The following is a 243,793-nucleotide window of genomic DNA, read 5'->3' as shown; positions in this document are numbered from 1 at the left end:
AGCACGCTGTTGCCAATGCGGTTGTAAACACACAGTGGATGGAAAAACCCCAGAGCGGCTTGGAGTTAATAAACAATGGAGGAGAGTTTGTATCCAACTACAAAATAGTTCAGATTTAACATTCAAGGCTTACAAGCATTCAAATTAGAAGTGAACGTCTCAGCGCTTATTTGTTATTTTTTTGTAGTAACTAAAATGGGATTTGCGCCTGTCTCTATTGTAGTGGCACCTCTGTAACACACTATCATGTTAAGTGGTTTTCTCAGTGTTAAATATAAACTCATATCTGTAAAATAAAATAAAAACTTCCTAGTGTTTTAAACAATAAATGCAGAAGTTATTTGGAACTCAGCTTGATTTGGTGCACAAAAACAGATATATTTATCCAGTAAGGCAGAGATAAACTCAACAAAATGAGGTAGTTTTATCCATGTGGAAAAAGAGCAGATTAAACACAAACGAACACCCACCCACGGACACTGCTTCTTAGCACCCCCAGTTTATAGAAACTGGCTTGGGAATACACTCGGAGTAAACACTTGCTATCTATGGACCGTTTCCGTTTTGGCTCAGCTTACTGGGTATTCATCGGTACTTGCCCCGCGCTATGAGCTCACAGTGAAATGTGTCCAGTCACACCTACATACGATATCTCCCAAATTCTTTTCCATGAAACCAGAGTCTCTTGTCCCACCTTAATCCCATTTCACATCCCCGAAGCCTTTTTCCACTTCAATAACAGTTTGACCTTTTAAAATCCACTGCTGCCTCATCACCTCCTGCAGACTTATGTTTCACTAAGGTGAGTAGTACATGCTGTAAATCCTGTATGTCACAGAAATGCCAGGGGGTTATAAAACTGTTGCATTCCTGCGGTATGTACACACTGGCCACAGAACAGGTATCCAGATGCGTCTCATCTCAATTAGAACTCCATAACCTATTTCTAGTCATCTGCTCTATTTTAGAATCAAAGTCTTCGCAGCATGCAAGACGCCTCAGCTCCCTCGTTTTTCCAGAAGCCTTTAATCTCTGCCATACTCTCGCTCTCTCTCCTCAACTTTCCTGTCGGCAAGAGTCTGCAAGAGTTAGCAGACAGTCATTTTTAGTGAAAAACGCCAAATGCAGCAAACTTTGAACAAGTCTCTGTGAAGAGGACTGTCTTTACTTGGTGGTGGCGTGGGAAAGACAAGGGAGACACAGAACATGAGGCCACAGGCACAGAGCTTTAACCTTTAACATGGTGGACAGAGATGTTGTCTTAACAAACACTATTTTCATGATTTCACTTTATTTTTTTCTATTAGTATTAATCACATTGTTGACCCTACAATATTAGAAAGAAACCCTAACAATCACACACGCTCTATGAGCAAGCACTTGGTGACAGTAGGAAGGAAAAACTCCCTTTAAACAGGAAGAAACCTGCTGCAGAACCAGACTCAGGGACTGGCAGACATCTATGGTGACCGGCTGGAGGTGAGGAGAGGGAGGCAGGACAGAAGACACGATGTGGAAGAGAGCCAGAGATTAAATGCAAAATGGTGTACAAACGCATACATCATATTTTATATGAATGCACTGGTAAATGCACCTAAATAATGGACAAAGGCGTTCAGCCACTTCTATAGATTAAAATCTGTCCAAACAAACATAATACTAATGACACATGTCATAAAATACAGCATTTAAAACAAAATAAAATGTGTTTTAGGGATTTTCTTCATGTAACGTTAACAGATAGTTGCACATCCCTTTAAACCACAGTAAATATTTGCTTCTATTTTCTCCTAGAGAAAATATTCTGTCCTCGGTATCCTCAGCATTTACATTTTCCACTTTTTGTGCGTAGATCACAAATTTATTGTATATTTAGTAATAAACTCTTTCCAAAAGTAAAACCAAGCTTTTTCCTGGACACCCCTTTAAATATTTTGTTTTCCACACATCACTGGTACAAAGAAATTTAGACAAGATTCTTCCAACGTATCTCTCACTCCCCCAGACCAGTACACCGTGTTCGTTACTCAATGAGTCCCCTGGTGGCCACCAGAGTAATAACAAAAGAATAAGCAGGGAGACTTTTTTTTTTTTTTTTTTTTACCAGTAATGATGCCCTGCGCGTGAGGAATAAGTATAGGCTCGCATTAATAGGTGAGTGCAGGGTATGAAATATAATTTAATGTTTTATATGGCTTTTAAATCCATTCATAGCTGGTTTTGTATTACCAGTCTAGAAAGATTATTGCCCTTTGAATCATATTCAGTCAAATTAATATATACTTTTCCCGCCCGAAATGGTATTTAAATGAAATTAAGACTATTTGATAATTACTTTTATTCGACCGGAAGCGGCCAAGTCTTGGCTTGAGCGCGTGGATGAAATACTTGTCCGATGATGGAAATTCTGCTCAGGAATGCATTTTTCCCTCCTCCGTGTGTGTGTGTGTGTGTGTCGGATATTCCTCTGACTGGCTGTGAGGTAACAAAATAAGTCCGTCCCTCTCTCTTCCGATTGGTCCAGAGTGGATTCAGGAATGTGCTTAAACTGGTTAAATAGCGCTTATATCCACTGGATAGGTCAGTAGAATAAGTGGAAGCATCAAAATAAACGGGAGCTCAAAGAGATTTTACTATCTGCTGAGCTTCTGTTAGAGCTGAACGAGGAGAACAGGATAAATAATAGGAATTGCAAGGACTTTTTTTCTTCCTCTTTATCCAGCTTCCAGCGGTATTTTTTCTTTTTTAAGGTTTGTAAATCATTTTTAGACGATTATTTGATATTTTATTAATGCACAGGATCTTGTCCGGATGTGTTCAGTAACTGTTTGTTATTCTTTGGTTGCGATAGGGTTCACTTGAGGTTTCGAGATGATGCTGTGTGGCATCTCTTTGCTCTTGATGCTTTGGAGTTGTGAGGGCGCACGGCTGGCAGGTGAGAATGGAAAAACTGCCTGTTGTTAAGTTTTTAAACCTTTTGTTTCATATTAAAACTGCAGGGAAATTGAAAGTGGTTTTCAGCTAATTCATTAAAGATAAAATTGATGCATTTACGTGTTTTTTGGTTGTTGTTTTTACACGTAACGTTATCGTGTTATAGCCTGTTTCTTTTGTGGTTTTCTTTGTTTTCTGTGAGCTGTTATGAGACACAACGAGGAGAAAAAAAAAGTAAATGCTGCTTTTCTTTTCTTTGACCGCAGAGAGTCGGGATGATAACAGTGTGTATGACTTATTTGATTTGGCCCGGGTAAATAAGAGACACCATGGCGTGAGTACGGTCAAAGGCCAAGACCCAAACAGCCTAGCGTACAAGGTCCTGAACGCGAGCCTGATCCCCCCCGTCCCCGACAGCTCCTTCAGGGACCTCCTCGACTCCATCCAAACAGAGCGAGGCTTCCTTCTCCTGGTCAACCTGAAGCAGTTCAAAAAAACCAGAGGCAGCCTTTTAACTGTTGAAAAAACCGACGGATCCGGGCCCATCTTCGAGATTATTTCCAACGGGAAGGCGAACACGCTGGATTTGGTGTACTCCACCGTTGACCAGCAGCAGGTCGTATCTATCGATGAGGTCGATTTGGCCACCGGGCAATGGAAGAACATCACCCTGTTCGTTCAGGATGACCAGGCGCAACTTTTCGTCGGCTGTGAAGGGTTCAAACACTCAGAGTTGGAAGTGCCAATCCAGAAAGTGCTCTCCCAGGAGGTGGCAGACACAGCCAGACTCAGGATCGGGAAGGGAGCTCTAAAGGACAAATTTTACGTAAGATGTGCTTTATTTTGGAAGAACCCAGTAACAGTAATGATAAACCAAAATACCATTTAATGCACTATATTGTGTCTTTAAATATTTATGATTTCTTATTTCAGGGAGTACTCCAGAATGTGCGCTTTGTCTTTGGTACAACTCTGGATGCTATACTGAGAAATAAAGGATGCCAAACTGGAGGTAAGTCTTAAAACTGCATAAATAAAACATCAGTATAGTGTGCATACGATTAGACTTAGACTTCTCCCCTCTTCTCTCCTGAAGCTGCTATAACTGATGTCATGACCTTGGATATCCCAGTCAATGGCTCAAGCCCTGCCATTAGGACCGATTACACTGGTCACAAAGCCAAAGGTAACACCTGTCTTCTGTAATAAATCAAATCTTGTACATTTAAAAGTGGAGATAATTCAATGAACTCCTCCTTCCGACATCCAGATCTGCAGTCCGTCTGCGGCTTCTCCTGTGAAGACATTGCCAACATGTTTAACGAGCTCAATGGACTCAATAAGGTTGTTAGACAGCTGTCAAATAACCTCCAAAGACTGGTAAGTGCAAAAGGCAATTAGGATCTTCTCTTTGTCATAATTCACTCCCTCTTTTCCCTCTCCGCTCCCTCTCCTCCTCTGCTTCCACTTAATGCATTCCCAGTGCGTAACCACTTGTCGCTGTAATGGCTTGTCCCCAGCCAAGTCCTTAATGAGACCCATGTGAATACACAAATATGTTTGGCTGTCAGCGGCATTTGCACTGCTTCGCTAAATTCAAGCGATGTCTTAATCACGGCATCGGTCAGTGATTCATTTGTACTGGAACCTTGGCAAAGTGAAAGTTTTCCATCCTTAGTAATTAACCCCCTTTCTGTACCTCCTTCCCTCCAGGAAAGCGAATCCAGAAGAATTTATATGGATTTGCACAAAGGAGTTTGCATCCACAACGGCATCAAGTACCAGGACAGAGATGAATGGACCGTCGATAGCTGCACCGAGTGCACATGCCAGGTAGGCATCATCACACCTGCTGGAATGCAGGATTGGTCGGGGGAAAGCCATAGCCGAGCTTCCTCTGTCCCCGCTGCAGTAAAGTCATAATCCGGTTTACATTATCACCTGCCTTTATAATCACCGTGCTCCTGCCTGAAGGCTATCAACACTTTGTCTGAAAGCATCAAGAGAGCAGCATGGGGCTTTTTGTGCTCGTGTTGTGTAATGAGTTGGGTGTTCAGTGAGGATTATGTCTTGTAGCAACACAGTAGTAGTGTCATGTCGCTGATAAGTTCACTCCGTCGTGAAATATATCAATTAGGCTTGGAATAGCACCAGCAAAGCCTCGTTTTTTTCTCCCCTTCCTGCTAACTCATTATACTTGTACTAATTAATGTTTTCCTTTGTCCAGAAATCTGTGACCGTGTGTCGCAAAATCACCTGCCCTCTGATCCCATGCGCTAATGCCACCGTGCCCGACGGAGAGTGCTGCCCTCGCTGTGGAACACGTAGGTTTTTAATTTTTTCTGACTTTAATCAGATTTTCTTCCTCGATGACTTTCCAGCAAAGAAACAAGCCCCCATGCCCAATCATTTATGCCTCCTCTCCCTTTACAGCAAGCGACTACGCAGAAGACGGCTGGTCCGCCTGGTCTGAGTGGACCCAGTGTTCTGTGACTTGCGGCCGTGGCATCCAGCAGCGCGGCCGCTCCTGCGACCGCATCAACAGCAAGTGTGAGGGCACCTCTGTGCAGACCCGTGACTGCTACCCACAAGAATGTGACAAACGCTGTAAGTCGCCAAACATTCTTAACGCTGACGTTGTTACAGTACGTTTTCCAAGAACATGATGAATTAATGGCGTACACGTCCATTCACAGTCAAGCAGGATGGAGCCTGGAGCCACTGGTCACCCTGGTCTTCCTGCTCTGTGACCTGCGGTGAGGGGGTCATGACTCAAATTCGCCTTTGTAACTCCCCCACGCCCCAGATGGGCGGCAAGGACTGCGAGGGAGAGGGACGTCACACCAAAGTCTGCAGGAAGTCGCCCTGTCCTAGTAAGTCAAATGCCACCATTGAATTCTAAAGTGCATAATTATACAGGGCACAAAAAAACTAATTTCTTTTGTACGCCTTAGTCAATGGAGGCTGGGGACCTTGGTCACCTTGGGACATCTGCTCTGTTACCTGCGGAGGAGGCGTTCAGACCCGTAAACGTCTCTGTTCCGACCCTGCCCCCAAATATGGCGGAAAGGACTGTATCGGCGATGCTTCTGAATCTCAAATTTGCAACAAACAGGAGTGTCCTATTGGTGAGCATCTGAGCCTATTAGCCTAACGTAAACTTGCAGCACAATTTATAGCCTCATTCTTAAGTTAGGAAATCTTTGTCTTTGCAGATGGCTGTCTCTCCAGCCCCTGCTTCCCAGGCACAAAGTGCACCAGCTTCCGAGACGGCTCATTCAAGTGTGGCAGGTGTCCATCCGGCTACACAGGGAACGGCATCACCTGCAAAGACATCGACGAATGCAAAGAGGTCCCCGATGCTTGCCATATTCATAACGGAGTCCACCGTTGCGAAAACACGGAGCCGGGTTACAACTGTCTTCCCTGTCCCCCGCGTTTCTCTGGTCCTCAGCCGTTTGGAAGAGGTGTGGCAGAGGCAACTGCTAAAAAACAGGTTTGGATTATTACTTAAATCTGTTTTGTTTCTGTTGTTGTTGTTGCCTGGTTCACTAGCAGCTTGCATGTTTTTTAATCATCTGTAATTTTCCTTAGGTTTGCGTTCCTCGCAACCCTTGCAAGGACGGAAGCCACAACTGCCATAAAAATGCAAACTGCATCTACTTGGGTGTCTTCTCCGAGTCTATGTTCCGCTGTGAGTGCAAGCCAGGATATGCCGGGAATGGACGCATTTGCGGAGAGGACAGCGACCTGGATGGATGGCCCAACACTGACCTGCCGTGTGTGGAAAATGCCACTTATCACTGCAAGAAGGTACGCCAGACCCCACATGGACAAAAATACACAAAGGCCGTTATTATCCATGTGCGCTCTATTATTGTGATGATTGCCTCCTGAACCTCTCCTTTTGTCTCTTTACAGGATAACTGCCCCAACCTTCCCAACTCCGGCCAAGAAGATCATGACAAAGACGGCCTGGGTGATGAATGTGACCACGATGATGACAATGATGGGATCCCCGATGATAGGGTGAGTAATCACGGCAGTTTCTTTTTTAGCCACGCTTTCCTCGGAGACCAGACATAGTAATCAGCTGTAGCCATCCTTCCTCTGGGCGGTAGAAATGCAAAGTGTTTATGTGCTTTCACCATAGAATCAAAGTGGAAAGTAAGTAAGCAGAGGAGTAGCGTAATATAATTTCTGCAAAAAAAAAAACAGAATTGAGGACAACGTGGCTTGTTGCCCGTAATTCTTAGTGTGGATTCGGAAAGTTGGGCAAGAAATATGCAGTGGTAAAAAAAAAAATCACCAGTGGAATATCACATTCCAGCTTAAGCAAGAAAAAAGTCTGGAAGAGCAAAGTTTTATTCCTATAAATATGACTTCTCTGAGTCGTGACCCATTTTAGTAATTAAGCTGTGATCTCTCCATTAATTTAGGACAACTGCCCAAGAGTGTACAACCCCTCCCAGGATGATGCAGACAGGGATGAAGTTGGTGATAACTGTGACAACTGTGTATATGTAGCCAACACTGACCAAACAGACACTGACAACAACGGAGAGGGTGATGCCTGCGCTGTTGACATTGATGGTGATGGTAAGTTATTTCTCCATATTCTTGCTTTAATCTTGAAACAAAAAAAGCATTCAGTTTCTGAAGGCTAAAAATTAAATCAAAATTGCTCAACAGGCATCCTGAATGAGAATGACAACTGCCCATATGTCTACAACGTGGACCAGAGAGATACCGACAGGGACGGCGTTGGAGATCACTGCGATAACTGCCCTCTGGAGCACAATCCTGATCAGGTAACATCATCTTTCACTTCTACTTCACTGCTGTGGGGACTTACAAGGTTAAATCACATCTGCTTTAATCAAGAGAGGAATGTGACAGCTCTAAAGAGAACGAGCACAGTGCTCCCTCTTCTCTTTTCTCTTCCTTTGTCTGGAGGGACATTGCTTGCATACCTGAAAACAAGGGTCTCCTTTTTAAAATTGCAACCAGGGCAGCACCTCTCATACTGAGGCCGATGAAAAACAGAGGAGGGAATTATGTGAAGCGAGTGCGAGGGTCTCATCAAAAAGGAATTTTGCTCTTTTGCAGATCGACTCTGACTCGGATCGCGTGGGAGACAAGTGCGACAGCAACCAGGACATTGACGAGGACGGTCACCAGAACAACTTGGATAACTGCCCCTACATTCCGAATGCGAACCAGGCAGACCACGACAAGGATGGCAAGGGTGACGCCTGCGACCACGATGATGACAATGACGGCATTCCAGATGACAAAGACAACTGCAGACTGGCCTTTAACCCTGATCAGCTGGACTCTGATGGTAAGTCCATCTCTCGGTTAACAGTCCTGTAAAACGCTGGTGCCTTGATTTTCTAAATCTTTGTTGTAGAGCATTTTTTTTGATTTCCAATGTATTTACTTTCCTCTCAGGTGATGGACGTGGTGATGTGTGCAAAGATGATTTTGATCAAGATAATGTTTTGGACATCTATGATGTATGCCCGGAAAACTTTGCCATCAGTGAAACCGACTTCCGCAGATTCCAGATGGTTCCTCTGGACCCCAAAGGTACCTCCCAGATCGACCCCAACTGGGTTGTCCGGCATCAGGGCAAGGAGCTGGTCCAGACTGTCAACTGCGACCCTGGCATTGCTGTCGGTATGTAATATACGGACAGACGTTTTTTCTGCAATGAACACAAACTGGTAGCAAATTGATACTAACCCATCTTTTTTTAAAATTCAGGTTATGATGAGTTCAGCGCGGTGGACTTCAGTGGAACATTCTTCATCAACACGGACAGAGACGATGACTACGCTGGTTTCGTGTTTGGCTACCAATCCAGCTCGCGCTTCTACACAGTGATGTGGAAACAGATCACCCAGACGTACTGGTCCAACACACCCACAAGAGCTCAGGGCTACTCCGGCTTGTCAATCAAAGTGGTCAACTCCACCACAGGGCCCGGTGAGCACCTGAGGAACGCCCTGTGGCACACCGGAGACACCCCAGGACAGGTGAGCACAGCTGAACTGACTCAGAGTTTGAGGCGTAATTGAGGAAAACGTTTGAGACTTTTCTCATTGTAACTTTTGCTAATTGTAACTTTTAGGTGCGCACTTTGTGGCACGACCGCAAGAATATTGGCTGGAAAGACTTCACTGCCTACAGATGGCATCTGACCCACAGACCCAAGACTGGACTTATCAGGTGAGACCAAAACCCCAGAAGAAGAAGAAAAAAAGCTCTTTCATTCAGTTGCATAGTTTAAAACTTCTCCACTGCTCCACTGACTGTATTTTATTTTGTAGAGTGGTCATGTATGAAGGCAAGAGAATCATGGCTGACTCCGGAAACATCTACGACAAAACCTACGCCGGTGGGCGGCTAGGCTTGTATGTCTTCTCTCAGGAGATGGTTTACTTCTCAGACCTCAAATACGAATGCAGAGGTAAGTACACATTTGAAGGTTAGATGCATTTGAAACCACTTACCTGAAACTTTATTCCTAACATCTTTCTATCTGCGACTCCTTTCAGATACATAATCGGAGCACAGAGGCTTTTAGAAGAATGTATCAGTGTGAAACGAGACCTGGATCGACTTATTTAACTCCCTTCCTTTGAGAAATACGCGTTGGAAGTATGAAGAGCAAGCGAGCTAACGTGAGGTGACCTCAGGAGTCTAAGCCAAATGAAAGTAAATTCTGCACCACAGCACCAAACTCAAATTTTGAGCACGGCTCTGCTCAGAAGACGATTGGCTCTCTCACTCTGTTTGCTCTGATCTGCGTTGAAAGAGGGCCACATTTTCTTGCTTTGCACACCTGAACTGTTGTCGGTATTCCTCTGTGGATGAGGGACCAAAGGGAAGAGTGTTTCTGTTCGTTTTTGTTTTTTTAAGAAAAGATATTTTTGTGTATTAATATGCATCTGCTGTGGACTCAGATATACTTGTTTCAGTATGAAGAAAACAGTAGGAGAACTTTGTTAAGTTTGGAGGGTGAGATTACCCTTTGAAGGAACTCTTGAGGGACAATGGACAGTATGGACTGACTGTTACTATCAAAGAGAGTGAATGCTATGTGTGTTTGTGCATTTGTTCCACCTGATGAGCGCAATTATTGAGATAACCGAGTCGAAATTTGATTTTAATTCCCTGTGACAGCCCCCTTTTTAAAGGCACGTGCGTGTATCCGAGGCGCAGGGCTGGCCCGAAATATTCGTTTTCTCAGGAAAAGAGCACTAGAAGAAACAAGGAGAGCACAATATTAAGGACAGCACAGGGCCCCAAGGCAGGCACGCTGCTTTGGAACAGTAATTATGAGCAAATATAACGTGGATAACGAATATGTGAGGGGCCAGTCTGTTTCCTAAGATTATTGTAAGTGTAACTGTTTATAGCTTTAATTGTTGCTCATTTTTCCACCTTTAAATGTCAGCAGCAACTCGTGAAATCGGGATCCTCTAAAGATTAAGAGTTATTAACCTCGGACCAAAACCACAAAACAAAAAACATCAACAACACCATCTCTAAATATTCCACTTCTGCAGTGTGTGTGGCTGGTGTGCCTGAGCTTGTGTGTACAATTTCTGACAATGGAAAACAAAAAGGAAACCCTTTATGTACAAATATTACCTCATTAGTTCTTTTTGTGCTGAGACCAGCAATACACGAGAATCCCTTGTCTTATCAACAGAGTATAAATTGGTTGGCTTCTATTTTTTCTCTTTTTTTCTTTAAAGCAAGACTTTTACTATCATTTATATGCTGTATATAAGATATTTTTGTAGCAAAAGAAGCCCAAACGGGAACGTAAAGGATTAAAGAAATGTTGCCTTGACTGTGTTTTGCGATATGTATTTGTGGCGTCTTGATAAATTATTCTGTTTGTTTTATGTTGAGGGTATTTCATTTTGTGTAGATGTATGCTATTTAAATAATTTATCTAGAAGCGTAGCCTCATATGGAAGCGTTTCTGTCTGTATAAACTTATTTGCACACTGACACGAGGATGTCTTTGTCATTTTGGTTTTTGTATGTCTTTTTTTTAATATTAGTGAAGCTTTTCTATAAACATTTGTCCCATAGTTTTTACCCAAAGTGCTGTTTTTTACTCCTACTTGTTATTTTACTATGTAAAGTGAACATTAAACTCTCTAGAAAAAAGTTCCAAAGGTTCTTGGTGTCTTTTTGGGAAAACAAACAGTTAAATACTTGATAACCCAAGCGTCTGTCGCTGTGATTTTTGACATTCATATCTAATTCAACTAAGGTCTTCTTAGAAAAGCAAAGAGAGCCAAGTCACGCTGTGTCAAACAACTGGAATCCATTAGTTGGGTCTTGTGAATCCTCTGAGAAAGGGAGTATCCTTGGGAGTCAACAGCAGCAAAACTCAACATGAAATATAACCTTGTTAAGCAGCACATCGACACAGATATGGCCACACATCGCATTGCTTCACTACCACTGGACAGGTAGACATAAGGAATTTAGCCCTGCAGAGTAATAAAGGTGCTAACTTTAAGGAATATGGAGCTAAGTTATGGCTGTGTGCCACTTTTGCCATTAAGAACTTGCAATGAAATTCCATACTTTTCATAAAAAACATCTAAATATAACCTGTCAAAAGTCAAGATGACTTCCTATCCACAGACCAGCTCTATAGCTTGCTAGCTGCTGTGCTGTAAGACACCGCAGCAGTATATAACTGCAAACTGAAATATGACTGCTAATTTAAATCTTTCTTGGGGTCAGAAAGAGCTGGAATGTGCGCCAGTGAGGGTCCCGCCAGAAAACCCAGACTTTCTCAGTGTGCCGCAGGTCTCTTTACATTAGCACTGACCTCATTCTTGCCATAATGAGCTCAGTGTTTTTCCATTACCCTAAATGAGCAGTTTATCTTACTCTTCTGAAAATATACTGTTTCAGTTACGCACACATTATTTGTGTACAGGAGACAAATACGCTACATATGCTGTGATTAATGACATGAGTTGCACATGTATGACAAATAAAAGTTTAAAATAGACAGTTTTAATCTAGTCCCATCAGTTAGAAAAGAAAACAGTGACGCAGAGTTCACCGTGTTTGGAAAGTGTCCTTGGAGGTTCACCTGGCTGATTCCAGTGTAGAGGAATGTGAGATAATTCCTGCCGTTTAGACGAGGTCAGAATGCGGGGGTAAGGTGAAGAGTGAGATGAACAGGCCTATAGGTGTCCAGTGCAAGGGGAGTAAAAAGGCAGGGCCTCTGGGCTGAGGTTGAACCGGGTGTGGATTAGCTCCTAAGATTTTGCATGCACGGAGCAAAAAAGGAACAACGTCAAGGGCTTCCAGAGGTCTCTCAAACAAACCAAAACTCGTCATTCTTAAAGCTGCCAATCTTTTGTCAGGGTGAACCACTTATGTAAATGACAACTGAGCTCGAAAGAGGTCACACAGGGTCCCATTTCAGAGGATCTCGCTAACCCATCCGCTCTGGAGGAGATCACCTACAGAGCCAGGAATGAGCGGAATGCTTGGAGCTGAGCTACAGCCGACTATCACCACCGTAGAGCACACATCCTCCCTTCTCATTAGCAGCAACGCTGGATGTCTGACCACACATTACTAACACAGACGTTCTATATTTTGTCGGAAAAAGCTTTAATGCACGGCAGCGCTCAGAGTTCACCCCCACAGACACGCTGCTATAAGCTGATGTTTATGTGTGCATTAGAACATTCTGCGGCTACAGCACCCGGTTATTAGATTTAATGACAGCAATTTTCTGTTCTGATCTATGATACTTTGGTTAATAGAAAGCATGGCCCTGCTGCTCTGTTTCCTCATGCAGACATATAAACACAAATAGAAGCAGTGTTATAATCGAGCTACATGTTCAAAACATGCAGACCAATTAGGATTAAAAAAACCCAAACAAAAAAAAACAAAACAGTTCCCATCCTAAAGTAACCAAATTTGATGACTATAATTTTTCCACTTTTAACACATTGAATATAAAATATCCATCAGTTTATGCTGCTATACACTGATCAGCTGCAATATTAAAACAATGGACAGGAGATGTGGATATCATTGAAGACTTCATTACAAGACAACATTTAAAATCTCTGGATTTTCCATGAAAGGTATCCCACTTTTCGTGGAAACTTGCACTGATGGTCGGCACCACCTTGAGCCAGCAGGACAGTGCACCCTGCAACAATGCAAAACAATGCTCGAGAACACATCAAGGAATATGACCAAGAGCCCAAGGCATTGACCCGATCTTCAAACTCCCTGCACTTAATCCCATCAAGCATCCATGTGTTCTGCTGCAACAAGCCCAAACCTTAGAAGTGTCATTTCAAGACACCCCAGAAGCCCAGCGTCCTCATCCTCACAGGCCAGGGATGTCTTAATATCACAAACAAGCGCACACGACTTCCCCTAGGTAGCTTTAATTTTGTAAGTCTATAAATGAAGAGACTGTTCTATCATCAGAGATCTAATGCCAAAGTCTAACCACATAAAATCATTAATAAGTCCCAGAAATGATCCCGTCTGGTAGCAGTCAAATCATTTTTTCAGGTCTTTATGTTGAGTCATTCATTTCAAGGTCCTGGCTCCAACTTTTTGCCAGCTCACATCCATCCATCAGGCAAAGTAACTGTTCGTCCGTCAGGTCCGGAGACTCATTCTGCAAAAAAAAAACAAAACCCACCAACTGATGTAAGATTTCAGTGATGCTTGTGTGAATTTAGAGTTTCAAAATCAATTAAACAGACACAACAATATGTGTGTATTTGCAGATTCGTTCCACATGCAGGCCTACGGTGCGGATGTGTAGATATGTAACTGTTTCCAGGTCACGTCTGCCGAATATTATAAAAAGTGACCAACTGCTGACATCATTCCTGCATTTCTTCCAAACAAATTTTACTGGGTCTAAAGCTTAGTTTCTGACAAGTCCAGACAAAGTGCTGTATTAATACATGACCTCACACAACAGTGGCACTTCATAATGATGTACTGCACCGCTCTGCTTTGTTGGAAGGTGTGTGGGAAAAACACTTCCACTTGGATGCTAGTTTTGTTTTTCTACGCATAAGCCAGACTCCTCACAGGCAGCCTGGGACAGCGAGTGAGTTCAAGGATGAAAGAAAACTAGGTTATGAGGAAAAGGGCTTGAAAGTTAAATAAACATCAAAATCTATTCCTGGGAATGACGCGTCATTTGGCGCTATATGCAAAGTCTGAATTCCTGGCGACCGTAACTAATTTACCTACGCACGTGTGCTCATAGACAAGCGCAAGTTCACGGTGTAAGGACTCTGCACTTTGTTTAAACAGCTGCAACTCAACAGTCAATTTGTTCCAATATTATCGACTCATTACCTTCCGTGACAACGTTAAATCTCTGAGTTGAACAGAAATCGCTGTCATCATTCTCTCTGCGCTCGTGTTTTTAGCTGTCAGCCCTAAGTGAAATGAATGTCCCTGGCCTTGAAGTAAGGATGCGATCCAGATATTCTGTCCCTAATCTCAATCACAGTCTTTAGTTAGTATTAACTGATCTTTCCCCCTCCTACTTTTGATCAGCAAAACAATACAACACTGACATTTTAGGGAGTAAGTGAACATGTTGTCCTCAAAGTTAGTGTGCTAGAAGCAGAAAAATGGGCAAGTGTGAGGATTTGAATGACTTTAACATGGACTAAATTGTGATGGTTAGACGGCATCTCCAAAACTGCAGCTCTTTGTAGGGTGGTCCGAGGAAGGAACCGTAGTGTCATGGGTGGCCAAGGCTCACTGATGAAGGCATAAGGTGCTCACATTGCCAAAAATGTAATACAGGCTCTGATAGAAAGAGTCCCAGACACATTACGACTGCCAAAACCCCCAATGCTTTGGACAAAGTCCATCTAGATGTTACTTTAACACGGACTACCTACCTAAGCAGACCATGTACACACTTTCATGGAAACCCTGATAGCTGTGGCCTCTTTCAGCAGGATCATACACCCTGCCACAGGGTGCACAACAATGAGTCTATGGTGTTGATTTGGCCTCCAAATTCCCCAAATCTCAATCCAATTGAGCATCCGTGTGATGGGCTGGTATAAGAAGCGCAATCAATGGAGACCCCACCTTGCAACTTACAGGACTTAAAGTGCTAACATCTTGGTGCCAGATACCACAGCACACCTTCAGGGGTCTAGTGCAGTCCATGCCTCGACAGGTCAGGGCTGTTTTGGCAGCAAAAGGGGGACAAGCACAACATTATACAGGTGGTCATAATGCCTGACTGACGTCCAAAACAATAGATTTTAGAAACCAAAAGCAACAACAGTCACCTAAGAAGATATTAAGCAATGCAATTCTTTTCACCTCTTCCTCACACCGCACAGAGTAATTCCCGTGTCTCATCTACCCCCTTTAGCTAGTACCATTCACCGGTCATATGCTGACCTGACCACCCACTGAAACGCTCCACCCCATTGTCAGTGGGCTGACAAGACATTACCACACAATCCCGTCCATGTTCAAAGTCCTCCAGAATGTAATCATACCCTTTAGGTCATTGCAGGTTGGGTGGTGTTATTCATCTTTACCCTCACAATTATCCAGACATGTCATCATTTACCAATAGACAGGAGCACACAGGCACCACAGACACAAACGCCCCACAGTGCCCCCCTGGAGCGGTTCATTATCTTGACCCTTCAACATTCATGTAGCTGTGGACTTGACCTCTGCTTCTACATGGCGCAAATGAAACAATAAAAGAGCAAGTTCGAAAAAAACAAACAAACAAAAAACGTAAATAAATATAGAGTATGCACAAAAATATAGAGTTTAAATAAATGTCTATCCATTCTACAGCCGCTTAGCTATTCTTTATATATATTCTTATGTAACAACTGACACCTCGGCCACAGAAAAAGTTTGTTAAGGAAAGGAGACGTACATTTTTCTGAACGTAAGTGAGTAATTCCTGCAACTTGAGACAAATGGCAGAAGAAAAAAATTACAAGTCAATTAGAGGCTTGTCATTATTTTCTGTGTACATGAATGGGGCAATAAAAAGTGCCCCACTGGCTGGAGTCTTAATGGTCTGAAATGCCTCTAACTGATACCAGCCGTCTTGGAGATGGGAACAGGTTAGACTTTCCAACAGAGAGGAGAGGAAAGGAAAGAAGGAAGAAAGAATGTTCTTTCTACTGCTTTGACAAAATGCTACAACTCTTTAAAAGTGGTTGACCTCCGATGACCTCGGTACTTGAGGAGGCCAGGGGTGTCTGTGGGTGACTGATATGTGCTTTCGTGCTGCCACACAGCCATTTAAGGTCCTTCACACGGGTGTTCACTGTTCGTAGACTTAAATTACACCTTTCTTGGCTGCTAATTCAAAGCACATTGTGCGCTGTCGGTCCTGCGTGCTGCACAACAACATTGAATATTTAGTATTTACTGCTGTTTACACTTAGCTCGATTAATGTGATGGTGTTGTGTTTAATATGTTGCTTTGGTTTTTTTTGCTTGTTTCTCTTCTTTTTCTCTCAACAGCTGATCCAGGAGATTCTCCCCCCCCCCCCCCCCCCCTTCTCACTGTCCCTCTCCCCTTCTGTTTTTCTTTTCCTTCATCTTTCTCTCTCCCTTTCCTATCCCTCACTCATGTCTGTCCCGTCTGTAACATCTGAAAATAAAATAAAATAAATAATAAAAACAAAGGTCGATCAAATGGACCAATACGGCAATGCCACGATGATCCATTTGGCAAAATAAATCCATTGGGTATCCTTGTTGGTCTTCAGACAACAATTCTGACGGCTAATGAACCAAATGGGACAGGCAAAAAAAAAAAAGGTCCTTCATTTCTTCTTGGTGGAAGGTTTCGGTTTCCTAGCAGCAGGGAACACATGAATTTTGGTAAACAGCACAGAAAACTGCTGGGATTACAGGAAAGCTTTCCAAAGAAAATGTTTGATAAAATTGATTAAGGTGCTTCCAGGGAGCATCTCCTTGTTCCACTGGGTTATCAGTGAGACAGGAACAACAATGCTGGGCTTACATGACAGCTCATGAACGCAGAATTCACTATCAGAGCGATTCTGAAGGGAAGTGAATGAGTAAGCAGGAATAGATAAAAACTTTGTTTCTGGGTGGCTTTGGGTCGCGTACATACAAGCATCTCACATACGCAATCTACAGTGAAGAGAAGAGCTGTGTATGCTGCAAAGCCTTAAGCTGGCAATCCCAACCATGATTCTCTGTAATAAACATGTGAAATCCAAGGTGGAAGTGGAAAATCTTGAGTTTGTCAAGTTACAGGCCTTTGACAGTTTCTGTTTTATTGTCACCGGGGTCATTAAATAGTTTTTATTTTAAAGTGAATCCAGTTCTTCCACCAGCAAACAATGGCAAGGCGAGTGAACTTCTTGACCTGAAAGATCAGAACTCTCCGCCACTCTCAGAGCATGATCAGCTTTCCACAGGGAGATAAATCTGGCAAAGACAGAGATGTGGAGCCCTCCAGCTACATTCTGCAGAGGACTACCACCTCTACCACAGCTCATCCTGCGCTTCGTACACACAGGATGCAAGACCAGGTTTGAGCACAAGTGTGGGCCGCTCAGCTTTCAGGGTCACCGACTTCAGTTGCATACCTGAGCTCTATAGTCCACAGACCCAGACGTTACTCCTCCGGGAGAAAGAAGAACTTAGAATGAATGGGAGTGCAATAACTTAATTATTGCACTCCCATTCTGCTATACAGTAGCATAGCACCAACATTATATGTCATGTCAAATAGCAGATAATATATATTTTAACATTTTTTTTAAATGCATAGTAACTCTCCTAAATACCCAAAGAGCCTCTGCTTCAACTCTAACAGCTATATCAACATAAAATAGTCTTTGGTTTTAACTCTAAGAGCCATGTGTCAATTGTTTTGTTCATCCTAGTCTCCTTTGCAGAGCCTGAACAGAAGCAGAAGAGGTTGCAGCAGCAAAAGGTTCAAATCTGACAGATTTAAAGTTGAGAGCTTTGGATTGCATACTTAACAATGACACTGTGTAATTGGGAAAAAAAGACTCTGGCTTTTCTTTACTGTATACTTCCATAGTTTGAATCACAGGTTAAAGTGCAGCGGTCAGGAGTGCTGACTGCCTGAGACGGCTAACGCTAGCTAGACAATGTTCCTATGTTTAATGTGGGACAAACATCTCTGTGCACATGAGAGCTGCTGCTAAAAGTATCTTTCAGTTTCTGAGCTTGCTAACATATTACATATCCTCCCAAATGACACATGTTGTAAAAGTTCAAAATTACTTAATCACCAATCATAACTTCAATATTTAGGAGGCTAGGCAGGCTCAGACGTGCCCCGTGTCATTAAACCTATATTGCATCCATATTTCAAACAGCGTCTGCCATGGTCTGTCCCGAGGCTTGAAGCTTAGGAGCTGTTTCCGCAAATATATCCAAAAGCGGTGTCACCTCCTAAATTTGAATTTGTATATTTGAAGTTGAGTTATAGAGCATGTACAGGAGATAGGAGAGATCATAGTGACACTGAAAAACCTGAGACCAGTGGGGAAGAGACTTTTCTCAAATTGAGCCCTTTCCAAAGATCATACGGTGACAAAGCAGAGCCGATGAGGGAGATAAGCTAGCAGCTAACAGCCATCAGCTGTGGATGCAGTGAAGCGAGGAAAGTGGTGAAGCATGCATAGAGACAGATAATTGATTTTGAGATTCAGATCCAGATAAGTCAATTTATAAAAATTTTTTTAACCTAGACTGCTGTTCCGATAAATGCTAGAAATAATGAGGTAATAACAAACTGCTGTAAGTGAGGAAGTATGACTGATAGTGTTGGCCTGATTAAAACAAGACCGTTGGGCTGGAACTATCCTGTTTTACAGTAAATGCTGAGATTGTCCTTCCTTTTGCTGTAGATTTAGGAAGGCAGCAAAAACAGGCTGCAGGAAAACGAGCACCAGATCAACTGTCGAGCATCACACAGTTTCTTCAGAAAAATAGGCTTGTTAACCTCGTCAAATCTGCTATTTTAAGATATCTTTGTTTTACCGTATTTCAAGCATGTTTAAATAAATAGCTACGAAAAACCTAATACTTCACCTTCCTAACTTCTCCTTTAATCACACACTTGAATTTGGTCAAACTCAATAACAGGAATGTCACGGTCTGCGGAGGCAGACCGTGCGGAAATGTGTGTGGTGGACCCAGGAGCGAACACAAGCGAGGATGCAGGAGTGGAGTTAAACAAAAGCGAGCCTTTTATTCTGGCTGATGAAAGGAACAAAACAGAGTGCGGGCAGCATAAGAGTAATAGTTCAAACAGAAACCTAAACTGGACATAAACTAAGGAAAAGCTATGGCTGGAGATACGGAAACACAGACGACGCGACACAGACTACATGAAACACAGAGACTAAATACACAAGAGGGATGATCAGGGGAAGTGGCCACACATGGGAACACAGCTGACACATATAAACATAACAAGACAAGGCAGGAGTAAACAACACTGACGGGAGACTGTCAAAGTAAAACAGGAAGTACACAGAGGTGCAAACAGGAGGAGAGAGAGAGCACGGGCATAGTGGGCTGGGGAAACATGGAATGAAACACAAGGAGGGGAGATGAGGGCTCACAGATACATAGAGGGGCACACAGGGGATAAAAGTCACAAGGGGAAGTCAAATAAGGAACAACATAACAGGACAACTCAGGAAACATGACCTAAATAAGGAACGAAATACAAAAATACAAGAAACTAAGAATACTGGGCCCACATGGCCCAGGACCATGACAAGGAATTTTTTTTAAAAGTGCTCTTAAGCAGTGGTTCACCAGACTCTCTGAAGTTTTTCTTTTCTTCTCTCATTTTCAGTCCAGTCCTTGTACCATTTTACTTTTTTTACATACATGTTTTTTAAGCCACTTAACACTGACATATGAATCACTCAAGCATAAAAAAGGCACTCGACCCAAGGGATGAACCACATAACAGAGAAACCCATTTGTATCTTTAGGCACTTTGTTACTAGCAACCTGTTGCAAAAGCATATTATTTGTTCTCCTTTCCTTAGTCGAGTCTATGAAAAATGCCAAAGATAACACAGTTCGACAGGCATAAAATAATATTTTTGCACCAACAAGGTAAGAAGCGTAGTGGTTGCCTCACAGCAAGAAGGTCAAAGCCTTTCTGTTTGGATTGCATGCTCTCCCCGTGTCTGTGTGGGCTCTCCCCAGGTTAGAGGAAGAGGTTAGTTGAGGTTAGAGGGTTTAGGTTAACTGGTGATTCCTTTGCTATAAATGTAAATGGTTGTCTGTTTCTGTGCTGGCCCTGTGAGAAATTGGCCACCTGTCCAGGATGTATGGCTGCTGGTTTAGACTCCAGTCTCACCCACAACCCTGAATTGGATAAGCAGAAGAAAACAGATGGATGTATGGATGGATAAATTTCTTCTTATCACACTTTTAATCCAATAGAAAACTACACAGAAACACTGCATAGCTAGCAGACAGTCGGTGTAACTGGAAATACAGCCTTTGGTTCTATGGCTTACACACAGATCTATTGAAATCATTACAGTGCTCAAGTGAATATTTGTCCCGAAGGCATTCACGGCATTCTGTCTTCACAAGAATGGGATCTTGGGATATATGCATAACATTATCCCTCTGGGGACGGCTGTCACCCAACGTGGAGGCCCAAAAGTCTTGTGAGAGTCTCTGAGTTATGTATGTTATACAAATCAACTTTATGAGTATACTGCAGCTGTGTGAGACTGGTTAAGTATGCCCTCCCAGACAAAATCTGTACAAATAAATCTTTTTCTAGCCACAAAACAAGGCCCGTGGCACTAAAAATATATACACTGTGAGGCTGCTGTTTACATTGAAGTCACTCGCTGGGTTCACTCATTTAGTCACACTATATAAAAATGCAGTGACACATGGTCAAACGCAAAGAGTGTGTTGCAGCACCAGTAGTTAAGGGACTGGTGGGTTTGATGTTTTGGAATCACGATGAAAGAACGGTTTTCCTCGAATGGAGCTCGGCTTAATTAGCAACAAAATTCCACTTGTCTCTCCTTAATTAGGCCAGGAATAGGCCTCAGTTGCATGGCGTGATGCCGTGTGATGTAAGGGTGTGGCTGCCGCTCGGTGGTTTTATTACCTCACTATTTGTCAGAGAAATGCCCATCTTTTATGTTTGAATTAGGCATACTGAATATACATCACGCTGTGATTCATCAGTGTGAGAACTGATGAAAAGAATTCCATAAACAGCAGCAGGAGCTTCCCTTTTAACACCAACAAAGTCTAACAAATAAATGTATTAAGATAAGATAAGATAAGATAACCTTTATTAGTCCCACACGTGGGAAATTTGTTTTGTCACAGCAGGAAGTGGACAGTGCAAAAGTTATGACGCAAAAATTAGAATACAATAAGAATAAATACAGTACACAACTGTACAGAATAGAATAAAATAATATACTATATACAGTAGAATAAAATAAAATAAATATACAATAAGATAAAAATAGAATACAAATACAAATACTATATAAAACTGAGTAAAAATACAACGATGCCAGAAAAGATTATTGCACTTAGTATTATTGCATATGTATGGATGTGTGTGTTTGTTCAGTTAAAGTCTTTGTTGTGGAGTCTGACAGCAGTGGGGAGGAAAGACCTGCGAAATCTCTCCGTCCCACACCGTGGGTGCCGCAGTCTCCCACTGAAGGAGCTGCTCAGTGCTGTCACAGTCTGCTGCATGGGGTGGGAGATGTTGTCCATCAGGGATGACAGCTTAGCCACCATTCTCCTGTCACTCACCACCTCCACTGGGTCCAGAGGGCATCCTAGAACAGAGCTGGCCCTTCGGATCACCCTGTTCAGTCTCTTCCTGTCCCCAGCAGAGATGCTGCCGCCCCAGCAGACCACACCATAAAAGATAGCAGAAGCCACCACAGAGTCATAGAAGGTCTTCAGGAGTGGGCCCTCCACCCCAAACGACCTGAGTCTCCGCAGCAGGTACAGCCTGCTCTGCCCTTTCCTGTAGAGGGCGTCTGAGTTATGAGTCCAGTCCAGTCTGTTGTTCAGATGAACACCAAGGTAACCCTGATGTTTTCCTTTTATCTAACAGAAAATTTAAAGTCATAAGAGCCAGAGAGAACAGAAATCAGGCCCGTCCACCTTTGTTCTTGGAACATTCTTGCATTGTGCCTTTAGTGACAGTCCTCTGGTTGTAACTCTGCAGACTCCTAAGATCAGACGGTGCTCAATGGTTTCTAGGGAACACTGTGGAGCAAAGACACTGAATCTTGGCAAAGATCGCGAGAAAGCAATTAAACGTGGAGGAGGACAAAAAGGCTATCAGTGGAGAAAATGACCATCCTGGCCTTCTGATCAAAACCATGCATCAAGAGAAGCAGAGGGCGAACTTTAGCTCATCGGTATAAACCAGACATGAGACTGTAAACTGAAAAGAGAGAGAAGTGAAATGAGGGAAAAAGAGGAAAAATTATGGGTCTGCAGAGACACGAATGTTGCATGTGATTTCATCTTCTCACTCTAAGAATGACGGAGAATGAGCTGTATGCTTGTAATAATTTGTTACACACGTGTCTACAGATGAGCGCTGTGGAGCATTATAATGCACACAACACAGTCATATTGTGTGTATGCAAGTATTTGGGTGCGCATGAGCATGTGTTTTCTCGTGAGTGTGTAGCTGCTTTGAACTCACAGTCATCTCTTGGCTTTGACCCAGGAGCTCCAGCTGCCGTTGGATCTCTTGGAGCCGCCTCTCCTGCCCTCTCCTCTCCTTTATATCCTGCAGGACCTTCTCTCCTGGCTGCGGGTCCCCATCGCACTTCCAACTAACCTCCGAGCCAAGGCCCTGATACACAACAGACACGAGAGGTTCTCACGGGGGGAAGAAACACCTCATCTCCCGTGGGTGCTCTCCTAGAGTTGTGCTCGTGGCTTCTGGCTGTCACTTGGAAGCATTTAAATGGTGATAAAAGCACATAGCAGTTCACCACAATTAATTCCTGTGAAAGCTTTCCATACTCCTACAGACGAGGAGTAAAACCCGGAACTCATTACAAAGACCTGAAAAAGTCCAAACAGGGGTCAAACATAAATCACCCGTTTGTGGCATCCACGTGCACTGATACATGAACCCCACTCTCATCCAAAACAAACCCTGAAAATGGGTCAGGAGGAAATAGGAGTCACGCTTGGAGGATTATCAACAGGTAGCTGATAAGTGGGAGGTCTGTCTTTCCCGACCAAAGCGTGCGCCATTCTCTTTGTATCGTGCACAGAGACCGAAAGAGAGCCTCTTTAAAGCCACTGAATATATGTCAGATTCTTTGTAAATCATAAGTCTGTCATCCTACATCAGCATCAGTATTTGAAAAACAGTTGGCACTTAAAAAAAGAAAAAGAAAAGAGACCCTGCCCGCTGGAGAAACTGATCAGGAAGGCTAGCTCTGTGGTCGGCATGAAGCTGGACACTCTGGTGACAGTGGCAGAGAAAAGGACATTAAAGAAACTGATGGACATTATGGACAATGCTGGGCATCCTCTGCACACGGCCATAAACAACCAGAAGAGTCTGTTCAGTGACAGGTTGCTTCTCCCCAAGACAAGAACTAACAGACTTAAAAACTCCTTTGTCCCACACGCCATCAGACTGTTTAACTCCTCTCTGGAGGGGAGAGGGAGGGGAAACAGGAGGACAAAGGAGGGGGGAACAACTAAGCTGTAGTGCCTCTGCACCTCACTGTACAATACCTTGTGCAATACTTTTTGTAAATAGTCAACAGTGCAATAGACTCAATACTTGAAATGTGCAATTCACTTGTATTTTTATTTTTTATTCCTATTTATTCTATTTATCCCCTTTGTATATTTTATTTATATTTGTCTCTGTATTTATATATATGTGTATGTGTGTGTGTGTGTGTGTGTGTGTGTGTGTGTGTGTGTGTGTGTGTGTATATATATATATATATATAACAATTCTGTAACTGTAACTTCGGTCGTTGCTGTGCTTTTTTTGGAAGTCGAATTTCCCAGAGGAACCCACCCGAGGGATTAATAAAGTTTTATCTTATCTTATCTTATCTTATCTTACGCCTTCATAAGTAATAATGCAAACATGAAAAATGCTGTAGACACTGTCCGGTACGTGACCTCCGCTAGAGTCGCGTTTTAACCTCTAAAAATAAACAGCTTCTCCATAAAAGCATGCAGCTAGGTTTAAAACAAAAATTGTTGGGTCTGTGTGGACGTTGCCAACCGCACGACTGTTTTGCAGTGTTCGTCCAGCGCCGTGTGGTTAAAATCTCTCGGTTAGTCCGGATGGCAGGCGGGCGTGTGTATGATCTAATAACGTTGAAATTGATGGACATTTCATAAAATTGTTGACATCTCAATAGGGACTCGCATACACCGAAATAGTAGGTTGGTGAAGACAGGGAGGCCCAGAAGAAATTATGAACTTAAACACTGAGCTACTAAATCTGTTATGACACATTTATGGTGGGATGTAATCTTAGTTTAAGCCGGGGTAGGAGGGGGTGCTCGCTAAAGCTGAATTAATGCCTCTTCCCTTGTCAATAAGCCAAACAGACATGCCTATTCAGCTAATATTGTGCATTGCATTTACACAGATTTTTTGGAAATTAGTGATATGACTGCACTTTAATACTCAAGACTTGGCAAAAGCGAATATCTCCTGAATGTTCCAAAGTGTGTGTGGCCTCACCTAGCCGTGCCCTCTGTGTCCTTATAAGGAAATAATGACAGCTTCTATCTGAAGTCTCTTTTAAGTGGTTGTCACTAGAGCCCTTCGGTTCAGACTCAGTCATCCTAGACTACAAAAGCGAGGACCACGATGGGATCAGACTCCTGTCACGCACCAGAGTGAGAGATACAGCATTCCAACCAGGAAAAATAAAAATTAAAGTCTAGCTTTACCCTCATCATCACACCACTAAATGCATGTTGCTAAAAAAAGCCCAAATCTTTGGGAGAAACAGTTTATTTAATTTGGAAACGACAGCTGTCCTACTTTTTACTATAGGACTGCAAACATGCAGGGCACAGCTGCCATACAGGCTGCAAACTTCAAAACTGTCTGCGAAAGTTTAACAATAAAATAAGCCATTACTGGCCAGTTCAAGTGACTTGCTACAGATTTTCAAACTTAACCAACACCCTCTGACTAAATTAACACCCTATAAAATACTTACTTTGTATTCAAGGCACAGCACGAAGGTTCTGTTTTGTGGAACCTCCTGATCTGCTGTGTCCTTTATGAGAGAAGCTTGCTTGTTCTCCCGCAGTCCAAAGACATGTTTAAGGCAGCTGGTAATCTAAAATGGCTATAGGTGTGAATGTGACGTGAATGACGAGTGTCTCATTGTCTTGTGTTGTCCCTGTGATGAGCTGGTTACCTGTCTAGGGTGTACTTTACCTCTCACCTTCTGACAGATAGGATGGGCATCTCCACACAAAAGATTATCTTTTAAACTCTTCTAATCTGTCCATTGGTCAAGGATCTTCTCTCATGGTAACAGCTAACAGAAAACAGATGATAGAAGATAATTTAGGATGTTTACGTAGTTTGTTTCACACTGTGAGTATTAATAATACTAAGTGTTAATAAAAACTCCAGTTCCTTGATATCAAAACAGCTCTAGGACCTGTAGCTTATTTCCCCCTCGTGTTAACTGTATGTTCTGTTCATAATACATATGCTGAAATTACAGTAAGGGTTCATTATATTGATTAATATGAGCGTGAGTTGGTCGCGCATGGTCCATCTGGACATACAGCATCAGTTGTAATTCTAAAAAATGAAGTGCCAAGTAAAATAGTTTTTATATTGCTGGAAACTTTAAAGTTCCAGTGTGTAAAATCTCACCACTAGATGTCAGTAGGTTGCAGATTGCAGTCAACTGAATTCTGTTTTCTTTCCCATCCTGTTTCCCCCTAAGTGCATGAACCTAACTATAGTGACCACTATAGGACAAACAACTCTGTCCACCATTTATTTGTAGTGAGTACAACCCATCACTGAGCCGTGTACCTCAGCTGTCAATATGCTGGGTGTCCACCTGTATTTCCTCTGGAAGAGACTGTAAATATTCAAGCTCACTTCTGTCCAATGGCAGCAATAATGAGATGAGTTGTTGAAGATATCCTAAACTTTTTTGCAACTGTTACCTGCTGTTAGTTGGCGTTAGGTAACTTCTTTAAACTTTCATATGATGTGCGAAGTGGGAAGTGGGATTTTTAGGATACTTGAGCCTAACATTAGTTGGCACGATATTAGCTTATAACCAGCTGCTGTTGTTTAGCTGTCTGGAGGCGAACAGCTGACAATAATTAACTGCAACAATATCAGGAATAAATAAGCATGTTTATCCCCGACTCTGTGTGTCACAGCCCTGATTTCAGTTCAGAAGATGACGCTGAATGTGAAGAGGACGAGGATGAGATGGAAACGAGGGAGTAGAGCACTGGTGGAGGAGAAAGACATAATGAGAAAGAGATGACAATATCTTACGTGTACAAATGTTAAATGGACAGATATATTTTAAAAGAGCCATTTGTGATTTTGATTACAAAGCGTACAATATATGTAACCACATACATAAAACACGATTAGGCGCAGAGGCAATGACCATCTCGTCCGCTCTTAGTTGGAAAATGTAATCACACACTAATGAATGGATATTTCTGAGTATTTGATACCTTTTTTCTATTAAACAACCTCAAAAAATTCCTTACAGTACCTTTACTGACCTCTGTATATTGTTGCTTTGATGAGGAACATGTGAAAAATGTGTGCAATAAGCTGACATGTGGTTCATGTGTGTTCCATCAAAGAGTCAGTGGATTACAGTCTATTAATTGCCTTACTTTTCCAGCAATGTTTCTAAAAATATAATAGATTAGGCACTTATGATAAATGAGCACAACAAGTTTAGTTCATTTTGCAGGACATTGGCAAGCATTAACAGTAAATTACCATTTGCTCTTGTGCCAGTTAAACGGTAGTAATCACCTCTTGGAAGAGAATGAAGGATTTGTGCATTGACCTTAGCATACTCCAGCTATTGCTCTACTGTTTTGTGCCGCATTTGTGCGTCTTCTTCTTAAATGCTTGATAGCTTTAACTCAGTATGTGACTGAGAGTGACTTCCAAAAAGAACAGGGAAGAGCGAGTGAGGTAGTGTTTATCTGAACAACACAAAGAAATAGAATAGAATAGAATAGAATAGAATTCAACTTTATTGTCATTGCACATGCACAGGTACAGGGCAACGAAATGCAGTTTGCATCCATCCAGAAGTGCTTTAGTGATATAGATATATTACAATATATATTAGCAATAATATAGATATGTGAGTATATTACAGAAATGGGTCTATTATGGTGTGTTATAATGTACACGGTATGAAGTATGTTGTGAATGTGGTAATTGTCCTTTTTGGAGTAACTACTTGACAGGATGTACTAGATCTCCAATAATCACATCACCTATCTGGGTCACAGAATTGCTGGGAGGCCTCAAAAACCTGGATATGTCTCGTTTGAGCATGAAAAACATGTCAAACATAATTAGCTTTATACAGAAAAGTAGGTCTGCCAATCGCTGAAATGTGAATTGACTGCTTCGAACTTTGCTCTGGTGTCACAAACTGAAACATCTTGAATTCAAAATAAATGTTATTAAAAAGAAAAGAAAAACAGTCATTCATGCATGATATCGTGTCGACTGAGAAGCTGCCCTTGTTTTACCTAACAGTTCACATACTTTTTTTCTTGCCAGAGTATAAAATAAGAAGCGTAACCACGGTTATTACGGTTATGCTGCTTGTATGACTTTCAGATAACTCAAACCAGGCGTGCTTTTCACGTTCACTAATTGATTTTTAATATCCCGTGATCAGCTTTATGATCTCTATTAGAAGCATTACATTCCATCCAGACGTTGTCACGGTGTTTGAGTGTGAACCAGCTGCAGCGTTTGATGGATGATCCGCTGTTGTCCAAAGTGACAAAACAAGAAAAATAGCGGGGGGCTTTTTGTGCCAAAAGCTTCGCTTCAAATTAATTCAAAAAAAATCTTGGATGCCCAACACTCAGAAATACTGAATGTGCTACATACTGATGTTCCCATTAAAGCAGCATTTTATTAAATAACGTCAATCATATTAGCTTTAATAGCAAAGGGAGCCAGTAAGATTGGCAGACCGGTCTCATTCTCAGATGCATCTCATGAAAACAAAACAAATATTTCGGTCGTCATCACGCATCAGTGCTCTGCTGCAGCCTACAGTGACGAGCATATGTTATTACGTAGTAATAGCACATACCAGCCCAGCGGTTACTTCAGCTTCCTTCGTAGTACGTTATAGATATTAAGGAGGAGAGTCTTAAGCCTGACCAAAACCAATGCGACAGCTTGATGACCTTGTTCACACTTTCAAGACAAGCTAAACAGTGACACATGCTCCGAGGCAGGAAATCCAAGGAAGTGTCAAAAGTAAAATCATAAAAGCTACCACACATGCCAAATAAACTAATTGGTACGATGTGTGGTCTCTCGAGCAAAGTTCACAGGAAAATGACGACTTCTGGATATTTTTCTACATATACTGCAAAGAGTTACGCAAACAGAAGAAAAATACGTTTTTTCTTTGGAAAACAATTATGTGATGTGAACACAGGCCAGCGTTTCTAACAGCAGTTTGTTCAAGCATGCAGTGGTTCACTGGGCTTGATTCTCTGGGTCTTTGTTATATTAAAAGTGCCTGTTGGTCACATTAAGTCACTCGGTCATTAAAGAAAACAGGCTGCATATATAATGGAAACAGCCTGCTTTTGTTATACTTTGAGCTACCGGTTTATTAAACAATCGATTGCAGTTAATTGCAATAGCCCTGCAATAATCGGTGTCCTTTCCAGCCTTAAAACTTGAGTTATTTGTTTCAAATCTACAATATGCTGCGGGGCTTTTTTCAGACTGTGCTTAGTGGTTGACTTCAGTACTCTGAAAGAATGTTATTCGCATCCAAATCCAAGAAACACTTTTCATTATAATAAAACACAGTTTGACAGAAGCCCCATACAAAACTCCAATATATTTTCCACTATGACTTGGGATTCTGTTGGAAGGTTGATTACTGACCGCTCAGTTTGACTCCTGGTAACGCTGTAGAAACTGATTCCTGTTGATTGGAAAATATTCTCCCCCCTTGTGTCTTTCAGGAACTGTACTAAACTGGTTCAAAACATACGTAGAAAACAGGAAATACTTTGTATCAATAGGTAACTTCACATCTGAGCAGACAAGTATCACATGTGGAGTTCCCCAAGGTTCCATCTTGGGACCCCTTCTGTTTAACATCTACATGCTCCCACTGGCACAGATTATAAACAACAACAAAATAAACTATCACAGCTATGCAGATGACACACAAATATATATCACAATGTCACCAGGAGACCGAGGCCCTGTACAGGCTCTTGGTAAATGCATTGAGGAAATCAATGACTGGTTGTGCCACAATTTTCTCCAGCTAAACAAAAACAAAACTGAGGTAATAGTCTTTGGCGCCAAAGAAAAACGATTACAGGTCACCAGAGAACTTCAATCTATACATCTAAAAACCACAAACCAGGCGAGAAATTTGGGTGTAGTGATGGATGCAGACCTAAACTTAGAAAAACACATTAAGACAATAACAAAGTCAGCTTACTATCACCTCAAGAATATATCAAGGATAAAAGATCTGATGTCTCAACAGGACCTGGAAAAACTAGTCCATGCATTCATCTTTAGTAGGCTTGATTACTGTAACAGCATCTTTACAGGTCTACCTAAAAAATCAGTCAGACAACTACAGCTCATTCAGAACTCTGCTGCTCGAGTCCTCACTAAGACCAAAAAAGTGGACCACATCAGTCCAGCTCTGAGGTCCTTACACTGGCTGCCTGTCCGTCAGAGGATAGACTTTAAAGTTCTGATGCTGGTCTATAAAGCTCTGAATGGTTTAGGACCAAAATACATCAGTGACCTCCTGACCCAGTATGAACCATCCAGATCCCTCAGGTCATCTGGATCCGGTCTTTTATCAGTTCCCAGAGTCAGAACCAGACACGGAGAAGCTGCATTCAGCTTTTATGCTCCTTATATCTGGAACAAACTCCCAGAAAGCCTCAGATCAGCTGAAACACTCAGTTTATTTAAATCCAGGTTGAAGACTCACCTGTTCTCAGCTGCATTTGAATAAAGCACCAAATCCACACTTTTAAGCTTAAATTTCAAAACTTACATTTAACTACTGATTTTATCTACTGTTCTGATTTTATCTGTTTTGATTTTATATACTGTTGTTTGTTTGTTTGTTAATTAGTTAGTTAGTTTATTTGCTTGTTTTATTCAATTTTAAATCATGCTTTTTATTTGTTCTTGTTTCTAATGTCTCTGTAAAGCACTTTGAATCACCTTGTTGTTGAATTGTGCTATACAAATAAACTTGCCTTGCCTTGCCTTGTGTTTGACTTGTTAATGCCCTGTGGCTATGCACTGCACAGGGGCCGTGCTGTGATGATAAAAGAAGGCCAGCCGTGCTGACTCACGCAAAGATGTCTGGTGTTGTTCAGGACAGCACACTTCTCTTTCCTCTGCGTTTCTCTGTTTTCACTCACACTGAATCTTTTTTTTTTTTTAAATCTGAAGCATAGAAGGAGCTCAAGCTGTGCCACGTGGACCCAGGCTACCTGCCAAGGCCTGTCCGCATGCCTTGCCACGAGCACTCCCTGTGAGAGCTCAGGAGCAAGCTGTTCAGTAGCTATAGAAGAGCGTTTTCACTTTTCCCTGTTTCTTTCTCGTTCTTACCCAGCTATGACCTGCAGTCATGTGTCAATTTCTCAATCAGAGATTCTGCAACACAGCTGTATGGTATACACAGCCTGTATATAATACCCATTAGGAGCTGACACTCAGGGAAGCAAGGTAATGCAAACAAATGTGCATGTTTTTGCACCACTCGCCACGCACAGAGGCGTATTTTTACCTCTTGAAACCACTCCTCCCTCCTCTGTAAAGTTATGCCACAAATCTGCACCCTAAGAAACAGTGTCAGGGTTTGTATATCACAATCTTAAAAATGTCCCAGATACAAAATTTGTTTGTATCCAAGCTGTCATTTTTCCCCTCCTGAGGTCATGTTTTCCCATCAGTACTTTGGATCCCTGTAGATAACTCGGTGATTGGTGAGCATTCCTAAAGTATTAGAAGATTCACTTGTGGGTCATCTGGATTTTATAGTTGCTTTCTCTTTTAGTATTGAGGGTGGTCCGTAGCAATCACTGCTGCATAGATCATAACCTCCTGGCAGTCCAAAAAGGATGTTAAATGTGAAACGGGTTTAAAGAAAACACACACACACGCCACCTGTGTGTTCACAACAACTCAGCATTATCCAGAGAATAATCAGAGAACAATAACCTGTGTGAAAATTTCACTGCCTCAGGTCACTAAAGAAACATTTGCATTCACAATCCCTTTAAACCATTGAAAATGCTTCACAGTCTGATTCTACTATTAAGAGACACTGCTCATAAAAGTGTCTCCACTCAGCCCCACTTTGCTAACAAAAGGTAGTTTAACTCTCTTCCAAATAATGACACAGTTGAGATCGATGTGAACACAGAGCTTAAGAAGCAGGCCACTTTCAATATTTATCAGAAGCATCTGGAGAAGAAACGCATCCAAGCATCTTTTTGCACTTCTTGGCCATCAATGCTGTGCACTGTCAGGCAATATCTGGCCTATAGTTCAGCTGCTAACATTACACATTGAGTGGACTTTTTTTATATCAATAATAAAAATGAAAGACTGTGAGAATTGACAAGGCAATACAACCCTGTGAAGTTTATGATATCAATTTAAGTATATTTTTTCCAAAATGTGGAATTATTCCGTAAAATACGGTTAGCTCTACCCCGCGTATTAAAATGCAAAGGATAGCAGGTTGTGATTTGGATCATAAAGACAGGAGATCAGCAGATATTTAAAGCTTTGCTAATTGTTAACAGATGTCTGTGCGACTAAGTTACCCACCATCGAGGGCCATAATGAGTGGAACAGTCAGATCTGAACCATGACAAGGAAAAACCTCTCTACACCACTTAACACAACTGCTGGTGTGGAGAACACCAGCGGGAGAGGCGTTTATAAGAAGACAATAAACTGGGTCTCGCGGGAATTATAGGGTGGGGAAGGGTGTGGAGTCTGTGCTTTTTAGCCAAGTTAACCTTGTGAAAAACACCCGGCGTGCCACACGACAACACTGACACCTCAGCTCTGACCAGCTGTCCAGCCAAAACTCGTATTAGATGTTTCATAAACCTATTCAAAAAAAAGGAAAGAAAGGTTACCAGTGTGATGAATACCAAAGTTCAACTGCTGTTAATGATTAAAAAGGAAACACTGTCACATTGTTTTCTGTTGCGAGTTAGCATATCTTCCATATTTCAGCGGGGACATGACATCGTATTCCAGGGAGGACCGTTTCTTCCTGACTTCTGAGGATACATCGTCCTTTTTGTTTTCCAACTGTCATCACTATTAACAAGAAACATATTTTTTATTATTATTTTACACAATATTTTTCACCTAATAGTTATGTTTTTGTTTTAAAAGTGTACTACATGATGCTTAAATCTCTGTGAAGATTCAAACTATGAGTCGACAGATAGGCGGAAATGTGCATATGTCTTCTTTTTTTGGATTTAAAAAGCAGTGTGAAAGTATGTTTATTTTTATTATTAGATTTCCACTCTATTTAGCTATGAAAAGACGCTCCCCATTTTCATTATTTACATATGAAATTGCTAGGGTAGGGAGCAGGTAGGAAGAGAGCCTGGGGAGGTGAAGGTATGCTCTGGAGAGAAGAGGAATGATATGCGTGTGAATGAGGGGTGCACCAGCGAAGATTCAAGCAGTAAAGGTAGTGAAGGTGGATGAGATTAAATATCTGGGATCAACCATTCAAAGCAACAGAGGGTGCAAAAGAGAGGTGAAGAAGAGAGTGCGTGCAGGTGGAGTCTCAGGGGTGATTGTGGCTCAAGAGTTGGGAGTTCGCCTTGTAATCGGAAGGTTGCCGGTTTGAGACCCTGCTTGGACAGTCTCGGTCGTTGTGTCCTTGGGCAAGACACTTCACCCGTTGCCTACTGGTGGTGGTCAGAGGGCCCGGTGGCGCCAGTGTCCGGCAGCCTCGCCTCTGTCAGTGCGCCCCAGGACGGCTGTGGCTACAATGTAGCTGCCATCACCAGTGTGTGAATGTGTGTGTGAATGGGTGGATGACTGGATATGTAAAGCGCTTTGGGGTCCTTAGGGACTAGTAAAGCGCTATATAAATACAGGCCATTTACCAGGCCATTTGTGACAGAAGAATAGCAGCAGGAGCAAAAGGAAAGGTTTCCAACATGGCACTGAGACCTGCTATGGTATATAATTTATAGACACTAACAAAAAGACAGGTGGGAGTGCTGGAGATGGCAGTTAAAGGATTTCATCCTGTTTTAATGGCAGTCTGGCATTAGAACAGGGGGAAAAATCCACACACATCCTCAGCACCCTGTGGGGTGAGCGAAGAGCTGAAAAAAAAACATTAAAAAGAATAATTCCGGGTGCCGTTGCCTAGCCTGTAGAGATCTGTGCATCCCTGCATGGATATCCCAGACGATCACTAACTCACCACCAAATCGGCCGTACTAAACGATGTTACAGGCAGCGTAACGTTCTCCATGACTTTTCCAGACTCTTTCACATCTGTCACATGTGGTCAGGGTGAACCTGCTCTCATCTATAAAAATCCCAAACGTGGTATTCTACTTCATATTCCAATCAGGCTTTACAGTACTGATCAGCGAGCACGGGCCCCATTAGAAGCAGTACTCAGTACTGGCAGTACTCATCCTTTTCCTCCTTGCACAAAGGATCAGATACCGGTCCTCCTGATGGATTAAAGACCTTCTACAGCCCTGTCCAGCTCTCCTAAAGTGACTGTCTTTAATCTCGTCCATGCTCTTGAGACGGTGCTGGAAGACACAGCAAACCTTCTGCCAATGGCACATACTGATGTGACATTCTGCAGGAGCTAAGCTACCTGTGTAACCTCTGTAGGATCCAGACATCACCTCATGCTACCAGTAGTGACACTGACCCTAGCCCAAAACACAACTAGTGAAAAAACAATCAGAAAAGATGAGGAAGTAAAAAAATTCAGTGGTCTGTAAAACAATCCCTGTTTTGGGGCGTTTCATTAACACAAAAGCAGCTTAAACTAATTAACAACAATGCCTTGTTTATTAACTGACCACATCAATATCTCAGAAGTTGAACAAACGTGAGTCTATACTCTGAAAAGTGTTTCTCTATCTATTTTTGAGCAGTATATATATTTATATATATATATAAACGAATCTTTACCACAGCTTTAATTATATGAATGAACTGAATAAGATACGTTTGCAAACTGTTAGTCAAAAGGGCGTTTTCTGCCCAGCACTCTGGTCTCCCACTTAACATTTGTTGCAGTTAGAATTATGGGCACTCATCAGCAACCACACAGTGTGACTAAGTGACCTCATGCTCTTACATCAAAATATAGCTGACCGGTGCACAACAAAAACACAGCTGGACTTGCACTTCAAATACAGAAGAAGCTTTTGGGGCTTTCAGAGCACATAAACTGTGACACTGATTGAAAACCAAGACTGAAAACCATGACAGCATAAAATGTTAATTTTTATTGCAACCAGACATTCAAAAAAAAGCCAGATTTGAAAGGATGACATATGTAATTCTGATGTAAAGAACTCATACACACCCATGTCACCAAACACCCAATAGCAGCTACTTCTCATGACAGAATCGTCTCTGCTGGCTTCGAGCTGTGGGTGGTGCAGGCATTACCACACAGTGGTACAGTAGGAGGGTGTATTGTACATTAATTCTGCAACCCAACAGATGTTTTTAATGACAGCGAGGCTATTTCATCTGAAGCCTGAGAAAAGGGGAGCAGAGTGAAGAATGCAAAGGGATCGGTGCTGTCATAAGCCCAAAACTGACAGTGTCCAAGGGAAACAGTGATTAAAGTTGTGTTTTATTTCCTTTCACTCCAGGTCTTCAGTGGTTTGTAGCTACCTGAACTTTTTCCTATCATCATAAATGACCAGAGGCAAAGAAAACACTGCTTTTTCCACTAAAGCCTCACCATGACTCACCATGTAGCAATGCAATGATGAATGCAGTGCATTGAAAAAACAATCTTCCTATGCTTTATGGACCGATACATGGACATGTGCTTGGATATCTTAATAGCGTACTATTCAGTCATTACAGTCTAATGACTAACACAGAAAAAGTTCGGTGATATCAAATCTCAAAGCATTGATATTAAAATCTCGTGTGCAAATATTGTACAAGTAGATAATTTGCGATATATGAGGTAGTTTACTCTCGCAGTAGGCTTTATACGGTATGCAGTAAAGATTGCTGGATGTGTTAATATGAAAAGGAAATGCCTAATGAAAGAGGAAAGCAACGTTGGCACTCCTCTACCTCCACCAGGTCTGAAATTACATTCTAATGGGGAGCAACTCTCCTCTGTGGCAGCATCCCAGCTGGTGTCGGGCCTCCCAGACTCCATCAGCCCTCATAGCCTCAACAGAGAGGCTGTGTCGCCAGGGAGAATTTACTATTAAGGTGGCTAGGAATGAAAGAGGGATTATCAATCGCAACTCACTGGGAAAGAACACCGCAGAGTTCGGAACACGCAGATTTAAGACTTCGGATTCTTTATTAGGGAGTGCACGCTCGAGAGAGAATGACTCCCTCTTCTATGTAAAACGTGACAATCTGACACAGCCAGAAAAGAAGAGACAGTGGAAAACATGGAAATCTAGGTCATGACTTAATACGAATGGGGAAAAAACACTTTCGGTGTTGTTGAAACTAATATATCAACGTCGTGTGCATTACAGTCGGCTCTGGAATGAGTCGGCAAACAAGCAGGTCCACGCTACACGAATGGTTTCGGTTAGAAGCTCAGGAGCTGCTGCCTAAGAAGAAAGGTAAGTTGAAAACAAAGGCGTATTTCCTTTTATGAGCACCTTAAGGATTTACAGCCACTGGTGCGATTTATTGTTGCGGATGGCTGTTTTTTAATCTGCGCCACAACAGCAAGACGGGAGCGAGCTGAGGTTAGAAAACACTTGATTTTTCACACCTGTGGGCTGCATTTTGAAGTTTATCATTTGCTCAACTGGTTATTTGCTTTTCATAATCTGAGTGTCATTGTTCAATTCACATTTTACATCAATTGAAAAGGAATGCCTGAATTAGCCATTTCAACACTAATGGAGAGCAGATGATGGATGGATGATGGGGGGGGGGGTTACTTTTCCAGGATCTCTTTTGAGCAGGCGAGATGATTAAAGGGGTGGGAAGGGAGGGAAAGTAGGCTGCACAAAGTGACACATCCAGCTGTCTACTATTATCACGATTTCATACTACTGGCCAGAAGTCCAGTTCACATCATGTGGGGAGAATCTTGCACAAGAGAGGATCGTCTTATTTTGAATGGTATTACTTATAGTACCAGATTACTGAGTAGTGACAGTAATAATAATATGGTTCAACCTAAGTATCAGTTTAGCCATTTAAAACAGTGGTGTTTGAAGAGGCAGTGTGTCACCTTTGCCAAAGACTTCACCTTTTTTGATGGTATGCATCTGGCACTCTACTCAGCCAGGTTATAGATCCGTTTATCATCCGGACAGATGCTGTGCATAGATGAACCGACGTGGAATAATTACTGCATCCAACTCAACTTTAAATGCTACACTTGGTTAAACTGCCATTTCCACATATGATTGACTACACTTACAGTGTGAGAGTGAAATAATTAGATCGACGCCATAAACATTCTGGACATCATATCATACGTACTTCGCATGTTGTTCCAGCACCGAGATTCAAGGTTTGCAGTTTTTCCTAGACTAGATCCAGTAGTGATAGTAGAAAATGGCACCCTGGGTTCTCAACATTGACTTCAAAAAAACATCATTTTCCACCGACAGGTTACACACATGCCATCTGGCTTTGAAAACACAGTGATATAAAGTCCTGAGATAACTCACTGAGCTCACGTCTAGGATTGGGCCAGGATAGAGGACTGAGGCCTGGAAAATTCTTTTTACAGTTATAAATATCGGTAAAAATGGAATATTTGATGTTGTAGTGATGTACAGGTCAGAGTCAAAACTTAGAAAATGTACAGCATTTAAGAGGTAAAGGTTAGCAGGTAGCATTTGATTCTAACTGTATAAATACCATATTTAGCACATACAAGTCCCCCTTACTCACATGGGAAGAACATACACTACCAGTCAAAAGTCTGGACACACCTTCTCATTTAATTGTTTTTCTTTATTTTTACTACTCTCTACATTGTAGATACTCACTGAAGACATCAAATATATGAAGCAAGAGTGTGCAAAGCAGTAATCAAAGCAAAGGGTGGCTATTAAGAAGAATCTAAAATATAAAACATGCTTTGAGTTAGTTCATAGTTCATAGTTTTTGCATTCATAGTTTTGATCCCTTCATTGAGAATCTACAATGTAAATAGTCATAAAAATAAAGAAAAACCTTTAAATGAGAAGCTGTGTCCAAACTTTTGACTGGTAGTGTTTGTAAGAAAACTTTTTGCATTAAAATCTGCCAGCAGCTAATACTGCATGAAAAGCATTGTAATATGCTCCTTACATGGAAATGTGGAAAATTGGATGGAAACATGAGACAAAGCCTCTGCACTTGCACAATAATATCTCCCACCACTGGTGAACGGGGGTGAGATCTCCGAGGTCTAGTATAGAGTATAAACCCAATTGCCCTTACAACTCTACTACACTGGCTTACCTGTGACATGGTTACGTTGGTGTATGAGCTGTGCACAGAGTGAAATTCTTCCACAGGAAGGAGAAGGCCAATTTTGGAGTCAATGTCAATCAGCTGCTCCAGGTCAGAGGGCTCCGGGGTGTAACCCTGGACTGTGGGGACAGACACGGCCCACATGGTCTCCTGAAAGAAACACAAGGTCCAATGCGTGTTAGCCTGCTTTATTATGTGGCAACCTAAATGAGAGACTGATGAACATTATCTGCCAACTTAGTTATTTAGCAACTTTGTAATATTAAAGTACAAAAAAAAAGGAAAAACATGAGAGCGATACAACTTTAGGTCCTGGTATTTTTGTCTGGATGGCTCGATTGCCAAACTCTGACAAATGCATCTTCCTCAGAGTAACTGTCTATCCCAGTGGGGCTCACGTGGGAAACAATGTGTGGATGATGAGCTCATCACAGTGCGGCGGTGAGATAAGATCTCGCAATAAGACTATCATGCCAAAGAGGATCGTAACTCTCCAAAGAACGCAGCTGTAACCTCTGAACACTGGGTTCGGAGGAAAACTGGCAAAAGAAAACAGCAAACATTGGGGTCTATTAAGTAGGTGGAACACATCACAACGCAAAAATGTAAAAGCTGAGACCCGTAATTTTTTTATGACACAAATTAGTGCTTCATATGTCGATCCATTCTATTGTTTCAGTCGCTGCAATTATTTCCTTGGATATGGCAGAATATCTCGCTGCCAGACTTCAGACAGGGTCCGTATGTCCTTTTGGTTCACATGCATGCATTTTGTTCCATTGCATGACAGAATGCGAGGTTTTGACAGACATCGCATAAAAACATCAAGCATAGAGTGATTTAATCCTGCTGCTGCTCACCATGGAAGAGAGGAATTCACAGATAAAGAAGAAAAACAAGCTCTTGGACCAGAATTTTACTTTTACCCTAAACTGAGCAGCACTGATATACAGATATAACACTGACAGATATATAACTCACCTTAATAACTTGATAGAGAGGTCAGATTTAAAGGTCTGAACCCAGACCAGTGGGCACAGCTCTGTCTGATCATGAAGCCTCTAATTGATATTAAATAAATCTTCATCTGTGGTCACAAAAAAAAAGAGATAATGCTGGAGGAGGGAATCTACAAAGCCTTTAAAGGGAGCAGTATGGAAAAGCCCAAATCCATCCAAGCAACTCAAAGCTCACCAGTTTCAACAATTAAAGCACTCAAAAACTCAAAAATTTCCTGTGTTGGATGTGTGCAAGAATACGGGACATTATTACCCCATGTATTCTTCGTTAATGATTTCCTCATTGACCCGCCACGTGCATAAATGCGCATGTGAAAGTAGTTACCATTTCAGCTGCATTGTGATACTGTAGGTATTTATCAAAGTCAAGGAAAAATTCGTACAAACAGCCAGCCGTGGCCAACAAACAGCACTGATGTTTCCAACAAAATAAAAAATACCAGAGTAAAACTCACATCATGACAGATATTTTAATGTGTTCTGTCAAATTTGCGATACAAGATGGAAGGAGCCTAAAAGAGGCACAATGGAGAGCTTTTCGTCTTTTTCCTCTGCCAAGTAAAGGTGGGCAAACTGAACTCTCTGAAGCTTCCAGTTTGGACCAGTTTCTGTGTAGGAATGTGAACAGAGACCTGAAAATGGATAAATAAAGACCGAGTTAATCTGCGTGTTGACAGAGCTTTGGTGCTTCCTATAGCCAGATATAGAATTTCCCAGAGGAACCCACCCGAGGGATTAATAAAGTTCTATCTTATCTTATATAGTGAAAGGATCTCGCACAAGGCCTTTCCTAAGGGATAAACGCGTTCTGCGATTACTGACTGCTCCTGATTTATCGGGTTACACAAAACTGTAGAGCTTGTGAGAACAGGAGTCAGTAACATCCAAATCAATGTGTGAGGCAAACAGTAAGCAGCAGATTTTGGTTGATGTGTCCCAAAGGACTCTACCAAGAACTTGGTGAAGTCCTCAGAACTAAGAACACTTCGCTGCCAGAGTCATGGTGACATAAATAATATGCTTGCTACGTTATTGCTATTCATAATAGCATGTCTTGCAATAACAGGAAGTCTTCTTGCGGCCAATGAAAAGACTCAGAGCATCTGTGCTTCCCCCAGTTTGGTATCTGCCACCAAAATGATTTCAGTACTGTTTTAAAAGTCAAGAGAAGCATCACGAATAGAGCACCGAGACATTACAAAACCTTGGCAAGCTGTGCCACGGATGCAGAGCTGTCAGTGTTGAACTAAATGGAACCGCATGTTAAAGGTAAGCAGGGTGTTTTTTCTTGCATTCCAGAGGGTTTCATCTCATCGGACTTCAAACTGGTCGCACAGCTGCCAAAAGAGTTATTAAGGCAAATTAAACGTGAAAACAAAATCATTTGAAGTTAGAATGGAGTGGGTGGGTTCACAGAGAAATCCAGGTGGCAGGGTCTCAGATAAATCCTCAAAGGAAAACAAAAGGTCCATTCTCTTAGCTTTAAGCTCTATCAGCACAGTGTGTGCAGCTGTAGGGATCCTGGCTTCTGAATTGTGCTGAAACACGGCAGAGGGAATAGTTTTGAAAACATAATTATAAAACTAATGGATAACATGGAGCATTCCGTGTGAACCACATGTGGCACTTGACATCTGGCTCATAATGTGAAGCGCTTTCAGAAGTCAGAATCTTCTGCCCGTCGGCTGCCAAGCAGTCTTTAAAACATGGATATCTGACCCATATGCTCTTCTGAGAGGCAAAGTGTGGCTGAGTTATTTAACAATTTTAACAACGATAATATATTTCCACCTACAGTTATGTGAAAAAGAATGTTTCAAACTCAGTACACCACTACTGCTTTCATAGGAAATAAGGGCTAAGTAACAGCCAGGTGCTGCTAATCAAATTCACTTAACTGATCATCACCAAATCTGAGTACCTCTATAAAAAATGAGGTTTTTACTGTTTGCTGGTCGGTAGTATTCATGTGTGTGTTATCATAGTGCCACAATCTTTATAGTGGACATTACAGCAAACCCACCCCACCCCCAAAGCTACATCTCAGACTCTACAGGACTCAGTTAGCATGTGAAACATTAAAGGTTGCGCCAGTACTCTGAGAAAAAGCATGAGTTGTTTGCCAGGGTTGCGAGGAAAGCCTCTGTTCGCTAAAAAAAAAAACACGACAGCACGGCTTAGGTTTGCAAAACTGCATCTGAACAGTCCCCAGTAGTTCTGGAGCAATGTCTGTCCTCAATGCACGGTGCCACAAACCAAAAACAGCATAACAGCGCAAACCTCCTCATACCCACTGTCAAGCATGGTGGTGGAGGAGTGCTGATTTCGGCTTGTTTTGTGGACATGGGCACCTTGGTGTTATTGAGTCAACCACAGAGTCAAATATGAGGCCATCTGTCCGACAGATTAAACTAGGCCCAAACTGGATCATGCAACAGGACAATGACCCCAAACACAGCAGCAAATCTACAACAGCATGGCTGAAAAAGAAAAAGATTCAAGGTGTTGCAAAGGCCCGGTCAAAGTCAGAACCTCAAGCCAACTAAAATGCTGTAAAAGAGCTGAGAATAAACAACTGCATGGAAACTTTAATGAACTGAAGCAACAGTTTAAAGAAAAGTGGAACAAAATTCCTCCACAATGATGTGACAGACTGATAGTGTCACACAGAAAAAAATACTTCAAATTCTTGCTGCTACCCATATGGAAAAGATATATATAAATCTTATAAAAGTTTGTATCTGTCTTGTGTGAAACTTGTATGAAAAGCATACAAGAGTGAAAACAGATATAAGATCCCTTGGAAAATTATATAATGAAACTTGTATGTTTTGGATACTTACTAAAACAATATATAAAAGTAATGAGAAAGTGGCCACTTTCATGAGTAAATCATATAAGTTTTTACTATTTCTTTTCCATATGGGTAAAGACGATTCTCCAAACTCATGGATTATAGTACTGTATGTACAGGGCTGCATACAGTCCTGTGAAAGCTCCTTTTTACAGGACTGTATAATATCACAAAAGAAACTATTTATTGAAAAAATGAAGGGATTGTATTAAAAGGTCATTATAAGAATTATAAGTTTTATTATATGTAGAAAGCAGAAAGGATCAACGTGTTGGTAGAGGAGGCAGCTGATGAGATCATCTCCTCCGACTGTGCTATTGCACAAGGCCTCTGAGACACAAAGGGAAGTACAAAGAAACTTGAAAAAGAGAGACTCATTCTACAGCATATGTTGCCTGTTAGGGCTTCTTGTCAGCCTACCTTGCTGTCTGCGCCTCTGGCAGGGTCGTCTTCCTCTTCATCTATTTCTCGGAGGAGCTCAGCCAGACGCCTTTTCTCTGCCTGGGTCAAAAGCACTTCACCTCCTCCGCCATTTACAAGCTATTGCATAACACAACATTTGTGATAGAAACTAAAAATCATTATTTGCCCGGCATTTCTTTTCTTTTTAGTGGTGTCCTATTATGTATAAATTATTGGGGGGGGTGGGGTTGTTGTTTTTTTTAACAAGAGACCAAATATTTTCCTCAGTGGAAAAACCAACAGTGGAGAGACTCACTTTAAGTCATGCGATATATCCAAGTACTCCATTTGGCCCAGTCTGAACTTTGACATACCTCAATGTTTTTCTTGACAAAGTCCTTCTGTTTATTCATGCCTTTGGAATCTCCAGAGTGGCTGCGTTCAAATTGGTCTTCCCTAGTGTCTTCATAATCTTCTTCAAATGATCTGATCAAGCTGTCTGGCCTCTGGTTACCTGTCAAGGAAAGTATGCAATGCATTTATGAAGATAAATATTGAAATAGTAAGTCAAGACTCTAATAACCAGTTAAATCTGATAATGTTATTTTACAAATGTGGTTCTGTGATCCTATTGACATGATGAGTTTGCAGCTGCTCAAATCAGAGTGATCAGAGTAAAATATACAAATATAAGTAGTTTGTAAAGAAGTAGACTAAAAATATTCTTACAAGGTGGCATAGCAGGCAGGAGGACAATCTACTAACTACATCTTAGGCCTCTATGATAACAAGCAGCTAATCTGCCTAAGAATCTTTGAATGGAGCAATTAGCATTGAATTGACTGCTGTTTTGGGAAGAGATTTATTTCTTAGGGAATCAATATCATAAAAAAGGCACATGATCCTGAAGAGAAAAACGTTTATGAGTCACACAGGGCCAGTTGCTATACATTCATTTCTTGGAAATATTTCTTTTAGCACATTAATGCCTGCAGCAGGCTGAAGTGATGCAAGAATCAAATGCTAAAGTTCCCTGACCCTGTGGCGCCATCGTGTGCACAATTTTGGAAGCACAAACAAGAACGTATTTTCTGTTGCAGTCTTTCCACAAGCTCACTTGGCTCCGAGTGCTGGTTGTTTCCATTCTGCTCATGTTCAGGAATCTGAGTGTCAAACACAGGTATAACGTTGTTGTCCTCATCTGTTCCTAGAGGGCGATAAGAAAGTCTTCATCAGTGACTCAGTGATGATATGAACTGCATGTTCCCCACACACTTGTTGCTGTTCTGAATATTACCTTCGGGTACTTCCAAAGCCAAAAACAACCTTGTGTTCAAAGCTTCCTGAGCACATCCAGAGTGACCTCCAGGTTTATTCTGCTGCAGATCAACACACAGTATAACATCACATATAGGTGATTTTTTTTTATCTTTTAGATTGTTTTAATTTAACACTCAGGGCCGTGGGAGTATTGCAATTTCAAATTCCTGCGTATGAGCTGTACATATGGTTTTTAAAAATCAAGCTGACTTCGACTTCTGACTTTGAGGTGATAAGAATGAAAATATTTTAGTTTTAAAACAGTCTAATAAACTGATCAAGGAAGGAGATTGGATACAAAGGTGTGTCTACCTTGAACTCTTGCCAGAGTTTTGCTTGAAACTCCTTTCTTTGTCGCCGGACTTCTTTTAGTTTGAAGATTTTTGCAGACAGTATCTCATCGAGTCTTTTAATTTCTTCAATAGCTCTCTGCAGTTTAAAATGTTCATTCTGTCCCTCGGAAGCATCAGCGTGAGACTGATCTGCAGTCCAATATTTTTGTAAGTGAGTGACCGTCAATAAAAGTCAACGACACAGCACACTGTGTGGAATTATTACCTTTGCCAGGACATGTGACTGATGAGTGGCCTGTAGACTCTTCAGAGCTGTTCGGAATCTACAGGAAATTGTAGTCTAAAGTTACGAGATGCACACCAATGACATATACAATGCTAATATGTCGTGTTTAGTTAATTACCTGAGCATCAGGAGCATCGCTGGGCAAAACAACAAGGGAAAATGGAGCTGTAGGACAAATTCTGTCACTTTGAGGTAATGATACGCTGGACACGCGGCTAGCTTTTTGCTCGCTCGACGCAGGTCGGGAAATGTCATCTAAAGTGCCTCTGGTGATTTCCATAATGTGTGTTTTTAGCAGCGCTTCAATGCTAAAGTTACAAGGATGTATTTGTAACCATTAAATAACTAACTACAGTCAAAGACTTTTCCGCTAAATGTTTGGTAACTAAGGACGCAATCACCTCTGATGGGGTAGCTATGGACATTTGTTACTATGGCTACTGAACGAAATCTAGGCGGCTCAGCTGACGCTTCAATCAATGCGGCTAGCTAGCGTAGCGGGTCAAGCTTGGAGCTAGCTGGCGCTTAGCTGGGGCGGTAACGCTCGGCGCGTTAAATCATATATTTTGTTGTTTCTGTTGTAGAATTAAATTCTTTCGGCGTAGCTGGAATATTGCTTATTCATGTCTGCTCTGTGAGGGTGCGACGTTGGAGGTTTCGAGGCCGTGTTTTAGTGGTGAGTAACGTTTAAAAGTGAGCAGTTTCTGTCTATTTAGCATTAGCAAGCTAAAACGGTAAATGTTGAACTACAGTAACAATGAAATCAGATGATATACTTTGTCGGATAATACTTTTTCATTGGCTATAGCACAAGCGGTACCCACTTATCAACATTTTATACTATTTGTGTAAAAATGACATCTTTTGTCCGGGCCTTGTGTCCTGTAACGTTATTAAAGGGAGCTGCGAATGCTAAAAACGAAACAGTGAAAATGGGTGTGTAATCGCTGAGACGGAACCACCGTAGTTATATTTTATCTGTCGTATGTATTTAGATAAAGCAATTGCTTCTTAAATAGTGTATATTTAACGCATGAAAGCGAGTGTTTGGTTTTGCTCTCTGTTTAATGCTCTTCTGCCAGATGCTAATACCAATATCTTTACAGTGCTGTCATTGTAGCACTTCCCCATAATCACACCCATTTCGCTGGCAGCTGCCCAAGCTCTGCAGTGTACCTGCACCAAGCAGGTGTCAGTATATAGAGGCTGTGGAGGATAACCTTTAAAGCATTGTGTATCGACAGTTTTGTAATAATGTTATTTTCTGATTCTGCCAGGTTGAATTGACTCTGAAGGGGAAGATGTGCAATGGAATGATAGAGTCAATATCAAAAGCCTTTTGGGCCCACACCTCAGCCACTAAACGGTCCTTCCTGTTGCTGCTGTTTCTGATTGTAGTGTCCACTGGGCAGGGGTCAGGTATGGGACAGAATTTGCTATGTTGACATCTTTTTCTCACAATAGACTTATTAAATTAGGTTTATCAAGACACAGATTGAATGGGTGAATATTAGAAGTCAGTAGCCCTACTCCATCTACTACACAGTAGATGTCATCAGATGTATTATGTTGTAGCCCTAATAAAGCAGCTCTGTGTAGCATACCTATTAACTTTATAGCTCAACTACATAATTATTATACTTAAATTTCTAGTTCAACTCTTGAGTTGTTAGGCAATTTGAAGAATTTGCATTGGAAACATTAAAAAGGCTCTGTATACGCTTCTTAAATCAAAGAGGCTATGGCTACCGTTCAGCCATGTCTGAGACCGGGAGGGAAAAGATACAAAGCTGTGTTTTTGTTGTTGTTTTTTTTTGTTGTCTTTTTAAAAAAAGAGGAGAAAATCAATTATACCTCAGATGAAAGTGTTATCAAGCCATGATGGCAATAAATAAAATAATAATTTGGTTTCATATGTATCAACACTGAAGAGGATCACCACAAGTTTCACCTGGATAACACCAGGGATGCAATCAATTAATTACCTCTAACGTCTGCCCGTACATGGCTAATTAAAAGGCAGCCATGACGTCTCTATACCTTTCAGTTTCATGGTGAGGTTTATAAATAAAAATGGATCGTATAGACTGATGTTATCATATATCATATATTGATACTTGTTAATTAATAAATATGTTAATTAAATTGTGAATGTCTTGAAAAGCTTAAACAGATTTTGGTGATCCACTGACCTTTCCTAATTTGCCTCTGTTGTTGTGGTATCTTCCATAGTAGAGTGATTGTAATGACACGTTGATTTTCTGGAAAGCTGAGATTAGTCAGTCTCTTGGAACAAAAGCCTTTCTGCTCTACATTTATAAGGTCCTTTATATTTGTTAAAAAGTCTTTATCATTATGAGGTACTTTTTAATAGTGTTCAGGATTACCAGTGAGTCATGCAGGAATAATTCAGTTTGTTTTGTAACATTTGGCTCCCTCTTTTGTAATATGTCCAGCTGTTTCTTTTGTTAATCCAGAGAAAATAGTTTTCATGTGATCATCTTGAATTAGATTTGTAAGATTGCAAAAAGGTGTGAAAAAGTGTGTCTGGAAGCGGCCTTACCTCATACAGTAGTTTACTTTTAGATTTGAGATTATTATAATAATAATAATAATAATAATGGATTGCATTTATATAGCACTTTTCGACACCCTCAAAGCGCTTTACAATGCCACTATTCAGTCACTCTCACATTCACACACTGGTGGAGGCAGCTACAGTTGTAGCCACAGCTGCCCTGGGGCAGACTGACAGAAGCGAGGCTGCCATATCGCGCCATCGGCCCCTCTGGCCATCACCAGTAGGTGGTAGGTGAAGTATCTTGCCCAAGGACACAACGACCGAGACAGTCCGAGCCGGGGCTCAAACCGGCAACCTTCCGATTACAAGACAAACTGCCAACACTTGAGTCACGATCGCCTCAGATTAGCTGAAATAACAATCTGAACTCTTTGTTGCCTTGAAAAAGCAGTTTTAAAGAAATTCTTCTGAGTTCTTCCTCTCTTCCCAGGATGTGTGAGGCCATACATGGTTCAGAACAGCTGGGTAAATCTCACAGAAACCAACAGGGGCTCATTCCCTGTGGGCACAGTATTGCAGTACAGCTGTGACCCCGGGTACCTCCCAGATGGACCCAACATCCTCACCTGCACCGCAGTGGGACGATGGTCCTCTGAACCTCCACGCTGTATACGCAGTGGTGGTAAGATATTCTCTCCACTGTTGTCTTTCTTTATGATCTGTAAAATAGTGAGTGGCTAATGTGTTTTGAGCAGTTTACCTAACATCTTTATCTCATGATTTAAACCCTTTTTTTAAAAACCATCAGTTCTTTTCAAGTTTTATGTATGTTGCACTTTGCTGTCTAATATTTTTTTCAGCCAGATTTTTTTACACAAGTACTTTTCTGCACAAGTACTTTTAAAGATAAGTTGTTTTGTTCTTCTTTTTTTTCTCCTCTCTTTAGCATGCCTCCCCCTCTCTAAACCGGATAACGGGGGCTACACCTGCCACCCATCCCCTTGTCGACTGTTCGCCCATGGCACTGTGATTGAGTTCTTCTGTAATGAGGGCTTCATGCTCAGCGGAGACTATAACTACCTGACATGTCAAGATGGAGAATGGGACGGCCCCATGGAAATCAGCTGTGTAAGCCAAGGTTGGTCAGTCCTTAGATTGATCCCATCTCTTCAAAGTTTAACACATCGGCTAAACATGAGCGTGCAGCAAATTAATGCCAGGGAGATTTGGATTTGTGGAGATGTTCTGGTTATCATATGCACATTTTGCCCTGCAATTAAAAAAAGTCTTCGAAAGACATAATTTCAAATTAATTGTGTTTATTCAAATATATTTATTTTCTCTTTATCTGTTACAATTTCTTGTAAAGCATTTTGTGTTTGTATTTAATAATAAAAATGTAATGAATAACATAAATTACCCCTGCCGCCACCACCTTCTTTAGGGTGTATAAGACCTTCCATGGTGCAGCATGGCTCAGCTAATCTGACAGACAGCAACAGGAGCTTGTTCCCTGTGGGCACAGTACTACATTATGGCTGTGATCCTGGTTACCTGCCAGCTGGACCCACCAGCCTCACCTGCACCAAACTGGGAGACTGGTCCTCTGAACCTCCTCGCTGCATACGCAGTGATGGTAAAGACAAACCTCCTAGCAATTCTTAATTTGCCTAATTCTTAGGTGCATTGTATCCTTAAAAGAAAATGATTTTTTTTTTTTTTTATTATTCCAGATAAAATAAGATAAGACATAACACATCTTACTGTTTCTATACATTTATCGTATTTCTTTCTTTTTCATGGACAGTATGCCAGCCTCCATATCAGCCAAAAAATGGTAGCTACACGTGCCACCCCTCTCCATGCAAAAGATTTTCTCATGGCACTGTGATTCAGTATTTCTGTGATGATGGCTATATTCTGAAGGGAGACTATAAATTCATCACTTGTCAGTATGGGAAATGGGACACTGTAATGCCAGTCAGCTGCGTCATTGAGCAAGGTAAAATGGGATTCGCTGATACATCAGTTCATACTGTATCAAAAGGCTTTTCTTATCTGTTATAACTATTTTATTCTTTCATCTATTTTTATAGCTTAGAAAATGTTTTATGAACAAAGCCTGTAGTTATTGCTGGAGTTGAGCTGTTTACAGCTATCAACTATATTTTCCTTATCATCTCCTTTTTAAGGTTGTAGAAGACCCTCGATGGTGCAGCATGGCTCAGCCAATCTGACAGACACCAGTAGGAGCTTCTTCCCAGTTGGCACAGCACTACAGTATACCTGCAATCCCGGTTACCTCCTGGATGGACCCAGAACTGTCACCTGCACCACACTGGGACACTGGTCCTCTGAGTCTCCTCGCTGCATACACAGTGATGGTAATTTTCTTGTTACATACAACACCAGTGACATGTTAATGCTAGGTGTAAGGTAAGAATTGTTGTCAAGATCATTTGTTCACCACCTTCAACAACAAGGCATTTATGAATAATGGGAATAAAGTTTCTCTGTCCTGCTAGGTCTTAACTCTTTTCAGTGTTTATAGTGATGGTTTGCCCATTTTATCTCAGTATAACAGTTATTTCAGAATTCCGTTTGATTTTGCTGTTCTGTCATCCTATCACTCATTTATTATTTCTACCCTTAACAGTATGCCAGCGTCCATATCAGCCAGAGAACGGAGGCTTCACCTGCCACCCCTTCCCATGCCAAAGACTTTCTCATGGCACTGTGATTGAGTATTTCTGCAATGAAGGATACATTCTCAAGGGAGACTATAAATATCTTACCTGTCAGTATGGGGAGTGGGACAGCCAAATGAAGCTAAGCTGCATTATGAAGCAAGGTGACGATAAGAAAATGGATTTCAGCTAATAATTAAAAAAATCTGCACAGATAACCATATAACTGCTTGTCTGTCCCACAGACCACAGTCCGACTTTGCCACTGGGGATGCCAACTTTATCCATAGTGGCATCCACAGCTTGTTCGGTGGCTTTTATCCTGCTTCTGGTTGTGCTGTTTGTGCTTCTTCAGCCAAAACTTAAGTCTCTCCATCGGTAAGTCTGCCCAAAGATTCCCCTGAATTTGACCACGAACAAAGGGTGCAGAGTATGGAAACTAGATAAAAATGTGACTGTGTTCTTGTCCTCTACACCTAGACGCGATCAGGGTGTGTCAGGACAGCCTGTGTCAATCATGGTGGAGGGAGTACAGGTGACTCTACCTTCATATGAGGAAGCCGTGAGCAGCAGTGGAGCTTCTGCTCTCAGTTCAGAATCTCGAGTTCAGATAGTGCTGTCGGAGGGTCAGCATGCTACAGCGCCAGAGGCTGGCCCCTCTAGGCCTTCTTCCCTCAAGCAGCAGCAGCAGCAGTCTGAGATGGCTGTGGTCCATCCCGTCCCACCGTCTTCATCCTCTTCATCTCCTTCTTCCTCTACCTGGGCTTTGGAGCACGCAGGTGCTGCAGCAGGCACCTCTTCATCACAAAGAAGGCCGTCTAGAGGAAGCGACCACCATAGCCTGTCTCTGGACTCTGAGATGGATTACTCTGATGGTGAAGCTAAATTTATTTAGATGTCTTTGTATTTATTTAAAACACTTCTTAAATTTTGTAATAATCAAACTTTTGTCTTTCCTTCACAGATATTCCATTGCTGAAGGAGGCTTGAAACATGCTGCAGCCTTTGGACTTACCCAAAACAACCAGCTTTGCGACTAACCTGTAATGATGAGCAGGAGTTTCTCACCACAGCTGTCAACATAGATAAACTCAACTACAGAGGCCCCGAGGGAAGCTGTGGGTCAGTCAGAAGAGTTCATCTGGCCATTGCAAAGGAGAAGACAGAAAGGATTCACATGTACATACATGCTTACAGTTTCATGACATTTCACACACTATGTATGTATGTCTAATATCTAAAACTCAGTTTGAAAATGTTGAACAAAGCAGAAAGGAGCAGGCACTTCTGAGGGAGTTTATATTCAGTTCTGTTGGGGTAAATTGTCTATTGTGTTTCAGTTGACTGGGCAAAGCCGCAAACTCATCTTAGGAGCTATAAAGTAATTTGTCTTATTTGCTTTTCTTTTCTTTAACCACTCGTCACACCAGTCATGAAACATGGTCGCAATGATACACAAAGGCTAGTCAAATAAATTGCTGTCCATGTTATGTAAGCTCACAGCATCATCTTGAAAGATTTTCTGATTAATCATAACTTACATTTTTCGAGTCTCACTGTATATTATAAAATTCTTTGTCCCCCCTCCTTCCCCAAGAGTTCACACTGCTGAATTCAGGGTGTACATTCAACATACTTCATTCCTCCAAATATATTCTCCTCTTAATACTCATACCCCTCCCCCCAATGCCTTAGCTTTCCACTTCTATGCACAGGTATCTATAATTTGTGAAATTTTAAAAATGAATGTCAGTAAAATGCCTCCACTGCTTAGTGACATTATATGTGGCTTTGCCAGACACATTACTTGTACACAGGTAAATATTTTGTTATTAATTTATTCAGGCTGCTTGGGAATTCCTGTTTTCGTTCTAAATGGGAAGTTAAAAGGTGTATTTAATTTATTTGTGCCCAAAATGCTGTTGATCAGCCATGGCTTCTTTTGCTTTTTTGTTGTTTTTTTTCCTCTGCGGCTCATGGAAACCTTAAAAAGTAGGTATTTTCACTTTGCAGCTTCACTTTGAAATCTACTGCAGGCACGTTATATGTGACACTGTAAATGTGGTTGGGAAGATCAACACAAAAAAATAAGTGTACAGATTGTGTAATGTTAAGTGTTCACTTTGTTTGATGGTCCATTGAGTTTACCTTGGGATTGATGAATGGATTTTATTTTTTTTGTGAAAATGGTATTTTAATATATGTAAAAACCAAAAGATTTAAGTTTCCTCTGTATATATCCCACAGTCATTTTAATTAAATATAATTTAAGGTGTTACAGTTGGCTGTTGGACAGTTTTTTCATTGTCGCATCTGAGAGAGAGAGAGAGAGAGAGAGAGAGAGAGAGAGAGAGAGAGATAGATAGATATAATAATGAAGAGACCCCCCCACCACCACCACACACACACACACACACAGAGTCCTTCAGTGTCGCAGCCCTGATCTTTGAACGGGCAGATGACATTTATAAAGTAAGGGCATTGGGTGGCTTTATTCTCTGATGTACGAATCTGTTCCTTGTACCCTTCGCCAGCGCTGGAATATCATCAGTGATGCTCTCATGGTCGCTTCGCCTCTTTGTCTTGAGGATCAACAACCTGGTCTTCCTCTTTTTCTGTATCTGTGTATTAAAGGGGTAACACAATATTTAGTTTGACCTCATTTTCAACAGATCAGAACATCACAGTGTGGAGTGAGTGCATCTGCTCTGACCCCTTGGAGCTTTGCTGCAGAAAAACATGCAGGCAGCTGTCACACTTACCGTCAGCTGGTGGCTTGACTCTTTGATAACATCTGAAGCCCAGAGCGAAGAGAAAGACCTCAGCGCACTGGAATGTGATGTATAACAGAGGGAAGAGAAACATGGCCCCAATAACCTCAAGAGGAAAGGCCACCTTTAGGATTGTAGCGCACAGCTGGATGTTTTGACATCCAGTCTCCATGGAGATGGTCCTGCTGCATCTAAAAATAGGTGAAGCAGTTTTCTTTATTAACTTTTGAGACTACATATTTTAAATTTGAGAGCTGAATCCTCCTCTGCTGTAAAATATATGTTCTACTGAACATCTCATTCATATGTAAATTGTTTATATGTTAATTATTTATGTGAGTGAACACAAATCTGGGCAGAAATTGGTTAGTAATTAGAACACAAGTAGTTTTGGCAAAGTGTAAAAAATGTGGTTATGATTGTTTTTTGCAGTTGTGTGAAGTAGTTTTTTATTGATATGTTTAGATGAGGTGAAGCTAATGTTAATTTATCTATGTGCTGTTGGTTAGTTAAAGATTTCTAAAAATATAATTAAATATTCCCTAAACAGTCATTTTTTGCATCTATACACATTTTTCTTTTGAATAGACTCAAGAAGACTCAACAAGTTTATTGTCATTTCGTATGGTGTTACCCAGCCTGAAACGAAATACTGTTTCTCACCAGCCTCTACAGTGCAATAAGCAACATGGTTTAAAAAGAATCTGTTTAAATAGAGCAGTAAAAAGGCAGCAATGAATTGCAACAATAGTTATGGATAAATAAATAGCATAAAATCTAAGTTCTAAAACAAACTCAAGACACATAGCAGCACTATTTTCACAGAAGGGGATGGTTAAATTAGGTAGTGTATCTGGGAAATGTATTGTAATGTGTGTGTGCGTGTGTGTGCGTGTGTAGAATAGAAACATAACATACTTTTATTAATACATGGAGGCCATATTATTAGGTACGCATGTTCAATGCAAATGACATTGAATGTCGACATGGTCATAAGAACCTGCTGAAGATCAAGCTGAGCATTAAATGTGGTGTGGTTGCTGGTGCCAGTTAGGCTGGTCTGAGTATTTCTAAAACTGCTGATCTACTGGTTTCAATACACCCATCTGCAGGGTTTACAGAGAATGGTCTAACAGAGAAAATATCCAGGCAGTAAAATGCCTTCGTTGATGCTCCAAGCCGATAGGAAGACAACAGTGACCCTCCGGCCCCACAACACATTGAAGCTTGAAGCAGATGGGCTACAGCAACAAAAAACTACAACGGATGCTTCTCCAGCCTGCTACGAACAGGACACTGAGACTACATTTTGCACAGGTGCATGAACTGAACAATATAAGATTGGTAAAGCGACACCTGGTCTGATAAGTCTTGACTTCTGCTGTGGCAGTGGGATGGCAGTATCACAATTCCATCCTGCCTTGTATCAATGTTTCAGACTGCTCGTGATGGTGTAATGGTGTGAGTGACATTTTCTTGGCACTCTTTGGGCCTCATGGTGTCAACTGAGCATCATTTAAATGCCACAGCCTTCCTAAGCATTGGTGCTGGCCATGTCCATCCATTTATGGCCACTGTGTATCCATCTTTTGCTGGCTGCTATCAAGCAGGACGAAACATCATGAGAACCTTTCAGTTTAGTAGCAGGCGTACACTTGTGGTGCCATTTCCCCACCAAAAATATTATTTTAAATTGCAAAAATAAAACCTGCTTACAGTAGCAATTCATGAAAGACAATATTTAAAAAAACGTTCTGCTTTCTCTTTGAAACTGCATCGCAGCAGTAGTTCCAGTAAGAGTTTACACATCAACTGCCTTATTTCCTCTTGCATAAACAGTGCAAGAACACTGACTATTGTTCAAGAGCAGTGCAGTATGAGAAACAGAATATACTGCAGAGAGCCTCTGTTTAGATTTAACATGAAGCATAAAGTTTAGGCACAACCTGCTTGTTTTAGAGTCAAGGAGAACACTTAGTGTGTATTCACTTACTGTGGACTGAGTCTGCATAAGACAGACATGACATATCCCAGTGTAAAGCCAATCAGGGGCATCAGTGAAGCTGCAATAAGAGCATCGGGCATGAGGATCATCCATATTACATTTCTGACAATATAGAAGGACAGGATGCAAATAATGATGCTGGAGATGATCAAAATACTGAGACCAACCTGTTGAAAAAGAGAAAACAGATTACAGTAGTCAAGAACTGGTTTTGATTAGGAGTGAAACACTAAAGCCTTCTTGTTTTACAAACTCTGCTGGTAACGTAAGCCGCAAATTACCCAAACTGCGTGCAATAAATCAGTTCTGGTAAACACAACTTGAAGATATTTCATGCCACAGTGTAAAAACCACAGGTGAAAATAATAAACTGACTTTTTTTTTTTTTTTGGCTGGGTCATTTTCAAAGTCCTGAAACCGGAAACGATTTTTTAGCAATTTATAAGAACAACTGCTCTTATAAATCTGAACATCTGCTGTGAAACCTGCTTAAATCTAGTCATGCGATGGCATGTGTCTGAGTGTGGGAGTCTCACTTTTTTGACCGTCACTGCGGTGTTTGGTTTGAAGTGATTAATAGCGATGCCAAAAGCACAAGGCACCAGGGTGAAAGCAAGAGCGGTGAGGATGCCGGCGTACGGCACGGCATTTTCCAATCCAGTGAAGCCTTGAGAGAAGATATACAGCAGCAAAGGCATCAGACCCAGGGCTGCAATGTTGGAGCAAGTGGTCATCACAATGCTGGGAGGGCAATAAAGTGAAGAAGGAAAATCATCGCACTGTAAGTATCTCACTGCATTATTTACTTTAAAAGCAGTGCAATTACTGCAAACAGGAGCATCAGCTTACCTGAGGTTCATGTCGCCTTTCACAACAAGAGAAAAAATGTTTGATAAGGTTCCCCCGGGACAGCACCCACAGATAAGCACGGTCACTGCCTTTATGGGCTCCATCTGCAGGATTTTGGCAAGACTGAAAGCGGTAATGGGCATGATGCAGAACTGGGACAGCAGGGCAATGGCTACTCCTTTTGGCTTGAAGAGATAGGCCTTAATTTTGAAAATCTCCATCGTGCAGCCCAGGGATATCATGGTGATAAAAAGGTTGAGGACAGTCAGTATATTGACGGTCTTGTTTATTGGTCCCTGTATGTTCAGGGTGGCCAGGGTGACATTGTCAGATGCATTTGCTTCATTAAAAAGGCTCCCGCCATGAACTTCTGTCAGGTTCATCATAGCACTTGCACCAGTGTTGCGATTTTACTGAGATTTGGCTTTCACCTGTCACATGAAAGAAGAGGAAATGCAAACAAGTTAAAGACATTAACATTTCAGAATTAAAGGTCAACAATATGTCTGTAAGCACAATAGCTCAAGAAGTTTTAAATGAATTCTGATAAAACTTTGTAGGGGTGCAGAGTGGGGTCATGTTAGGGACGCATTAAAATTTGGCTTACATCCACCAAGGTCTTCAAGGTCAACTGAACGATTTACTGGTTAAAAATTGACAGCAGGTCTTATAACTTAAAAATTTTGATTCTTACAAGTGAACTGTGTATCGTCAGCATATGGAAAGTACCATATAAAGATTTAAAGTATCATGTCACATTTGATCTCTGACCTCTCCTTCAAGGTCAATAGATTGATCTGAAGGTCAAAGTGCTACATAAAACTGTTTGAAACTTTGTTTCTTCTTCTTCTTTTTTATTTTTTGGAAAACTAACTTTTATCACTTGATACTGATTAGTAACCATTTGATGAATTGTAGTAAACAATGCTATGCGTGTATATCTACACCCACATAGATTTTGAAAAAGTATTATACTCAGAATTAGGTGATGTATATCAAAAATTGGTTTTATTAGGGCAAATAACAAAAGCCTGCTCTCTGCACCAATCTGTCGAAATGTGCTAATCCGTTTGAAGTGCATGGTTGCAAGTTCCAAGTTCCAGCTAGATTACGAACATTAACAACTTTAGTGGTTAAAGCACTGTCAAAGATAAATCCTTGAGACTAGAGCTTCTCTCCAAAGGTTTGCTTGGTGTGCACAAAGAGGATCTTTTGGGGGAAATTAAACCTCTTTGTTGTCATCTGCCATGTGAAGTATCTTATGTTGTCTAGTATCTAGTAGTAACTGATACTTAATATTCATGGCATGCTCTCTGCAGGGAGAAAAACAAGCCATTTTTTTTTTTAAAAATGTGGACAGTGTGTGGTGTTAAACTAGAAGTTTTCAGTTCTGTGAAAAAAGAAAGCACATGTTGCAGTGCTAGCTTTACTCTAGATCCTGTTTTTATTTGTTTGCATTGTGTTTTTAGTGCACTCCTTAAATTTTTTAACTGGAGTTGCCAGAATGTGCATAACACGATAAGAAAGCCTCTTTATCCCTTTTTATTTATTGAAGGTTCTGCAAAATTCAAGATTTTTAGCAGTGTACGTTGCTCTCATTCGAAACAAACTCCAGTTCCAAGCAGAGTAAACTTTTACAAGTCTTATACACAACACAACACAGTCCAACACTAAAACACTGGAATCGGTGCCAGTCTTTCCCTTTTCAAATAAATGACAGGTGAATAAAAACAACACCTTCTTACCTTAATTTCAGGCCACTGGCAGCAGCGTTTACTCACTCACACACTTGTGTCCAGCTAGCCTTGTGTGGTCCAAGTGCTTTTCTCAGTGCTTACCCCCCCCAACCTTGTCCTCCCTTATTTATCACATGATCTCAGGAAAAACATGATGGTAGGTGGCTGACACTGCAATCCAGAAATCTGTGATTCATGCAAAGATTTCCCCTCAGTCAGGCTTTTATGTGAAGTTATCCTCTTTTGTGGGGCACAATGATGTGAAAGGAATGCAACGATCTGTTTATAAAGGCAAAGGGGCACTTTTATTCATTCATCCTTGCTTTCATTTAAACAGACGTGCAATTAATATTGTGCAACGAGGCAGAACACTGAGGTTACTTGGCAAAGTTAACGGTCTTTGTGTCAGCACATGTTATCAGTGTGCTTTTTAGACAGAACACAAATGTTGTCAAGATAAGATAAGATAAGATAAGATACCTTTAAATCTGTAGAATATGACCCAGACTGTCCATGGTAGCCCACCTGCAGCTATTTCACTGCATTCCTTACCAGGACCTGTCTGTGTAGGTTCTCAGTCATGCGGGACACAGTAACCTAAGGAACTTGGAAAGAAAAAGCGACTAAGTTTCTTGAAAATGTTTCACCTCTCATGTGAGATGCTTCTTCAGTTCTAACACTAAATGGTGAAGAGTCCAGTATTACTGGTTGTAATCCGGATACTGCTCTTAATTAATAAAGAGTAAAAAAATAAAGAATACTTCAAGTGACTGATACATTAATGAAGCGCTAGGATTTTATAGAGATTTGAATGAAAGCAGATTATAAAATGATGAAATAAACTAAGGATTACATAAATAAAAATAAAATAAATAGATTAATAAATAAATAAATAAATAAAAGTCCTTAACAAATAGTACTTTGTTAAGGAGCTTTGTTATGAAGTTGTGCGCATCACACAGCTTCATAACTCATAAGCGAGCAAGAGAAACTTAAAGGCAACACGTCAGTTTGTTCACAGCTTTGTTCGTAGCTGTCAAACATTCGGCATCGACCACAAAAGACTTTGGAAACATCTGGATCTTGTACAGTGTCACTGTATCGAGGTACCAAGATGTCTCAGAGACAACATCACTCAAGCCAAAGGGATCACCCCAGCACTGCTCACTTAAGTGAATTTAAAGCCCTCAGAAGAGCATTTAAAAATTGTTGCAAGGAAAAACAAGACCTGGAGAACAGGATGAAACAAATGCAAGAGGAGAAAAGTGCAGAAATGATAAAAATGCAAGAAATTACAGTGATGAGAAAAAAAAATGAAGGCTTGCAAGTGATGTTTAATGAAGCTCTGGGAAGAAATACACAACTTTTAAACAAGAAGCAAGCTGGAGGTTTTACCCCAAGAGCTGCTATGCAAGATCCAAGACAAATCCTCCCAGACTTTGAAAAGAAAAATACAGAATTATGACTATTTTACAATGAAACACTGAACTGGAGGAAGAGGAACAGCAACTGGAGAAAAATTGCAGAGATATGCAGTGGAAAGTCCAAGAAATGGTGACCAAAAACACCCATTTACAAGAACTGTACAACAAAGTCCAGTGCGCAAATACTGAAATGCAGGAGAAGCAACGACAGGAGCGATCTCAGAAAAACGAGCAGTCTTTACTTGAAGAATTGCTGATGATGACAAGCCATCCATGAAAATGAACAACAAAGGAACAAGGACATGCATGAAGAAAGCAAAGAGCTGCAAGACAAGAATGATGAGAAACATTAGAAGAACTGGAGAAAAGGTTTAAGAAACTGGAGGTGCAGCATGAAGATCTGTTTAGTGACGTGACCAACCTCACAGCACAGAGCAAAGACCTGCAGGAGCTGTGCCTATAACAGAAGAAAATGCAGATTGGGTTTTTGTGGAAGAACTACTCAGCTGCTTCTTAAGTTAAGCCTGGACAAGAGTAGCCTCATCTTCTTCATTCAGGGGCAAATAAACAATAAAATATTCTAATAAATTAACTTTGCTTCAACGTCTTATTCAAATTCATGCTGTTAAGAATCATTACTGATGGAAATCACCATTTAGCAGTACTTAAGAAAGCTGAATAACTTTAACTGAGCTTGCTTTAACATGACTCCCTGAATTTAGAGTCAGGTTTGAGTTGGATAACAGACAGCAGTTTGAGAAAAACTTGTGTTCATTGGAAAATAAAATGTATGAATCGTTTCACTTCAATCATTTGCCTTCATTTCATGAATAGTTTTATGTGTTAGTGTTGACTGATCGTCGTAAGTCTTGTTGTTGCTTTCCCAAAGAGAACAAACATTAAAAAAACCCACATGAATGAAACTGGAAGACAAGTTGAAAATAGAAGGAACAAAATGATTTTCACATTTCTTTCTCTGTAAAACAAAATCAAGGAATGAACAAACACAGATGTACTTTTAGGAGGCAAAGAGGACAAATAGGCAAGAGTTTATTTTTCATGTGCGTTTATAAAGAGTGCATTTAATGTATATCACAATCTAATAACTTCAACTAGAAAAATTTGCATTTCCTGCGAAAATGCTGTGTGGATGCCTTAACGCTGAAGATGTCAGCTGAAAAAAGCTGAAAAAGTTTGAAAAAAACAATTGCCTTGAGCAGGATTCAAACCTGGCCCTTCTGTTCTAAAGGCAGTTACTCATTTCACTGAGCCAAACTGATTCCCACAAAGATGAGGTGGAGAGACTGACAATTGTGATGAGATGAGCAGAAGCGGCTGAGAATTGTGCTGATAAGAGGTGAAAAGGCTGAAAACTTTGCAGAAAAGAGGTGAATGAGCAGAATTTCTGATGAAAAGAGTTTTTTTCTGAAAACAGCTGAGATTTGTGCTAATAAGAGGTGAAAAGGCTGAAGATTTTGCAGAAGAGGTGAATAAGCAAAATTTGGGCAGAAAAGAGGTTAAAATCCTGAATATTTTGCTGAAAAGAGTTCAATCAGCAGAATTTCTGGAAAAGCTTAAAATTCTAATGAAAACAGCAGAAGAGGCTGAGATTTGTAGTGATAAGAGGTGTAAATGCTGAACCAATCAGAGGTAGGGCTTCTGTCTGCTTCATCAGGCTGTGTACTTGTATGTATTTCTGCCATGGACTGTTGACAAGAATCTGAGGTCCATATTAGAAAAGCTGCTAAAATCATAAAACTTTGCAGAATTGTAATAAATTAGCAATATAAATTACAGGTCTGTGATAGTGTATAAATTTGTAGTGAAAAAAAAATGTTGAACAAGGTGGGATTGAACCCGAAGATCCGTTTCATTACCAATCACGCCACCTGGAAAGGGGCCAGGCGCCTGGAAAAAAGGGTGATGAGCAGTCAGAATTAGATCGCGGTGAGAGGCGAGTTACGCTGTAAAATTTCAGGCGGAAAAAGGAAAATAATAATAATAAGAAGAATAATAAATCCGAGAAATAGTAATAAGTGTGCCTTTTGGCATAGGCACACTTAATAAAGAGAAACAGGAACTCAAAGGGCATCCACACAATTAGAAAACTGAGAAATATAGTGATGGACTGACTTCTTTATAGGTGTGGTGGTATGGTTTGTGACTCGGCTGGAGAGGAGGGGTGGAGTAGCGGGTTTACAGTGTGGTGTCAGGGGGAGGCTTCTTGTCACGGACGATCTGATTTCCTCGTGTCAGCATTGTTCCCACATCATCATAATTAATGTTGCTCCAGGTTCAACATTGCAAGTGACCAATCACCTTCTTGTGACGTCATTCCTTTGCGACTTCGAAATACCCGCCTTCGAGTATTTCGAAATACAAGTGAAGAAGCGAAAAACCGCCGCCTGTCCGCCGAATTTGAAGTCAATTTAGGATACTTTCCTTTAATAAACGGTAAGCATTATACATATGTTCCTCACTTGGCTTGCTGTTTGTTTGCTAGCGATAGGCTACTTGACAACAGCATTAGCTAACCAGTGTTCTCTAGACCAGCGTTCCCCAACTTTTTGGGTGTTTCGTGGTCCGGGGGTTGGGTCAGGCAAAATTGCAGTAGCTTCCCTGATCATTTTACAAACATAAGTGAAGAGAATCTGGACTAAAAGGCCTAGACTTATGGTTGTGTGCTGAATCTATGAATCAAACTATCACCTGGAAACATAATTAACTGGTCCATAGCTGTGAAACTGGACATGAGTTCTTGATTCTATGGAGATTAACAGTAATCCAGAAATTTACAAATTTGTCCTGGTACATCGCGTAAATGTTGTCCCTGGGACATTGCGTAAATGTTGTCCCTGGGACATTGTGTAAATGTTGTCCCTGGGACATCATGTAGATGTTGTCCCTGGGACATCGTGTAAATGTTGTCCCTGGGACATCGTGTAAATGTTGTCCCTGGGACATCGTGTAAATGTTGTCCCTGGGACATCGTGTGATAGCTTGTAAATAATGGAATGAAAATTATTGATTGTTATTAACTTGTGAAAAAGAAGTGTAACAAATCCACATGTTATGTTCTTACACCCTTACAGAAACTGTGACTCCTTCACAATGTCAGGTAAATGTCAACTCATGTTGAATAATCAACCAATCAAGCCTTTTATTATCACATGCAATGTTACACGTACAACTGCAATGAAAATTTCACCCCCTTCTGACCATACATATATTGCTTAAACATCACATTGGGAAGACAGGTCGGAAACAGTTAGGAAGGTCAGAAAACAATTTAATTAATAGATGAGGAGGAGAAAAAAGAACTACAACCAGACAAAGCTCCTAGAAGACTGAAATGGATGATGGTTGCAGCATGCAAAAAGAAAATGATATCTGTTGACTACAGCATATGCTTTCTCACAGATTACCTTGTGGGAGTAGCTGGACCAAACTCTATTGGTATTTCAAGTTTGAAATCCCTGTTTGACCAGACTAACATTTCAGATGAGGTACCTCTTGACATAAAAATCCTTTTATGTTGTCATAAAACTAATGTTAAATTCTGCTTTAAATACACTTTATTGTACAATTTACTTAATGAATCGTATTCCTTAGTTCTGTTTTTATTTATATGTATTTATTTATTTGTTTTATAAGGTAATAGATGGCCTAATCTATTTGCAGTGTGAGGTATGTTGAAAAGCTTGTTTGATCATAATGACATAGCATGTTTACGTTTTTTGTAATGTATTTGAAAACATAGGTGTATTTGTTATTTTTATAGAATTTCCCTCACATTTATCCAATACCAAGCCAAATCACTGGAAAAATTTTGGATGGGTCCACAAGAGCACAAAGTGCATACTTTTTGAAGGTATGACTTGGACTGTGGTAACTATGTTCTTATCACAAAGGGTTTATAAGTTGCCACTATAAACAAACAGCATTTTCCAAAATTGAAGCCTTGTCAGAAGAACCTGAAAAATACCTTTCTGAAACCTTTTCTGTGTAAAGACTTGTTCAAAAGCAATGCACACAGATTAAAACATTTCTGTCTTGGCCAACTGATAAAGAACACCAAAAATTGAGTGGTGCGTGTTGAGTCTGTGGTCTTGATTTGTTTTGTACACACTATAGAAATTAATTAATGTAAACAAAAAATGACACTTTCTATATGTTTGTGTATCTGCAGAATTAATCACAAGTCTCACCTGACAAGCTTTTGCAGTTTTGCAGTGTCATTCTTGACAGAAAAACATACTTGTCACATTATTTTTATTTCCAGAAAAACATCTTTCAGATGTATGAGAAATTGATTGGAGCCTGTCTGGAAAACGGCAGCCACTGGACCTTGTTTGTAAGTTGCACAGATTTTGCACTCTCTCTAGTGCATGATACTTTTCAGTGTCCCTCATTAGGAAAGCTCAAGGCCCAAGCCTACCATATCCATCTTTTTACAAAACAGTTTTGTGACATACCCAAGAGGACCATAGTCTATATGAATTCATTTGGCGAGTCGGAGGTCAGAAAAAGTGCGGTGTTGAAAAACTGGAGGTAATTAATTAACATATTTAACATAACATATTTAATTTAATTGAAATCATTACCGAACGTGGTTATTGATTTCTCTATATGCTTTTTATTTGTAATAACTGCGATCTCTCAACTCATTTGCTTCAGCAAGAGGCTGCGCTGGAGAGTGGACCTTGTCACATGTGAGCCACCCACATCAACAGGATGGGAACTCATGTGGAGTGCATGTCATAATGGTACTGAAAACTATAGCTTTAACCTATATAAGTAATGTTTACATTTTTGCCTATTCAGTTTTTAAAGCCTTAGAGGCAGGATGGTAAAATCTCAATTTTTTTTGTAGATTGAACCATTTCAGCAGTAATGCTTTGCTTTGGTTGCTCTGTTTTTTTTGTGTGTTTTTTTTTTTCTCGGGGGGGTTAAAAACAAACAAACATTTCTTTGTTAATCTAATTCTTTTTGCTCTTTTTTTTTTTTTTTTTTTTTTCTTCGTCAATTATTAGTTTGCCCAATCTCTCATTGACGGTAAAACACAAGTGGAGGAGTACAACACTGAAGTCACAAAGCTCAGGTCCCGACTTTGCCACTACTTATTTTCCTCAATAGGTAAAGATAAAATTAGCTGCCTTCTTTTTCTCTAACATTGGAAAATGTAACTTGTACTTAAACAAATTATATTTTGCAGATCGAACTAGGAAGTGCAGTCAGTGCTGGTGTGTGATTGCAGCCAAAGACCGGGTACACTATGACATGTCCTTAGCCATATAGATTGTTTATATAATGGACTTTGTTCATTTGTTTTTTGTTTGTTTATTTCTTCTTCTTTTTTTTTCTTTTTTTAATTCACAGGTGCAGTGCCAGAAATGTGGTGCATACAAGCACATGCGTTGTTCAAAGTCTGGTTGTGGCATCTGTATCTTCTGTGAGAGTAAGTCACAATATAACTAAACAATGTCCAAAAATGTTTAAAGTGAAATTTTTTTTCGTAATTTTGCCTTTGCACACCAGGACTGTGTAATTAAAGTGGACGTTTCAAGATCCAGTTTTTACACAAAACTATTTTAGACATAACTGTGTCGTATTGTGGGGATTTCTCTTCACAATTAAATTGATATAGTGTTGTTTATATCATTCTTCTTTATGTAACAGCACAGTGCAGCACAGCAGAGGGAAAGGAGTTGTGCAGCATAGTGGGTGGCTATACAGGAGGAGCAATAGAAGTAGCCAGTGAAGAATGTCATCAGGGAAAGCATCAGGCAGCGAATGACAAAGGAAAAGTTCCTAAGGGAGAGAACATCTGCAGCAAATCGACAAGTAACAGTGAGATAGGAAGACTGACAGTCAGAGATGAAGGTACACAGACTGAAAGAGATGAAGGTACACAGACTGAAGACAACGAAAAAGAAGCAGAAGTATACGGCACAAGTCTGAGTACAGATAATGCTGCTGCTGATGATGTTGACAGGATCGATGCAGATACAGAATTCCAAACTGATTCAGAAGGAACTAGTACAGTTTACAGAGTGCATGGTCGCTTATCTGTACCAAGCTCAAAAAAGAAAACCTACACAATAACAGAAGACGAGATCAAGCGCAGAATCAACGCAGAGAACATGTCAGTTCATGTTTTCAGAGGTTTGATTGGGGTAGGTATACATTTCGTGATTTTGATGTCACCTGAAATAAATCCGGGTTACTCGTATCAATGAAGTGACAATGTGGCTGGAAATTGTGCATTTGCTGCAACATATACACAATTACACCATGTAAACAAAAGCATTTAACTTTGTGCGCGTGTGTGTGTCTCTCTCTGCTCTTTTGGTGTTTGCACTTTTTCTTTTTTAGGGCCGTAAAGCCAAACTGCCCGCAATGATTCTTGACAGGCCTAAGAAGGCCAAAACTAAAGTAACAGTGTTTAGTGTTCTGAGTGAAGAGGAGGCTGGGGAGCTAGCCCTCGGGTTTGCCGGAAGATTGGCCTGCGATGTCACAACAGACATGGTCTGTAAAGGCATCGACCATTCAAGTGCTGATATGACAAAGTAAGTTAGTAAAACAATATGAAAGTTGTATCTTTTTTGGTATTATTTGTCATTTCCCCGTATTTGGGTTATTGGTGTAACATTGTTAATCTTACTTTCTAATAACAGACAGACTCTTCTCAAAATCCAACACAATCTTAAACATGAGCTGACTGATTCCTCAACCTTCAGTTTGCTGACACACACCTTTGGCCCCGCTGCACTGGATTCTGTCATTTCATTCCTGTGTGAAAAACTTGATCTTGTCTCTTAAATAATGAAACCTTTTGTGACTTGTTTGTTCTGTAAATCAGAATCTTGAAAATTGTTCACTGTTGTTCTAAGTTTGTGTTAACTATTTGGCAAAAATGATTGGTTCCTAATCCAAACAGCATAATGACTGTTCTAACACATATCTTAAAAATGCTACAAAGAAAATTATCACATATGTTTCAATATGAATGTAATTGTGTCACACTCGGTTTGTAGTAGCTTTCCTGTTTTATTTTGAGTTTTGGTATGTTTACACTGTTATTTTTATTTCCCGTGTGTTCGTCTTCCCTTATTAGTTTTACTGTATTTAGTTAGTCTGATTTAATAACTTATAATTATTTACTTTCCAGTGTGTATATATGCTCCTCGTTTGGATTATTGTTTGTTTGAGTTCTGCCTGTCTTTTCTATTAAAGATTTGGACTTTTGGACTATTAGTGGACCTCGTAGGTTTTTATTCTGTTCAATTGGTAATTGACTGGGTTTAATTTAGTGGCCTGGAAAACAGGCCGGAGGGGTCTGGTCATTTTAACCCCCTAAGACCCGAAATCTTCCATGGCATGCATTTTTAATTTCTCTTTGATATTTGGGCCGATTGGAACCCGATGAATGTAAAAAGAAAGAATTACCAGGTTTTGTTTTTTTTACCTAATTTTTGTTTCTGAGAAAAATGAGAGCCACATATGAGGACATTAATTTGAAATTTCGATAGAACAGTTGCAGTATAATGTCCTCATAACTGTATATCAGGCACTTGTTGATCAAGATTTAGTATTTTGGTCTAAATAACCCAAAATGTGATGTCCACATGTGTGGACGCCAGGCTGGAGTAAAGTGTTAGAGCTATTTATACCTATGTAAACTTTTATACACTGGTTTTTACCTGTCTTGTTTCAGAAAGGTTTAAAAGGGTAATGTCCACAGTTTATTTGTTTATTTATTTGTTTGAATTCAACATATTTTATTAAAGTAATTGAGCTTGAACACAGAAAAAACTGAATCAAATAATCATAAAATCAAATCACTTGCACTATACTGAAGTCTAATCTACTCTGAGCTAATGCCGGTTTCCAACACTAATGATTGGGTGAAGGAGAGAGATGAGGGTGTGCACGGCCACTGGTGCTCTTATCCCTGTTCTTTGTGATACAATCCAACAGGAAAGCAGTCAAACCCTTGGACATTAGCCAAGTTAACGTTCACAAATATATATACACAGAGGAACTCTGAGCCCCAATGTCAGCATTAGCACAAACATGCCACTTCATACCAAATCTCAGTGTGAGGTCAGGTGTTAGTCTCATTCCATTATTCTGGCTATATTTTCTTACTCATTACTATTAAACTTATACTTAAGACTAACTATTAACAAAATCACACCCCAATAACTCTGTTATTACACTTTGTATTTAATCATAAAAAGGCTGGATGTTGAAACCTTTTACTTCTATTTTGTATGAGCCGGGGGTTCTCAACAGCTGATACTCTATGTCCAAAAAGTGACAGGTATCGTTTTATGGAGCAAAAAACTTAAGAGCGCATATTTTATAAATAATACCAACAATTACAAATGCAGACCTTTAATAGTAATAAGTAATCCTTTATTTATAATGCATAGCAATATAAAAATAGTAACATATGAAAATATTACAATGGGCACAGATGAATTTGTATCAAAAACAGCAACCAAGCCAAAGTAATGAATAACACATAAATAACAACTGCTTGAGAGACCAAACAATTTCTTTTCATCTGTTCCTTGGCAGAAAGTTAAGACAGCTATTCAGCTTTAGGTTTCAATAAACAGAAGTAATGGATGCAGTCCCTTTGAAATGTCACACAAAAGTCTACTTGTGCATATACTTAGCTTTAACTCTTCTCTTTTTTGTTTTGTATTCCAAAAGGTTTTCATTTTCTCCAGAGGATGTCTCTCTTTCAGTGGTTATCGACTGTTCACATTCATTTTCACAGACTGCTGGAATGTCGATGCTGGCCGAACGTTTCTTGCTAGAATACAATGGCCTAATTTTGCGTGCATTATCTGTCGTCTTTATTTCGTACTGGCATATACTTTTGCCTACTTGTTTTGTTTTTAAGACATTTGTATGCAGTTCATCTATCATTGCAGTAATACCCTCTGGAATGAATGCCCACTGTTTAACTGTGTCTAAAACAGCATTTAGTTTTCAAACTGCATCTTCTGTGCATTTTTTGTCTGTGCTTTCAACTACAGGAGTGTCATTCAAAGTTGATAGAGGACTTTTCAGAGAGTTTTTCATTTGTTTAAAATGGCTACAAGCCACCTTCAGGCAAGCACATGTGTTATAGTGAGAGAACGTACAACAAGTGCACTGAAGTGTTTCAGCCGATGCAAAAAAACACAGATTTCCAAACAAACTTGGCATTTTTATCACTTTCAAGTCCTCACAGTGTACAAAGTAATGCCTTTCTTTCACTGCAATTCTTGCCAAGGTCTGTTTCCATGTTTGGATAGATGTCATTGTCAGCCTCTGCTAATTTTGCAAGTAACACTAGATGCTTGCAAAGAAGTCCTCGTAAGCCATATGTACAGTTGCAGTAGGACTCAACAGGGCAGACATCATACACCATGTCTTCTCTTGACTCAGATGGGACTTGATATGCATTAACTCCATGGCTGTTCTTGACTGTAATTTTAAGAGCCCAACCACTTTCCATCAGTCTTGAAGCAGAGTCTGAAACTTGAGACAAGGTGTCAGCAAACCTGTTTTTCATGCGGCCCACATCTTGCAGGGTTTTTATGACTGAGAAGTAGTCGTCGGCCTTCCCTAGGAGCACTTCAATCAGATCATCCAGACGCCTATTCTTGTAGCCAGATAAAAACTGGTATTTCAGGCGGTGGAAAAATCTGAAAAACAGTTATTTGAAATGATTAGTAACTGTAATTGAAGGAATTTAAAGTTTTAATCAAGACTGTATTATTTTTTTAAAAATTGGAATACCTATTGCACACGTCTTTTATAAAGGAATGCTCTGTGCCGGTTTAGCTGATTTAGGCAAATCCACCTACTCTGTTTTTTGTTGTGATAACATAAAAAACGCTGCTAGAATTTAAAGGATTTGCCTAAAACCTGTTCTGGCAATGACATGACGAACCTACTCAGTTTAGCCTCTTGGATTAAAGCATAATATCTTTTTTTCAGCAATACAATTGAATGAGGTCAAAATAATAAATCATACCTTTCAATCACATTGTTTGTTTCAGAACGAGCGTGACTGAACCGACGGCCGTAGTCACACCACATGTGGCCAATGCCTTCCCAGTGCTTCTGAAAATACTGGCACACCAAAGGGTATTGCTTAAATGTCTGGCAGAACTCTGCTGATGTGGCTTTAAAGTCGTCCTCCTAAGAGAATTGGATGCAACAGAATATATTTCAATCCATTTAACAGACCTATTGAAATCTTTAATATTATGTATTGAAGCCCTTTTCCTTTTATTGAATAACATTAAGAATTTTAAGTTATTAATAATATGTCGTGTTTTTGTATTAAGAAGCAATTATTTCTTCCCTTACAATGGCTAAGAAGGAACACTAAACCTATAAGCATATTTGGTTTCAGCATCTGTCTGTGAAAGAATCCCACTCACAAGTTCTACTGCACAGTGGGTGACACAATGATGTTCTGCACAGCTTAAGTACTTGTTTTGATAAGCAAGATAAGAAGCCAGTTTTAGAAATTGTTTCAAAAATCTATTTTGTATCTCTCTGTAACTTTTTTTAGCAACTGAAAGTTATTATGCTCTTAGTGTAATCAAGAAATCAAAATGTGAAATAGACAAATTACACTTACAGATGTGCAAGCTTTCAGCTTACAAAAGAAAGAAATGATTTCATTTCTCTTTTGGGTGTTAGAAAGCCCATGGACCCCGGACTCTGATTTTGAAAGCCATCGATTAACAGCCTGTGAATGTAAGAGAAAAAAAGTTAATCTGGAGAGAGAGACAGAGGAGCAGCTGTACAAAAAGCATAAAAGAAAGCTGACGTCCAAAAATAACTTTGTCACTCACTGGACAAGAGGACCTGTGCATTACAGAAATCAACCAGGCAAACATATTTTTAAATGTCAAAAAGAGCTTTGGGAAGCAGCCACCAGAAGATGAGTGCACTGTGGTCTTAAATGGATGGACAAAGTCACTCAACATTTTATCCCTTTATATTCATTAACCTGAGTAGGTGAATATCACAATGAGGCAAATCATAACAACAGGACCCTGTTGTAAAAATGTGTTTCAGGTGCATCTTAGACAACGTGAAAAGAAAACAATGTGGTTTACCTGCAAGACATGGTACCAGCATAGAAGGATAGCTGACTCTGGAAAAACCTTCTGCAAAGCATTTATTTCCGCAAAGTCTTTGTCAACCATAAATGCTCTACAGAAAAAAAGAAAACACTAAATGAGATTAAACAGTATGAAAATGTTTTTGCTATCTCAAAGCACCACTTCAATGCCAAATTAAACATTTCAACTCACAAGTAGATATATAAAATACTGCATACAGCCTATAGGAATAACTTTAACAACTGGAAAGGAAAGTTTTTTGCAGCTCATGCTGCAGCTATAGCATTAGATTCTGGCATGTTATAACTTTTTTGAAAAGGAATTATTTCAAAATTAATAGCTGTCAATGTATTATTTACCTCGGGGAAGTTGGGAAATGCTCACAAACTATTCCAAGAACAGTTTCCAGGGTTTTCTGACTTTCGTTGCTGACAATAGCATAGGCCACAGGGACTCCATGCCCATGATCATCTCTTACAACAAGTGTGAATAAGGGAAATGAATACTGGTTAACGCAGTGCGTGGTGTCAACAAATACTAACTGTTTTGCATAGTTCTCCATGTTTGATTTCATTACAGGTGTCTGTAAAACAATCATTAGTTCTTGGTCAGATGTGTATGGTTGATAGAAGAGAACATGTTCTTGATGTTTTCCATTAAGTAAGGTATGTACACATTGACTGTCTCCACAGTTAAAGTGCTTCTTCCTCATCATGCAGGTTCTAACACTGTCAATGTCACGTGGTGTGACAAAATGCTCTCTGTTGTGAAGATCTCTGTGTCCATGTTCTTTGGCCCATTTATGACATTCGGTTAGTATGATGGCTGGCTTAGTTCCAAGGGAAAGCAGTTCCTCAATCTTCCTCCTCAAATCACTGGAAATATTGTTGAAATGTGCGTCTTTTGGGTCCGAAGGATCATGCCCATCATGCTTATCATATGTACGCTGCACGATGACTGTGTGGTCTTTCCAACATTTGAGTACTTTAAATGAAACATAGGCCTTACAGCCCACTGCTCTGTAGCTGTTTCGACTTTTTCCCCAGCTCTGATGCAGTTGAATTTGTAATAGTCTCTTTTCCTGTCTTTACCTGAGGCAACATTTAAACATTTATAATGTCCATGAAGGGTTAATGAGTTCAATTTTTCTAACACAACACTGAATGGGTCCTCCTGGCATTGTGACACATGCACACAAAGTTGTGTGTCTTTTCCAGTTCTTTTTTTTTCGTCATTCAGAACACTTCTTCTAATTATATCGTCCATTTCTGGTGGAAAAATAACGAAGGTTTAATTAGTCAATATTCATTAATTCATTTTAACTTGTTTTGGGGTTTTTTGCAATACAATGTAAATATTAAATATAATATTAAAAAATATATATATATAAAATAATATAAAACAAACAGGGGCTAAAAGAAGCTAAACTTTCATATGGTATGTCTCTGGCAACTTTAACATGATGTCCCAGGGACAACATCTACACGATGTCCCAGGGCAACTTCTACACGATGTCCCAGGGACAACATTTACGCGATGTCCCAGGGACAACATTTACGCGATGTCCCAGGGACAACATTTACGCGATGTCCCAGGGACAACATTTACGCGATGTCCCAGGGACAACATTTACGCGATGTCCCAGGGACAACATTTACACAATGTCCCAGGGACAACATTTACGCGATGTACCAGGACAAATTTGTAAATTTCTGGATTACTGTTAATCTCCATAGAATCAAGAACTCATGTCCAGTTTCACAGCTATGGACCAGTTAATTATGTTTCCAGGTGATAGTTTGATTCATAGATTCAGCACACAACCATAAGTCTAGGCCTTTTAGTCCAGATTCTCTTCACTTATGTTTGTAAAATGATCAGGGAAGCTACTGCAATTTTGCCTGACCCAACCCCCGGACCACGAAACACCCAAAAAGTTGGGGAACGCTGGTCTAGAGAACACTGGTTAGCTAATGCTGTTGTCAAGTAGCCTATCGCTAGCAAACAAACAGCAAGCCAAGTGAGGAACATATGTATAATGCTTACCGTTTATTAAAGGAAAGTATCCTAAATTGACTTCAAATTCGGCGGACAGGCGGCGGTTTTTCGCTTCTTCACTTGTATTTCGAAATACTCGAAGGCGGGTATTTCGAAGTCGCAAAGGAATGACGTCACAAGAAGGTGATTGGTCACTTGCAATGTTGAACCTGGAACAACATTAATTATGATGATGTGGGAACAATGCTGACACGAGGAAATCAGATCGTCCTCTTGTCACAGCTGGCGAACATCATCTAATCATGCCTTCCCTATTTTAGTAGCTGCCAGGGCCGGAGACGAGAAAGAGCAGAGACTCGGAGCTGACGGAGCAAAAGCATGAGCAGCGTTAACGAGCCGTTAAGCACTGAGTGCGAGGGTGTTTGAGGATTTGCTGTAAAGCAATTAGGACTGTAGAAGTGTCATGTGGGGAAGTGGGAGAAATTGTCAAACACGAGCATAAACAACATATAGGTCATTTCACAATATGCCATAATAGCTTATTGTGATACTCATCTCTTAACACTCTACTGTTAATACAACATGTTAACATTAGACAGCCTTCACCTTTGATATATTGGGGTATTTTTGGTATTTTGCAGTATGAATAATTGATTCTTGATATCCTCCTGTTGACATCTGAATCTCAATGAGATTAACTGAGCACAAAGATTCAGTTGATTTATATATTTTTTATTGAACTTTCATCTCCTTTTAGAAACACGTATTGCAGACATTTCTATTAATGTGAACATTAATCAGGATTAGTTTTCTTAAACATTCCTGATTATTAAGGAGTATATTTGCAGTGCTGCAGCTATTTGAAGTTCGTATACTCTGACAATGAACAGCTATGGGTAGAAGGTGGGGGAGGGCAGCTGAAATGAGCTAGGCCACCATCTGGCCTTATAATTATATGCTGGGAATAGAAAAGAGCAGATATTGTCGCACACAACACTGCTAATAATCTCCACTTGAACAGTAGACTGTTGAATCTAAGCTAATATGTCATGTCTGATATCATAATGTAAATATACAGTCAAGATTCTGCAAAATGACTGATGGATGTGTATTTGACTCAATGATATGTAAAGCAGTTTATAATGTTTGTGTAATGTGTTTAATCAATCAGTCAATCAATTACTGATATTACTGATCTCAGCCCATTATGTGTATAGAGCACGCTTCTCCACAGAATCAATTTCTTCTATTCCAGCGTCTCCACCACCACGAATGAGACCAAAGAGCTGTCAAAGGACGTCAGGGATGAGAGTGTAGAGTTGCACACGGCTGGAATGGACTATAAGAACATCAGCAGGAAGCGTGGTGACATGGTGACCATTGCTAGTGTGATTATTCGGAAACAGAAAATATAAAATGACCATCAATCACCTTCTGGGTCATTCCAAAACTACAAGGGAGATGCTTGTTTATTATATGAAGGGAAGTTAGACCACAGTCACCAAGACGACCACATAATGGAGTGAAATCATGGTGCACCCATAGGGTCCAATCACTCAAGAAGGTGCATCTTTAGTTTGCCAGTGAACATCTAAATGATTTAGAAAAGGCGTGGGAGAAAGTGTTTGGAGGAAGAGGGATGATGTTCTTTGGATCGCACTCATCATTTCTCTTCCTCCAAACACAGTAAAGTACAGACATGTAGATTAAAGACATGTAGATGAGAACCTCCTTCAGAAATGTTATAATGAGCTGTGAATGGGTCAGCATGGCAGTGATCCAACACATACAAAGGCAGTAAAGGAGTGTCTAAACAAGAAACATGTTAAGCTCATGGAGTGGTCAAGCCAGTCTCCACACAGCCCTGTAGAAAATCTGTGGAGGGAGCTTAAGTTTCAAACAGCAGCCAAGATACCTAAAGGATTTCTGTAAAGGGGAGTTGGCCAGAATTCCTCCTCAGATGTGTTCAAACCTCAAGACCAACTACAGGAAACGTCTTACCGCTATGCATACCAACAAGGATTTCTCCACCAAGAACTAAGTCATGTTTTGCTTGGATATTAAATACTTATTCCACTCAGTGACATCCAAATAATAGTATAACTTTTATGTAACGTGTTTTTTTGTTTCTGCATTTTTGGTTGATATTCTGCCTCTCTCCGTTACAAAGAAACTACCATAAAAATCAGAGGCTGTTCATTTCTTTTTACTGGAGCAAACTTACAAATTCAGCAGGTGATTAAATCATTTTTCTGCCATTGTAATATACCACAGTACAACAAAGAACATCATGTTCTATTTGAGAAACCACACTGAGATTTCTCATATCCAAGCTGCTGTGATTGTAGGGGATAAAATGTATTTTGAAGGCGACCCAACTCCGCGGACTTGTGGGAAATATAGTTTCAGCTCCAAAAACATGACATATGCAAATCAGCTTTGTGTTGGACCAAGTTACTTCAATTACCATAGGCCTTTGCTTTACTGCGCCTGCGCTGTAGATGTTTTCCCCGTGCATGTGTGTAGGCGAATCACGTGTGGAGAAGCGGTTGGTTGTCATGTCTCTGCCGTAGCAGAGTTCCGTGCTTGGTTTAATTATCTGCTTCCAGCTTTTGCTATACTTTCTATTTCTTTTCCCCCCTCATACCTTTTTTTAAATCGAAGAATGAGCGAAAACGATGACATCGAAGTCGACAGCGATGTATGTCTTTTTGTTTCTTCTAGAAGTAGCTAGCCAGTTTGTTAGCTACACAGTAACTCACATTCCTCTCAAAATATGCTATTTGATTGTGCTAGCTAGTTAGCGGGGGTTTCTCTGGGCTAGCACTAGGTTTTGAAGCCTGTATGGAGATAGCTGTTAGGGGGGGCGTTTGAGCTCTTAATTGCTGGCTTTCAAATGAAAGTCGCACACGGAACTGGTGAATAAGTTGGGTAGCCTCGCTACGACATTTGTCGTTTATTTGGGGCAGCTCAGCAAAATAAAGAGGGCTGTTTTATGCTCTTATAACTTAAATCACTCGTTCTGGTGGACCGTATTCCTGCTGTCACGTGATCAATAAAACTTGAAATAAAACGCTGTGTTAAAACTGCAAATATGGAAAAAAAAAACATAAATAAAACCAATCATAAACAGCAGTTAAGCTCTTCCAGGACACAAGGTCAGCTCTTCTGAGAGGTGAACTGACGGCTTGCTTGGACATAATGTTCCTTTCAGAAATATAACACGGTTCTGTCGGCTATACCACGCATGCTTTTACTATTTATTTAGTTTAGATGCTAAATGCAGCCCTTGTTTATTCGTTGCATAAAAGGGTAATCCCTTCACGTCTACCTAGATATAGTTAGCATACTTGACAGCTAGCTGGTTGAAATGTCGTGGTTGGTTGTATCTTTAGCTCTGACGTGTGATTTAAGTCAGGCTATGATGCACACACATTTAATACAGCAAACCGAGGCTCAATGAGAATACAGTACTCGATGTTCTCCTATCGTACAACTGAATTCATGTCATGTTATTGTGTTTTCTTGATTATAAGCCCGGCGATTTATTCAGTATTTCTCTGCAAGCCCTTGTTACCTGTTAAATTGTGGTTTCTTGCTAAAAATCCAGCGCTGTAGTTGCATTACAACTAACCACTCTGCCAATGTATCAGTACGCCCACTGTGCGTGCAGGTTTGAATTCCTCGTGTTGCAATAAGCAGTTGCATTTTCCCACCCCAAAGTGCGATGTGGTGTTTTAATTGAGCATGAATCTGAGAACATGACCTAAATATGGCCACATATTTCTCAGAACTATGGATTCCAACTCTAGTGTAGATCCTATTAGAGCCACCTATACATTTACTGTAAGGCTTCATAAGCTCTCATTGTGCCGTGCATCTAACGCTACTGAGCCATTAAGTTTAGAAATGCTTCCTAAAAACAGTTTTCAGCAAAGGCTCAAATTTCACATCCATATTTCAAGTGATGAGCTTTAACTTTGTGAGGCAGATTGTTTGTATTTGTCTTTTGTTTATGTTTGTTTTGATGTATATGTTTGTCTTTTGCATTTTGTGTAGTTTTACATGATGTGTTCACGAGATATTAGCAGTTTTAGTCAAATCTGCCATGTTTGAATCTACATTTTTACGTTGATATCCATTGACATGTAGTGTTGCTCTTACATAAACAAAGAAAATGAAAGTAAAATGTTCCTTCTAATCTCTGCCAGTACCTAAATTAAAAATGATCCGTTTTATACTAACTTTAATATCTGGCCTAGCAACATGTTGTAATGAGTGAGATATAGATAGATAATAATAGATTGGATTTATATAGCGCTTTTCGAGACCCTCAAAGCGCTTTACAATGCCACTATTCAGTCACTCTCACATCCACACACTGGTGGAGGCAGCTACAGTTGTAGCCACAGCTGCCCTGGGACAGACTGACAGAAGCGAGGCTGCCATATCGCGCCATCGGCCCCTCTGGCCAACACCAGTAGGTGGTAGGTGAAGTGTCTTGCCCAAGGACACAACGATCAGAACAGAGTGAGCTGGGGATCAAATCGGTAACTTTGCGGTTACAAGATGAGCTTCCCAACCCCTGAACCACGGCCGCCCAGATAGATAGATCGATACACACTCTATTGATCTCACAAGACAAAGTCCAGCGACAGGATACAGAATAGAAATAGTACAGTTAGTGAGTTAATAGTTAAAGTAAAACCCTCACTTAGTGAGAGACATCTTTTATCAAATATATACAACAGTGAGAAAAAAAACCCTAAAAAATAAGAATGAGGTTAATTTAAAGAAGAGCAAAAAGCTACAATAATACCATACCAATATTTGAATTTACCTGATCTACATCCCGTCTGTCCAGTTCTGGGTTGTGGATGGGGGAGCTGGAGCCTATTCTAGCTGCCATAGGGCAAGAGGTGGGGTACAGACTGGCAGTCTTTTGCAGCGCCAACACAGACAGCCAGACAACCATTCGCGCTCACATTCACAGAGAAATGGGGAGAACACGCACAGGTCCTGGGTGCAAATCTAGCCGCAGCCTTTCCATATAGAGTTTGCATGTTCTCCCCATCTCTTCATTTGGAAAATTTTCACACATATTTGTAATCACTACATTTAAAAGCTAGTTATTAACCACAAACGGATCTTACATGACTCTTAGTGACTCACGAAACAAGGAACACCTTGTTTTAAGACAAAAAATTGGATTTTTTATCTATCATCCAGTCCGTGTTAAGAAAAAAAGGCAAAGGAAGAGTTGAGACTGAGTTAATGTTGAATTTTAGTTATGACTAAGATTTGCTGGTGCAACCCTGAAAGCAAACATATCGTGTCCTTGTAAATACTTCCAGCACAGGTTCCTGCTTGTGTGCATATATTGATATTAACCCAGATACACGCAATAACCGTCTAAAGATGAGGCCTTCTCTTACTGCAGTTTAAATCACTTCTGTATGGCCTGGTAAATGGCCTGTATTTATATAGCGCTTTACTAGTCCCTAAGGACCCCAAAGCGCTTTACATATCCAGTCATCCACCCATTCACGCACACATTCACACACTGGTGATGGCAGCTACATTGTAGCCACAGCCACCCTGGGGCGCACTGACAGAGGCGAGGCTGCCGGACACTGGCGCCACCGGGCCCTCTGACCACCACCAGTAGGCAACGGGTGAAGTGTCTGTATGTTAAAGAAGCGGACGTATGTAGTTTTTTTGTAAATGACCTAAACTTTCTCTCTCCCCTTTGCAGGCAGACAAGCGAGCACATCACAATGCGCTGGAGCGTAAACGCAGGGACCACATTAAAGACAGCTTTCACAGTTTACGAGACTCTGTGCCTGCACTACAAGGGGAGAAGGTGAGGAAACTATCTATATATTGCCATAGACCATTCATATTGTGCCCCAGAATCCAGATCTATGCTCGTCATCTCTCCGTCATGCCTAGAGGAAGGAGGAAATTGTTATTTGTAGAAACAGATGCCTCGCCAAATATTAACGACGTGTCTGATAATGATTCACAAGATCATTCATCTCGTTGGTGGATTTTAACAAGCTTGTAGACACTGCTGTCAAAGCAAGCAGCTCTGTAAACTCTGGCAGCTTTGCCAAATAAATGCTGGATGAAGAGTGATGTTTCTGCTTATGCTGTCCATTTCATATTTAATACTATTCAAGTTCAAAAGGCAGTTAACGTACAGTTGTTGTGTCAACATGGAGATGAGATCATTTTCTCCTCTGTTAAGCCTGATTTGTAGTACTGTGTTGAATCCCAGCTGCTTTATCTTCGTTTGCTTTTAACTTGTACCTGCGCTGGTCTGCCATCACAAGTGAAACTGAAGCTGATAATGCTCAACCTGGAGTTAATAGATATGCAGTGCTATGCAAATCTAAAAGCCACCCCTCATTTCTTTATATTTTGCTAGGAAAATGGGAAATTCTGTCGAAACACGTGCAAACATACATGAAAGTACAGTATGTAAGTTAAAAACAGAGTCTGTACAGTTTTAATGAGCTTGAAAATCACTATGTGGTATGACGGCTTTTATTCTTCAGCACAGCCTGAACTCTCTTAGGCAGCTTTCTTATAGTAGTCTTCAGGAATAGTTCATTGAAAGCTCTTCTCTGGATGTTGGCTTTCTTTTGTTACATTTGCTGTCACGATGATCCAACACTGCTTCAATAATGTTGAGGTCCAGCCTGTGGGGAGGCCAATCCACGACCGAGAGTGTTGTAATTGCGTTGTTTTCTATCCTGACTGAAATGCAGGTCCAAATAATGACAGAGCCTTTACGGATTGCTGCAGCCACTCACTCTTTTACCTCAGATTAATACTGAAGATGATTTAGACCAGAAATTTCTAATTTGAATTGATCACTGCCCACTGCCACTGATTTTCAGTCTGGTTAGTAATCTGTATACTGTGTTAACACTGCATATTTCTAACAAACACAGTCGCTGTTGCTCAAGTTTGCATTGCTGCAAAGTTGTGGCATCAACATTTGTGGTCAGCCTGCGCTGTTGGTTTAATACGGTACTACAAAACAAGCGTTGACCCATCTGCCCGAGGTCGCTGACTCCTGGAATAGTTCTTGTTAACTTCTTATTTGAATCCAGATTAAATTGCAACACACTCTGAACTGTGTATAACAGATTCATGCACTTTATTGGCTGCTTTTTCACACGGGCCTCACAGAATTCTGTTAAACAGGCTTCCCGAGCACAGATTCTAGACAAAGCCACGGAGTACATCCAGTACATGAGACGAAAAAACCACACCCACCAGCAAGATATTGACGATCTAAAGAAGCAGAATGCACTGCTGGAGCAGCAGGGTAAGCGGTGCTCTTGTTAAATAAGTATCGCACATTTTTGTCACGTGGATTCAATCTCAGATGCCGTAAACAACGTTTGTTTCTATCTTTGTGTACGACTTGCAGTTCGTGCACTTGAGAAGGCCAAGGGGAACACTCAGCTCCAGACCAACTACTCTTCTGATAGCAGCTTGTACACAAACCGCAAAGGGAGCGCCGTGTCCGCTTTTGATGGTGGGTCCGACTCCAGCTCTGAATCAGAATCAGACGAGACACCAAACAGGAAGAAGCTGCGCCTGGAGCTAAGCTAGATTTGGGTGGACCCCGGCTCCTTAGACAGACTCTTTTTACCCACCAGCCCCAGCTCCTCTTGCCTGTCCGCACTGAGCCCTGCCTTCTTGCGCTAGCCCAGGAGACGAGGTGGAGATCGTGTGTGAGAGAGGTGCTATTATGTATAAAACGCTTCTACCTTCTTTTATCCTTCTGGCAAGCATCCTGTCACTCCTTTCGTGGCCCAGCAACAAAGTTAAAAATCCCCAAATTGAGGCAGCTCTGCAGATTTGAAGGACTTTATGCCTTTCAGACCTCATAATAACCATTCATATATGTGGAGATGACAAGACTTGAGTAAAGCTACAAAAATAACCTTTCCCTATTGGTTGTTTTGGTCAACCTCTCCAATCCGGTGGAGGTGTGAGACTTTTGACAAACGGTAAGGGTAGGAATACCTTACCTTTTAATAATAATAATATTAATATTTTTCCAGAAAAGAATGTGAAGTTGCTTTTGGAAAAACAAACCCTGTCTGTTATGCAAAATGCAGCCCTCCTTATTCTGTGTAGTTGGCTAAAAGTTTTGTCTTTTGAAATGTTGTGTAATCAAAGAAATCCCTCTATTTATAGTCATGCACCAAGAAGAATTTCTTACCCTTATATCTATATACCTATATAATCTGATGTCTGAACTCCCATTATGTTTGGCTTGATATTTCAAAGTTTCAGCTATTTATTTTCCTCTATTTTTAATATTTTTAAATAAATTGTGGTTAAAAAATCCCCTCATTGATATTGAATGTTGCACAATGCAGTTAAAGGCATTGTCCTTTATTTTTGTCGATGGAAGTTCCTTTTCAGTGTGTGGTATATAACACTGTATACTCTTAAATGGTGTCGTTTCTGCAAAGAAAAGCCTTCCCTTTGATTTGCCTGTGCTGGGAATGTTTCTCTTTTTTTTTGCAGAGATAAATTAGTGTGTACCTTATAAGATTTGTTTGTTCCATTCCATGGAAATTACAGGTATGTTGTACATACTGCCAACGGTTGTCTTGCAAGATAAGGCATACCTTTATTATGAAACTATAAATAAACTATTTTATCCATTTTGGATGAATTTGTGACTCCTGTGTTTTTAATGTAAAAAAAATAGCCTGATTTTTGCACATTAGGCATCCCCAACAGCATCCTTTTTTTGGTGTTAAATGCAGGTTTAGTTAAAGAGCCAGTTAATTCAATAATCTGGCAGGTTTAATAGGATTTGAGAATCAGAATTTGCTGATGGAATTAAGGTAAATGATAAGAAGGATTTGTTGAAACTTTGGTAGAAATAAACCTTTAAATGTTCCTAGATCACAAGGACTGGATTGGCTACACACGGAGATATATGTGTTTGTCTTTTCACTCATATTTAGAGATAAAGTAGAAAATATGAGCATCGAGGAACATATAAACTTTTATTTGCGACATAAAATGACATCAATCATTGTTTAAATATTGAATTTAGACTTGGGCCAGTGTGATGTGTCCTGACGCTCCCTCTACAGGAAACAACGTTCAAAGACGCAGGTTGTGTGCTGCTTTCCAGTGCCGTAGGAAATTGCAGGCGTAACCAAGAACGACATGTAGGATGGTGAAGTACTACTGAAATATTTGAAGGTGATAGTAAAGCACACGACGAACCACAAAAATGTTAGAAAAACGTTCCAAGACATCTGACTTTGTAAAGTGCATCAAGTGGCGCTCTTTGAGTTCAGCGTGAAAGTTTCCGAGGGGCCTTGAACGCATCACCCAAGCAGAGGACAAGCAGCCAGTTTCAAGCGCCGCATCAGACAGGCATGTTTTTTCATCATCGCTTAGTTTTGGGTCATGGCTAAACAGTACGACTTCTTGTTCCGGCTGCTCATGCTCGGAGACTCGGGGGTTGGGAAGACTTGCATGTTGCGCCGGTTCACGGAAAGTGACTTTGACACTACACACATTTCCACCATCGGTAAGCCATCCAACAGGTTTTCAGTGAAGCTTTCTCCAAAACTCATATCAGTTTTTTTCCCCACAGGTTGAACCAGTTAAACACCGGGAAATTCTTTTCCCTGGATGAATGTAGATGCAGGGTTTTAACATTCAGAGCATTTTATTTTAGCTTTCCCATTTGTTCAGAATATAAAAGTGGGCCTACTTATAGGATTAAAGGGCCTCAAGTTCAAACAGCCTCACATGGGAAAGTTTGCCTAGAAGGCTTTCTGTTGCCCACGCTAAAGCACAATGAAAGTATAAGATGGAATGTTTTTGCTTAATTAAAGGTTAGACACGTAGAAGAGGTCTGATAAATTACGTCTCTGTCACGAGCGTACTGGAAATGGGAAGGGAGACGACTATTTCTTCTGCTCTCAAATTATTTGATATGCTATCTTATATCTTTTCCCCCTTGATTGGAACTTGCGGATTGATGAGGCCATTAGTGCTTCATATCAGTACTGCCACTTTTCCTGATTGTGTCACATACTAATGAGTTGGAACAAAATGTGGTAGGCCCTGTTTACCTGTTAGACTGTGGAGCATAATCAGGGTCAAGTCACACCAGAAAATGCAGAGTGGAAAGGCTTTACATGGGATTTGGATATTTGGAATTGCTAAAAGAAAATCACCAGCCGTGCCTTTAGATCTGCATCAGGCAGTGAAAGAAGCGCTGGAACAAAAGGATACCGATATGCAGGATGAATGGACAGCTTTGCATATATTACATAAACGCAGATTCTTACATGATAAAAGTGAACAATTGCAAAAAGAGGAAAGCCATCCTTAGGGCGAGACAGAAACGGGCTACAGGAGGAGCTCATTCACAGACACTGAAAACAGTGAGATTGGGATTTGATTGTTATGTAAAGTAGGTGCATTTTCAGATTCAGTAGCACCTCGTCGTTTCACTCAAACTGGGCTAGGAAGCTGCATCGCCAACAAAAATGTATTTATGGTCAATGATCATATGAAATGCCTGACAGAAAACTTTTTTATGAGCACAATGTTGGGATTGGATTACAGAGTTTATTGATTCCACAAAGTGTGGTGGCAGCGTAACGGAAAGAAAAAAACAAAAACTGTTCAGGGTTTAATGTTAAATGTAACAGAGCCAAATATGGAAGGAAACAGAGAACAGATTCCAAGTTGTCCAATTGATCAGAATCACACGTTTCCTTTTTTTCCTGCTCTACTTCTTTCCTATTCTAACTTCAATCATGCCACTAGTGTTAAAAAATCTTATAAATATCCATCACAGGAGCCAAATGAAAGGATCTCTTCAGTCTTTTCATTAATCTTATCTTGCAAGATATATCGACAGTAGTATAGTCGTCATAGTTGTAGTGTCATGGCTTATTGGCACATTGGACTATAACAGAAACTATTGAATTTGCTAATTTCGGTCATGCTTTAGTTGTCGGGCCAATAACCTCATGCGACTCCAGAATACTTTGCTATACAGAGGAGTTCATGGCCGACTTAATGACTGCAAGGTGCCCAGGTAAAACAAGCCCAAATCATCACCCCTCCACCACCGTGCATGACAGATGGTAAGAGGGGTTCGTGCTGATATGCTGTGTTTGTTTTTTGCCAAATGTAGTGCTGTGCATCATGGCCAAACATCTCCACCTTGGTCTGGTTTGTCCAAAAGACATTGGAGGTGTGATGGTTAGTACGATCTGGGTTCTTGCTGCCTCTTACAGCAAGAATGTCCTGTGTTCAAAGCTACTGGCTGGTTGGTCTCTCTGTTCCTGCAGGGGTTCCTTCCAGGTTCTTTGCCTCCCCCCCACAGTCCAAAAGTTTGGTGATTCCAAACTGGCCCTAGGACGGATGCTAATTTAGGCATGTAGGCGATCGTGGCTCAAGAGTTGGGAGTTCACCTTGTAATCAGAAGGTTGCCGGTTCGAGCCCCGGCTTGGACAGTCTCGGTCGTTGTGTCCTTGGGCAAGACACTTCACCCGTTGCCTACTGGTGGTGGTCAGAGGGCCCGGTGGCGCCAGTGTCCGGCAGCCTCGCCTCTGTCAGTGCGCCCCAGGGTGGCTGTGGCTACAATGTAGCTGCCATCACCAGTGTGTGGATGTGTGGATGACTGGATGTGTAAAGCGCTTTGGGGTCCTTAGGGACTAGTAAAGCGCTATATAAATACAGGCCATTTACCATTTAGGGTCTGAGATGTAGCTCTAGGGTTGTTGTTTTTTTTTTGTTTGTTTTTTTTGCCATTTTCTGCCACTGAACTTGGGTTAAACTTACTGTGATGTCTACTTCTGGGATATGCGACAGATCAGCAAACCTTTCATAACTTCTGGCTTTATAGATGTGATGACACTTGTTGATGATCAGTTAAGTACATCTGAGTACACTTCCTCACAGGACTGCAGAGAGTCTTTAACATGACTGTACATAGTGTAGGATCAGAAATGTTTGTCTTTGAGTGGATTTTTGCTTTGCTAGCATGATGAAAACTAAATAAGAAGTAGATTAAAAGAACTAGTTGAATAGAAACCAGCAAAGTTACGTTGCAAACCTTTATTCTCTCTCCTAGCACAGAAATCCCTCAGTGTCGTTTACACCTGTTTAGATAACTGTATCTCCGAGGAATCCTCAATGAACCTCAGGGACATTTGTTGGCAGTTTGTGATTGTATTTTTGGAGGTTGCATCCCAGCTTACATCTGTATTTGCATTTTCTTTGTTTTGGTCAGGAATTGATTTTAAGATGAAAACACTGGAGGTAGATGGAACCAAGGTGCGAGTACAGATATGGTAAGTGACATTTTTCTTTCATTGCATTCACACTTGCTGCCATGGGTGATTCCCTTTTGCTGATATGTGTTTGGTCCTCCATGCAGGGACACAGCTGGTCAGGAGCGCTATCAGACCATCACCAAACAGTACTACAGGAGGGCGCAAGTATGAGCAGCCAAGAGTAAACTTAGATTTCTGTAACGCAGCTTTGATTCCTTAGTCCTCTTTCCACTTTTTATGCAGGGTGTCATCTTTGTCTACGACGTCACAGACAAGCTGTCCTTTAAGCACATAGCCGAGTGGGTCAGTGATGTGGATGAAGTAAGGCAATAAGCACTCTGTTCGCTGCCCTTCGCAGCTGTCCAGTATTTGTGTTCTGGCTGACTGAACTTTAGCTGCTTGCTAAACAATCAGTGGCTTAGAGTGACTGACAGGATGATGAAGTCCACTATCCCTGTGCTTGACTTCAGTTTTTGTTGTTTTCTTCTAGTATACTACCCAAAAAATGGAGACCATATTGGTAGGAAACAAATGTGATGATTCACTCAGGAGGGAAGTGTCAAAGAACCAAGGAACCAAGGTTTGATTGAGCCTTATTTTCCGCTGTGCTTTAATTAGTATATTATTGATTTTAATTTGGAGTTTGTGTTTTAAGTACTCAACATCATAATATACAGACTCCCATATTGTAAGTCAGTCTCCTGGTGGCCTCCAGTTTCTTCCATTAAACTTCCTTAAACTTGATGATGATTACTGTAATACCTGCGCTGGAAAGCTTTGTGTGTTTCATAAATGTCACTTAAGCTGCCAGATCAGCTCGAAACACAGTCTACACAAACAATCCACACACTGCATACAAATTCAACCTGTCTGTCGGGCAACTTGGCAGCTCGATTCGAGAAATGTGCGCACAACTATCTCTGTGCTGGCAGGCTCTTAGTTGTTTCTATTGCTCAGACAGCCTCAGGCCTTTTTACCACAAAGACACGGTGAAGACTTGAAAACACTCCCAAATAAAATCCGGACGGTTGTACAGATCATGTGTGTGATGAGTAGTTGTTCATGTTGTAGAAACACCAATATGAACTCTTTCTGACCCTGTTAAATTAGACGATGAATTACAGCCAAATGTCATTCATCAGAATGAACGTTCCTCCGAGCTCTTCACACAGACCAGGACCATCTAGATACTAAATACTACAAAATATTCAGTTATACTAGACTCAGTCGCTGCTCTCATGTTGGGAATAATGTTGACTTTATTTTTGAGGTTTTAAAAAAACACTTTTGCATATTTGAGAAGAACTTTTATTGAGAAAATATGCAATATGGTTCTGGCATAACTTATTTCAGGGAGAAAAGGCTTTTAGAGGCACTACTATCAAAGTCCCAGCTTCCAAAAACTAATGGCTGATACCAGCATGTCTCTTAAAATAGAATACTGTTCAACTGGTTAGGCTGAGACAGACAAACGCTTCCTCCCACGTTTAAAACATTTAGTGAAATCTTTTTAAAAATCATATCGCTAAATAAGATAAACTTTTTATAAACCTCTTACTGCATGTTATAATATTAACACAGCACACAGCAAAGCCTGAAGGATACACCTACATCCATGCAAGTGCATAATATGTATAAATCTTCACACTGTTGACACCCTGTGCTGTTTAATCAGTATTATTGTGCCAGAGTATCGCCTTTGCATTTAATTGATTTTTTTAAAATTATATTTATATAGTTTTGGAGAAAAAAGGTATAAAATAGTTTTATTATTTCTAAAAATATGCGCTTCAATTGTCTGTAGTTAGCAGGATCCTATGGGATGGAGTTCTTTGAAACCAGTGCCTCCAAGAATATCAACATCAGTGAGGTAGTGGATTTTCTTGGCAACATTTTTTTCTGGGTAATTCCCCGCCGCATTCTTTTGTTTTCTTTCTTCCTTCTTCCTCCAGTCATTCGAACGTCTGACAGAACTCGTGCTACAGGCTCACAAGAGGGACGTGGACAACCTGTTGGGATCTCTGGACAGCTATCTGGATAAGGCAGGTCTGGAGGAAGACAAAGAGAGCACAGTCCCTCACCTTCCTCAGAGGAGCTGCGCCTGTTAGAAACAAGATGGCCATCATGGTGCCACAGCTTATAGTTGAAGGCGCTCTGACTTGATTCGGTCCCCCTCTGCCCTCTTTGTGGATGCTGTGACTTGTTGGCCCAGGGGTTTAATGAATGGGTTTCACTTTTTGCAAGTTTTTTTTTTTTATCACACTGTGTTAAATGCATTTAGAAGCAGCTACCAGCAGAGGGCCAATTTTGTTCCATGATCGCTGAATCTTAAAGCTGCTGAGGTTCCCGGAGAACACGGTTTTGTGTAATAAAACTATCCATACCCACAATTTCCTCCTTTAAAATACAGGTTTGCACCGAGCAGCTGCTTCGTCACTTGTTCTTCATATTTTGTTAATATATATTTTTTTAAAATTGAATAATTTGGTTGGTGCTGTAGATGAATTGTGGATTCAAATCAACAATCGTTTATTTGAGGAGGGCGGAGGAAGAGGATGGAGGCAATGACGAAGAAGCCGGAGGACAGAGCTGAATTATTTACACCTCGAAATTCAAACCCAGCAGGGGTGGAGTTATTTACATAATTACTCTGTCGTGCCATGTTCGAAGACCTTGAATGCTTGCTCATGCATTATCATCACGAATGTGTGCATTTGCGTTACAAATGTGATTGGCATTGTGTGCTAAAGGAGTGTTACCGCTCTTTGAAGTAATGTACTCAGGCTCTGCCAAGTTGCCACTTGTATGTAATTTTTTTTAAATGATATGTGCAGGTTGTTACAAAAAAAATAACAAAACCACTGTACGGGTTAATAAATTAAAGTTTTCATATTAAAGCTAATGAGATGTGTCGGGACCTTGCTGAGTCATTACATTAGAATGCAAGGAGTGAAGTCCTGAAAGAGTTCAGACAGATTCATTCATTTTTAATCACCCTCCGTGAAAGACGGGGGATCATGTTAAATTTTTGATGACAGAGAAAACTGATACATGTTACAGAGATGCCGTAAAGTAGGAAGTACGTGCAAGTTTTATCCCTAAAACACTCTTTGAGAATATAATTACATTCACTTCAAGAAAGTCAGTTTACTTGATAAAACTTTAAAAATCCTGATAAGAAGACAATTAGTTACGTTAATCTATTTCGGACTTCTTCAGAGTATAGGATGGCAGATGGAGATCACTTTCCCGCAGGGCCATTTGATCCTTGTCAAAGGCAACTTTCTGCCCTAAATGAATCAGGTGACCAAGCGCTTGGATACAGGCAGCTCGAGATCCCCTCTGCCTCCACTGTGGCAGAACCAGAGGACGAGATGACGTTCATCGCGAAGACTTTCTACGACCTGAGGGCCACCACGCTGGAGGGAGACTCTGTGGACTTCAACGTCTTCAGAGGACGGGTGGTCCTCATAGAGAATGTGGCCTCGCTCTGAGGAACCACCACCCGGGACTTCAGCGAGCTCAACCAGCTGCAGAGCAAGTACCCCCATCGGCTGGTGGTCCTGGGTTTTCCTTGCAATCAGTTTGGCTATCAGGTGAGTTCAGCAGCAGAGTTTGAAGTCACTTAAAAACCTCTAATGTATTACTTAATGTACCAGTTCTGTGTTATTGTTGTTGTCACAGACATTTTCCTTTTCCCAATCCTACCTGGGTCTGGTTTGAGTTAAAGTCTGACTTGTATTATTGGCATTAGTGTATTTCCTCTTTCCTAAAGCAAGTTACGGGAATTGCATCATTTAATAGTGTGCAAACTGTATCTGGTACTGATGGTTTGATACTGAAGTAGGATTTTAATCATCTTCGCTATCATAGTGAAACCAATGAATGCTTGTGCTCTGCAGGAGAACTGCACCAATGGTGAAATCCTGAATTCACTGCAGCACGTGCGTCCAGGTGGAGGCTTCAAGCCCATCTTTACCATCTTCGAGAAGTGTGACGTCAATGGAACAAATACCCACCCAGTTTTTGCCTATCTGAAAGACAAACTCCCCTATCCCGATGACGACCCAAATTCTCTCATTCAGGACCCCAAATTTCTGGTTTGGAGCCCCATCAGCAGGACGGATATCTCCTGGAACTTTGAGAAATTCCTCATTGGGCCAGAGGGAGAACCCTTTAAGCGATACAGCAAAAAATTCCCCACCATTGACATAGAGCCTGACATTCAAAGACTGCTAAGATTAACTAAGACCTAAGAATAGCCTCCATCTCTTAATGACTTCTCATCCATAACTCTCAAAGCTGTCATGCTGTCCTCCACACCGTTGAGTCTTATTAAATGAGGGTGATGTTCTAAAACAGAATAAGGGAATATCATCGGAAGCCTTATAAGTGCTTAACAGTTGTGGATGAATGAACAGTGTAGTTAAAAGTTTACACATATGTACATTATGCATGAGGCAAATGATCACTTTGATGTTTTTTGTTTTGTTTTTTTTATCACATCCTTTTGTTTCTTGTTCTTTTCCTGTTCGTCCAGCAGATGGTGCTGCTGATTTAATCCTAAACTTCTCTCGTGAATTAACATTCATCAGACACACATAATGTTTGCACTGGAATAAAACCTTCAAACCAAATTCGTCTCCCACTGAGGTGTGATTTTTAATTGGACCATATATAAACATAAAGATGCGCTCCACTGATGTAAGCACGACCAAAATAGAGCTGGAGTAGGCATAATAATGAAGCTTTAAATACAGTGGGGAGGATGTGGAATTATTTGAAACAGCCTTTCAAAAAATTCACAGCGCAATCTTCTAATTATGCTTCCTCTTGCCCGATGAATCCCTTTTTAAAATTATCTCAGAGCCTCCCACACTAATTTTCCAGACCTACATTTTTAAAGTAAAAACATGCTGAAACCATGCAGCTACATGAATGCTTTATCACTACAGTGACACCTTAAGACAAACCCAAAGTCATCCATGTAGGGTAAACAGTGACCTCGTTACCTGTGTTATGACCTGCCATGCAGCTTTAGCTTTTTATGCAAAGTCTGCACTGTTTGCAAGGCCTGCTTTGCAGGTTCGCGCAGGGCTTTGTGCACATATGCTGACATCTACGTCAGCACAACAGGCCACACGGCGACCTCATGGCAGGTGGGTACAACACTAAAGCAGGGCCGGCCCGTGGCATAGGCCGTATAGGCAAATGCTAAGGGCGCCGTCCATCAGGGGGCGCCACGCCAGTGCCACAAATGTTGAAAAAAAAAAAAAGTTGGTACTATTATTTCTAAATACAAAAAATAATCCCACGTTAATTAAAATGCAAAGTAAAGCTTATTTAATAGAAATATTATTTGTTACAACATTACACTACACTGCTGATGTAGGGGGGCGCCACCTAAAATCTTGCCTAGGGCGCCAGATTGGTTAGGGCCGTTTCTGCACTAAAGTGATACTTTTCACGGGTTTTACTTCCACTTATAGTGGCTGTGGTTATTGTAGTAATACTTAGTCTCGTTGCATATTATATTTACATATCCATGCTGTCGTGATGCGCCAGGGCATTTGATTTCCCTCAGTGTGACTGCAAGGAAAAGCTTCACGCCCGTTGGGGAGAAGCAAGAGGAGCAGCGCAAGGGGCCTCTCCTTAAACCCTCTACACTGCTCCCATCTACTCACAGCTTGCAGAAAAATATCACCAAAGATCAGTTATTTTCAACAGGTGACTCACTCTCCCTCCATCCATCCATCAATTCGCTTCCGACTCTAAAAGTTCGTTTAAAGACAGCTTTAGTAAAAGCTCTGAACACACTAAGAAAAATATGGACTCCTATAGCTTTCCAATTCAATGAAATGCTTTTAAAATTGCACACTGACCCTGCAACAGTGGGCTGTAGGTCGCAATACACAGTTTGCAACGTGGATACGTCATAAACTCAAAAGGGCTTTTTGTTTAACCAATCAGATTTGACTGATGATTTGAAACAATTGAAACTGAAGTCGATTTAGATAATGGTTCAAAGGTCAAACCTAATGGCCTTAACTGTCTGTTTCACATTAAACTCCGCAGCAGTAAACATGCACGAGCGGTGTGACTGGAGCGAGCTTAAAGAGCTTTGGGCTAAAACATGACAAGTTTCATCTGCTATTGAATAAACTGCGTACTTTTTAACCTGGGGTCACTTGAAGCAGAGTGAGACTTCTTCGTTTCCCCTCTGACCATCCACTCACTACAGGTGAGCACTGTTGCCACGGCAACGTTTGCTTTTCCCCCCGCTAAGCCTTCTCGCGAGACTCCGGGGCAGAAAAGAGAGGGAGAGGGAGAGAGAGGGAGAGGGGAGGCTGCCTGAATGATCTCATCCCTCCAGCAGCTGCATACCGCAGCGAGGCAAAGCCGTAACTTTCTATCAAACTTCCAAGTTGCCGTTCAGAGGAAGACGTCGGGCCGTCCTCGGTCTGAACCGGAGCCAGCACGTTTTTTTTGTGTGTCCCCCCCCCCCGCGAGGGCAGCCAACAGAGCTGCTGCGTAGTTTGTGTCTCGGACTTGGAGCACCTTGTTACGAGTTGAAACAAAAGGGGGAGAGGAAAGAAAAGCAAGACTGCTTCGTGTTGTGTGACAACCACTATGAGAAAAGGTGAGTGGCGTTACGAAGTCATGCGCGGGGGTGCCTGTGTTCCAGATCAACTGGCGTTTAGATCAACTGGCGTTGGTCGAACAGATGTGTGGCAGTCTTGCGTTTCAGTAGCTCCTACCGACAAACCAGCAAAAAAAACGGCAAATGTGTCACATGTGACACTTGTGAGGTTATCTCAAACACACTCCGTCAGTCTTGATGCTGTTGAACAACAAAATGTTTAAAATGTGGCGAGTTTACCTGGTGATATCCTCGTGCGCGACGCGATCGCGAAAACAGCAAACAATTAACACCACGCCGATGTTGTTCACAGGACAGCAAGAGTAAACGATCGGGAGACTCTTGTCGTCGTTATCGTTCCCCTCGCACGGTTTATTTCTCCGGTTTCAGCGTTTTTGCTTCACAACTAAAGCGAGCAGTTTACTTTGTGCACTAACATGGACTCGAGTCAACCAGCGCCACCTCTGGCCAAGTGCCACAGCCTACAGCCAGATCAATCTGTGACACACATCTGCACCACGTTTGAATTCGTTTCTTGCACAACACATTTGTACCTTTCAGTTGTGTCTGTTTGTGCGTCATGCAAATGAACCTTTGAAAAGAATGAAATGACACCAATATTTCACTAGTGTTGTAACATCACATGTCGTTAGCGTAGTCTGTCTGTGTCTTTTCTCTGAGAAAAAACATTTTAGAGTTGGTTGTTATATACAGTCTGTATAAGTGTGGTTAATCTAATAAACATTTATAAGGAGATGGCAGTTACTGTGAATGTACCGCAGGTGAATAGTAATAAACAGTCAGACAATGACTCTGACAATCTCATTAAATCTTGCAGACTGAATGCACCTTCTGTGGAAAGTGGTACCACACAGTGTGTGTGGACTTTCCCTGTGCAGAAGGCGACTACAAATGTTGTGGGTGCTAAATAAACAGTAAAAAGTGATCCCTGTTGTCTTTGCTTACTGATTGTTTTTAGTGTTGACAATCCACATTGCTGCCATTGCATCTTTCAACATGTTTGTGGGTAGATTTGAATGTACCAGGGGTAAGTGCAGCCACTCAGCCTCTACTCAATGTGATCATAGCAGCAGGTGAAGATGTGTCACAAGTTAATCTAGTAGTGGGCTATGGTATTTGGCCACAGATGGCAGCAGTGGACTGACCTCCATTTGAAACTGCTCTAGCTGCTGTGTGATAGTGGATCTGCTACAAATTGAAGATCATAGGCAAGTTTTGGAAATGAACCCTTGTATTATGTTGAAGAACAAAAAAATGACATTGATTTTGTTGCGGGTCATTTAGATCCGTACTGTGTAAATCCACTCAGAATTGTTCAAAAACTGCAATGAAACAATAGCAACTTTATTTCCCATCAGATAAACATGTAGAACACAGACATACAACAGTTAGACTTTCCATAACTATTGTAGGAACAATTTGGTTTTTCGTTCTTACAAACACATTTCTTTTGAACTTGCCCAACGTTCTCAGTTTTTCAATGCTCAACATTTTCAATTTTGTCCACATGATGGACAGAATGTAACGGTGTGCTTTCTGCAGATGTACTTCTTGCATTTCTCACAATACGTGCTTGTTTTAAAACAGGAATCTTCCTAACTAAGATTTAAAACAAAAGATTGCGTCTCCTCCAGTCTCACAAACAGATGACAAACCAAGCGACACACCTGAGTCACTGACTTTATATATAACTACCAACTCTCCAGCCATGTTGATGGATTGCCTATATTGGCTGGAAATATTAATTTCCAGGGAAAGGACACAGGCAGATGATGCTTACAGGATGTGATGTGACGACACTAATGAAATATCGATGTGTCATATTTGTCCAAGGTGTATTTCATTGTTATGGGAAAAGAGAATATCAAAATCATGATGACCAATTGGAGTGGTGATTTCTATGACTTTGTGTATATAATTTGGAATTTTGTACAAATGTAGGCCAATAAGGAATATATGATATCATTTCATTCATTTCAAAGGTTTATTTGCATGATTCACAGACAGACACAATTGAAAGGTACAAATGTGTTGTGCAAGAAACGAAATCAAACGTGGTGCAGATGTGTGTCACAGGTTGATCTGGCTGTAGGCTGTGGCACTTGGCCAGAGGTGGCGCTGGTTGACTCGACTCCATGTTAGTGCACAAAGTAAACTGCTCGCTGTAGTTGTGAAGCAAAAACGCTGAATTCGGAGAAATAAACCGTGCGAGGGGAACGATGACGACGACAAGAGTCTCCCGATCGTTTACTCTTTGTGTCCTGTGAACAACAACGGCGTGGTGTTACTTGTTTGCTGTTTTCGCGATCGCGTCGCGCATGAGGATTTCACCAGGTAAACTCGCCACATTTTTAAGCATTTTGTTGTTCAACAGCATCAAGACTGACGGAGTGTGTTTGAGACAACCTCACAAATGTCACAGATGACACATTTGGCGTTTTTTTGCTGGTTTGTCGGTAGCAGCTCCTGAAACGCAAGACTGACACACATCTGTTCGACCAACGCCAGTTGATCTAAACGCCAGTAGATCTGGAACACCTGCACCCAACATCTGTGTGAGGAGGACAAAGCACATCCTCGTGCCGTGTGAAGGTGCAGGGGGAAAGCCAGTGCGCAGTGTTATTATTGTTATCAGAACTAATGGGGCTGGCGTGGTGAGGCTATCAGGGTGGCTGTCAAAACATATCCGCTGCGTCGCCGTGTATGTCAAGGGCATTGTTCTCTGCGATTCACAGGTGGCATCGTTCAAGCCACATACTGGAGGATATACGTCTGTCACCACCCGGAAAAAAAATTCCGAGGTGGCGTATCCCGCGTTGTTGCCACACGAGAAGGCTTGTCAGGCACCAGGTGATTGCCACATCTGTCTTGAGAGATTTGTTTACAGCCTGCCCTGGCTCAGCATCTGCTTGTATAGATTAGGCCACCAGGGCTCTCTGCAAGTCATGCCCCCCTCCCTCCACGCTGAGTATCCAGTGCCATTCTTGATGAGATTATCAGTTTATTTCTGCCTGATGTGGATGTGTGGAGTGCACTCCAGCCTCTGTGTCCAACTGTGCTCACATAGGCTGTTTTGGAATACAGAGGGCATGCACACCAGTGCAGTGGTGGCAGCAGCGCGTGTGAATAGGAAAGATCTGGTAATGAAGGGCTGGGAGTTTTGTTTTGACAGAAACAAACAGACCTTAACCTTTCAGAGTTTACTTTCACAGGGCAGCGTTGTGTCCAGAGGGGGCCATGTTTTACAAAATATCAACTACAGTGAAACGGTTACAAGTAAGCAGGTAGGGAATTAAATACAATAGAGGGGTGGCTGCTCATAACTGAATCATGGTGTGTGAGTGTGTGTTACAGAAGCACTGTTTATTGCAGTTGGACAACTTGAGTCAGGTGAAAAAGGGGAAACTTTGTAGTTTGGTTTTGGGCAAGGATCTGGGATTTTTAGCATTCTTGATAAGCTTAGCTGACCCGACCCACTGTGGCTGGCATGACTGATCATACAGCTTCACTTCCACTTTTACTGCTTAGTTACTCTCAGTTTTGTTCCTTTTTTGCCTTCTGCAAATACATTGGATTGCTTCTTGCTTTTTTTCTATTGTTATTTTTATTATAGATGATGAAAATGATCTTGTTGGATGGGAAAAAATACTTGCTCTGTTTTATTTCTTTCACTGTGTGGGCCTGTAACGGTTCATTTGGGGATGAGAGGCTAGTTCAGTTGATAAGATCTGCCCAAAGATTTGGATGAGACTACTTTCAGAATAGATAACTCTGCTTGTTTAGCAGAGTCTCTGCTTCTCACGTTCCTTATCAGCATACGTAGTCCTCCCCTTGTTTTATTACTGGAGGACAGTGTTGCCATTTTCACTTTGTGTTGCATCTCTCGCACAACAATTGTTGGTGTTCTTCATTCGTAGTAGGGTCTTTTCTATAACGTGCCCGCACGTTCACACAAGGATGCTTCCTGTTGCTAAATTGAGCTTATGTTATCATTGTCTCCTGTGCATTGGCTCGGAGGGAATAGTTTGAGCAAAGATAAAAGGGAACAACAAGAGAAGCATTGTGCTGATTTATAATTTGTTACTCTGGAATGTGTGCGCTGCAGATATGCTAAGTGGTCTTCATAACATGCTTAAATTAACTGTTTATATTATACAAAGAAAGATGAGGTTAGTATTATTATTATTTTTTCATTAATGCTCAGGTTCAAAGTGCATCAGCGCTCTTAAAGTCGATACTGACTGAACTCTATTCATTGTGGTGTGGTGACTCTTACCGTCACAAAGTCATTTCTGAGACTGTGACGCCTGCGCACACACCTCTCGCACTGGACAGCAAAATAAACAGACCTTGAGATGCATCCCTGGATAAAAAGTGGTGTACCAATGTGGTCAATGTCAGTTACAAGGCAGATTTTTCCCCTCCTACATGAGTCACTTTTTCCTGGATTTGACAGAAGCTTTTGTAACAGATTTGACAAAAGAAAAAAGAAAAGAAAGGGGAAGCTTCCTCAGTTTTTACGAGTGAAGTGTCTGACTGGTATTAGTCAGCTCATAGTCAGAAGTCAAATGACCTGATGGTAACATGGCCTCTGATGATTCTTCAGAGTGAGTGTCTTTTTTTTCTTTTTTTTTGCTGGTGACTGAGAGGTTGATGAGTTTGACTTTAATGAGGTGTGACTGTGGGTCTGAATTTCCTGCTTGCTAAACTGTTGGAATGCTCTGTCTTTGTCTGGATGGGACGGTCCACTTTATACCACCCGGCGGAGGAAAGCAGAGGGCTCGGAAGCCACAATAGTGATGATGTAATCCCCTTTCAGAGCTCTGTCACAGAGTAAATGGGTCCAGACAAAGAGGAAATCACTCCCTTCTCCATCCCACCTGACGCAAAGTTTCTGACCTCGCAAAAATGTGCAGCGGTTTGGACGCACTGTAATTATTGGTGTGGGAGATTGCTGACCCTGGGAGGCTGAGCGGTGGGACAGGTGGAAGGTGTTGCAAGCTGGCTGGGCTCTGACCTTGACTGAAGGGTTTGGTCTCCGTTTGGTGGTCTGTCACAATATACACTGCATTCATAAACTAAAGAGACCTCTCTGGTTTCTGTCATCCTGCTTCCAACTCTCAAACCCAAACCAAAACCCACAGTCATGCCGAGATCAGACGCTGTGTAATTCCCCTTTTCTGTTCCCATCGAACCTCACACACAAGCTGAAAATAGTCTGACGTGGGACAGAGATGAGAACGTTTTTAAAAAATAAGAAGAAGGATTGGTAAACAACCACTTAAAAAAAGTGAAATGTTCCATAATGAAAACTAGGGATTCTGATGATGATGTGTTGCTGCAGGCTATCCCCGCTGCCACACAGCAGCGACGTGCTTGGTATTGTCTCGACATGTCTGCCAGTTGCTACACTGTCTCTTTTTGGCCTGCACACTCTCTCTGGAATGGATTACAGAACTCCGACTCAGTGAAGAATCCAAACATCAAGCAGAGCTGCAGGCCCGAGCCTCATACAGAGACCATGCGGGCAGCTTTGGAAAATAATTCCACGTACAAAAACCGCAGAGGTTCTGCCGTTGTCCCCCCTCCTGTGGACCGAAATCTGAGAAGCAGGCAGGAATGCGCAAGGGCTCTGCCACGGCTGATCTCAGAACAGATCTCAATACGTAGACAGGTCTGATCAGCTTATCCTCATTCTTGTTCATGTTTACGATTGTATTATTATGTTCAGGAGCCTTTTACCATGTGACGTGTAGTAAAACTGGAATGCTGGCACAACAAAACGCTGCGTAAGGTTTGCCCCAGAACTCTATTTAACAACACCAGCTGTAGTCCGTGTTGTGCTTTGTTTCCTGTACCGAAATTCCCCTCTTCTCATATGGTTCCAAAATTCCACATCCTTTGCCTTTGGAACCAGGGAATCTCTTTCCACTCTGTGAGTCCCTGTTTTGCTCTTGTTTGAGAGGGAAGAATGAGACCACTGTGGACCAAAGGCTCAGTCTGTAAGGTTCAGATGACTTTTTAGATAAATAGCCTCAAGTGGACTGACTGAAGTGTGCAGGAGAATGTCCTACTCACTTGTCTTGTAATAGTTTTTTTTTTTTTAGTACCTCACTCAATTTTATAAAGAGCAAATACTGTAAGTTTCTCTCTGTCTCTCTCTATAAATATAAATATATGTTGTAAATAGTCTAACCGGGGTGCAATAGTATGCTCTCTGATAAAATAGGCCATAGTTTTTTTCCATGTTGCTCCAGGTGCAAAGGCCAGATAGAGCTGGTTAATAACAAACATGGCTGCTTTCCCAGCCTTTCCTCTCTCACTGCCTGTTTCCTGTGTATTTCATTGATGTATTCCTGGATACCCGGCCAGGCTAGCTTTGCAACTCAAAGAATTCAGCTGAAACTGAAAGCTGGGCATGTGCTATGTTTGATAGACATTCTTGAAGTTGAATATGTCACCTTATGCTGGCCACTTCTTTCAGTCCCTCAATGGCTCTGGTGCTTAGTTCAGCAGTTGTCTTTATCGGCACTGGGAGGAGGTAAGGTGAAGTCGTTGCTTTGCTTGTGTTTACACGGTACGTACACTCGAGTAGAATACTGATAAGGAAGAAGTCAGAAGTGGCTTGTTTGCTATTGACAAAGCGAACACATACAACTGGACAAATTTTTAGTTTGGTGTGTCCTAAATGTCCAACTTCTGCCTCACTTTCAAAAGATCCTAGAAGGCTAAATGTGTTCAAATGCCCAGCAGGAGCTAGAAAAACATAGTGAAAGGTGCAAATGAGGGGCTCACACAAAGCTTCAGTCTTCATCAGTACACCAAAATCAAAACAGAACAATTACTGGGACAAGTGCCTGACACTGTGTGATTAGCAAAGCAGATGTTAATTTACTTGTATTTATTTATTTATTTATTTTTGGGGGGGGGGGTTGTACATTTTGGCACCAGGGGGAACAAAAGCATTAGAAACCCTCCTCCCTGAGCTGTTGTTTGTAGTTAAATGCAGTTTGCATAAGACTGGCTCAATAATAGGTTAAAACTCCAGTTGCAGGGCTGGCTGGAGTGTGCCATTAATGTGGTGCAGTACAGCAGGAGCAGCATGCTGTGCAGGTTTGCACTGTGATTTTTTTTTTTTTCTTTTGGCAGAGTGTGATTTAGCAGGGCACCACTGTTATGCAACACTAGCTGACTTATCGTAGTCCAAATGACTGTATGAATTGATTAACCTTGTGGCCTGACTGTAATTGGACTGGAAGTGCACTGGACACGTGCCCAAATCAATGACTGGAAACGGTTTACATGTATAAGTTTGCCACGCTGCTGCTGTTGCTGTTGTTGAAATTTGAGTCCTCATCGAGCCTCACAGCTGCTCAACTGTGCATCAAGAAGCTACCTGCCATTTCTGACCTCCTGATTACTGAAGCATACCTGCCTTCAGTTCGGAAATTAGACTGCCCTGCAAGCTGTGAGGGCGTTGAGGGGACAGCACAGTCAGCAAGGCTTCTTGAGAGACATCCCAGAGAATCCCCTGAGCTTTCCCGTGAGAGTAACAACAAGAAGGTCTTCCTTTGTTGCCGTCTCTGTGTTGTACTGAAGTACCCATGTCCTTTGTACTGACTGCATCACATTGCCGTTACCTTAGTAAAATGCTTATCTGGCAAGAACTAATCCTTATTTTTCAACTTAAAAGGGCTAATTATAAAACTGTGGACATCTTGTGCACTAGTGGTGGCCTCAGAGGAGATACCAATGTAAGGGGCTATTAATCAAGCCTTCACCTTGACTTTGGCACTCCAGGATGACTGGCTGTATTTTCCTTTTTACCCACTGCTCTCTCAGCTAAAGGTCCCATTGTGTCCGTCATATGTTTGTCTGTGGTAAAATCCGTACTGCTGCAATACATCCCAGTCATCAATTTGTGTAATTGAATGAGTTTATGTGCATTTCCTTATTGCTGCAGAGGCATGCTTAGGGGCTAAACAGCTGTTGATCGATTGAAAGATCAGTTTGACTGAGGGAAATTAACTGAAGAGGATGCACAGAGCAACTTATGGTAGATTAGATTACATTCTCTGTGGGCTTTTTAAATAGGCCGTGGTCAGTTCTGCTGTTGCTGTGGAGGTCATGTTTCTCAAGTTGGCTCAGCAAGGTCCCAGCCTCCCCCAACGTGCTTAATCACACTGTAAGAACTGCGCCGCTTCTTTTAACAGCACTTTGCTACAACATGCCCAGACAAACCATTTAAAATGAATCTACATAATTCTATAAATGCGAGTTCAGCCCCTCGGAGTATCTGCTGTGACTGTGTCACACTGCTTTCATTCTTTTTTCCTAACTGATTCAGTGCATCTGAATGTTGAGTTAGTGTCTGTTCCAGCAATAGATACAAGGTTGCTGTTACATTATCCATGCTATGATTGTTTTCTGCCTTTGTGATAAATAAATGCGCTTTTCTTTACTGTGGTAAGGGCGATCTTATCAGGATTCCTTTTTCACATCTCTCTGTGATTCAGCTTGTTTGCTACCTGTGCAATCAGGCAGAGGACAGGGCAGTGGATGACTTCCAAACATTGCAGGCATCTGTCATATCAACACCTCAGCTGTAAAAATGTGACAGGTTGCCGTTAGCTGACCTTGCTGCTAATCCACGGTTGTATGCAAAGATGTAAATGCTTTCTCTTGACCCTTCCTGCATTCCAAACCACTGGTCTTGCTCATGAATACAGTTGAACTTTTTTGCATTTTATGCAGCAGTAAATATAGAACTTATACAGACTTATACACTTTCTCCGGGACATTTGCATGGTGTCCTTGGACTCTGTGGACTTTCCCCGGATGCTCTGGTTTCCTCCCACAGTCCAAAGGTTAATTAGTGATTCTAAATTGGCTTTAAGCGTGGATGTGGGTGGTTGTAAGTCTGTGTCAGTCTGGTGGCGGTCTGGCAAACTCTGTTTGGTTGACGCTGCCTCTCTCTCATTGTCAGCTGGGATGGGCTCCAGATCCTGTGGCTGTAGCTGGATAAGTGGTTAAGAAAGTGAATGGATGGACTTACAAGGAAGTACAACAGGGTCCAAGCACATTGATGCAATTTGATCTGGAAGCTCACAGACACAAGACAATAGAGAAGCCAAGGATTATGCAGGTCCACTGGAGGTGCTTTGTAGGTTATGCTGCTCCTTTTACCCCATATGACAGAGCAATGTGATCCAACTGGTTGGCCAACATCCTGAGAGCCCTAAGCTCGAACTCATAGGGCTAAAATTTTAACATTGATTGGTTTGTTTCCAATTGGAACAATGTGGCCATAAACGGGATTTCTAACAACAACTGTGTGTAGCTCACGTGTTTTCTGTTTCCAAGTGTGTTGATTTTCAGGAATATTATTGATTACTCTATTGGTGTTTGGACAGCTAGGACATGAGTTTCCTGGCATGCAGTGTGTATATGACCACTGGGTGCCCGCAGCCTGGGGCGTCCAGTGATGTTCAATCAGAAAACCATGATCTACTTAACATTTTGATTGACATCTCCCGGTATTTATCCCAGTTCAAACTTTCATACAGCTCCACTGTTGTGCTGCAAATGACGATGAAGAGACGCTGCTCCAGTGGAACAGTCAAAATTAATCTGTGCACGTTACTGTGAGAAGCACTAAGGGCTTACTCTGATTTGCTTTGCTCACAAGTGCCTGTGATCCAAGAATGAAGTAATAGCAGGCTTGGAAGTGTTTGCTGGGACCCCTGGCTGAGTCCCATCCCCCGTCTTTTAGCATGTGAAGGGGCTCAATTATAGACAGCAAGCCCACAGATTCTTCTCTCAACCCTCCTCCTTGCATCAACACTGTTAATTATACCGCAGCTTCGCCCTCCCATCCTTCTATTTTAATCCTCAATTGATGAAACTGCTTCATCCCAGCACATATACTTGAGCACATAGAGTGGAGTGTGCCAGACCCATGCTGAGCTGGGAGTATTTGTTTGGTAACAAATAGGTTCACTGCTCTTCAGATATTAAGAGAGGGAATTTACCTTTTGTAGGGTGAATAAAGTAAACAGACTAGCCCTAGAAACACCTCCCAGTCGTCACAGCCGTGTTTAACAAGGCCCGCTGCTGGGAAATGCTCTCTTTGCATTGTTGGCCCCGTTGCTCAGGTCAGTTTCTTTTTTCAGTTCAGTGTGGAAAGTTGAGGTTTTCTTTTATAATAGAAGTAAAACTGTGGTTAAATTCAAATGCATTAGAACAACAACAGGAACTGCCTTTCATTTTCTTTTGGTCGTTGTCTGTAAAAGCAGAAGCTGAAAGATGAGTTGGTCGAGAATACTGAAGCTTTCTCTCTCAGGACGTTGCAGGGAAACTTTCCCATATAAATTGCAGATATTGTTCACCTGCAGGAAATGACAGAATAGTTGATGAGAGGTAGACTGTTTTAGAAATGGTTCTAAATAGATTTCCTGTGTGGTGCAGGGCAGACAAATTACATTTCTCAAGCTGTTTTTTCTTTTCCTTCCTTTTTTAAAAGGTCTTACATTAGAGTTGGTATGACTTTCAGCAGGCTGACTTTTCTGATGTTCAGACTGTGTCCAAAGTACTCATTATGTACAGATAGATGCTAGCTCTATATAGACATCTATGTCTGCCTTATATAGATATAGCTATAAATAAAAGTTTGGGTTCAATAATATGAAAATATGTATTTATATTGCACCTCATCACAACAACAGTTGCCTCAAGGTGCTTTTTATCCTAAGGTAAAGACCCTACAGTAATATACAGTAAAGAAGACAGAGAAAACCCCCAACAATCATATGAGCACGCTCTTTGGAGGCAGTGGGAAGAAAAAAACTCCTTTTTAACAGGAAGAAATCTCCAGCAGAACCAGGTTCAGGGATAGGTGGCCATCTGTCGCAACCGGTTGGGGGTAAGTGGATGAAGACAGGACAAAAGACATGCTGTGGAAGAGAACCAGAGATTAATAATAACAAGCAAGTAAATGCAGAGAAGTGTATAAACACATGGTGAGTGAAAACGGTGGCTGAAGAAGAAACACTGCATCGTGGGAATCCCCCAGCAGCCTGGACGTATTGCAGCAGAACTAAGAGAGGATTCAGGGTCACCTGATCCAGCCATAACTATATGCTTTATCAAAAAGGGAAGTTTTAAGCCTAATCTTAAGAGTAGAGTGATTCCACAGAAGAGGGGCCTGGAAGTTGAAGGCTCTGCCTCCCATTCTACTTTTAAATATTCAGGGAACCACAAGTAAGCCTGCAGTCTGAGAGTGAAGACCTCTAATGGGGTAATAAGGTACTATAAGATAAGATGGGGCCTGATTATTCAAGACCTTGTATGTGAGGAGCAGGATTTAAAATTCAATTCTGCATTTACCAGGAAGCCAATGTAGAGAAGCCAATATAGGAGAAATCTGCTCTCTCTGTCTAGTCCCTGTCAGGACTCTTGCTGCATCATGTTTTGATCAACTGAAGGCTTTACAGGGAGTTTTTAGGACATCCAGATAATAATGAATTACAGTCGTCCAGCCTGGAAGTAATAAATACATGAACTAGTTTTTCAGCGTCACTCTGAGACAGGATATTTCTAATTTTGGAGATATTGCACAAATGGAAAAAAGCAGTCTTACATATTTGTTCAAAATGCGTATTGAATGACATCAAAAATGACTCCAAGATTCCTAAAAGTGTTATTCAGAGTAAGCATCTGGCTCGAAACCACATTTCTAGGATTTTTAGAGTACAGTAACCTCAATTTTATCTCCAGGCTCTGGGGAGGCCTGTCCATGACTGAGGGTGGTCTGTTGTATGTTTTTCTATCCAGGGATGACAGCGTGTTTGGAATCATTGCCGTGCTGAAAAAGGAAGCAATTACCAATCCATCCTATTGCATGGAGGATCAACTTCTGATTATACTTTTTTTGTGTTCATAACTCTATCAATTTTGGAAAAATCACCAACAGCACTGGTTGAAGTACGGCCCCAAACCATGACAGAACCTCTGTCAAGAGAGGTTTAACCGCTCTTGATCTCTTTACTTCTTGACACCAGTTTGAACTAAACATGTCGTGGATTTATCACTTCATAAGACCTGTTATCATTGATTTTCAGTCCAGTTCTTTTGTAATTTGGTATACCTCAGTCTTTTTTCTCCCTTTTTCATTTATTAAGAATGGCCTATTGACCTGCATGAGCCAACCCTCATGGAGACTCAAAAGGGCAAAACTGCTATGGGCCCCATGTGGGCAACCCTACATGTACCTCGTATGGGTTTTCTGTGGGCAAAGTCACTGTGGGATGCTCACAGATTTCCCTCTAAGGTGCCCCAAAAAGCAAAATTCCTATGGGACATGGCAACCAACCTATAAGGGTACCATATGGGTTTTCTGTGGGCTTACCCGTAGAAAAGCCATATAAGGGCCCCAAAGGGCAGAACTGCTGTGGACATGCTTACTGTGGGCCAACTTGTGTTTGGTGGCTACTCAGGAAAAACAGCTCAAATGATAGTGCCAGTTTGACTGTGCTTAATGAGTACCACCAGGTGAGAGTCAGGTGACAGTGCTCTTTGGTCTTCATCATCAGCTGCTGGCAACATGCCACCAGTTGTACCAAGGTTTCCTGCAGTTATCTTCATGGCACTATATCCACATAGTGCCGGTGCCACACACAGAGAATCTCTTTGTTTTAGAGCCAAGGTTTTTCCAAAGCGTTCATGTTTCCGATGGCGAAACTGAGAAAGTGAATGCACGTAAACTGTGCCCAGAAATGGAGACTCCAAAGATGCCTCTTGGTACTGAGGTAGAAAAATTGTTAACCCTTGATGCTGTGTTGAAAAAGAAGAAGAAATTGTTCACAGAAATGGATGTACAAAGTTGTTCACTACTTTGCTGAATTAATTATTTGACCATGATTTTCGGTGCTTATCCAAGACTGCGGTGCTGGCCAGTCTTAAACGCTTATACTTGGATAAAATAATTTTATTAATTCAGCATACACCTCCGTAAAAGTCCACAAGCAACACAGATCTGTAGTGAGAGAACAGGTTATTCACCAGGAAATGAACAGCAGGCTAGTTAGAGCATCCGTGTAAATTACATGCTCATTGCAACATCCTCACATCGCTAGGCAACAAGAATAAAATCCCTCACCAGCTTCCACCTGGGAACAGTGTCTGCAGTGTACAGTTTGAGAAGAAATGGCAATAAAGATTTCCAGTGACAACAGAAGCATTTAAAAAAGATTCTATTTGGCCAGCCTCTTTATTTTCACAGACATTTTACATTTTATTGTTTATTTTTGTTAAGAGGTATCTTTGGAAAGTTGAATTGTGCATAGGGCGATCTTTTTATTCTGGGCAGTCTGAGTAGTTTCTGCACGGAGATCATAAAGAGACCATAATTTGCATGTCAAACATGAAATTTCAAAGAAAAGATATTTTTGGTTTGAGACAGGTTTTCCAGAAATAACATCTCAGCGGACCGGTGCGAGACACAAAAGTGCTGTTTATGATTAAACAACAAGTGGTTTAGCTTCAGAAACGGGTATCCATCAGTCATCAGTTCCCAGGGATTGTGCTTATGAGAACAATCTCTGTTGTTGTGTAGATGTTGCTGTCTTATTTTCTAGGTTTTGCTGTGCATGAATGTGTGTGCACGTGTGTGTGTGCTCGGGTCTTTGTCTCTGCATGTACCTGTCTATGTGCATCAGTAGCTCCCTGTCTCTAATGGAGTCCTAGGGTTGTAGGCAGGCAGGGAGGAAGGGCAAGGAGAGGGAAAGTACAGCCTTGAGCAGACTTCCACTTTTAAAACCCAGCTCCAAACTGCTGCAGTTCAGCAGCTAGGCGGCCACCTCATTAGAATTTTTTACATTCCTCTTCAGGCAGCAGCACACTGCTTCTTCTCCACTGCTCTTTCTAAGCCACAATCTGTAAAAGATGATGGGATTATATCTAAACTGTCTCAGCCAAATATGAGGCTCTAAACCATTGTCTTCATAAATTAAATGACTGTACATAATGTTATAGCATAGCATAATTCAAATCAACTATAAACCTATTTAAGACAATTTTCTTTGACAGATTATCATCAGGTGTTAAACAGAAGCGGTAGTAATTCTTCTTTAGTCTAGATAAGTAGACCACCTAAGCACTTAGCTGTGCAATTAGCTTTGGGTTTTTTGTTTTTTTAAAAAGTGTCACTGTAGGAGTTGGACAAAGGCTTTCATTGTCAGAACTTGGGGCCCACCCAGATAATTGGATATAGGAATGGGTTTACTGTTGCTAACTATAAACTATGTAAAGTGTTTCAAGTGTCTGTTTATTCTGCTGTGTCTCCCACGTGAAACCCTGCTGAAGTGCTTTCTGTATAAGAGGAGAGGAAGGAACGAGGACGCCCTTCTAGAGATAATGGCAATGAATGTGTTCTGGCTCTCCTCCAGAACTGTCGTCTCGTGTACGGCCGTGAGTGAAATTCACTTTGCCAGCGGTTAGCGCTGCCCATTACTCACTGAACTGTGCTGCAGTGATAGCGAGGGGGGCCCAGCGTTAAGGCAGAGGAGCGTTAGCACAACGGCGCACTACAGGACAATGGATGTGATGAATGTCGATACACTGCCACTGGGTTTTCAAGTCCTCCAACTACACATCGGCCCAGTTCTCAGTGTGGCACTCCACTTCACCCAGAGCGGTACAACCTAGACCAAAGCTTTCAGTCTAAGGTAACTGCAAGAATAGAAGACAAGCTTTTTTTCTTTCTTTTTTTAAAAAGGTGTTTTATAACTCTTGGGCAGACAGCATTGCCTAAACATGCCCGACTTCTTCCCCTCCATGCACACAGATGTTCATCACTTCCTCCACTGAAATTGGTGGAATTCCAGGATCTTTGCTCGCAGTTGGATGATGCTGGTGTTGTTTGTCTGCCAGCATGCCTGCCTTGTTTTCCCCTGAAGGTGTCAGGTTCTCAGGTTTGCTCAATCAGATGGACGGGCAGGTTCGTGCCTGGTTCTCAGCCAGATCTGTGAACAGGAGGAGGCAGCAGGGAGAGGTGGGGAAGGGCAGAGAGAAAGACAGGGAGAGTCAAACAGAGGCTAGTGAAGTTGCTCTGCTACGTCCTGTGCATCTGGAAGTTCAGCGGCTACCTCAGTTCACCCCTCACTCACTTACACGCCCTACACGAAAAGAAATGCTGTGTAGGAGTCTGGCTTGACTATTATTACATCAGTCTCTTTCTGACTGGTGCATGACATAGTGGCCAGTTGTAGATGAGTTTTTGCTTCCCCATGTATTCTGTCTTTTTTTCTTTTTGGCTCCTTTTATAGTGTATTCATCTTTCCCAGACATGATAGCTTTCCCTTTTTCTCCCTAACCCTCAGTTATCTGCTAGTTAATATGTGTTGCAGCTGTGAGTGAGTGGATTACAGAACAGCTAATCGGTCCTGTTATGAATCTCATACAGATAGTTTTTCCCCCTTTTTTTGACATTATTCTTTTGCCTTTTACTTTTTTTTTTTTTTTTTTTTAGAAAAATAAGTCTGTTTCCCTTCTTTCCAAATCCTGGTTTGATATTTGCTCCATCTCTATCTCTCCAGTTCCGCTTTGCATTTAATTCATCTGGTTTTTCCTGGCGGCCGCATACACACAGCTATAGTGAGGTTCCCGTGCCAGGCAATTTTCAAAGACTTCACTGTGCTGGAATGAGGCCCCAGTTTTTGACCAAGCTTGGACAGAGGGACCTTTGTGTCTGTTGCCCAACAGCCCTGTCAACCCTTAGAGCGGGGAAAGATTAGTACACAGAGAGAGCCGATGGACTAAATGGTAGGGTGCCTGTTTGAAAGCCAATGGTGTCAGGCAAACAGCCCCTTAGCCTCATTCAAGCACGCAGTAATTACAAGCTTGTAGGGCAATCCTTCGGCTCTTTTGTCTCGGCTTTGGATACACTTGCCTGTTGTACTGGGAAACTTCATTCCCTCTCTGTTGGGAGACCCGAGGGGGAAGACTCTTTCAACTGCAGCATGTTGTCCTTTCTCTCATCAACATCAGCAAATGGGACTCCCCTTCAGGAGACAGTCTTTTTTTAAATATAAGTCTAGTAAGCCAAGCTGTGCCTTAATGATGATGACTCAGGACATTCTCATACCCTTGCTTGTGATTCACTGCACGATTCACCGTTCCTGCTGACTGACTGCTGTCTGTCTTCCACCTTTGATTTCATGGGTGTCTGGAAGGCCCCACTGTATGAGCTGAATTACACACACTGAGGCTTCCAAGAAACTCATTACTCTGTCTCATCCCCAGAAGCACACAATCAACAAATTGTAGATCATGAGAGGTATGTCATAAAATCATCACCTCTTTATTGCTCTTTTTCTCATCTCTAGGTAGGGTCACATGGTCTACACTCAGAGGTTAGAGCCCCAATTACAGGAAGTTAACCAAATTTGGTCAGCATGCAGAAGCTGTCTAGACACGTCCCACTGAGATGTGGAAAAATCTTCTTTCTTTTTTTTTTAAATAGAAAAAGACTGATAGGATGGTTTAGAACAAGACGGCATTATCCTGTGAATCGTTAGGTTTTATCTTTGTTTCTTATAAAGTTTTCCCCGCTCTCAGCCAACACAAGACTCTAAGTCTCAGTGCTATAGCTATTCTTTTAATCTGACAGGACCATGAAGTCAGCCGTCTGTCTGCGTAACTGTCAGCGAGGAGATTAGAGGCCTGTTTTCTGGGACATGTGTGTGCGCACGTGTGTCGTGTGTTAGTTCAATTCATCTCTCTGTCCCTGTGGACGCTCGGCGGCATAAGGGAATGAGGCCCAACGCTCTGGGACTAGACGCATGGTTTAACTTGCATTCCCTGACTATTTTCACTCCTATAAACGTGAGAGAAAGAGAGATTTAGTAGGACATGAATTAGTTTTTTTAAATAAATAATGAGTGTTTATTAATTTGCTTCAGGCACATAATCTACTGCCATGCCCCAAACAATTGATGTCCATTCAGCTAAGCAGGAAACCCTCCTTGTGTGACAGACTGAAGATCATATTGGAGATACTGCCTGTCATCCTACTTGATTATGCTCTCGCTGAAGATTTCAAAAGATACATGAAGGTCGAATGATGTGATCCGAGGCCATTTTTGCTTGTAAGCTCTACCCATTAAAATGATATACTGGGTTTGATTTGAAAGTCTTCATGTTTGTTTCAGCTCACAGTTTGTTTGTGCAAAAACAGTGCAAAAGCCTGTAAGCACATTAGCCTCCGCATGCTACATTTTGCAAGCAGGATTTATGACTAATTGCTACTGCATGATTTAATGCTGCATGTTTTTTGCACAATATTGGGCTGCAGAATCCCACTCTGCTGCATAATATGCACAGGCTTAAAGATTTGTTGTCAGAAAGCACTCTTCTGTGTACTGAAGCTAGGCTGACTCTGGCTGATTTGCCCAAGGCTTTCTGAAAACTGAATCATCTGCAGAGCTTTGAGATTTTGTGCTTACACTCTTTGCATGACTTATAAATCGATGTTGATATATCAAACATATGAGGAAAGCATCTAGGGAATATTTGGCCCATCTCTCACTTAACTGTGCCACTGTGGCAACGTTGCCGGTCACGTGATACTGTGCACCACTTTCACATACATTGTAGTTTGTTGCCTTTGATGAAATGCTTCCATTTCCTTAATTCTGTATGGTTTAGACAAAGGTGAGGGCCTTCTTTCTGCTAAGGACTGCATGATTTTGAGCTGCTCCTGATGTTTTGATGCAGTGTGAAGGTGGCTGTGCTATAGGACCGTCACAGTGCTCTCGTTGCTGGTGGCTAATGTGATCACAGCCACAGCCAGTCAGGGCCAAGTGAAAGTAAAGCCTTAATCTCCCTCAGTGTCTCACTGCCAAATTGGCCTGATTTGTCAGGCAGAGGATCATCACCCACTTTTCAGATGACTTTCAAAGGGCCACTTTGCTTTTTGATGTGCAGCTTGGCATATTTGATCCTGACAAGTGCGACTAAGCAATACAAATCACTAATGTTTGGCTATTTAAAGGGGCATTCGAGGAGATGTCAGAGAAGGGGTGAGCTAGAAGTCTGCCAGCTGAAGATATTTAGATTGTTCTCTCACTCATGTTCCATCTACATAAATGATCTTATTAAGGAAATGGCTTCGACTTTCAAGGAAAAAAAAAAAATGCACTCACTGTTAACCTCTTTTTATAATTTGGCAGACTTTCTGTGTTTCCCCACAATGGTTATGCTGAAATTGGTTTGAAAAGTAGGCTCCCTTATCTGAAATTGAACGTGCCGTTGAATTTTCACCGGTTTTTAAAAAGAGAAAAGAATTCACATTCTGTTCTCCAGGCAGGTCCGTGCATCCCACATATATACTGCTTTTTATAGAAAATAAGCATTTGCATATTTCTGTCCTTGTGTGTTTTGTTTTTGGTTTTTGGGGAAAGGTTGGAAGAAAAGATGCCCTCTATTCGTGAGAGTAGATATTTTACACTAATATAAAATGTACTGCAGAGGTGGTGTTAATTAATAAATATAAAGAATGCTCTAAATAATATCTGCTACACTGCTTGTTTTCCTTTATTTCCAGTCTTATTTATGACAGGAAAAAGCCTTGTGACTCATCATGCGTATTCATTTATGGCTCTTTAGAATATTACTCTATGCACTTACTGATTTCTCTTTTGTTTCCAGGAGCGGGTGTTTGGAGTGTGGAAAATGCCGTGTGGCAGTCTCGACACATGTAAGGAGGCATAAAGCCGTCTTGAGCGCTGATGAGGTGAATTTGCCTCTTAATCCAGACAATCAAATGGCTCATGAGGTCAGAGAGCAGTGTCCCATCCCAGAGGCAGCCATGCTCACCTGCTGAGTGCCTTTTCCCTTTGGCACTTATGTAATGACCAGCCTGAAGCACCCACCCATGGAGCGTACCGTTGGGGGTTCGGTCCCCGCCAGTGATGAGTTTTACACCCGCCACCTGCGTATGGCCAATGGGGTTCCTGTTTCAAGCCGCACTGACAACATCCACGCCACTGTGAGCACAGGAGTGCCTAAAATGGGTGTACGGGCTCGTGTGGCCGACTGGCCCCCAAGGAAAGACGTTATGATGCCTCTGTGGCATTCATCTACGGAGCCTGAGAACTCTGCTGTGCCCTCAGCTGGAAAAAGTCACATAAAGTTAGGCTCTATAATGAGCCCTCAGGACTCAACAATGCTGCGTAACATCCACAACACTTTAAAGAATCGAGCCCAGTCCCAGGCTAACAATTACAGCCCTGACACCCGTTACCTCGCTCCAGGAGACTATAGAGGTCCTGCACATAGAAACCCACGGCAGAGACGCATCCGCCAGCGCAGCAATAGTGACATGACTGTTGGTGAGATGGAAGGCAGTGGAGACAGTGGGGAGGAGTGGGGTCCATCATCGGGAGCCAAATTGTCCCCTCTTCACCGTGAATATGGCAGCACCTCCTCGATAGATCAACATGGAGTAGCTGGAGACAGCTTCTTTGAAATGCTTAAGGGCTATCAAGGCGACAAAGTTGATCAACGTAGCCCTGCTCCAGAGAAACTGGAGGACATGCTAAATATTGCATCCAAGCAAGGGATTCTTGATCTTCAGGAGGATGTCACAGACGGTCATCCTCCTAAGGCGAAGGACAGAGATAAGCCCCCAAAGAGACGCACAAAGTCTGAAACAGGAGGCGAGTCTATATTCCGTAAACTTAGGAACGTGCGAGGTGAGTCCGACTCCCCCAGAGCGGGGTCTGATGTGGAGGACAGCCGAACGGATGACACGGGCCCTCCTCTCAAGCCCTGGGTGTGTCAGAAAGGGTTCGCTCACTACGATGTTCAGAGCATGCTTTTTGACCTCAATGAAATTATTCAGTTGCGGCAGACTGCAGGCAAGAGGAAAAACACCACCACGGGAGCGTCTGCCGCTGCCGTGGCCTCTGCTACCTCTACTCTGTCATCCACCCACAGCCTGCCTTATAGCTCTCCTAGTGGAAGCCAGGAAGATCTCAATTCCAGGGACAGTCCTAGCCTGGATGCTGGAGATGAACAAAGCAACGAAATGTTGCTAAGCTGCCCTTGCTTCCGCAATGAGATCGGTGCCGATGGCATTGCGAGGCGCAAGCTGGGGGCTAACGGGCCAGGATATCATGGGCTTGTGGGTGGCGGAGCTGGAAACTGTGGCTCAGGGACCCTGAGTGGGGAAAATAACTTGTACGAAACATCTGTGAGCACACACTTAACCAATGCTGGAGTAGCAGTTCTTGAGGGACCAAAGGAGGGCCCGAGCACACTCGGCGACAAGGGCAAACAATACATTGTGGAGCACGTGGACCTGGGAGCTTACTACTATCGGAAGTTCTTCTACCTGAGGGGTGAGATGCATTCACCTGCTTTCATTACAGCTGTCATAGCATATAGATGGATTTATTGTTTAAAGAAGTAGTGCTGTTGAATATACATGATCAGTTTTTAATTGTACTACTACTTCTACCTCAGATCACTGGAACTACTTTGGGCTAGATGAGGCATTGGGTCCAGTAGCAGTGAGCATGCGCAGAGAGAAGCTGGAGGAGGACAAGGAGCATGGCCAGCAGTATAACTATCGTGTCATCTTCAGGACCAGCGAGGTCAGCTATAGTGTCCGTCCTGCATGGAACCTCAGCGTAACTTCGTGCTATTCCTGTCTACTGTGGAAAAATATGCCCACAGCATTTCACCAGTTTGGGAAACAAATTACTTTGCTTGTCTGTGAAGCAAGCTTCTTTGGATTTAGGGTGTCATACATGCACCACAGACCTTATATAACCATATAGAAGGTGTGTTTATTGCAACAACTCTATGCATCCCATATTAGGAAGACCAGCTCAAGGTAAAATAAGTCTCAGTCCTTGGTTGGTTTTTTTTTTTTTTTTGGTTATGCAACCAACCCCTGGGCTATTCAGCTGTGTCACAATCAGCAATGTGTGAAGAAACTTCAGGAAGTGCGCTCATCCTCCAGCCTCCAAGGCCTGTCAGCAACCTAAAACCGCTGTGCGGAGAACTTTACGTCTTTGTTTCAGTAAAAATAGACTGTCATATTTAGTAGTTGTGTTAGCTCCCCTGTCTTCTGTGTTTGGCTTGGGATATTGGATTTTGAATTTTGCGTTATGGGATTATATGGACATGCATTCCCAGACAGTGGATAAAGGCATCTGCCTGGGGCTGTTTGTTGTGGACTGAGGCAGGACAGGTGCATGTGATTAAACCCCCACACTTTAGCCTGAATTACCTAAGCACACCCCCACCATACCTTCTAGACATGGGGAACACAGGTCTATTGTAAAAACAAGCCCAGCACAGCCTCAAGCTTGCAGGAGAGAGAAAGTCTCCATCCGTTCCAGCTGCTCATGATAGCCAAGTGATTGAGCTCAGTCCCAGAGCCCGGCACAATGCACACTTTGTGTACACAGAGCGCTTAGACAAGCCCTTCCACCTCCTCTTCTTCCTCGGTTGCACTTTGTGATTGTTCTGTGTTTTCACATAACTTCTTAATGGTTGAATAAGAGGCAGCTATGACTTTAAGAACCACAGCAGCCTGTGTTTCCTTCCATGTGTCAGGGCAGGCATGTTTTGTTATCACTGTGTTTCATCTCCAAGAGTTCAAAGCGCATTAAAAATTCCTGAGGTGCATTCCTTTGGTTCTCGCGCTCCTCACTGTAATCTCCTGTTGTTCATCTCTGCGTTTCCAGCTGATAACTCTTCGAGGTTCTATACTAGAAGATGCAGTGCCTTCCACCTCTAAGCATGGCACCAGCCGAGGTCTGCCCATTAAAGATGTACTGGAGTATCTTCTGCCTGAGCTGGATCTCTCCTGCCTCAGACTGGCTCTCAACACACCCAAAGTCACTGAGCAGCTGATGAAACTGGATGAACAAGGGGTAGGCGGAAAATAAACAATTTTCCAAAGGATCGAAAGTTTAAAGTGTTGCAACGTGTGTTTATAATAACTGAATAGGAATTCTTTTATTCAACCTGCTCACTGCTGAAGTAGATTAAAGAAATAAATTGACCGTCATGTTTGTGTCTTTGCTTGTTCCCAGCTGAGTTTTCAGGTAAAAGTGGGAGTGATGTACTGCCGAGCAGGGCAGAGCACAGAGGAGGAAATGTACAACAACGAAGTAGCCGGTCCCGCCCTGGAAGAGTTCCTCCAGCTGCTGGGGGAGAAGGTTCGCCTCAGGGGCTTCACCAAGTACAGAGCCCAGCTGGACACAAAAAGTAACAGTTCCCCCAGCATACTTATAGATGACACACACAGTAAATAGTACTAAGTTGTGACACATCTTTAAACCCGCTGATCACTGAAACTGATTGCATATAAGAGTGTAGATATCTTTCGTTTTGGTAGTGAAAGTAAGACATGATGTGAATGGTGACTTGGATTTCCCCTTCTTCATATTACACTTTATAGTTTTTGAACTTTGGCCCTTTATCTTGCCTTTATCTTCTCCGCTTTTATCTCACTTTCTGTTCCTTCTGACCAACATGCCCGCTACAACAGTCTATTAGTGCTGGCACTAGACAATAAAATGACACCTGATGTGTTGTGACTATATCAGGACTTTTATGTTGCCTGGCATGACTAAACAGATTCGTTAGGTGAATGAATGAGGCCCTAGATCATTTACCCTACATTTATTGTTGGTTTACAATAGTACGAAACTTTTGGCTTTCAAATAAAATTGTTTTGGGATTTGCTAAAGAGACGCCGTAAGATGTTTCTGACTGAAAGGCATGGGCAGAGTTATTTTAGCTGAGCTTATCACACACAATCCTCTTTCAGACCTCGTAATTTGGGGAGGAGTTATTTAAATGAATCATACATGTGATTTCCTGCAAATTGCGCCATTATTTAATGCTGAAACAAAAGCATGTCTTATTTTGTGCCTGATATGGCTGTGATAGTTGTTCCTAGGAGAGTTGATTTATTTGGAATTTTATTGGGAGATGTTATCAGAATTAACATGTAATTGCCATGGGTGGATTGCTCAAAGCTGTGGGGGTTAGCATTGCTAAAGCTTGGCCTCTGTCCTCTTCACTGAGTTCTCAGCCTAAACACATACTGCTGGTTTCCTATACTGTTATTTTAATGTAACAGAGCAGAAGTGGACTTAGAGCATATAGTAATCTTTTTTTTTTACACATTTGATACAGACAGGTTCGAATCCTCTGTTTCCAGGTCTTTAACCAGCAGCACGTGTACGCAGAGCTGTGTTTAAACGCCACAAATCTACCTTCTCTTTATTATCAGATCAATTAAATAACATGTTATATGTCAAAATGAAACTACCATTGTGACTCAGACAGATGTGAGAAGTGTGCTGTAATAATGACGCTCAGGTTTCACTCAATATAATTTTGTATTTTGCCACAATTCAGATTTTGTCTGTTGCCCACAGGTGGCTGTGCTGTACGTGACTTTAATAAAGATCTGCAGCCTCACACAGCAAATTTTAAAAAAATGAGATAGATGCGCACATTTTCAATAAATACGTTAGCATTCGATTAATCAGAATGTGATAGTAAATAATTATTATTTACATTAATCTGACAGGTCAGCTGTAACACTGGAAATGAATTAAACTTCCATACATTTGCACATTGAACTCTCTGCTCCTATATTTGTTTATTATTTTTTTTGCGATTGTGGTCTCGGCCTATTTTTCCCTGCTTAGTAATTCTAGACCTTTGTTGTGCAATGGCAGGGAAAAATGTAACGAGCTTCCCTTACAGGATGCATGAGTAAAACAATTAATTGTTCTCTTTATTAACATTAGCTTTGACAGGCTGACATTGATCCACAGCTGACTATTGTGTAGCTGTTTGTGCTACAGTGAAATTGCATCCTGTCTTGCACAAAAAAGCACTGAAAAGAAAAATGAATGGCAGTAGCGATACAATGAGTCTGAACACTGTATTCCTATTTTTCCTGCAGCAGATTCCACGGGCACTCACTCCCTGTACACTTCATACAAGGATTATGAGATCATGTTCCATGTGTCTACTCTGCTGCCTTACACGCCCAACAACAAACAGCAGGTAAAGATGGGGAGTACGTATTTCGTGGTATGTCCTGAGTTGTGTTTTCGGAAATGGAAAAACTTCTTTTTATTTGCGCCACAAAGACATCAGAGAGGAATGTTATGACTTATCATTCAGGAATCAGGTTTCATTTTAAAGAATGTGGTTTTTTTTTAATGCCAGTAAATGGAACGTACCAAATCCTTTGTATGACTTTTACATTCAGTTGTCACGCCTCTCTAAAAATTCCTTGTTTTTCAATGACTAGTTGCTGAGAAAGCGGCACATTGGGAACGACATAGTGACCATAGTGTTCCAGGAGCCCGGAGCTCACCCTTTCACTCCCAAGACTATTCGCTCCCACTTTCAACATGTCTTCATCATCGTACGAGTACACAACCCCTGCTCCGACAGCACATGCTACAGGTGGGTCTTTAAGCGTGACCAGCAGAGATGAAACATGAGCAGCCTGTTTTGAATCTGTAAACTAACCAAGTACTTTTTAGTGCCTAAACTTGACCCGAAATTGAAAATGAAAAGAATTCACAAAAGACAATAAAGGGAAAACAAGTTTTAAAACAACTGTGGTCTCTTGGCTGACAAGCTCGTGACTCTGCTTTTAATTGTACCCTTTCTGGTTCTTTAAAAGAGGCCTAGTATACCTCAGCAAGCCTTTATGTATTATATCTCAAGCTGTCTTGTTGTGAGGGGGAAGATCATCAAAAGAGGAATAAAGCTGGCTGAACAAAGGACTGACTTTAGACTTTAGTTTCCTTAACTGAATTAAGGAAACTAAAGTCTAGCTTGGAACCAAATTAAGTGTTTATACAGATCAAGGACAAAGGGGTATTCTTCCCTGATAAATCTGATACTGAATCAGAGCACATGCTCATATTTAGTTTTAATATGGATTTCAGCACAGTGTGTTGGTTCACATACTTTCTAACAAACAGATCCCAGGGAGCCCCGTCCAGTACGACCTCATCTTCTACTTAAGCTTGTGTACTTTAACCATTTTTTTGTATACTCAGAGTATATATACTCTGAGTATACAATCATAGCTTATGGTATTTCTGGGGACTGGGCCAAGATGAATTTGTTAACTGGTGTGACCATGGCTTAGGTTAAAGAAATGGGCCCGTTTCCCTTATCACTCCTCTGTCTAGTGGCAGCTGTGCTGCAATATAAATACATGAGCAATGTTATAGATGAGGAGCTATATTTTCTGTTAATTATCAAAAGTCACTGGATGTTATTTTTAAGCAAATTATGGTGAAAATATTTAATTCTTCCTTTTCGCAGTCAGTGCTTTCCTGTTCTGTGATTTGCTGTTTCTTAAAAAGAGGAAGTAGCTTTGCTGCAAGATTATTGGTGTGATCCTTCATGATCTTTAGGCTCAAAGGCACAGAACATCGCTTTGGACCTGCAGAGTCCTTAACAAGGTTTAGCCTCCTCAAAGGTAGTGGTTATACATTAACATAAATTAATGTACATAAATTACATAAAGTAAACCTTGTGCATATCTTTGCAAAGCAGGTTGTGTCTGAGACCAGACAGCAGAATTTTATGCTGAATGACGATGCTTTGGCAGTGTATGAGCATGTGCAGTGAAAACGAGATGCATTGCAATTTTAAGTGGGTCAAACTGACAAACCTCAGCAGTGACGTTGAATGAAAATCTGATTTTGGCTTCGCATCTCTGTCTGGGACCGGATCCTTTTATGGGACTCTTAAAAGCTCCACACCACTTTTCAGAGCTTGTAGATGTGTTTTCATGCAGGTAGCTACAGTAGCATTAAGACAAAAGCACTGACTGGAAGGGAAACGCTAGCATTAAAGCCTGTTGCCTGGCTGCTGTCCCGTCTTCGTGAGCTGCGTTTCCACTGCACATCTGTATGTGTGTGAATTAGTTTGATTATTGTCAGATAGAAGAAATTACTTGTGCAGTAGCTGTCACATTGATGGGGGTTCTCCCGTGGAGCTGTGTGGCGTTGACACTTATGCGTTTCTACCCCACTGCACATGCTCTTTCTGTGCTTTGAACACACAGATATTATACATATGTAGTTGCTCCCACTCGCTCCCCTACTCCCATTTCTCCTTTTACCTCTTTCTCATGCTCACTTGCACACACTGCCCCCCACCCGCCGTACACTAATTCACTCAAAGACTCACTCTTCACACACTCATATAAATACAAGTCTCAACCCTCCCTCCCCCTCCTTTCCTTGCTTGCCACTTTGCCTTTGGGCAGCATGAGTTGGAGTGGTCTGAAGGAGTTAGCGCCATGCACATGAAGTGCTCTCTTCAATGGACATGCATGTGAGTGGGGAGGACTGTTAAGAGCAGTGTTTCTCAGAGCTCACAGAGCCAACCTGAGGAGCAGACAGGTCGAGCCAACCTTCTGTCTGTTCAGCCACGGCGGCGTCATATTTGGGCTAATTTATTTCGAGCCCTTTTATTTTTCTTCTCCGTGCTGACTTTTCTTTTTTTCTGATGAGCTACTCCATCTCATTGACTCGTGGCTGCTTTCGTTTGTTTTTCTTTTTGCATAAAGGGTTCATCTTTTAGTTTATACTCTGAAAGAAAGAGAGAAATCTTTGTTGTTTACCTTATGGAAGAAATGGAGAGGCCCAAGACACCGAATCCTTGAAGACAATCCTGCTACCCTACGCAAGAATCATCCGCACAATCTCAGTCTTCGAATTCAACTCATATTCTGTGTGGACTGAGGCACCATGTGTTAAGACTTCACTCCTGACTGTTTGTCACAAGTCTTTCCCTGGATGCCTTCCCCTGATGGTTTAAGGGGGGAGAAAAAAGAGTCTGGACACGAGAACTCAGTTACAAGGATTTGCTACACAGTATTGCGTGGTTTATGTTGGGTGTTGTATTATAGGAACAAGGAAGAATTAAGTTAGCATCGGCACAGTTTGTTTACCGCCTTGATTGAATATAAGTGTTTCGATGCAGTAATCTGAAGAGCTTGGTTACTTTTTGATGAAGACAGGAGGTAAGTTACACATGTTTGTGTTGAGTTCAGCATGCTATGGTGTGGTGGTCAAAACCATACAAGAGTACCTGATGCAGGGATTTACAGTTCAGCTGCTCAGTAGCCCTCCCTTTCACACTCCTTCCTTAAATTGTTGCACATCATATATGCTAGCTTGAAACTTTGTTTTACATGAAGAGATTCTTTCCTCCCCTGTTTCCCTTTACTATAATACAATGCATTTGCCTCTTTAATCTCTATTAATAAAGGGCATGTTTTTATTTGTTGAGTCATCTAGTTATTAATAGCCTGTCATTGCCTGCTGCTGAGATCTGGATAATTCTCAGGTCATATTGAGCCAAACCGGAGCATTAAAGGAGTAAGTGGCCTGGGGCCAGCGGGGTGCTAATCTGCTGCTTTCAACCGCTGCCTCAAAGTCACACGGGGCCAGCGAGGCAGGATTGCGTAACCAGATCTTTATTTAGGAAATGATCTTTGTTTGTGCTTGCGAGCCAGAGCCACAGTGCTGCTCCTCCATATACCATGATGTAGCAGAGAGTGGCAGGGTGTCATCACTGGGAGCTGGCTTGTCATCTAGGATTGGATGTATAGCATTAATATGCTGAGTGCAGTCGGCCATGGTTTGCAGCATTTCTGCTACAGGCAGAGGCTGTGTTATCTGTTTAATGGGCTGGATGGAGTTTTGTCAGGACTGTCAAAGTAGCTTATCCGAGACCACGTCTTAGTTTTTTCGGTTTTTAGTGTACATGCACGTATGCACTTATAGCTATATATAGCCCCTATACTTATATAAAGGAAGAAGGCAGACAAGTTTTTTTCCTCATTGGTAGTTTAAAGTCTTTTGAAAGGTTTTTCTTGTAAAGTTTCCCAGATTTCTAATGAAGAACATGTAGAAGGCAGCATCGCCACACAGTTACTAATTGATAGTAATTTAACTCAAACGGCCATTGTGTAGAAATGTAATATGAGCAGTGGACAAGACGCGAGCTTTGCCTGTAGGAATTAGAACACCCTCCTTTTTAGAGCAAAGGTCAGAGGTGAGGTAACCATACAGTAAACTGTATGTTGTGTTGTGTTAATTCAGTCTATTTATCTTTGCATATGCATATTCTATACTCCACTTTTTATGAATGTGTTTTTAAAAAAAAGTTATATGCAATTTTAAAATGCCTTTTAAAATAATTGAATATACATGCTTATGCAGTAAACTCATCCTTACCAGAGCCAATCCTGGGGTATCATTCTACTTTCTGTTAATCTGGCTACAAAGAAATTCAGCCTGGCCGCTTGGGAGATAGTGCGCAATGATAAGGAGTCAATGAAGCTAAAAGGCTGAAATAATTATTTATACCTGCTTCTGGACCTTAACCCCAACTCAAAGAAACAAAAACTAATTATCAATGCATAATAACACTTCCTTCCTCCGTGTCCTTTGGTTTTCTTTTGGGATTTTTTCTTACAGGAAGAAAATTTTGCCATCAAAACACTTGCATTCTTGTAATGCATTCTGATTGGTCAGTTCGGAATTCATGACTAGACTAATGCCCTTCCTTTAAAGTAGGGGTGGGGGAAATCCAGGCCTTAAAGCCTGCAGGTTTTAGATGTGTTCTTGATCCAATGGAGCTGATTTAAATGGCTAAATTAGCTCCTCAACATGTTTTGCAGTTCTCCAGAGGCCTGCTAACGAACTAATCATTTGATTCAGGTATGTTGACCAGGGTGATATCTGAAACCTGCAGGACACCGACGCTTGAGGCCTGGAGTTCCCCACCCTTGCTTTAAAGCCATAACGTTGCTCATGGTGTCCCAGTGTTTACAGAAAAGTATTTCGCTGTCATGGCAACCTTTAAAAATGAATGCATAATGAATCTATAACTGGAACAAAACATACAGCTGTCTTTCTTGACAATTTTGCTAATGGAAAGTCCAGAGAATATGAATTCTTGAGTATTTAAAACTTCTTTTTCTCTTTTTCTTCTGCAGTGTGGCCGTCACCCGTTCCCAGGACGTTCCCTCCTTTGGCCCACCAATCCCGAAAGGCGTGACCTTTCCCAAGTCCACTGTGTTCAGGGACTTCCTTTTGGCCAAAGTCATCAACGCTGAGAACGCAGCTCATAAGTCAAATAAATTTGGCGCCATGGCAACACGGACACGGCAGGAGTATCTGCGGGATTTGGCAGAGCGACACGTGACCAGTACATCAGTGGAACCCTCTGGGAAGTTCCCCTTCATCTCTCTGGCACACAAACGGCGGGAGAAGGTGCGTCCGTACAGCGGGGCGGAGCTACGGAGCCTCGGGGCTATAACCTGGCAGGTTCATGCCGAAGATCAAGTAGCCGGGGCTGAACGCGAGTGCCTGTTGGCCATTTCAAACGACTTCATCATCCTGCTGGATCAAGAGGCCAAAGCGGTCGTGTTTAACTGTGCCACACGCGATGTGATTGGCTGGTCAACCGGGAGCCCCGCCTCTATGAAGATCTACTATGAGCGCGGTGAGAGCGTATCGCTGCGCTCCATTAATAACAACACGGAGGACTTTGGAGAGGTTGTCAAAAGACTGGAGGTCAGTGGGGCACCGTTACCTTCTGTAGCCACACATGTGTATAGCATACACCATCTGCTGCAGATATCAGAGGCTGCAGGCCTTAAAAAGTGCACCTCTGACAAGCATCTTGTAATAAACACACACAGAGATGCTTTGAGCTGTGACTATCGTGAAAGCATTCTTACTTTTATATCAGCATATTTACTCTTTAGCTGGTTATCTTCTAGTATCATCTAGTAAAAATCCAAATCACCCAGCTAACCAGTCCCAGTCTGTGAGTCACTGTGTATGTGAACAATAATGCAGCCAAAAAGTGCTTGGTGAAGTCTTTTTAAGTGTTAGGACACACTCTCCCTTTGTCCACTTCCCTGACAACAGTAGCTTGAAAAAAAAAAACTATTGTTGATGATTACAGCAACATAAGGGCGTAGCCTGAAATTATGGACTCACCAGAAAGCCACAGATGCTGCACTGACCCTGTGATTAAAAGTCATGCCAAGCATAATGCATAGTAGTTTAATTCATATCATTACTGAGGGTTTCCTTGTGGTCTAGATAAAGCGGCACTTTTGATGGGATATTTCAATCATTCATCAGACACTGCAGTTCTGCTTAATGATAAAGTAAAAAAGGATTTCCTGCTGACAGTACAGGAAAGAGCTCTTTCTTCTTCATCTTCTTTTTTTAACATCCAAAACTCAGACCACTGTTTTCTACTTGGTGAACTCAATAAAGAAAGGCATATACAGGATGTGTAAAAGCCTATGGTGCTTTTTATCCAGATTCATCTGGATTGTTTTGACATTGCTCGTCCAGTTTTATAGAGATCACCTGCAGAATTTGCTCTCTTCTTTTGGAAATACTGAACAAATTAGCATTTTCCATGTGGTGCTCAAAGGGCCGAAAAATTGAAAAATTTGACAGACACCAATTTTAAGAAATTTTAACCGGATTGCTCAAAAAATTTTCTTCAACCCTTGGAGCCATGGATCAGGCTAACTGTGCAGAAAAATGCATTATGATATGCGTGTTATGTTATTGACATATGTGCGTCAGCTTGTGACTAACAATACATTTCATCCACCCTTTTTTTTCACCACCTTTCTGACTCAACCTTGATCTTTCACACCGTCTTTTCTCTAGTTGTTGACCAAGGGAAGCCAAACCACAGAGATGACCTTACGTCGTAACGCCCTGGGCCAGCTGGGCTTTCATGTCAACTTCGAGGGGATCGTAGCAGAGGTGGAGCCCTACGGCTATGCCTGGCAGGCTGGGCTCAGGCAGGGCAGCCGCTTAGTGGAGATTTGCAAGGTGTCCGTGGCCTCGCTGTCCCACGAGCAAATGATTGATCTTCTTAGAACCTCTGTCACTGTAAAGGTGGTCATCATTCCTCCACATGAAGACTCAACGCCACGCAGGTACTGTGGATATAAGTCACAAATGGATACAAGAGAGACTGTAGTTGATGTGTTGGTTTGTGGCTTTTGAAGCTATCCTTAAAGTATTCTGACTGCGATTGCTTCATGTGCCAACAGAGGCTGCTCAGAAATCTACCACATGCCACTTGTGGACTACAAGAACCACAAAGAGGGCATGCCCTATGAGTTAAAGTTTCCCTTTCGCTCCACAAACAACAACACCAAGTGGCCACGCACCTCATCCAGCCCTCAAACGCGTGCTGCTGGCATTGGAGGAACCCTCATCAAGGCCCCGCCCACAGACTTAAGTAATCCTGCTGCTATTCCCCGCAGTGTGTCTAGCGATGGTCGACCGCTCAACCCCAAAAGGTCACATAATAACGATAATGCTGTTATGAAACTTGCAGACATGCAGAGCTAACTTCTGTCTGGTTGTAACATATGTCTTTAATCGCATCCATATGTGTCCACAGATATTCCCCAGGGAATGACAACTATGCCCTTGCCTGCTCCATTGTGATGGGACGCACACTGCACAACACAAACTCCCCTTCCAGTCTCTCCTACACAGACACCATGGCCTCCACCCACTGGAGGCAAAAGTCTATGCCTGACGGGTGAGTTCATCGCTACAAATTATGCAGACTAAATTTCATAAATATATATTTTCTTAAAACTTGATGTGTGCTACACAGCAACATAGATAACATTTTTTATGTCTCTTCAGGTTTAATAACAACTGCCAGTCCCCCGTTTCATCTGTGCGCCATGTGGCAGGTGAGGGCGCCAATGGGATCAAAGTATCGTCGAGCTCAGGTGTTGGATGGTCACGACCTGGGGAGGGTGATCCCGCTAGCAGATCAGGGGACAAACCCAGCTCAGGTAGGCAGAACTCCTACCTCAGTGTTGGTAAATCAAAAAACATGTTTTGCATTATGGGCTCTAAATTTTCCGTACGTCTTAGACACCGTGGTTTCCAAGGTGGTGATTCCTCGACTTCAGCCGTCAGAGCAGAGCAGCCACGTGTCTCCTAACAAGAGCACCAAGGTGAGTGATAGCCAACACCACCACATGTAATTTCCTTCCTGAATTGATAAAGGAGGCCCTGTGCTAACAAGAGGTCTGCTGTTTAATCACAGTTAGCATCGTATGACTGTGAGCTAAAGTTTGTGTGCCATGAACCAATCTACGCTAAGCACACTAATTAAAATGTTTCCAACATTGGGGTAAATATGATCGCAGCATGAGGAGTTATGGGAGGTGACAAAAAACAAACAGTCTTTGGGGGAACGCTGCAGCAAAATGTCCTGTTTTTCTATCTAGAAACTGATCGCAGATTTCTCATCTGGTAACAGGCAGATGCTCCCTATTCATCCAGCCAGTCAAGCAGCAACACACTGTCAAGCAACGCCTCCAGCTCCACCCACAGCGACGAGAAGTGGTACGAAGTTGGCTCCCGTTCCGGAGTGCGGAGTGAACTGGATCTCAGTGGCTATCTTCAGGGTACCTCCAGCGACAGCGGCATTGACGCAACCTCCTTCACTGCCACGCAGAGCAGCACGGCTTCCTCCACTGGTGCCTTCATGGCAAAAGACAAAATCCCTTGGCAGGATGAGCCACCAGACGGCCAGATGGCCGCTGACACTTCACCTCCAACTCCAGACTGTCTTGTCATCTCTCAAGGCACCGAGATCCCAGGGAAGAGCCCCTTATCCTTGCCACTTGGTCCCGATAGCGGCTCCTATAGCCCAAGTGATGGCGCCGCCCACTCCAGGTGTGCTGCTGTTCTGTTAGAATTTAGCTACATAGGCAGTCTAGGAATCTGATCCTTTGCATCAGTGTTTCATTAAACAGACAGTGATTCATTGTAGTCCAGATATATCCTGCACTGTCCCGGCTGAAAAGAAGTCCAAAGCTCTGCGGTTTGGCACTAACAAAGGGGGAGCGGAAGAATGAAATATCTGTGTCTGTGGTTTTGCATTTGCATGTATCTCCGTCTCTGGGTATCCATGATAGAAAGGAAGTGCTTGAAGTTGCTAGAAATGCAGACTGTGAGCTCAGCACTGTTCCCCCCTCCTCTAAATCCCACTTCCTTTGAATCAACTAAAGCTTTCCTGCCTCTCTTCTTCACTCAGCCAGAAATAACTCGGCTCCACCAGACCTGTACATTGGCAGCTTTGTTTTATAGTTCGTGCACAGACACAAAACTCGATGTTGGAAAATTCAAGCATTAATGTCAAACTCTATAGGAATGCTATTTTAAAGAGCTGAAAATGAAGTGCAAGGACACGGTGTTCTTATTTAATATTTATGAATTCATCGGTTTATCCAGTCTGCAGAGATATCTGGATACATATATTGAAGGAACACCTTTACTAATGGGTTTTAAGGATGCCTGGCTCTTTGTTGTTTGTTCAGCTTTATTAAAGGTAACTAAGGTAATTTGATAGTTAAACATTAAGAAAAATAAAATACATCAGTGCAATGAAAATGCATCACTAATGCATTTTCTTTTCAATCAGTCTGCTCTCTGTGTTTGATACTGATGAAATTGTAAGGCTGTGTCACACTTTTCTGCCCTTGCTTTTTGTTTTGTCCCCAGCTCAGCCTCTTCTGGTCCATCAGGCTGCAGGCCCATGTCCCCCCAGGATGAGGCTGCTCCTGTGCCCACATCACCCACATCCTCAAACTCCCAGTCCCCAGGTTCCAAGAGCTTCTACCCTCGTCAAGGAGCCACCTCAAAGTATCTCATTGGCTGGAGGAAGCCTGGGGGAACTGTTAACTCGGTGGATTTTGGCAGCACTCGCAAGTAAGATGGAAATAATTATTTTACTAAACATCTGTTCAAAATTGTTTCTAAAGCACCATTGCATGCAGATAAAATATTATAACTTAGTGCAGAGTGGATCCTGCTGTCAATCATGTCGACATATTTTATCTTTGTCTCACTGAGTGGTCAGCTAATTTTAAAGGTGTTGTTTAAAAAGTTGGTCAGCAGCGCCACCGTGTGGTGAGTTTTTATTTTTTCCCACATCAATTCAACTCTATTCAGTTTTATTTATAGTTTTCTGAAGGTGCTTTGTATTGTACCCTGTAATATTGTAGATCAATATTCTTTGGTTTGTAGGAAGACAAAAAAAATTTGCACTCTTATTCTCACATATTGAATTTGGTCAGAAAGCCGATTCCTATCTTTTGTGTTGGTGGTAAATGTTTTCACACAAACCGGTTTTTCCTGGCGCAATAAATCAGTAATTTATTCGACTACAGATCGCCAACAGCTTGGTTTGGGAACAGTTACAGCTGCCATTGCCATTCTGAACATTTGAACTGGTTGCTGCTAATCACAGACATGCTTTGTCGTTTCTAGAGATTTCTGCCTGAATTCGTTTTTGTTTTTTGTTTTTTTTATGTTAATCTTCAGACGGCACCAGAGTGATGGTTTGCTGGGTGGTCAACCCCAGCTCAGGGCCAATCTCCGGGGCTCCCAGTCTCCCCAGCGGCACACTGCGAAGTCCAGCCTGGAGGAAGACTTAAAGAAGCTCATCACACTTGACAGCCCTCCACCCACTACAAATGAAGAGAAGGTACAGGGAGATGTTTTCGATAAGCTATTATATTACTTAGCAATTTGACGATCTGTCGGTATTAGCATTTATAGTGGTCAATACTGAAGAAACACCCTTTAACTGTGCTATCATACTTTGTCCACCAGATGGCACTCCGCAACTGTTAGGAACACCACAAACAAAACAACATGCTGATCCAAGCAAAGTCGGGCAGCTCTTAAACGAGTAAATAAATAACTACACATAAGAAATGTTAAAGAAATATGTTTACATTTCCTGTGTCAAAGAAAAAAAAATCAGGTGATATAAGAGAATATCAGCGTTTTGAATCAACCAAATATTGGTACAGTATCGCTATCAGTCAGGCTCTACTCTTTTCCCGCTACTGTAACTGTATGATTATGGATAATGCTCCTGGTACCACTCTAATAAACCACTACATTTGCTTTGATAACAAATTAAGGCTTGTTTTCTGTCTCTGTGTATACATTATGTTCATCTTGTGCTGCTTAAAATATCAGTTTCACCTCATCATCAGTCCAAGTAAGGAAGTCTATATGTTCATGGTCATGTAGTGTTTGTCATTTCACCAAGGACTGTTTTAAAACGAGGTGCCAGCAGTATTATGGTTGCATAGTAGCGAAGCTTCACAAGTCAAATGTAAGCACAATAGCATGTTAGGTAACCTGGAAGTTGTAAGCAAAATATAAAATATCTGTTAAATACTTTATGTCTGTGAAGGTTCTCACAAACACAAAAAGTACTTTAGTTTAACAACAGCTAATGTAACCTGATATTGTAACTCTTCAGGGGCCGCACAAGACCACATGATGAAACTACCTGGGATATAACATATTGGGTTGAGGTTTTTAACCAGCTGTTTAAAGCCCTGCTAAAAAGTGTTTATTATTACTATCACGGACAATATGATATGACACAACCCCAATAGAATATTAATAAAAACCCTTCAGTGTTTTCATGCAGTTTTTCTTTTTCTCGCTTTTTACCTGAGTCTTCTCGTCTGCTTCCATCCCTTCGTGAAGCCGTTGTTTCCAGGCCCCCCACCCAGTCGACGTTCCCTTCAGAGAACCCTGTCTGATGAGAGCATTTACAGCGGGCAGAGGGAGCCGTCCTCTAGTGGACAGCGTGAAACGCCTACTGACCTTCTTTTCTCCTGTTCCACCATGCCACGTTCACCCATCGCCCGCCACGGACCGAGTCGGCGAGCATCGCACAAATCCCTCGGTAAACATCTAGTTTATGTGATTGAACTTGTAGTGGCTCCAAAGCGTAGTGGTTTACGCATCCGCATCAGGAATCGGGAAGAGTTTCCCACGTTAAAAAACCTTCTAACTCAAACATGGTTCGTTATGTGCTGCGGTGGTGACCTCTTGTTCATAATGGAGCAGATGGACTACTGTGCAATAGTCTTGAGCCAACCCTTTCTTTTTGTTCCAAGGAGCCTGACTTTGTTGTAATTTTTTAAAGATGTCTTCAGCAAACCTGGATTGAAAAAGAATGTCCTCCCCAGAGCTCAACATTACGCAAGCAGTGTAGGATCATCCTGAGAGAGAACAGAACAGAAATGTAGCCGACATCTAAGGAAGAGCTTTTAATGTCCACCAAGAAGCCCGGAGAACTATTCCCGAGGGATACTTAAAGAAATGAGAGGAAAGCTTGTCTAAAAGAGTTGTGTTGAAGAATAAAAGTGGTCATGCGAAGTATTATTGGAACTTTAAGCTTGTTAGAATTGTACAAACTCTTTTTTTGCCTTATATGTTGTATTACCATGTACGTTTGCATACCTCTTCGCATCCATTTCCAGTTTTCCCAACAAAATCTAAAGATATGAGGGTGGCTAAAGATTTTTACACAATACTGTATATACAGTATGCGTAAATCTGCAGATAATGGAATAAAAGCTTAAACACACTAAGCACACTGCTACGGAAAAAGTCTTTTGGCCATGCCGTGCTAAAAGCATTGACTATAAAGTTTCCCATCTTCAGCCCCCTAAAAACAGATACAAATCTCATTCATTGTGTTTGACTGTGTTCTTTTCCTTCCCAGGAGACCTGTCAGCCCCAGACAGTTCAGAGCTGGACCAAGAGGGGAAGAAACAACAGCTGCAAGAGCCTGTCCTCATGCCCCTGCCTGACACGGGGGCAGATGGCCCGCTTGACTGGGCCCACCTGGTAGATGCTGCCAAGGCCTTTGAGGGTAACCAGGCGTCATGTTTTCATTTCATCCTTAAAAACAAACCACCAACAAAAAGACATTTGAAGTGAAGGTTAAGTTAGTTTTGTAATAGAGAAATCCACCTGCTATCTTAATTTTTTATCAGAAGAGGGCACTGTTACACTGTATTTGTTCTCTGTTTAGGTCAGATAACATAACATTTGACCTTTTTTTTTTAATACATCAGAGCAGAGGCTGGTTTTCCTAGCAGCCCAGGAGGAGAACTCCATGGCTGAGAGTGCAGCAGCAGCAGCAGCAGCCACCAGTCCCCAGCAGGCCGAGCCTCAGGCGGCTCCACTGAGACAGCCTTCGCCAGGGTGAGAGGCCTCAGGTCATGGCCTAGATCCAATGTTTGCTTTCATCCACTGGTTTTTCCAGAAGTGTGCCACCAAAAACACTGATTTTCCGCAAATCGCACACCACTGCATCACCGATGAATCCTGCCAGTAGTACAATAGTGTTTGTTGGGGATTGCTAAGCTACATGTACCATCACTGAGAAAGACTGGACTAAGAAACATTTACCCATCATTTAAGGTGAGATGTTGGTCCCAGCTAATGTCAAGCTTTTTCCTCTCACAGAGAGACTCCAGCTTGTTTGATGGGGAAAGTGAGCCAGCTAGAATCCATGGTGAAGGCACTACAGGAGGACCTAAAGAAGGTGATTTGTGATGCTAGATTGATCCTGTTCCTCTTCGGCACAGCCTCAAACATAGATGCAAAATCTAAGTATGAACCTGCCTTTTGTAACCATTAGGAGAAGGATGCCAAGGCATCACTACAAGCTCAAATTGAGGGCCTGCGAGAGGACAACCAGCGTCTCCTCGAGGAGTCCTACAGTGCCTCCGCCAAGCTGAAGAAGTTTACAGAGTGGGTCTTTAACACCATCGACATGAACTGATGCACGCTGCTGCTGACCTGCTCTCCACTGGGAGAATAACCACTACTCAAGCTGATTTCAAACTCTTCAGTAATGTTCGGTGCACAGCAGAATCACATAAAAAAACAAAACAGTGTCGCTCTTGTACTGTTACAAACTAGTGCCAACATGGATGTAAACATCATCCTTCCTCAGCCTCATGGATCTGTTTGAACAGTGACCACAAAAGACAAAGGAGAATCCAGGGTGATAGACAAAAAAGAGCAGCGGCGTATCTGTGTGTCAGTTTTCATCGGCATGCTCTCCCTTACTTAGGAGCTCATAAAATATAATGTTTTTGTTTCCCCCCCCCTTGAATGGACTGTTGGTATTCCTGCATGTCAGAGAAAGCGAGAGCACGATTTCAAAGCTAACCCAAACCTAAAGGGATTTAAAGTCACTGTTTAGCTCCCCAGCTGTAACCTAATTTTAAGTGAACGGATTTCCAATTAAACAAAAAACTCTAACACAAATTAAAATTTCTTCAAGAGTTGCTGAATATAGTCCCTGATCTTAATTGACAGGTGTGCTGTAAATGTGCTGCCGTTAAGACATTCTCCAGTTTTCCCAGTTCACAGATAACAACACTGATCTGATTATTTTTGTATTACTAACAAAGAGAAAAAAGGTGAAGTAAATACTATAAGAGAGGATGGGAGTTGCATTTTTGATGGTTAGTGTTGGTAGGTAGGCACAGATAGACAGACAGACCCTTTGCATAGCACATACTGTAAACACTGTAAGGTCGAGTGCCTGTCTGTATCGCTTATGTAAAAGACTGTGCAAGTGTAGCGAGGGTTATTGCAAGTAAAACTTGTATAGGACTACTGGTCACATGAAAAGATATAAAAATATATATATTACAAACACAATATGGGTGCCATAAAGATAGAAATCGACAATTCAGTGTCACTTATTCAGATTATTGTAAATATGTGATGTTCACATTTATTTTTCTCATGCCTTCCCTTGATATAATAATGTAAAGAGTATTTATGTCAAAGATGATGGCCAAGAAAAGCAAAACAGCCATATGCAGTTAGATATGTACAGTATATACAAGTAATGGTTTCCTACGTGACAAGATGTATCCTTTGACTCAAACGTTTCCAGCAGGAGCCGGGTAACTTTTGATCCAGAGTACAGTGCTAGAGAACATATTGATATTTCTAATCCTAAAAACGTTTGCCTGCTGCAGTGGATTGATTTGAGAGCGCCACTTAGTGTTGACAAGATGTAAAATACTACTACAGTGAGCTCACATCCTTTTCCTCCCATAGCACGCTAAAATGCCTCAATCTGATCCCTAAAACTTTGGATGGAGTCAGTTGGTACTGTTATATTATTGCAGATAAGATGCTGTGTAAATCCTGAAATCCCAGCTACAGTTTTCTGTACTTCTGTAAATCTGCGCGAAAGCCCACACAGAATCTGATCTGCAGATGACCGAGCTCAGTCCTCATTTAAGCCTCATACTTTAACTATTTCCTTTTGTACCCTGATGCTGTGCAACTGTATATAAGGAGAGTTTAATATTCATCAAAATCGCACCTTCGTTCTTATTTTTTACAGTTATTTTTGATGTCTTTCTGCTTTACTTGCTAGTGCAGAGTGGAACCACAAGCCGGACTCAGACAAAATGAGTCGTAGGCCCGTACGGTAGCAGATTGCCCCTATGCCTTCATTCTTAACATGTGTGTCAGCATGTGATTCTGTTTCCATTGAGCTGTGATGTGTAAAAACAAACACACAAAAAAAGTTTATATCTATTAAAGATATTTTGTTCAATTACACTTTGTCTTGCTGAGTGGTCTGTACTAATGTACTGCGATTTAGACATGTCATTCATCAACAAGAGCAAAATAGGAAACTAGCACAACTGCTGGGGGTTATATGAGGTGGCTTTGAGTAAATGGATACCTGTTGGCGGCCTTGTGGCTGCCCGCTGTTGCATTGTGATTAACAGAGAGGTGCTGTTTTTCCACTCAAGCTTGATTACACAAGGCGGTTGTCCAGACACATTCAGGGCTGCGTGGGACAGATTGATTGATCAGGATATCCTGAGAGAAGGCAGGGCGGAGACGTGGACCGTTATGCATCCAGCAGGTGATTGGTGTGATTTAGGCCTGTTTGGATGTTTAGTCATTCAAATAGCAGTTATTCTGTATCAAACCTGCTATTATTAAAATGACCTTCTGAGTTCATGCCATAACTGAAGATGTAATCTATTTCTGCCTGTTTTTAATCAGCGACTGCAGAAATAGAATAGATATTAATGCTTATTTTTGTATTGTAAAATTAAAATAAGGGATGGTGGTGTCTTTTTTTAATGTTTGGTAGCACTCTATTATTTTTAACCAATAAGACATCTTTACAAGTGATGTGCTGCTTTGAATGGCTTAAACCTGCCAGAGAGCTGGTAACCAAGTGCAAATACTTTGTTACTGTACTTGAGTAGAATTTTCAATTATCTATACTTGAGTTTTTTTTTTTCTGATAGCTTTTTACTTTTACGCCCTACATTTTAAAAAATATCTGTACTTTTACATTTTCAAAGCAGGCTTGTTACTTTTGGTTTAACCAATTTGTGGGCCTTCAAACATCAAACCAATTTAAGGCTAAACAGGAACAAATAAAAGAAAGTCTGGTTCGTGTATTAATCACCAGGGGACGTCGCATAAAGAAGAGATGAAAGATGCATAATCGCGTGCCATAGTCTGGGGTTAACACAGATCAGTGTTGTGATGAAATTAAGGCGAAGAACAGTTTGTTAGTGCACAGTGGCTGCAGTGCTCATGGTCAGAGATACATCAAGTGTGGAAGAGACTAATGTGAATTTTAGCTGATGATGAATTCCAACTTTATAGCATCTAGAAAAAAAGACAGCATAACCGGTTACTGTCAGTGAAGAGGATGTAAATCAGCCAGGACAACTCATGAAACATCTTGTTCAATCAGGTTCTACAATGTAGGCATCAGAAAATAAAGATTCTTTTTAAAATTTTCCTCATTTTTTTGTTTAGAAATTAAAGTAAAATTTGCATTCCCCTCTTCTAATATTAGAAGATTTATCATTACATTAGTATAACACAAAAAACAGCTGGTAGAAACATAATTCAAAGAGCTACTTTTACTTGCTTACTTAGATTTCAGACCCTGTACTTTTTAACTTTTACTTGAGTAAAGAAATTGAATCAGTACTTTAACTTTTGCTGGACTGTTTTTAGACAGTTGTATCTGTACGTCTGATGAAGTATAGGATTTCTGTACTTTTGCCACGACTATTGTTAGTGCCATCAAGTGTTGTTTACTAATATGACAAGTGAGAGAGCAGTCTGCTCGGAGACATATGAAGCGCTTTACCCTGGTTAATGGCAAAGCTAAGGTAGGGGTAGCAAAAACATAGTCACTGCTGAGATTGCAGGTTTCTGGCTACTGAGCCACTGCTAAGTAATCATCACTAAAGTAGTTTCTCTTGGCCACACTGGCCTTAGAAGTCCCTTTGTTTTGTGAATCCAGTTAAAACAAATGTGAAAGATAATCTAGTCTTATGTGCCTTTAGCAGTGACATTTAGATGAGCTAAATATGATTCTTGTAGTGTTTGAACATCTCAACTGTCTCAACTGTTAATGTTTATATTGTTGGCACTATTGGGACATAAGAGTGGGGTGGACTCTGCTTCTGATTTGATTATTGCAAAAGTCATGAAATGTAATATATTGTAGCTGTCTACCCGGCAATGACAGCTCTGCTGCTAGCATGGCGGCGGAGAGGGAATTTGTATTTGAAAGACTATCAGTGTAAGATGATGACAATGTGTTACACAGACTGCTGAAGCCGCATTTGCTTAGGACTGATCTTCCTGGGCTATTTTGGATCAGATGTTAACAAATTGTCATGTTTAAAAGAATTCATAGCTAATCGCTAACACACACACACACACACACACACACACACACACACACACACACACACACATTGTATATATCCAGCAGTCAAATTCATCTTTTTGTTTTGTGATTGGAGGCCGTGTTGTTGAGTGTACAGATTAGGCCTCTGTAACCATAACTAAACCTAAAACGAACAAGAACATTTACATAATTGATAATTATGTATTATTAACATTATACCCTATAAATCTTTCACTTTTTCTTAATGTCACTGTTATCTTAAAACTGCATCCAGACATGCAAGGCTAGTAGTGCATATGCAGTACTGTGCAAAAGTCTTGAGCCGCCCTTCGTTTCTTTATATTTTACCTCCAAGCAGATTTTCTTGTAACTTAAAACTTAAAGCGGTCTTGAGCAACAGTTCTCTAGGCTTTCTGAAGTCTTTCAAATGTTGTCTTTGGACATTGGCTGCCCTTTCCCTCATGTTCTAGTTCAGTCCTTGTAGCTGATCATCTAGAAAGCATCTTTAATATCAACTTCATTTTCAGCATGACAATAATCTCAGTGGTCATGCAGTAAGATGATATCTGAACAGAAAAACACCCAAAAAGTCCTTCAAGAACCCCGGAGAACTACTCCTAAAGACTACTTAAATAAACTGAACAAAGCTTGTGGAAGAGAGTTCAGGATTTGTAGAATAAAGGTGGTTATACTAATTATTGAGAGGTTTTTTTGCACAGTACTGTAGACTAGCATGACACTCCCATGGTACCAATAGTAATGCAAATAATATTTTCAGACAGCCTTAAAAAACAGCAAACTAATCCACAATAATTTCTTTAAATAATGAATCTATTCTGTGTATCTCCACATATTTAGATGTAAAATCTGGCAAAAAGCCTAAAAACATTCCTCTTAAGTCTCTCTAAAAGCAAGCGAGATCTTTGCTGTGTTGTGTGTGGCTAGCACTGTTGGTCTCTAGCAGTAGTGTGGATCTGAGCAGGCTGTTTAATAATTTAGCATTAATGCAGATTATGGCAGGACTGGCCCTCTCAAAGCAGATTAGAGTCCCTGCCTGTCTGCCGGCTGCCTGTCTGTCACCTTGTTAAAGATGGTACATGGATCATATGCAGTTTGTATTCTGCGGGTGAGGTGTGTTATGTATCACTGCAGATGTACGAAAAGGGTAAATGTGTAGTTATCATAGTAGTTTTGTAGTTTTGGGAGGATGTAACACTCCTGCTCTTTCCCTGTCTATAAGTAGTGGGAAAATGTGCAGGGTAAGGGTGAGTATCTGTGACCTCAGTTTCCCTTGGTTACAACATTTACAGAGAACAGTAGCAGCTTCGGGTTGTTCAAATTTTAATCTGCTCTTTGCCTGAAGAAACACACACCGAACAAATTGTACTTCTAATAATGAGAAGTGCGGCTTTTTATCTCTCAGGCTTGATTAAACCTGCGTGTTGTGAAGAACATTTTGAAGCTTCCTCAAATATTTTCAAAAAGCAACGAGGAGAGGTCCGTGCCAAACAGCACGCTGTGGAAAAAACAGGAGGAAAAGTGCAGTGAAGAGGAGCAGGCTACACAATTCCTTGATAGCTGGTGAACCGGCTTTGTCAAACCCAGGCATCTGTGTGTGTGTGTGTGTGTGTGTGTGTGTGTGTGTGTGTGTGTGTGTGTGTGTGTGTGTGCACACTCTGCACGCGTGCACTCACAAATTGGCCATGCCATGTATTTCTGGGCTGTGTTTCTCGGGGGCTTTTGGGATCTAATTTATGGCGGACGGGGGGAAAAAGAAAAAGGTTCATTCGTTTGGGTTTGCCATTTAAGCTTGAATGAGTGTACATGAAGAGAGGACGGGAGGAGAACATGCATTTAGAATGGGTTGAATGGGTGGAGGAAGAAACATGAGAGGATGTTCGGCGTACTCGAGGACATGGAAAGTGGACTTTGTCCGTGATAAAAGAAACACACCCCCACCCCACTAAGAAATACAAGAAAAAGTCTAATTTTGGGACCCGGGCGGCTTCTCATACATGAGCTTTGAATGCATAATGAAAGCATTTTCTCTGAGGTTGCTTGCTCAAAGAGTCTGGGATATGTATTTATAGCCAGCGTGTGTGTGTGTGTGTGTGTGTAAGTGTGTGCTCACTAACTTGTTTTTATATTAGCATTTCAATATCCGCTTAATGAAATGTTTCTTATTTTCAGCATCAGTGGGCGCTGCTGCTGCTGCAGTGTGCATCTCTCTGTCCTCCTTTTCTCTGTGCTGTGCATCCACTTCTCTCTCTCTCTCATGCACGCACACCCTCTCTCGCTCTCTCTTCCTGCCTGTCTTTCTCCTCCCTCTGTTTTCCTCTTTATATTCTCTTTAATTCCTTCATCCCTCCCCCCTTTTTTTCAACTTGATCTCCCTCCCTCCCTCCCTAACACACTCTCTCTTTTGCTCTCGCTCTGAGTCGTGCACATGCAGACAGAGGGAGAGGGGGGATGAACGAGGTGCACACATGAGGATCTCCTGAACTGCCGGGGCAAGGCAGGGCTGGTGAAGAGAGAAGAAGAAGAAGAGGAGGAGGAGAACTAGAGGAATACTGCAGTGGCCAACCAGCTTCTTTTCCCTTCTGTATTTCTTTCTCTCTCTCTCTTTTCTCGCTGCTCCACTGCTTCCATCCCCTTCTCTCTCCCTGTGCCAATTATACCATGAACCTGCCTGCTGCTTGTTGCTAAGGGGAAGCCAGCCAGGGGGAGCCGAGTGGACCGGGCGATATTTTGTTGTTAAGGTAATAAAACGCTTCAGTATCAGCAACTGTCAGGTGTCACAGATGTTGCACTGCAGACGTTCGCCTGCCTCAAGTGAACAGGGCTTTGGGACTCGCTGTTTTTATGGCTCTGGCTGTAACTGGAGCACGGCTTGTTGCGTGGCTCTTTCTGCAAACTCTCTGCCAGTTTTATTCCAGTTTGTTTCAGTTGACCGGGCATCTGTGGACTCACAGGGGGTCTGCCTCTGTGAATATGTGTGTGTGTGTGTGTGTGTGTGTGTGTGTGTGTGCAATGTCCTTTTGTGTTTCCTCATGAATTGGATTTTGCTGCGTGCTTAGATTTGTGGATATGCATGGGTAGAAACACACGCACACACACATACACACATGTGGTGTACATGAGGGCATATGTGGCCCACTTGGGTTTCTTTCAGCAGCTCTCAGTATGCCTGTTTCATCTGTTTCTCTTGGACAGGCGTCTGTGGGTTTGCATGTTTGAGCAGCTTCATTAGAAGGAAGTTGCTCTCCAGAATTACAGCTTTGAACTACTGGTACACTATTGTTTTCTTCGAACAGGTGCTATGCAATCCATACCTCCTCTGTCTGTATACGACCCTTGAGGCAGGCGCAAAGATTAGCTGTCTAATGTGCTCAGACTCTAAAAAGAGCACAGACGTGTTAGCCAATGAGGAGTGCTGCACTCTGCACTTCTGGTGGCAATAACAAACAGTGAGGAAAGAGCGGATGATTACTTATTCACTCATGCGCATCACCATGCTCTACGGTGTAATAAATGAAAGCTACAGTGACGAAGCCACCTTGCACGGCTGCTGCCGTTCGAACCGGTAACACCGATGATTCCCCCCCCCCTGTCTCCGTCACGGCTATTGTCTTCAAAAGTTGAAGTAAATTGTAACATTGCGAGTTGCAATTATATAATACAGCCACTCCAAATCCCCCATGCCAGCTGCAGGTTTAATGTATGAAGGTTTCATTTGAGCACGCTCACGTGTCCCTGTCATAAAATGCCATCTGTATCCACTATTCTTTGCCCCTCGGTAGCTTATCACAGCTCTGTTTAAACACGAATAACTGTCAACAACAATGAATTGCAGCTTTCTTCTCTCACACCAAAAATTAAGGATGTGTTAAACTATGTGATCTACTTCCTCACCAGTCTCATCTCCCAATTAAAGGACCAGCAAATGGTTAAAAAGCCATTTTACATTTTACAGGTACCTCGAATGCAAAAGGAGCTGAGAGGGCTTGTGAAGCACCAGTCACCAGGTTATGAAAATCCTTACTTAAGCAGAATTAATTCCGTGTGTGTGTGTGTGTGTGTGTGTGTGTCTGCTTAGAGAAAGTAAATAAATCCCTTAACAGCGGCTCTCAAAGCATGAAGCCTGGGGGAGGTTAATGTTGGGAGTGCAGGCAGATCAGAGGTAACCATTGTATGATTGCAGCTAATGGAGTCAACATTTACTTATGCTTAGCATAAAAACAACAACAAACACAGTGGCCAGCGCTAACCACGCTCAAAGCCACTATCGGTATCACCTCGGTGAAGGTTCATTCATTATGAACATCAGCTTTCTGTTAAGATGAGTCATCAACGTCGCAGCCGCACTCAGTGTGTGCTGAGGACACCGACATCAGAATCAGAATCAGAATCAGAATGGGTTTATTGCCAGATGTTGAGGTTTACAACATTAGGAAATTGCTGCGGTGCTTCAGTGCAAACAATAAGAATTAAAGTGCTATGTAGAAAGAAAGATATGTGCATGAGATATATACATGAGATATATACATGAGAATAAGAATTATGAGTGCTACGTAGAAAGATATATACATGAGTGCAGGTGGTGATCAGTGCCAGACATGAAATGATGCAGTGACACAGCGTAGGGTCTGTGCTTTATACATAATTAGTGCCTTCCTGATTCCTCCTTGCTGACACACTTTACTGCAGTGGCAGTTTTATATAAGATGAACTCAGATGAGGTTATCTAATAGTGTTAATTGCAAATATCTTGTGCATCTACCTGTCTGCATACGTCAGTGTTTTGTTATGCTATTGAGCCCACTACTCTTCCACATCAGCGCTTCTTCATTGGGCTACTTTGAGTATTTCCTTTGAGGTAATTATTAACTATTCCAGTTGTCCTTCCATTATTTCCAGCTATTTATTTCAACCTTTATCCACAAACTGTTGAGCATTCCCAGCTCAACTGTTACCACATCCTTAGCACTGACTTTATTTATGTAGTTACAGTCTTTATTTTTCAAATTAAACAGAGCTACACGGCAACCTCTCGCACAGCCCCTGGCAACTGCAGAAACACCCGCTGAGGTTAAGGTATTGTGTGTTCACGATCTGGCTTTGTGGCTTATTTATTATTCATCCTACATCGGCCTACCTGGGCCCTTTTATCTGCCTCTGCTATGACAGGCGTCCTCTTTTCTTTCTTTTTTTTGCTTTTGAGACAGCAGCATGCGTTTTGACAGCTGAATGTCACTCCGATAAAGGCTGGAGAACTTTTGGTTCTCGGGGGAAATGCAGTTATCGTCTGATGTTTGTCGTTTTTCATTTTGTTTTCTTCGACCCTTCAGCGGATGCCGGATGCTGTCTTCTAATGGTGCGTTTGCTTTTCTTGACAGGATTTAGAGAAAATGGCAGAAGGGTCCAAAGACCAGGGAGGAACGGGCACCGCTGATCCCGAGGAGGACTCCCCCAATATGATCGTCTACAGAAAGGCAAGTCTGCGTGTGCTTTCTGTGAGATGGGAAAAAGACTTTGCTGAGAGGCAGTGACCCGTATACGGGCTCCTGACAGCTCACTGGTCTGTATGAATGTGTATCTACCTCACACACACTGGTTTCACTGTCAGGTGTCAGGAAGCCTCTTTCCACTGTCTTACAACAAGCTCCTGTCTCTTCGGGACCCACTTCCTACTACTGTATCCCAACACTGGCAAACCCGAGCCCAGCAAAGTTTTAATAAGTTTTCAATCCCTTCGGTGGATGGTTTTGGCAGCAAGAGGGCCTTCGGTGACATGTGTAATTACCACATCCCCATAGTGCCTTCACTTCCACTAGCTGCTGTTTGATTGGAAAGGTTCAGCAGTATTGGAGGTTAATGGTGTCGAGTTTTTCGGCTGGGGAGAAGCGGCTGATTCTCCAGGGCTGGTTCTTTCTCCTCAACCCACGAATTACTTCTTTATTCCTTTGCGAGCACTATGACAGCCCACTCAACAAAAAAGAAAAAAAAAAGAATTATACAGCTTCTTTTGATCATTTGATCAGACTTTAACTACAGGATCGGTCTTGGTTATGGTAAAATATGAGCTACGAGCCTGCCTCTGTAAGCTGCCCCCAGTCTCGTGTTTCATCCTGCTTTTAATCACCGTCCCTTCATATGTCCAGGCAAACAGATTAGGGAAGAAATCCAGAAGAGCAGGTGCGAAATAGATGTTGACAGTAGCGGCATCGCTTGATAAAAATGTTTTCCTTTTAGGCATGTTGTTAACTATGTGCCACTGTGGAGCTTTAAGGCCTGGTGACAGCCTGAGGAAATCTTTGTAATAAACACTCGAGTGTGCCACTCACCTGGAAAAAAGTGTCAGGCTGAATCTTGATGAATCACTTCTCATAATGATGCCGTTGGCATTTTGTGCTATGATGGTGTCACATGCATTTGGCGAGATAAGAGTCGGTGGAAGTGCATTGCCAGCAACAACTCGGTCGTACTGTAAACACTCTGCCTGCTCGGATAGCAGCGGGGGCGTTTTACAATCTCCCATAATGATCGTCAAATCAGCGCTACCAAACCTAGATTTCATGCCATGTGTCATAACTGTGGCTCTTCTACACGGCAGCAGGTTATTTATGCAGCGTTGTTCATGTTCATCCATTCTGAGAGGCTCTCGAGTTGGTAGAGGAGAACATATAGCTGCGGTAACACCGGGTACTTCCACGGATTTCACTGTACAGCTTCGTTACGTAATGCTACACATGTCTGGAGGCGGCGTATTTAAGAGGCTTGTTGGGATGCTGCCTTAGGGAATATTCATCATTCCATGTTTTACTCACATGCAGTGACAACAGACAGATGATTCAGATGACAGGATTTTCCGCCTTTCCTGTTTTTGAAAAGGCGATTTTTGATTTGAAGCTTTTGAGAAAAAAGCCAAGCAGCCGGATAATCGAAGGTATCTTTGACAAAATCTTGGAAAGGATTAAATACTAAAAGCATTCGCTGCGGTCTAAACCTGGTGGAGTTTCTTGCATCGTTGCTTTACCTACGTGCCTGTCTAATTTAAGATGTCGAATAGGTCAAGCAGAATAGAGAGGTGCTGGAACTTTGAGGGCTCAGCGCGCATGGCCTCTGGACTCAGTGGGTGGGCAGCCTGGCTCAGTGTGAAGGTGCTGCATGCAGAGAGGCAGATGGCCACCAATATGTTGCGCCGCCTGGGAAAACACTGGCAGCCTCATCCCCAAGGCTCAAACCCACAGCTGGGAGACATCAGGATGTTTCTGCAAGGAGGACTGTGCAGACTCGATCAAAGGATAAAAATAGCGCAAAGAGAAAGTGCAAAATGCATGGATGCTTTAAAACGCCTTCCCTTCTGCTGCCACATCTACTGCAAAAAGTGTTAAGTTATCGGTGTGGGCAGTTAGACAAAGGTGAAAGTGATGTATTTAGCCATTAGAGAGGCTGAGTGCTCGCAGAGAAGAAGAGGAGGTTGTCTCTGTCCGTGCGGCGTAGGTGCTGCAGTACTATCTTACTCTGTCTCTGTCCTCCTATGAAAAGAAGGGGAAGTGAAGCAAAACAATCCAATAACTGCAGAATGTCTTATTACCTCGGGAGCTCGCAGGAAAGGGGAAAAAAGACGTACACACCCTTGGAGACAGCTTGATGCACGCTACCTGTTCATTGTTGTGTTTTCCTCTGCCACGCTCATATGGTGGAGATGAACAGGACTGGCACTGGGGGGGGGGGGCACAAAAATGAAACTCCAAGCGCCACGAGAAACACTACAGTGCAGGGAAATGCAATTACTCTGAGGAGAGAGGCCACACACTGCTCGCAAACTATTAATAGCCAACATCTCTCGTCCCTGAGCGTGTCGTTCGCTTCTTCTCCTCCACGCTTCGGCCCGACTCTTCCGAATTGTGACGCCTGCCTGGCTTTTGACACACGCAGCTAATTAGACGAATTAAAGTACCCCTGTCCTGCCCAGGGAGAGTCAAGGATTTGACTGCTTCCCACCTCCCTCTTCGCTTAAGTCAGGCTATTAAATGTTAGATTGGATAATCCTTGGCAGTCTACATGTACCCAAAGGCGAGTGTAACACCCCTTTCAACACTTGGGATACAGATTTAAATGGTTACCTGTGTGTTGGGCCAATAGCTGAGGTTCGACTACTGGAGCAGTGGATGACTAATGAAACGCTCTGAGAACTTGGTTTGATCAATTTGTATTCACAATTAAAGAATCTTACATACATACAATGAAAACAATAACAGTACATGAAAGGAAAAATTGGGCCCAAGTCACGGAAAATAATAAACAAAACACACACAACCCCGGGGGATTTGACTCAGTCTCTCTCTCTCGTGTCAGCCGACACCCTTAAGTGTGAGTCCAGCAATGAGGATTCTCTTTGCAGGATGTGCAAAGGAGGAATGACGTGCAAATCTGTCCTACCACTTAAGTAGAGTTTGTACAGTTCACAGTTCGTCCAAAGAATTTAGTCCTCTTCCTAGAGCAATCATCTCAAGGGTCCTGGAGGGGTGGCTCGCCATCTTTGGACTGGATCATCACTGAACTGTACGCCCAAGTAAAAAACCTGACCTGTATAACACAGTCAGAATAACATTCAAAAATCTATATTTAGTCATTTATACATATATCCTTTCTTATGTTTCGTTCATACATACTAACAAATTTGCATTTTACCTTTCCAGTATACAGAAAGAACGACAGAATATTCCAAAACATAGACAATGATAACTTCTTACCAAAGTAACCAATAAAATGGACTCTCCTGGAGCTTCAAAATGGCGATGGTGAAGCGTTGTAGCACAACTACAAAGAAACATAACCCCATTTTCTTTAAACTGTATTCACCTCACAATGAACGCAATTAAGGATTGATATAGGAACATATCAACATCTACAGCATACATATGACTTACAATCTTTACATGCATCGTCATAGGAAGCTAACAAACTCTAACATACAGTTTAATCCTCACAATCACACATGTACAGCCACATGGCTAATAGCAATAGCCGCGATAGCCGCTAGCATGTCATCGTTAGTGGCTTAAACTCACAATATTCTTGTTCACAACAAATTAACTCACCCAGAAGAATCCGAGCAGTAACAAACTCCTTTCTGGGTAACAACAATTCCTAGATAGCTTATTTCCACCGTACAGGATAAAAACAACCACGCTTTCCACTTGGAAAAACGGACTTTTCTTCCTCTCCCTCTCTCCTGATATCCGTAGCTGCTATGCAGTGAACGGCAGGAGGCGGTACTTCCCCCTGTATACTTCAAGGACCATCAGGACATTATAGACATCTTCTATTTTATTAATTCTCAACAAAATAATTTAACTTAATAAAACTTAACAGTGAACTCAAAATACTAACATCACTCATAACACACTAAAACCCCTTAGTAACTCTCCAGGGTTACACCCTCCCCCACTGAAGGGTGGCACGTCCCCGTGCACCTTCTCTGCGGCTGTGTTGTTACTGGATCGACAGGAGGGATGGTGGTTTGATTGTACCACAACGGTTCTGCAGCATCCATTGACCTTATTATAGCAGCACCCAGACCATGAAAAAGTGACTGAACCACCTCTATTAAAGGGTTTCCAAGTTCAGCATAATGGAGTCTCTTTGGTCGACTTCGCTGCCTGTTTGAACATCTGACGGCCTCATCTAACCCCTCTGATGGCTCTTTTATGTGGGTTAAATTAGCTATGTCATCAGTTTCAGGAACATCTTGTGTACCTTCAATGTCAAGCAGCTGAGATTGCCCAACAGGTGAAATGAGGGGCACTGAAATCTCACCAATCTTCCCAGAAGATTCACTTTCATCACCTCCAGTTCTTCCTGGTTCTTCACGGTCAAGAAAGCTGACCTGAGGTGAGCTTGTGGCTGGGGACTCCTCCCCTGCTTCTATGGGAATTTCCACCTCAATTTCATCTGAAACTGCTCCGGGAACAACCACTCTGCTAAGAGGGATCACATTGTCAGTAGCGTGCTGCTCTGGTGGAATGTCGGATGAAACGTGATCAACCTTGGGCATTAGGTTGGAGGCAGCTGGATCCAAAAGTACAATCCTTGAAGGATACACTTCTTCTTCGTCTGACATGACATCATCAAAGCATTCGTTTACATAACCTGGGTTTTGACGGGTTCTTGACCTTCGCACTGTTGGCAGTACTGGGGTTTCAGGAGCACTTACGGGCAGAAACCCACAGGGCAACAGGAGGTCCCTGTGTAAAGTGCGCAAAGGACCATTTCCAGCCTCAGGACGCACTGTATACACGGGAAGGTCATTAGCATGTGACACAACTACATACACATCTGCCTCCCATTTGTCTGCTAGCTTGTGCTTTCCCCTCAGTCTCACATTTCGAACTAGCACTCGATCCCCTGGTTCAAGGCTAGACCCTGTAACTCTCTGGTCGAACCTAGTTTTGTTACGATCTGCAGATTTCTTAGCATTTCTGCTCGAAAGCTCATAACTCTCTTTCAGGCGGTTCTTCAGGCCTTGCACATACTGTGAATGAGACAATGGCAGAGGATCAACAGGAAGCCCGAAAGCTAAGTCCACAGGGAGTCTTGGTTGTCTCCCGAACATAAGCTCATAAGGTGCAAACCCTGTGGCTTCATGCTTTGTGCAGTTGTATGCATGCACAAGAGGCTTAACATAGTCCCTCCAACGGGACTTGTCCTTATTATTTAGAGTGCCTAGCATCTGCAGCAGCGTTCTGTTAAAACGCTCAACAGGGTTACCCCTTGGATGGTACGGGGTTGTCCGTGTCTTCCGGATTCCTGCCATTTCACACAGCTCCTTAATGGTACGGGACTCAAAATCGGGGCCCTGATCACTATGGAGTTTTTCAGGGAACCCATAATGTGATATAAAATGTTCCCACAGACACTTAGCCACGGTAGTCGCCTTTTGGTTTGGCGTTGGTATTGCAAGGGCATACTTAGTAAAATGATCCGTTATTACTAATATGTCCTTGGTATTACTTTGATCTGGTTCCACACTCAGAAAGTCCATGCAGACTAATTCCAATGGTCTGGTGGTCGCTATTGAAACCATTGGGGCTGCTCTCTCTGGTGGAGTTTTTCTTTTCACACAGCGATCACAAGTCTTAATCTTTTCTTCAACCACTGAGGACATTTTAGGCCAATAAAATCTAGCTCTCACTAGATCAAGGGTGCGTTCAACACCAAGATGGCCCATGTCGTCGTGTAGACTTTCAAGTACCATATCTCTCAGTTCTCTTGGTAAGACAAGTTGATGAGTCACTCCCATCACTCCCTGTCTCTTGCGAAACAAGACTCCATTTTTGAGCTCTAGCCGGTTCCATTCTCTTAACAAGAGTCCATACTCAGGGAGCTCCTTTCTCACTTGAGGTGGAGGTGTCTCACCACTTTCCAATTGAGTAATTATTTCCCTGATGCTTGCGTCTGCTTGCTGTTTCTCTGAGATTTCAGCAAATGAGAAAAAGGGGATAACTGGCAGCCCATGACTGTCATTCCCTTGGAAGCAAGGTGGCAGGGCTTCAGGACTGAGTGCTATGGACTCAACCAAAGCAACTGAGTGATCAGAGCACTCAGAACCTTCACCAGCAAAATAGATGTCATGCCGCTCACAGATGGCTTTGATCACCTCTGGTTGAATGACCTCTGAGGTTTCCGTTTCTGATAGGTGGTTGGCAGTGAACTTACAGATCCTTTCCTTCTCTTTCACTGAGATATGATCATCTATGAGTCCACCATGTGGCCTTCGTGATAATGCATCTGCGTCCACATTCTGTTTTCCAGCCCTATACTGCAGCTTGAACGAGTAGGTGGAGAGAGCAGACAGCCATCTATAACTAGTCGCGTCAAGCTTGGCAGAGGTTAGAATGTATGTAAGGGGGTTGCTATCGGTGACCACAGTGAAACCAGCCCCATAAAGGTAGTCACTAAACTTTTCTGTGACAGCCCACTTAAGGGCTAGGAACTCCAACTTATGTGCTGGATACTTAGCTTCACTTCTAGACAACCCTCTGCTTGCAAATGCTATAGCCTTAAGCTCACCATCTTGCTCTTGGTATAAGGCTGCACCTAACCCAGTCGTACTCGCATCTGTGTGGAGCAGGTAGGGAAGTTTAGGATTAGCAAAACCCAAGACAGGTGCTGAAGTGAGCCTCTCGATTATGGTGTCAAAAGCCTGTTGACAAGAAGCAGTCCAGCGCTCACCAAATGGCTCTTTAGGATTGCGGTACTTGACATTGGCCTTTCTTTCCTTGTTCTTGCAGGTTGGAGGATATCCAGCTGTTAGCTCATTCAGCGGCTTCACAATTCTGGAGAAATCCTGAATAAACCTGCGATAGTAACCGCTGAACCCAAGGAAGGACCTCAGTTCTTTTAGGTTAGATGGCTTTGGCCAGGTTTTCAGGGCACTAGTTTTCTCTGGATCAGTCTCAACTCCGTTCTGGGAAACAATATGGCCTAGATATCGGACAGAAGACTGAAAGAACTTACACTTCTCTGGTGAAAGTTTGAGACCATATTCCTTCAGGCGATTCAGAACATGCAGAAGGCGCCTCTCGTGCTCTTCAACTGTGTCTGAAAAAATGATAAGGTCATCAATAAAAACTAACACCTCTTTCAGGTTCAGATCACCCATGCAACGCTCCATGCAGCGCTGGAAGGTGCTGGGGGCATTTGTGACTCCTTGCGGCATTCTATTAAATTCATAAAATCCCAAGGGACACACGAACGCGGTCTTCTCCTTATCGGCCTCCTCCATTTCAATTTGGTAGTAGCCGGATTTCAAGTCTAAAACCGAAAACCACTTTGAGCCTGTGAGAGCTGAAAAAGCCTCTTCAAGATTGGGAAGGGCATAGGCGTCCTTGATTGTCTGTGAGTTCAATTTGCGGTAATCGATGCAGAGACGGATGGAGGCATCACGCTTCCGGACCACCACAATAGGGGACGCAAAAGGAGACTCAGATTCGCGAATCACGCCTGCATCCAACAGCTCCCTTAAATGTTTTCTCACGGCATCAACATCCTGTGGGTGTATTGGCCGGGCTCTCTGCTTAAAAGGTGTCTGGTCGTGAAGTCTGATGTGATGCTTGACCTGACCTACATGACCAAAGTCGAGGTCATGGTGAGCAAACACTTCTGGCATTGACTTCAATGTTTGTGTTACTCTTTCCTTCCAGTCAGCTGACAAAGGAGAATCTCCAAAGTCAAACTGTAAATCTGGACTAGAATTGTTCTTGTCTTTGACAGAGTCAGGTACATTTGTGTCAGACTTATGTGCTACTATTTGTTGAACAGCACTGAGTTCAGCGATCACTGTTTTTGGTGCGATTGTTACATCATGGGCGGTTTCATTTTTGACTATCACTGCCAATGTGCTCGCCCTTTTCTTAGGCAATGTGATTAAACAATTTGCTACCAGTAGGCCACCAGGCAAGGAGGGTGTTGTTGGTTGCTCTACCAAGGCCCACTTTTCATTAAAGGAGCTCCCAACAAGGGCTACCCCTTCTAAAGCAACAGTCCGTCCAGCAGGAATCGTCTCAGATTTCCCCCCAGACAGTTTTACTTGGCCCAGCTTGCCATTGGGTTGCTGTCTGTGCCTAAGCTCCAAGGCTTTGAGGACTGCTCGGTAGCCATACTGGACAGGTAGGCCAAATTCATTCATGTGAGTAGCAACACTTGAGTACAACACGTCTAGTGTATTGGTGCCAATGAGAATTTGCTCTTGGGCATTTTCTCTCATGTTTGGAACCACAAGGGCCAAAGTAGAAATCTCAATCTCCTCTCCTACAAACTCTTTAGGAAAAGTGATATCTATTTCCACATAGCCAAAATATGGAACTTGCTGTCCATTAGCTCCTTCAACCTCCAACAAATCATCTAATGATTTAATTTCTTGGTCCCTCAGGTTGCTTTCATAGAAGGACAAGGGGATCGTTGTAACTTGAGATCCAGAGTCTAAAAGACAGTTTACCCTTTTCTCTGCAACACACACTTCAGCAGTGCATTTGCTTCCAACTAACCTCTGTGGCAGCCCACATGGCTGACATTTTGGCTGTCTTTTGCCTTTTTGCTTGGAGGTAGAGGGACTAGTGTTAGACTGAACTCCTGTCTGTCCCACAACAGGAGTTGCTGTCAGTTTAAATGGTGTGGATCCACAGAGCCATTCTGCGTCTCCCACTCCTGCCGTTTTCTTTGAAATTGCTTCCTTTTTGCTGCTACTAGCACGGGGTTAGCCTCATTACTGCATCTCAAGGCTACATGGCCATCCTCTCCACACCGAAAGCAGTACCACGGGCGTGGCCTGGGAGGTGGCTGGTGCTCTGGAACAGGCACTGCCAAGGGCTGCTCAGGAGCAGGGTTGGTCTGCACAGTCACCTTTGCATTTGAGTTTGCGTTCTTACCCCTGCTTTTCCTGTGGGGGGTTAACTGAGCCATTTGAGCCTGTAACTCAATAACTTGTTTCTTCAGGAGATTGGTTTCTGCCACAGCCTTAGACTCAGAGCAAACACAGGCAGTTTGCAGTTGAGACCAAACATGCTGTTTGGGTGGGGCTGGCTGTTGCCTGGAAGTACCAAGGTGCTTTTTCATACGTACTGCCTTGTTAGCATGCTTGTCTTCCTCAGTACGCAACAGGAGCAATAATTCAGCAAAACTAGGAGGGTTTTTAATTTTTTGTTCAAGCTGGAGCTCTGCTATTAAGGAGTCATCCCAGCAGCCTCTACAAAACTGCTTCAACAACTGCCTATCAAACTCATCAGCAGAGGCCCCTCCTCTCCTTGTAGCAGTGTTAAGCACAACTTGGAGTCTGTGAAGGTAGTTTGATGGTTTCTCACCAGCATTCTGCAGAGTACCCATAAACTTAGCAAACAGCTCATCTCCATCCTCCACAGCACCATAAGCTGAGTCAAGAAGCTGCAAATATGCAGAAGGTAAAGCTTGTGAATCAAGATGCCTAATGAAATCTGAAGCAGGGGGCAACAAGCTGTCAACAATCTTCCTGGAGCGACTTAAATCAGACAATGCTGGGTCTGTTAAAAGAAGTTCCACACTAGAGCGCCAGGTCTCATAATCCGTTTCATTATTTGGCCGCGGCAATCGGCCTGAAAAGACTCGAAGGCGTGAGGCAGCATAATGGTGTGGCGGTGCCTCCTCATTTCGCACAATATGCTCCACAACGACCTTTTGTATCTCAGGGGGGTTGAGATCACTGGGGCTTAGATCTGGGCATGAACTCACCGTCACTGGTGGTATTCTCGGATGTTGCTCTTTGGTCAGGTTTTGTATCTCTGGAGCTGAGCGTAGTGCAGCACCCTGAATAGTGGTATCAGGAGCAATTCTAGATTGCATTGCACCTTGCGGTAATGAGGCCGAGCTGAAATTAGGTGCCTGACTTCCCTCATGTTGACTCCTGTCCACAGGGGCATTTTCTACTGTGGCTGCAACTGTAGAGCTCAACTTAGTTAGTTCATCTTGCAAAAGAAGCTGAAATGACTTCCCTGTTAACTTAGCAATGTTTTGCAACTCAGACATGTAACTCTCAGTAGCACTATTGCTAACCACAGGGGTATAGACACTAGCAAGCGCACACACGTGGAAAGTCACATCAGGCCGAGTGGGGCTTTTGTATTTAAATGGCAACAAAGGAGCAAGCGTTTGCAACGCAGTACCAAAAGTGAACTCAACAATTGCATTGTTATGGAACTCTGAGTTTGGTTCATCTATACGCAGGACACGGTTAATAGAACCATGAGTCTCTAAATAGCTCTGTACTTCATTGTCCACCTCAGTCCAGGTTAACCCTTCAACCATGACAGAGTTAGGGATCTTTACCAGCTCACGTGTCACTACCTCCATGTCACCAATTTGGCAAATTACTGTTATAATGACTGAAGATAAGAATTTTTGCCCAAAAAGGAGAAAAAATGAAAACAAAGCGTCAATAGTCTGCCACCTGCTCCTGGCTGGCTCGCCAATTTTCTGTAACACCCCTTTCAACACTTGGGATACAGATTTAAATGGTTACCTGTGTGTTGGGCCAATAGCTGAGGTTCGACTACTGGAGCAGTGGATGACTAATGAAACGCTCTGAGAACTTGGTTTGATCAATTTGTATTCACAATTAAAGAATCTTACATACATACAATGAAAACAATAACAGTACATGAAAGGAAAAATTGGGCCCAAGTCACGGAAAATAATAAACAAAACACACACAACCCCGGGGGATTTGACTCAGTCTCTCTCTCTCGTGTCAGCCGACACCCTTAAGTGTGAGTCCAGCAATGAGGATTCTCTTTGCAGGATGTGCAAAGGAGGAATGACGTGCAAATCTGTCCTACCACTTAAGTAGAGTTTGTACAGTTCACAGTTCGTCCAAAGAATTTAGTTCTCTTCCTAGAGCAATCATCTCAAGGGTCCTGGAGGGGTGGCTCGCCATCTTTGGACTGGATCATCACTGAACTGTACGCCCAAGTAAAAAACCTGACCTGTATAACACAGTCAGAATAACATTCAAAAATCTATATTTAGTCATTTATACATATATCCTTTCTTATGTTTCGTTCATACATACTAACAAATTTGCATTTTACCTTTCCAGTATACAGAAAGAACGACAGAATATTCCAAAACATAGACAATGATAACTTCTTACCAAAGTAACCAATAAAATGGACTCTCCTGGAGCTTCAAAATGGCGATGGTGAAGCGTTGTAGCACAACTACAAAGAAACATAACCCCATTTTCTTTAAACTGTATTCACCTCACAATGAACGCAATTAAGGATTGATATAGGAACATATCAACATCTACAGCATACATATGACTTACAATCTTTACATGCATCATCATAGGAAGCTAACAAACTCTAACATACAGTTTAATCCTCACAATCACACATGTACAGCCACATGGCTAATAGCAATAGCCGCGATAGCCGCTAGCATGTCATCGTTAGTGGCTTAAACTCACAATATTCTTGTTCACAACAAATTAACTCACCCAGAAGAATCCGAGCAGTAACAAACTCCTTTCTGGGTAACAACAATTCCTAGATAGCTTATTTCCACCGTACAGGATAAAAACAACCACGCTTTCCACTTGGAAAAACGGACTTTTCTTCCTCTCCCTCTCTCCTGATATCCGTAGCTGCTATGCAGTGAACGGCAGGAGGCGGTACTTCCCCCTGTATACTTCAAGGACCATCAGGACATTATAGACATCTTCTATTTTATTAATTCTCAACAAAATAATTTAACTTAATAAAACTTAACAGTGAACTCAAAATACTAACATCACTCATAACACACTAAAACCCCTTAGTAACTCTCCAGGGTTACACGAGTTTTACAGCTTTTTGTGTGTGTTACAGCCCACGAGACTTATATCTAGATGGAATTAAGAGTGGCTTAGTGGGGAAATATTAGTAATGAACCATCATACCAGGAAGTTTAAAGACACTACTTGGTGTCAGTGGACTTTTGGGATGTGCGTGTAAGCTTTAACAGTCTGTTAAGAGACAGTGCAGTCTGGTTCCCAATTACAGTGGTGAAGACACTCCAAAAGTTTTCATCATTAGTGCGAGAAAAGCCTCACATAAGATAAAGTACAGAAAATCTACACTGTCAAGGACAGTGAGGGGTGGGTTAGTGAATGGATGAACTGTCTGTCAGATATTTTTGGTCACCTGAAGCGCTGCCTCATGGTGATTGTAGCCACAGTGGTCTCCTTTCTCTTCAGTGGTCTAGTACTGATCTGTGTCCGATCAGTTATTTAATCACTGCATCTACAGAGGTGGATGAACCTCAGATACTTGTCTACACTGGTGGCAGTACTTTTATTGTGCTGATGTGTTTCTTTCAATCAGCCGGTGCGCTATAATCTCCAAAGCAGCTGTTAATTTTCCTCCATATGGTAAATGGTAAATGGTCTGTATTTACATAGCGCTTTACTAGTCCCTAAGGACCCCAAAGTGCTTTACATATCCAGTCATCCACCCATTCACACACACATTCACACACTGGTGATGGCAGCTACATTGTAGCCACAGCCACCCTGGGGCGCACTGACAGAGGCGAGGCTGCCGGACACTGGCGCCACCGGGCCCTCTGACCACCACCAGTAGGCAACGGGTGAAGTGTCTCGCCCAAGGACACAACGACCGAGACTGTCTAAGCCAGGGCTCGAACCGGCAACCTTCCGATTACAAGGCGAACTCCCAACTCTTGAGCCACGATCGCCCCAAATAGATCACTGGGTGCTTTGTTTTTAATTTTGAACATCTGAGGTCATAAGTTGTTTATATGTACTACTTGTGTTTATTATCAAATACCAGAAATGTTTTCAAAAATATTAGCATGCTATAATACGAAACTACAGTGAAAGTGCCACTTAGCCCGGCCTCGCAGAGCTGCAAGCATTGCCGTAGACTGTCGACTTTCTTTTAGTTTCCACTGTCCCTATTTCTTTATTTCAGCCTTTCTTTTGCTTCTTGATGATTAATAATTAAAGTCCATTTCAAGCATTCCATCTTGGAAAAAAAATCGGGTCCTCTGAGACATCATATCCCCTCTCTCACCGTTCATTTATTCATACCGAGCACATTTTTTTGTGATGGCTCTGTATTTTTGTTCCTGTGTGTGCTTCTAAACGTGAGGAGAGTCGGACCGCTGGGGGAAAAGAAGAGAGGCTGGAAAACGATATATGTATAAGCATGAAGTAGAGCTGGGCGATATATTGAGGTTTTTTTAAAAAAAATATCGATATATTTTTATACGAGATATAAGATGTGACAATATCCTTTATATCGATATAGTCTATGTTACGTTATAATTATAGTTGTGGAGCCGCAGGTTTGCCTCTCTTTCGTCTCTACGCAACGTTACTCGGCCTCGCCCCTCCTTCACTGAACACAGCTCCCCCTCCTCCCCCATCGCTTCACCTGCAGGAAGCGACATGATGGACACGGCAAATCTCCGTTAACGAGTTATTGCGCATCGCCCCGTGCGTGGGGCTGGACGCCGTCAACGTGTTAACGAGCTAACCACGCTAACGCCATGCAGCCCAGAGGGGCTGCACGGCCTAAAATCCTTGCATTCTCTCAAAAGTTGACAGCGCGCCTTTTGTATGAATTCTGGTTGTGCTTGATGGCCGCGAACCGATCTTAGGTGGTACACGGCGCTCAGCAATCTGTCAATAAATGTTTGAGTACGACTTTGCTAAGCTACGGAGCTGCACCGCTTGATGGATTGTCGGAGCATTACGGCTACCGAGGAGCCTCGTGGAGTGATACGTACTGTGCTTCAACGTAATATTACCGTATTGTGTGTGTATAAGGACCATAAATGGCACCTGTTAAGAGACGTGGTTACGAAGCGGATTTCAAACTCCAGGTTGTCAGTCACGCAGTACAAGTTGGGAACAGAGCAGCTGTGAAATCTGTCTTTGTTATTGTGCTCAGCGTCTGTTAGTTTACATTCTGACTGCACAATTGTGAGCTCTTTGTTATGCACAAAAACAACCTTGTTTTCTTTTATTTATGGAGCATTATTATTTAATAAATGCTCCTAATTTATTTTTGAGTAGTTTTTTTCATGTACATCTATGCTGTATGTTAATAAAAGTGCCTGTGTGACATCTGGGACACAGCTTTGACTATGAACTCTCTTTTTGTTCTTACTGTATGGCTTTAAAAAATATATATATATCGAGATATATATCGTATATCGCCATCCAGTTAAAAAATATCGAGATATGAATTTTGGGTCCCAGCCCTAGCATGAAGGGTTAGAAACTTGCGTATCTGGATCGTTTGGACACATCTTCACATTTGCTTGCACGTGTGCAGCATTACGATACGTCATGATGGGAGCAGTGACAGAGTAATGTCCGGTTTAAGACCTTTTAGAAACAGGACAGGGGGTCTGCTCCACTCCTACATCATCAGTGTAAAATTACACTAATCACACGACTGGTTGGACATTAACTTTCCCTCAACTGGCAGAAGATGAAATTACTGTAAATGGCAACTTCCTGAACTACTGATTCCCGAGCTCTAGCAGGGAATTACTGCAGCTTGGATCTGAAGGGGCACGAGGACACTCTAGTTGCACTGGTCAGAAGGTAGCTGCCCGTGCGTCACACTCTCTTGGCACTCTTAAGTGCCCCTGGGGGCCCGTGAACGGTATATCTCTCCTCTTTTAAAGCTAACCTCCATCCGAAGTGTCTAGAGCCACTATTTACTGTTCCAGTATGCACTCAAGATAGAAAGGCCCAGCCAAACACTCTGGATATCAACTACCATTTTTAACACTGTCTCCCCTTGCAGCATGGGAGTCTTTATCTGAGGCGCTGGCATGGGCTGAACTGTCAGGGTCACGCTGAAGCCCGTGTGCCTGTATGCTAAGTGTCAGTGTGGGTTGCTTTCCTAGTTGGGTCAATAACATAAAACAACAGTAACAGCACAAAGCTTTATCTCTTATATAACCAGCTCCGGTGTGTTTAATACGTAAGCCAGTCTCTTCTTTCCTGTCACGGGCTGCGATGGCAGACCGTGGAGTGACAGTGAAAGCAGGGCCCAAACGCGAGACTCTAAGTGAAGGACAGTGGATTTATTTACAGGAGGTGAAAAACACACAACTATATACAAAATCCCAGCACTGTGGTCCCGTGGTGATTCTCCCTGAATCCCACACAGTGCAGATGTCCGTGAGAAGTGAAAGGTGGCGACTCCAAAAAACTCCAATTCCCACACCGTGACTTTAGAGGCGTACTCCGCTCCCGATTCCTGGTAACACAAAAGGCAGAGGGTTAGCAGGGGATCTGTTTCCGCGGAGGTTACGTAAAAGCTCACGGCAGTACTGACGAGTTCTGACTCAAGGATCCAGCGTCGGCCTCAGCTCAGCTGCAGTCCTAAATGCCGTTCCTAGACGAGCGTAATCTGCTGCAGCTGGCAGAGGACGACGAGCGGCAGGTGCGGCCGTCTCTCGAGTAGACCACTTCCGGGTTCGCAGTCTCCTCAGCGAACCCACACCTCCGGAAGCTCACACAGAGACACATGGAGAGATGGAGAGCAAACCAATACAACACACGGAAAACATAAACATAAACATACACTGAAAATGCCTGAGCCCTGGGTCCCTAGACCCAGGCCATGACATTTCCAGTGAAGCAGATGGAGCAACACATGAAAATCCACCGAAATCAAATCATAACTGGATAATAATTTGGCGTTTTTGGCAGTCTGCCCCTCGTGTTGACAGGATTATTCACCTCTTCCATAGAAAAATCGCTGTGACTAAAATAAAAGGCTTTTCTCCAGTGAGGATAGTCCTCCCTGCGCCAGTGCCTCTCCTGCTCTGCCCGTCTGTTTGAACATCGCTAACAAGGTGCTCTTAAAGAAGCGCATTTAATAAATGCGGCCGGCGTTGAGGTTTTTTTTTTATTGGGCTCGCAGCATAAAGCTGTGTATACAGAGTGACGTTAATAGTGAGTTTGATGGGGTGGATCGGCTGGAGCTACTCACAGCTCTCTAGCAGAGCGGATGACATGGAAATACTGGAAATATGAATAAAATTACAGCAATTGACTCAGAGAGGATTTCCACAATAGATAAAATTCCCATTAAGTGGGGGTTGATGGTTAATGGCATCAGTGAGGACACTGTTGTCCAGTTAAACCGCTTTTAATGACACTGATATATAAACTTAGCATAAAAAATAAGGAAATTTGCTTCCTTTATGGCGATAAAGCTTATATTATATAATTGGAAAGTCTGTCTATGTCCCCTTAAATAGTGCCCCATTTGTAAGAAATAATCGACCAAGCACAAATTTCCTTACGTTTTCTGCTAACTTTAGAATCAACTGATGTATAATCACAGCTGTAAATCCTAGTGGGTTACTGAAACCAGCTGTGACATTTGTAAGCTGCGTGAAAAGTTGCTGGTTCTCCACTTGATAATCAAGCTGTAGCCCCACGGTAGCGCTGACACGCTTAATTAGGAAAATGTAAAGAGAGAGCAGGCTATTACTGCACAACATGGTTTTGTCACATTTTTCAAAACAAATGCATTCATTGCGGCAAAAATAATAATTTCTGACACATCTGTATTAATATTATCTTAAGTGTGCAAAGCGCTTGTCAGGAGGACAAGCGATTAAAAGGGATGTCGCAGATGAGAGACACATTAAACACAGACTCAAAGACGATTACTTCTAAAGTCATGGTAAGAGCCCTCTATTTAGGGATGTCCTCCTGAGAAACATCACACCTCATGAGGGTGGGCTGAGAAGCAGCCACGGGGATCTGTAGCCGGATTCTTGCAGACACAAAAGTAAAAAGTCAGCTGTGGATTGATGTGGTCAGACTGAGCCATGCTCGATTTGAGATGATGTTGCCAAGAGGTGAAGCGGAGACAACAAAAGAAGCAGAGAGACATGAAGGATCCTGACAGGTGACATCTGCCCTGTGAATTTGTTTTTTCTTACTTCCTTTTGAAAGATCAAAATGCATTTGTAGCAGTAACTTATTGAATTTTGCTTTTATGTGCTCTTATTTTTACAACTGCTGTCATTAAGCCAGTGATAGATTCACTTTGTTAATTTGTTGAGCAAAGGTCATTCAAATGTCTCACCAAACAAACAACTCACAGGCTATTTTATTAGGTACATGTTGCTGGTGCTTAATTCTTCATGACTGAGATTCAACAAGGTGCTGGAAACACTCCTCAGAGATACACAGCTGCAGCAGGTTTGCTGCTCTCATGATGTGAATCTCCTGCTCCAGACTCAGGTTGGCATTTAAATAATAGCCAATGCGTGTCGAGAAATTATCCTCTACATTATTACACCAGCACCAGCAGCCTAAATGTTGTTTATCCCAAATTCTGACCCTGCCATCGGACTGTCAGAGCAGAAATGGAGACTCATCAGACGAGGCAACATTTTTCCAGTCTCCTGTGTTACTTGTAGCCCCAGTTTCCTGTTCTTAGCTGACAGGAGTGGCAAGTGTAACAGGTCTTATGCTGTTTCTGTTTTCAGAGATGCTCTTCTGCACACTTTGGTCACAACGAGTGCTTTATTTAAGTTACTGTTGCCTTTCTATGTTGCATCTGTTTGGGAAAATCAAAGTGGATCAGCAGTTCCTGAAATACTTGTGTCATGTGATTGGTTGGACAGTTATACCTGTATTAAGAGGTCAGTGAGTACATTTGTGCATGCAGCGTACAGAATGAGAATAATTAGCCATTGGTCACATTTGACTTAAATTAGCCAGCTGATTGGCTAATAAGGATGCACAAGCAGACCGCTCATTTGTCCGAAACAATCTTTAAAGCCACATTAAAAATCAATGTCCATAGTCCACTGTGGAGATTTTCCACATTTAAAGATGGAAAAAGGATCTGAACATTTCCTATGAACGAGACCCTGCGACTGTATTCTTCTACCGCTCCATTCTTCCTTTTTTACAACGTTATCTTCTGCATGTGTCAATTTCAGCTGTAACTGTCACCTGACTTTTTCTTTAAACCCAGTGAGATCTTCTCTAGAACTGCTCCATGCTCCATCTTGTCCCATTTTCACGTCTCATCAAAGTGGAATGAGGATTTTATCACTGCAGACAGTTTTTCTTTTCCACTGATGGTGTATTTAATCCTTGTGCCGGTGGATCGGCAAGTGATGAATATGTCCTCAATATGCTGAATCAAGCTGATGAAGTACGGCTCCCTGATGGAAAAAAACGAAGCTCGCTGCATGTGCCATTTCACTGAATGCTTCATTAGACGCCTCTTTCTCTGCTCAGACTCTTAAAAGAAGCGTTCAAAGAATGAAAAACAACAAAAGAAGGCACATCTTTCAAATGGCCGTTAATTACTTCTGACAAAGACGAGCACAATGCGGCACCTTTCAGCCTGCTGCACAATTACAACTTTGATATATACCGATCGACAGCACTTTGAGCAACCATACAAATGTACTCCAATTGTGGCACCATCTGCACACCCATTTATATTGTTTACAGACACATCTGATGGGTCGATAGAGAGACGCGTTGCTCAGAATAAAAGCTCTGACTCAGATGAGCAAGAGACAGACGGCGAGTATCATCTGTGTTCTGCTGATTCGCAGGTAATGATGGAGTGTCAGTTGGTAGAGTGGTGTGACTCTGTAATTGTCTCTGGGTAAAGGCTGAAGCAGGGATGAGTCACCCATGCCCCAAGTGTTAATTACCCTGGCTAGCTCGTCTGACTAAACATGGCTTGGAGGTCGGACCAGACCATTTAGTTCTGTTCCAGAGCAGGGACACATTCCCCTCTACTTGGGTTCACTTTAGACCACCCCGATTCAGTAACTTTGCCTCTTGGGATGCCTGTGTTGAGCTGTGCACTGTCACGACACTTCCCCATCACTTAAAAATTAATTGGCCAAACGACTGAGATGTCCTTGCACATCTGTCCGTTGCAGTTGCCGCCAGAGTCATAAAGGTCTAAATAACCCATTTGTCAAAAGCGACTCTGTTGTCCCGCGGTACGTGGGGGGATTTCAAACTGAATCTGTGACATTAGGAAGGCTGTACAAGTTTCCATTATGTTAGATAATCACTGGCACATTTCTCCTTGTTTCCTTTTTTCAGCTCGAAAATAATAGAAATGTCCTTGCGGGAGACCTTGCTGTGTGCTGACTCCTATTTCCACTCCAATTGTTCTGTCAATAACTTATACAGCAGAGGCCCCCGGTGCTTAAAACAAAGCTGTGATTACTTTTATCAAACTAAGTGAGAGGAGGGAAAGTGAACCTGAATCTGAGGCTTGGGTGAAAGTTAAACCTGCTCTTAAACTTTGGTCTTTCAGGGTTTTTAAAAGTAGTTGTTTTGATCTGCTTCACGCCTTCCTTTACAACCAGTTACTTGGATGCAGTGTGAGCTTAATTCATTTAGACACTCCGGCATCCTGCCTTTAATTTGACACCGCGGCATTTGCTTTAGTTGCAGATTGGTCTTTATTAGCAGAAAAGAGAGGAAGGGAGTGCCGAAGCTTTTAAGCTCGTCGTAATCATCAGAATCGATCAGGCTCGGGGCAAGAGGGACAAAGGCGGTGATGATGGTGGAGTAGGATGGTATCACCAGAGGAATCCAACGTGGTTACTCCCACATTTCGGAAGTGCAGCTGGTGGAAGGCAGAAAACGTGTATTGATAAATGTGTGGATTTGTTTTCCACAAAAAGAGCTGTCGGCTGCTGTTGGTTTTGCTGTGACGTTAATGTTCTCCCAAAAGAATCAGTCACACAATGCTGTAAGAATTACTCTCAGGGCAGCTAAGAACATAGCAATGTACTTTAAATCATGCAGTCTGGCTTCATCGCAGTGGCTGGATGTTCAGAGGCTTTTTCCTAATCATAAAAATGTCATTGCCGTCTACTCACAGCACTGCCTCCAGACCTCAAGGACCGGTGACCTGCAAGGTTTTAGGTCTCACCCTGGGTCAACGCACCTGAATCAAATCACTAGTTCATTCCCAGGCCTCTGGAGAACTTCAAGACTTGTTGAGGGGGTAATTCAGCCATTTAAATCAGCTGTGCTGGATCAAGGACACATCTGCAGAACACCGGCCCTTGAGGCCTGGAGTTCCCCCACCCCTGCCTTATGCGGTTCAGGTGACGTGTTTGTCATTTCTAACAGCTACAGTGGAGGAATCACAGTGACTTGAAAATAATGAAGAGTCTACTAATCCATGCTTACTTCACACAATGACAAGCCAGGCGCGAACATAAGAAAAACAGATATAGTTTTGAAAAATAGTCGCAATCTGTTGTAGATCAGCTTTATTCAGCTCCTTCCATCTGTTTTCGCGTGCATAGTTGACAGCAAACCTATGAATGCCTTGTCTAACAGTGTGCATTGTTATCACCAACTGCATCATTTATCTCCTCTAAGATATGCAGAAGAGTTCTTGGCAAGAGTTTGCGGAGGCACGGGAACGCAGCCAGAGAGAGGCTTCATTCAAAAGATTTGTTTTCCTTTTGGACATAGCTGAGCCTATAACACGATATAGCAGAAAGATAAAATAAGCTTAAGCTTTTTTTTTTTTTTGTGCATGGTGGCACAGAGAGAACAGCTGTATGCAGACGAGGCCATGTTCACATGCAACATGAATCACTTGTACTTTGATTAGTGGACATAAGTGGACTAATACAAGCTGGAAGAGGTAAAACAGCGTTTCCTTTTTCTTCTATATAGTCTTTAATCTGTTTTATATGTATATAAGTTTGAGGCAATAAATAAATAAATAAATATAACAAGAGAAAGCCTGAAAGAATAGTGTCCAAAAAAGAAAAGGCGCACCTCTCCAAGGTGTTTCCATGGAAATGACGATGGTTAAAGTTTAAACAAAGTTTAAACATCAACATAAAATAATTCATAGCCGATTACAGCATGAAGTTACTTTTAGCTGCTCCCTTATTCACATGAGGTTACCACAACAGGTGACTCCGCATGTTTGCAGATTTTTATGCTGGGTGCTCTTCCCCGACGCAACCCCCGAAGGGATTTGTGCGTCCTCTCAGGATCATACCGGGGATCTTACGCTTGTAAGGTGAACGTGGAAGCCATTGCACTACAGAGCTGCTAATACCCTAAGGCCTGGTCAAAGAAGAACCTTCATGATTTAACACTGTCTAGGAAATAGTAAGACAATTCTGATGTCCTCCAAAGCAAGTGTGGCAGAGCAATCCCTCCACAATCCTTCTCAGCATTACAGCCTGCTGTCACAAGCAGATAGCGTGCAGTGGGGGGAAAAAACACTCAAACGGACACCACTCTTCATTCTGAAATATGTTGAGAGGATTTTAGATCACAAAGCATGCCTAGTCTCTTCTTAAGAAGCCTATTCAATAATTCAAGGGGGCTGTGATGGTAAGGTTGCAAGTTCTAGCTTTGCAGGCGTAATAGATGGTTCATTTTTGGCTCGCCTGGGGTGAAACAATAAAAGATTTATGAGAAAATTTGGTTGCTTCCTATTAATGCTTTGGTTAGCAGTAAAGGTGGTCTGTTGACGTTATAGACAATCGATGAGCAGTAAGTAAAGATTTGATGCTATAAAAGACTGGAGCTTCTGTGTTTTACTATCTATTGATTTCATTATTCAGTCAATTAGCCAACATAGCTCTGTGACATATCCTTTTTTGCCTGCAATGCAGTTGTGCGAGCTTCCTCAGGACTCATGTAGTTTCATTAAAAGTCATTAGTGGATGACAATTGGACGAGTGGTGTGTAAGAGCGAGGATGACAGGGTGACAAAGGCCAGAACTGTGAACATCTCTGTGGCAGCTCCTTATCAGGAAGAGGAGGCATGCCCTCAGGGACTGAGTGCAGCAAAGAACATTACGAGTGTACGCCGCCGCTTGATGCCCCACGGCACTGCGAGATGAGATTTTATCACCACATGTACGCCCAGCTGCCTGGATTTCATCACCTGTAGCTGCAAGTTGGAGGTAACAAGGCTTTATTGCCAGCGAGAGTCGAGTTGTTTTCATAGCTCTTCGGCAAACTTGAAATACTCCTCTAAGAAAAATGGCCTAATGTTGCATGATATTACAAATAAAACTGCTGGTGAATGTGCTGTCTGATAGCAGGATGGACTTGTGTGAGTGTCTCAGCATCTGTGTGGGTTCTAAAGTTCATTTCCGCCTCCACTGTGTTCCACAACACCTTCTCTTTCCTTTATGGTCCTTTTTCAATTTGTCCCTCTGTTGTCACTGTGACATCCTTTACCTCTAAAAACCCATCAGGATCCTTGTGCATGAAGAGAGGCAAAAAATGTGTGGATGACAGAAGCCAATGAGGAAAAATGGAAGGGCATGCAGGGGAGGGCGCTTAATAAAACAAAGTGCTGTTGTAAAGAGCATCTCCTATACATCTTTAGAGGTCAAGGGCCTCTTTTTCAGGAGAATTTCTTGTAAACATAGGAATTCAAAAGGAACAGAGACGAAAAACAGCATCGTTATGAGCCGAGGTATAAAACGTGTGGAGGACTGAGCCATACTCTGTGTCCCTGGAGGGAAAGAATGTGGAGCAGTCGAGCAGATGGCATTATAGAATTATGACATGAAACGAGAAAGGGAGGAAAAAAATCCTTTGGATCAAAACTTGGCTAAGCTGATTAAGATGTGATACATCATTTGGCTGTGAAGTGTTGCTATATGCCAAATGCACATGCATGCATCACTGATTCAACAGTTTTCTGGTGATAGGCTAATACAGAATATGTACGGACGATGTAGGCGTGAGTGCGTTTGTGAATTGGATAGATGCGCATGTGGATGAGATGGGTTTGGATCGAGTTCAGAGAGTCGACTTTTATTATTATACTGTTACTAAAGAACACTATGTAATCTCAACTAAAGCCCCAGGGAGCTGGCTCCATGTCTTTTCTGTTGCAGGTCGATCAAATATCAAATTATCACTTTGAAAAAGGGACATGGAACAAGTCAGTGTTACTTCCAATTTCTAAAGAAGGAATCCAGAGTAAATATTACAAGTAAGGAGGAGGTTCATTGGGGAAATCACTGACTCCCTAATGAATTTGTAAGTTTGCTTATCTGTAAGTTTAATGGCAGTTTCATTTTACTGGAGAGAGACAGAATATCAACCAACATTATATTTTTAAAAACCACACACACCACTTAAAAGTTACAAATTAGTTTGCATGCGGTTGACTGAAATAAGATTTTGATCCACCACTGCGAGCAGGACCATGGATTAAATTCTTGCAGGCCCCCTGTTCAAGAAGGCACATGTACAGGCCCATCATAGGTTTGCCACTGAACATCTAAATGAGTCAAAGAAGGCTTGGGAGAAGTGCTGTTGTCAGATGACACCAGAGATGAAAAATCAAGCTCTTTGGCATCAAGTTGATCCGCCATGTTTGCATGTTTGTGTCATACTCAGCATTTCTCTTCGAAATGCTGAGTATGACATAAAGAACACCATCCATACAGTCAAGCATGGAAACATTGAGCTTTGGGGCCATAAAAATCTTGGACGCCAACCTCCCTTCCTCAGCCGGAACACTGAAGAGGAGTCTTCCAGTATGACAATGATCCAAAACATACCGCCAAGGTAAAATGGAAAGGGGAAGCACATTACAGAAAATGTGTGGAGGGAGTTGATTTTGAGTTTTAAAAGATTTAGAGAGTTTCTGTAGAGAGGAGTGGACCAAAATCCCTCCTCAGTTATGTGCAAACCTGATGACCAACTTGTTCGCAAATATTGATTTCTCCATCAAGCACTAAGTAATGTTTTGCTTGGGGATCAAATGTTTATTTCACTCAATAACATGCTATGCAATTTATAGATTTTATGTAATGTCTTCTTTCTAAATCTATAGTTGATATTCTGTCTCTCTCGATTTGTAAGTGAGAATAAACCTTCAAATTCAGCACGGGATCAAATGATTACTCACTGTTTTCAACTTCTAAAGCTAAAACATGTCATCAAGGCACCCCCCCCCCCCCCCCCCCCCCCCCCCCCCCACGGCCTCTGGTTTCCCCCTGAGAAAGCTTTGCATTGCAAAGTCTCCTGCGTCTCCCACATCAAGAGCAGACCTGTGTGTCCACTGAGGGACAAGGCCAACCTGGGCATGCCTCATCCTTTTCCTATTAACCCAATTCCCACCAGGACTTAAGGAATGGGACTGAGGACTCAAAGAGTGGCATGTCAGGGGGCAGTGACAACATGAATATAGAGAGATGGTACCACCTCAAACCAATTACATGCGGACATTATTACACAGTTGCAGTGCCCCAGATCTGAAGATGAACTGAGGCTATTGATCAAGAAGATGAGAGCGATTCAAAGAGAGCTCGAATTCAGCACCACCTCTGTCTCACACACACACCAGACCTGAGCCCCTCCACTCCCAGGTGCTTTAATCGCTGCGCACCCTTAGAATAGCGCAACATTTCATACCCTTTTCATCTCCACTTTTACAGTGAACACTCTGTGACATGGAGGCAAGCCTTAGACTCCGGTGACTGAGAAGTTACAGCAGCGAGTGCACGAAGAAATCAAAAGCCGCTAAATGACAGAAAACCCTCTCTTCACAGATCTTTGAAACTGGCAGTCAGGGAGACAGTCGCAGATGCTTTCTGTGTGGTGCAGGCTGTTAGCTTTCTCTGCATTTGTTTGCATCATACCACCGCCCTCTCCGCCTCTCATTTTCATTTCTCACATGCCACAGTCCTGTATTGCTTTTCTGTCTCAATTAGAGACTAGAGACCAGAGATATTCTCCTCTCCTGCTCCCACATTGACATACACCGAGTCCCTCGTTTAAAATGCAGGTGCCGTTAGAGGTGTTTGCATTCAAAGTTGCACCCCTGCATTTAAATTGCCATGAGCAAGTGATCGCTGAGGTAAATCTCGCAAAGGAATGAACTGCAGGTAATACACAGTTCACTCCCAGTGGGGAAAATTACCTTTGCCCCACTGGTCCTGTGGCTGTTGCTCATTTCTGACATGTCTGATCTCATACACAGCAGAGTATGAGCAAGCCTGTGAAAGCCGCTAGTCCAATTCGAGGCTGCTGTTGTCCTTCATTTGAGGCAGTTTTTGTTTTAAAAGTAGCCCCTGTATCTGTGCAGTGCACTTTGTTTTTAGAGTGGACAATCTGTTCAGAGCAGCAGCAGACTCCTTTTTTCCCCCCCACTGCACTCGAGCCCTTAGCAACCCATGGAGTATCTAACAACAGACATTTACAAGAGGGGAGATGATCTTTTTCTGTCCTCCTTGAGTCTCATCAACAGAAAGGTGACCTGATGAGTCACTATGGTTTGTGGGCAGGCTTACGCTCGCCTGACTATAGGCTGTCTTAGCCAAGCCGTCTTTGCATTTGCAGTTTGCTCACAGCCCCAAAGCTTTGATTTGTAAGCATCTCATTTGACGCTGGAGAACAAAAAAGTAGCTTATTAATTCCTATTAAAAAAAGAAAGAAAACCCAAAAATGTAAAAGAATGATTTGAAAACAAGATTATCCCTCTTGTGCAAAGAAGTGGATCTGTAATTGTAATTTAGTCAGGCTGGCACGCTGCCCAGCATTTGAGCTTAACTTGGCAAACTTTGAATTGCTCTGCTCCTCTTGACACCAGTGTTGCCATAGAAACGTACGCCAGTTTCCATAAGGGATCCTCGACCGGCCCAAACAAGCAGCTAACATCCTCATCAACACTTCCTGTTCCAGCACATGGGTCTGACTGGTTTAAAGTGAAGCTAGGCATCACAGTTGCACACTTCTGGATCTCATCAGTTTCCCTGAAGAGCATCCGGCAGTATGGGCAGCCCAGTACTGGCTAATTGGACTTTCCATACAACCCTATACCTACGTAGTTCTCCTTGACAGGAGCTCAAGAAACTTTTAATGTTTGTTACGTTTTCATTTGCAAATGAATCCACCCAGCTGGAGCAAAAATTCCCCTGAAGGGGCAGGGTGTGTTTGCATGGAGAGAATGTAAATATATATATATTTTTTAAAATCACTAAAAACTAATTGATTAGTGACAGGTTCACAGATCGTTTCACTGATCCACGGACGTGCACACATAACGTTCAGCAGGCTTTCATGAAATAATGTTACTAAGAGTGCAGATTTGAGTGAATAGGGTTCATTTTCTCCGTGTTTAGCAATTAACTTTAGTGCATTTATGATCCATTATCGCTAATGATTACAGGTCATTACGTATGAAAGGCGCTGGCAAAAGTGAAAATGGCTTCACTAGGGTGTAAAAAGCTATTTTTTTTCAGCTGCAGGACCTGATGGGAAAACAGTTGTTTATTGCAGAAAAGAAATGGCTTTTTCTGCAGGGCATTCCCATGGAGATGGCAATTTAGAGAAGAAATGGATCGCTGAATATGTCTGTTTCGGGCCGCCGACGCCTCAGTGAATTGCAATACCAGACGTAGCAGGTGATTTGGTGTCTTTCCTGTCCACATGACTGCGCACAGCTATGTGCCAGTGTGTGAGGGAGTTCACTCAAATGTGATTCATTAACACATCTCTAAAACCATCCAAGTTTCCAGCCATCACAATTTCCTGGCAGGGCTTTTCCATGGGAAAGAGAAGGGGCGTCTTCTTTCTCCAGCAGGCTTTATTCTCACCTCGTTCCCCAGGGCACCGCACACCAGCTGGAACTCGCTTAATTATGCACCCAGTTTGGCGCAGAGGTCAAAGTGGCACTCTGAGGAGTATTATATGACAGTCTAAGTTATTTAGCAACATCCACCAAGTTGTGGATGAGAACACTGATTTTTATGAAGAATGTTGCAATTGTTTTGCAGTATATATGTGCTTACATACATGTTTAAATTGTGTTCTTTATTCATATGAGAGCAACTCAACTCTACTCAACCAGCCAATATTAGGTACATCTTGCTAGTACTGAGCTGGACCCATAGATGCCCTCATTGTTTTGGAATAGATTCAACAAGGTGCTGGAAACCTCTTCAGAGATTTTGGTCCATATTAGGTTGATAATATCAGAGAGTTATTGCAGATTTGTTGGCTGCGCATCCGTAATGCTAACTTCCTGTTCCACCACATCCCAAAAGTGCTCCACTGGATTTAGATCTGGTAGCTATGGAGGCTACTTGAGTACAGGGAAACCAGTTTGAGATAGTTTGAGGTTTCTGACATGGTAAAGTGTCCCGCTGGAAGCAGCCATCGGAAGATGGGTACACTCTCATTAGGAAAGAGCCCTAAGTGTGCCAAAAAATATCCCCTGTACCATTACACCGTCTCCAGTCTGAATCAATGATAAAAGGCAGGATGATTCACCATACCAGCTGAATGTCAGAGCAGAAATTGAGACTCATTAGACCAGGCAACGCTTTTCCAATCTACATTGTCACATTTTGGTTAGCCCATGGAAATTGTGGCACACACCAGGAGTACCTGGTGTGGTCTTCTAATGCTGTAGCTCATTTGCTTCAAGATTCAGTGTCCTGTGCATTCAGAGATGCTCTTCTTTGTTCATAGTAAGTGAATATTTGATTTACTGTTTCCATCCTTCAGCTCGAAGCAGTCTGGTCATTCTCCTCTAACCTCTGGTAACAAGGCCCTCACCAAATAATTTCTCTTTTTCACACCATTATCTGCAAACCCCTGAGATGGTTGCACAGCAAAATTGTCAGTTTCTGAAAATCTCAGAACAGCCAACATCACGCCATATCTATTTAAATAAACTGTTGCCCTCATTCTGATGCTCAGTTTAATCTTCAGCACAGGCTTAAATGGTTGGTTATCGTTAGCATTTATTAGCAGTTGAACTAATAAAGCTAACAACTACTAGTCGTAACTGGCAACTAACAGAACTTATTGTTATTATTTGATACTGCAGCTAATTCAGCTCCAGTATATAGGAAATAAAAGTTAAATATTAGAAAATAATTTTGTATTAAAACAATTATCTTACTTTAAATCTTATAAGTCCAAAATACTAAAAGTTAGTGGTAACAGAGATTATATATGTAAAATGAAATGGAAGGATGCAGGCCACATTAATATGCCAGTGGTGTCCTGCTAGCCTGCAAGTGTCTGGAAATGTAGGTACTGCAAAATACAGAGATTATAACAACACAGTTGGAATGAAAGCAGCATGAAGGTCACTGTTCTATGATTCAGAAAAGGGGTCAGTGCAGCCATCTGCTGAGAAGGAACAGAGTTCAAGTTTAAAGCAGTGCACAGGCACACAGCAGCAGAGCGCAATCCAGAACAATATGTCGAAAGAAAGTGTGAACGTAGTAACCGAACGGACACGACAAATGATTTGGAAGTAAAAAAACAACCAGTATGCTGTGGGGCAATGGCAAATTAGCAGCTTTGAGGGAAGCTCTGTTAGGATAAAAGAAAAACATAATGATGACACGATGGTGGCCATCTTTAGCCTTTTGATGTGCTAATCCTGGCTAGTCATGAAAAAGCTTTGTTTTCTGGAGGTTTGTGAAGAGACAGATGTGGTCTTGACTTTAGATCGGTGGGTGAAGAAAGGACGAAAAACAATAAGGTTTATCGGTTTATAATGTGTTTGTGCTAAGGTCAGATATTTTGTACTATTTCTGAGACATATTCATATTTTTTCAGACTGTTGAGGTCCTGGTAAAGTCAGCAGATTGCCTATAGATTATAGTAAAATAAGTAAAGAAATAAGGAGTGGATTTTTATTTAGTCACATTATAGGAGCATGAAGTTGGCAGTGAAATCCAGCTGCTTTCACTTACAATATCTTTTTTCATAATCTTCTGTAGTGAGAATGTAATGCCATCTCCAAACACAAATGAATGCTTGGATACTGAAAAGAACACAAAAGCAGGGCTGCTTCAGGGAAAAACTTGAAAACCTGAAAACTTTTCAAAGCCTCATCACTGTTTCATTGTCACACACCCTAACACTGATGTCAGAATCATCTCCAGGCCAGACATTTTTCTTCTTTGCCCACCACCTAGACATCGGTCATTTTCCTCACTGCCCCCAAATCTCTTCCAACAATGACACAGTATGTGCCCGAGTCTCCTGATGACTGCTGAATCTTTAATGGCACTATTACTGCCGGATCCGTCTTTTAACAGCGGCGCTCTTATTTCTCAAGGCTGGGCCAGTTTTAAATAGCTTCATCTCTGGCCATTTTTGGAAAAAGAAAAAAAAAATGGGCCCAGATTTTCAATTAGTAGGAGAAATGAATGTTTCCACACTTAAAGCCCAGCAACATATTGCATTCACATGATGGTTATTTATGCCGCTGATGCTCCCATTTGCTTTTATGTCACTTCATTAAGCATGTTCTTTAAATAACGTGGAGTAAATGGGATTTTTAAATTTTTAATGTTTTTCTGATGTTCTTGTTGTGTTGGCTTTGCCATATTTCACCTCAAGCTCCATCGCACTTTCTCCCTTCATCCTTAACCTGCTACCGGTGCCAGACAAATTACTGGTCCTGCCTTAAGATAAGGTGGACAGGTGACAGCATTCATACACTGGCACAAAGGTGCACGCACACACGTGCTGCGAATGCAAACATACAATATGGTGGCAGGATACACAAGATAGTGTTCTCTTGATAATCATTTATAGAGCTCGGTGGCAAGGGACAAAGTGCTGTTATCGCTCGCGAGCAGCAATGTTAGGTGCTAAACAACCCTCCACACCACGCTGCAACGCCATTAGCCTGTGCATCAAGGAGATACAATGTGCACTTTCTGTAGCTGTGCCAAGAGCTTCTTGTCTGCTACTGGGAGGTAATGAGTTCTGTCTATGGAGAAATACTCAAACCAATGCCTGTAATCACAGGAAAAGAAAAGGAATTAACGTGTTGTTGTGCCTCAGTGGATTTGAGGAGTCCTTCAGAGTTGATTTCAAAGTTTTTCTTTCCTGCTCCTTTGAGCAGAAAGTTTCTCTTCAACATTGTGATGTTTCCCATTTCTAATCCCTGCGCCCTGATTGTGCTGTTTGGGCTCACGTGCAGGTAAAAGCAGGTTTAAACGTAGAGCAGATGCAGCTCCTCTAATCTCTCCCTGCTCCTTTGTGAGAGATTTATGAACAGAGATGAAGCAGTCAGTCTCCATTGTGGATGCTCAATAATTTATGCCGAGACACTCTCTTATACTTATGGTGAGAGATTGGTAATTGTCTTGCCACACAGTCGTCATGCTTTCAATCATCTCTGTGCTCTGCATTATGTATGATATTAATTCATATACATCTGCATCTTATATTGTAGATTTATGGCGTATGTTTATGAACCATCCATTTAAAGCTTTGCCAGGGAGGATGGTTACCTTGTTTAAAGTGGTTGAGTAGGCAGGAAGTACCGTGGGAAAACTCTCTGCTTGTTTTCTTTCTCTTTACACTCCGGGGCACGTTTCTGAAGTTTTGGTGGTAATCTTAGTAAAGATATTCTGCTAAATTAAGAAAATGTCAAGAAATGGTTTTGATCTCACAAAAAGGTGAAATACAAAGTACACAGCCACCTTTATTCAGCTGATGATGGACAGCTGAGAAGATAAAATCTACTATCTGGTTATCCCATTAAAGATTTAATCACTTTGCAAATATAAATTGTGCAAAAGTCTCGTGGCACCCCTCATTTCTTTGTATTTTGCTAGAAAACTGCAAAAGGCTCAATAATGTTTTGATACATTTGCAAATAGAAAAGGAAATACAGCATATAAGATAAACACAAAGTTTGTATCGTTCTAAAGAGCTTCAGAGTCAATATTTGGTGTGACCACCTTTATTTTTCTCACATCCTGAACTCTCTTAAAAAGCTTTTTTGTAGTTTCTTGAAATTTGTCTTCGGGAACAGTTCTCCAGGCTTCTTGAAGGACATTCAAAACTCTTCTTTGGATGTTTGCTGCCTTTTGTTCTGTTCTCTTGTCGATGTTGATCATACACTGCATCAGTGCTGTTTGCATCTGGACTGTTTCACCTCTCTCCCTGACCTCCTCCGTACATAATAATGACAAGTTGAACCAAACTTTTCAAATTTCAGTCTAATTCTTGTGTAATTTGGCGTAAAAGCCCTTTCTCCCCGTTTCTCTTCCTTAAGAAAGCCTTCTTGACAGGCACTCTTCCACTGAGACCGTTTCCGATAACGCTTCAGTGAACAGTAGATGGATTAACTTATGGGTCAGATGTATCTCTCAGGTCCTTTTTTAGGTATTTGCTGGATTTCTTTTTCTTATTTTTAAAGGGCATGACTTTCAGATAGTGTTCATCTGCTATAGATTGTTTTTTAGGGCTACCACATTTTCCTTTGTCCTCCACATGTCTAGTTTCACTGCATGCCATATTGAGATATGCCAAGTTATTGGAAATCACTTTAGTGCTGCAAAAACGCTCATTACGCCTGTCAAATTGTGTTATCTTTGGCATTTTGTTGGCATGTTTGACATACAATTCAAACCAACTCTTTGCAAAGTTGTCTGTCATGTGTAGACACAACACTAGTGTTTCCCTACAATTAGGTGCATTTTTATGATTAAATTATTTATAGCATGTTGACATTTGCTAGCACAAGAGACAAAATATAGCCTAATCTTATAGACTGCATTCATAATAATTTTGCTAAAATGTTATCATGCCTACGAGTTGGACACTCAGAATTCACCTCATCAGCTTTTTTCTTACAGTAGCTGTGTGCATGATTATGTCTGTGAGCATTTCAGTGTGTTTACTTACTAGACAGAAGCTAAGAGAGCCATAAAGAATTTAATAGCCATCTAAACAACCTACATTTGGCTGGTTGCTCATGAACCAGTTAAGTGTGCAAAATCAGCTTCTTTTGGACTCTAGTGAGACTCCACCAGGCACCACAGCACTCACTGCTCAATACATGACCCGACTGTTCCTATAAATTATGGACTCTGTGACTATAATTGACCTTTTTTTAAAATAAAAAAAGAACAGTTTAGTGTAAATTTCAGTTTCTTTAAGTGTGTGTTTGAGAATGGATGTTTGCTTGATTCTGTATATGTTCTCCCTGTGGAGCAGCAGCATGATGTGCTGTGTCGAGCAGTCGAGCGTTCCTAATTATAGGCGGCTGTTATGTGATGTGTTTGGGGGTATAGCTGCGTCGGAGGTGTGATGTTTATCTCTACCTCCAGGAATAGCTGTGACATCCTTTTTCAACTGGTCAAAACCTCTGAATAATGCTGCTGTTGCTGCTGTAAGTTTTATCACAGTGTGCTTATATTGCCATTCAAATATCGTGCCTGCATATGTTTCAATAAATACTTGAATTCTACCAAACCTCTGGTCCAGGTTTGCCCTGTTTTGCAAGACTGAGCTTTATAGAGTGGAACATGTCACAGGGTGCCAGTTTATGTCAATGTAAGAACTACACATCTACACATGTGATGATTCATGATCGTGGACTTGGATTAGACTGACCTCAGGTCATTTTCCAGCATCAGTCCTTCCAACAGGTATTAGATGGCATTTGTGTTTGGCTGGTTGTCAAATAATAATAATGATAATAACAATAATAATGTGTTTACTACTACTACTTGTTATGTTGCCCTCAAGTTGCAAAGTGAAGCTTTAACTTATTCATGCTGCCACTTTTAGACTGGTTTTGATTACTGTCCCTTCTAGTACTATAATTATAGTAGTGCTGGAGGCACGCCTCCTTTCTTTACTCTTTGCTTCCAAGAAGCCAGACTCCTCAAAATTTCACTAATTTGGCTGAGGTATGACAACGCCTGGACTGAATATCAGCGGCAAATTTAAATGCTTGGTTCAAATGGTTGTCGCTATGTGCAGAGTACGACACGGAGTATCTACAGCCATCTGTAAAACAGACAGGAAGCTCTGTCATGGTTTGGGACTGCATTCAGCCCGTGATGTTGTAGATCTTGTCAAAATTGATAGAATTATGAATGCAGAAAAATACCATCAGACTTGCATGCTACTCCACCATGCAGTACCATCTGGTGTCCAATTGGCAATGGCTTCATTTTGCAGTATGACAATGAGCCCAAACACACTGCCAATGCAGTAAAAGCATACCTTGATACAAAAACACACAGTGGAACACTATTGGTCACAGACTGTCCTCCCAAGACCTACATTATTGAAGCAGTGTGAGATCATGTTGGTAGAACAAAAGAAGAGAATAGAACAAAAGGCAGCCAACATATTTTCTTTCAAACTGTGTTACTCTATTTTTTGTGTTAATGCTGGCTGTTGTAGAAAATCTATTTCATTGAAATCCTCCATCTGGCCTCCCCACAGATTGAAGACATTGTTACACGAATCCAAGATGAGAAAGCAGGAGGTGTAGCCATACGGACTGTCAAAAGCTTCCTCTCCAAGATCCCAAGTGTGGTATCAGGTTAGTATTTGTGTGCAAAGGTGTGTGTGTGTGTGTGTGTGTGTGTGTGTGTGTGTATCCACATAGACACCCAACTAATGGAGCAAGTGGAGAAATATTATGGTTTTGCTACACTGCATTTTTTTGGTGATTGATTATAGGGAAAAGCTAAACCCTTGATGCTTACAGGTTAGTGCTGGCTCTGCTACACTGTGTGTGTGTGTGTGTGTGTGTGTGTGTGTGTGTGTGTGTGTGTGTGTGTGTGTGTGTGTGTGTGCACGCACCTGTTTAGACATCTTTGTGGGGACCAACAGTCACTTATGAGGACAAAGGTGCCTGTCCTCATGAGTTTAAAGGCATTTTTGAGACTCAAAATGTGGTTTTAGTGTCAGGGTTATAATTAGGTTATGGTTAGGTTTAGGATAAGGGTCAGGGTTAGGCACTCATTTTTGATGGTTAGAGTTAGGGTAAGCGGCTAGGGAAAGCATTATGTCAATTAGATGTCCTCACTAAGATATTAAAACGAGAATGTGTGTGTGTATGTGTGTGATCCCCATTGCTAATCAGTACAAACTTGTCCCAAGTGATTTATTCTATGATCAAACATAACTATCCATCCCAACTCAGACGACAATGTCCACCACCACAAGGCACAATGGTTTGGTGTGTGAGTCACTTTGTCAGATACCAGATGGGACACCATATTGGGGAGTTGGGAGATTTTTGGATCAACCTTTTAGTCAGTACTCTATCACCACCATTAGTGTGACACAACATGAGGGAAGAATACCGTACCATCCTTTCTGAAGAAAGAGGCTCGTAGAGTCAATCCTAAGGTACGATAAAGCTGTTATTGGTGGCACATGGTGGACCAGCATCTTATTAAGACACTTTATGTTGGCTTTTCCTCTAAATTGTCCCCCCATCTATACAAAATCATAAATCAGCAACTGGGGAAAAAAAAAACAAGTAAACGCTTGTTAGTGCAGTCTAACTGGAAGCTGTGTCTGCACACTTTGGCTGCTGTTGACTGATTTCAGATTGTTCAGCTCAAACACAATCAGTGACTAAAAACAGAACATAGGAAAAGGTGGGCTTAGGGATTAGGGTTGGGGCATTTCAAGCAAAAGCACTCCTCCCTATCCACTTGGAAAAATTCGACTAATCTTCCAAGATTGCCCCCAGATGACTTTGCACAGACTTGTATATTTGCCAACTTTACCTATGCTGGGCCTCATTTAGCGGACTTTGGCTTTGCTTTTTTAGAAGAGCATTAGATGCTACCATAGATTTAAGATATAAGAACAGTTGCATAAAATATTTGATATTTTTGTAATTGCAGTATTCACAAATGTCAAACATCCCTTGCAGGAACACAATGCAGACTCGCGCCCTCTCCTCTTGCGTTTTGCACATGAAGGCAGGTGTCAGAGTGAGTTTCTGTGGTCAGGGTGGAAGCAAAGTGTGCCTGCCACTCTGAAATGTCACCTTTTTGGTTAAGTAAGATAATACAGGTTAAATGGATCTGTTTTTTTCAGCGGCTGTTTATCTGTGTGTGAGGCAGTCAGTGAAGAAAGCACGACCTTTTGGGCTCATTTAAATTGCAGCTACTACTGTTAGAGGCAGATGATGTCTTTGCCAATAAGACCTTGGCCATTGAGGAAACTGCCCGTGGTGCCGTGCTGCCCTTGTAACTATCACAGAAAAGCTCCTCTCTTCTTTCTCTCTGTCTCCACAAACTGTACTCATTTACGTTTGTACTCCTGTGTGCCCGTGTATGAAGTGAGTCACCCCTCACGGACGAGGGGGTTGCTCCCCGTCCCGAGGCTGTTTCTGAGTCACTCCTTCACATGGCTCCCCCAGGACCGACAGCCTCGCGGTTTCTCTCTCCAGCCTCTGCTATGTGTAAGACGGGGCCAAAAAACGAGCCGTCCAGGAGCGAAAAGAGAACGAACCGCACCCTGATTACTTAACGTTATATTTACACACCTATTCAGCTTTGACCCACAGCTTCAAAGGGACGTCAATCACAAAGCTTATTTGTGTTTTCCACATTGCGGCTTTTGTTGAAACTGTTGCAGAGCTGGAATTGTGACGCCTCTTCTAACCCGTGTCCTTCTGTGAATAACAGGGGCGGACATTGTTCAGTGGCTGATGAAAAACCTCTCCATAGAAGATCCAGGTAAATGTCAGTACATGTAAGCACAGCAGAGCTTCCAATCGAAGACGACGGCAGCTTCACGTGTCTGCTTTCTTTCATGTCACCAGCTGAAGCCATCCATCTGGGCAGTTTGATCGCTGCCCATGGATACGTCTTCCCCATCTCTGACCACGTTCTGACGCTTAAAGATGACGGAACCCTTTATCGCTTCCAGGTACGAAAAAAAAATCCACCTTGGGACTGTCCTTGATATGTGTTAGAAGGCCTTTAAATATAGAATAATGAGCTGATGGCAGTTTATCAGAGGGATGTGTTTATTGCGTGATACTAATGAGAGCAATCCCTCCTAAGCCTATTACTCATCCCACCAAGGTCGATACTGTGTACCCCTGCTGGATGCTTCATCAGAGCAGGAGGTGGCCTGTAGAACTGGGCCGATGGGTCAGTAATGCAGCTTGTCAGTCTGGTGGTTTTGTTTTGTTTTTTTTCCTTTGCTCCTTCTTCTTCTTATACAGCACGAACACTGACAGATCTGTCTGATGGCTACAGACTCTGCTATGACTCATTACTGTGACTGGGCCATTAGCATCTTAATCCAGCAAGCAGGCTACGCCAGGCAAGCTCCCCTATGGGAAGCGCTGAGCTGGCTACACGCTGGCTCTGCACTTTTTGCTGTTGCCAACCGTCCCTCGGCCCCTCCTCAGTCTACCGCTGGATGCATTTATCTTCACCTATTGCTCAAGATTAAAAGCCATTATTGCGGCTGTGCAGCGAGGGCAGCGAATGCCGCGCTTCCTTATTCAGCAGAGGCTAAAAATATTCCCTCTGATGTTGTCGTGATGCAACAGGCTCGCGTCATCGGAACCTCTGAAAAGAGTCCACAGTGGATTTGAAATGCGCTGGCCAGCCTACATTGCAAGAAATAGTGTCAGGGGGAATTTTGAATTGCTAGTCTACAAAAAAAAAGAAATTTTAAATATGTGCTACACCAGGAGAAGACCCAGATTTGATTATGTGCCTTCTGCTGTTTGTCACAAATTCACAGTTTTGTGCACAGAGTGGTGACTTTCTTTTGATTTGTCATAATTTCTTCCTCTCCGAATCCAAATGACACCGCTGAATGAGAGCACGTTAACTTTTCTGTTCATTACATTCAAACCAGCACACTCATCAGTGCCGGGCCTTTGCTCCCGAGCTAATTGCTTTTATGACAAATAGTGCGAATGAAAAATGTCCATGATAAGTTCTAATTTTGCCCTGTTATTAAGAGCGTATGATAGATGTGAATGATCCATTAATAATGGACTTGAGAATGAACTTTGAATGCATAATATCACTTGTAGTAGACTTTAAGATAGAGAGACTGCAGCTACCATTGCCATTGCAGATCATTACCTGGAGCGCGCAGAGGTCAAAGGTCACAATCAAACAAAGAGTACTCATCCATAAAAGGGGCAGGGGTGGTGGAAGTATTTGCTGTTTTTTTACGTGATGATAAAAAAAATTGATTATTTGTGTAAATAAGCAAAATCTTTTTTTTATTTATTCTTCCTGCTTTCATCAGTCTCCATACTTCTGGCCTTCAAACTGTTGGGAACCCGAGAACACAGACTATGGTGAGTCACACGCTATTCCCTGTTTCTCCATCGGTGAGATCTCCCTAATGCCTTCAGCTGTCTCATTTTCTCCACAACTGACATCTGTAGCTCTGTGGCTGACACTCACTGAGTATTGATCCATTCCCTGTAATGTATCTGGCCCCCGAGGAACCCCACCCCCGCACCCACCACCACCCCCTTCCCTCCTAACACCACCAGGGAGAATCCTGTGGGATACAATTAGCTTAACAAAATAAAGGGACAGTCACTGCTTTGACAGCATCTCTGGCTATCTGCATGGCATTTACTCGAGGTTTGGTATTTCAAAAGAGAACACATGGCCTGCCTGGCTGCTCTGGCAGGATGTGCATTAGTTCACACAGCTGCGGCCTTGGTTTAAAAAAAAAAAAGCAAACAAAGAAATCCCACCATGCATTGCAAGTATTCTTTTTGTTGTTGTTTTATTGTAGTTATGACAGTGCTTATTCCCCTCTCTATGTTTCACTCTTTGTCTTTGTCACCCTGCAGCCATTTACCTGTGCAAGCGCACGATGCAGAATAAAGCCAGGCTTGAGCTCGCTGACTACGAGGCTGTAAGTAAACTGTCGTTTTGGTTTAGCGATCGCCAGAAAGCTCCTAATTAAATTCCATCATAGTGCATGAACCATAGTATGATGATGCTCTCGATTTCCTGTTTTCCTTCACTTTGTTGAAAAACCAAAAACGTGCTGAAGCAGTCTCTTCTGGGCTTTTAAAATAACAAAATGTATTTACAAGAGGATAAGAAAAGGAAAACAAACAAACAACAAAAAAGAAGAACAACAACATCAAATTCTGAAAGGTAGATTTCTTTTCCAGGAACACCACTTTGAGGAATACAATGCAGTCATTTACCGGCCCCCAAATGTAAATAAAAATATCTTTAGGTATACCTGCATCAGCAGATCGATACAGTCTCAGGAGGGGCATTGCTGCAGTGCTGATCTCGTTGTTACACAATAGCAATCCGCTACACTTTAATATTCTAAATGACTCTGCAACTATTGTCCAGTGGACTTCCTTTCACTCCTATTCAGGTCACTTTATGCCTTCAGGCCTCATTGCTTTCACTGATAACATGCCTGCTTCTGTAGTTTTTTTTCCCCCTCTGATTTTGTAACAAGCTCACATACTGTATTAATGCTTGAATAGCTTTTTGGAACCCAATGTTCACTCACAGGCACCAAAAAATGCAATTTCTACAGGTAAATACTGTTTATGATCATTGTTATAGTAATAAATAAACCTGAGAGATAAACAATCCACAAAAAGCACATTATCACCTCTCTTATTACCACAGGATACCTTGATTGGTTAGGACTGTAAACCCTTAACTCTAATGTTATGTTTTAGAACCAAGCAACTTAAATTTGTTTCATAAAATGTTAAACATTATTGATGCAAGTTAATTCCCGTGTATGTCAGGTCTTGAGAAAGCATCTACTGTGCCTAATTATAAAGCGCATCTAACTTTCCCACAGTTATCCCTGTGGGGAATGCGTTTAATCATTGCAGTTTACTGGAGATGAAATCAATGATGTATACTGAAACAATATACCTGTGTGAAACTCACACTACATGTGGTATCGGCATCTTGTCATAAAAGTGAAGGCATCAGAGTGAAAAATCCAAGGGCCTTGAAATCAAAGTCAAGCCCTTGAAGATAAACTCCTTAAGTCTGATTGGCTCCTCCAGGAGAACCTCGCCAGGCTGCAGAGGGCTTTCGCCAGGAAGTGGGAATTTATCTTCATGCAAGCTGAGGCTCAAGTCAAGTGAGTATATCAGTTAATTTTCTAACTTCAGCACTAATGTGACAGGATAGATGTTGATACAATCAGGTTTAGAGAATGCTGAGCTTTGGCTGCCTGCACAGTGTTTGTGTTCTTTGTAAGCCTGACACCTGGTGGCTGAAATGTGCAAGTGCAGAGATAGTCCTGCAGTTAATGGCATACAGTAGCTGTCCTTTCTTGTCTTTTAAAATAGAAAATCAAAGTCTTGGCATCATTTAGTTGTTGCTGCTCTGTGGCTGTAAACGTGAGGATATAAAAAAAAAGTCTTCTTATGTCTGGAGAGTAACGACAACAAGCAAATGCCAGCTGGTAAATGTCAGTTATGTAAGAGCTAGGTCCCACCAGGCCTCTCTTGGTGAACTGAGCAGACAGGTTAAGACCTACACTCCTGAGTTTCTTTGCTCTTTTGTCTGGCCTGTCTGTGTTTTTAACGTATGCCGGCAGCAGAGAGCAAGTATGGACCTTAGAGGGTTAATATTTCAGAGCCGTGAGCGTTTTATTTTAAAGACCTGTATCCTCTGCTCTCAGGATTGACAGGAAGAAGGACAAGGCGGAGAGGAAGATCCTTGACAGCCAGGAGAGGGCATTTTGGGACGTTCATCGGCCAGTGGTGAGTAACAGCCAAAATAAGGAAAAGAAAAAGTGCAGAAAGGAAAAAGAGAGTCACATGGTTCAACTAAAAAATGGAAATGAACTCAACAAAAGAACAGAAAAGAAGGGATGTTTTGTAGGTAGACAGTTTTAGCATTTAAACACTGAAAAGAGCAGATTTAGCTCCACATACTGTCCAGCAGATAGCCATGTTGTGTTGTTGGTAGCACAATCAGATTTGGTGCCAGTCAATTTGCATAAGAGTCTTTTGTGAGTGTGGCGTTGCTCAATAGAGCACCAGCACCGTATTGTGTGAGCAGCACAAGTGTAGACAATACATGCTGGAGAAACAGTCTTATCTGACCCAGAAACATGCTTTGTCTGCTGCTGCCTCCCACAGCCAGGCTGTGTCAACACCACAGAGATGGACATCCGCAAGTGCCGGAGAGAGAAGAACCCACACAGGGTAAAAAAGGTGAGAGGAAGAGACAAGCTGCCACCAACCACGTTCATTTTTAAATGTAAGGTTTTTTATTAACTCTGCTGCTTAGTCATATATATATATATATATATATATATATATATATATATATATATATATATATATATATATATATATATATATATATATATATTAGGGGTGCAACGATACACAAGATTCACGGTTCGGTTTGATACTTTGGTGTCACGGTTCGATATTTTTTCGATACAAAAAAATGTTCATGCCTTTTTAATTTGTCATTTATTAAAATTATAAATATATATTTTAACTCAAAAGTACAGTTTTTAAATTTAATGTTGCTGAAACAAAAGTAATTAAAAAAATAAATATATCTCAGGGCTCGCAAAATTTCAAAATCCCTGGTAGCCCTTCGGGCAGGGACTCTTCAGTTTTTGGTAGCCCAAAATAAATGTAAGTAGCCCGAATAAAAAAGAGAGCAATTTTTTGATTGATGTTTTGTTTCCTTTACAATATTATACATTAAAGTATAATATTGTAAAGGAAACAAAACATTAATCAAAAAATTGTTGAAAAACAAATTACAACATTGTATAAAAATTACAATCATCAACTCAAATACTTGGTTCTAATTGAACAGAAATTTCTATGAACTTGTAAGAACTGTGTAGGACATGAATCAGTCTGTGTCAGATCCTGGATTTGAAATTTCCGCTGAAGTCACGGGTAAGAGACAAGTGGAACCAAGATCTAGGCCATTTGCTTTTTGAAGTTTGCAAAGACTGCTAAATTTTGCCAGTGGTAGTTCACTCTTTGCAACATAGTAGCTGTTCTAAACAGATTTTTCAGGTTTATTTTTAGTATGTTATTTGCAATTGGTGTTTGTTCTGGGAAAGATATTGCAGACTGAGCAATAATGCATTTCTCATGGGTTCTAATGTGACTGGTCCCAGTAACAAAGGCGCTTGTCGACTCAGAAATCGAGAGAAAACCAACAACACACCCGGCAGAACATTATGTTATTTACACGGGTGCACATAAGTGGTCCGCATGTGCGCATTCGCTGTCAAAATAAAAGACGCACCAGATAAGAAGTTGCAACGCGCGTTTGCGTCCATATAAAAAGCACTGTTTTTGTCCGCTAGAGTGGGATTTTCACGGCACATTCCACACCACATCTCTGTGCGTTCATTATTTGTTTGAAGCCAGCTCACCTCCTGCAACCACTTTTCCGAGAATATGCGCTTCTTTTGTGGTTCGGACTCCTTCTGACATTTCTTTGGAGGTGGAGGAACACCAAAGTAATTGCTTAAAGGAGCTTCTTCGACATCTTTAAGAGTTCTAAACTTTAAGAGTCTGTCCTCCAGAAAATCTTATGTATGCAAACAGGCGTTGCGCGTTTTTTTTTTTTTTTTTGACAGCGAATGCGCACCTGCGGACCACTTATGTGCAGCCCTGGTTATTTAGCTCGTCATATTGCAGCCACAGAAATTCTTTTGTCCATGAAACCATAAAGCTGCACTTTCTTTTTGCCTCATAGTCTGATTTCTCATAACTTTTCCGTTTTGTGGTAAGCTTTTCTTTGGCTGTCACTTCTTCACCCTGACCTGTCTTATTTGGCTCAGCAGAACTAAAATATATATCCTGCTGCTTTTACACACGCACTCACATAACGCTCAGCGATTCTCTGCGCGATCAACCTCTCACATGTTTAAGCTGCGGGAGATTTCACTTGTCATGTTTGCATAGTAAGCTAACGATTGATAAGACGATGTCAGAGGAATTGGTGCACAAATTATCATCACTCACCAATCAGTACTGTCGCTCTCTATACACAGTTGTGCGATTGCAAAGTGAAAGCAAAAAAACAAGCGCAAATTCAAACGTGACTTCAATATGTCACATATTGACAGTGGCTCACCGATGCCAATGACATAATTACCCAGCTACATTTCTGAAAGAATGCAAAAGCATTGACATATATTTTTCCTTCCTACAATAGCCCCACGGGCAGGGAAGAGATAGATTTTGGTAGCCCGACTGGAAAAATCGCTAGCTCCGGGATGTCGGGCTAGCAATTTTGCGAGCCCTGTATCTGATTGAGGAATCACTCATCTTTGGAAAAGAGAGTTTATTACAGAGAAATGGCTCTTTCCAAAATAAAAGCAATACTATACGCTTCTCCTGGCTATATTCTCAGCAGCATAATGTAGCGGGTCAGGGCTGTTCGGGGTTCTGTTTGTACAGTTATGTTTTGTTTATGTTGCCATAGTGACGGGTGACCCCTTTCGCTGGACGGTGTGTCCTTCCGGGGTCAGAGGGCGCCCTGTGTGTTGTTGTTGTTGTTGTTGTTGCTGCTGTGCGGTTGCTGTGCTGAGCAGTTAGCTAGCGGCAGTGTTCTTCTGTAGATGTCAATAAACAGCTGTGCTCCCTGGCTAGCTCACGGGAAGCAAGACCAAACGACACCTCCGTCTCCTCCTTGTTTGAGAATCATGTGCTAACGGCTGTCTAAATGACTCGGGTAAAGTTTGTAGCATGCATGCTTGTTGTTTTTGTCTGCTTCCACTTGTCTTTGCACTAGGATGATGTCGGAGTAAATGTGCAGTCATATTCTTGTGTTCCCACTAGTGCTGTCAGCGTTAATGTCGTTGAAATGACGTTAACGCCACAACACGGCAAATCTCCGTTAATGAGCTAACTGGCTAACACACTAGTTCCCACCCATGTAATTGAGGATTGCGTGGCACATCCAACATACTGTTTTACTTTAGTCCATGACACGCTTACCTTCAGGGTCATGTATCTGATTCAGGAATCACTCATCTTTGGAAAAGAGAGTTTATTACAGAGAAATGGCTCTTTCCAAAATAAAAGCAATACTATACGCTTCTCCTGGCTATATTCTCAGCAGCATAATGTAGCGGGTCAGGGCTGTTCGGGGTTCTGTTTGTACAGTTATGTTTTGTTTATGTTGCCATAGTGACGGGTGACGCCCTCTCGCTGCGACGGTGTGTCCTTCCGGGGTCAGAGGGCGCCTTGTGTGTTGTTGTTGTTGTTGCTGTGCGGTTGCCGGGCTGAGCAGTTAGCTAGCGGCAGTGTTCTTCTGCAGATGTCAATAAACGGCTGTGCTCCCTGGCTAGCTCACGGGAAGCAAGACCAAATGACACCTCCGTCTCCTCCTTGTCTGAGCTCGCCACAATATTAAACATATCAGGTCCCCATAAGGAGAATCATGTGCTAACGGCTGTCTAAATGACTCGGGTAAAGTTTGTAGCATGCATGCTTATTGTTTTTGTCTGCTTCCACTTGTCTTTGCACTAGGATGATGTCGGTGTAAATGTGCAGTCATATTCTTGTGTTCCCACTAGTGCTGTCAGCGTTAATGTCGTTGAAATGACGTTAACGCCACAACACGGCAAATCTCCGTTAATGAGCTAACTGGCTAACACACTAGTTCCCACCCATGTAATTGAGGATTGCGTGGCACATCCAACATACTGTTTTACTTTAGTCCATGACACGCTTACCTTCAGGGTCATGTATCTGATTCAGGAATCACTCATCTTTGGAAAAGAGAGTTTATTACAGAGAAATGGCTCTTTCCAAAATAAAAGCAATACTATACGCTTCTCCTGGGCTATATTCTCAGCAGCATAATGTAGCGGGTCAGGGCTGTTCGGGGTTCTGTTTGTACAGTTATGTTTTGTTTATGTTGCCATAGTGACGGGTGACCCCTTTCGCTGGACGGTGTGTCCTTCCGGGGTCAGAGGGCGCCTTGTGTGTTGTTGTTGTTGTTGTTGCTGCTGTGCGGTTGCTGTGCTGAGCAGTTAGCTAGCGGGGCCCTGTTTCAGGAAGCCGGTTTAGTGGAAAAACTGAGTAAGTATACCCTGAGTTAACGAAAACTCTGGGTTTTCGGTTTCACAAAGCGAGTTCAGCTGCAGCCTGAGTGAGTCACTATGACGACACACTCCGTGAAGCTAACCTGCCCCCTAGCAGGTTTACTACAACTAACCCTGACTGTCTCCGCCCCTTTGTCGGAAACCTGACAGTAGGAAGTGTCGGACATGGCGTGCCACTTCCTTGAAGAGCCAGTAGATCGTGAAGCCCAAATTCTCCGCAGAGCTCTCCGCCGGGAGAGAGTGATCAGAGCGCGTTTGGACATTTTATCATTTCCTGATGATTTTCTGTGCGAACGTTACCGTTTCTCAGCACAATCTATAATTTATTTGGATAACATCCTCAGGCCATATATTACGCATGTGACACATCGCGGACATGCTCTCAGTTCATTGCATATTATTTGTATTGCACTTCGGTTTCTTGCAAACGGGAGCTTTCTGTATAATATTGGTGACGCTGAGCACGTTTCCAAGGCTACCGTCTGTCGGGCAGTCAGGAATGTTACAGTTGCACTGAAACGTCTCCTGTACTCGTCTGTGGTGTTCCCCGGTCACAGACCCACAAGATTTATCAAAGAGGGATGCCACAAAATTGCAGGTATCAGGATGACCAAAACTTAATGTATGATGTGGTGATACTTGAACTACTACTTAAATTTTACATTTATTTTCACGGTTCCCAGGCGTGATTGGCTGTACAGATGGCACTCACATTCCAATCATTGCTCCTTCAGTAAATGAAGGAGACTATGTGAACAGGAAGTCTTTCCACAGCATTAATGTACAGGTACATAGTTCCCTGTAGCATGTCAAACTAACAAATTATTTCATTATAGTAATGGATGCTAATTTGTGTTCTCTGCACTGTGAAGATCATATGTGATGCTGCCAACATTATCACAAATGTGGAAGCCAAGTGGCCAGGCTCTGTCCATGACTCACAAATATTCCGTGAATGTACACTGAGCACAAAATTTGGACATGGTGAGTTGAGAATACTTTAAAATATATAAAGACCAATTGCTTCAGGGACATTTGAACTGAAGTGTATCCTTCTGTCTTAGGAGAGTTCACTGGCTACTTGCTTGGTGATAGGGGGTATCCATGTTTACCCTATTTGCTTACCCCTTACCCTGACCCTGAACCGGGCCCACAGCAGCGATATAATCTGGCTAATTGCAGGACAAGAGCCAGAATTGAAATGACTATCGGAATGCTTAAGGCCCGGTTCCAGTGCCTGCAAAGACTCAGGGTCACCCCAGAAAGGGCATGTGACATTATTGTGGCATGTGTGATTCTTCACAACATTGCCACAATTAGAGGAGAACACTGTCCTTCTGAACCAAACATCAGCAGTGATCCAAACCATGAACATCCTGACCCTCCCACGGACATACAAGATGGAAGAGCAGTCAGAGACACCATATGTCACAATCATTTCTTTTGACCCATCACCTCAACATGTTGAAAGAAGAATAAACAGATTTTTTGTTCAACTGGCTTTATTGGTCGCCTGTATTTCCTGTACACAAAGTATTAAAAGATGTAAACCTCATAAAGTGTCTCTGTTGCTTCCTCCTCTGTAACAGCTGTCAATGTTTCTTCATTTTCCTGTAGTAAAGAAATAGACAACATTGCTGTTCTACTGTAAACTCATATAATCTGTGGAGTATTACTCACAACTGCATGTTGGTCTGGCTCAACAGGAGGCTGCACCAGATGCAGTACACCATCACCATCAACTGATAGAATATGAGGTTTATACAGGTCACTTATAACTTACAAGGGACCAAATGGCAATTAACAAACATACCAATCACCTTACACTTCATTGTCATTATGCTCTCAAAGACAACCAAGGCTGAGGGAAGGCAAAATCAGTCGGAAAATAACTTCACTACAAAATAATCCATTATGGTAAAGAGTTTATCAAATGAATGAGTAGCACTGCAAAGGTGACTGTGAAGAAAGGATGTATGCACATCATGTATTATTTTGAATTTACCCCCTATGTAGGCACTTGTGTCTTGCGGGGTTATTGCCTCAGAGGATGTCCCCGCAGAGATGCCTTCAGCCACAGGGCGCCCACTGTTTTGGCTGAGGGCCAACTGCTCAGCCTCTGTGAGTGGTGGTGGTGGAGGACCCCCACCTGTTTTTCGGGCCTCCGCTTTTTTCTGTTGGCTATAACGGGCCACATTTGAGCATACAGAGTAAGCAAATATGTACTTGTAATGTGCTCAGATAATTTCAATAAGTGCTTACAGAAAGAAAATTAATGTAGCCTCTAACTGCAATTGATTTACATTGGACAAACAGACCAAGCACTATGGCTCATAATACAATTACACCTTACCTGTTTGGACTATATTTTTATATTTCATTTTTACTTGCTGCCAGGCACGTTTGGGGCCTGTTGGGTTGCACCTGCGCTCACATCACATCACAAAATAAAATGTATAAAATAACAAATAAAATAACATATGATAAAATAACATATGATAAAATAACGTGTTGAATGGGTGGAGATCCCTAGATCAATGTTTAAATTAACACTCACGCATTGACTCTGTCGGCTATGTTTTGCCATGCATGCTTTTGCAGCTGTGGCTGTGTTACTTTTTTCCGCGGAATTTGCATGTTATCGGCATATGCTGCCATCAGAATTTCGGCCTCAAGCGCTGTGAAATACATTGACCGCGCCTTCTTTCCCTCCGTCTCCATGGTGACTCGCTTAATCTGTGCTCCGCTTATCAGGGCTTTATGTATCCTCGTCCGCGCGCTTCACTTGGGGTTAAAGCAACTCCGCGTTGACTGAACTAATTGTTATCAGCCTTTCTGAAACGGAATATTCCGAGTTGGACAGTTCGGGGTTACTCAACCGTGAGTGTCGTTTTTCACTCTGAGTTTTCCAAACCGGCTTCCTGAAACAGGGCCCGGCAGTGTTCTTCTGTAGATGTCAATAAACAGCTGTGCTCCCTGGCTAGCTCACGGGAAGCAAGACCAAACGACACCTCCGTCTCCTCCTTGTTTGAGAATCATGTGCTAACGGCTGTCTAAATGACTCGGGTAAAGTTTGTAGCATGCATGCTTGTTGTTTTTGTCTGCTTCCACTTGTCTTTGCACTAGGATGATGTCGGAGTAAATGTGCAGTCATATTCTTGTGTTCCCACTAGTGCTGTCAGCGTTAATGTCGTTGAAATGACGTTAACGCCACAACACGGCAAATCTCCGTTAATGAGCTAACTGGCTAACACACTAGTTCCCACCCATGTAATTGAGGATTGCGTGGCACATCCAACATACTGTTTTACTTTAGTCCATGACACGCTTACCTTCAGGGTCATGTATCTGATTCAGGAATCACTCATCTTTGGAAAAGAGAGTTTATTACAGAGAAATGGCTCTTTCCAAAATAAAAGCAATACTATACGCTTCTCCTGGCTATATTCTCAGCAGCATAATGTAGCGGGTCAGGGCTGTTCGGGGTTCTGTTTGTACAGTTATGTTTTGTTTATGTTGCCATAGTGACGGGTGACGCCCTCTCGCTGCGACGGTGTGTCCTTCCGGGGTCAGAGGGCGCCTTGTGTGTTGTTGTTGTTGTTGCTGTGCGGTTGCCGCGCTGAGCAGTTAGCTAGCGGCAGTGTTCTTCTGCAGATGTCAATAAACGGCTGTGCTCCCTGGCTAGCTCACGGGAAGCAAGACCAAATGACACCTCCGTCTCCTCCTTGTCTGAGCTCGCCACAATATTAAACATATCAGGTCCCCATAAGGAGAATCATGTGCTAACGGCTGTCTAAATGACTCGGGTAAAGTTTGTAGCATGCATGCTTATTGTTTTTGTCTGCTTCCACTTGTCTTTGCACTAGGATGATGTCGGTGTAAATGTGCAGTCATATTCTTGTGTTCCCACTAGTGCTGTCAGCGTTAATGTCGTTGAAATGACGTTAACGCCACAACACGGCAAATCTCCGTTAATGAGCTAACTGGCTAACACACTAGTTCCCACCCATGTAATTGAGGATTGCGTGGCACATCCAACATACTGTTTTACTTTAGTCCATGACACGCTTACCTTCAGGGTCATGTATCTGATTCAGGAATCACTCATCTTTGGAAAAGAGAGTTTATTACAGAGAAATGGCTCTTTCCAAAATAAAAGCAATACTATACGCTTCTCCTGGGCTATATTCTCAGCAGCATAATGTAGCGGGTCAGGGCTGTTCGGGGTTCTGTTTGTACAGTTATGTTTTGTTTATGTTGCCATAGTGACGGGTGACCCCTCTCGCTACATCACATGAAAACCAAAATAATTCCAAACGCCAGATCTGAATGAGGGTGGGGGAGGTTTAATTTGCCATGTTGCAAGGAGAGCTTAACTTCTGTCTCGCTAGCTTGCCCTGTGCTCTTCCTTCTGACTATGCTGTCTGTGTTGAGCGCTCAGTGGATCTGCGCTCGACAGTGCAGCCTAGGCGGAGTAGTCGAACACAGATTCACTGAGCGCTCAACACAGACAGCATCGTCAGAAGGAAAGTTGATAAAATAAATTACAAATTTTGTATTGTTCGATACATATGCGTACCGAACCGAAAGCACTGTATCGAACGGTTCAATATCGATACGAGTATCGTTGCACCCCTAATATATACATATATATTTTGCTTGTTTGGAATATTATAAACATGAGAATCAGTTGCTTGGAGTATCATCTTTTGTGTGTTCAAAAAAACAAACAAAAACCTATCGGCTGATCAGATTTTTAATTCAACACATATCGTTATCAGCATCGGTCTCCTAATAAAAAAACTTCTAATAAAAAATAAATGGCATTTTTATTATTTCTATTAAAATTAATCTAAAAATATTTCCTTTTCGGTTTTGTTTCAAAGCTTACTAAGTGGTCTTTGTGTGCAGCTGTGAAAATGTCCTCTTCGACACTTTAGATCCCTTATTCCCTGACACAATACTGAGTCCTGCTCCCAAAACAATCACCAGACATACATCAAAATGGGGTTAACAACATGGCAGCGGTAACAAATTGAAACCGTGTCCCACGTGTGTCTCCACTCGCCCGCTCTAGTCGGTCTATGGAGTACCAGATGATGGCCAGAGCCAACCGAGTCCTGTCCACATCGGCTCCCAGCCGACCAGGAAGACCACCAAAGACGATGTTCAGAAGGAGGTGAGCCAGGGCGTTGTTACCGTCAGCCTGCCTCACTCATCCATCATAACATAGCCGCGGTTGGGGACGTAGACCGATGAGCCGTTCCCTTATTTAACCTCCTCATTACTCCTCCTCCCTCTCCCACAGATTACCTTCTTGAACATCCAGCTGGAGAGACACTGTATGAAAGTTTCCAAAGTGGCCGACAGTCTCATGACCTACACCGAGCAGTTCATGGAATATGACCCCTTTGTGTCAGCCGTAGAGCCTTCGAACCCATGGATCAGTGACGACACTACCTTCTGGGACTTGGAGGCAAGGTGAGGCTTGAAACGGGGAAAGCATGTTGGGATGTGACCTGAGAGTGTGCCAGGAACTAATGATGCTTTAAACCCACACTAAGGTCAGGTGGAGTGTAGAGGTCTCAGTGCTAATGAACTGTTGCTATCCTGAATTAGCTGGGATCTGTCTGTTTGGATCTCATCTCACATGAACACTAACACTGGCATTCCCAAAGGTTCACTCTGTCCTGACTTGCTGGTCGTGACTCTCTGTAGGCCAAGTGACCAGACCTTCTATTCTATTCTATCCCATCTTATTCTGTTTTTTTCGGATGTGTTTCAATGTGAGCAGTCGCGAACCCACCCAGCAGCGTGTGAAGAAATGGGGCTTCTCCCTGGAGGAGGCGCTAAAGGACCCAGCAGGTCGAGACCAGTTCCTAAAGTTCCTGGAATCAGAATTCAGCTCAGAAAACCTGCGGTAAGAATCTCTATTATTTGACTTCTGTAAAGGTTTATGTTTTTTTGCAGTCTGGTATGTTGCAGTAGCATGATGCTGCTGCTATAAAATGCAGAGCTATGCTTTTTAGTGGCTAAAGAAAACAAGGCATGTGTGATAAGAGTGAAAGAAGTCATAAAAAATGTAAAATTGACACTGTAAACACATTTTCTGGAAGTTGTTATTGACTGTGTATGGCACTGTTGTAGGTTCTGGTTAGCAGTGCAGGATTTTAAGCGACGGCCACTCCATGAAGTTCCCTCCAGGGCGCAGGAGATCTGGCAGGAGTTTCTGGCTGAAGGAGCTCCAAGCTCCATCAACTTGGACTCTCACAGCTACGAGCGCACCAGCCAGAACCTCAAAGACCCCGGACGATACAGCTACGAGGACGCTCAGGTGGGGGGGGGACAGATGGACTCACGTGGCTTTACGTGCTCACTTTTGATTTATCTTGGCGCTCTTCTTCGCCCAGATCTATTTTGAGTTCACCTCAAATTTACTTTACACTGCATCCCCAGTGACAACGCACAAACTCGTTTGCTTTCCCTCTAATTGGCTAAACTCTCCATACTCATGTTACACAACGGAATGAATGAGGGCAAGGATGAATAAAAAGAAAGAGGAGAAGGGAGGAATGACAGAGTGTGTTTGTGTGGGGAGCTAATGAGCCGACTAATTCCATGAATAGGTGGTTGAGTCGGTTCACCGTAGATTCCTCTGCATTCAAAGTGCGTCGGTGATGTGTGACGTGCAACGCCTCTCACTGGCAGGACATTACTCAGCTCTGCCTTGCAGGACTTTGTTGCTCATGTCAGTACTCTCGGTTTGCATCACCTCTTGCATGCATTGCATTACCATAATCAGGCCTCTCTTTATTTTATTTTATTTTCTTTACCACACTTTCTCCTTTATCACTCACAGACCAACGCGCGCTTATGTGGCCTTCTTTATCTTGCAGGAGCACATATTCAAGTTAATGAAAAGTGACAGCTATGCACGCTTTTTGCGATCCAACATCTACCAAGACCTCCTGTTGGCCAGAAAGAAGGTGAGCTGCACTCGCTGACCATGATTTCGGCTCCACATTTAACATGATGCAATCACTCTTTTTGCGTTCCTCATATTGGTTTGATTTTATTCTATCATTTAATAAACATGCCAGGTTTATAATCACTTTATGTATATCAATCAAAAAGTAGATATTTTATCTATACTATATGCTGCAAGGTAAATGGAATGTAAATTACTACGTTTACATTTCAGGTTTTCTGCTTCATTTTATATTAATAAAAACACACAATCATCTTTAAATAATGATACAATGTCATGTTATGCAACATTAGTGCTAACTACAAATCATTGGTCCTTATTGGTATTATATCTGTATATTGATACACTACACTGTCAAGGTTTGAAATATAATAAAAATGTCATCTGGCCTTTACCAGGTTTTAGAATTAGACGATACAACTTCAGATAATTAACAACACATGAAATATTACACTGTGCCATTATTTTTTTAACAAAATTAAGCCAAAATGTTGAAGCAGTGAGTGAAAAACTAAGCGAACGCTTTCTGCTTCCATCGGAATTTAGAGGGTAAGTAGCAGCCAGGTCCTGCCAATCAAATATACTCGACTAACTCACCAATCTGCAAGTGTTTTGTCAGTTTCCAGGTCTGGGATGTTAAAGAATGTATTAACGCAATGCCAAGGAAGAAAGGCATGAACAGCGACCTTAGAGAAACAATTCATCAATCTGGGAAGGGCTGTAAGGTCATTTCCTTCATCATAATACAGCGAGGAAGATTATTCACACGATGAAAGCATTCGTGACAGCTGGGAATCTTCCCAGGAGTAGATTCACATTTGCAATGCTCTGAGAAATCTCAAAAAACAAAGAAACAAAAAACATGCTCACATCTAAATGTTCAGGTTCATGGCATACAATCAGAATGAGACTGAACAAGTACGGCTTGTTTCAAAGATTTGCCAGGAGAAAGCCTATTCTCTTTAAAAAGATCATGGCAGCGTGGCATAAGTTTGCAAAGTTGCATCTGAACAAATTGCAAAACGTCCGGAACAATTTCCTTTTTACAGAAAAGGCAGAAGTGGAGATTTATGCCCCTAACGCTCAGCACCGTGCTTGGCCAAGCCAAACACACCACATCAGCACAAACAGCTCATACCAACTGTCAGGCACGGTGGTGGAGGGATGATGTAAGCTTGTTCTGCAGCAACAAGACTTCGAGTCGACCATAAACTCCTTCGTATATCAGAGTATTCTGGAGACAAATGTTCATTTTTGTAAATGAAATAATGACACAGTGTAATATTTCATGTGTAACTGTTCGTCTGGTGTATATTTAATCATTTTACAACCTGTCAAGGACCAGCTGATAATTTTTATTATGCCCTCATATGTAAAACTTTAGAATTGAGGGTGTACTTTCGTTTTTTCACATGACTTTAGGTAACGAAGTCTTTGTGGTATTGTTGGATGTAATGATCTTCCACCACTAGTCAGTAGTGTTGGGTGATATTGCACTTTTAAACGTGATGTTTTGTTACTGTAGTTTCTATTAAAAATGTTACTTGATAGGGTTCTTTTATGCTTCCACACAAAACCTCTGAAAAACTTATAATCAGGCAGAATTTACATTATGATGTTCTTCTTGTCCTTTTCACCCATAAAATGACAAAAAAATTTAAATACTTCCTCAATGTAAATGCTGTCCTTTCTGCTATCTTGCTAGCACATGCACACGTATACTAGTCCAGTATGCAGCTCCCTTCCAAAAGCACTAGGAGAAAAACAAAAGGAAATATGCATTTTCTTTTTTTTATTGTTTTGCAGTAACAAAAAAATTGCAAAAGATTCAGACTGTTTTAAAAAAAAGAAGAAGAAGAAGAATATATGCATGGGAAACAAACATATTCAAACAAGCAACTCAAGGTTTGGGACTTACTGAAGTATTTGGATCACATTGAAATAAAGTGGGTCATTTAATGTCACGTAGCAGCATTTCACAGCTCTTAATAAGGTCTTCAAAGCACCGTAAGGCTACAAGCAGAGCCCCAAAAAGGCACAACCACTGTGCCCAAAATGCAGGTGCAAGGAAACTGCTAAATTATTTAAAATGTCAACGGAACAGTCTTGAAAAAAACATGAGATCATATGCCAAACACAGACAAACCGCTGTGTAAAAGAGGAACAACAGCCAGCCTGAAAAAGAAACGTACAGAGCACAAGTATTACCGTGTTATATAAAAATTCTATGCTACTTTTGTCTGTCTCCTTCAGTGTAACCTTTAAATCTCATGTAGCAGCACTCATTTAGCTGTTTAACTGTAATGCAGAGCTTTTCAGCAAATCACAGCTTCTCTGTTCATGCTAGCCTTTCTGCCCTTTCCCCCTTTGGACACTGCTCCTTGTGCTGGCCTGTCACTGATTCCACTTCATTCCCTAAAAATAATAAATGCAACCCCTTGCACTCTCCGTTGGCCCTCATTTTTTATTTTTTATTTTATTTTGCAATGCTTGGCCCCCCTTTTTTCCCTCACTAACAACATCACTCCCAACTCCCTCGTCAACACCCATACCTGACCCAAACACTCACCCTGCTTCCCCCCCTCCAAAACAGCAGCCAGCAGACACTGAACAGGGCCGCCGCACCTCCTTGGAGAAGTTCACCCGCAGTGTGGTAAGTCATGTGGAGCTGGGGGCTGTTCATATCACAAACCACACTGGCTGGCTCACTATCAGTGGCTTGTTTGCAGTTATAACCATGTTACACTCTGTTGTGAATTTTTTTTAGACCTTTAATAGGACGTGTGTGTGTGTGTGTGTGTGTCAATAAGTTAACACCCTAGTCACTTTGAATGGTCACAACCTAACACTTTTTGATCAAACCACATTGCTGGTAGAGATTCTTTGTGTTACTTTTGCTGTCGGAACCTCAGACTGGTAACGAGTTTTCGTTTTAATCTACTTTCCAGGGCAAGTCATTGACGGGAAAACGCCTGACAGGCCTGATGCAGTCATCCTGACACAGCCTGTGCTGCAGGGGCACAGCCAGACCCTGTCGGGTGGGTGGCTGCCGCACAGGGGCCGGGGCACGGGCACAGACAGTGGAGCTGGGCTGGACAGGGCTGCTGTGGAGGCTCTCAGACACTGCTCTGAGGACTGCTGCCATATTGGTATTGCAGCACTGGGCTTGCTGGGGTGAACACCCCAAATTGAAACACTGATGATGAGACAATGTCGACAAGGGGAACCTCAGCCAACACACAGCACGGCATGCAGCGTACAGTACAAGCAAATGCAGTGCAGGGCTCTTCATCACTTAGGCGGCAAACTGGTTGTGAGTCTCGATGAAGCTGATCAGTTTATTGTTTTCAGGTTGTTTTATATTAAGCGTTATTAGAAACGAAAAGAACATCTGCTAAATATTCTTTGATAGGACTGCGTGTAACTCGCCACAACGTTTGCAGTGATGACTATCGTCTTATGATTTCGGGATCCAAAAATAGCTGCAGCCAATCCTAACTCGGACATAAATACAAAGTCTAAGAGGCACATCAGCACAGACACAAATCTGTTTTACATTTGCCTCTGTACTCACAAAGCAGCCAGCAATAAATAAAGCCTGTCCAGTTTTTTTTGATTGTTTTGTTTTTAGAAATATCCAACCTCTTTTTATATCTTTCTATTATATTTGTGTCCTAAGCGAAGCACGTGTCAGTTAAACAGCGAGCACAGCTTTAGCACTGTGAAAAGACGCAGTACAAAGCCTGTATTCTCCACGCTGAGAGGCATCTACAAAATGGATCTTTAGAGGTATAACTTTTCATGCTTCATTACATTCCAAAATTTGACATAAGGGCTTAATGTAGCATTCACACTGCACCGTGGCGTGCTTCATCCAAACGTCTGTGTTGAGAATTAATGTTTCATTTCTACAACACTGCTCTGTAATGAGACGCGTGGCGATGATCAATTTCTTCTGGCTGGCAAATTATTCATTTGCTTTGAGAGGTTCAAAAACGTGGCTGTGCAAACAGTTGTGGTGTGCAGCGCCGTTTAGTCACAGCCATACGTACACAGTCACAGGCCAAATAGCATCTCCGTTCTTTTTTTAGGCTTCTGCTGTAGTATTTAAAGTATCCAGTGCCATGGGTCCATCTAGTGGTGGCTGAACCACAGGACCAGAAACCAGAGTGTTAAAAGACTGAACTGTGCTGTCTTCATATCATGATATCAGAACAAGTTGATCTCCCGTCTTGGAGACGTTACAAGGCCTGCTACTCAATATAGGATCACTTATTGCTTTTTTTAAACTGCATGAATATTTTTTAATCACAAAATGTTACCTGATCATTTAAAAAACAAACATTTTTTTTGTTGTCTCCACGAATTATCTGTCGTGTTTTAATGACTATGGGGGGGAAAAATAAATATTTGCATGCTGGACTATTATGGAGTGCTAATTTAGGGAAGGATGGTTGGATTCTCCAAAGAGGGCACACAGACAGGGACCAGCCCTGCACCGGAGCAACACTCCTCAGCGAATCAACATCTAAGCCCCGAACTGCAACTGGGAACAATATTTGACCCTCGATAGACGACGCACACCGAAGATAAAAGGCCTCTCTGCTCCACTGTGGCTTCAGACTCCTTCTACATACAGAAAGTGCTTGGACTGAGGAGATTATGGTCTCACAGCTCCCCCATGAGGCCAGTGACTGCTATAGAGATAAACTACGCTGCTGAATGAGTCAATCATCTATTCTTTTGTATTAGAGTCGTTGCAATGCACTGTACAGGTCATATTAGTAATTATTGTTAACATAAACCAGTAACCTCGTTGAGTATAAGGTAGAGAGATATGCTTAACTCGAGTCGATGTACCAAATGTTATCCTCAGCACAAGACACAATGACACTATGTATCGAGTGCATTGTAAATGTAAATTGGCTAAATTTCATTAACCAAAAGCACACTTTATTATGATATGGGCACATTACTATGCATGTAACATATTCAGGGCATTTTGTGCTTTTAGTTTCGCAATCAGCAAGATAACTACTGGCACTCTGAAACACTCAAGCACCTGCTGTCTATTCATGGGTACCAAATAATAAATACTATGGACCTGTCTGCTTTGTGCTGCTGTCTGGGTGTTTTTACTGCCTTGAGCCATAAAGCATAAAAGATTCTGGCAGAGATTTAGAGAAGCAGTTTTCATGCCGTAGATATGTGGAGTCAAAACGAGCCATACGTTTGTTGTAGTTTTGCCTTTATATACACCAGTGTGGATTTTTAAGTCAAACAGTCAAGATGAGGTTGAAGTGCAGATTTTAAAAGGTGTAACAAAAGTGTTACATTAACTGTTTAGGGATTGTTTTTATACGCACTCCCCATTGCACTGTAGGGGTGTAAGGAAACAAAATCATGAAGAAAAAAAACAAACCATTAGGTCCAAAATGGAAATATGGACCTAATATTATAACATCGATTCATCATCTTGACATCACTGAATTGAATTACTAGCTAAAGGAATCTGAAACAGGCTTTTAAAGAGACACTGCATTGGCATTTTTTAAGCATAACAGTTAGTTTAAGTGGTGTTGTGTAATAATAAAAATAATAATAAACTTTATTTATCCCCTCTGGTCCTAAAATTAGTTCATGGGGCCATTAACAGCTGTTGACTGGAAGATCTCAGACGTGTAGGTTCTAGAAGGTCACACAGGGCTACAATTTTATAATGAATTCTAAGATATACCGGTAGCCAACGTAAAGAGATTAAAACTGGAGTGCTGTTTCTTTCGTGTAGCAGCAGCATTCTGTACCAACTGGAGACGGTCAAGATCCTTCTTATTCAAACACATAAAAAAGGCTGCTACTATAATCAAGACAAGACGAAAAGAGGAATGAATAATCATCTCTAAATCCGCTTTTGACACCAGAGTTCAAAGCTTAGAAACATTTCTCATGTGGGAAAAAAAAAACAGTTTCTGATTAATCCACAAATGATGCCAAGGTTTCTGAGGTTTGGTTCGACAGAAGAGGGCAATAGACCAAGGTATTGCTTGATTTCAGTTATTTGGTTCTCTCGGGGAATAAATAGGGTTTCTTTTTTCTTTTTTATCAGAGTTCACCTACAAGTAGTTTTCAGACAGACTCTGGTTAATACTACTAAAACAGTTTATTACACATCAGAAAATTGCCTGATTATTTGGCCTAGGGGCAAAATAAGAGAATAGGTCCCAAGACTGAGCCCTGTGGTACCCCACACAGCAGGCTCTTGGAGACTGGTTTGCAAAAACATTGAATGTTTTGCCAGAAAGTTAGGAGGTAAACCATTCTAGAGGCCCACCTGATAAACCGACTACATCCCAGAGCCTGTTAATCTAAATACTGTGATCATGTTCGTTATGCTAGAAAAACTGGCAAAACAGAGCACTAAATACTACATCTGGATAGATAACATTCAGTGCAGAAAGTATATGGAGGATCAGCAACAACTGAAAATTATTCATGACTAAAAATCAATGACTGATAGCGATCCATTGTGGGTTTTTCTATATGAGTATGCTGCTACTGGATTGGCAGTGTTTGGGATCATTGTCATGCTGAAAAATGAAGCTGCTGATAACCAGATGGCATTGCATCGTGCCATCTGAACTGTGCTTTCTGTACACACAGAGGAGAAACCTAGCTTGGTTTCAGCACAGTTCAGATGGCATTAGCATGCACGACACAAGAAAGTAGTATGTTTTGGAGCAACGTGCTGCAATCCCAAAATTTTACAGAGTTCTGGCTTAAAAAAAAAAAATATTATTGACGTTTCTCGTATTGTGATCTTATTCCTACCTGCTGCCTAAAACGCTGTTTTACTGCCATTTATTGGAATCGTTTATCTCCTCTGTGTACCACAGTTAACATTCAAATGATGTTTTTGCCACCAGTAAACATTCCTGTCAGGAGACGCTGTTACTCATCCCATTTCTTCAGACTCACTTGTTATTTATCAAGCAGCACCTACTGATCAATAAGATCTCTGTGAGTGAGATCTACTTTTGTTATCTTTGTCTTATACAGAGTCCAGCACTGCCTCCTGCTCTCACACACTCAAGAGATGTTTTTCCTCTCGCTCTGTCTGCTCACAGATTCTGAGTCACTCCAGCTTATCGATCCAGTCTAGGAATCCTGTGCTTATCAGAATGACCCATCTCCCTTTTGCAGAAAAACAGCATCAAGCAAAAATATTCCTTTTTTTGTTTATTTTTTTCAGAACAATAAAAATAGTTTAACAAAGACTTCATTCTCTCTTTTTTGACTATTTACAGCAGAAGATGAAAAAAACAAAACAACCAAACAAATTAAAAATAAACAAACAAAACCCCTAAAACGGTCATGTCCATTTCATCTCCTCTTGGCTCTGTTCCCACCCCGATCCTCCCTTTCCACCCTCTGCAGGCTTGACAAGAGAGTACCAGGGCCTATTGCTGTCTTTGACGAGGTATACAGGCTATTCAATGATTGGTGACACGTTAAATTACGGAGGCATCGCTAACTTTTGCACTCGGGAGCTTCTCCTTTTGTTCAGAACTGCACCGCACTTGGCCCGTTCATGTATACGGTAGGTAACACTTAGCAGATTATGAGTGATGACACATGCTTCAACTTACTGGCATGACTGACTTAGGAAGATAAATGACACGATGACCCACTTTTTTTCAGTTTTTCTTTTTTTAACTGTGGAAACAACACGTAACTGAGGAAAACAAGACAACCGACATGTCTCAGATGCATTCCTTGTCCAGTGGAGATAAACTGCTGTGTGTGGAGGGTCCCTGAGGGAAGTGAAGAAAGATGGTTTGAAGCACTTACGCAAGTCATAACAGACACATCTAAGATTAATGGTTAGCTTCAAAAACGGAGCAGCTGTTATTACATTGCAGCGATACTGAATAATCACATGGAAGAAAACAGACCTCTCAGACAGCATGTGCAACCAGCGGACCTAAAAAAGCTTTTGGATACAGTACTTCAAGCTCCTTCTAAATGTCATAAAGCAATTAGGCCCTCTAAAGCACTCAATGGAAATGTCACAAGTAACTTGGATTTACACTCGTCACTTCTAAGTAAATAGCTGTATCCCAGCGGAGTAATGTCACTCTAGTAACGATAATTCCAAATGCAAATCCGAGATGAATCTCACTGTGTCACGATCTCTGTAGAGTTTTTGCATGCCATGCGTGACAGCAGGTAGAACGAGCATAGAAGAGACAGAGCTGAAGCTTATTATTGCAATGTTTTCCTATAGCATGAGACTGCAGTATTCCCAGGCCCTACTGGCAGTCGGGATCCACGTGTGTTACTCTGCCAACTGAGAACAATCACATAAAATCAGGGCTGAGTGGCTGAACAATCAACAGCAGATGAAGTGAAAAGATGCCTGAGTAGTTGTGGCTATTATGCACCTGATCAGGACAGAGGTATCAATACAGTCTGAGCAAACGCAAGAAGTCATACCATCAAACTTTAAAACATAGAAATATTATACAACAGAGAAAATATGCAACAAAAAAAAGTGAGCTAAATCATCCATTTGAGATCAGAGAGGCAGAGGAAGAAGGGAGCAAAAACAGGTTGAGGGCCAGAAGCAGAAAACCTGTGTCCACACCGGGGTATTGTTACAGTAGTCCAGAGGTCTGCATGTAATAGTGGTGAGTTTGAGCACCATCTCTATGGCTGCAGGTCAGAGGGTCACTGGTCCAATCAGGTTGGAGGGTCATGGCTGTCAGAGCTGATTTCCAGTGCAGAGCGGCAAGCTGGCACAGTGATGAGGATAATGACGTCTTAGTGTCACATCGGATCACACAGCAGACACACAGTCGCAGAGCAGGAGTGGGCAGGCGGGGCCGCAGGGGCCCCAAATGCACCCGTTGGGCACAAACAGTCCAAAGGCCTGGCCTTTAGTGTTCCCATAGTTCTGAGAGGAGCTCCAGCACAGTGCAGAAAGGATAAAATGAAGCCGGATACTCACATTTCAAATGTTCACAAGGGGTCGATATATACTGTCAAGGGAGCAGTTGCTTCAATTAAGCCACATGGCTGGGAGAAGTGATGGATGCCTATTCATCCGTTTCAGTCAGTTATTTCAGGCCCAAATCAGGAGGGACATGAAGGCTCATTAGTTTTTGAGGGTTAAAATCCTCTTCTTCACTGGTCACCCCCCAGCCCTGGGCCACATGCCAATGTGCTGAGTGCTCCTATGTAACACAGACAATAACAGTAAGCCTCACGCATAATATGTCTGAGCAAGAGTTAAGATCTGCAGCCATGCTAGCAGCTTTTCAAGTTTAAACTAGCTTAGCACAAATACAACAGGAGCAGGGCTGTCAAAACATCAGATTTCTACAAAAAAATTGTCACGGCCATAATAATTGATAGCGGATATCTATAATAAAAAAGAAACATCAAATCTTAGTTATGGAGGTACCCAAATCATAACAACATTTTTTTGCTATACGCTAATAAGGTGAAGTCCACAGAAAACCTTCAAAAATTACAACCCCAATTCTAAAAAGTTGAGACAAAATGTAAATAAAAACAGAATGCAATTATTTGCAAATCTCATAAACCTATATTTTATTTACAATAGAACACACAGAACATGGGACATGTTTCTCTTTCAAGAAAATTATTTGCTCATTTTGAAAAGCAAAAAAGTTGGGATGGAAGCAACAAAAGGCTGCAAAAATAATTGGTACTATAAAGAAACGGCGACCAATTAGATTCAATGGCAACAGGTCAGTAACATGATTGGGCATAAAAAGAGCATGTTAGAGAGGCAGAGTTCCTCAGAAGTAAAGGTGGGAGAAGTTCACCACTCTGCAAAAAATGATCTACAAGTGAAGATAAAGCATTTCATCATCTGTAATATTTAATATTATCAAAACATTCTGATAATCTGTAGATATCCTCCAAGATTTCAGTATTGGATGCCTGTAACCTTCAGGCACTCAGACAGGCATGACTGTCATGGAAATCACTGCACAAGCTCAGAAACACATATAGAACTCAACTGTTTAGTGTTCAGATGAACAGAAATTTGAATTTCATTTTGGAAAACATAGATGCCGCCTCCTCTCTTCTAAAGAGCACGGCGTTCTAAACCCTGCTGCTCTGATGGTATGAGGCCGCATTAGTGCCTATGTAACACATCTGGAAAAACATCAGCTATGACATATAAAAGTTTTAGAGCAACATATACTCCCATTCAAACAACATGTTTTCAGGGAAGAGCTTGCTTTTTTCAGCAAGACAATACTAAGCCATACAGAATCTATTACAACGGCATGGCGTGTTAGCCAAAGAGTCCAGGTGCTGCCTGCAGCTCTGACCTTTCTGAAAACACGGGTTTATGAGATTTGCAAATCATTTCAATCCATTTTTATTTACATATTTCAGAGTGTCCCAGTTTCTTAGCAATTGTGGTTTTACGTTTTCCGATAGTCATCAACATAATTACCCTTTTAAATATCACTGCATGTCAAAGAAACATAAGTGGAATATTTGCGCCATCAGCTCTGGTACAATACGATGGGAATGCCATTTATTTTGCATAAAGCAAGTTTTTGGACAAACTCAAAATATGAGGTAATTAAAACTCTATATTACCAGACAAATTTCCTGGCAGTTCATCAAATATTTCTTCAGATAGTTACTAAACACACAAATGTGAACTCATTGTGCTACTACTACTACTACTCAAGGCACCAACGTTATTAGGATTCAACTTCTAAGCGTCATGAATGGATGCATCAAATGTCACGGCAGTACATCTGTGATTTGTTGGGAGATTTCAGTCTGGACCACAAGTGGTGCTCCACTGTGCCGTGTTGCAAGCATGTCTGAAAACTAGACCAATGTTGGACTACAAAATGCTCGTGCATGACCCTTAATTAGTTTTATTGTCCAGTACAATGTGCAAAATGCAGTTTGTCTAAATCAGATTTAAACTGGTAACAATCACTCGCATACCATCTATTCTTGTCTTGTAATCTACTTGTTCTCTGACAAGGTACCACAAACGCTTACCTTCGATTTGATTTGTCCCCCTTGTGTAAAGACTATAAAGGTTTCTTCATCCAAACATTTCCAGTGGCCTGTGGCACTCCTTTCATTGGTTCCTTCATTTTCATACGTTCAATTCAGAGTTAGAGCAGAAGAAGAGGTCTTCATAGTCACACTGACTACTGATTCAAAAATATCCAGTAGTTCTGCAATGCAAGTATGGGTCTGCAATGACATTCAATCATCTACCAAACTTATCATTCACTTAAAAAACAAAAAGTCTTGTCTGCAATTTTCCAATTTCTCCAGTGTTTTTGTTCATAACCCTTCTGCTCCAGTGAGGGAAGAAAAAACAAAAAAGCCACACTCCAAAAACATCTTCCGTTCTGCACGGAGTCACTTGTCAGGAAAAACTGACAGTCCTTTGTAACCTTAAATGTCATATATATATATATATATATATATATATATATATATATATATATATATATATATATATATATATAAGGTGTTCATAAATTAATTAACAATGTTCAGTAGATAAAATACCACTTGCTTGCATTTCTGTCCTGAAATCATCACTTTGTGCTTTCCGCAAACAAAAACAAAAAACATTGAAAAAGAAGCAGCAGATTTTTGCCAGAGGTTAATCCATATTAAAAAAAATGTCTCTTTAAATCTAAAAGATTTTCTTTATCTGTGACGGCCGGGTATCCCATTGCCGTTTGCAGCCGGCTCTTCCAGCTCGTCGTCCTCAAAGCCATGAAAAGTGGAAGTGTCGCTCTCTGAGGTGGTGCCGAAGAGCTCCTCAGCTCCAGTAAAAGTCCCGTCTTCCTTCTCTTCTCCACAGTCAGCTGGAACACCGGACAGGAGAGCAACAGAGTCAAGAAAGAAAATCATATGGCAATCATCACAGCATAATAAATCATGCAAAGATATATGTGAACATACTTGTGCACTGGCAGGCTGAGCAGGGAGACACAGATTTACCCGTTTTCTTGTTTGAGCCCTGGCATTTATTACAGTAACTGTTGGGAATGCTGGTCCCACCTGGACCCTTTGGACCTAAACAGGAATTTCCAGAAAGAAATCAAAGTTTTAATGACAGTTGATTTAACCCAGATTATGTTAGGTACCTATACAACTTATACAAACAGAATATAACTTAAGTGAAAACCAGGTGACATTTGTCCTGAAGAAGCCAGTTTGCAGAAAAAAATGTTCTACAATTTTAATTGCATTAAATAAAATTACATTTAATTTAATTACATTTGTCTACACCTAAAAAAAGGATTAGGATTTTGCATTGGGATAAAAACAAACAAAACAACCCCCCCCAAAAGAAAACAACAACTTTAAAATATAACCAGAACAGGGTTGACAAGAAGCAAAATAATCGGGGTGAATATAACTTAAATATAACTTAAAGTGTTAAAAAAGAGGAACCTAAACAGGAGCCACAGGTGTCACATTTACTTACGTTTGTGTCTGTCAGTCTGTGGTGCAGTGGGGGGTTGGGAGGCAACTGTGCTCCTTTCCCCGGCTCTGTCCTCCTCTGCCAGGTGAGAATGGGTGTAGTGGTAACTTAGTCCTGTGCGGTTCCTGTAGCGCTTTGCACAGACTGCAAGAAACACAGGGGAGATGATCAGTCTCACTACTGTGGCTGCGTTTCATTATATAAATATAATTCTGGGAACACAGCATTTCTAAACGTGGAGTTGGGCAGGTGTTTTCCCCCCTGCATCATCTGGCCATTTGTTTTTAGGATTATGGCTGGTTCTCATAGAGACCTTCACAAAGCTTTTGAGTTAAAATTCCACAGAGCATCTGCTTAGATGGTAATAATGTCAAAGAAACATAGCTACAAAATATTTGTATGTACCCTTTTGTCTTTATAGGCAACAACAAAGTGCAGACTGATAGCATCATTGAGCATAGAAGAAAATGGAAGAAATTCTATCTAATGGAGCTAACTATTCTACTTCTGGCACCAGCACTTTAAGATCTGATTACAACAGTGAGTCAAATAAAACACCAAGCCACACATCATAATAACCGTGGCTCAGATTCAAAGCACCAAGGGCACCTTTCAGCTTGAGAAAAATAACATAATGTAAGGGCTAAATCTATAATGGCAACTCTTGCAACAATACCACTCAACAACCGATCAAAATAAATATCTACAGAACTACAGTCAGAACAACAAATCAACGTACCTGAGGTTGAAGATTTGGAGTTCTGCCTTTGTTTGTATCTGTCTGAAACAGAAAAGACAAAAACACAAGAAGAAAGAGAAAAGATGAGGGTGTGTTTTTCCACACAGAGTCAGCAAATGGAGTCAAATCCAATACCCCTTACTTGGATTTTCCACATGCAACTTGCATGTACAAGAATAGCTAAGACTGCAGTCGCAGTAGTTCACAAAGTTTTATCCTGTTAAGTCCATAATTTGTTTTGCAAAGACACATTTTTTGTAGTTTTGCCTCTGTGCACCATCACCGAGTGGATTTTAAATTAAACAATCAAGATGTCGTTGAAGTGCAAACATTCAGGTTTAAAATAAGCAGGTTTTACAACAATTGTGCATCAACTGTTTAGGAATTACAGCCATTTCAATACATGGTCTCATTGGTAATTGGATAATTGGCTGACAAGTACTTGTCTTGTTATTTTATGACTAATAAGAAAGCAGATATAATCAGGGGTGCACATAAGTGGTCCGCATGTGCGCATTCGCTGTCAAAATAAAAGACGCGCACCAGATAAGAAGCTGCAACGCGCGTTTGCGTCCATATAAAAGGCACTGTTTTTGTCTGCTAGAGTGGGATTTTCACGGCACATTCTGCACCACATCTCTGTGCGTTCATCATTTGTTTGAAGCCAGCTCACCTCCTGCAACCACTTTTCCGAGAATACGTGCTTCTTTTGTGGTTCAGACTCCTGACATTTCTTTGGAGGTGGAGGAACACCAAAGTAATTGCTTAAAGGAGCTTCTTCGACATCTTTAAGAGTTCTAAACAAATGTCTGTCCTCCTCCAGAAAATCTTATGGACGCAAACGCGCGTTGCAACTTCCTATCTGGTGCGCGTCTTTTATTTTGACAGCAAATGCGCACCTGCGGACCACTTATGTGCAGCCCTGGATATAATATTGGAAGCTCATTCAAAGTGTTAAATTTCTATTTTTTTTGTTCCACTGTGATTTTAAATGAGATGTTAATGCAAGTGAGTGAGGCAGTCATGAGGCTGAAATACCCCCCCCCCAAAAAAAAAAAACATTCAGAGAGATGGGAAAAACTTTCCAAGTGGCCAAATCAACAATCTGGTGCATGATTCAAAAGAATGAATGCACTGTACTGGCAGCTCAGCAACACCAAAACCTCTGAAAGAACACAGAAAAGCGCATGATGACAGAATTATTTCCATAGCTCAGAAAACCAGCTTCACATCTAGTCAGGAGGTAAACTAGACACATCGTTATCAAGATCTACGACCATGAAACGCTTTCATGAATCGAAAAATAGCGCAGGCTGCACGCCAGTGGTTACACTCAAGATTACAAAGGTCAGATTAGACTTTGTGAGAGAACATCAAAAAGAGTTTGCACAGTTCTGAAACAAAAAATCTCTACAGATGAAATCAAGGTCAACTTGCACCAGATTGACTGAAACAGAAAGCTATGGAGAACAAGACAAACAACTCATGATCTGAAGCAATCCACATCATCTATCAGTATGGATGGAAATCGAGAACCGGCTCCTAGCAGTCGAATTCCTCAGAATTGTTAGTCTGCCCGCCTATAGATCCCACTTATCAGTTCTTGCACTTCCGCTACAATCTGCTGATGTCAGTTGTCGGAGGAGGTAAATAGTTGAGCTGTTTAAAGAGTGGATATGGACATTACTTTTAATTTTATTGCACTAAAGGACAAGAGTGTAATGGTAAAGAGCAAAGTGCATCCAGGACAGAAGTAACTGTATTAAACTGTTAACACACCTTCGGTCTTAGCAAGCAGCTGTACAGACAGCATGCTAATGCTAAGCTATCCAAAAACCCAGAGTGGTGCTAAAGCCGAGTGAATGACGATCCCAGCCCAGGACTGGAGTCAAGTAATTCGTCATTTGGGAGCAGCGGTGAAGTCAGTCGCCGCTAAACTTCCTCAGGTAACAAAAGGATGAGCAGTCAAGCTGCAGCCTCCGTTTCTACCTGTTCATGGGACGTAAAATCACTGTGGCAATTGCTTTGAAGTCTCTTTGTGCTTCATTTTTGCTTTGTGCTGTTTGCTTTCTGTTCATACCTAAATACTAAGAAAGATCATATGTGTGGCCTCATTAGGACAGGGATTTGTTTTTGTGTGTTGGGCTGTAGCCTCAGGTTTATATTGTTTAATGATAATGAACAGACAGTGTGCTTCAGGTCATTTTACAGAGCAACATGAAAGTAATGTTATAAGTAGTATAGTGAATTATTTTCTCCTTAATTAAGTAATGTACTGCATTACTTTTAATAAAAGTGTTCTGTGTAATATGTGAAATAAATTATTCACAACAAAGAGAGGAAATGCATCCAACACGCACAAACAGTTGATCACACGACATGCAATTAATTGGCACGAATGTAATGTCTTTGATATGATGGCAGTAACTCTGAAAGCACAGCTAGTGAGAGCCCAATGAGAATCAATGGGAGAATTGACAAGGATTCGAATCAATAAGTAATATCGATAAAGGAATCGGAATTGCTAAATTCTTATCAATTCCCATCCCTTTCTGTCAGCTGTAGTGGAGATAATGTTATAGTAGGGCATGTAGAGGTGCTGGTAGTATTGGGTCACTGGTGTTAATTGATGATGTGACTGCTGATACACAGACAGGACGAATTGTAAAGTCCACTGTGGTGGTGTACAATAGCAAACCTACAAAATTGTTAAAGTTTAACAAGTCTAGCTATATTGTTGGTAACTGACTTTGAGGGTTGCTGTTGACCATGACAGAATTTTGAAGAGGAAATCTTGATCTGTAGGTGCTCTTAACAGCCTCACAACCAAGGAAAGCCTTTTTCTTATCCTTTCTCACACACAGCAAGACAATCTCTGCATCAGACGTGTTCTCGCTACTGAAAATACCTAGCTTGGTTTAGGTCAGAGCTCGGATAGAGGGTGTAGGAGGCAGGACACATGATGCCCACTCACAGAATTCATCAAACAATTACCTGCTCCTTTTTTCACATGAGCTCATGAGCAAAGTGTGAAAGCGGCTTAAACATTATTCTTCCAATTAGGTCTAAAATACAAACTGACTCTGTAAAAAGCCTGTCCAATTTATTTTATCAGTGAGGAGTGTAAACAGTAGTACTCTAGGAAACTGTTAGTCTCGACTGTACAAGGTTACAACGTTAGATAACAAAATGAGAAGAAGAAGAAAGAAAAGAATTCAGCAGATTATCTACAAATCATCTGTATGACGGTTAAATGATTTAAGAATTTGTCTCGACTTACTATCACAGACATATGGCTTATCATCATCTAGATCTGTCCTCCTGCGACCTGAACCCCGACCCTGAAGAAAGGCAAAAAAAATTAATAAATTCAATGAGACTGTCTGCTATGGAATCTGTGTTTTTAACATACAGACGTAACACATAAAAGATCAGCCTGAGTTAACTGTGATTTGACTTTTTTGATTTTTCTAAACTGCATCTCCAGTATGTGTCCATCATCGTTTCTCCAGCCACTTACTCTTCCTTTTCCCCGATGTCTCCGCTTGGGAGTGTCCACCTCGTAGTCGTCATCGTCATTGAAAGCATCTTCTGCTGCATCTGCCTCCAGAACCCTCTGGGACAGAGAGAGATAGAGTAATGGATGATCAGTACTGATTAGAGCTTAGCTAGCTAGAGGAAAGGGGGGGAAATAAATAAAAACACTGTGATGAGGCAACATTTTAAGATAAGATAAGATAGAACTTTATTAATCCCTCGGGTGGGTTCCTCTGGGAAATTCGACTTCCAAAAAAAGCACAGCAACGACCAAAGTTACAGTTACAGAACTGTTATATATATATATATATATATATATATATATATATATATATATAACTACCGACCAATAACCTGCCTCAGTACTACATGGAAGCTCCTGTCAGGCATCATATCGGCTAAGATGAACAGGCACATGGGTCAATACATGAGCGGGACACAGAAAGGAATTGGCAAGAATACCAGAGGTGCAAAACACCAGCTACTGGTAGACAGAACAATCAGCCGAGACTGCAAGACCAGACTGACCAACCTGTGCACTGCTTGGATTGATTACAAGAAGGCCTATGACTCAATGCCCCACAGCTGGATACTGGAATGCCTAGAATTGTACAAGATCAATGGGACCCTAAGAGCCTTCATCAGGAACTCAATGGGGATGTGGCGTACAACACTAGAGGCCAACTCCAAGCCCATAGCACAAGTTACCATCAAGTGCGGGATCTACCAAGGAGATGCTCTGTCCCCACTGCTGTTCTGCATAGGCCTGAATCCCCTCAGTGAGATCATTAACAAGACTGGCTACGGATACCGACTACGGAACGGAGCAGTTGTCAGCCACCTCCTGTACATGGATGACATCAAGCTGTATGCCAAGAGTGAACGAGACATCGATTCACTGATCCACACTACCAGGCTATACAGCAATGACATTGGAATGTCGTTCGGACTGGAGAAGTGTAGTCGGATGGTAACAAAGAGAGGGAAGGTAGTCAGAACTGAGGGGATTGAACTACCAGAAGGCAACATTGCAGACATAGAGGACAGTTACAAGTACCTGGGGATCCCGCAGGCAAATGGGAACCATGAAGAGGCCGCTAGAAAGGCTGCAACCACCAAGTACCTGCAGAGGGTCAGGCAAGTCCTGAGGAGTCAGCTGAATGGTAAGAACAAGATCCGGGCCATCAACACGTACGCCCTGCCCGTGATCAGGTACCCTGCTGGTGTAATAGGCTGGCCAAAGGAGGAGATAGAAGCCACTGACATAAAGACAAGAAAGCTCCTGACCATGCATGGAGGGTTTCACCCCAAGTCCAGCACCCTGAGGCTGTACGCTAAGCGGAAGGAAGGGGGCCGGGGACTGGTGAGTGTCAGCACCACAGTCCAGGATGAGACAAGGAACATCCAAGAATACATTGGGAAGATGGCCCCAACTGACCGAGTGCTCAGTGAATACCTCAGGCAGCAGAAACCCAAGAAAGAGGAGGGAGACGAGGAACCATCATGGAAGGACAGGCCCCTACACGGTATGTACCACCGGCAGATAGAGGAGGTGGCTGATATCCAGAAATCCTACCAGTGGCTGGACAAAGCTGGACTGAAAGACAGCACAGAGGCACTAATCATGGCAGCACAAGAACAAGCTCTGAGTACAAGATCCATAGAGGCTGGGGTCTATCACACCAGGCAAGACCCCAGGTGCAGGCTGTGTAAAGATGCCCCAGAGACAATCCAGCACATAACAGCAGGGTGCAAGATGCTAGCAGGCAAGGCATACATGGAACGCCATAACCAAGTGGCCGGCATAGTGTACAGGAACATCTGTGCCGAGTATAACCTAGAAGTCCCGAGGTCAAAATGGGAGATGCCCCCAAGGGTGGTGGAGAATGACCGAGCTAAGATCCTGTGGGACTTCCAGATACAGACGGACAAAATGGTGGTGGCTAACCAACCGGACATAGTGGTGGTAGACAAACAGAAGAAGACGGCCGTAGTGATCGATGTAGCGGTTCCGAATGACAGCAATATCAGGAAGAAGGAACACGAGAAGCTGGAGAAATACCAAGGGCTCAGAGAAGAGCTCGAGAGGATGTGGAGGGTGAAGGTAACGGTGGTCCCCGTGGTAATCGGAGCACTAGGTGCGGTGACTCCCAAGCTAGGCGAGTGGCTCCAGCAGATCCCGGGAATAACATCGGAGATCTCTGTCCAGAAGAGCGCAGTCCTGGGAACAGCTAAGATACTGCGCAGGACCCTCAAGCTCCCAGGCCTCTGGTAGAGGACCCGAGCTTGAAGGATAAACCGCCCGCAGGGGCGTGCTGGGTGTTTGTTTTATATATATATATATATATATATATATATATATATATATAAATACAGAGACAAATATAAATAAAATATACAAAGGGGATAAATAGAATAAATAGGAATAAAAAATAAAAATACAAGTGAATTGCACATTTCAAGTTTTGATTTTGATCACATCAGTTGCAAAGCCTGTGAGGATTTGGGTCAACAATGCCCTCAGCCCTAACCTTGACATCTTAATACATCTCCATTTTCATTTCGATCCCAACAACAAAGCTATACAGCTTTTCAAAATCTTAGTTTAGAACAAACATTTGAAGCATTAACAAAACACTTTAAGCACATTTCCCCCCCCCAAAGATTTAATGTCTTTATACGTGCAGTTGTTGTGACTACTGAAAGTTATGGCTCTCCTCATTTATTTGGAAAGGGCTTTGGTCTTGTTCACGCAAAATAGTATTACCAGAGCGGCTGCAGAGTGGCAAGATTTCCTTCTGAAAGGACTTGGCCATTATGCTCCAAGCACCCTCTTTCCATAAATATGAATGTTTCCACAAGAGTATTTTAGTGGAATGTGTGATGCTAGGAGATATACCTGCTTTTGACTTGCAACAAGAAACAATAAAGATACTGACTTTTTTTCACAGGCAGAGCTACTGCATTGAAAACTCAAGTTCTATACCTTCCCTTTTCCTAAAATGCCTCTCAGCGAGACAACAGTCATCTAACAAGCACCGCAGGTCAGCTGAAAAAACTTGGCAGGTTGCCTTGGCAACCAGTTGGGGCACTAAACATCACTGTGAGTGCCAAGGCCTTCGATCGTTTAACTGATACCACACAAGATTAACATTTTAAAATGTTTACCGGATGCTATGAACCGCACTGATCCACACGCAGTTTGACTGGACCCACCTGGATCTCCAGCAGGCTCTCCTCGTCGTTCTTGGAGGCGTTCCTCTTGTCTAGGCCCTCTCCACGAAGCAGAGCTTCCAGTGTAGTGCTCTGAGTCGGCAACGTGTCCTTTGACATGAGACCGCCGTCTGCATGAAGACAAATAACAGGCAACATGTGATGAGTCATCACAACACCGGCTTAGTGTTTGTCAACTGTGCGCTTTAAGTGAAAACGTCAGAGTGCTAATACACAGCATGTGCAGTGTATCACCATCAAGCACTATAATTTCGATAGGAACCAGCAGTGTCACAAACTGTGACCTGCATGAGCAGCTTTTATCAGCATAATTCCATTATCTTCCTTCTCTTCCACTCTTACTAGAACTCATGAAAGCATGTGGCAATTTGGTGTAGCATTTGTTTTTTCTAATGCTTATCATCTCTTTGTCCTGCAGCAGAATGTGTCATCACAGCCATTTTTCCACAACAATATACTGCTGGAAAACAACAAAAAACAAAACATACATGTACTGGCTCTGAGGAAGACTGCACAGTCACTGAGCTCTCGGTACTGTTGCCCTATGCGGACATTATGCTGACTTTGTCCACAGGAATGTACTTATGTGGCTTATCACTTTAACTTGAACACATGCAGATATCTCCTCCTACACTGACGATCTAAACAAACAGTGTAGGAGGCGAGCAGGTTGAGCAGACAAAGCAGAACAAACAAAAGCTTTGACAGCTAGTCGGATCCACACATCTTATTTGCACAATCTCCTCTACAGAGAGCTTCATGATCATCCAGTTGCTTTGTGGGTCTTTGAAGAGGACATACTTCAAAGCCCCAGCTTTTGCAGAATATTGAGCACGTAGGACCTGAAACAGCAGGACTGCATAGGTGAGAGGCAGGCACAAAGAGATAGGTACGAGAGGGAGAAAGCTCTATGCTTCTTAAAAATTGGCCCTTCCACCATGTGGCAGCAGCCCCTCACCATTGTGTCTGCACACGTTGACTTTCAACTCTCCGCGACGAGACAACCCCCCCTCACCCCCCTCCCTCCCTCTCTCAACCGATGGGAGCTGGGGGGGGCTAAAAATAGAGCCGGCAGCAGCCTGCAGCAGGGAGCTGATTCTGCATGCAACCCCAGTCCCTCTAGCACACCATCAGACAGTGAGACAGACTCTGGTTGCTGCCCTGAGCTGGCCACCTCTGGCCAGCTGTACAATGTGCTCCATATAAGAGACGCCAGGTTAAATCGGGGTACGTTTCCCCTCTGATGGGCACTCACACACAGCGCATACCAATCCACTTTTTATTGGAGAAGGGAAGGGACAGCAGGGTGGTGGTGTGGTCTCGGCAAGCACAAGCTCAGTGGAAAACAATAGGCTACAATGGGATGTGTTTAGGAAACAAAGGCTTTGTTCACATGCTGTCACTACATCTTGGTTTCTCTTTCCAGTCTCTCTCGCTCTCTCTCGCTTCCTCAACATCCCAACAATTTTTCCTTCTAACATGCAAAACACATAAACACAGCACCACAATCTTGGAGGTTTCTGTCAAAACATTATGCCATTTTCTTTTTGCAGAAACTACTTGAAAGAGAAAGATGTAACCTTGCATTTCTGTGTTTATTCCTTAGGATAGTGTAACCTCCCAGTGGGTATGAAAGCTTTGGGCACAGAATGTACCTGTTACTCGGTGTTGAGAAAGACTGGCCACCAAACACAGACACACTGCGTGGCAGGCTACAGGGAGAGAAAGATGAAAGAGTTGCCAGAGAGAAAGAGACAAACCCAATCAGCAAGGCAGGTGGCAAGTAGAAAATAAGATGGAGTGAGAATATAGAGAGGGTAAATGTGTTGAGTGAGATGTTTCAAGTGGCAGTCAGAGAAGACCAAACTTCATTCCATAACATTTATTAAATACTGTCTGCAGTGGCCAAACTCTGTCTCGCTGCTCCCAGCAGCAGTAAATCTAATTACATGTTCTACTTCTCACAAAACAAGTTTACCAGCCGTGGTGAACACAGCCACATTTCATCCTCTGAAAAATGACTGGCAGCCTGCTCTGCTCATTGCGCTGAGACTGACTGATATGCTTTTAGTGAGATTATTCCAGATCATCACCAGTAATCACATGAGCTGAAGGAGGTGGGTGGAGATCGAGGGGGAGCCGGCTGAGTGGGAGGAGAAGCTGAGTGGAGCAGAGAGCGGTGGGCAGGTGACATGCCGAGAAGAGGCTGCAGGGTCTTACCGAGCTGGAGGCCGTAAATGCCCAGGCGGGGATCTGTGGAGTTGTGCAGCCGTCTTTTCTTTCGCCAGCAGCGGGCGGGGTACGTGTACATCTGTCCGGCTGCAACACCTGTAGAATGGACGCCATGAATGAAAATTCAAGTCTCATGGCAATTTGTTTGTTTCGACATAAAGTCCTTCAAACGTTTTGTTTTTCTCTATGCCTGCACCAATTTTTCTGTCTGACACTGACAGGACAGTCTCCAAACCACCAAACCATAACAAACTAAACCAAATCATGATCATTTACTAATCCTAGCCAAGTAGTTTTGTTCCCTAAACTTCACTAAAAAGCACTTAATAATGTATTTTATGTCTTTTAGCTGAAGGTTACTTGCCACTCCCAACCACTAATACCCCTTTTCCATTAGTATATACTCTGATTGGCTCGACTCGTTTTCCACCGAATATGCGTAGGGCTCATTACAGTAACGTGACCGAACGTCCCATGACATCATTTGTTTGGGACACAAATGCCACAACAAAGGAGGAAGTCAAGGCGATGGCATAACTGCTGCTCGGTCTGTGGCTTTTTGTCAAACTTTTTTTGTGTAGCCATTTCTCTCACTGCTGGGCTTCAAGATCGCCGTTTTGATTTTCATGAAGGAGACGCTCTCATGACTCATCGAGTGACGTCGCTGACTATCTAATCGGTGGAATTCAGTCTGTTGATGTCTCCTTTTCGGATCATCTCGGATCCCTTGGAACCCCGGTCAAGTAGGTACTTGAAAAGTACCTGGTACCAGGTAATAATGGAAACACTAAAAACCGTGTCGAACTGATCCAAGTCTTCTTTCTTTTTGCATGCATAGTGTGGGTGTTTTCACTCACCGGGGCTGCGATGGTGACGTTCCATCCAGATGTAGCAGTTGTTCTGGGCCACCCCGGTTTGAGAGTCCAGGAATGGCAGGCGGACGCTGCGTTCAGCGCACAGGCGGGCATTGTAGCTGCGGCACTGCTCAATGGCCTCTTTATAAAACTGGTCGCCCAACCTGTCAAAAATAAGCAAAGATCAATGACAAGGGTAGATATGGTTGGTTAACTTTAACTAATTGTAAATGACATCACCTGCTGGTTAATGAACTCCTGTTTTTAACCTACGAGCATTAAAACACACCTTCACTACATGGGACTCCTAAGGGGTGGATGTGACGAACATTACTTGCTCAAACAATACCAAGCGATCAATCAAAATGTATGCTTGCCTTAAAGCACATTCTGCTTTATCATTCATTTTGACTCTAGGGGGACAACAGACAATGTGCAAACAGACACACCGTGTTGTAGAGATGCACCGACTGATCAGTCAGGGACCAGGATCGGTCCAATCCTAGCATGCTGACCCCTGACTAGGGATGGGTATCGAAAACCGGTTCTTGTTGAGAACCGGTTCCCACTGTTTCAATTCCTTGGAATTGTTTGCCATTTTTGCAAACGATTCCCTTATCGATTCCAGTCGCCCCGAATGACGTCACCACGTTGCGGAGCGTCATTTACCTGGCAGGAAACACGGCGCCTAAGCGGCTCAAACGCTCAAAAGTTTGATTATACTTTATGAGAACCGATGACAACAGGGCAACTTGCAATACTTGCAAAGTAGATATTTCATTTAAGGGAGGAAACACTACGAATATGCAAAAGCATTTGCTCACAAAACACGCGATGACACGTGTTTTTAATTCCGCTCCGGACTCGTGACTCTCAACCCAGCAGCAGCGGTAACGTTTGCACGTCCTCTCCCGTTAATGCGGCAGGTAAATAATCAACTAACAGTGCATATTATGTTAGCGCAATCTGCCTTATTACAAGACCTGCCATTACTGTGCATGTAGGTGACCATGATGAGACAGACAGACAGAGTCTGGCTGGCGCTCGCTGGCAGTTCTCGCTGCAGTCTACCGGTAGCGTCTCCTTTCAGGCCAGGATAGACGAATGTCACCGAGCAGTGTCTAAGTTTGTGGTCAAAGCCTTGCACCCATTTGCCACAGCAGATGCCCCGATTTTTGGTAAGTGAATGTGTTTAATTGTAGGCAGGGACATTACTGGATATTCTTGTGTAATTGCCACAGAACAATTTATGTTATACTTTGCTACAGAAGAATATTTATTTTATTATTTTACATTTACAATTTTTTTTCCTGGGGACCCTGTGACGCCCCATTGAAGAGCCGTAGGCTGGATCTCTTAAGATCTCACTGTTGGGTTTGTAAGGCCATGTTACTCCTAAATTTCTATCTTGTTCAAAGAGAAGATATAAAACAAAGTTCTAAGCTAATCGACCTTAGTGTTCTCCTTTTTTAAAAAGAATCGATAAAGAATCGAATCGTTAAACAGAATCGAAAATGGAATCGGAATCGTTAAAATCTTATCAATACCCATCCCTACCCCTGACCCATCTCACTTATGTCCAATTAGAAGCCGGACTGTTTCGTGCACAACAACATGAGCAAAAAGCAATTCACGTGCAAACTCACAGCCGTGTGCTAAGATGTCATCAGAGTAAACTCACTTCACTGTGAGTGAAGACACAAAATTCACACCTGGTGAAATCTATTGCATTTGCTTTTGTTTGGTAAGATAGAACATGGTAGGTAAAGGTGCATCTCATTTTCAGCACTTTTTTGTCAGGGGTTTAAATGAGAGGAGATCCAGGAAGTTGCTGCAGTTTGGGGAAAACTGTAACGTGTACTAATGTCTTTTAATCTAAAAAAAGTTACGTGAAAGGTTCATAGAAAGAAAATTGGGATCAACAAAAATTGGTACTGACAGGACACGCTATCAATTAGGGCTGGGCGATATGGCCTAAAATTCATATCGCGATATAATTTGAAGCACGTGCAGTAACGATATATATCGTGATATATTCTGTTCTTCTGTATAACGTATTTTCCACACTTAAAATCCTTTAATTTTCTCAAAAATCGAGAGTGCGCCTTATGTATGAATTCTGGTTGTGCTTACTGACCTCGAACCGATTTCTGCGTGCAGAAATCTGTTAAAAAATGTTTTAGTACAACTTTGGTAAGCCATGCTGCTTGATGGATTGTCAGAGCATTACGGCTGCCGTAGTGAGAAGCTTCGCGGAGTAATCTGGGTCCAAAACTCCGTCCCTTCAGGTCCCAAAATCAAACGAACACTGAGAGTTAAAAACTGTCAAAATTATTTCATCTTTAATAAATCATCAGCGTTGCTGCTTTACCAGGTGCAACAATTAAGTTTAACATCCAGGCATCCATGAAAACAGAAGTTATTAAATTTAACGGAGTTAGAAGTTAGCAGGAAGTTAGCTCGCTAGTTTCCACCTAAACATTTCATACCATGTTCTAACTGAGAGATTTTTGAAGCTAATTAAAACGTACAGCTCTGCTACAACTTCCAACATAAATGAAGACAGAAAACTAAACAGCAGTGACGTTTGCAGGGTTACTGAAGTTGGACTACCTGGTATATAGTGTTGGGCTACGTGATTAATGGTTGTAGCCGCTGCGATGCTTTCAACCAGGGGTGCCCAATCCCAGTCCTCGAGATCTACTATCCTGCAGCTTTTAGATGCATCCCTACTCCAACACAGCTGAATCAAATGGTGTGATTACCTCTTTAGCATGCCATCAAGTTTGGCAAAGGCCTGATAACAAGCCATTCAGTTGATTCAGGTGTGTCAGAAGAAGGATGCGTCTAAAAGCTGCAGGACGGTAGCTCTCGAGGACTGGGATTGGGCACCCCTGCTTTCGACCAAAACAGGCACAGCTTGATGACATCATCAACATGCGCTATCGCGGTAGAGCGGTATAGTCAAAATCTCTATATCGTTGGCCAAATTTATATCGTTTCTATCGTATATATCGCCCATCCCTACTATTAATGTTACATTTTTTTTTAGAAATTTAAATCAGCCAATAAAAACATATTGTATTCAACAAAAACTAGGGATTGAGACCATAGCCCCAGCAGTAAAGTGTTTCCTGTACATGAATATGGTAGAGCAAATGTGTCCTTTTGCATATGAATTTCCACACAGAAAAAAAACTCAACTGCACATCGCTGGATGTGGGTGACCTGTGTGTTGGTTGAATGCTGAATGAATGACAAGTGGACCCAGACAGGGAAGGGAGTGACAGTGGAGTTCACCGGGGAAAGGCAGTCTAAAAAACTCCATCACAGAGCCAAAAATACAATATGAAAAGTACATACTGTGGCTGCAGTGGACACTTCATTGCTTTTAACAGTCTAGGTTTCACTTCAGTTCTTTGTATGTTAACTTCTCCACAGCTGGCCGATGGACCAACAAAAGTACATCAAGAGTAGCCCACAGACCGGTTGCACCACATACTTTGCACACTGCCTCTATGGACAACAGAACACTCTCTGCAGGTAGACGGGCACTCTACGACTGCCCACGGACTGCCTTTGTGCTACCACTGCTGAAGTATAATTTCAACATCAAAGTATTTCTTCCAGAATACTTTTTTACAATCGGTGGAGTCGCTCTCTGCTGGCCACAACCCACAAGACCCACAAGCTACATCCATCTTTTATATACAGTCTATGTAGAGTAGTGGAAGAACAAAAAAGGAGCACAGAAAAGTCAAGAAAACAGTCTATATTAAAAATACTCAAAAGTTAAAAAAGCTTAACAACTCTTACAGATCGGTTTATTAGCAATTCATATTACAGCTAGCACCAGTGGGACTGAATTTAATAATGATATATCCGGTAAACATGCAATATTTGCCTTTGCACTATAGTGGAGTAAAAACAGACTGTAGAAAATGGGGATGCTCTTTTAAAGTGCAACTACTAATCAGACTTGAGTAAATCTACTCTTGTAGTTCTCACCACTGTTGACACAGCTGGGACACTGATGTGGAAGCTTCTTTGAAGAACCGGTCAAGAAGTGCTGTGCTGCTAACAATAAGGGCGACTATACATACGCAGCATCTGACATCCAAGATGTTCATCATGTACAAATGCTACGATAAAGGCCTGTTGCTTTGCTGGCTGCAGATCACTTAGCTGAAGCAGCTATAAGCTGATAGAAAGCCAGATCAAAACAAAACAAGGGAAGAAACACGTTGCTTCTTTAAAAAAAAAAAAAAGACCGCAAAGATAAAGTGCATCTTTCACACTATCTGTTTCCTGTATATTCAAGTCCCCAAGAACCCAGCAATGCTGTTAGCATCAAACCCTGTTCAATTTAGGGATCAAACTGACAGCTGAGCTTCTCACTGCTGTCTCCACCTTGCCAACAGGGGGAATTTGTAGAAAGAGAAAAAAACAATGCATCCCATTTACAACAGTTCGACCACTCTGCTGCTCCCACTCCTGAGGTTAAACATATTATTACCTCTGTGGGCTCTTTGTTTGATCTGATTCAAGACAGGCTGTGAGCTACACTGACGCTGACTGTGTTAGATTATCACGCAAACACTGAATCTGGGGTCTGATATAAAGTCACTCCTCCGACCAGCAAGCAGCCAAGACTCTCGCACTTTAGTTCCACTTTTCTTAGTGCTGCTGAGATTTTGGCACTCCCCGAGGGTTTCAATGTTAATATTCAGAGTGAAATGGGGGAGGAAATTTCACATTCAAGCCCTCAATCGCTGCCACACGCCTGGTATGGTAATTAGCCTACTTAATTAATCTCAGCAGAGTGCCTAGCACAAGGGCAGGTTCTAATTTGACTATATCAAAGACGAAGGTAACTGCTTCAACTCTGAAATCATGACACGGTACTTTGGATGCGTTTTCTACAGTTTGCTATTATATCACAGGGCCAAGAGGGCCCAATAATAGCTACTGGTTCTTCTGGTATAAACATCCCCACATCCAAATAATGAAGTTCCTCCATGTGTTCTCAATTACAGCATTAGAAGGACGGCCATTTTGAAGTGAAACTAATGAGCTGCGGGTTGTGAGTCGAGGCTGGAATTTTAAAGCGGAGGTAGAGGTGCTGGAAGGCTGATTTGTCAGTGCTGCTCGGATCCCACACTCCTCCTTTACCTCCGTCTTTGCCACCACCCTTGAGACAACGTCCAGCTATGCATTTGAGACAAAACCAGATTGTGTGTGTGTGTGAAGTTTCCGGGAAGGACAGGCTTCGTGTCAGTGTGATTGAGAAGAGTAAACAGTCGCAGGTACAGAGCTTGCGCAGGGAGGGGTGGAAAAGTGTGAGGGAGATGAAAAGGGAGAGGGAAGGAAAAGCTAACAAGCAGATCATGACTAATAAACACAGGACTTTATTCTAATGAATAATTGCATTACTACTGCTCCCTGCCTAATAAAGACGTAGCTGATTGATTTGCGTTGCATACAAAGCCAAAAACAACATAAATTTCTCACATGTAGCAGGGCTTTCTCTGGCTTTAAGGTGCAGGAATTTTTACAAGCGTATTCACACAGGGATAGACTCAAAACAGATTTGCCACAAAGCATGACCACACAGGATCAGCGGTTTGACATGCTTGCTAGTAGCTTCATCGAGGATTTAAGAGAAATGTTTAGCTCATGAAAAAAAATAATAGCATGCGGCTTGCTAATTAGATTTGTCAAATGTGTACCATGTGCGGAGTGTCTCGTTTCCAACAGTAAATCCCTGTCAACCTAACCTGTGTGCTTCAGTGGCATTCCTTGATATCAACACACAGCTGCGATGGGGCATAGTGTGACATATCAGTTTACTAAAAGCAGATCGGCTGCGAGTGCTCCCCGAAGTCAGCTACGGGCGCACGCTAGTGCCAAGAAACCCCTGCGATTACTCGAGTTGAATGAAGGCGGGAGAGGATGCCGGTTGGTCTCAAGTGAATCCTGGAGTGCAAGGGGGTTTGAGGAGGGAGGATGGTGGAGCATCTGAACATGTAAGTGGGTGAAAGACTTCTGGTGGTTGCTAGCTGTGTGCGCAACAGCACGAGCTGCATCAGAGCCCTGCCTCCCCCAGCAGCAGGTGTTCCAGCTTAGGTGAGAGAACTTTCTGACACCTGTAATGAGTGACAAGACCCACATGTCCAGCGACTCAGGAGGGGGGTGGGGGGGCGCGCACACATACAGACACCACCTCCAACTCAGTATTCACAACCTTCCGCCTTGTTCTGAGAGACTAGTCTGTTGACTTGGCTGAAAGATAACTTCAACTTTATATTTTTGGACATTATTTTCATAATCGAGTTAAGATCAGAGAATGAAGCAACAGTTTGAAGAAGAACTGATCACACATGCGCAGTTAGATGATTGGATAAAGCTTTCAAGTATGCAGCTGAATAATACAATTATGTTCTGACCAACTACAGACAACTAAAATGTATCTCTGGAGCCTTAGAGAGGTGTGCAATCCACTGGTTTAGACAATCTGGCTACATTTTTAGCTTGTCTGTTTTCTATTACAAGACACAGAAGAAAAATACACAAAAATGAGCTCAAATTTGCACTAAACCAGATTTAGCTGTTAGAATTAGCCATAAACACTTGAGACTTGTGTGCATGCCACAGCCTCAGAGGTATGTACAACACATCCCCGATGTCTTCCAGCTGAGCAGAGAAGGTGAGTGTGCGCATGAGGGTGAAGAACAAAAGCAAATCTTGTGGCCAGTGGGGCCTCCGCTATCAGCGTGTTCCTGTCAACGGTTCACCGTGTCACATGGCTGCGTCCGTAATGTAAGCGTGTGTCAACTCACGTTTTGCATATCTAACGACAAACTGAGAGAGCAGGAGAGCTACGAGTGAGCTGCAGTCATGACAAAAAGCTAGTGCTTTACAATAGCCCGGCTTGTAAGGAGAATATGTAAGAGCAAAAACAAAACAACAACAAAAATCTGATATAAAACAACTTCTGTCTCGTGTGCTCTATTTAGAAGGTATCTCAAACTTGCAGGTGCACTGCTGCTCCACAGGAAGCAAGAGCTACCACATAACAAGGGTAGGGGGAGGGCCTACAGAGTGACTGCATCCTGATAGCAACCTCTGATTACACCAATCAGAACAACACAGTCTGGCTGAGGGCAGGGGTAAAAAAAACCAGACCATACACCTCCACACTGCAGTACCAATAAACAGCAAGCCTGACTCACTCAAAGTCTACTCAACAGCAAATGACAAGAAAGCTGACAACACGAATCCGGCGGGTGGAACGTCAGGAGAGCTGCGGATGGAAGATGTGTCCAGGCGGCAGATAAACTCCAGCTGTGGCTCAAATTTTAATGAGCAGCTTTATGCGCTCCCCTTATTAATTAAATATTCCAGCCTCCATTTTAATCAGCAGATTCTGGAGATTACTGTCGTCCAACAGAGCTCAGAGAAGGGGACAGACCTCAACCAGGCGTGCGCGGGCCTGCATGCTCCTGCTCCATCAGCCTCATCCTCACAAAGTCAAACTAGCAGTTCCATTTCCCTGAAGTGAATCATCTTAATACAAAAAAAGGTCAAACTGGTCTACGGGAGCGACATCCAATTAGTGTCAAGTGTGACTAATTATAATCTGACAAACGTGTGAAATGAAGTCAGAAACCCGAGACAGAGGCTAATTATAGCAGATTGAAACACTTCATTAAGCACAGCTTATAGCAAGGAGACATTCCACATCAGAATGCTAAAATGTCAGTGAGATGAAGCAGCGGCTTGACAGCAGACAGATACCGAGGCTTGCTGGGACACAAGAGAAATGGCCCAACACCGGTAGTCATGAAATGCACCTCTGCGTGCTCTCGTGAAAAGGCGTGAGGTACGAGAACAGCAGCAGTTTAGATGGGGAGGGAATTATTTATTGAACATTTGCAATGAACATCGAGTGTGTTCGCTGAGCTGCTCAGGTGCCAGCAGGAGGAGGCTGTGATTGCACCGGGCAATTCCCCGGTGAGTAAAACTGTTGAGCAGTTTGAGCGAAAATTGAGAGCATGCGCAGTCGACTGAGGAGGACATAACGATTCAACATGCCCCCCCAATTTCTTTTTTTTTTGTGTGCAGGGAGGTTATCTTACTAGGAGGCCACTTTACTGGATCATCACAAATACATATACATATATACTCTGGATGCTTAAAATTAACTTCTCCCTAGATGGTGCAAAAAACACCATCCTTTCCAGCATCCTTTCCTAGGTGTAATAATGCCTCAATAACAATGGCAGCATGGGGTGCATGGATGTGCAAGGTGCTGTGAGGTCCACTCCTTGTGCTCACAGTCCACTGAGGTGGCAGGGTACCTCTGTGAAGGAGCAGATGGTTCTCCTGCTTGTGCCCAACACTTCCTCTCTGTCGGAGCATCTCTCTGACAGATGGGCCCAGGATCCTGGACCAAGCTAATCTCCAGCACTCCTCCACTTAAAGGCACAGTGGAGACAGCCTGCACTATACCTCCACAGTCCCGTGATTATAACACATCAATACAGGCGGACTGCTTGGTGACAGCCGCGCAACTTAACATGCATTTAAAGATTTAACAGACCACAATGTGCAGTACAAAAATGACAAGGAGCGAGAGGCCAAGTGTGTCTAACTTGCAGTGATACGTCTACCAGTAGGAACTGGTAAAACAATACAGAAGAACAAAGGAGAAAATGGGAGGGAAAGGTGGAGTATTTCTTTGAAGTTGAGGGACAAAAAACGGCCGTGCATGCACTATTTGAGCGCAGGGTGACAGCCTATTTTCAGCGGCGGAGTCAACTGCTGTCACTTTTGTCGATTTCGCCAGCAAGCATGCAAATACAAAATGCCTCCTCCCTTGCTTTACCGGGTCCTGACCACGTCTGCGCTCGGAGGAGCCAAAGTTGACATGTCGACAATTCACACCAACTATAAAGGACTTTCGGAATGTCCGATGATATTCCGCCGCTATGCCCCACCGAGCGAAGGAAGAAATTCGGCTTTTTAATTATTCGTAACGGCGCAAAGGCACGTTGTGGACAGTTTTTTTTTCCAAATAAATTTACAGCCCAGAAAAAGACGACACTCTCCCGTGTTGTATGCAAAGCCGTGTAGAGGAAAAGCCCCGCTAGTACAGCGAAAATGTCAAGCAGCCGAACGCACGTTGTTTAAAACCAAATGTTGAAATGTAGCGGAATTAAAAAAATAAAAAAGAAACTATACGAGGTTACTTTGCCATGCAAGAAGTACACAAAATGAATTTGGACAGCTTAATAGCTCATATGCACACGGCTGGAAATGGCATGCGCTAGCGCTCAGTTTAAATGTACGACTTGGCAACAAAGTAGATATTCACAATTTCCTCAATGTCTAAATTACTTACGCTTTTAGTGGATTCTGAATGACAGCCGCCATTTTGCTACAATGTAACGCAATATCGGCGTCTTGCAGTTCTGAGGGAAACCTACGGAAATTGACCAATCGGAGCTCAGGGTGAATTCGTGGACCAATACATCTGCAGCATGAGCGGATAGGGCGTGGCTTAATGGGGTAAACTGTCAAAATTATTTTAAAGGGTTTTCCCTTGTATTTATATTGTACACAACTGAATAACAGCACTTTTAAAGAGACCCTGTAGCTTTGGATAGATATCACATGCAACTTCCTCTATTGGCTCACTGATACCATGCAGTGTATTGGCACAGAATATCAACATGGAAGCTTGGGTTTAATTATTTATTAAAATAATTATAAATCATTTATTATTATCAATAAGCACCAAGCAAGTATTACTTGATTTTTTTCTCTCGTTTATCTGAAACTGCAGTGCTGGAGGGAATGAAAGCAAGGCTCATAACACAAGGATGTTGCACACGATCTATTCCTCCCACATACAGTACAGTAAGTGGTTTGACACAGGGAGATTTAAACCCCACACACACACACACACACTTAAGACATGGAGGCAGTTGCAGATTATGTTTTAACAGACGGGAGCTGATACAACTTTAATCTTATGCAAATCTTCCACCATTTCTTCAAGTTAGTTTCCAACAGTTTAAATTCTATCAGTCATTTCTGCTTGGTTTGGAGTCTGTAGGTCAGGAGCGTTGACAGTAGCACCTTACCCTATTAAAAATAAAGGGATCAAATGTACATCTCAAACACTATAACGGGTATTTGAACAGTCTGCAAAGATATGCATGGCAATGAACTCCAGTACTAGTAATCTGACATAATGCATTTCCTATTCTATCCTGTGCAACATTGGCATCTCAAAGGAAGGTGTGTGTGTGTGTGATGAAACACTCAGACAGATAGATCTATTTTGAGACAAGGCAGACACAACATCTTCTCATCAGACATCAGAACCAAAAAGTTCCACGTTAGGCAAAGGGAGAATTAACTTTATCTACAAAGCATACAATCGACAAACCCCTTTTTTTCCTTGTTGCTTTTTTTTGACAATGAAATATTAGCATACGTCTAAAAGGCATCGCCATGTGCTTTATATGATAATGGTCTCAATACTCAATAAAACAAAACTAGTTAATGATGAAAGACACAATTAAAGCTCTCAGTCGCTACATATGGGCCGACGTCTCGCCTTCGACACATTCGAGCATTAGTATTTCTGCGTAACGCTGAAACACAAAAACAAACAAGACAGAAAAAGGGTGGTTCACAAAGTGTCACTACAAAGTCTATAAATATACATACAGTGAATGATGTCAACCAAAAAAAAGCTAAAGCAAACAGTTTTCAATAACGGATGTAAAGTAACAGAAAAAACAAGTCATTATAAGCAGAACAAAAATACCATTGTGCTTTGTCAAGAGGCTTTATCATGACAGACTGCATCTACAGCGACCTGGAGGCATGAGTGGAATAAGTAAAACCAGTTTGAAGACTATTTGTGTATCTTTGAGTTCTGAAAGACAACATCCATATGCAACGCAGGCAGGAACTGCAAATATTAAATATTTATATAATAATTCAAACAAAAGTTGTCAATAAAAACATTTTGAACATGAAGTACATGTTGTAACATAAGAACACTGAAATGCCGCTAAGTAAAAGAGATAGTGAGGTTTATTCAGACCGTCCTCTGAACAAATTAAAGGCCATGATCTCTCACACTGTCATGCATGCCAGAGTGCTAATATATATATTTTTTTCAATTGTCGATACTTAAATAACTTTCAACATTTCCTCTAACATAGTTCTACGTCTTCATACGACCACATATTACATGATAAAATACCAGCACAGACACAGTGACCTGAATGATTTTTGGCACGCCAGATATCCAAACTCAAGACCTCCTGCGGTAGATTTCAACTGAGTTTGCAGCGACCGCTTTGTCACCTGGATATCTGGCTTTTTGGCCATGGTAAGCAACAGCCTATAACAGCTGAACAAGGCGTAGTGCAAAAACTAAAATGTTGCAGTACATGCATGCAAAGGAACCTGCAGTCAGCTGCATATGTTTAAAATATCTCTTTGCCATTACGTGTATGACATCAGAGAAAATGCTCAATAACAGGAATTGCTGGAAACTAATCACACCAACCCATCCAGCATTCTCAACTAGCTATTATTATTATTTAAATTATGTTTTTCGTTATATTTTCTGACAGTAGAAAAATAGCTCGACAGCCTTATTACATGTAAAATTAGGGATTCATGTCAATAAGAATCAAAACATTGACACCGCGGATGATCAGAGTAGAAACGCAGGTTTCACACTCGAGTCGAGTAGCTCACACGTTCTGGCTGTTCTACAAAGGCCACGGGAACGCTGAAATCCCAAATCTGCTAAATGTCCTACATATATGCCTAAAAATTTCCCTTCCACTGATACGAGACAGAATCGGTAGAGCAAGAGAGGTATACTTTAGCAGAGACAGGCTGCTGAGTTAGTGAGCGGTTCAATACGGTGTTCTGAGGAAGGAAAGCAGTCCCTGTTAAAGTTCTCCGGGTTTCTGGTTGCAGCTGGTGCACACGCGCACAGGGTGGTCCCAGCCACGCGATGGAACGGCTCGGCGCTCGGGGGAGCAGTCGTCGCACACTCCTTGGCCACAGGCGCGGCAGTGGTGCTTGGACAGCTTGGCAGTGAACTCGCGCTGGCAGTTGTGGCACGACAGGATGTCCTGGTCAGGAACCCAGTAGGCAGGACGAGCTGCGTCTTTCACTAGGCCTAAAAGGAGGGTGGAAAATAAATGCGCCACACTCACAGGTCTGGAAACTTTATATGACACCACATCCTGTTCGCTTAAGTTTATACTGCAATATAACCTAATAGAATCTCTGTCACGCAATAATTGTCTGTAAAACGATATCTGCATATGAATATGTAGAATATGTAGGCAAGGGACAAAAACTGTGGGACCAAATTCTTTCAAATTTTCACTTGTAGTCTTGTTATAGTAATACTGACCAATGTCAGATCTAGGCTACATGCAGTCTGCATTCTTGAAAACATTCATCCAATCGTTATCCATTATTTTTTTGCATTCTCCAACACTGAACAGCTGGTCAGAGCTGACTGAGCAGTCCTGGCCTGGATATCTGTTGGCAACACTGGAAGTTCCCCATAAACTATGTCAACAGATCCAGCTGATGAATGCTCTCTAATTTGATCTAATTATACCCACGATTAATTCATACAAAAATTTTAGTAAAACATAATGTTTTATATGGGGTTAGTCCCAGTCGCCTTCTTTTAATGTTTTCCCTGAATTTCTGTTGGGTGATGAGCAAGTGGTCAGTAAACACTCACATTAATCTCCTTTAAATTATTCCTTTCAGTCCTGTAAATTTAAAACGGCTTAAATCTTTTGAGCTTTCCCCAGTACTACCTGAAGTGCAGCCCTGTTTCAAGTTGTGACGGGAACACAGAAACAAGAGCTGGGTTTAAAAGTAAGTTGGCTAATTTTGTTGTGATTGGAGAGGACGTCACTCTGTGGTATTTTTGGGGTAGTCACAGATATGGAGATATCTTCAGCGAGATATCATGTGGTCCAAAGCATAATTATCTATGCCCTTTACCAGTAAATTTAGACCTGCAGGTATATATATAGTATCTTCACATCTATAAATATTTAACTTGTGTTTGGATTACACAAATACTTTGGTTTTGAATGCTAATAAAGAAATCTGAATAAGTTTGTGGCCTAACTGAAAAAGTACAAAAGTTGACACTCTCTTCTTATAAAGCAGAACTTGTTCTTTCTGTTGGATAATCCTGGCAGAATCCTGTCACACTGGCTTAACAAACACACTTAACAAAAGCTTTTTCTCATATCCACTGGCCAAAGTGCATCCTGGAGGTTAGTTCAAAGGGTACAGAAATGATTGATCCCGAGTAGTTAAACGATCACTGAGGAATTCTCACAGATGTATGCTGTGTAGGCAACCTAACATCAATATTAAACAAGTACAAAGCAAAGGAGACTCACAAGCCTGGCAAAGTCTCATAAACAAAAAGAACAATATAACTGGTCATCGATCACATCGCTGCACTAAAGACATCTGGTAGATACAAGAACTGAAACACTGGCAGTGTTAAACATTAGATGGGAGAGCACTTCTGCATGGAGGTGTTGCCACAGATATGTCCTGAACAGAGTGTCCAAGGCGTTTTTAGGTTCGGTGGCCAGTGTGTGTGGGAGGGTTTCAGTTTTTTAGCTTATAAATATTTTTTGCTGGCAAGAGGAACTAGTTACAGGAAAATGCAATCTCCATATAAATGTAATCATTTTACTGCCATTAACTTAAAACACTTCAGATGGCTCAACTGTTTCCTTGATTTGTGGCATAGAGACCTGCTTTTCATAGCAGTACATGTTATGTTAAAACTAGGCCATTAGGGCATCTCATATTCCTGGCGAGACTCCAGTATGACATAAATAAAGGGAAAAGACTTCATTTCTTTTTAACTGAAATTAAGCAGAATGGGCCTCCGCCACAAGAGGGCATCGCTCTGGTGTACTACCATTTACTGGGTCATTTGTTTAGGTTGCATAACCCTTCCCCTTTAGGTTTTGTTTCGGGGAAACATTCACCTAGTGGGATGTCAATAGCAGTGACCACGACTCCGAATGTGTTGGTGACAGCTTCTCCAACCTTCCTAGCAAGCGTTCCACCTTCTTCCTCTTCTTGCTCTGCTTCAAGTAGTTCTGGATAAATTTAAAAAAAAAAAGACCCTTACTAAAGCCATGCTCATAGATGTTAAATGGCAGCATAACAGAGGTTTGAGAAAAACAGAGGAGATCTGACATTATTTAGAGTGTGTGTACCTGCATATGAAGATCTCTGCTCAAAGCAGACATCACACACTCTGACAGGGGCAAGACCCCAGCCTCTCTCGGGGACGGGTGCAGCTTTGGAAGAGCAGCCATCACAGAAGCCCTCCCCGCAGGCACGGCAGTGATGCTTGGTGTCGTTATCCTGGAAGACTGTGTGACACTTGTGGCACACCTTGCATGAGAGAAAAATAATCACAGTCCGTGTTGTATTGAGCAAGAGCTAAAAGAGTGCGGATGCAACACGAATCCAAGTTTCATCATGAGACGTGCAAATGTAGATTGTGTAATAGGCACACCGCAGACAGTAAACATCCTTGTGAACATGAAAGTGTTGACTTGGCCGTTGGTAGCTGGTGGCAAAGGATGGGGCTGTGTGTGTCACTCACCAAGATGAGGGAGTTGGGTTTCCAGTAGGCTGGGGCGATCTGATCTGTCAGCCAAGAGGTGACGGCCTTGGCGGGTTTGACACTGAGCTCTGACACAGACTGGGCCACTAGGTTGACTCCATCCAGAAGCCGCTGTGCAGCATTGCTGTTGTCCTTTAAAAAGCCATCCGACTGCAAGAAACAGACAGGTTATCTGTAGCCATAATTAAGGTCTATGCAAATCAGTGAAATATAGTCTGCATCTGATAAATAAATTAAATACTTGGCGTCACTTACTCCCGGCCAAACATGTTGGATCTCGGTGCGGACAACTGTATCAACAGGATCCTGATTTCCATACCAGTACTGTCGGCTTCGATAGATCACTCCACAGTTGGGACATTCAATAACATACCTGAACATATATTTAAAAAAATGAAACTCATTTTTTGTGACAATAATCTGGTATGTAATCTGATGTGGAGCATGCATGTTGGAGTGACAAGAAGAATTTAATTTTAGGCCAGAGCTTTAAAATGATGTTAACCAAAGCCTAGGTACAGATGCCCTCGCAGGTCATTTCCTTACTACTTACCCAGACCAGGCATACTTTGCGAGGCCCATCCATGGAGAATCCGAGGAGGCTGAGGTCTTTGGGACTACTATCACTTCTTTTCCTCCTTCATAGCAAGCCTGATTTGATGCACAACATAAATGATTTCAATTTAAGGCTCTTTGGCAATGACACAGAAGTAATTACAGTGTTATGGTCAAAACAGAGAAAGCTAAAAGTCAAAGCTGAGTCACCACACTTACTTTACAGGTGTAAATGCGATTATCATACTGAGCAGAATAACGACAGCGATGCTTCGCCTCGTGGCGCACTCCCTCTCCTAAGTGGTTCATGCTGTTCTTGCAGCCAGAGCTGAGGTAATCGTATTAACGCAGAATGTAAAACAGCAAAAACAGAAAAAGACTGAAGCAAAAATGATTAAAAAAAAAAAAAGACTGGCAAGAAATACTTACCCACAACTGAGGCACAGGCTAGAGCAGGTGAAGTATTCATCAGGAAAGAAGCAACTGTGTGCTACCAGCTCACCTGCGATTTCCCCACTGAAGCGCTCGCTCAGTGCCTGCAGGGAAATTAAAGATCAGCAGATATTAATCCATAAACTGCTGTCAGACCAATTCAAAAATGCATTTCCATGTGATGCAGAAACAAGCAGACTTCTAAATGCAGCCCTACCTGCAGGGCTTTGAAGATGACCACAGGTGTGCGTGGAGAACGGGTGGCGTTGTTATCCAGGAGCTGCTCCAGTTTATTCTGTAGGCCGCGAAAGTCAGTAGGAGGACTGAGAGTCTGCGTACCCCAGTAGTGGACAGAACTAAAGGCCTCTGGAAAGCGTGAAAGCTTCCTGAAGCGCTCCAACAGCAGCCGATCTACTGACTCGAATGACTTATCTACAACAGGACAAAAATTTAATGATTATTAACATCAGCTAAAATATACTGCAGATATATTTAGCATTTATCGACAGTTCTTAAAATAGTGTGCTTGAAAGAATGCATGTGACATGTGAGGGGAAATAGACAATATTTGCCTTATAAGAAATACAAATGTGCCTTTCATTCCAAAAAAACAGAGTGGGTAATAAAATGGCCTGCATCTACCAAAGAGCAATATATGGTAAGCAAGGTATACCACATATAATGTAATACCTGAAATAAACACGAATAGAAATGAAGAAATAAACCCTGAACAGGAGGAACCTGTGGAGATTTTTTAGAGCTCATCTTGGAAAAGCAAAATGTGTTTGGCACAACGGTGAATTCAAATCACAATTCTGAATGCAAAAGCTGCCAGACAAACAGGATTTTTTTTTTTAAAGAAAGAGTATGAAAGATATGAGACTATGGTAAAAACAGGCAGTCTTCCTCAGTAAAAGGGCTTATCTAACTTGAGCAAATTGCAAGTCTCTGCAAGCTGATTATTATACCAGAGCGAGAGGAACACAAACCAGTAGATACTGAGGACTGGAAAACACATCATACTATTAGAGTTTAGACAAATTCAAATAATGATTCCCAATAATGTACAATACCTGGTGTTAAAACTAGATGTAAATGTGTAAAAACTGGTGTGACTACAGCTATAAATGTACATTTCTTTATCATTTCCAGATTTAACTAAAGTTGGAAAGCTGATTTCGACCTCCAGATAACAGGGATAGAAGGCTAATATTTGCTAAACCCCAAATTATATGCAATGCTTAACCCTCAGTTGACTTTAAAGGGGCCACTTGTAGTCCTTTGATGCAATGATCCATAACTACTGTATATTCAGAGTGTCAGAGTGAAAATGTTAAATAAAGTTATTTTTAAAAAGGTTTAAGTTATTGCATTGCACCCTTTAACAGGAGGAGGTGTTTTACCTGAACCCAGCAACTTAGTGTGGACTGTTTCATGGAAGATGACTACAGCGGGACCCAGGGTGGACAGTGGAACATCCAGGCCACAGCGTGCTGTCGTTGCCTTCAGTTCCTTGGTGAAATGCTTCAAATATGCGTCTGAAGCATCTCCGAGGAACTTGAAGAGGTCATCGTGGAGACGGTCAGCATGGGTGCGGTAGATGATGAGGTCAGAGATGGCGAGCACCTTGAGTAAGAGACGTGTTCTCTGGCCTTGTTTGGAACTGTTCCCAAGCAGCCCCTCTGTATCAATGACCACTAATTTATGGATGGGATCAAATGCTGCCCACACTCCCACTGTGCATGACTCTTGTGCAGGAGAAGTCTTGAACACCTCTCTGCCCATGAAGAACGTGTGGTTTAAGGTGTGAGATTTGCCCTCTCCAGTGTTACCAAAGATGGACACCACCTTCAGCAGCTGGTCGGGCGAGCAGCTGAGGCTCTTCATGAAGGAAGCTTCATCTTTTATCTTAGGACAAACAACAAGTGTAAAAACTTTAAAGCATAAACAAAGAAAATGGAATACAGTCCTATTTAATGCCCACTTGCACAACTTACCTGCATTTCCTCATTCTCATCAACCAGAAGAAAGCTTGATACCTTCTCCAGAAGTTTAGCCTTCTGAGATTTGGTCTCATCGGCTATACAGACAGCAGGCTGGGCAGATGTTTGGACAGAGTTGCCTTCTGCAGGTTTGGGTGGTGGAGGATAATGTGTAAGCTGGTGTTTCTTCTTGTTGCCTCCACTGTGGGTACGTTTCTGACAGTCCTGACACAGGTTAACTTTGCAGTTCTGGCAACGGACCACAGACCGATGGCGCGTGCCACTATCCCCACTACCTCCTTTACAGTTGTCACAGTATGGGACATGTCCAGGACCTAGCTGGACCCGCTTGTGGTTCTTTAGCCGGTCATGACTATGGAGGTCGAGCTCACAGCGAACACACTGCAGGCTTTTGCAATCAACACACTCAAATGCCGCCTCCTCAGAGCCACCACAGGAATAACTCTCCTGACATATCAGACTAGTATTGACTCCCTTTTCTGAAGATGAGCCATACCCATTCATCGTTTCTTAAGGAGTGAGCTTGAATACAGACTGGCGCTTATTGGAACAGCTTTGACAACAGCACCAGCTACTTCCAATAGCAGTTAATGAAAAATGCACAGTGCAGTAATACTGAAAAACTCAAATACAATGAAATAAACTTAAGACAGCTGCATGATAACAGGGCAGCTATCACACTGATTTAATACAAAGTTTAAACACTGATGTAAGTGATCAAATTAGTTTTAGCGGTATGAAATTCAGACACCTAAACGGGTTGATCTAATGCCATTTAGTGCACCTAACAAAGGCAGTGAAGTAAAAACCGTCGTCTTCTTCAGTAACGTTTAATATCCTTTGATCCTGTTAGCTTGTTCATGCATTAAAGTTAGCATTTAGCAGCAATATTACCTAAAATATATATCTAAGGCAAGAAAGAAACAGTTAGGTAACACATAAGTGTGTACAGGTAACCAGTACCTAACGACACAAAGAACCCTCCTTGGGGAAAAAAAATACCAAAACAAAAATGAGCAAATGTTAATGCTAACAACAGGCTAACTAGCAAGCTGACCCTCTGTGGGTCTATACCTTGCAAATTCAGTAAATTACTTGACAACCAAATGTGAACAGCTAGCTTAGAGCTAGCTACTTTAGCCGGACAATTTCAACTTTTCCCCCCCACCTCAAACAAAAGCTGCAATTAGCGAGCCAGCAAACCACCACAGCTCACAGCCGTCCAAGCAAGCAGCTAGCCTCCAGTCTGTCAACTAAACAGCAACAACATATCAACAAACAACAGCTAGTCGATGTCAAAAGCTCGAATATCTGTGGGCTCTTTCACTAAACACCGGGAGGGAAATCGGCGCGATTCGGTTTTAAAAGTCTTTAGAAGAGTTACTGTATTTAAATTCTTCCAAGCAGTGTCATTGTTTTGTTCTTCAGCCCCCCTCCCTGATAGATTGCTCTAGCTACGTTATTTTGTTGCCAGGTCAGATCAGCTGATCAGATTATTTTCAGTCACAGGGTCAGAGCAGGGTGACGCCACGTTGCATCATGGGAAACGTAGTTCTTGCTAATAGTTTGCTCTGTTTACATTCTGTGCAACTCCTAAAAGCTCACATATTAAAACGTTTCTTTTTGAATTTTTTGTATAATATAATATAATATAGCCGGCGAGCACTGTGAGGGTCATGTTTTTTGACTTTTCCAGTGCTTTCAACACCATCAGGCCGACCCTCCTGGGTGATAAGTTAGCAGCGATGCAGGTGGATGCTTCTCTGGTGTCCTGGATTGTTGATTACCTGACAGGAAGACCACAATATGTACGTCTCCCACAGTGTGTGTCTGACAAGGTGATTAGCAACACAGGGGCACCACAGGGGACTGTCCTCTCCCCCTTCCTCTTCACCCTCTACACCACAGACTTCAGCCACTGCACAGAGACCTGCCATCTTCAGAAGTTTTCTGATGACTCTGCGGTGGTTGGATGCATCAGCAGGGATGATGAGACAGAGTACCGGGCTGTGGTCGACTCCTTTGTCACGTGGTGTGAGCAGAATCATCTGCAGCTCAACGTGGCAAAGACCAAGGAACTGATCGTGGACTTCAGGAAGACCAGGAAACACTTGACCCCTGTTTCAATCCAGGGGGTCAGTGTTGACATTGTGGAGGACTATAAATACCTTGGAGTACACATTGACAATAAACTGGACTGGGCTAAAAACACCACAGCACTTTACAGGAAGGGCCAGAGTCGTCTCTATTTTTTGAGGCGACTGAGGTCCTTCAACATCTGCCAGAAAATGCTGAGGATTTTCTATGAGTCTGTGGTGGCCAGTGCGATCCTCTATGCTGTTGCATGCTGGGGGAGCAGGCTGAGGGTCGCAGATGCCAACAGACTTAATAAACTGATCCGTAAGGCCAGCAATGTTGTGGGGATGGAGCTGGACTCCCTCAAGGTGGTGTCGGAGAGGCGGATGCTGTCCAAGATAAAGACAATGTTGGATAACACCTCCCACCCACTCCATGACATGTTGGTCAGTCACAGGAGCTCGTTCAGTGAGAGACTGAGATTACCGAAAAGCACCACTGAACGACACAGGAAATCATTCCTGCCTGTGGCCATCTCCCTGTACAACGCATCCACTTAACACACTGTTTGCTGCTACAGCTGTCACAGTCTGGCGAGAGCAGACTGTATGTATAGTGAAGAGTGGACCCAAAATGCAGACACCAAGGAACTTGGATCAAAACTTGAGTATCAACAAAAAGCGAGCCGTTTAATGAGGCTGGCAGAAAAGGTACAAATAAAGGGCAAGGCAAACAGAAATAAAACTAACATTAACCTAAACTGGGAGAACTAAACAAACAACATGGAAAAACCTGGACATGAAACCTAGAAACATGGCATGGAGAACATGGCGTGAACAACAGACGACCTGAAAATCACACACTGAAAACAGAGGACTTAAATACACAGGAGGTGATTAGGGGAAGTGGAGACACATGAGGAAACAGCTGGCACACATGAACATAATGACGTCACAGTGGGAGAGTAAAACTGAACATGATGAACACAGAACACCAGACCTCTTCACAATAAAACAGGAAACATAATGAGACATAGACATGACAACCCGAACTTGACAACGTAAGACACAGACATGAAACGCATGAAGAGCAGGGGAGATTTAACATGGTTGGAAACACGAGGGGAAAATAATAACTAGAAACACTTAGGCATAATAATACAAACTTGATAACAAATGACACGCAGCATGAAACACGAAGGTTGAGGGGAAACTTAAATACAGGGGAAGAAAACACAAGGAGTCTAATAACCAAATGAACTTAGATAACCTAATGAACAAAATAAACTCAAACTTAAAACGCTGGGTCAAAAGACCCAGGATCATGACAACAGCTACACATGTTTCTTTTCCAACTATTTATTTATAAGTGACTTATGTATGTATGTATGTATGTATATATATGTATATATTGTACTATTCTTAGTTAGTGTATTGTCTGTCTTGTCTTAATGTTGGTTTAAAATGGAGCACTGTAACAAAAAATAATTTCCCCCAGGGATCAATAAAGTATTCTGATTCTGATTCTGATTCTGATAATATAATATAAACAAAGTTTTAAAAAAAAGTCCAGAAGAGAGGAGAGAATCAGTGAGCAGCAGTATGACTTCATGCCAAAAAAAGAACACTACAATGTGATGTTTGCTTTGAGAGTGTTGATGGAGGAGTATAGAGAAGGTGGTAAGAAATTGCACTGTGTCTTTGTGGATCTAGAGAAAGCTGATAGGCAGGTACCAAAAGAGGAACTGTGGTACTACATGAGGAAGTCAGGAATGGCAGACAAGTATGTGAGGGTTGTGCAGGGACATGACAAGGACAGGAAGAGAGTGGTGAGGTGTGCAGTAGGAGTGACAGATGGCTTCAAGGTGGGGATAGGATCGGCTGTGAGCCCCTTCTTGTTTGTAGTGGAGACGGACAGGCTGACAGATGAGGTGAGGCAGGAGTCTGCACGAACTGTAACATTTGCAGATAACACTGAGATCTGCAAGAGATGATATCTACTGGATATAAATATGGATATAAACTGGATATAAATATGGATATAAATATGGATATAAATGTCATATAGACCAGGTGTGTCAAACATAAAGCAAAAACTCCAATTTGGCCCAAAAAGTTATATTTCTGTAATTTTACAATTTAAGTCCAAAGAGTAATGTTGGCAGATTTCATTAGTCAACCACAGCATTTCTTTATCAAGTAGAAAAACTGAAACATACTCTTGAAATTGCACTTCTTTTTATTATATTCACATACTGCAGGGATTAATTAATTTGGGATTTCTTCCAAAGACAAGAACTAACAGACTTAAAAACTCCTTTGTCCCACACGCCATCAGACTGTTTAACTCCTCTCTGGAGGGGAGAGGGAGGGGAAACAGGAGGACAAAGGAGGGGGGAACAACTAAGCTGTAGTGCCTCTTCACTTCACTGTACAATACTTTTGTTAATAGTCAATGGTGCAATAGACTTGAAATGTGCAATTTCACTTGTATTTTTATTTTTATTCCTATTTATTCTATTTATCCCCTTTGTATATTTTATGTATATATGTCTCTGTACTTATATATGTGTATATATATATATAATATTCTGTAACTCTGTAACTTCTGTCGGTGCTGTGCTTTTTTGGAAACCGAATTTCCCAGAGGAACCCACCCGAGGGATTAATAAAGTTTTATCTTATCTCTCTCTTATCTTAAAAGTGCATTTAAATTACCGTACACTGACAGAACAACCAGTTGGTCTAGCCCATGGTCTACGATAATGTCCTGTTAAGCACAACATTGTGAAAAGCTCTAAATATCTCTTTAAATTAATATCTAATCCAAATCTACCTGTTGCTTCTAGTTGGCCAAATCTTATCCTTAATCTAATCACTGAAATTAAAACTCCATTACCAATCATCGCCATAGCTAGGAAAATGTGGGTGGGTGTTTTAAAAGTAGGTTTGGGAAACAAGTCCCATCATCAGGCTTCAGGCTCAGGATGGATTTAAATGGCTTTTATCTTGTAAAGTAGCACTTCAAAGCAGCAGCAGGGGACCATTTGTCCTAAATGCCAGTCTGCGCTTTCCCTCCGTTTCTTCACTGACAGTAACTTCTAAAGGCAAATCCTTAAATTTGATGTTGTCTTTTTGAAAGCAAGCAAATCACAACCACTGCATTTCTTAATCCATTTATTACAAAACTTACCTAGCACACAGAAATATAAATAATAACAACAACAGCCAAAATATGAAACAAGAAACACAAAGGTATAAAGAGAGGAAGTGTAGCTGGCTGAAGTCACCGTTTGTCCGGTTTGTCACATTTCACACAAAGATGGAGATTTTGAGATCAGTTCTTTAAATCCACAGCCCACAATTTGTAGACAGACACTTTGTTTAAAAAAACAAAAATCATGGTTTGTTACGGTCGAGTGAGGATACCCGCTCTGCACTTTGGATTTCAGATCACAAGAATCTAAAGATTTTCCTCCATCCACCATCATAAAGAGACTTTAAACTGTTAAGCAAATTGAGCTTTTTGTATTTAGTGCCACCGTGCTTGTGCTTAATGGCAGCAAATACAGCACAGTCAAAGGCGTCTTTAAGGTTGTGCTGTGTGAGAGCCGAGCACTCCACGTAGTCATGAGCTCTGATCCTGCTCGCGAGCCGTCTGGCCTTGTTAAAGAGCACCGGTCTGGTGCCCCGCTGGTTCAGATGAATGAGGACGTCCACACTGTGTCGAAGGTCTGACTGAGTTCCAACCAGAACGATGGGGGAGATTGGGTTGGCGGCTCGAATCTGTGGGATCCATTTGGAGGTGATATTGTCAAATGAGATGGGGTTGACGAGGCTGAAGCAGAGGATGAAGACGTCCACATGGGCATAGCACAGAGAGCGCAGATGGCCAAACATCTCCTGATAGATCAAACATTGAGAGATGAGAAGCACTGGACCCACTTGTCTGTTTAGAAAAAAAAACTGTGATATGTGATAATTACCTGTCCAGCAGTATCTATCAGCTTAATGTGGGTTGGGATTCCATTCACATGAACTAATCCTGGACGTTAGGTAGAGACAAGCAGGCTTTATTGCTGGGTGAAATATCTGACCTTTAAATAAAAGAGCTCCTTCACTTACCTGTGAAAACATCAAATGCAGTTTGCCTGTACTCAGTGTTGTATCCATTGAAGATGTAACTGATAACCATGCTGGTTTTTCCCACTGCTCCATCACCAACCAGCATGCAGCTCACTTCTTCTCTCATTCTGTTTGCTTTATCAGTTCTATGACAGGCCATCTTCCCTTATATTATCACTGCACTATCTTAGAATCCCAGCAGTGCGAAAGTCTATGCAGGAGTGCAGCACTAATGTAAAACATGTCTTCTTCCACCCCGGGGGCCTGTTAGTGGCAATAAAGGGAGAAGGCCACCTCGATTTGAAAGAACAAAGGCGCCCAATCAGATGAGTGACCTCTTCTCAACACTTTGACTGTTTCCGTTTGATGCAGATTTACATAGTCACTCCCACCAAACACTCGATGTGACTCATCCAATAAAGGTCACTTAACTGGACGTTAAAGACGGCATAAGAGGATAATTAATTTTATTTCGCAGAGTGCTTGTTTGTAAATGTGTAAACTTAACACACACAAATTTGTGGAAGACTTTACAAACTCTATACATGCCCAATTCTGAATATACTAACGTGAACAGCTGTAGTAATAACGTCGATATTATCGCGAGAGTAGATTTACGAACTCCTAAATTCTCTTCTGTGCGGAGATGCATTATGTTCGCGCGACAGTGATGTAATACCATCGCCGGCCACTAGAGGGCAGTGTTGCTCCAGCATGGAGCGGGTACTTCACGGTGCTTCACTCAGGTGCAGTTTCTTGATTTCGTGAAACGAACCAGAAAAGGTAATTATTCTGACTCATTCACAACTTTCAGAAAATTATTTTTTATTTTCTGAAGTGACAGAAAATAAGCTTAACGTTTTTTTTTTTCATTTTAATATTCCTTTAATCAGTACACAGCGAAATATTCAGCACCCAGAAGCTCCAAACAACATTTCTCAGGCCGGTTTGTTTTCATTGGGTATATACATTACATTTCAATACCAGCTTTACTCTTCCACGCAAAGAGCAAAGAGCAGAGCTGAAGGGAAGTAGTGGAGGTCATTGTTTGTCATCAAGTCCAGTTCATAGTAGTGACGTCAGGTCCCATCTGTCTTTTTTTTTTTTCAGGGTGACTGGGTTCATAAATACACACACACACACACACACACACACACACACACACACACACACACACACACACACACACACACACACACAAATCCCAAATATATATTTTTTAAATCTCATATTTACATTTCCTCTGTTGCAAACACACTCATACAGACTGCATCTGCAATTCAGCGACTTCCACATCTGCAGAAACTCAGCATATTACTCTGCTAGTATAACTAATCACAGTACGTTAAAGGAGCTCACACTGATAATTCTTTGATCACATGCTGGCCTTAGTTCAGGGGAAACTGCTTAATTGTGAAGTCTGTAGTTTGTCTGAATTCCCATCATGCATTTGATTTGTGTTTCTAGGCAGAAATACCAAATGCATTAAATAAGTTATTTAAAGCATTTTAAGCCTGACGTTATGGAAGTTTTGACCAAATACAAAAAATCATAAATTAATAAAACTTTGGCTTGGAAAACCTCTTCTGCACAACTGATTTATAATTGGTTTATAATGCAGCTGGAGTCATTTTCTTATGATCCAGCATCTAGATTACATTACGCCACACTTTTAAGGCCAGTCTCTGACCTTACAAAAAAGCCATTATGGTAATATTAGTAATGTCTGCAAAAATAATTGGTTATTATCTTACTGTACTTTTCCTTAATTGAACTTGCTATTGCAGTCATGTCTTGTTGCAACATTTGCACTGAGCCTTGAGCTTGTTTCCCTCGCAAACAATCCAAATTTTGCACTCCAACATATCACAGCTGTACTGCAGAAGAATTGTACCAGCAAGCGGCGCAACATATTTTAGAGCCCGGGAAACGTTTGGGGGGTTGAAACTGCAGCTTTAAACAAAGTGTTGCTCCTTATCTGTCTGAACCTGCAGGAAACTCTGCGAGCATTGTGTTGTAAGGTCTCTGCTTCCTGTTTGCCGTTGTTTCTCACTTACTCTTTCTCTTCTCCCTTTCTCTCCCCCCTTTTCCCACCACCTGCGGTGCGAGTGATAGAGTTTATTCCCCGTGGTAGGAGGACAACATCTGGTCCCCACCCCACCTCCTCTCCATACAAATCATTCTGCTTGCTCAACTCCCATGCTACACCTTTGACAGCTGTGAGTCACAATGTGCTGTTCCTTAATCCAAGGTAAATGTCAAATGCAGGAAGTCGTCTTTAAATACCCTTGCATCCAAAGATTGTTTTTCTGTAACTTTCTTTTATCATCTCAGATCTGTCACAGAGCTTTTCAAATAGAAGCAAATGTCTGTGAAAGGCTTGCATCACCCTTAACTCGTGCAGCAGATGTCAGCAGAGTGTTAATGGCTCAGTGTCCTGGGATGCATACGTTGCTATAAACATGTTTAGTCTATGCATTCCCACGGTCTATTTTTGTATAACTAGACATGCAGAAGTGAATACCGACATAGATTTATTTAGGTAATCTGCTTAGGAAGAGACTCTCTGTGTGTGTGGCTTAGGAGAGCCCTCTGGCATGCATAGAGCTCACTTCAAATTCCACACCTTCAATATGTAGTGATAAATCTTGTCAGTGTGCTCTGACTGCAGTCTATTTATTTAAAGGCATAGTTTGAGATCAGCACAAACGCATCCGTCTCGACCCAAACTATTAGCCCAGTATTTTAAAAATAAACTCAACATCTGCCTGCACTTCCTGTCTCATATCAAATCTGACAACAATAGGGAATCTCTGCCAGATAGGTGTTAAAAGATTATGCTGCCCCCTAAGCCGGAGCTCAGCATGGCACTCTCAGGCCACAAAACAAGTGGCTGATGCCGACATGGATTGATAAACAAGCCATTTGCATAACATTTCCTGTATCTCATTTTAAGTAGATGAGGATTAGAGCAGGAGGGGTGCATCCATCACACTCCACATAACAGGAACACTTTACCTTATACGTCATTAAACTTAAGTTGTTCTAGTATAAACCACTGTTCTCTGAAAAGTCCAATTACAAACACTCACAAAACAGTGCTTTGTGTGTTCAGTCTTCTCCGTGCGGCCCTCACTAACATGCTCCACTCTGAATCTATGAGAAAACCTAATCTAGCAGCTGTACTAAATACTTTAATAAATGCTAACTCCCAAAGCAGATATGCCAGACAATCATAAAAACTAACATGCTAAGTTAAGGAGGTACATTTTTGACATAACTTACTCTATTGCTTCAGCATATTAGTATAAAAAACACAACCTCGAGGTCTCTGTCCAGAAGAGCGAAGCTTGAGGAACTCACACGTACCAGCTCAAGGGAGTGAAAGGAAGATTTCGTCCTGATGTTGTTGACACCATCTCAAAACTTTCAACTTTTTATTAGCGCTAGACAAAAATGACGAAGGAAGTCTGTGCCAGGCACTGTTCATATAGTAGGAGTGACCTTCCAGTTTATAAATGAGTTTCAGACCTGGACTTGTTTTTAGTAGTGCAGGGATAGTAGGGAGCTGGGTTAGTGTGATGATACCGCTTCAGTTTTTTTGCGGCCCTCTTCTCAGTGAATCTCAAATTCTCGCACCTTATGCTCACCACACAAAGTGATTCACGTTGAGACTTGTGTGGATTTCGTCTGTTCTGCACATGACCCTTGCTTGTATTCTTGCCTTGTTGCCAGTTATTGAGATGCACTGTGGTATCAGTGCATTTTCAGTTAATCTGGATTGACATTGTAGCCATTTGGATCTGAGCCAGCTTATGGTAAGTCATCCTGCCCCAATTTTTAAGTAAAGCTTAATGATTTTGGGGGCTTTTGTTAGCCAGCAAGAACCCATGCCAATTTAGTTACCTCTGCTCCATTAAATCCTTGCTGGGGTCCAGAAGCAGCAGACTAATCCCACTTTACCCTCCAGAGAGCATCGTAAGGGGTCTGTCCTCTGCCCTCAGTGAAAAAAGAGCTGCTCTCCCATGAACCTGTTCAAAAACTAAAAAAAATATTTATTTGTCTGCACCATGGGAATGTGGATTATTAACACACATTTAAAAGCCCTGAAAAATGTTTTCTAAATCATCCTCTATGCAAAGTGGCTTTAGGACAAGTTGATGAATTTCTGTAGATATCGATTGATCTTCTTTCTGCAACACGTTCTCGCTCCCAAAGCGTAACATTTTACGCTAGGTGACAAATCGTCAACATATTACGCTTTCGGCTACCCACCACGTTCCTAAATGACGACCTCGGAAAAAAGAGGACATGAGAACCGTCTGGACTCCGTCTACACATGTTCGCTCTTTTTCTTCAAATCGCTTCGAAACACGCTATTTAACATCATTATAGTCCTGGTTAAGATCAGGAATAAGGTTATGGTTAGGGCTGGAACGTCCATTACCGCGGGAGCGTCATTGCACTGGATTCCAGCCATAACCCGCCGCGTACCATAAGAACGCCGAAGGTCTCCTTTCGCGTTCCTCAGGAACGCTGCGGGACGAGACAAAACGTCGACATGTTACGCCTGCTGGGACTTTACATGAGTCACAACTGAGCAATATTAAAACTATGAGAAGATTTTGTTGTCTGAATTAAAAATAAGAATTAGATCACTCTAAGAAGGATAAATAATAGCTTTCTTTTATGTTGATTCACATGCATTTACTAATCAATATTTATGGATGTTATATCGATATTTGCAGAGAAACGTTTAGTTTAAACTAGCTCATGTGCAGCCTGGCAGTTACACATTTACTAGCTTTGTAGATATGAATGAAAAAAAAATATTGAATGAAGTTCTAAAAATCAGTCAGCTAATGCTGATATTTCCACACAGTGGACTCCATGGTATAGTTTTGAAATTCCTCGGAACTTAGTTGAGAATACTGATACTGAACTTACATTTATGCAGTACGTATAAAGGTACGGCCAGCAGGTGACCTGGCTCCGTAACAAAAATATAAGCTGAGCTAATATATGTTTTTCCTAAAGTACAAATGTGGGTTTACACAGGTTTCTGATTTTTTTAAAGATGCTGGTATATATTCTAGTTTTCACACACTTCCACGAGAGAAGGATGAAGAACGGATCAGATCTGAACAAACCTCAGATTCACAGGTGTGTTTTAGCGTCACCATGATGAACCATACATGTCCATGTTCAACATACTGCAGGGAAGCCCCCAGCTGCCTGTGAATGGGCACATTCACATGATCATCCTCACACTGTGAACATGTAATAAAACTCGCAGGTTGACTAAATTTGCAGAAACTCGTGTGAGGAACATTGTGAACATTTGCAGTAGTTCGGTTACTTTGTTTTGCCATTTTGTAGTTATCTTTACCTGCAAACAAAATGTTTTCTGGCAGACTCTCTCAGACACTTGTTAGGAAAAGTTTCCAGCTGCTACACAATGCAAATACAAAACCAGCTGCTGGATATTCCCATGTATTTTTTATGGTTACGTCACATAGCTGTCAGCTTTAATCTGGATTGTTGACTGCTCTCATTTATAGAAATGGAAAACCTGAACCTTTTAGTTTCCAGGTGAGTCACTGATGGCATCATCTCAGTCTTACTTTTGCCATAATATTCAGGAACCCTGTTGTCAGAAAGGCCTGCAAATCACAATAATTCATTTATGAAATTGATAACAACATCAACAGAGGTTTCACCCTTTGGCCTTTGGAAGCATCTGTGCTTTCTCCTTATTTTAGTTTCAACTGGCTCCGCATCAATCCACACAGCATATGTTCTCCCAAGGCCTGATTACAATCTCTTCAAACAGGAAGCTCTGCTGTAATTGGCTGACTAACATGAGAACATGAACTTTCCAAATGGACACAACATCACAGACAAACACAGAGTATCATTTGTGGATTTCACTTCTAAGATTACACACTTAAATATCATGTCAAATATCACAGCAAAGTGAGTGAAATGCTCGCACTATCATATGAACTACACAGTTGGCTTTTATTAAACAGCGCTAAATAAGTCCCTTATAAATCCATGAGTACCTAACTCGTAGAGTTCTGCCCCAGCCCCCTGAAACCCTGAATGGATTTATTGGAAGATAATGGGTGGATGGTTGGTTGGGTTTAAAGATAGTATTCCCTCTAGAAAACTTCAGACCAGCATTTTTGGTTAAGCACAGTCTTTCAGATTAAAGACAAAGTTACAGTGACCCTGCAGCTGCTTGATTATTAACTGCTGTCCTGTAAAATAGCACTGATATGGAACCTCTGTGAGTGTGTGGGAAACAGAGCAGCCTTTCCTGTTCTTTGAGAGAAAACACTCAAGAGAAAAATGGCCGGAAACCTCCAGGGCCTTTTGATTCACTCTGAGAAATCAAGTCAAGCTACCTGAGAGCTTGGAGACGTCGTAGTGTCTGAAATGAGCCAGTAGATGAACATATTTCATCAATTAAAATATTTCTAACATTTTGAGTTATTTTCCAGTGTTAGAAAATCAGCACTGCTCAGTGTTAGCCATTGTTGATCTTCAAAACTGACTAGGTTACTTTTAAACATATAACACTGTCAAAAGTGTTAATTTAACACTCAACAGTGTTGTATTTAACACTCAGAGGTGTGGACCCATATAGACACTCTCCAGTGTTAATTTAACACTGGAGATTTTGCTGTGTGGGTGAACTTCGTTTTTGGTTTTCTTGTTTGTTTGTTTTGCTTTCCAGTGTTACGATGCAGTGACCAGATGCCAAACCTGCTACAAAATGTTCCAACCAAAAAATTCCGATGACTCAGGCGTTGTTTATGTAGTATTTGTCTGTAAGAGTACACCCTATAATTAATTTGTTCCTTCAAAACCAGTTCTGTTCTTTGTTGTCAATGCCAAGTACCACACTCCACCGATACTTTTTTGGTGTGATGTGTGTCAGGGACAGTACATTCTGGGTGTGACTGACTGAAGCTGCCCAGAGCATCTGCCAGTTCATAAAGACTGTTTTATTTGGAGTAAGAGCTCGATCGAGCCACATTAGAGCACTGATAATTTACGACTGCCTCCAGCAGCTCTCATTATAGCTACAACAATAAAGATAGGACATTCAATAACTGCTCCCTGCCACACTCTTTGCCAAAGAGTAGAGGAAATATGAAAAGTTGTATTCACGGTGTCACTCAGAACAGAGTGCAAACATCTGTGACATTTCTTTCTTTTTCATTTCCTCAGTAATTACTCAAGAGCAGCTGTGCTGTGTGTGTTCATTGCTCGTTATTAGGATGGCAAATAGACTGGCCCTGCTACCACTGGCATCCCGATTCATGATTATACATCACACAAAGCAGCGTAGAGTAATTTTAACAGTTATTGTGGTGTTTTGGATTTAAAGTCAGATTGCGTACATTTAGAAACTCTCACCTCAGTGCACAACACCCCTCGGCCAGACCAGTGACACCGCGGTGAGTTTGGGTGTAAATGAGATTAGGGAAATGAAATTAAGTGGTGCAAAAGTGACGTTCCTCAGGGATCGAGGCAGCAGGTCCCCGTTCCTGCTCTGTGCAGATTGAATTAAGAGATCCAGCCCACATGAGTCATGTTCTGCTTTGACGAGAAGAAACACTTTTCATGCAAACTGCTAGTGATAATGAATGAGTTGTGTTGATTGCCGCACAATGATGGATGAATACCAACTGTGATCTTTCTCTTCTGCCACATGTAACCAGATCAGACGCAGCTCAGGCCCAAACCAGAAGTCAGATTTACGCTTTTGATCTGAGTAACCTGAAAGCTTTATATTTCGTATAATGCACTTACTACGTGAAGTACGAGCTTCTGCGTCTATTAGACGATTGAAACATTATTTGTGTCTTATTAATAGATGGTCTTCCTGTTTCGATGAAGTTGCCTTCCCAATCAAAAAAACACTCAGGTCCTCTCATAGAGGGGTGAGGTGACCCTCAGGAGACAGAGCTGACCATCCAGTGTAAGAGGGCAAGGGCTCTAAAGTGGATGGACTCCATTAGCGGCCTAATCACTTTCTCTTTAACATATTTCCAAGATGACCATCAGCCATTGACTGACCAAACCAAGGTCAAGAGTTCAGATTGAGTACACATTAGCATGCAGGTGGAGGCTCCAAACACAAGAAACAGTGTTTTTTAGGGACGTGACAACTGTTCTGTGTAGTGGTGGATAGAACAGCTTGAACATGCTGAGCACATGACCTCAGTCTCTTTGTGTTATTGTCAATGTTCTTTACAACTAGGGCTCTTTTTTAACAACA

General features: G+C 42.0%; 14 protein-coding genes and 2 long non-coding RNA genes across 20 annotated transcripts; 8 read left to right on the top strand and 8 right to left on the bottom strand.

The window, feature by feature from the left end:
• Positions 1-2,598: 2,598 nt before the first annotated feature.
• thbs1a (thrombospondin 1a) lies at positions 2,599-11,115 on the top strand. Its single transcript, XM_085343192.1, has 22 exons — positions 2,599-2,750; positions 2,852-2,935; positions 3,201-3,760; positions 3,868-3,946; positions 4,031-4,120; positions 4,205-4,314; positions 4,648-4,767; positions 5,162-5,258; positions 5,368-5,541; positions 5,631-5,807; positions 5,889-6,062; positions 6,150-6,430; positions 6,529-6,747; positions 6,856-6,963; positions 7,374-7,533; positions 7,627-7,745; positions 8,044-8,278; positions 8,389-8,616; positions 8,704-8,975; positions 9,071-9,168; positions 9,270-9,409; positions 9,498-11,115. Exons 2-22 carry the CDS (start codon positions 2,872-2,874, stop codon positions 9,503-9,505), a joined length of 3,513 nt encoding a protein of 1,170 aa, XP_085199318.1. The 5' UTR covers positions 2,599-2,750; positions 2,852-2,871; the 3' UTR covers positions 9,506-11,115.
• Positions 11,116-11,963: 848 nt separating this feature from the next.
• Positions 11,964-50,351, bottom strand: fsip1 (fibrous sheath interacting protein 1). The gene is made up of 10 exons (XM_085343202.1): positions 44,319-50,351; positions 44,180-44,237; positions 43,934-44,103; positions 43,599-43,680; positions 43,419-43,508; positions 42,676-42,815; positions 42,320-42,439; positions 38,015-38,176; positions 22,739-22,891; positions 11,964-13,639 (listed from the first exon to the last, which is right to left on the bottom strand). The coding sequence occupies exons 1-10, from the start codon at positions 44,478-44,480 to the stop codon at positions 13,535-13,537; spliced, it is 1,242 nt and encodes a 413-aa protein (XP_085199328.1). The 5' UTR covers positions 44,481-50,351; the 3' UTR covers positions 11,964-13,534.
• On the top strand, positions 44,594-51,317 carry LOC146612603 (sushi domain-containing protein 4-like). Its single transcript, XM_085343201.1, has 11 exons — positions 44,594-44,876; positions 45,478-45,619; positions 47,212-47,403; positions 47,668-47,859; positions 48,166-48,357; positions 48,529-48,723; positions 48,914-49,105; positions 49,378-49,572; positions 49,654-49,786; positions 49,889-50,283; positions 50,373-51,317. The coding sequence occupies exons 2-11, from the start codon at positions 45,502-45,504 to the stop codon at positions 50,396-50,398; spliced, it is 1,830 nt and encodes a 609-aa protein (XP_085199327.1). The 5' UTR covers positions 44,594-44,876; positions 45,478-45,501; the 3' UTR covers positions 50,399-51,317.
• On the bottom strand, positions 50,467-57,059 carry LOC146612602 (hepatic sodium/bile acid cotransporter-like). Of its 2 annotated transcripts, XM_085343196.1 has the most exons (7): positions 56,779-57,059; positions 55,034-55,464; positions 54,721-54,925; positions 54,173-54,351; positions 52,171-52,370; positions 51,933-52,029; positions 50,467-50,549 (listed from the first exon to the last, which is right to left on the bottom strand). In XM_085343196.1, the coding sequence occupies exons 2-6, from the start codon at positions 55,417-55,419 to the stop codon at positions 51,968-51,970; spliced, it is 1,032 nt and encodes a 343-aa protein (XP_085199322.1). In that variant the 5' UTR covers positions 55,420-55,464; positions 56,779-57,059; the 3' UTR covers positions 50,467-50,549; positions 51,933-51,967. The 2 variants fall into 2 exon arrangements, with proteins under 2 accessions (XP_085199322.1, XP_085199321.1); XM_085343195.1 differs by lacking the exon at positions 50,467-50,549 and having other exon boundaries at positions 51,760-52,029.
• A 4,432-nt stretch (positions 57,060-61,491) lies between these two features.
• Positions 61,492-65,029, top strand: LOC146612601 (uncharacterized). Its single transcript, XM_085343174.1, has 12 exons — positions 61,492-61,699; positions 61,848-61,880; positions 61,975-62,064; positions 62,476-62,547; positions 62,656-62,744; positions 62,857-62,959; positions 63,227-63,329; positions 63,409-63,461; positions 63,573-63,651; positions 63,873-64,369; positions 64,569-64,762; positions 64,871-65,029. The coding sequence occupies exons 1-12, from the start codon at positions 61,550-61,552 to the stop codon at positions 65,013-65,015; spliced, it is 1,608 nt and encodes a 535-aa protein (XP_085199300.1). The 5' UTR covers positions 61,492-61,549; the 3' UTR covers positions 65,016-65,029.
• Positions 65,030-66,777: 1,748 nt separating this feature from the next.
• LOC146612600 (uncharacterized) lies at positions 66,778-71,592 on the bottom strand. Of its 2 annotated transcripts, XM_085343317.1 has the most exons (6): positions 71,384-71,592; positions 69,697-70,605; positions 69,332-69,428; positions 68,848-68,958; positions 68,233-68,399; positions 66,778-67,900 (listed from the first exon to the last, which is right to left on the bottom strand). In XM_085343317.1, exons 2-6 carry the CDS (start codon positions 70,050-70,052, stop codon positions 67,438-67,440), a joined length of 1,194 nt encoding a protein of 397 aa, XP_085199443.1. In that variant the 5' UTR covers positions 70,053-70,605; positions 71,384-71,592; the 3' UTR covers positions 66,778-67,437. The 2 variants fall into 2 exon arrangements, with proteins under 2 accessions (XP_085199443.1, XP_085199444.1); XM_085343318.1 differs by lacking the exon at positions 71,384-71,592 and having other exon boundaries at positions 69,697-70,654.
• Positions 71,593-73,873: 2,281 nt separating this feature from the next.
• On the top strand, positions 73,874-79,966 carry LOC146612599 (protein max-like). 2 transcript variants are annotated; one of them, XM_085342356.1, is made up of 4 exons: positions 73,874-74,036; positions 77,091-77,198; positions 78,551-78,674; positions 78,780-79,966. In XM_085342356.1, exons 1-4 carry the CDS (start codon positions 74,001-74,003, stop codon positions 78,962-78,964), a joined length of 453 nt encoding a protein of 150 aa, XP_085198482.1. In that variant the 5' UTR covers positions 73,874-74,000; the 3' UTR covers positions 78,965-79,966. The 2 variants fall into 2 exon arrangements, with proteins under 2 accessions (XP_085198482.1, XP_085198481.1); XM_085342355.1 differs by having other exon boundaries at positions 78,536-78,674.
• Positions 79,967-80,744: 778 nt separating this feature from the next.
• Positions 80,745-86,318, top strand: LOC146612598 (ras-related protein Rab-15-like). The gene is made up of 7 exons (XM_085343753.1): positions 80,745-80,918; positions 83,646-83,706; positions 83,793-83,853; positions 83,932-84,009; positions 84,179-84,268; positions 85,493-85,558; positions 85,641-86,318. The coding sequence occupies exons 1-7, from the start codon at positions 80,795-80,797 to the stop codon at positions 85,794-85,796; spliced, it is 636 nt and encodes a 211-aa protein (XP_085199879.1). The 5' UTR covers positions 80,745-80,794; the 3' UTR covers positions 85,797-86,318.
• A 744-nt stretch (positions 86,319-87,062) lies between these two features.
• Positions 87,063-87,944, top strand: gpx2 (glutathione peroxidase 2). The gene is made up of 2 exons (XM_085343485.1): positions 87,063-87,284; positions 87,591-87,944. The coding sequence occupies exons 1-2, from the start codon at positions 87,063-87,065 to the stop codon at positions 87,942-87,944; spliced, it is 576 nt and encodes a 191-aa protein (XP_085199611.1).
• A 2,110-nt stretch (positions 87,945-90,054) lies between these two features.
• Positions 90,055-129,855, top strand: LOC146612596 (signal-induced proliferation-associated 1-like protein 1). The gene is made up of 21 exons (XM_085342556.1): positions 90,055-90,328; positions 109,055-110,748; positions 110,873-111,003; positions 112,105-112,293; positions 112,456-112,630; positions 114,348-114,451; positions 114,702-114,859; positions 119,430-120,009; positions 121,135-121,409; positions 121,527-121,778; positions 121,883-122,026; positions 122,137-122,291; positions 122,374-122,456; positions 122,765-123,183; positions 124,012-124,218; positions 124,834-124,996; positions 126,022-126,223; positions 127,049-127,198; positions 127,404-127,533; positions 127,798-127,876; positions 127,973-129,855. The coding sequence occupies exons 2-21, from the start codon at positions 109,257-109,259 to the stop codon at positions 128,114-128,116; spliced, it is 5,232 nt and encodes a 1,743-aa protein (XP_085198682.1). The 5' UTR covers positions 90,055-90,328; positions 109,055-109,256; the 3' UTR covers positions 128,117-129,855.
• A 7,587-nt stretch (positions 129,856-137,442) lies between these two features.
• On the top strand, positions 137,443-191,459 carry LOC146612593 (regulator of G protein signaling 6-like). Of its 2 annotated transcripts, none has more exons than XM_085342421.1 (16): positions 137,443-137,538; positions 170,856-170,955; positions 173,066-173,116; positions 173,203-173,309; positions 174,660-174,711; positions 175,222-175,286; positions 176,428-176,504; positions 177,051-177,132; positions 177,514-177,588; positions 186,550-186,651; positions 186,781-186,953; positions 187,267-187,392; positions 187,620-187,806; positions 188,369-188,458; positions 191,054-191,113; positions 191,409-191,459. In XM_085342421.1, the coding sequence occupies exons 1-16, from the start codon at positions 137,455-137,457 to the stop codon at positions 191,457-191,459; spliced, it is 1,482 nt and encodes a 493-aa protein (XP_085198547.1). In that variant the 5' UTR covers positions 137,443-137,454. The 2 variants fall into 2 exon arrangements, with proteins under 2 accessions (XP_085198547.1, XP_085198546.1); XM_085342420.1 differs by having other exon boundaries at positions 137,455-137,538; positions 191,057-191,113.
• LOC146612595 (uncharacterized) lies at positions 140,578-141,284 on the bottom strand. The gene is made up of 3 exons (XR_014904952.1): positions 141,154-141,284; positions 140,806-140,872; positions 140,578-140,638 (listed from the first exon to the last, which is right to left on the bottom strand). It is a non-coding gene; the product is annotated as an uncharacterized LOC146612595 (long non-coding RNA).
• On the bottom strand, positions 148,182-149,212 carry LOC146612594 (uncharacterized). The gene is made up of 3 exons (XR_014904949.1): positions 149,082-149,212; positions 148,734-148,800; positions 148,182-148,566 (listed from the first exon to the last, which is right to left on the bottom strand). It is a non-coding gene; the product is annotated as an uncharacterized LOC146612594 (long non-coding RNA).
• An 8,616-nt stretch (positions 191,460-200,075) lies between the features above and the next one.
• Positions 200,076-221,030, bottom strand: LOC146612592 (zinc finger protein DPF3-like). Its single transcript, XM_085342932.1, has 10 exons — positions 220,977-221,030; positions 211,577-211,737; positions 210,708-210,815; positions 208,470-208,597; positions 205,237-205,332; positions 204,997-205,057; positions 201,717-201,758; positions 200,981-201,121; positions 200,452-200,565; positions 200,076-200,354 (listed from the first exon to the last, which is right to left on the bottom strand). Exons 1-10 carry the CDS (start codon positions 221,006-221,008, stop codon positions 200,194-200,196), a joined length of 1,044 nt encoding a protein of 347 aa, XP_085199058.1. The 5' UTR covers positions 221,009-221,030; the 3' UTR covers positions 200,076-200,193.
• A 294-nt stretch (positions 221,031-221,324) lies between these two features.
• On the bottom strand, positions 221,325-229,973 carry LOC146612591 (zinc finger FYVE domain-containing protein 1-like). Its single transcript, XM_085342858.1, has 11 exons — positions 229,295-229,973; positions 228,701-229,205; positions 227,515-227,729; positions 227,295-227,401; positions 227,085-227,193; positions 226,864-226,961; positions 226,566-226,683; positions 226,290-226,460; positions 225,895-226,075; positions 225,661-225,774; positions 221,325-223,793 (listed from the first exon to the last, which is right to left on the bottom strand). The coding sequence occupies exons 1-11, from the start codon at positions 229,802-229,804 to the stop codon at positions 223,561-223,563; spliced, it is 2,361 nt and encodes a 786-aa protein (XP_085198984.1). The 5' UTR covers positions 229,805-229,973; the 3' UTR covers positions 221,325-223,560.
• Positions 229,974-234,828: 4,855 nt separating this feature from the next.
• LOC146612590 (rho-related GTP-binding protein RhoV-like) lies at positions 234,829-235,660 on the bottom strand. The gene is made up of 3 exons (XM_085342981.1): positions 235,501-235,660; positions 235,362-235,420; positions 234,829-235,278 (listed from the first exon to the last, which is right to left on the bottom strand). The coding sequence occupies exons 1-3, from the start codon at positions 235,658-235,660 to the stop codon at positions 234,829-234,831; spliced, it is 669 nt and encodes a 222-aa protein (XP_085199107.1).
• Between the last annotated feature and the right edge of the window lie 8,133 nt (positions 235,661-243,793).

Source organism: Diplotaxodon limnothrissa, linkage group LG19 (genome assembly GCF_057381915.1).
Source record: "Diplotaxodon limnothrissa isolate DT_005_m linkage group LG19, D_limnothrissa_male_GT1.1, whole genome shotgun sequence".
NCBI classification, from domain to species: Eukaryota; Metazoa; Chordata; class Actinopteri; order Cichliformes; family Cichlidae; genus Diplotaxodon; species Diplotaxodon limnothrissa.
This window is presented reverse-complemented; position numbering and strand designations above follow the sequence as displayed.

What these genes read in the sequence shown, in the direction of transcription:
- thbs1a (XM_085343192.1), top strand. Translation starts at nt 2,872, where the DNA reads ATGATGCTGTGTGGCATCTCTTTGCTCTTGATGCTTTGGAGTTGTGAG. An exon ending in ACAAGAATGTGACAAACGCT is followed by an intron (nt 5,542 to 5,630) that starts GTAAGTCGCCAA and finishes GTCCATTCACAG; the next exon opens with TCAAGCAGGATGGAGCCTGG. An exon ending in CCGGAGACACCCCAGGACAG is followed by an intron (nt 8,976 to 9,070) that starts GTGAGCACAGCT and finishes TGTAACTTTTAG; the next exon opens with GTGCGCACTTTGTGGCACGA.
- fsip1 (XM_085343202.1), bottom strand. Translation starts at nt 44,480, where the DNA reads ATGGAAATCACCAGAGGCACTTTAGATGACATTTCCCGACCTGCGTCG. An exon ending in CAACCAGCACTCGGAGCCAA is followed by an intron (nt 42,816 to 43,418) that starts GTGAGCTTGTGG and finishes TTTCCTTGACAG; the next exon opens with GTAACCAGAGGCCAGACAGC. An exon ending in CCAACGTAACCATGTCACAG is followed by an intron (nt 22,892 to 38,014) that starts GTAAGCCAGTGT and finishes GTTGTGTATCAG; the next exon opens with GGCCTTGGCTCGGAGGTTAG.
- LOC146612603 (XM_085343201.1), top strand. Translation starts at nt 45,502, where the DNA reads ATGTGCAATGGAATGATAGAGTCAATATCAAAAGCCTTTTGGGCCCAC. An exon ending in GTCCACTGGGCAGGGGTCAG is followed by an intron (nt 45,620 to 47,211) that starts GTATGGGACAGA and finishes CTCTCTTCCCAG; the next exon opens with GATGTGTGAGGCCATACATG. An exon ending in AAACTTAAGTCTCTCCATCG is followed by an intron (nt 49,787 to 49,888) that starts GTAAGTCTGCCC and finishes CTCTACACCTAG; the next exon opens with ACGCGATCAGGGTGTGTCAG.
- LOC146612602 (XM_085343196.1), bottom strand. Translation starts at nt 55,419, where the DNA reads ATGATGAACCTGACAGAAGTTCATGGCGGGAGCCTTTTTAATGAAGCA. An exon ending in AAAGGCGACATGAACCTCAG is followed by an intron (nt 54,926 to 55,033) that starts GTAAGCTGATGC and finishes TTGCCCTCCCAG; the next exon opens with CATTGTGATGACCACTTGCT. An exon ending in TTATGCAGACTCAGTCCACA is followed by an intron (nt 52,371 to 54,172) that starts GTAAGTGAATAC and finishes ACCTATTTTTAG; the next exon opens with ATGCAGCAGGACCATCTCCA.
- LOC146612601 (XM_085343174.1), top strand. Translation starts at nt 61,550, where the DNA reads ATGATGGTTGCAGCATGCAAAAAGAAAATGATATCTGTTGACTACAGC. An exon ending in TAATCTATTTGCAGTGTGAG is followed by an intron (nt 61,881 to 61,974) that starts GTATGTTGAAAA and finishes TTATTTTTATAG; the next exon opens with AATTTCCCTCACATTTATCC. An exon ending in TCAAGTGCTGATATGACAAA is followed by an intron (nt 64,763 to 64,870) that starts GTAAGTTAGTAA and finishes TTCTAATAACAG; the next exon opens with ACAGACTCTTCTCAAAATCC.
- LOC146612600 (XM_085343317.1), bottom strand. Translation starts at nt 70,052, where the DNA reads ATGATGAGGAAGAAGCACTTTAACTGTGGAGACAGTCAATGTGTACAT. An exon ending in GCTGGTACCATGTCTTGCAG is followed by an intron (nt 68,959 to 69,331) that starts GTAAACCACATT and finishes TTACATTCACAG; the next exon opens with GCTGTTAATCGATGGCTTTC. An exon ending in ACAAACAATGTGATTGAAAG is followed by an intron (nt 67,901 to 68,232) that starts GTATGATTTATT and finishes ACTGTTTTTCAG; the next exon opens with ATTTTTCCACCGCCTGAAAT.
- LOC146612599 (XM_085342355.1), top strand. Translation starts at nt 74,001, where the DNA reads ATGAGCGAAAACGATGACATCGAAGTCGACAGCGAT. An exon ending in CTGCACTACAAGGGGAGAAG is followed by an intron (nt 77,199 to 78,535) that starts GTGAGGAAACTA and finishes CGGGCCTCACAG; the next exon opens with AATTCTGTTAAACAGGCTTC. An exon ending in TGCACTGCTGGAGCAGCAGG is followed by an intron (nt 78,675 to 78,779) that starts GTAAGCGGTGCT and finishes TACGACTTGCAG; the next exon opens with TTCGTGCACTTGAGAAGGCC.
- LOC146612598 (XM_085343753.1), top strand. Translation starts at nt 80,795, where the DNA reads ATGGCTAAACAGTACGACTTCTTGTTCCGGCTGCTCATGCTCGGAGAC. An exon ending in AAGGTGCGAGTACAGATATG is followed by an intron (nt 83,707 to 83,792) that starts GTAAGTGACATT and finishes TCCTCCATGCAG; the next exon opens with GGACACAGCTGGTCAGGAGC. An exon ending in AGAATATCAACATCAGTGAG is followed by an intron (nt 85,559 to 85,640) that starts GTAGTGGATTTT and finishes TTCTTCCTCCAG; the next exon opens with TCATTCGAACGTCTGACAGA.
- LOC146612596 (XM_085342556.1), top strand. Translation starts at nt 109,257, where the DNA reads ATGACCAGCCTGAAGCACCCACCCATGGAGCGTACCGTTGGGGGTTCG. An exon ending in GAAGACTCAACGCCACGCAG is followed by an intron (nt 121,410 to 121,526) that starts GTACTGTGGATA and finishes ATGTGCCAACAG; the next exon opens with AGGCTGCTCAGAAATCTACC. An exon ending in TGCTGCCAAGGCCTTTGAGG is followed by an intron (nt 127,199 to 127,403) that starts GTAACCAGGCGT and finishes TTAATACATCAG; the next exon opens with AGCAGAGGCTGGTTTTCCTA.
- LOC146612593 (XM_085342421.1), top strand. Translation starts at nt 137,455, where the DNA reads ATGGCAGAAGGGTCCAAAGACCAGGGAGGAACGGGCACCGCTGATCCC. An exon ending in GATCCCAAGTGTGGTATCAG is followed by an intron (nt 170,956 to 173,065) that starts GTTAGTATTTGT and finishes TGTGAATAACAG; the next exon opens with GGGCGGACATTGTTCAGTGG. An exon ending in CAAGCTGAGGCTCAAGTCAA is followed by an intron (nt 176,505 to 177,050) that starts GTGAGTATATCA and finishes CTCTGCTCTCAG; the next exon opens with GATTGACAGGAAGAAGGACA.
- LOC146612592 (XM_085342932.1), bottom strand. Translation starts at nt 221,008, where the DNA reads ATGGCGGCTGTCATTCAGAATCCACTAAAAGC. An exon ending in AGAGCCTGCTGGAGATCCAG is followed by an intron (nt 205,333 to 208,469) that starts GTGGGTCCAGTC and finishes TCTCTGTCCCAG; the next exon opens with AGGGTTCTGGAGGCAGATGC. An exon ending in CTCAGCCTGCCAGTGCACAA is followed by an intron (nt 200,355 to 200,451) that starts GTATGTTCACAT and finishes CCGGTGTTCCAG; the next exon opens with CTGACTGTGGAGAAGAGAAG.
- LOC146612591 (XM_085342858.1), bottom strand. Translation starts at nt 229,804, where the DNA reads ATGAATGGGTATGGCTCATCTTCAGAAAAGGGAGTCAATACTAGTCTG. An exon ending in TCATCTTCAAAGCCCTGCAG is followed by an intron (nt 227,402 to 227,514) that starts GTAGGGCTGCAT and finishes ATTTCCCTGCAG; the next exon opens with GCACTGAGCGAGCGCTTCAG. An exon ending in AGCCTGTGCCTCAGTTGTGG is followed by an intron (nt 227,194 to 227,294) that starts GTAAGTATTTCT and finishes CGATTACCTCAG; the next exon opens with CTCTGGCTGCAAGAACAGCA.
- LOC146612590 (XM_085342981.1), bottom strand. Translation starts at nt 235,660, where the DNA reads ATGGCCTGTCATAGAACTGATAAAGCAAACAGAATGAGAGAAGAAGTG. An exon ending in TGCATTTGATGTTTTCACAG is followed by an intron (nt 235,421 to 235,500) that starts GTAAGTGAAGGA and finishes CCTAACGTCCAG; the next exon opens with GATTAGTTCATGTGAATGGA. An exon ending in TGATAGATACTGCTGGACAG is followed by an intron (nt 235,279 to 235,361) that starts GTAATTATCACA and finishes TTGATCTATCAG; the next exon opens with GAGATGTTTGGCCATCTGCG.